Raw genomic sequence first — 288,358 nt, forward strand, 5'->3', positions numbered from 1 at the left:
AAAATCAGCCCTTCATAAGGAGGACAGCTTGTACCTTCAGAATAAGAACCCAGCTTCAGCAGACAGAATCTGCAGATGAAACAGAACCACTTCCGTGTAGACAAAGTAGAACTATGGTTGCTGCTGAAACTGCAGTATTTCATTCTAGTCTGTAAAGTTGTGTGGCTATTTACTGGAAAAGTCACATTCTGAGTTACAGCAAACAGAACAAATGTTTTCCTTTCTTCCTTTAAAGGCAAAAGGAATTCAGACTTCAAACAAAAACACAATGGAACAAGCATAGAGGCAGCTCTAGAGCCAGGTACTTACACTCAGCACTCCTTGATTATCAAGGAGGAAACATAGCTGGGTCAAGCAGTGGGAAGCCCAACACGACTGTCCTCCTTTGCTAGATTCCAACTCAACTTCCTGGATGCCTGACTGCACCCAGCAGAAAACACACATTTTCAGCTGCTGCTTTGAAAGCACAGAATCACAGAATGAGCTGGGAGGGGCCCTAAACATCACCTAGTTCCAAACTCCCCACCATGCACAGGGATGCCAGCACTAGATCAGCTTGCTCAGGGCCCCATCCAACCTGGCCTTGAGCACTCCCAGCAGAGGGGCACCCACAGCCTCTCTGGGCAGCCTGTGCCAGTGCCTCTCCACCCACTGAGTAAAGACATTCTTCCTGACATCTGATCTAAACCTGCCTGCTTTCAGTAGTGTCTGTGGAGCAGGAGTGTGTGTGTTAGAAGATCTGTTGTTATCTCATCAAAGGCTGAACCCACACACATCTCTGGAGCACAGTATCACACAGTGCCTGCAAAAAAACGCTAGAACTTCAGAGAAAATGCTTGAAGATTGCTTGAAACAGAAGACATTGGGTAATCTTAATGTCTGAACCACTGACTCTTCAGAGTAACTTCTCAATTATCTTAACATTTTTCCAGTGTACATCTGACTGTATAAATACCTTACAGAGTCACAGCACCAGAACATGGAAACACCTTACAGAGATCACAACTACATCACACATAACAAAACACTGCCTGAAGATAAAAAAAACATATGCTTGGATAACTAATATTGGATAACTATACTTGTCATCCATACATTTGATTGTTCTGTTTTCTTTGATGCCATGGTCAATTTAACCAGGGAGAGTTAGCATGCAGGATTGGACAGTAGGTCCTCTTAGCCAAATTATTAACCTTCCTAAACAAAGGCATATTTGCCTTCAAAACTCTGAATATTAAGATGGAGGTTCAGGCACCTTTTAATATAGAAATTTGCACATGCAATTACTGCAATTGAGAAATCCTTTACTCTGCATCGATCCCATTGTTATAAGGATCAATACTTGTTTTAAGAATCCATATGTGCATTCAAGCATTCTTTCCAATTTGCACAGTAAGGTCACAGGCAAACAAACCCATTTAGAAATATCCTTGGTGAACAAAACTTTTAAGAGTTGGGAAAGAGAATTCTAACTACAAGTCCAGCCTCACATATGTGAGCAAGAGAGCTACAGGAAATATTAAAGCTGACTCTTAGAAGTTGAGAAGTTGAACATTCAACTGGAAAATTACAATAAATGAGTATTTAAAGCTGTTCACCTCCCTCCCCATATACCTACTTTAACAGGAAACCGAAGCATCAAGATCAGTCAGTGCTACAGAACTCAAATGCACTGCCAACCCACAGAAGACACACTGTATTTCAAAGTTAAAGAGCTATTCTGCACAGAAGGTGTCATGCATGGTGCAAAATGGTCACTAAGCCTGTGTCTGACCAGCCCCATTGTCAGTAATATGCACAGAAATATCCTGCTCAAGAAGATACTGGGATTCAGCTAGCAGAGCAGGAATGAGGCATGAAACACTCATTAAACCCCACATGTCAGCAATAGCTAGCTACAGGATAGTGTCACACTGCACAGCAAATGAAAACACAGACACTAAACAATATGTGACAGGAATGGCACAATTCAAAAGCCACTGAAATAACTCTCCCCCCCCTGCCACCACATCTAAGTTAAGCTTAAATTTCTGGCACTCTTGTGTACTTGAGAGTAGGTTTTCCCATAGAGATTAACAAAGAATCACAAAATCACCAAGTGGTTTGGGTGGGAAAGGACCTTAAAGCACCCCATTCAGTTCCATCCCTTCTGCCATGGGCAGGGACACCTTCCCCTAGACCAGGCTGCTCACAGCCCCATCCAGCCTGGCCTTGAACACTACCCAGGAGTGGGGTATCCTCAACTTCTCTGGGCAATCTGTAATCGAGTGAGTGGACCATCCATCAAATCCATGCCTCTCCAGTTTATAGACAGGATGTTGTACCAAATGTTTTGCACAAGTCCAGACAGATGACATCAGATGTTCTTCCCTCATCCACCAGTGCTGTAACTCCATCACTGAAGGCAACCAAATTTGTCAGGTCCTTTGATTTGCCCTTAGTGACGCCTTGTCACCAATCACCTCCTTGTTTTCTATATGCCTTAGCACAATTTCCAGGGGCATCTGTTCCATGATCCTGTAAGGCACAGAGGTGAAACTGAACAGCCTGGAATTTCCTGGATTCTACCTTTTTCTCCCCTCTTTTAACACTTGGAGTTATGTTTTCCCTTTTCTAGTCACTGGTAACTTCACCAGACTGCCACAACTTTCCTAATAGGACAGATGGTGACAAGATAGTGATATTCAGAGAGTTGGGATTTGAATACAGAAACTTGAATTTAAAACAAATAGTTTATAATCAAGTTTTATAGCAGCACAGTTACAGTGATTAAACTAAACTGCTCATGTGTGATGTGATTCTATGACAATACCTTTGGGCAGTTCGGTTGCTCCTCTACAGTTACCTGTACTTCTATTCATATGTCTAGAAAGAGATCCCAACAGCCCCTTGCATACCTAATTAAAGAATCCCTACAGACAGATCCATCTTTAAAGAACAGCAACAAAGACAGCAAGACTAGTTCTGCACTCAAGTGAAATTTGAGTATGAGTGATAGAAAACCTTATTCAAATACCTTAACCACAGGGTCTGACACTTGTTTCCTTCTGTGCCTTCCCCCCATACTCAATGAATCTGGCATTTTTTGCTGTTTATTAGCCTGGTCTTTGCAGAAGAGGTATTACAAGTGCTCTTTTACAAGTCACTCACAGCACCCTCAATCCTGACAAATGGCAATTTGAAACTCCTCCTGCTAAGGACAGAAATCAGGGTGGCTTTCACTTCCCACAGAGGTGAGACTTTACCAAACCAGCAAAACTCCCAAAGAGCCATTCTGCTTTAAAAGCAGTACACAGGAAGGGCAGGAGACTTCAGCACCAGGTCTCAGATGAGTCATGGAATAAACATCTCCCCAAGGCAATGCTCCTGCCAATCAGCTGATGCACAGCAACTGCAGCACACAGTGGCATTCACAGATTCCCAGCCTGCTACAGATTCCAGTGAGTGCTCAGGACTCACTTCTGCAGCCAAGGATGAAGGCAGCAGGTGCCTGGTCATGGAAGAGGAGGCAAGGGGGCACAGAAAGGACAAAGTTGTGTCCTTGGTGTGGGGTTAAACAGTAGAAAATCTACTCACTTTTAAGGAATAAATGGGCAAGGAAGCATGGCAACAATTTCCTCATAAGCATTTACTGATTTATATAAAGATGGGAAACCACTGGTACAGTTTCTGATCCTGAGAACTCTTCATTGCACTTCACTGTTCTGTTGGGAACCACTGCTACCCTGTTTAAAATAACTTGAAGTGTTAAGGACTTCATAGCTTCAGAAGGTGACCCTTAGCTATAGATTGCAAATTGGACAGAGAATCTTTTGCTATCACAATTGAAATATCCATTTCCAGCATCTCAGGTGTTCTCCCATTCTGTAACAGCAGCAATATATTAAACACACACATCTCATCATCTCATGTTTGATGGTTCAAAATACATTCTAAAAATGTAACCACAGTTACTCAGTTTTATACTCCATATCAGATACCTAAAAGCCAGGCATTAGGCACCTAAATTACATAGTGGAAACAAATTCTACAGTATAAGTAAGCTCCCATTATACAGGGAGAAAAGAAAAGCTTGCAAGTTCTTTTCAATCAAGTTCACAACCACAACTAGAGACAAATCACATGGTTAGTTTCAACAAAAACATTAGCAGGAGGCAGATGCTGACTGGACTGATAGTTTCCATTTGTTTATTTAACAGTCATGCACCATTCACAACATTAGTCATTTGGTTCTTATCCTCCCCTCAATGGCATTGTTTTAAGGCTCATCAGCAATTCTACTTCTGTATCACTGGCCATATTTTGTAACTGAAGTCTATGATTCCACACAAAAAACCTTTTGGGTTTGGTTTGATGGGCGGGGGGGAGAGTGTGTTGTTTTTCAGGTTGGTTTGGGGTTTTTTTGGAGGGAGGGGGATTGTAGTTTTGTTTTTGGGGGGTTTTTTTGGTGGTGGTGATTTTTGGTTGGTTTTCTTAAGCACTCACTGATTCCAAGGTCCACTTGGATCATTATAATCACGTAAAAAACAATTGTCTTTAGGAACAATGTTTTTAACCCCAAGAAATGCAAACATCACAACTTAAAACCTTCTCTATTAACAGAAAAGTTGCAGAATCTGCAAAGCCTTTATTCAGCAATTCTACACCAACAGGGTTTACCTCACTCCCTACCTGCCCTCACCCAAATCATGTTTGGGAAAGCAGCCAGTACAATTCCCACCCAAATACACAGTTTGATAAAGGAACCACTTTGTGAGGGGTTTGCCATGCAAACATTCAGCATGCTGGAGTCCATAATCACACATTTTCCAGTTCACTGTGAGATGCTACTGGTTCTCTTCTTGCTGCTCTTTTATTATAGAAATTGCCCTCCTGCTGCAGTTACCATCTTACCTGCTGCTTCCTGGTGCCTCTTGTCTTTCAGCATTCCCAACGAGAGAATAAATAAACTACAGGTCACCCCATGCATTCTTACTGTTTCACAGGGCTAGTCCAGGACAAACCTAGAAATTTGGAGTATCTAAGTGGGGCAAATAGAATAGGCTCAATTTAGTGAATTTATCTCTGTAATTTCTGTCCACACCTCACAGAACAACTGCTGATGGCAAAAGGGGAGATGCTGGCAAACACATAACACACTTTCATAGAACAGCTGAGTCCTACACAGTTATTCTGGTTTTCATTTTCAACTGCAAAGCAAAGATAACCCAGAAGCTCTTCAAGTCCTGATTTCTTCAGTTGCATCAACAAGGGAGAAGAGGTTTTCGCCTGAACAATTCAATTCCAGCTTTTCAGTCACACAAAAAATAATCTGAATTTTCTGCAATGACGCATATGGAATTTTTTTCCTAGATACATGTAGAGTACAAAAACATCAACAAAACTATTCATATGCAGGCTACAGTAAAGAGACTTGCAGCTCAAACTAGTGGAACGTTTATAGGCTGCAACAGAGCACATCCTATTCCCACTAGCAATTCTCATTTAAATATCTTCTCAAGGCAGCTATTAACAAGAAAATCATGCCTGGGACATAGCTGCTCCCAGCTCCCCAGTTACTACTAGGGAAATCCAGTGCAACAGAAGGCATTAGATTTTTCTTCTCCACAAATTAGTTTCTATTTAGAAACTACTTATGCCTATTTGTGAAGCTCTGGAATCTAAAGCACTGTGGCAACGCAAGCTCTTCACAAATTATTCCAGGCTCCCAGCATGAGAACAAAGCCTCCAGTGGCTCGGGGAAAGGTACTACTGCAACTCCTGCAGTATCATCATTTAGTGAGTTTGATTAGAGCAGTTGTGCAAGGATGCATCTCGATTGCTATCTGCCCTAAGCACAGAGCATGCTGGAAACTGCAGTCTCCACTGGCCATGCAGAGCATTCCCAAGGCAGGTGGCAATAGTATCCTGATTTACCATATTCATGGAGCTCTCAAACTCCTGGCAAACGGCCAAAGCTCACAGACAAAGCCTGAGGCTTTCCCAGAGTCAAATAAAAATGTCCAAATTACCTTTTGGATGGGCAGTAATGTGCTCTAGCCTGATATCAAGTCCACCAGAAAAATCCAGAATTAGTTAAAGCAGAAACGTAGTCTAAATTAGGACATTAGTAATTAGGTCAAGCTAATACCAAAAACCATTATGCAAAACGTTGTGAAGAGGCCAGCAAGGCCTCTAGGGGCTGGGGAAGACACTTGAACAGCAGAAAGTTAGCTAACTGTAATTAGTGATTATGAACAAAAACTTTCTGCCAGATTGACCCATTTAAAATAAATAGAAGTTCTTTAAAAAGATACGCATAAATTAAATGCACGCAAGAGTGAATTTGACAGAATAGATTCTTAAAGAAGACAGAAAAAGACAGAAACACCAAAGGTAGCAAGAAGCCATTTCACATTACAGTGACTAAACTGCAGAGCTTATTTCATCTGTGCAATGGATTAAAGCTTCTTCCTTAAGGCTCATAAAGAACTTGATGACTGCATGAAGACAGAAGCTATCAGTGCTTTAAGCTTCCAACTTATCTAGCAAAAAATAAAAGGTCAGAGCACCACATCAAGCAAGAGACAGCTCAGAATGAGTGCAGGTTCACCAAGAGGTGGTAAAGCAAATACAAAGATAGTGAATGAAACCACAGACAAAGCTCTTTTCATCTTTCATCAGACTTCAATCTGTAACACATGCCAAAAAAAAAAAAAAAAAATCAGGCTTGATGATTTTCAGAAGACTGGGACTTCCCTGCAAACTTCAGCATCTGAATGTACACCTGACTAGCCACTGAGTACTGAACACTGTACCAAACCAACACTACCTGAAAGAGGAACTGAGCAAATACTTCATCTTTGATTTTCCTCAACCTCCAATGTTCAGCCAATACAGCAACTTCAAAAGCCTTCTCTTCACTCACACTCATCTTCAAAAAGATTATTGGAGGAGTGAATCAAAGCGTGCTGATTCAACATGCATTTATAATTATCCTTTTTTGTATCACTCTGCAACGTCCAGCCTTTGTGGAAACTTTGACATACCATCCACCTGCTTCCCTGATGCTTTTGACTAATTTAATTCTATTCCCTAATCTGCAGATGCTTTATCTGAGCCAGTCCATATGGCCCCTAGGTTTCTGTGCTCTCTGCACTGCTGGATCAGGCCCATGGTCCATTCAGCCCAGGACTGTCTGGGAGAAGCAGCACAAAACATTACCCAGAGACAGCAAAGCGACTGCAATGGAAACCTGACTCCCAGTCCTCTGTTACCAGACACCACCTAGAAAAATCTGTCATTGAACTGATGTGTTTCCCTCTAAAGGGGACTTCTAAGCCGTGCTATGAACACAATTTGACCCAGCTTCCTTGTAGAACAAATTGCTAATTAAAAATCGTCTAACAAATATTGCATTGTTAAGACATGATATATGTAAATGCCCAGTTCAGCTTTGCTTTTTTAGCTTTGTTTTATGTTTGTACAGAGTCTATTAATGTCAGTACCGGATGCCACCACTGCTGGAAAACACAGAGCATGTTCCCAGGCTTTCACAGACACTTGAAATCTCAGACTGGACACGAGAAGCTATGAAAGTCTGGCAACTTAGTGGAAGAGTAAGCAAAACTGAACACTTTCCCATGCAGTCTTCAAAATTTTGTCCTCAATATTGTGTTTTAAGTTGCAGTTACAGAAGTGAGTTGATACCACAGCCAAAGTACAAACCAGCTCCTCTTCAGAGCCTAGACAATTTTCTTCTAAATTGTTGCATGTCTAATTAAAGACTGCCATTACTACATTCCAGGCCTTTCTCAGCCAACCACAAAATTTCCCTCAGTTCCTGCACATTCTACATAGGTTGTTATTTCCACTAAACACAAAGTAATGTCCAAGGTGTATGAACACCTGAAAAAAACCCAATATGCATCACTTCAATAAGTAAAAACCGTGCATGATCTCTAAGACAGCTGACTGTTCAATTTAGTAAGATTTTTTTATAAAAAAGCCCTACAAGCCTGACCCAGCTAAAGCCACAGACTTACCTTATCATCTGTACTGTAAGTGGACAGAAGTGACTGAACTAGGATAACTGTAGCCAGAGGTGTATTTACTGGGAAGCCACTAAGGAAGACTGCAACTATTAAGAAATACACAATATTCAGTGATATTATGGGAGCTTCTTGGTGACTCTCATTCGTCATCAGCATTGATAAGTTTGTGTAGAAAATAAAGCCTCTAAAAACATAGAGCAATATAATGAAAGGAATGCATTGTTATAAAGACATTTATGGTGGATTTTTACTACTGCAATGCATTTAATTCTATCAGCATTAGCTCTGGGGGGTTTCCACAACATGATATATGCAAAGTAAGTCTGTGATAAGAGACAAAAAAAGGGGAATTCAGACTTCATAAAAACCATTATGAGTTGCAGTTCTAGTTGCATTAGTGTGCAAAAACCATCCAAATTAGAATCTTGATGTACCAGCAGGAAAATAATCTGTAAGATTTTTTTTAAGTTAGGTTGATTTTTAGTTTGGGGTTTTAGTAAAGTCTGGCAGAAGTGAAAGAGCTGACAAATTAAATTTACAAAGCAATTTTAGCCTCTGCTCTTCAGATCCCATTATTTTTCCTTCAAAGGTGATAAAAACTTGTGTTTCTTTCTCATTTGCACTTTGTCACTCTTGGTGAGACCCTCATAATCCATTAATAGAATCAGAAGCAACAGCACATTCTCTTCACCAAAGAGAAATTTAAAAAAAAAAGTCTTTGCAACACAGATTGAGGGGAAAAAATTGAACCAAATCAAGTAATAATCCATACCATATTCAATAAAACAATTAGAATCACTAAAGCTTTTTAAAACAAAACTGGCTTAAGAGTTATTTTAAGTTAGTAACAGTTCCCACTGTAAGTAATTTATTTTTCCTTTCTATCATCTTCTTCAGCCAGGAAGGATTTTTATTTTAATAAACTAAGGAGGGAAAATATGAGGTAACCAACAGGAATTCACCTGATTTGTATGCAAAGGAAATTCAAGGAGTTATTGCTGCCTGAAATCAGTTAAAAATAAAATTCATAATGCATGAGAAATATACACCTATAGTTTAGCTTAGTCTGTCTAAAAAACCAACAGAACAGATTAATACTTGAACAAGAACGTGCTTTCAAAGTTTTCCACAGAATAATCAGTTTCTAGAAAGTCCCTATTTCCCTCTTCACTTTTAAGAGGTGCTGAAATACACAAAGACACACTCAGTGTGGGCTGGGAAACTGTGTTCATTGAGAAAATTGACCAAAACAAAACTGACCAAAACTTGTAGATTTCCAGGAGTAGAATTTCCAAAGAGAATAAAACAAGACTAGAAGGGGTTTGATGCTACAAGTGAGCTCACTAAGCACTTTGTTACACTGCTGGACAGAAAAAATGTCAGAGGTGGCTCTCCAAGATCCCACACTGCTGAAATGAACAACTTATTTTGCTTGAGTAATCAGAACCACAGAGGCTTAAATTTCTTTAGAAAGCAGCAGATCAATTACTGTGCACTTTAGATTTTTGACCTCCTGAGTCTTTCACATACAGAACGTGACCATCTCTTAAATACTTAGAGATGAGAAACATCAAGGCAGAACTTCGGTCTTCTCTTGATAATCTCCATATGCTACAGCAAGTTGGAAGGACATAATGAAGAGCAACATGTTTTCTCAAGAAATTAATATTAGGGCACGTAACATTCCTGTTTAAAAAATTATCTCTTCACATTTGAGGGTAGTTATGCCATAAAGAATAAAATGCTAAGCCACCTTTCCACCCAGATTTGCCCAGCCCTCCTTGCACCCTGGTCTAAAGATGCCTCAACTTAGTGACCAAACAAACCCCAGACAGTGCAGCTGTCCTCTTTCCAAATCATGAGGAGCAGATCTCTGCTCCCATCCCTGCTGCCTGCAGCTGTGAGTCACCACAGAGAACGAAACCAAACAGGAGGGGATATGTGGGGCTTAACCCCATTAGGCAACAGCAGATCAGGGTGTGATTGTCATACCCCCAGCTCAAGCTGCACACACCTGAGGAAATGTGCTCCCAAAGCCATGGGGAAACAAACTACCAGAAAAGCCAGAGCTAAGAGTCACCTTTTCAGATAAAAGTTACAGATTTCCTGTACACCCACACAGAGAAAACCAGGCACACCACTGCTAACCAGTACTTGACACACCTTAAATTCTGGGCAGCGTGAATTCAGAGGTATTAATTGACAAAATGGTCAAAGGTAACAAATGAACTGAGGCAGAACTCTTTGACAGATGAATGAGCATTGCTCTGAAGGGAGATTTCATATCCCTCATATCCAAAAAGCTACATTAAAAAGTCAGCTTCACAGTTTTTATTAAAATAAAAATCTACAAAATAATTGCTTTCTATAACAAAAACTATGAGTTTCTTGACTGGTTTGATTTTTTCATGCATTTCAGTTTTAATAAAACCACTTAACCTTGAGACATCATCTTCCAAAACACCTGATTTGCCAGCTAGCTGATGTTTTCCTGGGACTCAGAGAAATCAAGGGGCCTACTGTTTTTGCTATGGCTCCAGAATTTGGATTTTTTTCTCAGGTATTCAGGCAAAGCATCCTTACTACCAAACTGTTGGGGTTGTGTCATGACACCCATAAGCTGATAAAATAATGTGGGGCAGGAACATGACCTTTAGCCTCCCACACATAGTCAAGGTATGCTGAAATGGTTGAGGAATCTTCTCAGAGAGGTCAGGGATGCTGTTTCACTTGCAGAGAAAGTGAGAACACAGTTTCAAAAATTTCCAATGCGTAAAAAACTCTCCCCTGTCTATCTGGGAAATGAAGATCCAGGAAAACGCAGTCCACAAGTCAAATTCTCCAGACTTCTTAAATGTAAAACTCAAGGGTACTCTAAATCATGCTGAAGTTTTTGCTCCTCTCTTGTCAAAAATGGAGCAGAACAGGAATCACAGAAATCGAGGAGCTTTTACATGTTTAATTATTCTGCTGAACCTCTTTCCACTGCTGCCATAAAACACATCTAAGCACACCACTCAAAAGACCACACTAGAAACAAAGTAAAATTTAACACACCCATGAACAATTTCCCCTCACACAAGTGCCCTAAATTCTAAATTGTTCACCAGAATTTCCTTTAGAACCTCATGTCCATGTATGTGAGCGCTGGGTTTAGTCCAGGACACTGTCAAGTGGACTCCAAGTAACTTAAATCACTTCCTCATACTTGAAGCATCCACGAAACCTCTGACCTGCACTTTATTTTTGTCACTACTGCCATTCCCCTGTATTAAGACTTTCCTCCAAACAATCTAGGTCACTACACTGTTAATAGAAAAATATTCCAAAGTAAATATTTATCATAACCCAAGAAGATAACACTGAAAAACATGAAACAGACACTGCACACAAATATTTAGTGACCATTAAAACTTGTGTGTCGCAAAGAAGACTAACAACAAAATAACTGAAACGCAAACAGCATAAAAAAACCAGTATGACTTCTGCCTCAACTTTCCTTGTTAGTGAGCTTTATATCATTAAGTGCTCTCACTTCCTGGTTTGTCAGAAACCACATTGTTTTAGAGTCAGAGCTGCTCACTCAAAGGAAGGAGGAGGGACGATAATTGTTTTTAGAGATGTTTTAAGACCTCTGGTAATAGCAGAGTATCCTTGTATACTTGAGACTTTTTCTCCTAATGTTTGATTTCCTGCATCAAGGAAATATTATTAGCTAGTCTAATTGCTTTAAATTATGCAACTTAAAGCAAATGGCCCAAAAAGAACAATGGTATATATTACAATTATAGTTCAACAAGGAAAAGTTTATGTTTAGTGAGATCTGGTATGAAATATTAGATACAGCCCCACAGCATTCAAAAACTAGCAGCTGAGTCCCTAATTCATTAATTTTAAAAAGGACACTGAAACCAAATTCTACTCTTCCCAAAAAGCAGACTATGTAAAACATGTTAGAATGAACAGCTCCCTGACATCCTCACCCCCTGCACACAGAACATGAAAGTTCTACCTACTTCCAAAACCAACAGGAAGCAAGAAGGGATGTAAACATCTTCGAAAAACTGTTTTGATTTACAACAGTGTGTGTGTTTTGATGACAGTTTGAGTTACAAAATTAACATTTAACTTTCTTGTTGAGTACACCTGTTAAATGTTTAAACATAACAATACACTTCTCAGCTCTAAATAAAGCAATAATTCTCTGAGGAAAACAAAGGAGGAGGATGCTTACAGTTGTTTCAAGTATAATTGTGTATATAAAGAGCCTCGTTGCTTTTTCCCCAGCTTTTGTGGTAAGTAAAAAGAACATCGTTGAAATCCAGCATGGCGAAAGTGTAAACACGTAAAAAATCATTAACAGAAAAACAGTATCAAAACCCCTGCAGACTCTTCTGCACACCCGCGCTGTTCTTTCCCCTCATTCAGGCAATCAACTTACCAGGTTAAACACAGTGTCAACTATGTCTCTGTTGGACACTTCACCAACTTCCACCAGTCCTGTCAGCACAGCGAATTTCATCTTGATGCCTCGGATGGGCACTCCTGGATTCAAAGGCTGCAGCACGTTTCTCCCTTCAGCAGCATTTCCTTCTTTTCCCGCTCCTCCTCCTCCATCATCACCTGTTGGCTGAACAACTTGCTTGCCTTCACTCGCCATGGCCAGTTCACCGCAGGCTACGGCTTCCAGCGCCAGCTCCCCACGCTCGCGGCTCCGGGAAGACGCGGTCAGCCGGGAAGGTGAGCGGCGGCCCGAGGCTTCCTTCCCTCGGGCTCCGGCTCCCGAGGAAAGCGGCGTCCGGCGGGGGAGGGTGCCAGGCGGGCGGGGAGGACTCCTGCTCTCGGGATCGCGGCTCTTTCCTCGGCAGGAGGCGACTGTCACCGCGCTGCCCTCGGGCAGGTATCGGCAGCCCTGAAGGACAGCCCGAGGTGTGTTTCAGCCCGCGCTCCGTCAGGCGCTGCCCACAGCCCGCACGTCCCGGCCCCTGCTCCGCGCCCCGGGAGCGCTCACGCCTCTCCCCGCGGAAGTGCTCCCGGACCCGCCACGCTCCGAGCCCCCACCGCACCGCTTTAATCTGCTTTCTTTCTCCTTTTTTTAATTTTTTTTTTTTTTTTTTTAAACCCAGAGGGAACACGCTCCTCCTTCCCGCCCGCTGCTGCCCGCCACGGCCCGGGCTGCGCTGAGGCACGGCCACGGGCAGGTGCAGCGCCCCGCCAAGTTCGCACTCACCGCGGGCTGCGGAGGGGGCGCGGGCTCCGGGGCCGGGCACGGCTGCGCTGCCCGGCTGCGGGATGGGCTGGGATGGGCTGGGCTGCGCCGGCCGCCGCTCCGCCCGCTCAAAGGCGCCTCAAGTCCCAGCCTTCGCTGCTGCTGTTGCCGCCGCCTCACAGCGCGCTGCCGGCCAGCCCCATCTCCTTCCTGCCGGCGCTGCCGCTCGCTGCCGCCATGACAGCGCGGAGCCCCCGGAGCGCCTGCGCGGGCCGGGCGCGGGCGGGGCCGCGGCGCGGGGCGGGAGCGCGGGCTGCGCACGCCCAGGTGAGCGCAGGTGAGCCAGGTGAGCGGGACCGCGCCTTCCCTCATGGCCCTCATCCCCCTCACCGCCCTCATCGCTGGGGACGCTGCTCACTAGTGGGGATGCAGCGCCCGCCTGGGCTCTTAAGGCTGCGCGCAATAACTTGTCCCAGACTGTCGCAGCGTTCACAGAACTGCTAGGGAAGGGGCCTCTGGAGATCATCTGATCCATTCCCCCTGTTAAGGCAGGGTCACCTGTAGCAGGTGATACGTCTAGGTGGGTCTGGAATGTCTCCAGAGAGGGAAAGTCCTCCCTGGGCAGCCTGTTCCAGTGCTCTGTCACTCTATAAAGTTCTTCCTCATGCTGAGTTGTGACTTCTTGTGTTTTAGCTTATGGCCATTACTCCTGCTCCTGTCGCTGGGCACCTCTGAAAAGAGTCTGGCACCATCCTCTGGCATCCACCTTTGTGCTATTTATGTGCATTAATGAGATTCCCTTCAGTCTTCTCCAGACTGAACAGGCCTGGCTCCCACAGTCTCTCCATAAAAGAGATGCTCCAGATCCCTCAGCAACTTTGTGTCCCTCCTCTGCATGCTCTCCAGCAGCTCCTTGTCTCTCTTGTCCTAAGGAGGCCAGAATTGAACACAGCACTCCAAACCTGGCCTCGCCTAGGGCTGAGTTCTGTAGCTGTTCAGTAACTGAAGTCTGCCCTTCCCGAAGCTTTTTTTTTCTTTTGGGAGGGGTGGTTTTGTAGAAGGGGAGGTTTTTTGTTTTTTTGGGTTTTTTTTAGTAAGAATCAAAGAAACCCAATGCTAACAGCGGCTCCCCAGCCGGGCACTCCGCTTTCGCGGACCCTCCCACGAGGAAAACCGCGGCTGTGAGGGACAAGAGGATGTTTGGATGCTCCAGCTCCTGCCACTGCCAGAACGATCCCGGGGAGGCGAGTGAGTCGCTCCCACCAACCAAATTCCCAGCATGGGCGGGCGCGCTGCCATTCTTCCTCCTCCTCCTCTTGCTGCTCCCTGGGGAGCGCAAGGGGAGCGAATGTGGGTCATGAGAGACGCCACCCCGATGTGACGAGCTGAGGACAAACGGGAGCAGGATGAGGGAAGGAAAACTCGCTGTCTTCCTTCGGGTGAAAAGCCCTTGAAAGCGGCACCGGTTGTTCTGGTTTCTCAGAGCCGGTGTCACAGCCAGCCCCAAAAGGTCTCCGGGAAGGGGCGGCAGTGCCAAAACCCCGAATCCCCGCCGAGCCCCGGGGTGGGTGGTGGAACCTCCAGATAAAACTAAAAAAAGGGTAAAGCACAACAACTGCTGCCCTTTTTGTGCACTCTCCCAGTATGGTATGAGCTACAAAGAGGCATCAATCCTATCCTGTCTCTTTTGTTTGACCTTTTACATGAATTTATTTGATATTAATCTGACTATCTGTTAATAAAGAAGTGGGAGGGTCTGCTCCTCCGAGCTCTTCTTTCAAGGAGTCTTCAACTGTGCATTTTTATGGAGGCTGCCTGTGTTAATAAGGATTAGACACACTCCTAAAAGCTGTAGGGTCTTGTAACAGCTGTTTAACACACAGACAAGTGTTTGAGGTTTATTAACAAAGTATTAGAGCCAACATGGCAGCATCAAAGATTTCCAAAGGAAGGATCATCTCAGGAATGTGAACACAACCCGTAAACAGATGTAGAAAACAAATATAAGCATACTTACATTTTAACACTTCACATCCTCTGTGCTACAAAAAGCTGTCATTTATGTAATTCTATGGAGAGAAAGGGAATGAATCTTTAAACTGGTAAAAAATTCTGTGTTTTAAAATCTGAAAAAAAAAATTTGAAATTTCCAAGGAGGACAACCAGCATTTGTACGGGAAATAAAAATTTCTCCTTACACTTGATACTGCACCATGTTTGAGACAGAACCATTTGGATGTACCCCTCCCTGACTGTGTTTACAAAGACAAAAAAAACGAAGAAGCAAACTTAAACCACAGTTTTTCTGGAACATGCTTTTCTGAAGTGATCTGCAATGTTCCTTGTAAGCATACCAAATAAGATTGCATTTATTTAATATTAATTATTATACTAACTGTATTATTACTATTAATGTTATTATCAGCATCATATAAAATTTTAACTTCCCTGTGGCCTGATTTGAGAATGCCATACTTAGAATGTGTAGGTATCAAATTTCCCATGGTTTTGGGGCAAAAATTGCGAGGCACTCAAGACAAGACACATTCCATTATAATGCCTGTTCCATTCCCTTCCTACGTAATTTTCTCACATTGTTACTTTTATCTATAGAGTGCATGTCAAGACTAGAACATTTCATAGCTGCTCTCCTGTTTGAATTTCCAAGTCCTAAGAAAAGCCTAAGCTTCTTTTTTTCCTTTCTTTTCTCATTTTCCTTGGTTACATACATACATATACATCATTAGGGAGGGATGGTTTGCTGCTCTAATTTGAGCAGCAAACATCTGCAGTTTCTTCCTCAGAATGAGAAATGTTTAGAACTGTAATGTTGACACAATCAATCTCTGTGAAGCAACAGTGATCTTGTGTGGCTACACACACACTGTGTAATCTTGAAATTTTAATCTTAGTATTTGCTGCTGCCAGCATTTCCCATGCATGTTTTGGATTCCTTACATCTAGTGCTTGAGCCTCCCTGTCTTTCTGAGTCACCTGTAGTTTGCTAAAGTATTACCTTCCCTCTTGTAAGGAAAATACAATTTTTATTTGAACTGGCTAAGTACACAAACATGTCAGTTTTATCTGCCTCCTTTCAAGTATTCCCTCTCTCCATGGTCGGCCTTTAAGGTTTCCATCAAGCTATTCCTCACCAGGCAAAAGCAGAAATGAGATAATGTTTGGAATTTTTTACATACTTAGTGACTTGGAATACATGTTCTGTTTGTGGCCTCTCCTGCTATCCAAAGAGAATGTAATGTTTGTTGTTAATATTTTTCTGCTTTCTTCTTTAATATCTCACTAGAAAGAAAATAAATAAAATTCAATATTTGCAAAAATCCAACTTAATGGATTTCAGATGTTTTCATCTAAACTGCATACTCCAATAGCCAGCAAATCCAGCTTGCCAGGGTAAGCAGCATTGTCACGTTGAATCCTGTCAGATCTTCCTGTACTTCCTTACAGATAAATAAATACACCCTGACTGGCCTTGATTGTTAAAGGCAGTGGGGTACGTGCATTAGTCAAGGCCAGTAAAGTTCAGCAGACTTCCAGTTTAGAGTTCCATAGCCAATTGTTTAAATTTGATTTTTCAACCGGGTAAAATCAGTGTTAAATTCTTCAGCTGACCTGTTGGTCTCAGTTTGGGCTGGATTTATGTTCAAGCAACCATGCCAAAAATCTGTCACCAAAGATCTGGGAAAAAAAGTAATTTAAAAATAGCTGAGAGCTGGAAGTAAACCCTGTCGTCCTGAGCTTCCCAGGTGTGGTTACAAGCCCAGCGTGGTTCTGCCTCCCACAAGAAAACTGGAAGTGTTGCACTAAGGGAATAAAAAATGACAGAAGTTTTCTGTAAACTTTACATCCCAAAAGAAAAATCAGAAAGTGTGGATTAAAAACGAACTTAAACCCCATCTTGGAAATGAACTCCACCGGACCTTATGGAAAGTACTAGTAAAGTCTCTAAGCCTCATTTTAAGAAAACTTTTAATTTAAATAACCTTTAAACTGTTACTGTGGGTGCTGGTTTAGAAGCTTTATTCAAGTCTTCTGAACCCTCTATTCATGACTGGTCAGACCCCTTTGGGGATGCTGTGTGTCCAATTCTGGGCTCCTCAGTACAAAGAGCACATTGGAGCAGGCCCCAGAGATGGTGAAGAGATTCAAGCATCTGATGCAGGAGGAGAGCCTAAGGCAGCTGGGGCAGAGAAGCCCTGGGGGTCTTTTCAATGTGCATTAATAGCTGGTGGGGGAGTGAAGTGCAGCAGCTGAGGAACAGACCCACTGCCAGCTCCATTGCATCTGTTGTAAGTAATTTTTGGCAGCTGGAGTCATTACCCTTTAAATTGCTGCAGATAAATCTGAGCAGCTCTCAGGGATCAGATCTTTTAAGTAAAAGCTCCCATTTAGTTCTTATAGGATAAGAAAGCAGGGGTCCACAATAACTCATAACTTTCTTCTGCTTTCACAGTGCAACTAAATTGATGTTCAGTTTTGTCAGGGTCTGAGGGGGCTTCATAACACCTAACAATGTCGGAAAAAGTTTTAAATTAAGTACATTTTAGCAACTAAGTACTCTGCCTTTAAGCAAAACGAGTGAAGAGAAGTAATACATAATTTCATAACTTTTTATGATCAAATGCTTCTTAATCTTGAGCAATGGATGAGAAGAAATGGCTGCAGGTTGTGCCAGTGAAGTTTAGATTAGTAAAATATAGATTTTATATTAGGATCAAAGGGTTATCAAACATTGGAACAGGCTGCCCAGCGAAGTGGTGGAGTCACCATCCCTGGAGGTATTTAAAAGATGTGTGGATGTGGCACATGGGGACATGGTTTAGGGATTGGATTGGCAGTGCTGGGTTAATGGTGGGCCTCCATGATTTAAGAGCGATTTTTTCCAACCTAAATGATTCTATGATTCTGTGATTTAGAGCGTTTTTAAAAATCCTTGATCAGATATTAAAATTCAAATTTAAAAGCTGCTTTAAATACTGTTCACCTCAAATATGAGAGGTCCTCTCTGTTTCTGCAGAGAGCATAGTACTACAAGAGAGTTATGTCATCCCAACACAAAGATCAGCCTTGCCTAAAGAAGCAGCTTGCTTTCTTATTGATTAGGTGTGAAGGTTTTTGCAGTATGTCTTAGATGGCATTATTTCATTTTTTAGATATACTTTGGTGCATTTTTTATAATGTAGAATTTTACATTTTTATAATGTACTCTTAAAAATGCACATGGTGGTTTTCTTTTCTCATTTTTCTTTGCAAGTGCAATCAGTATAACTATTCATTTGTCTGCATCATGTGTTCATGATTGGTAGATTGCTGCTATCTTAAAAGCACTGAATTAATAAATGAATGTCTAATGAGTCTCAACTAGGTGGCATTGGAAAATGCATTTCTATTCTCTAAGGAATTTATGCAGGCTGAGCTGAAGAAGCTGCCTTACCTCATTTCTTTGGTTCTCTTCACCTAGGAGTCTTCAAAATGTCAGTAATTCCTTACACTATGCAAGCTATATCAGTTAATATCTCAGGAACTTTTACCACAGAAAATTCTGAATAAATTTACGAAACACCTCATTTGCACTACTCTTAGTGAGCAGTCTTTACTTTTCCTTTTGATTCTGCACCCTTATTTTGTTAGCTTTTTTTTTCCACTCCCACATTTGTATTAAAAGATGTGATTGTTGTTGCAGACCTCTTAAGAATCCAGCTTCTGGCAGCACTGAAAGACATGTTTGCTTTGTTTTCTGCTTTGGTAGTAAACCCTACATTGGTTTTGGGCAAAACAAAGGTGCCTGACATGAGCAAACAGAAGACACTACAAATCATGTTTCTTCACTTGAGTCCTGTTCACTGAAAGCCAAGTTTAAGTTCATGAGGTCGGATACCTGTGCACTTGCAGAGGGTGCTGGAGGGAGGCGTTTTGCACCTGTGCTCACCTGCCTTGCTGTGCTGCACCCAAAGGATTCCGTGTGTCTGTGGAAGCAGCTGCTCCCAACCCTTCCCTCATCACATTCAGCTTGCACTGCAGTTGTTTTTCACGTACTGTTCAAACTCTCCGGCCAAGCCTGGTCCAAAAGAAGCATAAGATCCAGAAATAGCTCCATATTAGAGTTTTGAGAGGGATTATGAGAGGTTTTCTGCATAAAACTCTAGTATGATCTCAGAGGATGTTTTGAAATCCCCAACAAATTGCTTCTCACAGAGGCTGGATTAAGATCTGTGGAGTAAATGCAGTTACAGGCCCGTGCTACATCACAGCAAGGAATGAGTAACAAAAACTTTAATTACTACTATTATTATTATCATTGTAAAAACAACTTACCGTTGGTAGATATTGTGATACTTCAATCTTTCAGTTCTATTGTACAGTTTGAACTACAAAAGTTAGGGATGCTCCTGTAATGGACACAGGAGCCATATAATCTCCCTCTGGATCATAACACTGAAGCAAAAACAGAAGAGAACAGACCAGCCTGAGGATTTTGGCAAAGTCATTGTTTCCCAGAGACCACATAGCAACTGGTGGCTACACAAAAAGGAAAAAAAAAAAATAAGGGAGAGGGTGCGTCTCTGAAAATTCGTGCTGTGTTTGGTTTTCTTAATAGCTTAGTTACATTTCGGATGCTGTATTATTTTTGGCTCACTTGAAACCTTTCTGTTATAGCCACTAATTATTTACATTTTTCTGTCACACATATTTTTTGCTACCTCATTTTCTTTTCAATATAGCTCCTCCTGAATTGATGCTTTTCTAGGATTCAGAGGGATGAGGCTCTGTGGGAGGGAGGAAATTTAATAGGGCTTCATGTAGGGGGATGAGGAGGTCAAGGAAGAGAAGGTGATTTTCATGTTTTAGAAGGAAGGAGAAGGACAATATCAAGACAAGGAGGTGACTTAAAGAGAGAATAGAACAGCAGAAAGTGAAAGGAATGGGGACTAAGAGCCTGTTTTAGAGAAACAGGAATCACTGGTAAGGAAATGCTCAGGGAAACAGTCCATACAGAGCAGTAATGAATCCGTTCCTGCTTTAGGAACAGAATGAAAACAGAAATAAAATATTTAGAAGATTGCAGTTTTACCAACCTGCAGTGTCTTTCATTAGATTATTAAAAGTCATGCACCAATTATACTTATCTACCTGAGGAGTCACAAAGTGATCAAGTATTGTCTGACTGGATTAGTCAGTGGTATTTTACATTTCAAGGCACTCAAATTGACTACTTTGCAAAGCAGCCAGGTGCTGTAAGACAGTAGGTTATTGTTAAGCATCAGGCACAGTGGAAGCCAGTATTTCCTGAAAATACAAATCTTTTACATAATCTTTTCTGTATTATCCCCTATATTCTATCCCCACTAGCTTTATGAAACCAGCAATTAGCCACTGATCCGATTACTTCAGTTAGCACCAACTGAAAACAAAAAAAAAAAAAAGACTTTCACCTCAAAATGCTGTGAACATCTAGCTAACTCAGGGGAAATAGGAGATCTGAAGAAAATCTGCAATTTGGTACCAGGGACCCTATACTAGGACATAGAATGAAAGTGAAATTAGGAGGTAGGATTAAGGAATTAATTGAGCAAAGGTAGATCTAAACAATGTCCATTGCATCATGTCCATCTTGATTTGGTAACACTTGACCAGATGGTAATACATTGATAAGAGGTGCTGCCAATATTACAGCAATTCACCTGTGGAAGCACCAACAAGGGACATGAAGCCAGTCCCAGCTGATACCTCAATGAATACTCTGTGTGAAATGCATCTTCTTTATGCTGATAAGAGGTGAATTGATGGAGTGTGGTGACTTAAATATGATGTCAAGTGATCACCCCAAATGTTACTGGTAAAAGCAAGACCATTGTTATCTCTGCAGCTGCCAGCCACCCACTCACCTGCCTAAGGGATAAGCTGATCCATTTCTGTTAATGAGGAATAGACGCCGTTGTGGAAACTATTGATTTATATACAGCCAGATAAATGAAATTAAACTTCTGATATGTTATTACACTTTCATTATAAAATCTCAGCAGTATCCTAGCACTTGAAAACATTGCAAGAACTCTGATCCAGACTGATGCACTGCACCCACATTATCCTGTCTAGAATTACCTTTCATTACTGCTGTCTGCTGCAGAGTTCTGCAAAGGTACTTCAGTATGTTTCACTCTAGTTCTGCTACTACAATCCTGACAAATGCAAAAAGGCCCAAAATATTCAGAGGGGTTTTTTTTAATTTATTCTAGTAGTTCTCATAAATCCTGAATTCACTGAGAAAATTTCAAGAGGAAACATTCCTGAGAGACTTTGCTTTTCTCACATTCATGCACAGAAGGCTAGAGAGATTTCAATAGGATTGATGCAGATCATTGATTAAAACAGATAAAGAAGCTGTACACTTCAGGTTAGAGAAAAAAGCTAAAGGAGGAGGAAAATAGTAGAAGATTAGCAATGCATATCATATTTTCTTAATTTTTGGTCTATTTAGAAGGGACTTCCTTTCATATGGGAAAACAAGAGAGATGGGACAATGTGGCAGAAATAATTGCATGATTGTGATTATCCAACAGTCACATAGGCACGGGGAATCTTTAGACAGAGCTCCCCATATCATGGCACATAGCAGTGGTGGCACACAGACCACTGTCACCTGCTGCTCAGGAAAGAGCCAAGAACTGCTGCTGCCTCGGGGGCTTTCAATAGCAAGGTCAGGTGCTGCACATGCTCCCCTTCAGGCCCGCCCAGGGGTCCCAGAGCACACGGGCAGGGACCTGTGGGAAGAACCTGGTGAATCCTCCTTCACTTGGCACAGTTGGTGTGATTCACTTCCAGACACCTTGTAAATGTGAGGGAAGATGAACAGTCTAGGTTATCCCACATCCTACACCTCGATCAGTCTGAGTGCCCTTGGTACATATAATTTCTTTTTTTTTTTGAAGTGTAGCTAATTTTGCATGATAGTAATTTTTTAAATTATTCTTAATTAACTCTTTTTTTAAATAGTGCAATTTTTAATTACTCTGCCAAATTCACCACTAAGGGGTTCTTTATACATTAAAAAGCTAGCTTTCTTCTGCATGTTTCCATTTCTTTGTTATGTTCTTATGAGCTTGCAAATCTGTAAGCACTTTTCTCCATTTGCAGGCCAATGGGGGGAGGTCAGGATGTTTATAAAGACCTAGAATTCCAAAAAAATTCATTTTGTATTTTAGTTTTGATTATTGCCACTTAAGCATAATGACAACATCCATCCAGTTAAAAGTTCAGTTTCATTGGAAATTGGTTTTTTTCCCAGTGAAACATTGCTAATCAAAACTGTATGAGCAATTCTTTCATAAGTTAAACCAAAAAAACCCGTAAAATAGTCTCATAAAATAAAATAAAAAATGGAGAGTGAACAACTTTCTGTTCTAACATGGCCATCTGTCATTTATAAAGACATCACCCCATTAACCTGTCTAATCAACTCCATTCTTTTTTCAAAGTTGGTTAGGTAAGTTTATGAGGAGACGTAGATGTTCTCTTGATTAAATCTGTTGTAAAATGGCCTCCCTGGTGTTCTGCTTTGTGTGCATTTACACTTATAAAGGTAATTACAAGTACATATCACTACTGTAAATTCCATGCTTGTCGTATTACAGTACATGACATTTTCATTTCCTCTTGGTGAAAATGAAATCTGATATTTTCTGTTCAAGCAATAATGACCAATTAGAATTTGTTATTAATAATGTTTATCCAAAAGTACTCCAAGTCATGAGGTGGTTTCCTCCAAGGCAGCTGAATTTATAACGTGGAAAAAAGGGGGTTGACATGTTGCTATGCCACCTTCAGCCATTCCCTCTCAAGCCTGGTTATTCCTCCAGCAAACAAGGAGATCCTTATGGAAAACCCACAATGTAAGGAAGAATATTACCGAGATCAAGTTTAGAAATGAAAACCCTGAGATGAGCTCAGTTGGTGAGAGCCTGGCTCTAATAATGCCAAGGTCATGGGTTAGATCCCTGTATGGGACATTCAGAGCTGGATTCCATGATCCTTGTGGGAGCCTTCCAACTCAGAATATTCTGTGAAACCATTCTCCTCGCAGAAATTTCACAAGTGTGTCTCTGACCTTTCCTGCCTGGCATTTTGCTTTTAATCACAGGAAGCAGAGCTCAGCTGTCGTGCGGCAGTCGGAGGCAGTCGAGCTGCACCGCTCCTGGTGCAATGTGGTCAAATTATCTGCACCAGGACTGCTTCAGTGCCCTTGGGTGCCACCAGCTATTGGGGGAACTGTTGCAAACTGACCCTCAGAAGAACTGCCCGGGAATGGATCCAAACAACCGTGCTGTGCCTGGGAACCACAACAGGAAGTTTTCTCTAGCATGTGGCCAAAGTTTATGGAGATGGCTCAAAAACCGAGCGCATTTTAAATGCTTAACTGGTCACTTAGGGAAGTCCCAAATAGGTTGTATTTGACAAAACGCCAGTTTTTCCACTGCAAATTTCAGCATTTGGACTATTTTTTAATTGCCTACTTCTTTTGTTTAAAATAAAACATACATCTTCAAATCGTGAGATATTTACATTTACGCATATGGAGAACTTTCTAAAAAAATCCTTCAATGACAATGGAGTTTGAGTGTGAGAATGAAAACCTTTTAAAAATTGAAATCTTCCTTCTAGAACCTTTCCTCTCTAGAGGTAACCTGAGAAATGGACAACACACAAACTCACAGTGAAGAGAGGAAGAAAACCAGCTCTATATTCTATGTAGAGGGAGAGAGGGTTACATGAGGGTAAGCAGTTGGAATTATGTTGTGGCATATCATAGGACAGAAAGCAGATGATAACTTTTGGGGTGCTCCATTCCAGATGGAAGTAGATCTGCTCTACTCTCACTGAAATTCAGTAGAGAAAGCTGGCTGGGCAGTGTTACAACTCAATGAATGGCCAGCACATCTCTAGACAGATCTCAAAGTATTAGAAATTCAAAGGCAGCCTAAAAATATCCAGACATGAATCAAATACATATAACCTTGTCTCAAGCATAGAGACAGAAGAATGGAGAATTTGACTGGCCACTTCTTCCTCTTTCCCAGGTCATAAGCACCTGTGTCACAATCACAGACAATGTGGCAGCTGTTTCATCACCTTTTTCTCTCTCTCTAAAGGAAACTGACACTTAGAAAAGCCAGGAGTAAGATTATGCCACCTTTATGGTCTGAAAAGGACAGGATGTGATACCATGCAGCAGCTATTTAAAAAAAAACTAAAAATTATGTGATTTTGAATGATTTGTGATTTACTCTTCCCTTAATATTTTTTTTCTCAAAAGTGAAGGGAGATAGTATTATCAGAAGCAGAGAGTAGAAGTAGCAGTGGCAGACTAAAAACTGAACTTCTGCGTGTTCTGGCAGCCAGCAGACAGGATCTCATGAGAAGTTGTGGATGCCCCACATCCCTGGAGGCGTTCAAAGCCAGGCCGGATGGGGCTTTGAGCAAGCTGGTCTAGTGAGAGCTGTCCCTGCACATGGCAGGCAGGTGGGAATGAGATGATCCTTAAGGGACCTCCCAGCCCAAATCACTCTATGATTCATGGCAAGGTGCTCTGAAGGGCAAAGGGCCACAGAGACTGGTCAGTCTTAGATGCCAGCATCCTGAAAGCACAGGACTGCAGGAAAATGGGTGTACACAGCAGGCAGCCAGACTGGTTGAACAGGAAACTCCTAACCCAGTTCAAATGTGAAAAGGAAGTGAGTGGGGATGGAAGTGGGGATGGGCTGAGCAGCAGAAACAGAAGTTTTGTGGCTCTGCAGGGATGGACTTGGGTGTTGCTGCTGCACGGTGCCAGACAGGGTGTGGAATCCACAACCGTAGAAATCTTTAAAAAAACTTGACTGCATAAAACCCTGAGCAACCTGACTGAACTTTCCAACCTAAATTACTCAATGATTCTATGTTCTTTACAGAAATCAGAGTTGAACAGGGCACTGTCCATCTGAATTTTCACTCTACAGAAAGGCTACTTGCCATTTTAATTTAGCCATACGAAATGAACCTAACTTAAACTTAATTCTTACTGTTTCATTTCTGGCAGTCTTCCTTTTCAATTTGTGTGACATGTATGTACCAGTATATGCATTTCTTAATTGAAGGGGATGTTAGTTTTCAAATCAGGATCTGCATTGTTATGAGGATTTAAAGATGGAATCAATTAATGTCCTGATTTAATGTAGGGTAGAATTGTTTTTTTCCTAAAGAATTCCAGACTGAAGTCCACCTTTACGTTGTTTATTTCTATGTGCACATGAAGTTTATAAACACACAATGTGATATTTTGTAATGAGAGGTACTTCAAGTTCTTGTTTAAAATGGTCTCATTTTGAATATTGGTAGTTATTAAAAAAAATTTGCAAATGTTTTCTGAGAGCCAGTAATATCGGAAGAAAAATATCCATGTGTTGTTAGCATGACGAAAAATAAAGAATACAAGAGTAGCAGGAATTTTCTCCAACAATCACTGCACTTTTTATACATTTTATATAAATGAATAGATCTAAAAATATTTATAGTAGGGAAGTGAACTAGATGACTTCTTGATGGCACTTCCTGTAAAATACTTCTGTGATTTCTTTGTCAGGATATCCCATTATTACAGACAAACCCAGGGCTGAAAAGCCTTTCTGCATAAGCTCATGCATATTGAAATATGCTGAGATCTCTTGAGTTAGATCATTGCATTTAGCTGAAAAAGATCCAATAAAGAAGGCCTAAGTGCAGAAATAAAAGTTGACATGATCCGGTAGCACAGCTGAACTGATTTTGATGAAAATGTCGTGGGTGTTTTTTTCCCCCATTTTATACTTTAAGTACACTTCCAGTAGCATGGCAAGGGTATTTATCCATTTCAAAAGAATCTCTCTTTTTCAACTCAAACTTATATCATAAAAGGATACAGAATTAAAATAAGTGTTATCAGATGTTAGTATGTAACCTCACTGTTTAAATTCAATAAATACAGCAAATTGGAGCCTTGATTAAACAAAGAAGTAAAAACTGAACAAAGGGTTTAGGATTCAGCTGTAAAAAATAACTAAGTATCCACAAGTTTTTAATGGCTTGAATTCCAGCCTCACAGGAGTGTGAACATTGCTGGAGACTGGATATAGTGTTATTCTAGTGATAAGTCTATTTTCTGCTTTTTGAAAAAGAATTTTCCACTAAAATCATGGCTGCCAGACTTCCTACACCCCTTGCTTCCCTCAAATATTTTGGAGGCTCCCATCATCTTAATATAAGCTGTAAAAGGGATAATTTGGCCCTGGGACCACATATGCAGTAGTTCCTATGACACTTCAGACAGCTGGTAGTCTGAAAAGCACAATTTGAAAACACTTATGTGAGCAAATAATCATGTTCTTCACTTACTAAATTAATTTAATGAGCCACATTGTAAAATTATACCGCAAGCCATTCCTGATCCTTGAGATGAAACATGCTACTCTTCAAATAATGCTGTACAGTGAAATACTTATTCCTTGAAAGGAAAAAAAGTCACAGAAATATCTTAATTTAGCTGTGGTATCCGATCTTTCATATTTCAACATATGGACCCAGTAAAAGTGATGATTGGGTAAATAGACATTCAGGCATATGCCTTTCAGACAAAAACTTTTAAAGTCTCATTTTCTTAATTTGAAGTGGGTGCTGGATAAAATGCATGAGGAAAGTCAGATTTTTTTGCCAACTACAGCATAGTGGAAATCTTCTTGCATAATGAAGTGTTAACTAAGTCATGCTTTTGGAGAATGATTTAAAGTGTGATTCCTGCACCAAGGGACTGTGAAAAAAGCAGGGCACCATGGTGTCTCAGTAATTTCAGCATAGGATATGCTGAGCTTGCAAGGAAAAAAGGTGGGAATGTTTGGTTTGGGATTTTTTCCCCTTCCTAATTTCCAGCTGCCCAAACTCCTCCTCTGGGATTTTTACATCTCATGCATGATTAAGTAGAATAAATTATCATCAGACTAAATTGCATGATTGACTATAGCTGAGTTGGCAGGAGAGGAAGGGAGACTTCAAGCTGCACCATGGGCAAATTTGGTGGGAAATAACCGAGAAATAAAATGTTCAACTGCCTCACTATGGGTCTTTTACAAAATAATATCTTAGATAAAAATCAGAGCTTTCAGAATAGCATAATAATGAGCTAAAACAAGCTTGTATAAGAGGATGCATGATATCCCAGTTACAGGAAAACTCACTAGCAATTTTATGGATAAGTTCCAGATTATTCTATCAAACATCAGGGAATTGAGAAACACACAGATTATTAAAATTTTAATAATCAATCCTTTGCTTAGGATAAAAAATAGGGAAAAGAAGAGAGAAGACACAAAAATGCCCTAAACCAGGTAAATCTGAACAATCAACTTAAGCATGACCTAAAAGATCAGAGGCTTATGGAGCACAGGCATTATCTGTCCCCCCACCCTGTTTAATTCGCAGAAATAAAAAATTCAGAGGCAGCATATAACATCTGGCCTCTATTCCCTACAGAGGCCACATTTAATTGTACTTCCACTAAGAGACCATTATTTTGTCTGAACAGCTTTCTGCTCTTTCAACCAGAGAACTCTTAGGACTCTGGCTCTACCTGTGCCCTCCAAAGCAGCAGCAGAAGGAAATGGATGGAGATTCTGGAGGGAAGAGCAGGACTGGCCACTCCCAAGGAAGGGAGTAATATGAGAGGTGAGAGGGGCTGGAAATTCACTGTTCGCCCAGTTATTATGAATACCGGGAAGTGATCCATACTAGGAGTAGTTTTTTCTTCATAATTTATGTGTTATGCCATGATGTTTTGCTACAGTGGGATCCAAACTATTCCAAGTATTTTTAATTAACGAGGATCCATAAAGGAAGAATTATATATCCATGCAAGAAAACAGGACAGCAGGGAGGTTCTTATGTGAGCCAGGGCTCTAAAGTAAATGTTGCCAATGAGGCATAAGGCTGCCTGCATCTGGATTTCCACAGTGCTGTAAATACTTTGGGTGAGTTAAATCATGTAAATTTGAAGCAAAATCAAAAGCAGAGCATTAAACAGGATGTGGAAGTGCTATAGAAAAGCACATCCTCACAAAAAATGACCCTTGCATGACAAAGCCCTTGGACCTTGATTTTTTCTACCTAAATTACACTTGAGCTGTTGACTAATGTTATTCCCAATGAAATTCAGGTTTCACTTATTTCTTCCTTAATACCTTCTTGTTGGAGAAAAAAATAAAGCGTTACACAAATCAAAACTAAATATTTTTTCCTAAATTAGAGTATTTTTATATAAAGTTAATTGAAGTGAATTGGCCATGGAAGTGGGCCATCAGGATCTGGCTGTGCTGAGGTACAGGGCTGGCTTGGCTTTTTTGCTATGCAAGTTATTTCTGTAGTTATACCCTGCCTGTAAGGTTTGCTAAACTAGAAGTGCAAAAACAGTTGTAGGAGTTATCTGAGAAGGGGAGAGAAGGATTTAAACAAAGAGCTTGTGTTTTACTTTGTTTGTAAGGTAAAAGCAAAGAGAAATTTGGGGATAATATGTATTATGTATGTTTTATGCCAACTAAAATAAAAGGGAAGATACTTTTTTACATCTGTGAAGAGTAATTTTCTTGATTCAGATGCTAAATAAAATTATGATGATTCCTCCCTCAAACATGGAATGCATAAATAAGCTATGCAAGAATACTGATTTTGTTGTTAGTATATTCATAAATATTAGATAAAAGAAGAATCTCAGTTACAGAAAGCAACAAAAGCTAGTGCAGTCTCTGGAGTTTTCCTTTTATTAAAATAAATTAGTAGTCTTGCTTGGATGCATAAAAAATAATTTCTATTAGAAGTTAAACATGTTTAAATAAATGGAGTGCATAGAAAGAAAGGCCCAACAATACTATCAAATCTAGGGAGAAAATTCCTTGCTTTTATTCTAGTAGATTAAAAGCTATATTATTAATAAAGCGCAGTTTCTGTTGATCATTTGATAATAGTTTGTATGGTCGATGTATATATAAAAAAATTCGTTTCTACAAGAGAGTCTTTTGGTAGGAACTGATAGTTTTAAACCACTAGTGAAAAAAAAATACCACGAAGTTACATTTCTTAGGAACATTTAAAAATATCTTTGACACTTGTAGCAATAAGAAAGTGTAACTCAAAGCTTGATCATTTAAAGAGAATTAATAGAAATCCATTTTGTTCATACTGGAAACCTGAAAGGACAAGACTGAACAAGATTTTCATTCCCCTTTTTTAAATAAAGAACAAATAGTCATATCCTGAAGTGTTGATTGAGCTGTGCACTCTTAGTTCTCCTCGGCTTTAAAGGTGCCCTTCTCTGTCTGCAGTGTGTGATAAGGGAAGTGACTTCTCCTTTCTTAAACCTGTATAAAGATCCTTTGGACTGATTTAATTTCATTTAGGGAAGCTGAGAACAGGAAATTTTCTGGCACTTCCATTGTCCTTATCTTGCACCATGATTATTAGCAAAGGGCACTACAGAACCACTTCATGTTGAGGAAGCTGTTTGCAAAGGCCAGTAATTTTGGGTGGTATAGACAAGAGCTCAAAGCAGTTAAGCAGTTAAATAGAAATGGACAAAACTAGAGGGGAAGGCAGACTTTGTTTCCCTTGTGTTTCCAGAGATTTCCAGGGAGCTACATAAAACATCCTGGCTTCTGAAGTAGGAAATAATGTTTATTCCTAGGTGTGGGTTAAACCCTTCACAAGGACACAAACAGCTCTTTTTCCCACAAAGCCTTTCAGCTGGAAATAGAAATGAAATAGACCTTAGCATTTAAAGTGAGAACTTCTATATACCTTAGTTACTATCTTTACACATACCTTTTAAACCCAGTTCTAGTGTAGATGTGTATTTCATAATCAGTTCTGACCACAGGAAATAATTTTGTCTGACATGGTGGATATAAAAACCACATTTCACAGCTTACTTTCACTTCTGTCTCCTACCAGGCGGGTGGGACAATAGACAGGAGCACCTCTGCTGCTTACAGCCCCTGGTGAAGCCAGCCTTTTCTAACCAAAGCCTAATGAAGCCCTTTACTCAGTCCAGCTGATGACACACCTGCAGAGCTGTGAATACCCAGGTGGCCAAGTGGCATCCTGGCCTGTGCCAGCAAGTGTGGCCAGCAGGACCAGGGCAGGGATCATCCCTCTGTACTCAGCACTGCTGAGACTGCACCCCAAATTCTGTGCTCAGTTCTGGATCACTCTCTGGATCACAAGAAAGACGTTGAGGTGATGGAATGAACTCAGAGAAAGGAAAAGGCGCTTGGGAAGGGTCTGGAGCAGAATGCTGATAAGGGAGATAAGCGTGTTTAGTCTGGAGGAGTCTCAGGGAAGCCCTTAGTGCTCTCTAAAACTACCTGAGAGGAGACTGTAGCCAGATAAGGATTGGTCTCTTCTCCCAGGTAAAAAATGACAGGACATGAGGAAATAGCCTAGAGTCAATCCAGGGGAAGTTGAGATTAGATAATTAGGAAAATTGTGTTCACTGAAGGGGTTGTCAAGGTGTGGAACAGGCTGCATGGGGAAGTGGTGGAGTCACCATTCCTGAAGGCATTCATAACCTATACACAACCCATTTGCTTTCGCAGTTAGGATGTGGCACTTGGGGACACAGTCTAGCGGTGGGCCCGGCAGCGCTGGGTTAGCGGTCCGACTCGATGATCTCAAGCCCTTAAGATCCTTTCCAAGCTGCAGGACTCTGTGACTGTGAATCCCAGCCCAGGGACCGGGATCGGGCACGGCGCCAAGCCCGTGCCGCAGTTCCTCTGTTGTGCCACCAGGCGGCGGCAGCGAGGGCGGCGCTGCCTCCCCCACCCCGCGCCGTGCGGGCGGGCGGGCGCTGCTGTGGCCACCAGGCGGCGACAGCGAGCGCTCGGCGGGACCGGCACCGGCACCGCCAGCCGCGACCCCATCCCGGGCATCCACAGCCTCTGGATCGCCCTGCCATCCCCGCATCCCGGGCATCCACAGCCTCTGGATCGCCCTGCCATCACCCCATCCCGGGCATCCACAGCCTCTGGATCGCCCTGCCATCCCCGCATCCCGGGCATCCACAGCCTCTGGATCGCCCTGCCATCACCGCATCCCGGGCATCCACAGCCTCTGGATCGCCCTGCCATCACCGCATCCCGGGCATCCACAGCCTCTGGATCGCCCTGCCATCACCGCACCCCGGGCATCCACAGCCTCTGGATCGCCCTGCCATCACTCCGCTGGGAAGTCTGCGGTGTTGCGGGGAGCTCGTTGCAGCACCCAGCGCGGAACATTAAATCATAGCTGATGCTGTTTCGTCGTCCCTTGCGGGCAGGAAAAAACTCCCAAGGCCAAGAGAGGAATGAAGAGCCTTGACGCACAAGTTTCATGGTGGTCACACGACTCAAGTACACTGCAGGTACTTTTGCTGGACATCCTTGTGGGAAATAAATACCAAGTCGTACATCCTCATCTCTGAGGAGGAAATATGCTTTGTCCCATGTTAATAAGCTCCCGATAAAGTTCGCTCTGAGGCACTGGGAAGACCCTGCAGGAAAGCACCCTCCAAACCATTCAATTCCTTCAGCAAGGCTGACTAAGTGTTACAGTGCTGAAGGCAGTCCTTGATTGGCAATTACTCTGAGATACTTAAATCAACTTACCCTTACCATCTTGGTTCTCCTTCCAGTTAAGGAGCTGAAAAACCCCCATTTCTGCTAGAACTTTTTCCCCCATGCACAAATGGAGACCCAATGCACAGTTTTTGCCATGGCAGAGTTTGCTGAGAGTGGGATATCCTGGGAACCCAGACACCTGAACTACTCCTGCCTGCAGGCACCACTCTGCAGGTTTCCCTCAGAGACCAAACTGAAGAAGGGAATTTAAAACGTGTTTTCCAACTGTTGGCTCCTGTGACACTGTGCAGACAGTCCCTATGAGAGCTGCTGATGGGGGAAACCACAGCCCTGGCCAGACACAGGACACAGCAGCAAAGATCTCATCTGTCACCCACAGGCTGCAGAGTCTCAGCAGGACTTGGCTGGTATTCATACTTTGTGCTCTTCTTCATGGAGCTGGCACTCACAGCATCTTTTCAAGGAAGGGGAAATACTTGCTACTATGAATCAGTGCAGTAGGCAATGTGATGCTTCTTTAACTGGCATGAGGGTCATGTTTCATGACCTATTTCTGTACCAGAGGCCAAGGTTATATTTAATGTGCCCTTTGGATGTTTGCTGGGAATGAGTGAGGGAGACGAGCAGACACAGGTCTCAGAAGAACTGCTGACTTTGGACTGGTCCTGATGATGACAAGACACAAAAGTAATTTTGTCAGTGAGGAATGCATTTACAGATATATTCCATTTCCAATGGAGCAGGTGATGACTGCTCTGTGCAGACATGGACACAAAGGAATAGTTCTGTGGGAGACAGATTTTTGCCCATGCAATGATTTGGGGAAAGGGCATTAGAATAAATTTGCAGCTTAGCTGCCATCTCACCCTCAGCTTTTGCTGTTGTCCAAGAAGTCTATGAGCATTTTGATAGGAAGGGACATGATGAAAAGCCACTGTGGTCGTGCATTTGTAATTCTGTGTCACGGTTTAACCCTAGAAAGCACTTCAGTCCCACAAAGCCACTCGCTCACTCCTCTTCCCTGGTTAAAGGGAGAGAGAATCTTAAAAGTGAGAAAACTCATGAGTTAAGAGAAAGACAGTTTAATAGGTAAAGCAAAAGGAAACTAGGAATTCAGTCACAGCTTCCCACAGGTAGGTGTTCAGCCACCCCTAGGAGAGCAGGTGACTTGGGAAGACAAACACCATCACTCTGAATGTCCTTCCCTTCTGCCTTCTTCCCCCAGCTTTACCTGCTAAGCATGACTCCATATGTTATGGGATATCCTTTGGGTCACTTGGAATCACCTGTTCCAGCTGTGTCCCCTCCCAGCTCCTTTTGCACCCCCAGGCCCCTCACTGAGAGGCAGAAAAGTCCCTGGCTCTGTGTAAACCCTGTCAGCAATAACAAAAACATGCCTGTGTTATAAACACTATTTCCAGCACAAATCTAAAGCATAGTTCATGCTGGCTACTGTGAAGAAAAATAACTCTACCCCAGCCAAAACTAACACAGCCTGGCCCTATGAGAGGCCCCAGTTATTAAAAAGGAGGTACAATGAGGTCCCCTAACCAATCCTTTTCCTTTAACACCCAAGAGAGAGACAATTAAAAGCCTACATCTTCAACCAGCAAGGCTGCAAATAAAATCAATTTGGTTTTATTTATTTACCTCAAAATCTCCATAGCAATATACTCATTTCAGATAAACACCTGCACAGCATGACAGACAGGTTTTCTTGGTGTCAGGCAATTAAACCTGTATTAAGGTGTAAATCGAAGCACCACGTTACAAATCATTGCCATCAAACATTGCTGGAGGTTATGTTTGCCTGATTCTTTTCTACAGATTACTAACCATATTTTTCTGGAACATGCTCTTTTATATTTGTCAGAGAGTAATGCAGAACTTGAATTCAGGTATATGGATGAGTCTTAAAATATTGTAAATAACATTGTGAACATTTGTTGAAGCTACTTGTGCCTTTGTGCATTGGCTGTTATATTCACTTGAACCCGTGTATTGTTATTATGGAGAAGTATGCACAGATATAAAGCTGTCAGATGTGTCATAGCTAATTGTGTTGGACTCCAAAGAGCCTGAGGGTCTGTCCTGTCAGCAGGATTGTGCACCTGTAACTGATACCCACCTCCCCAATTCATACATGTTGGGAAGGTGCTCAACAAGGAGCTGGGCCATCTGCCAGCTCGCTGATTTCTGTCTGTCACAGGCTGAGGTCTGTGAAATTTGACTTTGCTGTGCTACACAATTACTTAAATGCATTACCTACCCTATGAGGCAAACAAATCAAATCTACTGCTGCTGCAGTACACTGTGTAGTACTGGGCACTGTGCCTTTTCTTTATTCCAGCCTTACAGCATCAAAGCTTTCACTGAAGGAAGATGTAAAAGAGAAGGCAATAAGCTGTCTGCATTAAGTGATATTTTACTGTGCAAGTCGTGCTGGATGGGGTCCTGTTTATCTCCTCTCTGTTGCTCATAGTCAGATCTTGCAGAAAGCAGAATATTTTGCATGGCTTTATCAAACATTTTGAACGTAGTTCATGCAAATGTCAAATATTCCTATGTGGTTAAAAAGTGATAAGAAATGTTCAATAACTACTTAAAATGCATCAGTTAAAAGAAAATCTAAAAGTGCTTTTTCCAAAAGCTCATACAGAATTCAGAACATGCTGAACCCTGAAACAGGTTCATCATGACTGCTTTGGGAAGTGGAGGCCAAGCAAAAAGTGACAAAAAGTGCCTGTGGAGAAGAAGAGGCATAAATCCTGCAGGAACAACAGCCAACTCGACTTACCTTTCACAGGGTGTTAATGCTGACCCTAGCAGCTGGCCTTGGCTCCCTGAAATGAAGGCCCAGGGCTCGTGTCTCTCCATGTCTCCTGTGTGCCAGTGCTGCTTTTCAGCCCCTGCAGAGCTATCTTGGGCCTCCTCCTCAGCTGCCCAGAGTCAGCTTACAGACACTGTGTGTGGAAAGGATCCTCCACTCCCTCTCTGCAGTTTGGGCCTAGATGTAAAGCAGCATTTCGGAAAAGATACACTCTAGCATCTCCTTGGCTGTTCACACTGTGATTTAGGGTTAACAGCTATTAAGACAGAAGCAGCATGTAAACATGTTTTTGTTTGTCACAAGGGCGTTTAAAACCAGACCTTGTAAATCTGCAAACAACAGTGGTGTTGGCAACACACTGTGCTGTGTGCAAGGGAGAAGTCTGGCCAACCATAGCTGGAGCAAGATGATCACAGGGAGGAAGGGAATGGGGCCAGAGAAGGGGGAGAGTCAATAAAAGTTAGATGCACTCTCACAAAGCATTTTGACTGGTTTTGTACTACAGGAAACCTTTTCTTCTCTGTGGCACCACGTTATTGCTTATTTCAATACATGGATCAAAAAGCATTGGAAAAACAGTCATTTCACAGTGGTGTAGAAAAAAATGAGAACTTATATACAGGCTGGGAGCAACCTGAAATTCCAAATGAGAGAGAGGGAACATAATCATGCACAGATGCATCTGTGCAAAGTGACTCACCTGAAAGACAAAAGGCTGAACAGTTCACAAGAGTCTCTAGGAACAGAGACTGAAGGCACCTGGAGTCAAGATCCATGAGAACCTGTGAGGGAACACTTCTGTTTACTGAGGTTTTCCCAACTGATGGGATAACCTTCTGTGTTTTCATTCAGGACTACAGCTGGGCCTGGCTTGCCCAGGGTTAGAATACAGTAGGTGACAGACTGAATCAGGATGTACCTACCTGCTCAAAATTACCATTCCCTTAGCTAGGTGCAATAAAACAGGTAGGCTCTGGCACCTCCTGTCACAGTGAAGCTAAGAATTAAGGCCATTCTTCATTTTTGTTTACATTAATATTTACTATCATTTCTTTCAAAACAATTCTTTTCAAAATAGACTTCTGAATTACCCTCCACTTGGTCTTGAAAACATTCAAATAACATTCTTAAATATCATTCTAGGTAGTTAGTCCTGCTCAGGTGGATTAAGCATAATGTGACATTTATCAGTGTAACCATCACACCTCCACCCTGTGAAGGAAGCTAAATGCAAATATTACTTCTTTCCTCTCCCTATACTGAGCTGTCCTGAGAAATAAGCACGCTCTCCCTTCAAATGCTGACATTACAATTTGTGTCATTCAATCAGCACAAATTTGAGTTTTGAAATAATCACAAATGGAAGAAGATGGCAGCAGCAGATATTCTGCAAGTGCAGAATCTCAGCACTCTCGATTCTCAGTGCCTCTAATGGGCCTGTACAGAAGGTAGATGGCAAAGCAGCTCAGATCACACACAGAATCTGTTTTTACATGACACTCTCATGCCAAAACCAAAGATAACATGCAGTTGAAGCTTCCATTCAATGCTGGACATGATTTTGAATGCATCCATCTTCCTGTGGACCCAGTGCTGTCCATGATAAGTTAACATGAGCATTCTCTGAAATTTCCATATGCTTTGGGTCAGGACCTGCAAGTTGCCAGGTTCACTTGTAAACATAAGATTTCATTAAATCGTTTGCATTTCAAAATGACGCTTCAGGATTTCATTTTGCATGTGGGTCCTGGTCTTTCTGTTTTTATACAAACATGTAATTTAGTTTGAATATTGCTTCAGTTTTGGTCTTACAGAAGTGGCATGGATTTACCACACTGAATCTTATTATTCTATTTTTATTTGCTCTTAGGATAAAGTAGTAACCCTTTCCATAACAGCAAGCAGTGTTTGGATTAACAACTGGTAAGCAAAGATGAGTAGGAAATAAAAAGGAAAAGGAAATAAAAACTGCTAGTAAGTACAATAATGCCACAGACTAGGTCACACATGAGCTATCTTCTGCATGATTTCTACTTTGAGGAATTTGTGCTGATTTCTGCCTTCAAACCCGTGAATACAAAGTAGCAACTGCTTTCAGAAAGCACTCTCCTTTTCTGTGTCAGTTCTAGAAAAACCTTTCTCTTGAGAGTTCCAGAAAGAAAAGCATGGCCAAGCAAGAAGCTAATCCTACACATCAGGCTTACCTAAAGAAACACAAGTATGAGAATCTCTTAAAGGATGCTCGTCAGTAATGATCTCACTTCACCAACCCTATTTTCCAACTAGAGACCCCAGCACTGCTGGGGCATCCAATGAGGCTCCTACAGGGCTGATGACAAACACCAGGCAAGTGCCCTCTATTAGGGTCACTGTTTAGCACATTTCCCCTGAGCAGATTTTGTTTTCTTGGAGATGCTCAGCTCAGTTCTGCTAAAGCTGCCTTAAATCCCAGATGTCCATAGCAAATAAGGAAGCCAATCCAAATCAGAATGAATGCATAACTGGAAAGCTTTGGGGAAGAGCAGATCTTCTTTACGTTAATGATGCTTCCAGGATTCTCAATCATTAATGGCTTTACATTCCTATTGATCATAAATACCGAGTATGGGTTGAAAGATAAATTATGTGATGCCCCAGACAGTTGAGATGTAAGACAGAAAATAAAAGAATGAAGGCTGTGCAGCTAAGAGCTGTGTTTACCATCTCTTTTAAAGGGGAACCACAGCCACAATCATTGTCTTGTGGTGGGGGGTGAAGAGTAGCTGAATGAGAAATAAACACCCCATTCCTCAGGGCTGCAGGATAACGCAGCCAATGTGAGCACAGCCAGTTCCTCCACCCCTCGGGATGCCTCTGCCAGCTCACCGCCAAGAGGTGTGTCCTTGCTCGTCTGGAAAAAAGCCTGGCAGGCAGCGAGCTTCCCTCTGAGCTCCGGGGCTGTTGGACAGTGAGGAACTGCACATGACCTGGCAGTGCTGGAAACAAGTGCCTTTAATATTGCAAGGCTGATCCGAGTCCAGCAGGACACTCAATAGCATGTGTCGATCTCTAAAGAAGAGTGGTTGCCAAGGAAACCACTTTAAAGGCTGCTTTAAAATATTTGCTACATATTCAAAAGCCACAATCATTTCCTGCTGTCAAATTACAACAGCTCTTCAAAGATCATTAGGAATATTCTTTAATCATCAAGGCAGAAATAGCTACGTGGTTCTTCTCAGCAGGCAGATGACTGAATTCTGATCTGGAATATTAACTTCGAAAAACTGAAGGTATGACACTGAAGCAAAATCAGATGTGCTACTGTGCAGCCGTCCCAAAAATCAGATCTTTCAATTGCATATTCCTAATACAAAGTTATCGTGTGTGGCACCCTCATATTTTGAAGTATCACAACTTCTAACTTATGATACTTCCCAGTAGAATCATACAATCATTTAGGTTGGAAAGTTCAAGGAGAAATTCAATTTACACAGCTAACGTGCTGTAACTGGAGAATGCCAAAGGCATAATGTGAAGGGCTAGGAACATTCTGTTCTAACTCACTTTTCTCTGCTTTTAAGAAGATGTATTCTTCACTAGGGGCACAGAAAGCTCAGCCAAACCTTTTTTTCTGTTTCCAAATAAACTGCTTGAATACTCCAAAGCCATTTAAAGTGTCAGGATAAACAATTCAACCATTTTCTTTTACTTTCAGAAAACACAGTGTATTGGGTTAGTTAACTTTCTCGTAGTAGCCCTCAGTGTTGTGGTTTGTATTTGTAGCTGGGGTGGTGTTGAAAACACAGCAGTGGTTTGGCTACTGCTGTGCGGTGCTGGCACTGCTCTCTGAGGAGAGGGAGTGACAGTGACTTCACTTGGTGGCTGCTCAGGATCAACCCACCACAGCTGGGATCACCAAGGATCGAAAGCTGACTCTGGTTTTAACGACAACAGCCAATCCCCCAGGCAAGCTCTTGGTTTGACCTTCCCAGCACAGTGTTTAGGATACAGGAGTTTATTTTCCATCTTCACCAGGACAGAAGCAAGCCGTGTCATCTGAATTGAGAGGAATCCTGTGGGAGCAGACGTACATCTGACTCTTGCCTTCCCTGTGAGTGAGAGCTATTCAGAGACTGCAGTTTGACCTGGGCAGTCCTGGGAACGTGCTTAAGCTACACCACAGCCCTCCTGTTTCAGAATGCCTTCTGTCTCTGTGTACATCACGAGTCCCAAATGAAGTAGAAACTTATTGAGCAAGTTAACCAGAGGAAACAAGATTACCATGTACCGAAGTGTGAGCACAGAGGATTTGTCACATCACCCATAAAAGTATAGAGCATGAGCTTGAGAATTAAGTGTTGCACATCATTTGAACAGTGTCAAAACCAACATTTTTTATTTCTTGTTTCTAAACAGAACGCCTATTAGCTTGCTTAGTCATGTTTCAGTGTTAACATTGTGATTATTTATGCAAGGGCAATACCTGGCAAGAGTGCCCAAAAGCACATTTCCCTTGAAGAAGAAAACTGCTTTTTACCCACACCCTGAGGACTGTGTGCAGCCCTTGTCAGCAAGGAGAAGCATGGTTGTTCCACCAGGGCTGGGGATAAGGGGGATGGTGAGGCAGGTAGGGACATCCCTGACAACTCCATGGCACTTGAGGGAGAGCTAACCCAGCTGGGGACAGCAACAGGGGTCAGCTGCAGTCCAGGGACCACCAAGCCTGACCATAGAGACAAGTCAGGTTCAGGGTCAAGACAGAGGATCCATCAGCCAGGGAAGCACAGGATCAGTGGGGTACAAGGCCAGGCATGGGCACACCCACAGCATAGCTAAGGCAAGGGTCTGAACTTAAATTTGAGTCCTGATCCAAGGAAAAGATGTCCCCAATAAGCTTTCCTGCAGCATTTTTCTCATCACCAATGTCCACAGTGAGAGCTGGACTACCCAGAGCTGTCCATGAGCACAGACAGCCAAATGGTCATGGAAGAGGTGGCCTTTCCCACAGTAGCTCACCTGATTTTGAAGGACTGCCTTTGAAAAGTGCTGTGAGAAATTACAGCTGTTGCCAGTTATTTGAAAGTCGGTGTTTAAATAGTGGCCACTTCACCACATCCACAGGATGTTTTCTGGTCTCTTCTGACCTGTTAGCAGACCTAGATTGCACATACAGACAGATAATTAAACAAGAGTGTACCATAAGGAAAAATTCTTCAGTTCTGAGGATAGAAAGCATAGTGCAAAAGTAAATTCTCCAACCTTTAATATCATGTGTTGGTGAGAAGAATATGGGGTTCAGAACCAGGTTTTCCTGTACTTATAGCTTGGTCTGAGATCTGATACATGGAGATTACAATGGATATTTCTTTTTCCCCCACCCAAGAATTCCAGCTGCTGTGTGTTCAGTTACAATGCTGGATACATAGACAACCAACCTGCCCCTGCCTCCGGGAGTCTGGTTTGTTTTCCAGTCACACAAGACAGTCACAGATTAAGGTTTTAGAATTTGAAGATGGAAGCATGCAGGAAAGAAAGATGAGTGAAAAAGGGAAGAGGCAGCAGGAGAGAAATAACTACAGAAAAATATGTGCAAATCATGAATGGAAAGGAGGAAAAAAATAAAGTAGAATAGAGGGCAGTGGAGGGAAAAGTCAGAAACACGACAAAGCAGCAAGAACAGAGGCAGTAAGTCAGACGAGAGAAAGAGAGAACCTTGCAGGAGCAGAAATTCCTTGCTAGGAGAGCTGGAATCTAGAAAACTTAAACTCATCCTTTAAGGGGAAAAAAATTATGAGGGGAAAGTCCAAGTTAACTGTTTGCAGTCACAAAACAAAATATTGCATAGTACAGGTTCCTGCCTTTCCTGTTCCTGAATTTTTTTGCCTCCTGTCCTCCAACTGCTATCAGAGGCCCCTCAAAGTATCAAATGCTTCATTGCAGCCCATCCAGCCTGCCCTGTGCCCTGGCCTTGTCTTCAAGCCTTCTGCCTTCTCACAAAGCTATTCTTATGCTCACTGTCTCATTTTTTCCTGCTGCCTCTCCAGATGCCTCCCACTTGCCTTCCAAAGCCTTGTAAAGATAAGAGCACTTCTACTGCACATAAGGGCTCAACATGCAGCATTTGTCATTTCCATGCTGGCCTTTCACTGCCAGCTCAATGGGGCAGAAATTGTCTCCCAGCACTCGTGCCTCCATATCGTGTAGGACCCTGACACTTCTGGGAAGACCCCACTGTGCTGCTCTGTAAATAGCAATATCCTTTTACAGGTAATACGCTGGTTTTGTTCTCAGTAATTCACTGTACCAGCTTGGATCCACGCCTGTATGAATCCTTTGTGCTCAGGAGAACTGCTGCTCTCTGCTCAATTACAGGAGGGTTGGCAGAAGAGCTTTGTTTTTGCTGTCTCACTGAGGACAACCGGGAACCAGAGAGCAACCTGCAGTGATAGATGACACTGTTGCTATCCCAAAAAGACTCACAGGATCAAATTCCATTCTAAATGCTGAGTGGGACACTACACATCTGGAAACTAGAATAATTTGGTGTATGGTGCCATGCTCACCTAACCCCTTCTTCTATAAGTACAGCTGTACAGTGAGGGGTCTGAGAGGTTTTATTGCTGCTTTTCTTTTTCAAGTAGTAGCTGGGTTTTGCAGCAACCAAAAACCTCACTCCAACAAAACAAAAGCATTTCTTTACCTCAAAAATGTATAGGACAAACGTGATAGTGACCTCTTTAAGCCCCTATGGAAATAGTGTTGGTTCTCATTTTTCTCTCAGGTGTCTGTTTTTGAGTACTCCAGTCTCCAGCAGACAGCACGAGGTGGAATGGACGGCGTGTTTCAAAGCTTTTCGTAATCAGAGCCATCTGATTCGCCAAAATGCATCAAAGGTCAGAGACTGGCAGTAGCACAGCGTGGAGCAAATGATCCCTTTAACTTTCTGATTGGACACGGGTCACATCAGGAGCACACACAGTTATGCTTTATATCTTTCAGATAGTTGTTCCATAAGGGCATCTGCTGCTTCCAGAGGCCTCTTGGGCAGCCGTGGGCAGCAGCTGCAGGCACAGCCTGGCTGTCCTGGCTTCCACCTGCCGAATCCAGGCCTGAAAGGAGGCTGGAGCCAGGGGGGGATCGGGCTCTCCTCCCAGGGGATCAGTGCCAGAACGAGAGGACACGGCCTAAATCTACGCCAGGGGAGGGTTAGGCTGGACCCGTGCAGGGCCAGGGGTTGGAATCCATGGTTCTTGTGGGTCTCTCCAACTCGATAAATTCCGTGATTTTGTGAAATTAGGGGGAATTTCTTCGCAAGAAAGGGTAATTAGACATTGGAATGGGCTGCCCAGGGAGGCGATGGAGTCACCCTCTCTGGATGCGTTTAAGGAAAGACTGGACGTGGTAGGACTCGCTGATCCCTGCGGTCTTTTGCAACCTAAGCGATTCGGTGACTGCGCGACACCGGCGGCTGTGCAGGCTCACCGCGGCCACAGCCCTCGCCGCCTCCGTGCAGCTGCAGGCCCGTGCGAGGGGCCGGCCGCGGGCGGGGCGGGGGCGGTGTGGGAGGCTCGGCCGGCGCCGAGCGGGGCCCATTGGCCGCGCGGGCTGGGCGGGCGGGGCCGGGCCCGGCGGCGGCGGGGCCGCGCTGCAGCCTCGGCCGGGGAGCGCCGTGCTCGCATCGCTGGGCGCTGCCGCCGCCGGGCTGGGAGGAGGTAAGGGCTGCCTGCCCGGGACAGAGACCGGGAGGAGGTAAGGGCCGCCCGTTCCAGGGCAGGGACGGCGACCGGGGCCGGGAGGAGGTAAAAGGCCGCCTGCCCGGGGCCGGGGGCCGCGCTCGCAAGCGTCTCCTTCTGTCGCCCCTTCCGCTCGCTCCGCTGTCCCTTCTCCTTCAGCCGCGGCTGCTGGGCGGGAAGGGCCGCGGCAGGGCTGGGAATGTCAGGGAGCGCGGCCGGCACATCGCGGAGCGGGGCTGGGCACGGCCGGCGCCCCTCGGGGGGCTGCCGCGGCTTTGATATGCACGGAATGAACGCGGCCTGTGCTAGTTCGTGATGAGCAAACTGCAGCAGAAACGTCTTTAAATTGGTGCTGTCCGTGTGCAGTTTGCTGCCCAGGCAGGGAGGCGAGACTAGATTGTCACGGATTTTTAAAAAACCCCGAACAACGCACCTGCTTTAAGGCGAGTTTAACACCCAGAACCGTAAGGTCTTGCCCACATCCATGGGGCTGGGAAGGCACACGAAGCAAGTGCACTGGGAGCTGTACATTCCTTTTTACATACGTCGGCTCCCCTGGGGCAGCAGGCATGCCTTCGCTTTCTTCCGGGTTCCCTTTTCTTCCCCTTTTCTTCTGGCAGCCTGGAAAATTTCCATCTGCCGAGCAGCAGCCAGCCTGTAAAACTACAGTTTTAATCATCTCATCCCGCTTGAAGTACTGTGTTTCCCTGCCTGTCTGTAGGAGCAGTTTCTCTCCAGGAAAATGTGTACAGATGAACAGAATCAGGTGGATCACCTCAAGGCAGATTTCCATCTAGAACTGTCCATCTTGGACTTTGTCTCTAACATCAGTGACCCCCTTTTCATTACCTCGGTCTTGTTTTGCCCAGATGGGTTTGCCCAGTGTTTGCAGACATATCGGCTGGGAAAGAACAGGCTGTTATGTGTCCAGAGGTGTTTACATAACAAACGAAAGAGCAGGTTCCTACTCTTGACTTGCAGAGACAATTGAAAGGCAAAATTATCGTCACTATTTTTGCTTGCCTGATGAGAGTTGAATTTGATTGGGAACAAATGCATTAATTAGCTTGTGAGTTTGGACTGATCCTCTGATTCATGCTGTGGATACTGGGTAGTCTAAATATAGCAAGAATTTCATGTTCTCTTCTCAAGCTGACAAGTGAAAGCGAGCGTGGGTTTTGCTAATTGGCAGGCTTTCAGTTTGGTTGTGCTGTGTTTCACAGAAGGAAGGTAACCTGCTATTCTTACAAGTCAAGGATAGCAGGAAATAAAAAGCAGCTCTTGGAAATAAACCAGGTTTTAAATACTTGTAAATACACTAAAATAAGGGTGTGATATTACCATCACCCTGTAGTAAAATTGAACATCTTAAGATTTCATGTAGTTCCATATTCAGCTGATGCAACAACAGAACATTCCAGGCTTTTATCAAGGCAGCAGTAAACCTCTAAGTGCTAAGTAAAGAAACCTTTCCTCTTTTCATGCAACCTAAGAATTGCATGAAAGGTAAACCCACAGCATCTGAAGCAACATGCTTTGAGCTGGAACAACATGTTTGTTGAAGGCCTCCCAAAAGCTCTGGCACTGCCATTTTCTGCTAAAGGAACCCCTTACTAAGTTACCTTTGATTGCATGTTTTTTGTGAGTACACAGATTTTTATCTAGCAACTTAAATACATAATCTAACAAATATTTCAGATCTAGAGATGCATTTGTGATTAGCTTGGGCAAAGGACAACAGCAAGGCATTCCAGCCCAGAATTAGTGTGTCACTGGGGTACAAGCATTGCTCTTTGTTGCTCAATTGCATCAGATCACCCTGCTGTCATTTTTTTTAAAGTGGTTTGTTGTTGTTGTTTTTTCATTCACCATAAGCCTGGGCATTTTTAGATCTTTTGTTGTGTCATATACTACTCCTTGCTCATAATTTTTACCCTTAGCAAACTTTGAGCAATTAGGTTGGAAATTCCTCACTGGGCTTATATCTTTAGTGTGGTTAGTTACAGTGATCTGTTCAAATTACTCTAGTGCAACAACATGTAATTATTGCAAACTGCATCCCAGGACTTGGGTCAAGTTGGGTGTTACTCTACAAAAGGTCAAATAATCCAATCTTTCTGCACTTTTCAGCAAACTAGATGAGTCATCATTTGCGAATTTTTCTCTGTGCTGAGCCAAGTGGTGTGTTTGAATTTATCTGGACTGGAAAAGAGATCTGAAAAGCCAATAGATCTTGCTTGCCTGTGTTAGCCCATTTCAGAGTTAGGTGGCAGAGAACTTCAAGCCAAAAGAGCTGCATGGGGTTTTTTGAGGGGGAAGGTTGTACATGCATAGGTGTCCATGGATACACTCTTAGCAGTCATTCTTAGCATAAAAAAAAAAAAAAAAAAAAAAAAAAATTGCAATTAACTTCACAGGTCTGTGTTAAAAAGTATTGTTCAAGACCTCCATAAATGTGACAGAACCAAATATCTCGTGCAGATAAAAAAATTTAAAATCTAAGCAAATCTATTTCTCCTCCCTTTCCCCTGGGAATCACAGTGCGGATACCTCAGCTGGTGTTTGCAGAGCATGCGCGATAAGCTCATTTTCACAACCTTACCTCGTATTTTCACATATTCATATTTTTGCATTATCATCACTCCCATTTGTTCCATCTCAACCCCTTCAAGCTGTGAAAAGTCGGGATGTCATTCTGCAGGGGGCCAGCAGAAGCGCCTCCCTGGCTCCGTGCGCAGAGCTGGGGTTGGATGTGGGATAGTTTCGCGGTGAGTCACGCACATCCCGCTGCAGTCGCTTCCAGGGAGCGGGTTCTCAGGGTGACATTGTTTCCTGAATGATGCAACTGAAAATTCCCTTTCCCGCGCTTCTTATTTCCTGATCGGTTTTCCCTTTGTCCTCCAAGACATTCCAGCAGCTGCGCGTCTTCTGCTCCTGGTCTTTTTTCTCCCCCGCGAATCTCTGCAAAGACAAGTTATGTCCACAGCTACTCTGATTACCCTGGTGCGGAATGGGGGGTTCCAAGTGAGGAGGCGAGCCGCGCTCACGTCGCGCTTCCTGCAGGACGAGAAGCGCCCCGCAGCCGCCTGCTCCATCTCCACCTGCGAGCGCCGCGCCTCCCGCTTCGACCCCGAAGGCAGCGGGCGGCCCACGACATGGGACACCTTCGGCATCTGGGACAACCGCATCGATGAGCCCATTCTCCTCCCACCCAGCATCAAGTACGGCAAGCCGATCCCAAAGGTGAGCCTGAGCAACGTGGGCAGCGCCAGCCACATCGGGAAGAGAAAGGAGAACGAGGACCGTTTCGATTACGCTCAGCTGACAGAGGATATCCTGTACTTCGCGGTGTACGATGGGCACGGCGGGGCAGCAGCTGCAGACTTCTGCGAAAAGTACATGGAAAAATATATTAAGTAAGTGCTCATCGAGGCAATGCGTGCCAAGTAGATTACAGCCGAGATTCCTTCCTTAGGGAATCAATGGGCTGTACATTGTAGCTAATCCTCCCGGGTTATATAGCTGCCTGTCCTTATGGGACAGCAGGGGTACTGGATGGAACAGAGATGCTTTAAATTTCTTACTCTGTGGGGTGCCTGCCCCATTGGGCAAGCCCAAAAACACAGGAGAGGAAAGCACGATTGTGTCCCCTGTCCAGGAAATGTTTTGGAACACAGGGAGAGTGTGGACTGACTGTTTTCACACAGGGTTTCTGTGATCCCTGACCTATGGTTTGCTTACATTCTTCCGTATCTATCACATCCCTGGATGCTGGAAAAAGAACTTAGATATTTTCAAAATTACAGGTTTATGCTTTCAGTGCACACAGTAAGTAAAATCACATTACCTTTTCACTCAAGTACAGCATCATTTAGTGGGTGCAGGGAGGAAATAAGACTGTGAAACGGATTGATCAGGATGTATATTTCTTGGAAAGAAGTTGAATTTCTTTGTTTGCTTGCTTGCTTCCAGGGAATTTCTTGCTGAGGAGGACAACTTGGAAAATGTTTTGAGTAAAGCTTTTCTAGAAATAGACAAAGCGTACGAAAGGCATGCTAATCTCTCTGCTGACGGTAGGTGAAAAAAATATTCTATTCATATAGGTATGGAGAATAAAGTTTGTCTTATTTGCTCAGTAGTTTTGCAGTCAAATGTCCAGAAAAGCACTTGAAAACAATTTTACTTAAAACAGGATTTTGCTCTGGTCACTTACTGCAAATAAAACAATTATGCTTTACCTCCTAAAAATGAAATAACTACTGTAAGTCTCAGTCGAATTTACTGGAGGAGTTATGAATCTGAATGTTAGCATAATCATCAATGAATTTCTCTTAATATGATTCTGAAAAGAATTACGTTTTTCAAGGTAGCAAAGAGTGATTTAGATTTACAAGAACCATAATTTTACTGGTAAGAAATGTGGAGAGCAGTGTTTCTGATTTGCTTTTTTTTTTTTTTAGGGGTGGGAGGGATTGGTGTTTTTATATGTTTATTTGTTTGTTTTAAAGCTGTTACTCCTGTGGATTTAAAGCAACAGTGTCAAAGTTCCCCTTCCTAACTTGGCTGCTGCACCTGAGGAGGAACGTAAGCTAAAATTAATGCAATCAATATTGCTTCTGCACAAACAGAATCACAGGAGTAGCTGAGTGGGAAAGGGAAAAAAGCAGTGAAGAGGAAAACAAGTTTGGCTGTGGTAAGGCTGTGGTAAAGCTGGCACCAGCCCTTTTAGTCTCCCATTTAATCCTGGCTGTTGACGAAGTTCTTGTGTGTGTGTCTAAAGACTAAGTACATCTGAAGTTCCAGTTGCAGCAAGCAGAGCTGATAGAGAGTAGCTTAGGAAGGGAGATAGAACTACCTATCCCAGTTCTGTCACAGAAGCTTTCTCGGCCAGGAGATAAAACTTTGAGAGTCAGTTTAGCTAGTCTTAAAAAGAAAATCCCAAATAAAACCAATTAAAAGAAAAAAAAAACAAAAAAACACCAACCCACAACAGCAAAAAACCTCCCACAAGCAACCAAACAAAAAACCTGTCCCAGTGTTGGTGCAGGCACTGGAAAAATAACTGAGGTTGTTCCAGAAGAACAGAAACTGTAAAAGTCTTCTCTCCAAGAAAGACTGGAAGCCAAGAAACCCTGTAGGGACTGAAGTGATACTGTATTCTCGAGCTGCTTCTCTGAAGCAGTGGCTTTCTGCTCTTTAACTGCTAGATGAATCTAGGTAGGCTCAAATGCAGGTCAGGCAGCCTCACTGTTGCAGCACTGCCTCTTACCTTAACCTGCACCAACGATCAAGAAAAAAGTCTCAAGTCCTGAGATGCAGCCCTTAAAAAAGGAGGATTGTATCTATAAAGGTCATTTTCCCGTTGTATTTCATGTGGTAAAAAAGACCAGAGTTACTTTTGACCTATGGGCTGGATTTTATTTGGGTTCACAAGAGACACATCAGCAGAGCAGATGTGCTTTTTATCCCAGAGCCTCTTTGCAAATATGATTCTTACCAACCCAAATCCAAGACAGCATTTGAGTACTTTTTTGTGTGCTTCCCTGGATCAGAACATTTCATGTTCAGATCTAATTGTCCCCTCCCTTCCCCTTTGTGAGTAAGAAAACTCTTGGTTTGGCTCATTTCAGTGACCTCTGTGTCAGAGCAGCTCCTTGAGGAGAAGGATTGAGAACTGTAATGGATGTATTATTCTGTTTTTCTGAAAAACTGTTTCTAATCATAACACTTTGTAGGTGAGACTTACAGAATTGAATAACAACAATATTTGACAGACAAACTGTGCAGCAAGCGGAGCACTTAGAGGTGCTTATAGAATTTTTTCTAAAATCATTTAACTAACTGCTGCTGCTTAATGCCAGAAAACGTCTGCAGCGGTTACCAGGATACTGCACAAGCCCCCTTCATTAAAAAAGCAAAATAGAGGGTAAAAGAGTTACCAGACATCCACAAGGGCCACGCTCTGGCAGGTACTCAGTGTTTCTCAGGTAGGCTGAGCACCTGCAAGCTCTTGCAGGAGCCTGGGGGAATCTAAGGGAGCCCATTGTTCTTGGCTGAAAATCAAGCTCTAAGGCAAAGAATGGAGTAACAGGTTGCAAAGTTTGAATTTCTGAACAGGTTAAACTTCTTACATATCTGTTGTTAAAATAACTCAATACTGTGTTCACTGCTTTATGTGGATATTTTTGTTGCTGATGTTATGAAAGTTACATAAAATTTCAGTGCTTGGCATGTATCTTGGTTAGAAGCCTTCTTCCAAACTGATTCAGTTTGCCAGCAAAATCTCTGATTAAGTGTGGCTATTCTGGATGTGACAGTCAAGACAGTTGCTAGAGTATCTTGAAGATAGTGGTTGATTGTGTAACTTGGTGTATCTGGGTTACACTGGATGCTCCCCAAGTCTGAGCTCCTTTTAAAACTTGGCCATAGCTGATGAAGTGCAAAATAATAGCTTTGACCCTGTTCCAGGGTCATCTCCCTTCATTGTGTCTGCAAAAAACCTAGTGCACATTCAGGATATCCAGGTCTTTACTAACACACAACCAGTTTTAAAACTTGTACCTGGGTGTTTGAAGGAAACTAAACCCTGGGACAAATCCCTGTAGCCAAAATGGCATCTTTGAGGCATTGTTTATAATAGTGTTTAATGGATAAAACCTTACATAAGGCACAAACCTAACAGGACTAGAGATATGCCTTGTTGGAGACCCCAGCTATGTCTTCAAGGGCATTGGTCCCTGTAAGTCACTTAACAATGATACAATATTTGAAATGAGAGATGGAAAATGGTAGTTCCTGTGAGCTTTCAATAATAAAAATGGTTTATGTGTGTGTTCCAGGTACTGCTGCTGTGTCTGGCATGCAGTTCACCAGTGCTATTGGAGTGCAGTACTGGCCTGCTGGAGCCTGGTCCAGTAACCCCTGTGACAGTGACCTAGATCTGTTTTTTTTTCACACAAAAGCATAAGAAATATTGCTGTAGGCAGGTCTGGGATAATCTGTGCTCTGCCTAAATCCTGTGTAATCATTAACAGCTATGTCTGAGCCCTGAAGCTTGGTGTTTGGTACCTCTACAAAAATGCTTTTTCATTCCCTTTCATGCATTTAAATATAGCCAGTCACTTTCAAATCACTGCTAAATTTAAGTGTAGAGCATAAAGGAAACTCACATCCAACAAATGTCATTATCCACAGGACAACTGCTAAAGATGGGCAGAATTTTCTGCTATTTTTTACCAGCCATAAAAACTGAAATCTAAAGGCTGAAAAGCTTTGCTCAGCAAGGATGGAAATAAGAAATTAAATTCTGTGCTTGAGGAAATTTGAGCATTTCCCTGGAGAAATGTGAGACAAACCCTCTCTTGGCTTACTGGAGGCCTACCAGGTATTGTTACTGCTTCTGCTCATTGTAAGCCAGAGAAAACAAGAGGGAGTTTGTCCATCAACCCCCACATTCAGTGCATCCAGCTCTAATCACATTGGCCACTCACTTCTGGAATAGCCATCTTATTAAAATATAGCCAGATATTAACTTGTCTACCTATGTTTGAAAGGGTTCTTACTCTTGAATCTTATTATGCTGACAAACAGCAGAAGTTATTTAAAAGTAATTAAATTTTTTAAGTAATGTTTGTTTTGTTGGGTTTATTTAAAGTTACCATTCACAAAATGATTTTTATTTCTTTAAATATGTTAACCTGCAACACTGAGGAAAAGGGAGAGCTGCAGAAATCGTACTTGAATATTTCATAAATTTATCAGCATTGCAGAGGCAGCCTTTTTATCCAAGGGCCTTGATTATTATCTAAACAATTTAGAAGATACTAATTACAATATTAAAGGGATGTTTATTTTGCCCATTTTTCTATTAGTCAGAACAATTCATATACTTCTACTCAGTGCTTTTGAGGTGGCCCCATTTCATTTGGCAGTGGTTTGAACTCCCCATATGGGTGTAATTACCTTGAGGGAGCAGATGTTCTTCAGAGTGGCCACTCTCATAGGAGAGACAGCTGGCCCTCTAGCACTGAGAAAATTCTTCATTTGATCTGTAGGTTGGTTACTTATCTCCATAGGGGAAACAAAATTTATTTTTTTTATTTGGGCTGAATTTAAACTGGTTTTGTCACACGGTTTTAGCAAGAGGGCGAGAATAGTGGCAATTCCCCAGAAATACCAAGGCTGATTTACCAAGGCCAAAGATGCAGGTGCTTCCTACATGACCTGCACAGGGCAGTGCAAGCAGACCTGAGAGTGACTGACTCCTTCCCCTGTTCTGCAGCCCTTATTCTTGCATCTCCAGTGTTGCAGGTTTACTTTGTTTGAACAAAGTCCCTGGGTGAATTTCCTATTTGCCTCTGTGTGCGTGTTATTTGTGGCAGACACTGTACCTGGTCAGCAGCTCTAGAACTGGAGGCCCTGGACACTTTAAGCTGGGCTTCAGTGGCAAGAGAGATCTGCTTAATTTTGTCCCAGGTGAAGGAGTCCAGCGGTTCCTAGCCTGGACTACTGGAAGGTTTCCACATCCTCTTTGTCACATTAGTTGAGATGACTTGCAGTAGAAGTTGTCCCAGTGAGTGTTAAGAACCTATTGAAAGATCTTAGTTTTATAGTGATATTGTTAGGAAAACAAACTCTTTAATTGTTAAAACCAATACATGTGCTGATACAACATATTTAAACTAGCAGCAGTTGTAGAAAAACATTAGAAATGTTATCCCATCATCATTCCTGTGGTTTTGAGCTGTGCTAGAAATCACATAATGCTATATCAGGCTCCATGCATGCTCTTGCATCCCTACCCAGAGCATGAACTGGATCCAAGGAAGAGGTTGTGAGCAGAAGATATTTTTTTCCTAGGAGTGCTATTTAACTAATGAACATATAAAGTTCAAGTCTATGTCCATTACCGTAATTCTGGACAATATCTTGTTCTTTAGTACCAGCCCTTGATTTTGTGATAGCAGCTCTTTTCTTTGGGAGTTTGCAAAGAAAAGGTACAGATTCACCTGAATTCCAAATGTTTCCAGTCTTCTGTGAATTGAAGACTATGATTTAAGTTTTTATATGTTTCTCAACATAGTTCTAAAACCACAGAATGAAATGGGAAAGTAGCAGCAGTTCTGCATTAATTTTAATGTCTAAATAAAATGTATCTTCTGTAAAATAAAAAGGTAGTTTTACATAGGTTGCTCTATTTCACTTGTTCTAACTGTTAGCTAAAACAGGTATTTTACTGGTTCTACTAAAATTTCTAATTGCACTGGTACTTTTTAATATCTTATTTTCATAATGTGCCTCAAAGTGGGCTAGTCCTTGCTTCAGATGAGAAACAGGATGTTGGTGCCCACCTGGATAGTTGGAAGCTGCCACATCCAGTTTCCAGTGTCCCAGCCTGCATGGCCCTGGCACAGCCCGAGGTGTGACCGTGGCCACAATGGCTGATAGTCACCCCTGATCTGCTGGTTCAGCCAAACCCAGTCCTTGCTGCAGTAATAATACCTGTTTTAAATATTAACACCAGCTTAGTTAACACCGGTTTATGAGGGTTTGTGTTTGGGTTTTTTTTGGTTCGTGGACTCGCTGCTTTCACTGCACAACAAGGCTCAATGCATCTTCCAGGGCTTGGTGACTTCAGTTTATTCCCACCCCCTTACAGGGTGCTGAGACCTCACAGGGTTGGGGAAGGAGGCTGCCAAGACCTCACAGCTCTTGCATTTCTGTTGCTATCTGTTGGCAGCTGGTCAGATTTGGGGCTGCCTGGCATTCCTTAGGATCAAATGCCAAGTCCCATCTCCAACCTGTCCCATGTCCCTGGTGTCAGGGCTGCAGGGCCAGAGGTAGGAGCACATGTAGTGGTAGCTGATCTCTGCAGAAGTAGTGGTGGAAAGACAGTGACATGTTAACTGTTAGTGACATGAAAACAAGCAAGCCCAAAACTCATCTCAAATTGGCTAGCTTTGAAAAACTGGAACAACTGGAAAAGCCCAGAACGTAGGTGACTTACAGAGGGCCTTTCAAGGGGATTTGCATTGGCTGTAGATGCAAATGTGTTCCAGGCAGTAGCTGGTCCTGTCCAGACACTTTGGTGGAATAGCTCAAGTCAGCAGGAGCTTTCCAGGCATTTCTTGCTTGGTTACCTCTGCAGAATTTGCAGGAAGAGAAGATAATAACTGTGAAGTGGGACTTGCCCTTTCAAAAAGCAAAGAAAATGAGAAAAGCTGGGCAGTTTTTCTGGCATTTTCTTCACTGCAAATGATACTACCAATCTTTTTCTTGAAATAGGCACTTGCATTTCTCTTTTTCAAGAGTTTGCTTTGGTTTTTTGATTGGTTTTTTTTTCCTCCAGACCATTATAGCAATTGAAATGAGAAGCCCTTAAATCTACTTGCATGAGTGACACCAGGCAGGTCCCTGAATGCAGCCAGCCAGCTCAGCTCACTCCCTTGCCCTGTAGAGGAGAAGGAGGGCACCACCAGGGCGCTGTTTTGTCCTCTGGGCACTCACAGTGAACCTCTGTCAGGTGATCCCAGCAGTGCCCTGGGCAGGCTGCCCAGACAGCCACTGCCACCTGCACCAGTTTGCAGGCACAAGGCAAGGCTGAATCCCAGAATCCAGCTTCACCTTCACACTGGGACCTCCAGCAAGCTGACAGGGTGTGGAGGGAACAGCATTCCTTCCTGGAAAAAGCCAGGAAGCCTGTTGGCTGAATCTTCTGGGGGAAACAGAGGAGGAGTGTAACAGCTCTGACAGCAATAGGAGGATGCCACAGAGTGATCTGCTGCTTTCCCTCTGGTGATCTATATGGAATTACAATTACTGTAACTATAGTTATATATTACTCTATAATTGCCCACTTCATCACCTAACAGAAACAAAGATCCATCACCTTTATGGTGACCTACTTGTGCAGTCACTGTGCCCAGGGGTCAGGACAATAACCCTGTAACTCTGTAACTCAAGGTGAGCTCATGGGGCTGAAAAACTCTGTTACACACTGAAGGGAAGCTACTGTACCTTGCATTGCTTTTATCCCACTTGCCCTGTTTGCATGGAGCCATGTTGTTGCACAGAAGCACTTAATCCTTCCCACCTCCCCTCTCTTCCCCTAGTCCTATATGCATGCATGTTTGCCTTTTTTTTTTTTTTTTTTTTGGTACGTGTAAATTTAGTTTAAACTTAAAAGCAGTTGATTGCTGATTAGGTAGAGCACAGGTTGTCTTCATTTTACCAATTAAAACTGTTGCTGTTATAAATGGCTCCACTCTCTGAGGCAGTGCTAAAACCTCTCTCTTTGATGCCATTTGTAGCAACTCTGCTGAACTCTGGGACCACTGCAACAGTGGCTCTGCTGCGGGATGGAATTGAGCTGGTTGTGGCAAGCGTGGGAGACAGTCGTGCTCTGCTGTGCCGGAAGGGAAAGGCTGTGAAACTCACCACTGACCATACTCCAGAGAGAAAGGAGGAGAAGGAAAGGTACCTGCTGGTGATGTGGCTTACCAGAGCACGGCCTCAGTCAGGATGGGCTTGTGCTCTGCTGCTGGGTTGGGCCAGGAAGAAACCAGAGTTGAATGTAGAGCCTTGACACCACTCTGAGCTGGCAGTAAGCTCCAGTTAATGCACTGCGTCCCATTTTGAGGACCAGGGATGTGGAAAGGCCTCCATGAGCATAAACTGTCTTAGCAGTAAGATCAGATCACTACGATTCAGAACAGAGCTATGACCACATGGTTCAGACTTGTCCAAAAGTGCCAAATTAGAACCAAATTAGAACCTGAGGGAATGCACTGTGATTCCCAGTCAGGACTCAGCCCACCAAGACACATCCCCTCCATGAAGCCTTTCAAACAGCTACAGCCAGCCCTCAGCCTCCCAGCTTCAGCTCTCCACCCATCATTCCTCATTCTAGCTAGTGACAGAAATAGAGAATAGAGATGGGGGTAATGGTGTGGAACACTAACTCATTTGCTTTTTCTTTTGTGCCTCTGGACAGGATTAAGAAGTGTGGTGGCTTCGTTTCCTGGAACAGTGTGGGACAGCCTCACGTGAACGGTAGACTTGCAATGACACGGAGCATAGGAGATTTGGATCTTAAAAACAGTGGTGTGATAGCCCAGCCAGAAACAAAAAGGGTTCAGGTAAAAGAGGGTCTGGTTCACAGGGACAGCAACACTTGGACTAAGGGGCTTCATAGGTATTTGATGATGTGGTGATACCCACACGACACAAGCCCAGGTGAAGCCTGATGGCTATGTGTTTTTTTTTTACTGAAGTAACCAGAGAGCAGCTCTCATTAAGTTGTTTCAGATTAACACTAACAGGATATAAAAGAATCTGGTACTAAATTCAACCAGATCAACTTCTAAATCTCACTTGTCACAGTAAAAAATATATGATGAGGGAAGAAAGATAACACGTGATATGCATTACAGGTGTTAGTCTGTTTGGGTCCTGTGGTTGAATGGAGAATTTTGAGGCTAATGCCGATATAAAACCCTCACTGAGAACTGGGTGAGATATGGATGGGCTGCCATCAAAAAAGTAGGATATGTAGAGGTTTGCACAGTTGAGAGTGGGAGGAGGAAAGGACACTTGCATGTATCTTACCATAGCTTTGTAGTCATCCAGAAAACAAACATGCAGAAAGTACTCAGCCTCCACTTTGGCAGAAAGATCTCCTGTCAATTTGCATTCTGTTTGTTACTTTTCCCCAGTGCACCTCCCAGGGCCCCAAGAACTTGGTTTATTTTGGTGCTAATAAAGTGCCACCTACTAGGGGTTTAGGGAGATGACTGTAGAGCCATCGTGTCTTCCTTGAAATCCTCAGCTTCAGGAAAAGATTTTCAGGATAGCACGCAGCACCCCCAGAAAAAAAATGTGTTTTGCAAGCTTGTCAAAACGTGGGGGCAGTTCCCTTGCCTTGCAGCACTCACCCAGGGTCGTGCATCCTGTGTGTCTCTTGCAGCTGCACCATGCAGATGACAGCTTCCTGGTGCTGACCACTGACGGCATCAACTTCATAGTGAACAGCCAGGAGATCTGCGACTCCATCAGCCAGTGCCACGACCCTGCTGAGGCTGCCCACATGGTCACTGAGCAGGTAATGCCAGCGCTGCTCTGGGCACCAAGGACTCCTGATTGGGCTGGTTTGGCTTTTAAAAACCCTATTTTTAAGTTTACACAATAGCACACATTCAACTGAATTGAAGGGTGCTGGCTGAGACATTCACCAGTCCTGCTGGCCAGCCTTTTCCTTACCCTAGGTCTCACCACGTCCTTGCCCTTGATTAGCTTGCTTAGCTCACTGAACTGCATGGGACTATAACTGCAGCTTATGCCTGTGCTGAAAATGTCATTGTCATAGACAGAAACGGTCAGTTTCTGACCATGGTGCTGGATGGTGACATATCCTATGGGAAGCTCTGAGGCGTACCAGAATGGAGCATCAGGGCAGGGAAGCGGCAAGGGAGTCTCCAGGGTGTGCTGTCCCAGGTGAAACCAGATCTTGTTTCTCTTTCCAACTGAGACACTGATACTGACACTTTGTTTCTTCTCTCAGGCAGCGCAGTTTGGCTCTGAAGACAACGGCACAGTTGTCATAGTGCCATTTGGAGCTTGGGGCAAGTACAAGAATGGGGAGATCACCTTCTCCTTCAGCCGCAGCTTCGCTTCCAGCGGGAGGTGGGCGTGAAGACAACGCCACAGCCATCCTTCGCTGCTGTCACCTGGCCACAGCGTGCTACAGGAGAACACTTCCATCTGTTCCTAGGCTGACTCAGTGTCTTGTCCATCTCTTCTGTTCCCAGTGCTAGAAGGTGCCACTGCTCCCTTGGTGCGTAGTGCCCGTTGTTGCTTATGGCTGACCGTGTCTTGCTGCCCGCGTTATTCCAGGCAGCAGCGGGCAGCGCCCTGGGTTTGTAGCCCCAGCAGCTCCACACATCACTTTGTTCACACAGATGAGGTTCTGGGCTTTCACCTGAGGCTGGAGGGGGTGCACAGTCATTTCATGCCTACCTGTATTCCCCAGTACCCTCAGTTCCCTGGCAGCTGTGAATCCCTGAGCCACATGCTGGCTTCCTTATTTGGTAAAACACAGGGGAACAAACGCACAATGTTCTTAGGTAGACAGAAAGGTTTGTTGTCTTTTCTGCTGCAACCACCCAAAGCTTCCCTGTGCTCCAGGAGAAGTGGGTGAAAAATAAAGGAGAAGTTTCAGAATGTTTAGGTTCTGATGCCAGTGGCATTTGGTGTAGCTGTACAAGTTCCTGCGACAGTGCTGCTTTATGCTCCCACTGCCGTCATCTGTGATCCTCTAGCTCCAAGGAGACAGACCAGGCTGGAGCCACGTGCTGTTGGACAGATGGGAACCTTCCTCCATTGGGTCCAAAGCCTGTACAGTCTCTGTGGACCATGCAGCAGCCCCTTGCACTGTCTTCTCTTTGCTGTCAGTGCCTGACAGAAGCACAGAGGAGGGAAAAAGACGCACAGTTTCGATATCCAGAGACTCATCAACTTGAATTTCTTTTTTTTTTTTAATAAAGAAAATAAGCTAATTTCAAAGAGTTTACTCTTCAAGATCTGATGTGTAAGACAGTTTATTTCTTCCTACATACATGAGGATTGTCCTGCCCTCTGCTGAAGGTGTCTGAGTTAGTTGTGATCTCATGTCTCTTCATGGTATGCAAGGAGGTATAAAATGCCCCAAATAGGCAAGAGAAAGGAGAGAGCATTGTAATAATATAAGGTAATTTTTCTTAAGTTTTCAGTATTGCTTCTAGTAGATGTCAGCTATTCAGACACCAGAAAGGAGTTTTATACTTCAAGGAAGTGTTTCCACTTCCCTTCTTGGAGGGAAATCTGTATCCAGTGAGGCATGGGGGGACCAGAGCTCTGATCCAGATCATATCACTGCTGTAACATGGACTGCAGGTGACAGGTTGGCACTGTCCCAGTGTGCCTTGTTCAAACCTCTTCCCTCCTCCATTCCACACCAGCTGTCAGCTCCTGTGGCAGTGAAATATGGGCAGAGAATTGGTCTTTTCTCAGCCTTGCCATGGTATTTTTCCTTCTATGGATGCTTCCAACTGTAAAAGCAAAACAAAATGAAAGAGAAATTACCTGGTACAAAATCACCTTGTGACAAAAAAGAATGCTGAGGTGCCTGGCCTGATTCTGATTTTCCAGTGTGAAATACAGATCTTCATTACTTCTATCCCTTTCCTTTTAGTCCATGGTTACCCTTTAGTCAGTCACTCCATGCATTTTTCCTTGTCTCTGGCGGAAGGCCCAGAAACACCCAGCAGAGCACCGTGTTGTACTGACAGCATTAAGTACTGGGTGTTTGAAATGCCCTGGTTTTATCTGTCCCATCACTTGGAGTGTACAATGTACTTATTTGGGATGTAACTGCAGTGGTGTGTGTAAATCTCTGCTGTACTGGATGCTGGTGCCCAGGCCTGTGTAGTGAGCACACCACTGGTTTACAATCCTAATTTCCTCTCTCTCATCAGATTTTCCCCAGAGCTGGGGTTCAGTGTTCACCTGAGGTCAGGATGGTTGCTCTTGGGGGTTTTTATTTCTCCTAATGGCGTGGTTATCTTCTCAGGAGAAGGATCCATCCATAACATCTTTGAACTTTTACCAAGGAGAGGATAAGACAAAGCTCTGTCAAACAGGATGATTAGATAAAGGCGTATTGGTGGTTGCTATTGCTGCTTCTCTACTATTGCAGAAACACTTGGATTGGGAAGGACTCCCAGGCACCATCTCACCTCCAGTCCTTTCTATTGGACCCATTGTTTTCTTTGTCCAGTTTCTTTTTCACTCCTGGGGCAATTCCTGCTGCTGTTGTTTGAGTCCTGCCTCAAGCCCAGCCCTCTCAGAGCACTGAACTGAGGCTCTGAGGGCACAGGCCAGGTCCCAGTACCGGGTAAAAGCTGCTGGGTTTCACTGGGGTGGGCAAGGCACCCCTCCATCAAGTGACACACCGGTTTGCCAGGGTTGTTGCCTGTTCAGGTGTCAAGTCCCAGGCCCTGGAACGTGATACCCGTGCTAGGAATCTGCCCAAATCCTTCCACACACCCTGCCAGCCAGGGAACAGCCACCTCAGGGCATTTTTGCAGTATTGCCTCACCCACAAATCTCTTATGCCATGATGGCACCAGATTCCACCAGCCTCATTAAGTGCCAACAGTGTTATTTAGTGGCACCAGCAGCTCATATAAACACAAACAAGGATCTCTGGAACCTGCACAATCATCCCCACCAACCCAGAGTGGGAGAGGGAGATGTCTTCCCTCATCCTCTTGTGGAGAAAAGACAAGTCCTGCAGTGCAGCAAGTCCATCCATGCCAGGACACAGTCCAGAGCCATTGTTTGTACTAACATATTCCCAACTTCAGCCTTATAAAGGATAAGCAGTGCAGCCAGAAAACTCCTGACTCCCACAGGACGTTGCCGCTGCTGTAGCCATAGCACACTGGCTACAAAGCTGCCCTTGTCTGTCCCATGTTGGGTGCCAAAAAGGACCATGGAAAGTGGACCTTGGCTGGACATCAGTTGTCCACCAAGCTGCTCTTATCACTCTCCTCCTCAGCAGGGTGGGGGATGGGGAGAGAAACTAAAAAACCCTCAAAATCTGGTCATTACAAAGATAATTAATAAAGAGTGTTACCAGCCCCTTTTCAGGTGCCCATACACAGCCCAGAACTGTGAGGATGCTGTGGGGAGATGAGCCCCATCCCAGCCAGGCCCAATAAACCCTATAGGTTTTTCCATCTGGTCAGTGGACCTCCTGCAGCCCATAGCAGCTCTGCAGGCAACCAGCTCCACTGTACCCCCCCAGGGACTGGCAAGGCACTGCTCCTGCACAGCAGAGCTCCTTCAGCTTGAGGACAAAGAGCAAATTGTCCTTCCAACAGCAGCTGCCTGTCAGAGAGGTTTATTATTCCAGAACAGTGAAGGATCTCACACTTTGAATGAACAAAATGGAATGTTTGCTATCTAGCTCACTGTCTTTCCTGTGCATCTGAGGTTCCAACAAAAAGGGTATTTTTTGTTTATGACAGACTGAACCAAATATTAGGGGTGACCTGCTGAGCAAACTGTAAAAAATGTTTGCTTTTTTCTACTTCCTAGGGGGTGGATTCTGAAATGCATTTGATTTGGTGAGAATATTTTCTTGCCTGAACATGCCCCCCCAGAATAGTGGACTCTCTCTCTGTACAGGCACTGCAGGAGGGTGGGCTGTGGGTGCAGAAAGGCAAAAATGCTGTCCAGCTAGGTATTCAATATTAATAAGGATATGGAAGGCATGGGGGGGGGCTCACATTGCTGGAGGATTTACTAGGAGAGGTGTTGAGACTGCAGATGGATTTCCAATGTCTCTCCACCACTTGGAAAAGTGAAGGTTTCATGCTTTATAGAGGGAACTCACAAAAAAGTCATTTGCAGCCTGGATTTAGGAGAGCTGGTCTCTCTGGATGATGAACATAGCACAGGAGACTGAAATCCAGTAATTCATTTAATAGAGGCCTTCATTACAGTCATTCCCTTTGGGCTGAAGAATAATCCTGGAGCAGCTGCAAATAGGGGAGTGGAGAGAAATCAGCAATATCACTTGCCTTTTAACCGTTTGGAAATTGAGAGAAGCTTAGACTCACCACAAGATTTCTGCCGAGTTCCATGGGATCAGGGTTCCATGGGCCACATTTCTCTCTCAGCCAGTGGATGTGCTGTGGTCAGAGAGATTGGGATTTTTAGCTAAAGGAGAAGCAGAAAACAACAGCTACCAGTGAAACTGGTTTAATAATAATTGCTCTCAAACACCTTCAGTTGGGCACTGCCAGGTCATTGCTCACTCACCCAAGAAGCTGAATGTACAATACAGCAACACTCTGGGTATTCCTTGGTCCCAAACTGCTGTTCTGAATGCAGAGATACCCATCAGGTGCCCTCTTGACCCGGAGTATGGAGTGCTTGGGCAGTGGTGCCTGTCATAACTTCCTTACTGACTTAAGTGAAATTGTGTACATTTGTTACATGCTTTGCCTTGGGCTGTGTGCAATTCCTGTGGTTTGATGTTAATAATCTTTGGTGTAATCAGTGTTCGAATTTCATCTACTATGAAATTTTACAGAGGTGCCCATCTTGCCTTTTTTTTTAAATTTAAAAATGATTTTTCATCTTCATCAACTCAAAGCTACAGTAGAGCAGCTAAGTCTGTACTGGAATGCTTACAAGATCTTTCAATAAAGAATTGGCTTCTAGGAGCTATGTCACTACAAAATGGATTTTTCTTCTTCCACCACATTGCCAACTATCAGAAAAGCTGCAGCTTCTCAAACTGTGTCACAACTGTCCTGTTAGCTCCAGGCCTCAGTCCTTGCTGTAAAAAGCTTCTGATAACCAAGGCTTTGCCTACAAAGACATTCCCCAGAGATAACCAGTGCAAATAGCTCCCGTCTCTGGGCTTTGCTGCACCACGGTGTCACGTTCTAACTTGCTATTTCTGTCTGCCTGGGTGGCTGCCATGGTGAGCAATGCTAGCCTGTGACACAGTGCAAAGAAACAAATTTGGACTCTGCAGGAAAACACATTTTTGCTGCTGCATGAATTCAAAGCTGCTCTTTTACACTGGAAGAAACTATAAGGGAAAAGTAAGAGCCGAGGGTTTTAACTCATCTGCAGAAGTAACCCTCTGGTGCAGGCAGGATTGCATTTAGGTTCATCCATAGCCACGTTTTGGTCCCATTCCTTACAAATTGCCCTTCTTTGGGGGGCCAGGCCCACATCCAACCCAGTACCACACAACTCTTCTCTAGGAAGACAGGGCAGGATTTGGCTCTCAGCACTGTTCCTGGGCTTGCTAACACCACCCTCCTCCCTACGCGGCGTGGCACAGTAACCTCATTAATGAATCAAATCTGTATCCCACTGCCAGGAATTCCTTAAAAACACTCATGCATTTTATACAGAACATGGAGCCTAACCTTTCTGAACTGAGTTACTGCACCTGTCATGAAAGACAATTTGATCACAGCAAATTGGCCACAAATTTGGTTTTACCTGCTAAATAGAATGCCTGGCCCCGGGCCCTGCTTCTGCCTGGCAAGGGACTGCGGTGGAGCCAGAGCTGCAGGCTGGGGCACTTGCTGCTCTGTCACTCAACAGGTGCCTTGTTTCACTCCAAAACTGGCTGCTGGCCCAGCTGATGCCTGCTGGGATTTTACAGGGCTGGGACTGCACTTTCCCAGTCAGAAGATCCATCAGGATTGTAGGCTCCATTACTTCCCAATGCTTGTTCCTGGCATCCCCACTCTCCACCATGCCTGGAAAATGAGCCTGAAATACTGCATATAGTAAATGACCCAGCTGCACGGAGCAATCAGGAGCTGCTGTTAGTAGGAAATCTCTCCCCAAAAAGAGTGGGAGGCAATGCCAGACCCCACAGCCTGGAGCTGGCATGGTTACCTGGCTCAGAGTGCTCTGGTGAGTTCATCCGTGACCTGCTCCCTGGCAGCAGAAGGACATTCAGGCTGCAGCTGTCAAATGTCTGCAGCTGCTGAAAACAGCAACTCCCCCCAAACTGTTAAAGAGAAAGCGTTTTTTTTCTGTATGTGGAAAGATTTAAAATGTGGAACTGGCCAAGTGTGAAATACTTGAACCTACGAAAAGTGGACTTCACCATCCTATATAACCAAGGTATGGCTAAGCAAGGCCATGAAAACAGCTTCTCTAACTCCTTTTCCATTGCCCTTATCCAGCACAACTTAAATAATTCTTTTCTGTCTGCTTTTGCTATATTGGCAGAGCCTGTTCTTCTACACACTGTCAGATTCTACTGAACTCAATTTAAAGCAAAAAAGAACAAACTAAGGCACATGATTTCATGCTGCACCATCACGGATGGCCATACCCACATTCAGAAAGCAAAATTGTGACAAGTAATAGAAACTTACTCCTCAATATGACACAGAAAAATGTTACTCATTAGTTGTCGCTCCCGAGTTAAAAACGTTTATTCAACTGCAAAATGTTGTGTCTCTCCAACAAATGCAAAACAGCTTTTTGGTGGTAAATAGCAGGTATTTATTTGAAATGAAAAAAAAATACTTCAGTACCTGAACTATTGCATTTAATCATGTATTGTTGTAATTGTGTTACTCTACCTTTTTGCATTGGAGACAAATATACAATGAACATTCAGATATCACAGATTGCACACTAGATAGTAAATCGTCAGGCCTTTAACGTAACCACCAAAAAACAGATATTGGATTCTGCAATATAGTACAAAATTCCACACTCCAGTCTTAGCCAGTTATCTTCAATTTACTCCTGATGCTGTACAAATAAATGGCCATTTAACTAGGGCTTACAAGTTAATAACAGGACAAAAAAAATATACATTGCACTGACACAAAAAGTCAGCTGTGTTAATAGTCATGCAACAAGTAACCAAACTTGCTGAAATTAAAAATACTTTCTAAAAACAGTTTTAACTGCATAAGTATTTTATACACAGTTCATTTACCGAAACAAAAGGAGTCTTTAAATGATACAAAGCAAATATAAGTTTCTACCAATTTTATACATAAGAAAGTGCAAAATAACTTATCTAAAGTGTTTTGCTATTGAACTGATGAATGTTGGCTGGAGGCAGCCAACCCCCTCTCCAAAGCATGACATTACAGTTGCACACTACATACGAATGTTAGGAGTACATGGATAAGTTTACTACAAAGAACAAGGCAGGAGAAGACATGTGAGGTACTTGCAGAGAATACAGTCTACTAATGTTAGTGTACATGAGTATATTTTTGCTCAACAGATTTTTACATGGAAAACAAAGCAAGTATTTGCATTAGAAGCTCGAATGAAATGGAAAAAAACCCCACTCCCACGTGAACACCACAGTTGCCCACAGCACCAGCTGCCAGAGGAAATACGAGCAGGTGTGTTTGTCCCCCTCTGCCTCCAACAAGCAAAAACGTGGTTTTTTGGGAACAGAATTGAGTCAGAGGGCCGTGGTAATGCAAAATGTAAACTGGGCCTAGCCTGCACACTGCAGAATTTGTAAGGAACAAGGATTTCTTTAGTGCGCAGCGGAACAACACCCGTACAACGCAGGACCCACAGCAGGACTCTGTCCTGGCTCCAGTGCTGGATCACATCCCTGCTGCTGTCACAGCCTTGCTTTTATCAGGGGTCAAACCACGTGGCTGTACAAGCTGCAGTCCACAGAAAAGAAGGCTTCCTTAAATTTGGGGGCGATTTGGAAATCTGGAGGCAAGGGGAGGAAAACTGTGGACTCCAAGGCATTTAAGAGTTGTTAAAACAGCCTTTTCTTCAAACAGAAAACGTTAAGGCCACGAGCCTGTCTTCTGAACTATGCTGGTTTTGCATCATTTTGGGAAGGGTGAAGGCAACATTAGAGAGAACAGCTGAACACAGAAATTCCAGTGCTCTGCACATGCTTACTCTTCCTGTTTTTAGGGTCAAATCTGTCAGGTAGCCACTAGACAGTGTGGCTACTTGACCATCACTCTTTGGATCCAAAATTTGGGTCAGCTAAGCTCAACAAACCTGCATTTACTCAACAGTGTGCAAGGGCTCTAGAGAAGCCTTTCTGTTCATTTGGGGACCTAGTATACATACCAAAACAGGAATATATCTCATTTTACAGACCAGCACATACATAATAAACAAACAAGTATCAAAATACATATTTAACCTTCAGTGCATAAACATGTGATACCAGGGTAAATAGTAAGTGGTCAGAATTAACAAATTATTCACCGCTAAAAGCTCAAATCAAGAGAAGACAGGGGCCCTCTGGAAGGAGCTCACCCCAACACAGAGGGCCTGGCATTTTTGATGGTGCAATTCCAACAATAATGCTGGTTTTAAGGATTTGCCATCCCAAATCCTGCCCAAGTCATTCCAAATGAAGGACAATCTCATTCCTTTGAGTGACAACATTCACTCAAGTACTGCTGTCAGAGCCACCTGTCTTCTGTTGGTCTGGGTCATATCCTTATCTCTATTTAAAAGAATCCATTGTGAATATACCTAGCTCTAGATCAGTTTGTCACCCATTTACAAAATATATACACATATGTTAAAAAACAAAACCAAACCAACCACGAGCCTGCCTGCTGCCCTCCCTCTCCCCCCTCACCCAAACAAAAACCCACTGGCAAGACCTCATGCAGAAATTAAGTCCATGGGCCTATCCCAATGCACGTGCTCCAATCCCAGCAGATATCAGTGTCTCTACTTCATCCTACATGTAGTGCAAAATAAATGACAGAGTAGTAAAAAAATACTGCAATTAAATTCATATTGAAACTTAAAAACCATCATGGAAATCTACTGCTGTCCTCAAGCTGATGGTGTGTGCTGAAAGACAAAGAGGGCTCCGAGGAGCATTTCTGACATGACCAGGATCACCCTGCTTTAAAGCAGTGCCAAAAAGGTTCCAAAAAGGTTTTTTGCAGAGAAGCTATGGGACAACAGCGGTTAAATTTTATGCACAAGGAATTAATTCTGTACCTATATGCAAAAGCCAATTACTATTGACTAAAGAAGGTAAAAGCTGGTTCTTGCACTGCATGAATCAGCTGCTAATGAACAGTAAGTAATTAACAAAACTGCAGCTCTGACATATGTATAAAAGAGGCCTTATTAAATATGAACAACACTGAGGTGGTAAATAGTTTGGTATAAAATGCAACACAAGTGTACAATTTAGTTCGTGGTTATCTTACAGCTAGAATAAAATACTCCAAGTTCCTATTCTCAAAAATGTTTTCTTTTGAAAAAATCCATGTAATTCTATGAATAGCCTCACTTAAATTAAGATACTGTGGGCAACTGAAAGAACAAACATGCACAGACTGGATTTTTAACAGAAATACACATAATGCCTTCGAGTTTTCTGTTTTTGTTTTTTTTTTTTTTTAAACATTCATATCTGAATTGATAGATGAGATAAAGATGCCACACAAAGTACAGTGGTTAATCTGAAGTCCCATGTAACAGGCATTTAAGTTCATATTTAGATAAAAAGGCCGTTATACCTATTTACAATATACACAGTTGCTTGCGAAGAAGGCAGATTTACAACTATCTTCTAAAAAGCCTTGCCCTCCCCTCCCCCCAGTTAAGATGACTAACTCTACAAAAACAAGACAAGAAGGGGTGTTTGGGATAAGCGAGGATTTTCTTGGCAGCCATGTCAGCATGGGCTTAGGGGCTGCCAGTTCTGTTGGATTTGTGGTTATTAACCATGTCTTCCTGGGCCTTGCTCTTCTCCTTGTCTGCCTTCTGTCAACACAACCCAATGCAGTGATCCCTTTTTACTCTTAGTGCTTAGAACGCAGTATAAACGTTAAGTGTAAACAGACAATATTCCAACTCCTTCTGATGCTCTCACTGGTTCCTGGAGTGACAGTGGGGCTGGATGAGGTTTGCCAGGCCCCCATCAATTTCTGGGCCCCTCCTCTGAGCCCCGCTCGTGCTGCAGGTTGTAGAAACAGTTCTGGCACACCCTGACTGGTGATGAAATCTTCAGCCGTTTGATTTCTGATTGAAACCGGCTGCACCTGGGGACAAAAAACAACCATCACTGAACACAGCTCTTCTCCATTTCTACCTATTTTCTATTGAGCTGAGGGAATAATCACCACGACTTCAAACTCCAGAAAACTGTCCGAACTTACCTTGACTTGGAGATGCGATGCAGTGTGGCAGAAGCAGAATTTAACTCAAATGATCACCACAGAGTCAATGCAATGAGACTGTGTGACAGCTTAAAAACAGCTGTTGCCACCAATTCAGACTCAGATAAAACTAGAAATATAATCTCTGACCCAGTGGATCAGAGAGGAGACTTGCACTTCAATTTGTGGGTAAGCTCACACACATCCTGTGCGTCATGCATTTTGTCTGAGGCTGCCTACTAGCAGACCCTAAACCAGCATCCTCACAGCCCCCCCCACAGTTTAAGCAGCCTCAATCTTTCACCGGAGTTCTGTGGTATTTCACAGCTTTACCCCACCTAAAATCCCGTATGGAAAAGAGCCCAGAGGAGGCTGTTGGCCGCTTACTTCTGGCAGAAGAGCTGTCCGCAGTTCCTGCAGTGGTGCCGCCTCTCGGTGAGCGAGAAGCGCACGGTGCAGCCCGAGCAGCTGTCGCCGCCCTCGTCCTTCACCCAGTGGTCGGCCGCGGACCGGCCCGGCTGATCGCTCACGGACCAGCTGAACACCCTGCCCCTGCTGTCCCCAATCAGGATCCTGCTGTGATCCCTGCAAGGAAAAGCAAAAGCATTCCTGCAACAGCTCTGGCACGGTAACGCACAGGCATGGATGCCCGATTTTACATGTCAGAGAATGTAAAATAATAAAGTGCCAGCGTGGTAATTAACACCCCAATTACCCTGCTCCAGCTGAGAAACGGAGCTGCAAACTCCATGTAGCAAAAAGCAAATGAACAGGTCTCCTGCTCTTTAGTGTTTTTATCTCAGTCCTTGAAGAGGGCTGCCCCAAACACAGTACCACAGAACAGAGTTATGAACAATGGTACCTCTTCCTGCTGACAAGAGCAAAGAGTGTTTGAAGGTGTGAGCCACTCACTTGGAGATGCCGAGCGCGGTGATCTCTGCTGGGTGTGCGTTGTCTTTGCGATCAAATGCCGTGTGCATAGTTAGTTTGCTTCTGAACACCAGCTGACGCTCCCATCTGTATCCTACAAAGCAGCGGGAAGTGGGGGGCGATAAAGCAAATTTGCTCCTTCTCATTTTTGTTCCCTCCTCCCCCAAAGTACTTATAACTGCAACTTTGTAATAAGAAAAAAATCTCCCTCAGAGACCGAAGTTTTTCCCTTTTTCTATAACATTTCACTCAGGAATATAACAGGGCTGTGCATGGCTTCTTTTACCTGGTTTGAGCTTGCTGTAGTGCCGTGCTTCAGCATAGCTGGGGTGGGGGTGGTTAACCTGAGCGTAGGGATGCATTTTTGCTTGTCCCTCGGAATAATTCACAAAGATAAATCCATCTTTCTCGTCCAAGCTGAGCTGGTCTGACCAACGCCTGGAGTCGTCAGAGCTGCTGTCTGCTGACCATGCTGCTGCTGCTCTGGCCGATGATGACCGAGGCCTGTGGCTGGTGCTGCTTGGCTGGCTCTGGCTCTCCTGCACTTTTGTGTCCTGGCCTATGCACGCATCGTCTGCCTCGGAGTCACTGCTGTCCTCCTCGTGGGCTTCCTGCCCTGCATTGGCACAACAGGGAGCAAGGCAGTGTTAGTGAGCCTGGTTATGGCCTGAGCTTTTTCCTTGTTCTGCCTGCAACCCAATGAGCAACAACACTGCTGAGACAGGGACACTGCATGCAGGCATCTCAGAGCCTTTGCAGAGAATCAGCTCCTGCCAGGAACTACACCATTCCTATTTCTGGCACTTGTTTTGCACTCTTCTCTGTTGCCAGAGAACAACACTCCTTAGCTGAAGCTATTTCCCACAACAGTCCCTCTGAGGAAGGCTATAATAGACATAAGGAGCAAAAACTTCAGAAGCACTCAAGTTGGCAAAACCTTTCAGCAAAACTTACACAAGTAAGCACAGTCAGCTATGCTGAAACTATGACTGAAAAATATGACACAGAGACTTGTTAATAACAGGACTTGTTAGCACAAATAAGCCATTACCAAAGACATTTATACACCAAGTGACACCAAAAAAAACAAAAGCTGTATTTATATAATAATTACTAATGAGTATCGTGAGATTCAGATCCAAATTCAGATCATATCTTCAATATGGAGAGGGCAAGAGGAAGATGAGATGGCTAAAAGAAAGAATCATAAAGCACAGACCAAAATCTTCCAAGAGTGGAAAGGGATATCAGTGCTTGTCTTGTTTAGGCTGTTCCATCAGTACTCAGCTGTTATGCCATAATTCCATTCCATACTAAAAATATCTAGCTTTTGGACAATCCATTGAGTGTTCCAACAACAGAAACAAACACAGGGAAAACTTCCACTTTCACAGGAAAAAAAAGCTGTGATGAGCAACATTTTTTCTAACTTGTAGCAATATGAAACTACCTTAAGCAAGGTGGTGAACAGAGAACTCAGATGCATTGTTCATTGTGCCCTACTGCCTTTTGAGATAAAACCTCCATCATCCCATTCTGCACTGTATAAACACAAGACTTCACCTACCTACAGCAAAGATCAGACACAACAGGGAAATACCAAACACTTAGCAGGAGACATACCTATTTGTGCTTCCTGACAGTCCTCTTGCATTTCCAGCATCTCCACAGGCTCTGGAGCTGGTGTTTCTGGCACTTGCAAAAACTCCATCCGCCAGAACTGGAGGGACAGGGGATAAGCAGAGTGGCACTTACTGAATTCTTGGCTTTTTCCTGAGCTACTTGTAGAGTTAAAATGGCTTAATAGAACTGTGTATTGCAGTGGTAGCATGCAAGGCAGGTCACATCTCCATACTAAACCCTGGTTTTGAGGACTAGAAACTAAAAGAGGACATCTGTGTTCATGCTTGAATCCACTCCCCACAGGTGTCTGACCAGCAGACTCTGGTTAAGGCTGCACACAAAAGTACTGAAAATTGGGTCTGATCACTTGTAGTGATCAGATATGACACTAAGTTTCTCTTTTCTTTCTAGGAAGCCAAATGAATTGTCTCAAGGTGCATGGAACTAAAACAGTGAACCAAAACAGTGTGCAGGCACGAAAGCTGGTGACCAAAACAGAGCAGGAAGGAAAATGTGTGCTCTGCTGACTATTGCTGGTTACCACATCCCAGTGGGGGCATCAAAAAGGAGAAAGAACTGTTCAGGTGAAACTCCCAAGTACAGAAGGACTGCTTTTGGTCCTGGGCAGGGCACTGTGTTGTCCTGGACTTCTCTAAATACTACTTCCACCAAGGCATCAATTTTATTTTACAGGCAGAGATTCCTGGTACTCACCCGGACAACTCCATCTGAATGCCCCGTTACAATGACGTTCTGGGTGTCCCACTCGTTCATCTCTGACACAAAACAACACATTATTTGCTGGCTTTGGCCAGTGAAGGTGTTTACACTTGCAGTAGGGCTGCCATTAATGCTCCACACATGGATGTAAGTGCCAGCACAGGATACAATGTCTCCCTGCAATGACAATTAACACCTCCAGTTGCAGGTATCGTTCAGCAAAAATATAAAGTCAAGTTCATTTAAGTTCATTTATAAGCCAAGTGGCAAGGCTGGCACTTTTTAGGAAGTTCTATTCAAGAGGAGTCTGGCCAGTTGCAGAAACCTTTAGGATTATGTTTTGGGGTTTTTTTTAACTCTACCTAGAAGATCACACTTAGTAGCAACCTATTTGTTCTATTTGCAGCATAGAATGAGTTGACCAATTCCTCCACTTATCACAGCCTAACAATCCAACAGCTTAGTTTTAGTATTTTCAGTTCCTCAAGACTGCTCATGTTGACTCTGCTTTTTCGCACAGATATGTACCACCTTAAATTTAATTTGCTTTCTTATTGGGAACAGTCCAAATTAGTGCAGAGGGAAACAGGAGCTGCAGTCTGAAGCACTGCAACCAGACCACCAGCAGCTAATGAACTCTGCCACTTGCTACCCTCTGCTGGCATTACAGCCCTCTTCCATCTTGATTTCAACCACTGCATCTGCTCCAGCTGCAACAGGGTCCATCCAGCCCTGATGGCCACGCATGGGACCTGGGTAAATGGTGACTTGTAACTCACAGGACCACCAGGGACAGAAGTTTTTAGGATATGTCTGTTTCCACTACAATTGGCACTGCATTTTCACCCAAGGTATCTTCTGTTTCCTTTAAATTCAGCTTAAGACAAGAGAAGCCAACCAAGGTCATGTATCAAAAGCTTTTCTTAGCTCCTGTGGCAGGTCTGGCAGCTCACTTGCAATGTCACACTAACTATCCTGTTCCCAGCACTGTTATAATCTCTTCTGAGCTCAAGCCACTCTGTGTGGAATGCACTCACATACAGCTCTGGACAAATAACACAAATTATACCCTAAACCACTTGTTAATCAGTTTTCAGATGAGTTATACAAATTCCACCAAGTTAACAGGAGAGCCTAGTGTTTTTTCCCTTTGGTTTAATGATTTCCAACTCTTGCTGCTGTTCCCAAGGCAGCCTGGCAGGGGGAGTTTGGCTCTCACCGTTAACTCATTGATGCAGAGTGCTGAGATGGGAGCCCTGTGGCCTCGGAGCTGTGTCAGGAAGGAGAGCTTGTTCAGATCCCAGATGATGCAGGTGCGATCCCGGGATCCGCTCACAATGATGTGATACGCCAGCGACGCCGTCAAACATGTGACAGTGTCAGTGTGACCCAGCAGTGCCTGCAAAACAAGGCAGGAGCAAAAGCAGAAATCAGGAGAGAGCACAGAAATTCCACATTAAACCCTCTTACCTGAAAGAGTCAGATAACCTAACCAGAATATCCTATCAGAACATGCAGCCACCTTCTAAGTCTTCAGTTGATAACTATTTCCATCACTGAAAATGGTAAAAGTACTTTTTTTTTTCTATTTAAAAAGAACTCTGACAAAACAAAATTTCAAGGGTCTAATGTTACAGATCCTTCCACTGAAAAAAAAAACCCCATTCTGCATCAGTAGCCTGTTTATAAGGTCAGAAAGTGTTCCAAGCTGCACCTGAAATTACACTCTGAAAATAGAAGTTAATGACTCCTACAGTAACTGCTAATGACTAAGACAAGACAAAAGAGACAAGAAAGAGTTGCAACCAAAAAGGCAAAGTCAATTGGAAGGAGGAGAAAAATATGAGCATCTACTCATATTAGGCCCTATTTTTACATTTTAGGCTTCATCTAACTACAGGAAAAAGAGTGAAATACAGTCAGATTACTCCACCTTACTCAGTTAAAATAAAACTCGCTGAACACAGTAAATGTGTTCAAATATGCTGCCCCAAAATTTAAGATACAGTGTTTTATCTTGTACAGTGTTAAGTAAAACACTTTAGAAAAGCAGCTTTGGACAGTTGACTACTGCACAAGGGAAGTTATTAAATAATCCTCTGAATTTCTTTTCATGAATTTTAGGGAAAGACTTCCTGTAAAAAAAGAGTCCTGCTATCAAGATGCTAATGGAACAGTAACACAACCTATAACAATGATACACAGCTGCTAGAATATTTTGACATATTTGTGGTTGGGTTTTTTTGGTTACATTAGTTGGGTTTGTTGTTTTTCAGTAAACACACAAAACTTATTCTGCACTTAGCTGCAGCTGACTTGAAAGCATGTGTGCTTGCTTTAGATTAAAAAGTGCTGTACCTAAAGCAATTGATTTACTTTTTTTAAAGAGAAAAATTAACCTTTAAGTCAGTCTCCTTTCACTAGTCTTCCTGAGAGTTTTTACATGGGGGTATTGCACATAACACTACAAAGCAGATCATTTCACAGAATTCACCTGTATAATTTTATTAACATCACTACCAAATTCCCTTTCTCTCCAGAAAGCTCCTGGTGATCCACTATTCTTAAAAACAATGCAATTTTAAAGATGCATTTTGCCCACTTTCAGTGTAGATCACTATCTCAACTACTCCATTCTCCAGAGATCAGCTGGACTCGTGGTTTCAAAGGTGAGCAGCACTCATTATGTAATTACTTTATCTTATAACATTAATTTACACGAAAGACAGTTTTATTGTATTTTACCTGTTTCAGTGTGAGGGCTTTAGCTTTTTCTTTGGAGACACCCATTTCCCACACACACACTGCTGTGCTTGTTCCTCCAGTGATAACTAATTTGGGGTTGGGGCAAATGGCACACAGGATCTGACCCCATTCTGACAAGCACTCATAAACAATCACGGCCTAAAAGTACAGAAAACAAAGAATTACTTGCAGAACTAGTAGTTTGTAGCATAAGAAATAAAAACCTGGCTGCCACCTTGCACTCATTAAATCACTAGGACCTGGTAGAAAACTATTATGAGTTAATGTTATTCTGCCAGCATTCTGAGGAAGACCCTCAAGAGGGAGCAATAAAACTGATGCAGCAGAAGATTATTTCATTCACATGTGAAATACATGTCCATTGTTATAAACAGTTTTTTGCACTATTGAGTACTGATTGCTGGAAGGAATTTCAGATTACAAACCTTGTCTGACTCATAGGTACCCAGTCTGCAGCTGAGGTCTGCATAGCCCCAGGCAAACGTTTTATTCCACGTGGGTGGGATGAGAACCTTGTTCTGCTCTACAGCCAGAATGCCTTTATCAGTACACACGATCTGCCCCACAGGCTCCTTGAGCTCTGAAAAAGAAGATGGGGTTATGTTTTATTGCTGGGAGAGACAAATACTATCTGACCCCTCCAAGTACCTGCTGCACTGTCAAAGCAAGGTCTCTGTAGTGGCTATTTATACACTCTCTGCTTCAGCTGCAATGATGGCAAATTTTGCTCCATTCCTAACAAATGCAGAGCCAAATATAGATCAGTGCTTTCTAATTTCCTGGCTTAGAGTCTTCTCTCTAAGCCCTGCTATGCCCCATTTAATAGAACATCCTTCTCTCTTTACAGCAGGGAGCCACAGATTCCTTTACTCAGATAGGAAAGAAATCTCTGTATAGCATTTACCTGCCTCTCAGACAACTAAGTTTTGTTCAGTCCATTGTCAGATATGAAATCAAAAACCACTTTCTTTTGTCTCAGTGCAGCTACCAACACCATGCTTTCCTGCCAACATTCCTTAGTATTTCTCAGCACTGTGATAAATAATCCTTTTGCTGTGAAAATCACAAAAATAGAGGCTATCACAGGCCCAGAAACAATGTACTCTGAATGTTGTTTGTTAAATTCAAACTTACAAAGAGGTGCTTGGGCTCTATTTTATCCCTCTATTTAAAATATGTTACATTAAACTGGTGCAGCTATGGTGTTTCCCAAATTCCTTTAAGGTAGCCAAGAACATAATCATACAGCATTAGGATATTTTGAATTTATCTCTCTCACAAAACTACAGGCAGTAAGAATATTAGAAGTAAGAAAAAGATGAAAAAGTAGTACCTTGCTGAAACTCTGAATGCTTGGGCAAAGAAACAGCAATAACTACTGTGGGTTTGAAGTTTACCTTTCACTGGGGCAAGAGATGGCCGCAGGTTGTCCAAATGATGGAAGAAGATCTTGTCTCCCGTGGAACCAGGGGGCACAGAGGCTCCCACAGCCTCTCCATTCAGACGGCTTCTAACTCGCTTTGGTGGGTGGGGTTTTTTGAAGAGCTGAAATTCATCAAGAAACTAATGATCATCAAAAAATTACAGGTTTACAAGGGCACAAGCTTAAAAAGATCATAAATACGTCCTATACCCCTCCTAAAAATTCTGCAGGTCAGCAAATATTACTTTATGCTCTCAGTAGTCATTAATAACTCACGGTGAACATTTCAAAAAACTTCAACAAACAATACAAAAACCAACAAGGAGCTGGTTGCTCTGCCCCCTCAGGCTGTGGCATCTCATGGAGTCTGGGAGAGCCCTCTTCCAAACCCACCACCAGCTCTGCAATGTTTTGCATCGCAACTTTTTAAAATCCAAACCTAAACTGCCAGGCACATTACTAGTGGAAGAGATGGGATAAAGAAGATGCATGTTACATCGTGCAGGAAAGAAGTGCAAAAGTGCACAGCAGCTGTGTCACTGAGAGAGCCTATCCTGGATCCCCCATGGAAAATAACAGAGGGGAACAGCAGAACTCTACAGTTACATAAAAATGTGCTCCAAGAGCACTCACCATTAACAAAGCCTTAAGGAAGTTTTGAATTTCCCAAGTTGATTGCAGTCTATTTCCTCTAGCAAAGCATCATGCAATTCCTGGTAGATTTCACCACTGGTTTGTACCTAACTGGCATCTGAAGATGCAGGCAGAGCTCTGGACTCAGCTGCAGTGCTCTTCTATTGCCCTGCCCTAGCCCCTGCTGTCCATCTGGCTGTAGCTGGGCCAGGTCTGAGTATCATCACAACACAGGGATTGGTTATTACATAAGAGGAGAAAAGCCTACAGCCACTACATAATTAGATTACTGAGAGAGAGCAAGGAAGGGAAAGGAGAAAAGCCACAAGAGACAGATGAGCAGTTCTTAGCCTTCCTTCCAAGCAATGAGAGACAGACAGCTCTAATTGGGCTGCCACAGGAAATATCCTGTGGCTGTCCTGAAACATTATGGGCTGAGAGCTGAGTTTAGAGTTTCCAACACATGGCTTGAGTTCCCAGCAAATGCTGAAGGTATCTGCGGCTTCCATCAAATCTAGGATTGGAAATACTCATCAATGACATTTAAGACTTTCACTGGATAGCAAAAAGACTCCAAAGAAATGCCCAATAAAAATCCCAAATCGAAACAACCAACACTTCCGCCTGAATCCCCAGATTTAATATCACATTGAATTATTTCTAATATAGCCTCTTGAAGAGAACACAAACTTTAAAGCTGTACCAAAAATGGGTCTTTACAGCTCCTTAACTATAGCTGTCCTACAAGAGTGAATCACCCATGAGACTGGGGTAAAAAAAGGAGCAGAAGTCATTGCAGAAATTATTTTATTACAGGGTAACTTCAAATATCTTAGCACTAGGCATTACTTTGAAGTTGTACTTTCACTCCTCCTCTATGACTTTGCAGCAGGAACATACTTCCTTTTTTTATGCTGATTTTTAGAGTTGAGCCATAATTCATTATGCCTTTTTTTCCCTTCTGCATCCTTAAAATAAAGACATTTCTAATCTCACAAGCAAAGCCCAAAGTTGATCTTTCTGTAATTTATGATGGAAATATAGATGATTTCATATCACTGGAAAAATATTTATGAATAAACACTCCCAAGAAGTTACACTCCTAAAACAGCTTCCTGTTTTATATTAACACGTTTCAATTTGAGTGTTAACTGGAAAATAAGAATTCTATGAAGGGTATACCTGCTTTGGTATCTGTCCAAAGTTATTAATGAATCCTATGGTAGCTGTCTCTTTTAATGGATCATTGATATTATATATGTCCACTTGTCCCTCATAGAAGAGATGGTGAAAGACATTTACAGCTTCTACTGCAGCAGGACCTTGCTGTTTATAGCCAAAGATCAAGTCAATCCACTCATGCAGGTGAGCACTCACAAAGTCACATTCCAGAGCCTGAAATTCAGAAGGCATGCATTAAAATGAGACAAATTGCTCACTGGTTGAGTTTACTACACTTGCCACGAGGAAAAACTCAGAATATGATTTGACATATTTTTGTTATGTTTTGATAAAGCTTTTCACTGAAGTAAGTCTTGCATCAAAGTACACTGTAGCCAAAAAGGAGGGAGAGGAAACACTGGTTCTACAGACCTTGGCAACAAGCAGACACCAACCCTGAACTCAGACTGGCCTGTGACTGCACAAATTGAGTTTAGATTACTGTGCAGTGGAAAGTCCCAACAGACATCTTCTACTGTCACCATTAAAATTCAAATTACCTCCCGATGGACTCTGATAAACTCACGAGGATCTCCTTTTGCCCATGGAGGAAGTATTACATCACCAAGTTTAGTGCCATTTTGCTTACAACCTAATAGAAAACAAAAAGGAGGAAAACATTTGGACAGAAGCACTGAAACAGAACTGCAACATCAAAGGTGTAAAAAAAAAGAAGAAAAAAAGTAAAATTCTAATATTTTGTAAGTATAAAGGAAGGCATTTCAGTATTTTCTTTAAAATGCTATCTGGGTTTTAAATGCCAGGCCATAAAACATGAAAAATCCTGCCTCAGTTGTTCATGTAAGAATGCTTTCAGGAGAAAGAACCCAAATACTCCTCACTAAGGCTTCTGAAGAGGAAAATAGTGCTGTGTCATAGAATGAAACTGTCATTTTACTCCTGAGAATGGCCTGCACTCCTGTGATGTGCAGCCAAATACTCATTTCCTAACAGTGCAGAGCTCACTGGTATCCCCTACAAGCTCCATGCCCAAGGGTACTGGCAATTCTCCTGATGTGCCTATGGTCTGGACACAATACACAATTCATCCTGTCCTGGACAGCCCCCTTCTCACTCTGGGCATTAAATGGTGGCATGTTGTGATCACCAAAAATGTATTTGGTAAAACTCCCCAGTTATATTCTTGTTCTGTCATTTGTTGTCAAGAGACAATTCCACACTTTCTATTAACTCAGAGGAACACAAAAAAATTTCCAACTTTACAAGGGCACACAAAAAAATAAGTGTAATGCTCCAACAAACATTATTGGCATCATCAAACTTTAAATCTTCCTTTCTTTTCATGTGGGAGGAAGAGGAGCAGGATTGCTACAAATTACCACAATCAAAATTATCTCAGTATTTGACAACTGTTCCTCAAAAATCCTTTTATACTGTTGGTCCAAATGCTCAGTGAAGAATTTCCAATGGTTACAGTCCAAAATTATCAGATACAAAGATAAGTGGAAAAGAGCTCAACAATTTTTTCAGTAATACTCATATTCTTCTGTGTAAAATATAGCTGGGAGAAGTTTTGCAGGATTTGATGAATCTTTATTATTGCTATTAGATTCACAGCACAGAGCTCAGAATAGAAGAGCTTAATGCCACTGTCAGGAATGATATATAATAAATAACATGCATCTCCAACAAACAGGTCTCCTACATGACTCCTGTTGAATAATTACTGTCACAAAAGCTGTGACAATTCAAAAAACCCTAAGGAATATTTTCAAATCAGGTTCTAAAAGTGAAGATTTGTCAAACAGATTTTGAGAAGCTTAAAAAATTCAATAACAAAGATGGCGAACACCATCATGGAATAGGTTACACGGAGAAAAACGCAAAGCAGAGAAACTCCAAGTGAAACATGATTAGCTGTGCATTTTGAACTGGTAAAAAAAAAAAAAAAAAACAAGTTGACAAAAATACACTGCTCCAAACAAAAATTCTTTCAGGGACTAGTTCAGCAATTCTCAGAAGACACTTAAAATGAACACTCAGTGCTTGGGAAGATATCTGAATACATTGTCCCAGCCACAGCGCTGCTATCAAGCTCTTACTGCGTACCCAGGTCGAAGTTGTTGGAGTTGAGCAGGAACTCGGGGAGGTAGAAGAACTCGGGGATGAGCTCCTTGACGTCGGCCATGTTGTGCTTGGAGGCGGAGTACCAGGCCTCTCGCACGCTGTGGAACATGCGGTCAGCCAGGTCGAAGTGCCCGCCCTGCCGGCACAGAGGGAGCAGAGTGTCAGCGGCACCGCAGCCCCCAGCGTGCCACGCTGTGCCAGCAAGGCGAATCACAACATCCTCTGCCCAATGTAAACACGTTTCCTTCTCTAGCACAACCAGTCTAATCAGCTGCCTTACTCTCAGCTATGTGATAACAGAAAATCTAGATACAGATATACACAACTTCATCTGTCTGATTTCAAGTCTAGTCTCTTTCAGAGAAACGGCAAAATATTTTTCACAATAAAACTTGTTTTGGTTTTTGTCTGCTGATACTTTGTTTTGCGTACATTCAGAAAAATGTTCAAACTACAAAGAAAAAGAAGGGTGAATTCCATCACATCTTTTTAAAAGACACATCAAAAACCTGCCAGGCAGTAAGAACTCTGCTAAAAGGTATTTCTTCTATGATATTTGATGAAAACAAAGCTAACTGATCTTATTTCCCAGTGATATCTGAAATATATAGCAGGCAAGAAACTTGAAGTGAGGTGATGTGATTTTTACCTGTAACCTTAAGAAAATCTGAGTAAAAGGTTCCATCCGGACAAGATAGGAAGCCACAATCATGGCTGAGGAATAGTGGGTCCCATAGTGATAGGCTGGGGTCTCCCCTGCAAATCAAAAATGATAAACACAGCAGAAATAAAGTAGTTAGGTCATAGAATCAGTACTAATGGAAAAAAAAAATAATACTCTATTTTAATTACTCTGTGGCCTTGGACACATTCAAAATTGGAATTTGTAATTTTCATTCTCAACTGTCTGAAAGCTTTATGCTTTGTCACTTGAGTTTGGGCTGCAGTGCCCTAATTCAATAGGGTTCTGCAAAACAGTACTGAATGGTTACTAATTTTTTTATTTTAACTAATTGAAATGTTGCAGTGCAACTGTGGTGATTTCTGCTGAAGAAACATTTTTTTAAAAGATCTTTTTTAAATTTTTGGTCTTATTTTCAACTATGGATTTAAAATCTTGGGCAGAAATACATATAAGAACTGTTGCCTAGATTTTGTACAGCTTTTACTTTCTTAATTTCCTGGCAAAACATCTGCATAAGCACACTTAGAAAACACTGATTTGTTTCTAGAAATTAATATCTTTGCCTCCCACTGCTGTCTGACACAGCACTGCAGTAGTTAAACAGGCCTCTACCTTCAATGAAAGCACACAAGAGAACCTGTCTTGCCAAACACAAATGATTGATTTTTAATATATAAGGAAGCTCTAAAATCATGAATAGGTAACTTAATTGCATCTCATTCTGAGCCTTTTTTTAGCTAGGAAGCTGCTGTTGCCTTAGCCAAAACACCCACACTTGAAGATTAGAAATGAAAAAGCTATAATACTGCTAATGCAGAAGCATTTGCATTCTTTGTACTACTAATTTTCATTTCAGACACAGGTGGTTGTGTGCTTCAAATGCCTGCCCATTCCACTCTCAAGATAATGTTAAACTCACCTAAATGTGCAACTGTTCTTTGTTTTTACATATAAACAAAGCTGTCATTTGGATTTAAAACAAACAACACAGAAAGAAAGCTAATGCCCAATTGTTCTAATTCAGTCTTTGTTGGACAGTCATTAAAAAAACATGGTAGAGTTCTGCACATCCATATCTAGATCTCTTTACCCACATTACAAAAAATGTGGGACTCCATGAGTCCCTCCCCTGATGACAGGCAAATAATCCATCCTGCAGAAAGCAGAGGAACATTACTTACCATTGGGATCTTCCCAGTCTTTGTATCGCTTCTTGTACTGGGCTAACCTGTCCTCTGTCTGAGCTCCCATGGGTTTGGCCAGGTTTCTGAAGGTTTTGGGATTTGTAAGATCCAGTTCCTTTAAAAATAAACCACATCCTTTCAACACTGCTGATTACCACAGTTAACACCACCTACCTCCTAAGGCTGTTATCCCTGCTTTCTACACACATAGCAAGTGAAATGTTGGATATGCTTCAAACAGTCAGTCTGATCCAAGAGAGCCAGCATGTTTTATTTGAAATCACATCTGGGCTCTGCACAACTTATGCCCTGCTCCTCTTATCCCGTCTCCAATTCCCCTGATTTTTTCACAAATACTCAACAAAAATAACAATATTTTATGTAATGGTCTGGTTGGTGGCAATGACTGTCCACAAAAGTATTAATAGGATGTTTCACCTTTATCAAAAGCAAATTCTTTCATTCTGGGGCCAGATTTCATAGGAACCCCTACCAGAGTCTTCTGGACAAGAATGCTTTTTCTGTAGGTTTAGCATATTTCAGGATACTCGGTTTAAAGCTAATGCAGACATTTACAGAAACTGCTGCAAGGTAGAAGGGCAAATGTCTCTCTCTGGATCCCAGCCCCACCTGTGCACAGACCAACAACATCTGTAAAATTAGCACAGCCAAGATTCTGTAATAACCTCCCTGCTAAGAAGTGGGAGAAACAAAATAGAAACCTCCAGCTTATAAAAGATGACTAACGAGGCTGACAAGATGTTTTGTTTACCTCTGAGTCATAGTCTGCAAGGATCCAGGGGAAGACAGGGTACTGCATGAGGTCGTTATAGGATCTGCCAGCCAGAGTGTTCAAGTGCATCAGGTACTGGAAGTTACTGATTTCTCCTCTCTTAAGGAAGACAGATAACAGCACAATAAAGCTTTTAGTTTACAACAAACAAATGTCAACCTGCCAGTCCTCCCCAAACATAGAAACTTACTTCAGTATTGCAGTGCTCACTCTACTTTTACTACAGCACTCTCCCTGCATTCTCAACAGTAAAACCATTTCCTATTTGACGATGATATCATGAAATACTAAAAATTAAATGCTGAGATACACTTTCTATAACAGTATGTTCCACCTGTTAGAATAAGAGGATGCAACTTATGTGTTCTGATTATTCAGGTATCATTACAAAACGTGGAATTTAATACAAAAAATACCCCAATGCTTTCATACTTACTTCCCATCTTTGAGTAACAGACTTTTCTCCCACTAAAGTGCTAAGCAAGCCAGACCTAGAGGGAAGAAGAAAGTTAATTTTTACACTTTGCAGTAAGAGCTGGGTTACATCTTCACAAGGCAACCCAAAATTTCAAGATTAAAAGTTATAAATTGCAACAATTAGAAGAATATACCTCTGTTCCTTTTTGCTTTAGCAGTAGCTTTTTTTAGATGTCTAAACACACTGTAAAAATTATGCGTGTTAATTATGCAATTCAGTGCAAGTGGTGGCTGATGAGTAAAATATTTTTAACAACTTGGATAAATCTGATGGATTCAGCATTCCAATTCCTTCCAGAATGTATCTGTGTACTGATAATATTAATTCTGGTACTCTCCAGATAATCCTGACATCCGTGCAAGCATCATTTATTGGAAACTGATGAGCTACAGAAGTTGTGAAGAACAGATCCACCTACCCTTGCTCTACACTGGTGTTTGGTCTCTGCCCAGACACTGACTCTGAGCTGTCAGTCAGAGATGGCACCACAGCCAAAAACCTGCAGCAGCAGTAAAAAGATGATGATTAGTGTTTCTGTCCTCGGGATGTCATCTCCTGAGAAGCAGCATGCATTTAGGACAGTTACAGACTTCCTTTTGAGCAGCTCCACAACATCTTCAACAAAATTGCAGGAGCCTCTTCTCACTGAAGGCATGTAGTGCCTTCTAGTGGCTCTTTCCTGCAGCACTAAGGTGCTAGTAGGCACCAAAAAAGCCTCCACACAGGTATTTGCAAACATTCATGTTAAAAGTTCTAATTTATTTTACAATACCTTTGATAAACTTTGTTTCTAACCCCCTTCTGGAAAGCTAGAAGATAGTTCCGTCCATCTCCTGAGAAAACTTCAATTGCAATTGGCTGAAAACAAAGAGGACAAACCCATGTCAACACTAAATTATTTTCTTGTCACCTCTGAGGGTCAGGCACAGAACAGTTTAGTCATTCTACATGTGGCACCAAACTGTGGTGAAGCAGACCTTGCTTAGTGCAACCAAATGCTTTATTTTTGGACCAATGACATTAACTAATGCACCCAATAAACTGAACCTCGGTAAGTTCTAACAAGGATGCCCAACCTAAACGCTTCAATTTCAACACAGTCAGTAGCTTCACTTTCCAAATAGTCATCAGTTATATATTGATTTTAATTTTAAAAAATTGTATCATCAAAACAGTCCAAATATTCCTCCCCCTATCCAAATATGGTGTCCAAGTTACCTGCAAAAGGTACCTCCTTTTATGCACCTCCTTGATATCTTCATATGCGAAAATGCTGCAAGTTCTTTTGAGTTGACTTGGACCTTGCCTTGCTCCCCTAGGTATGATTGGCTCATGCATCCTGTAAAGGAACATAACAGGCAAGAGAGAAGTGATTAAAAAGAAGAGAAATTAAAAGTATTATCCAATTAATTCATATGAGAGTCCAGCTAGAGAAACAGCTGATTTTCACAATATACCATACGACAAATTGCTCAGCACCTGAGTTCTTCCTGCATCTTACACTATCTTGGAGCTGTCTCCTCAGAAACCTCCTTGAGTACTTCTTGTTCAGCTCCTAAGGATGAAGGAAACTCTGTGTGGATGTACTCACTTTGGAGGCAGTGTCTCGATGTCCCGGATCTCCCTGGTGGCTGTCATGGTGAAGCCATCGATGACGTAGAAGTGCTCCTTCCCAAAGAGAAGCAGCCCCTCGCTGGTGTCCAGGCCCTGAACCCGGGCACAGCGGTACATGTGCTGGATCTGGGAGGAGAAGCAGATGCTTAGGGAAAGCAGATTAAGGAGCACAGGGCTCAGATCACTGAGCTTTGTTAGAAAAAGTCCCAGACACTGCTTTATCACCTGTACGTCCTGTCAGTCTCTCCTTTAATCAGACCTAATGCCAGTGACTAGTAACTGGGGAGGAGCTGGATAAAGCCTCATTAGTATGAAATATCTATTTACCAGTTTATCCACTTGCACTACACTGCCTGAACATATTTTAGAACTTGCAGCCTACTCAACCATGATGACAATGCTATTTAATGGTGTACTTCAGATGGACAAAGACTGAAATACCAAATATACAACACAGTAAATCAACACTGATCTTTAAGACAAAATACTACTTATCAAGCTTTCCCATTCTAATGAAGGCAATAATTAACTAGGAACAGTGAGCTAAGTTCAGCACTTGTATTTTCAATGTTTATTTTCTATCCTGATCATTAAGCTGACAGGACAATAAATCAAGCATGGGATAGCTCATAGCCTTCGTTTCAGGACAGGTGAATTTTTCCCTTGCAGATAGAAGGTTAAAAAAAAAAAAAGAAAAAAAGAAAAAAAAAGTTTCCAGTACAGCATTTTTAGGGTCAGGCCCACAAAGCACACATTTCAAGGAAGAAGATGATGAAATATACAAATTAAGGAAGGTATCTAGGACATTTATTCATGCTTGAGACAGACAATGAAGAAATTCCAATGCATTACATTCTTAGTGTGTTTGAAATACACAGTACCTTCTCTCCTTCTTCAAGAAGTCGAAGCAAAGTTGTATTGTCAGTTTTTTCCTCTTCATCAATAGAACTCCCCTCAACAATTTGATCCTGTGACTGGTCCTGGTTCTCATCATCTCCTCCATCAGGAGCAGAGCGAGATCGTTTCAGGGGAGGCTTCACCAGGCCTGGAAAAGAACAGAGACAGATAAACAAAACCCTGAGACATCAAAAATTAACTTCGCAAAACCTGTAATCGTTCAAATTACTGACCCAATGCTAAGAGCGACAAACAAGAGTCCTGCAGGACTTACACCGGTCTTAATGCAAATGCATGAGATGACAAACCAAACCATCAAACCTTTGACTCTTGCAATAGTGTCCTCCCCGTGCTCTGGCTCCTGCTGAGCTGTTTCACCCACTGTGTTCTCCTCTATGGTGTCCTGGAAGACGGCGGCGTTGCCGGAAGCCAGGCGCATGTAGTACTCCTTGCTGTCGTAACTGATGGCTCTCCGGTAGCGAGCGGGTTTCTTGGGAATAATGGAAAAAATCACCTGGTCAGCCAACTCCTCCCTCAATCCCTCAGTGAAGGGGTTTCAGGAACAGGGTGTGCAGCACAGTGCATGCCCATTGAGTGTTTTGTGTGTGCTCATACACCAACACAGACAGGAACAGAGACTCTTCTGGAGGTCTGATCTGTTGGCTAATTTGCAAGGAGCTATAGAGCCACTCAAGCAATAATGGGGTTGCAGAAAAGCCCACAGATAAAACTACAACATGGGGATTAAGTGTAGTCAGTATGTTATGAACTGTCATAAAAGGCTGGAATTCTTGTGCTTGAGGCTGATTGCTCAGAAGGCCACTTTATCATCTTTTTACCCCCTACCAACATATGCAGTTTATTTGTAAGCCAGCTGATTTCTTTGTTAGGCAGTAATTTTAATAAAAAATTGCCTCAAGAAGATACAGCAGTGTGGAAGCTGGTATGAAATAAAAGCACCCAGGGGTTGAGTTTAAGACTCAAAATTTTTTCATTAATCCAGTTGCTTCTTTTTTTAGTAAAGTTTCTGATGGTTAATGGGCAGGAGACTGGCACAAGAATATGCATGTACCTGAAGTAATTATTTGAGTGTTGTTTGTACCTTTGTGTGGTGTTTTTGATTTTTTTTTTTTTGTGGGGGAGGTTTTGCTTTGCTGAGCGTTTATTGCTTTGGTTTGGGGTTCTTTTGTGTGTGTGGTGTTTCCTTCCTCTTTGTCCATATCACAGGATAATTCCTACATTCCTCACTTAATTAAGGAAGCAACATTCAGAATAGAAATCAGACTAGAGCTTTATTACAAGTTGATGCTTGGGATGATACTAAGATCAGCACAGAAATTTATTATTCAGGTCAAATTGGCTGCCCCCAAAAAATCAAAAATTCAAGGCACTGTAATTTAATTTGCTCACTAATGTTTAACCAAGTCTTCACCCCTTAGCAGCACAAAACTGCCACTTAAATGAAGCTTAAAACATTTGTGGAAACAACTTATGTAGAACCTACAAAGAGAAATACTTTATAGCACTGCTAAGGTGAAGAAAGGAAAATAGTAACAATTTACATTAGACATTCTGTATAATAGAATTACTTGCATTTATATGAATTAGTTTATTGTTGAAGGTAATTCAAAATGAGTGAATGCACATTACACACTGTAGTTAGTGATGGGCAAGACTCTGACTCTAATTAACAGAGAAAGGCATAATATTGAAATGCTTGCAGAGAAGCCACTTCCAAGCATGTGTGTTCTTTTCAAGTCAGGATTCACATTTTTTAAGCAAGTGTGTGCATTTTATTAATAGCAAAATAGAGAAGAGTCAGCTAAGACAAAATTAATATAGGCTTTAGCAAAAGTTAGCCTTTAAAAGCCCATTATGGCCAAAAAAAGGAGAAAAAACACTCCTCAGGTCCCCTCTTAGAAGGAAACACTTCCCCAGAAAGTGCTTCCAAGTGATGTGTTGCCCATTACTAAACGTGTTCCACTGACCAATAGTTTCAGGTCCCAAAGCCACAACACTCCACACAGTGAGAACAGCGGTAGCACAGCCCAACACAGCCTGTTAGTGTGCAGCAAAGAAGGGAAGGTCTACAGAAAGTTTTATTAGGTGAAGATTGAGGACAGCACAGTAACATCTTCTAATGTGATTACTGGAAAAACCCTTAGGTCTGGAATTATTTACTGAAAGAGCAGGTTGAAAGCCAAACGTAGAAGCCTTGTTAAGACTGCCTAACATGCAGGAGAAGTTGTATTTATTTTATATTCTTTTGGTCAGTGTACTGGTTTCTTTACCTTTTGAGGAATGGTATCATCAGATGTCTCAGGAAGTCTGCTTGAGAAGTCAGACTGGAAACAGGGCATCAATTACATAAGCATCAGAGAAAGAACACTTTTGAGAAGAATGTATGATGGCATGTTCTCTACTTCATGTGAATTAGACTGTCACTACAGCTACTCTGTGTCAGACCACAAGAAGGCAAAAACATCTAATGGTTTAAAATTGACTGACTTCTATGTTATCTCTTCTTTTTTAAAGTACTTTGACAGTCAGGCATAATTTGAGGGGGAAAAAAATCCTGCATGCATACACGCATGCTTAAAAAGACATAATAAAGACTGCTTTATTTATTGAAAACAGTGTTCCAAAATTAACAGTCTAAGCTAAACTTTCAAAGGCCACATACACTTCTGCTCCACAGGCCACCTTCATCTTCACTGATTGACAAAATTACATTTCACGAGTGCACTCAAACCAAGGCCTGTAATCTTTTAAAAATTATTTTTCCAGATCACTCTTTTCCACATTATCTACAGACAAGAACCCAGATTGAACTTCACACAGTAACTTCAGTACTTTCAGCCTCTGGGGGTTTGTGAAGATGCCTGTGCTGTTTGCTGGCAGGATCAGTCAGCAGCATAAGGTGAGGTGTGCTATCTCTTCAAGTTTGCTTGGTTTTGGGACAAATAATTCAGTCCCTTCTCTAAATATATAATGAGGAAAAACTGTACTTTACCAACCATTTACAACAGATAGACAAAATACCAGGTCATACCAACACATTTTTTAAGAAAAAATTATGCACAAAAGAAAAATAAAAAGCATTTTGTAACGGAGCCTATAATCACCCATCCCAAACTCCTGACTACTTACCAGCAAGTTTGTTTCCTGCTCAGCCTCGGGCATGTATGGATACTGAGTATAGAACATGTCGTTCCGCACCATCTTTTTCCTCATCCTGCAGGGGCCCTCGGTCATCTCCAGCATCCACTTGTCCAGGTGGGAGCCGATGGGGGGCCCCCAGAGCCCCCTCTCCCGCAGTAACTCGTACTCGATTTGGGACCACTCCTCCGTCACGTACTTCAGCGCGTTCTGCTGACGCTGAACACAAGGGCGTTTGGAAATGCACAGAGTTGGAAAAACGGTTTTAAGAATGAAACCAGAAATTGTTTTGAAGGACTTCCTGTCCTTATTTGCACAGGAGAGACAGGTTCAATGAAGCAGAGTTGGGTGGTTGCTCGTGTTTTTTTAACAAATTGCTTTGAACGACCTCTTTCTCTCAGAAGTTATTTCTTAAGATTTATAGCACATAGTTCAGCAACCAGTTTGAACCAAATGTCTTTGGGAACGTTTGGCAGACACCACAGGGTGAAATAATTTTATTCTGGAAGGCACAGACCAGCCACTTTCTATTACTGCATGAAACCATTAAATTTTCTTTGTGTTACTATGAAAATAGCACTTAGGCACAATGCTTCTCCACATTTCCTCTAAGTTTTTCTACAATGCTTTTGAAAGAGTGTATTTCCAATTTCCTTTTGTTCTCTGCTTTGGTTTTTTTACACTTCTAAAGAATTTAAGCTTCCTTAAAAAAATTCAGATTTAACATGTGATATTGCTACAAGAGTTTTCATCTACAACCAGATCAAAATGATTTCCTCTTTTATTTGATTTTATCTAAAAACCCCTTAAAAAAAACAACTTTATGCAAACATCCAAGCATTTCACCTATGAGAACCAATATTTCACGAGCCTCATAATGAGAAATGATATTGGCATAACCTGTAGGTTATGCCAATTGATATACAGGCCAAAGTATGAGTGTCAGGTAATTAAAACTGCAAGCCATCCATACCTCCTGGTATTCTTTATACTGCATATCAACCAGGTCCCGAACCACTGCAATGTGGGTAAACATCCACTGGGAAATTTCCTAAGACAAAGGTGACAAACAGAATAACACTTTATAAACAAAACTTTGAATGAAAAGCCTGTGAATACATCACCTTGCTAAACTTGCTCACAAATAACAGTTCCTTAAAATAAACATTCGGAACATTCCCAAACAGCCAAAGATTGGCACTGACAAAGACTATTTTTCCTTTCTTCCTCATAAGTAATGTTTTGTGGAATGTGCCTAATCCTCAGGACACTCATCCCTCCTTTGTTCCATGGTATCTCTGTTTTCACTTTTTGCTTCCTCTCCTGATACAACCAGGAACAGCTCCTGTCAGCTCCATTTGTTAAATTCTTCCCTTTCCCTTTCATTGTATGCCTGCTCACCAGAAAAAGGATTGAGACCATGAGAATTCATTAATTTCTCAAAGTCACTGACTAATTTTCAGCTCAGAAAGAGAACTAGCAACATATTTTCCCACAAAACTTCTAAACCTCTTTCCACCTTGAGGGCAGGATGGAAAAAAGAACCAACATCTGTATCACAGCTTCCATTTCAGTGCAGTATTGCCAACTGAACTTAAGACCCAGACCATCACAGTCATGAACCAGAAGGAGCTGAGCAGTCTCACCCACAATGAAGGGTTAACTCTTGGCTTAATGTTAGATAAGCAGATGGACCTACTAAATTAGAACACACAGAAGAAAGATGCCCAGTCTAGATAGTCAAAAAAGGGAAAGAAAACCAAGCACAAGATAATACTTTACACTCTGCAAGATACCCCACTTTGGGATATTTACCACAAATCCTGAACATACATTGCTGGATTTTAGACTGCATGTTATTACTTGACAGAAATTACCTGTGTAGAGAGGTTGTGTTTACTCAGCCCACTCTCCTTGCGGTTTCTCCTGGAACCAGTCAGTTTAGAGAGGCCAAATCCACTGCTGACTCGTGAAAGTTTTGACTGTGTGGTTGGAACCAAAGCCTCTCCTCTACTGATGCATTTTTTCTCATGAGCTGAAAAACGAAGCGTTGGGAGTACTTTTTAGAAGGTTTTTTCCCCCCTCATCCCATTAGACTTGTTTTTTTAGATAGAATGACCTTTTCTGTTGCTTCAAAAAGGTGTAGCTGTATTCAAACTATTTCTGCAAATACACTGGCCATCAGGGAGATATTGGAAACCTGAGCAAACATCAGCCAGGAACACACAGAAACGCAAAAACAAGTATTCCAGGTTTCCAAATGTTTTCTGTACATCCAGGTTAACCTCAATTACTTCAGAACTGTGAAATCATCAAATGAGTTACATCTGTGGAATCGTAATTTCTGCTTCTAAACTCTAAACAACTGCTCAAGCATCAGTTGATTTTTATTAGATGGATGCAGAGCTAACTTGTCTGTAACTTGTTGTCCACCAGGATTCCCAGTTCCTTTTCCTGCAGAACTGCTTTCTATGCTGAAAAGATTTCCCAGCCAAGAATTAGTCACAGCATCACTGCTGTTAGAGAAGGACTGCTCAGCCACCCACTTCCCATCTCATCACCAGACCAAGAGCTTGCAGGTTGCACCCAGGCATGCTCAAGAGGATCCCCCTTCCTGCCTAGCACATCTAATCCTGGGAATGGTAACAGAGGTCACCCCAATCCAAGGGTTCATGGAGGGGAGCCCAAAGCCTGTACCACTGTAATCCACAATATGTTATTTGCTGACTCACAGAGGGCCCTGTGCACTGGAGTGTAAAAATATCCTGTTTGTGGTCCAGTTTCTGAAGGATTCTATGTTACACAGTGGCAGTTTATAGAGTATTTACAACTACAAAATCTTAAGCCTATATTAATACATCCAGTGCGTACAGCTCATTCTGAGGAAATCCACCCTTCAGAACAGACAAATCCTCAGTCAGGACTTACCCAAATGATTTTGCCAACACTTTAAACTCGCTTCCTCAATGAAAGGTCTGGCAACAGTTATATCCACTTGGCCACGATCATTGACAGGCAGTGTCACTTTGAAAACTTCTTCCAAAACCTGTTTTTTACTGTGGATCAGCTCTGTCCATACTCTGTTTATGGCTTTTAAAAGAAGCTGGCGACCTGCATAAGTACAAGATCACAAATAGCAAGCTCTCTGCAGTGCTCATAGAATTGGTGTTTTTACAGTAGTGAAATGAGTAATTTCTGTGATTACAGGTAGTTGCATGATGTGGGAAATGCCTTTGGCCAGAATGCCTTTTTTGCCTTTATGTATGCTATCAGAAAGCACCTAACAAGTAATTTTGACAGTTTTTTCTCTGTGAATTTGAAACATTGGCTCTGATTAATTGTGACTCATCTCCCACACCCATCTATTAATAAAATGAAACTGAAAAAAACCTTATAAGAGTGTGTGTCTCTAAATATATACATATATACATAATTCTATACATATATTATGCTTCAGCATTTTTACATATAATGTGTGCCTAAGTACCTCCATAAGTATTAAATACACACAATTAAGAATCACTGAATACTTTCTACCACAGCTAGTTTATAAATTTACTTTGAGTGAAAGATTGTAAGCATGCCACCAAATAGTAATTGTATAGTTTATACCATATATTTCTTACCTTAAAATGAGCCACTTCTATTGCATTTAAAACAGTGCATATAAAACTGTATTTCTAATTCTGGAGCATGTCCAGAAAACAATGAAGAACTCTTACTATTTTAACAAAACAGTAATTTATCCTCAGCGTGTCTATCTATTTCAAAGAGTCTTTTCATCTATCTTTTATGTATTTTAATACACATGCAGCCCCCATGCCCCTCCAGAGAGTAACTGGGTAACATACACATACCACAACCACCTGCCCCAAATCTGACAATACAGAAGTGGCATTATGAGACATCTGTGGCTTTGTCATTCTCAGATTACCTTCACTGACATCTTGATTGTAGACTCCATCTGGTTCTATATCAGAGGGGATCATAATGTGCCAAGTTGTCATCCTGGCTTCTGCTTCCAATCCAAACCCATCAACATTGCTACAAACACACAATGGATTAACAACCATCAGAATAAAAAGACACAAAAACCCAAGCCAAGATAAAGCATTTGATTGTGTATCAGATTCACAAAGATTAATACACACTACTACAGCAAAGCATCTCCCCTTCTGTCCATTTGAGTTCTGACAATCTGTGGTCACAAGCTGAACTGAAGGTTTCTGAAAAGACGATGTGCCATGGATACTGGTGTCAGTACAGGAAGATGGTCGTATTTGAAGAAACACAAAACAGATGAGGGCAGAAATGAAGAACACTGGGGTTTGATGACTGTTGCCAAGTGTCTTTGGAAGAAACACGGGTTGTGCATCTTCTTGGAAAGATCAAATGAAAATGCCAGGCTGGTATTTGCAGCAATGCAGGAAAGTGGGTGCCTACAGCATTTGTCACAAACACCTGATTTAATGCATGACTGGCCTTAATGCTACACAGAAGAAATGCCAAGATATTTAACTTGTATGAAATGATTCAACAGAAAATAAACCTAGTGACAGGACCCTCTGACTATTAATTACCTAGCACCAGTGTCTCCTTCTATCTTGAAAACATTTTGATTTATAAAAGGTTAACAACAGAATAGTTGGATAAACACAGTTGTCAATATTTAAAATACCTCTGCAAAAGGAGATAAAAATGTTCTCCATTTCCAGGACTTTCAAACCTAATTTTGTCTCAAAATGAATCTCTTAAGCTTGCTTGCAACTTATTGGCTGGAAAATTATGAACAGTCCTCCAAAATTTGCTGACTTATTTGCAAGGTGAGTAAAAAAAGAGGTTATTTTAAAGAGGTTGGAATGCACTTCTGCCTGAGATATTTACCTTCCCACGTGAAGATTAATCAAGCAGTGAGCTAGGCAGCTGATAAACTCCTGATCATGGTTTCCAGGTCCCAGAATTAAGTTCCTGTTCACAGTAAGGACCCTTAGGGAATCAAGGAGAGCCACTTGCTGAGGAACAGTTTTGTGCGCTCTTGAGAACTGATACAGGATGGTTCTGTTCAGGCAGTGATAAATGGCATCCAGTGAGAGTCCCTGAGATCTTCTTTTTGACTGATGGGAAGTAAAAAAAAACATGATGAGAAGTAGAAGCAACTCATTTTACTGGCACACAGTCTTCCCTTGAATTGACCCAAGCTCATTTTCCAAAACTAGCATTTTACTGTAAGTATCAATTCTGTGAATTTCAAGGATTGAAATGACATTAATGATTAAACACTTAGAATTTTAACATCTATAAAGATGCTATTGATTTCTAACAGTAAGTCTTCTAACAATCTCCAGTAAAGTGTGTGAGGAAGCCTTCCAAAAATGTCAAGGTAAATTTAGGGAGCTTCTCAAAATTCATGCAAAGCATACTTCATTGTTTATTTTGGGGGATTTCTAAAAAATAATGTGATCTGAGAGAGTTCTTAATTGCTCTCCACAGAGAGTTGTCCTAAGAAAGCTCAGTAAAGAGAGAGTGAGCCTGAGAGAGAAAAGCACATTTCTGTGCTGACCCAAACGTGTATCACTAGCAGACTGTTTAGTGACATCACTCCATGCACTTCAACAGAACCTGCAAAAATAGTTTTTCAGGCTGGGTAATACAACAGCCCTGTTACCTGTGCAATAAGCTGGATTATGAAGTCCACAAGAAGCTTGGATTCTTTGTTGAACATGCCCTGCCAGAGCTTATCTACCACACGCTGTGTAAAATAAAACACGTTGTTCACCAGCACTTGGTAACTTCCTCCACTCGTTATAGGCAGAGATGCATCTTCACCTAGGTAAAAAAAACCCAAAGTTTTCTACATTTATCAAAAATCCCTATCTGCATAAATACATTCATATTAGTTTATGCTTTCTAGACTTCCATAAAAGAGAAAGATTCAGTCAATGAAAGCTAAAACCTCATGGTTTCACTACAATAGGTTTTCCCTTTGATGTAAGCAACCACAATTCTGGACTTTCATCCTATCTTTAAAAAAAATGATTCTGGATTTTAAAAACATGATTCTGCACTTATTAATGCACTGTACCCAAACGATGGTGTGCATGCTGTGGCAAGACATGGGGAGCCTTACAAGCAAGTTTGAACAGAAATGCACAGAGTCCCTCATGACACCTGGGATGGAGGCAGAGCAGCCCAAGAGCCCCTGGGAAGTCCAGCAAGCCACCAGGAAATGTGACTGGGCCCCCTAAGCCATGTAGTTTTTGTGAATAACCTATTTTACAGCTTTGGGACAATCAAGGTAGGGGGGGAATATGCAAGCACATCAACACCATGTACACATCAAAGCAAAGGAAAGGGCAGGGGAAAAAATTAAAACCATCAAATTGCAACAAAACAGAACACCAAAAAAGAGAAAGTCACAGAATCGAAACCTGGTGTCCAACTCAATAGCTTGATTATTAAAATTTGCTATATTACCCAATAAAACATCAGCTGCAAGTAGGTGGTCCATCACTCCATCCAAAACATATGTCTGAAACTCTTTCTGCTGTGTTCGTGTTGATCTTTCAGGAGAAGCCTAAAAAAGATATTAAAATAATATTAAGACAATTCATATCTCTGAGCAAAAAAGAGTGAGAGGGAGAGTGTTCTAGGTGGTTTCCTTTTCTCTCAGTTCCCATGAACTACTTTTTTTTTCTCTTAACATTCTGTCTTAAATAAAAAGTTTTGGCTTTATCAAAAATTAAAGCATGCACGTCAGGTATATATCGGCTGCATGCAGTCTTGCAGAGTAGGCATTATCCCTGTTTAAATCCAGGAAATTTATCTTCTGCCATAAGAGGAACTAGAAAAGAACACATTCTGAAAAGGTGCATTAAACACCCCACTACAAACATATGGTCAACCTGTGATCTCCTCAGTTGACACAAGTCAGTTCCTTCAGTAAACAAGGAGTAAATGGGACAGATCAAACGTTTAAGTTGTAGAAAGAGAAATAACAGTAAGTTTAGCAGTGTGTACCTACCCAATCCTATTTATGCTAAGGGCCAGTAACACTGACAAGTGATAACAAGTTAAAAGATCTGTAAAGAACTGCAGCCACTTGAACATGGTCTCAAATATGCCTCCCAGTGTCTGTGGATAACTGACAGCTTCTGACATTTCATTTGCTTTTGCTTTGTGACAGCAAAGAAGTGCCCAACTGCACTAGGGAATTGTTAGGAAATATATAAACATGCAAGCATGGGCCAAAATTTCTGCAGCTTTCAAAAAAAATCAGGGAGACTCAGCAACATGTAAGATGAGGTAACTAACAGGTAGGTCAAGGAGAATGAGAAGTGATGTGAAGTGAACATTTCAAAATGTACTGTCTGAAGGAGTAGGCAGTTAAATAGTAACTGAACTCCTCACCTCCCTGCCTCACCATTAGCAGGATATAATGCTTTCTTCAAGTGTTACAAACTTTAGAAGTTGATTTATAGCAAGGTAACAGTTATTTTGTGAGGGTTTTATAGTATATGGCCCCATATGTCTTTTTATCTAACTGGCACTATCTATGGCACAATTTCTTTTTATCTAATACGAACAGAACAGAAACCCTAATATTTCTGCAGGGGTTTTATATTTTCAAAGTCAATACAGGTGTCATGGTTGGAAAGATGTTTAACCACTGAATCATACTCCACAAAAATAAAACTTGAGGAAAGCTACAACTTCACAGGCTGGTTTTCTAAGCCATTAAAGAAAGCTGAACAAACTACTCTTCACGAAACACTAGCGTTTGGTTTCTTTTCCATTCTTATTTAATGACAATTCCACTGAATCTTAGGTCATCACTAGCCTAACTTTGTAAGGCAACAGAAAAAAAACCATTTTAGGGAAATAAGGTGTCACAACTAAGCTCAAATAACAAAACCAAACCAAAACACAAACCCTAAAGAAACTCTACCTCAAGCAGCAGGTCTACCAGTGGAGTCTGTTTGCTGGCTGGTGTGAGACACAGGTTATCAATGATCATCACACGCATGAAGTCAAACACAAACTTCTTGGCAGGGTGGTTGGTCAGGTAGGTCTTGGTGCCCACATTGCAATATTCTGATTGGCTCCTGTTCATGCCAGAATCAGTTGCAAAGGCTTTAAACTCTTCAGCTGGGGACCCAGCTTCATCATCGAGATCAGTGACCTGTAAAAACCAGCATGTTAAAACTGTAGAGATCAGCTAATTAATGGCAGTTTCTTCACTTCTCTATTCTTCACTTGTCTTTCTAAGGGTATTTCACTTCACATTTTGCTTCTTATGAAGCCTTTTTAGAAAATTATGATGTTCAGGATCAGTTCCCCAGTATGGGAACATCCAGTTTTGGATTCCCAAGGCAAACGATGATCTGGCATGAGTTACATTTCATGCTCCCTGACCAACAGAATTAATTGGGCAATTTTTAGATACTTGGCAAAAATAAATGCTCATTGCAAAAAAAAATAAAAATAAAAAACAAAAAAAACCAAAAAAAGGAAAAAAAAGTTTTGAAAAAGTTATTAACTAAAGCAGTTAAAATAAAATCAAGACAGAAGCCAACTAAAAAAGGCCATCAAGCTTACATAACATAAACCAAAAAAGGAACTGAGCCTTTTTTTTTTTCTTTTAATACAATACCTTCATCAGAGTGCAGTTATGGGTAAGCCGGTTTCCCAAAAATCTCTAAAAGAAGAAGAAAAAAAAAAAGGGTCTCCACAGCTTTCCCATTTCTGATGAACAGAAACCTTTGAAAGGCTAGCTCTTAAAGAGGACTGTAACAAAAGCACAAACAGTAATGAAAGCTGTCAAATCCAGAAGACTGACTTTTTATGCAACTCCTTTCCTTAAATGAAAGAGAAGACAATATGATTTCCCTCAACAGGCTTCTTGCATTGCCAGCTTACATGTCAAGTAACCAAATATTTTGAACATTTGGTCTGCTTTAACAGGAGAGTCTTTTCAAGAAATTAAGAGAAGCCCAAATACATATTCTATTTTTAATAGCAATCTCAGAAAAGCTGAAAGACCTTTTAAGAAGTTAAGAAACTTCTCTCAAGATTGAATTTAGATTATAATGTTTTGTTGCAGAAATTTGCCTGTGATTCAGCTATTTCACCAGGCACTGATTAGTGCTACACATCTGGGCAAACAGAAAAACTGTAGAAATAAACCAATCTGGAGTGAGAAGCACCCTCAAACAGCAAAGAGCTCAAGTTGCCAGGCAGCTACACAGAATTTCAAGGGATCTAGTAGTTAATGCCTGCTCAGAGACACAAGGCTCCTCTATAAACTCTGTACAGGTGAATGCCACATCAGCATCACCAGTTTGTAAGTGGCACTTGGTTTGAGAGAGAGAGCAAGGTCCTAGAATCTACTTTAAATGCAAGTTTAACAAAAACGAAAAAAAAAAAGCATGTCTTTATGAGAGACTCACCAGCAGGCACAGGTTAAAAACTGGCCTCCCATTTTTATTGACAACAAAACAATAGCACACCACCAGTTATTTTCTGAAGTTTTTTATCATACTCTCCATAGTTCTAGCATTTGGCAACCTGTAGACTAATTATCGTTCCATTATTTTTAGATGTTAGCTAACAATATCTGCAATATCTGGTTTTTTCCTTTCCATTCATATTCTAGAAATAGCATCATTTGCAAATGACACTAAGCTCAAAGAAAACTTCAGACAGCAATGCAAGCAAAGTTGAATTCACACCCTCTCCTGGCTTGAACTCAGTAGTTTCAGGAAATACAAGAACACTGTTTTGTGGTTAAGCCACAAAAACAGAAATGGGAAGTGTGAGGAAAAAGAGGTTTTAGGTTTCATCACATCCTCCAGAGCAGAAGACTGATTCAGTCTCTTTTGCTTTTGCAAAAATGAGCTAACATTTTTCATATGGTTGAAAATAATGGTCCACTAGAAAACAAGCAAACTGTCTGCTGCCCCTAAAATTCTGTTTCTGATGTCCCTGCACGACAACTGCCCTCCAGTTGAACTGCCCCCAGTTAAACATACTCTTCTCTCAGTTCCACACCCAAGTACAAAGCATCCAGCTCAGCCCTGACGATGACCTCTTCTGCAAAGGGAGGAGAGCTTTATCTTGCTATGACTGGTAATTGATAAATCCTCAAAAGCAACAATCGTGTGAAAAATAGAACAAGCAAGCAGTTGGATTTCCTACCATCTCAGAGTAAGGTCGGATGTTGAAAGGAAACACTGTTGCTGCCAGTGCACACAGGAACTCTGGGCTCATCCACAAGGAAATGAGGTCGGGTACATTGTGATACAAATACCGAAAGAACTGCATCAGGGTGACTGGGTATTCTCGAAGCCAAGAGCCTTCTTCCTCTGACTGCCAGGGCTGGGTTCAGAAACAAACACCAGATTAGCACAAACAGCACCAATCAAAGAATACTTACTTCAGAAAGGAAGAACATGCTGTCGAGCATGTCTCAAACAGGAGACCAACCACACTTTACAGCACATCATTGACTGTAAGCTAAAATGCGTGCCCTACCACGTAATGACTCAGAAATACTGGCAAACATGACCAGACTGAAGCCAACCCAAAACGTGATGGCACAGGTCAACGTGCCTGGTGACAGCACACAAGACACAGCACATGTCTCTAAGCATGTCTCAAGTGTAGCTAAATAGGTGAGGACCAAACAACAGCAGAGAGACAGAAGATGTGACAACAGGAACGTGCACTGCAGCAGGTACAGAAGATGCTTCTGGACACGTTGCCTTGGGAGAAACATGCAAGCAATAGAGCATATCACATACACACGATGACCCAACAGGTGACAACCAAACAGGTGCTGCTTTTCAAGCACTTCAGGAGGCAATTTTCAGCGGATAGCACATTCTGGCTTTAAGGAAATACAAAATTTTCCTACTGAGAAACCAACTTTTCCTACTCTAGCCATTAGACTCAAAGATGGGAAGATGACACATTTCTCTGGCAGTAAATTCATTTCCTCTGGCATGGAGCTATTCATAGTCAGGGACTTCTCTACATGGGGAAGGTTCATGAAGGAAATCTGCAACTCACGTAGCTCTGAGCAGATGGGATACAGAGTCTCAAACATTCTCTCATGATGTTAATCGGGAAAGAAAGTTAATTATCTCTGCCAAGGACATTGTATCCCTCTGCTTTCTTGTTTTGTTTTAACTGCAGCTAAACAGAAAGCCTAGCCTTTTTGTGAAAAAGCAGTGTTAATTTTGTGGCTACTAATATTTCTACAAATACTGGAAAAAGTAACATAGAAAAAATGACGAAAGTTACAATTTTCACCCAAGTATTATGAGCCTAACTTATATCTAATTTTGTCATGATACTAACAGAACCTCGACCTTTCTAATTTGGCTTTTGACCATGTGGAAAACTTGAATAACACTATGCTGAAATACAAGCAATTTTTTTTTATGCTTACAGAATTCAGCATGCTCCTCAGCATTCCCAGTAACAAGAAGGCAGCTTCTGTGCAAACACTGTGTATTGAGGAGGTAACAGTGCCACAGGAAGCAGGAACTCCAAATATGAATGTCCAAATGGAGTCTAAATCAAACTGTAAGAGGTGAAAGAGAAGACATGATATAATCCCTTTCCCCTGTGCAACTGTACATTGCTTTTTATTACCAATACAATACACTCATTTGGCAGTAGATAAAAAATTAGTTTTACACCCTCCAAATTTTATCACCAAACTTCATAAGGTCACATGTCAGTGAAAAAAATTTCTTTCAACCATGAGCTAATGAAACTGCAACTCTCATCTTCTCATTACTTCTCACTTCTCATTAAGTTTCCAAGTGCTTTGAAACAAAAGAATTGTCAGCACACATGCTACACTATCAACTTAGTTGACTCACATCTAGCAGTAAAACCCACGACATCCCACAGAAAAAAAAAGATATGAACAACACAAACAAATCAAGTTGTATTTTTCAGCAAGTCTAAATAATTAAATCAACTAAAAATAAAACAAATGTCCAGCTCTAGCATAAAGAGTGCTATTAATAGTTGAATTTTGTTTCAGTTTAACAGTGTTGTACTTCGATGTTGTAGGCAGAGGAGTGAGTTTCATGCCTCCACCTCATGGTAGCAGAGTGCTGAATGTGCTGTCAAGTATTCCTCTTGAGAAAGGAGACAGACACCTTCTGGTTTGAAAGTTTTACTTTTCAGTTCTCACTGACAAATGTCAGCACTGCACCCATTCTAAATAAGCATCTTGTCTATCTGAAGTGTGTATGGCTTTTCTTCATAAAGCACTACCCTGGGGTTTCCTAGGACTGCTGGAGATCATATACTATACACACTTACTTCAAAAAAGCCCAAAATAATCTGCTCAGAATAAGAACAACCAACATTTTTCAGCAACAACCAAGTTATCTCCCTATAAAACCACAGAGAGTTTCTGAAATAAAAGCAACTTTGTTTTGCCTGTAACCCGTGAACTCTCTTTAATACAGCAACTGCTCACTCCTTAAAACAAACAAAAAAAACCCACAAAAAGCCCTTCTCACAACCAAAGAATACAAGCAAAATATTATGATCCCTTCAATGCCCACAGCATGCCATCTTGAACTAGGGATCTGCTTCTCATTTGATCCCAAAATGGATCAGTGTGACACCAGTGACAGCTAAGCCATAGCATGCTGGCTTCTCCATACTCCCACCCCAAAGAACTTAGCACTAAACATCATATCATGACTGTGAGTCAGCTGCAGAGAAGAAGGAGATGACCTGGTTAATCCATTATTTTCTTTCATGACAGACAAAATTGCATTCACATCTTACTGGATAATCCCTACCTTGGCACCCTGATTACACTGGCTGCTGATGACAGGTGCACTGACCTGCAGGTTTTCAGGCAGTTCAGTGACTGGCTGCTGCAGGAAAAGGGCCATGAGGAGGAAATAGAGTGCAGGGACATTAGTGTGCTTTGGGAGAAGGGACTGCAGGACAGGGAAGCCTGGGAAGTGACAAGCATCCCGGTTAATCTCCCGCACCGTGGATCTGCCACCAGCACTCCGGCCGACATTGAACCCTAGGACAGAGAACAAGACACAAAGCCAACAACGTTAAGAAGGAATTACCTGTGAGGACCCTTCCTGCTCACCTGGTGACATTAAAATTGTACCTCCTCAGAAACTAATGCTGTAAAAAACATCCAGACTATCACACATATGACACAATTCTGCTTCAGATGTCTCATTTTTTTTAAAACGATTAAAGAAAGGAAATTACTGCTTGCCAGCACCACATAGATGACACTGTTCCATACAGACTGCTTAATACAACTGCTTACACACACAGATCCATTTTCTGGCTGTGACCACAATTTCCAACTTTTAAAACACCCAGGTCTCTGAAAATAGATATTCTGCTGGCTGAGAGCAAAATGTCACCTTAATCTCAGTTACAGATTTACATAATGAAGCAGCAACTCATGGTCCATTTAAGTCTGTGGGCAGCTAATTGGTGTCCAGAGAAGTCTCAGGGGAATCTTATTTCAGGTATTTTGTTAATGATTAATCAGCTAGTAGTAAGCATTAAATAGTCTTATTTTATTTAAGCTCTGCCAGAATCACCTTTTGTGACTGTGCTTCTACCTACATATTCCAACTTCCTACTTAAAGAAAAAAACCCCAAAACTGGGTGGCAGAAGCACTTATTCTCAAGCAAGGAAAGAGGCAGGAAGACAGTTCACTCTCCATATCAGCACAGTGAGCCATTGTTCTGACACTGTCAAAGGTCAGGTGGTTTTTCTGAGGCTCAAATACAGATACGCTTTCCACCAGAAATTGACTTTTTAAACAGAAAACATCTATCAGGAATCAGACTAATGAAATCTCTGCTACATGCAGAAATTCCATCAGTAACCTTCAACAAGAATGCATCATACTCGGTTTCATGAGAAATCTTGGAGCCAGTATGTTATGATTTATTAAAAACACAGCATACAAAAATTAGATAATCTGTCACTATCACGTTATTAGACTCAAGTTTAAAAATATCTTTTTCACCACAGTCTAGCTTGGATTCAATTGAAGTGATACTATAATAGGAAAATTAGGGAAACTCGAAAAATGCTTTCAAATATAATTATAAATCAAAATCTTACTTAGATTGTGACTGAAGAAAATGTTTTTGCTATTGGACATTATAAGAACATAACAAATAAAGAATAGTCTGTTCCTAAAATGCCAGTGGTTTTCAAAGTTTCAAAGCACAACCATGCATGGGAAATACATGTGCGAAATTGTTTCTTAAATAAAATACAGAACCTTAACCAGAACAAGCCAAACAACAGATGCTTTTTATTTTAACAATAAATATTAGCATGTGTTTTACAGCTTCTGAAAAACTGTTTTCCTTAATCCTCCTAATTCATTGGCAATGCAAAGAACCATCCTATGCTTGTAGCTAAGTATCCTGAGGGATATATTGCGGGAAACAATAAAAAGACTGGGAGTTTTCTTTAAACAAAAAAACCCAAGATACTATATTTGAAATCTATCAAAGATACAAAGCAGAAAAAAAAATATTTTTTATATTTTTGTATTTGCATTTCAGGAAGAGCCTGCTTCCTGAAGCAAGATGACTTCAACAACAATTACTTCTCCATAGCAAACCAATTCAGAAAATCTTTTAGTGCAGTAATAGATCATGTACTGCTGCAACATGGACAGGTGGCTCCTTGAACAGTTATTTTAGGAACAACAATGAAGTTAAAAGTACTATTGATACCACTGCTCTGATCTAAAGGCTACTGAGCCTTAAGAAAGGCTCTCATTTAATGTCAACGGGTTTGCACCAGCGCCTGAATGGACATTCTGAAAAGCACTATTTTATTTTGACTGGGAAAAAAACCAGGTTGGTCAAAAATTGCCACTACTCTTCTCTATAAAGAAATGACAAACGTTACTTCAAACATTTGAGATACATTTCAGACAGCTCAGAGATGCTCAAAATGGGTCCTGTAGCACTAAAGCCTCATACACAATTCTAGGTGACAAGGGGTAACTGAGAGGTCTGATGACCTGCATAACTGAGGGTTTAAGAACCTGAAAAAAAAAGCCTTCAATAGAAAGCGTGCTTGTGTGCACAAGAATGCAGGAGAGGGAAAGGAAAATGATACCATGAACACAAACTTCCAAGACAGCAAAAATCCAAACTTGTAAATCTGATGGATGCAGCACTCCCTAATCAGAGTAGCTCAGATGTAACACTGACAATGCTCTAACTATTAAAAGTAAACAAACAAGGAAATTCTACTGAATCTTTATTAGCTGTGTGCATAAGGTGCTGTTTTATGCTTCCTTTGCATGTAGCTCAGCTGTGCCTGCCCACAGGACACACTTAACCTTGCCATGATGGTAAGAGAAAAGACAAATTAGCTATCTGCTTCATGCAGATGAGCCAAAATTAACTGCAATGACATCTGTGTCATGTCAGCTAAGGACAGCTTAGTAAAACCACTCCCTTTTGCCTAGGAAAGCTGAACTCTTGCATGTAAGAAAAATGAAGTGCAGAAGCATCTGATGGCAGCAGAGAAGAGTAACAGAAAGGCCTCAGCCAGCCAGCACCCCCACAATATCCCACAGCTCAGCACCCCAGCAATCCCTGAGCCCCAAGGGATGCCTACCTAGCACAGTACCAATCTTATTGGTCAGGACAGAATCTGTCTGATCCAGCCAGCCTCCTCCACTGAGACCCTCCTTAAACTTGATAAGGATGGACTGATTGCTCAACAGGACCACGAGAATTCTCATGGCTGCCGTGACTGTGGTGGAATGCAAATGTTCTTCCATGAACATCATAATCCAATCGAAACCCAGAGTCTTGACCAGCTCTTCACAAGCCCTAAGTGAGGGGGAAAAGAAAAAAGTCACATTTTACAGCATTTAGTTTCCTACTAAACAGCAAAAATCAATGTCCTCCACTGCAAGGCAAACTTCAAGAGCAAATGCTTGGTTAAGTTTGCTACAAACAAGTAATATCACCTATCAAGTCTTTAAATAAAGAGGTAATATGCATTTGCACAGAAGAAAGGAAGGACTAAGTACAGCTCCTGGGACCAATTCCATTGCATGAGATTTCTCCAATGGCTGCTCTTGATAACAAATATGGAATTCTGAACTGAAATATTTTTGTTGAACAAGAAGTTTTCACAAGTCTTCTTAATGAACTGGTATGAAAAAAGAAAGGAAGGTTGTTTGTTTCTTTGTTTTTATTAAGAGAAGAGTTGCTTGGGAGTATTCAGAAGATTTTTTTTTTGCAATTTTAAGGGCCATTCTAGGGTCGATAATCTTAGTGATAACCCCTGCTAAAGCTGACTATCCCACTTCTCTAAAAACAAAAGTTTTCTCTTTGACAGATCTTATTTTTTCTATAGCCATGCATGAAGGTAAGAGAAAACAACAAAATGAATCATGTATCTCATTTCTACTAGCAAACCTGAGAGTAATTCAGTGACATCTGCATAAATCATTCAACAGCTCCTATAAAATGATCCAACTCAACTAGTGAATTGAATGGAGGCTGTATAATTATTCCCCTTGAAATAAAAAATTACATCCTTTCTCTGCCTCAAGGGATTTTTTGTACTTACTGCAAATTAACAGTTGTCTTCTCTTTAGATGTATAGAGAAGTTTCAGAAGGATATCTAAAAGCCTGTTCCGTAGCAGAATGAGATTAGCTGAAACAAGTCCTCCAAAATCATCCTCTGTTCCTAAATATTGAAAAAAAAACAAAAAAGGAGGCAAAATTAGGATTTTGGAACTTGGGTATTTTAAAGGCTATTAAAAATTCCATAGATAAGCAGATACAACCTGACCTCTACTCAGGTTGCAAGGAAGCTGTGCTGAAGTGCAAGCAGCCCATTATATGGAACTGAGAAATGTCTGGTTCCTCCTTATCACTGTCACACAGACTTTGGGCAGCTTGAAGAACAGGTAAAAGAGAATCACAGCTTCTCAGACAATAATCTGAGCTGAGGTGGTCACTATCTGTCACCATTCCTTCCCATCCCTCCTTTCTCTCAAAACTGCAAAATGTGGCAATTAAATAAACATTTTGCATTTTGAAAGCAGAGTGGCTGGGGGGGATGTGGAAATGGTAAGGAATAGACCCTGATACTTCCCAAATCCCTCCAAATCTAAGAAATGGAGAGAAAAATTAGTTTCCTTTTCATTCAACACATTCTCAAGCTCTCCATCAGTTGAAAAATAAATTTACTGCAACCAAACCAATCCATGCAGGACTAACTTTACAGCTGTTTTGCAAATCCCTCTTCCAGTAGCTTATGGCAAAGGAGGACGCTGCTTTTATGTTATTAAAAAAACCAAAAAAATCTCAAACAAAAAAAAAAAAAAAAAACCAGCACAGCTTGAGGCAACATATGCAAAAATGAAGATAGATAAATGGATAATTTCTGGACCAAGATTTTGTGCACAAGATACAGACACAAAGGATCTTCTTTGACAAAAATCCAACAGAAGTGGTGAAGACCAGTAGACAAAAATCTCATGCCCCTTGTCTCAAAAGCTGCTCTTCTTATTTCTGCCACACCCCGAACTTCCCCTTCATCCTATCACTAGATGCTCTTGTGAAAAGTCCCTCTCCAGAAGGTGCAGACTGCCCAAACCTTGTTTTTTGTGCCACCAGACCAATATAACTAACTGTAAAAGAAGAAACTTCTCTCTCATGTGTCCCTCTGCACCAGTATATTCCTAAGAGATGTAGAAACAGATTTTGGATAATCCAATCCTTCTATTTATTTGGCTGACGTCCACTGTTGGACTAAAACATTCCTCTTAAGGGAGACTGATTGAAAATGCAATTGCACAAGGTAAAAAAGGGTAGAAATGGTCTCAAAGCAATTCAGTGTAAGAATTATTGAAGGATGGTAACATTTCTTTTTCGCCTAAAAAAAAGTTACAAGGCTGCCTAAGTTAATTCTTTCACTTCCTCCACACCTGGAAGGTTGATGTACCTAGTAACCTGCTTTTTTGTCTTTTTTTTCCTTTTCCACAGAGAAACAGAGATGCACAGCTGATTGGAAGGAGCAAGTGGAGGAAAGAGAACAAAACAGTACAGTGTTAAATGAAGGAAACAAAATAAACTTGTTTTGCTCTGCTTTGCACTCAATATTGAAAACTAAAGCTCCCCAAACTGGCAGTCAGGTTACAAAAAAATTTCAACATGGTTAATGACATTGTTTCTCTATTTTTTTGTATTCAAACACAGAAGAGACCACAAGGTATTTTATTCTACTGCTTCTAAGTACTGTCAGCACTTACCACTGTCAAGCTTTTCTTCATTGTTTATTTCCATGACCACAAACTTCTCACAGACTGCGAACGTAGGTAAAGTGGAAGAGATGAACTGTCCAAACCTTGATGTATACAGAAAAAACATCACTCACTGATATGACAGATGCACTCTCATCTATCAATAATTCACCTGACACATAAAACCATGACACCAGTGACAGGGAGATACCTAAAAATGTCAGCTTTCTCACATCTGAAGACTGATGAAAATGGTCTTCATTTAAAGTTATTAGCCAAAACACAAATTAACTTGTAGTAATTAATGGAATATTTGCAGACAGGTCTGCAGGTAAGGTCTGAAAATGCTAGGATTTAGGAAAGGGAACTGGGACATACTGCTGAGTCCTAGTAAAAGGAAATCTCAAGTTAAAGGAGAACAAAACATTATTCTCAACCCCTTACAGCTGAACAATTATTACATCAAAGCAGTGGTTACTCAACTCTGGAAGAACATTTATGCCTATAGCTTGAGCTTATGTAACACAGGGTCACAGTTTTCCATGACAGGACTCTGATGTACCACTCCAAGAAAGGAGATGCAATATATTCCTCTTTCCTCTGTAGCTAACCTGAAATGATCCCTAGCTAATGCAACTTGTCACAAGTTCATTTTAAAAATTCTTGGTTTTATTTTCATCTTTCATTTTTTTTTATTTCCGGGAAGGAGAACAGGAAACACTGATCTACAATCTCTTCTGTAACCATTTAAACATAAAATCAATAGTTTTATTCTTAAATCATTTTTTGTCCTGTATAATTAAAACAAAGACAGGTAAGATACTCAGGTTGAGGCTTCTGATACCTTTAATTGTACTTAAAAGTAAGAAGCTGAAAACATGACCACGCATATGCAAAGAGCTCCCAAACCCTGCAATATTTTATCCATTTCCATTATAAGTTATCAAGGAGTTACACTATTTTTAAAGCACTTCAAATACTCCTGTACATATGAATTACAGTAACTAGTGTAATTTTCATCAGTCAGAATTAGTAGTACTATATCTGACAGCCTTAAATACCTTTTTATACAGTGATGATTAAGAAAAAAATCTAGAACTAAACCTTGCATTCAAGATACAAAACTGTATTTTAACCAGAAGTATCTTTTTAGCCCATCTCAAATAACATTCAGTGGTATTCAGAAGGAGTGCTCAGTGCTTTATATGAACAAAAGGGCTGCTCAGCACCTTCACTTTTCACCTGTAGAACATTAAACCAGTTTGATCATTCAAACATGCTTGGCCAGATGCAAACCGAAAATCATAAGCAAATCAAGGCTTCAACATATTACTGATGTTCAGTTTAATCTATTTCATAGAGGGGGGAAAAAAAAAAAATCAGTACATGAGTATTCCATGTCACACAGTCCTCAGCAGTATGATCATGAAGTACTTTTGACCAAGGTAACAGAACCAAGAAAGACAGAATTATCTATGTGTGGGTTACCTGAGTAGGTCATAGCTGCTGGGGAAGCCCTGAAGCAGAAAGCTCAGCACATTGCTAATGGCAGCAATAGTGGGCTGGGACAGGGACATGTCTCGAAGAGTCAACAGCAGCCTTGGGATGAGCTGGAATTCCCTCATTAACTTTGCATTCTTTGCTGCTTCGCTAGAAGAAGAAAAACGAGATGGCCATTTAAAATTGGAAATTAAAAATCCTCTAAATATCACCTAATCCTGTAAATCCCATTACTGGGCTTGCAGCAGTTCATACCTTGACTCAGTGAGGAGTTCAATGAAGTGCTCAAATAATGACAGATGAAGCTCATAGGGTGCATGAAGCCAGACCTGAAATACAGAAAAAACAGTATTTTTTTGTACATAAATTGACTTGTAGGTTAAAAGCAAGCATTAGTAAATAAAAAGTTATGAAGAGATTAAAATCTTTCATATACATGACTTGGCCACGAAGAACCACACATGAGTTCCAAAAATATTCTCTGTAAGGGTACCATGCTGAAAACTTAGAAAGGGATCTAGATAAATGGTCACACACTGCCTTTTCACACAAACTTTAAACAGACAGTGCAATGACTGCAAAGGAGCTATTGGGGTTTACAAGGCTGTGTTAAATTTATCTGGTCTAAGTGAAGGTTTATGTCTTCATAAAATTAACTTACTACCTTCCACCAAGATTAAACTCAAGGTCTTCCCTGATTTTATTTTTTACCCAGAATTGCCTGCACATAAATTTAGATTCTCTACCAAAAATCCCCAAATATCAATTGTTCAATCAATATTAGTAATAGAAGATATAAAAGCCAGAAAGCTCACAGTTACAGCTGCAAATCTTAAAAGTGATTTTCTATTGAACAAAGCATAATTAATACTTGTGCTCTGGTGTATAAAACTGGCTTAAATGAAAAGCTTTCTAGCTTTTGCTTTTCTTCTAATCTTATAATTTAAAATGATGAGAACAAATCTTTTAATTTCCCTGTTCTGCATGAGTAAGAACATCCAATTTATCCAAATTAAGTGAAATGTTTGAATCACTGATTTCTGAATAACTTAAATAAAAATATCTCCAAAAAACTGAAAAAACAGCCAAAATCTCAGACTATTGTAAAGTTTCTTCCCAAATAAGGTTTCCAGGAGTGCTTTGAAATACTCAAATAGAGATCTAAAAAAAAGGAAATGGTTGAATCTATTCATTCATTCGTGCAAAAATGACTTGCAATATTAAGTCAGCATCTTATCGCTAGTTTAGGAGTGGTAGTAGGGTTTTTACTTATTTACTTTAAAATGTACATGAGTCAGAATTCTTTTAGTCAGGCTATGTCAGGTACAGGTAATGCCAAAGGACCACACACAAAAGAGTAAGTTCTGGGAATTTTTTTATCAGCCTCTACTGCATTAGCATTTCCCTCTGAGATTTGCTACTTTCCTTACTTTAACACAACATTTAACTATTGCTTAGGTCATGCAAACAAAATTTTAACTGCCTTACTACCAACCTTGCAGGAGATGTGTGATAAAGTGATTCCCATGTGCTATGTTGAAAGTTTACCTCCTACTTTTATTTTCAGGGCATTTTTCATGCCTTGATATATGTACTGCAGTAGAAGACACAGGCGAAAAGAAATTGAACAGAAAACTGCAGAATGCTCTCTTTTAAACCAACAAAAAGCAGAAACACCTGTGGCACCCATCCGTTGTTTGTGCAGTGATTCAAGACATTTCAGCAGGAAAAGTTACCAATAATTTTGTTGCTCAGCTGCTTTACTGTACTATATAAGAAATAGGAAGTTCTCAGGATAATAACCTAACTTGCTACTGTTGAATTTTTAAGGTACGCTATCAGCATCTGACAACCACTATCCAGCATCATAATCACTTTCCTATGCAGCTCCACATACTTCAAAATCGCAGAGCAGGTCCTGGAAGGCAGCAGAATTTGGGATGATGGATGTCTCATGCCCACTGTCAACAGTTCCCACCAAGGAAAAGGTCAGGTGGAGTATGTGGCTGTTCAGAAGGGACCTTTTCTTCTTTAACAGCATTGCCAGCAGCTTGAACAAGTCAACAGAAAAAGAATCAGTCCTGTGAGCACACAGCAGCAGGAGAAAAGATGAAACATCTGTGCCCCTTTGGTGCCCCTTAAGGTATGTCTGCTGGTTGATACTCTTGATGAAAAAGTTTGAAAGTGGCATTAGAGCTCATTACAGCTCATTACAAAAGCAGCATATCCATATTCTCCAGCTCGTAAAACATCTGTTTACACCACAGACAGGATCTAGGCCCTGAGGATTAGGACACACACACACCCCTCTCAGCTCTCTAGCAGTCAGTCCCAGTCTAAGACAGCACATCCCCAAACAATTGTGTTTCTGGACAGCAAACATGGACAGGGCAGGCCTAGAGCACTAGCCTACGTGAGAGGTATTCTGGCACCAAAAAAAAGGAACATAAATCTGAATAAACCTCTTCTTTTCTTGCTGTGCTTTGCTCCCCTAGCCATGACTGCAGTCCCCACTTCTGCTCTAACTTCTTATAATCTGGGCTAGGAAAGAACCATTTGCCAGATTTAGTGTTACAGTTTCTTGTCTACTGAAGCAAACTTGTTTAAACACTCAACATCCTCGCCTGTTCAGCGTTACCATCCTCACTGAAAGAGTAAATAAACAGATTTCTGGGAATCTCCCTCAAACCATACTATTTGCTGATGTCAATACAAGTGGAATGTAAGGTCATTTGTGATGATCCACTGACTACTCATGGTACAGGGGGGACACTGTCTAGACTTGTTTGGTCACAGTAAGCCAAGGTCTGCACCAGGCTCCTTGAAATGATATGTTTTGATATAAGTGCACCAGGCATTAGCATTACAAGGTTTGCAAACACATAGTCCAAACCACAGAACTTTCCATTTCAATAAAGCAGCCTCCATGAGAAATATAAAAGGCATTGCTCATGTGAAGACCTTTTCAGATCAGTCAAACCAATCCTTCTGCATAACTGATTGCCTTTTCCCCAGCCCAGTGGAGAATTAATGTCTTCAGCTTGAAAGGAAACAGCATCACTAACTACAAAATCTGTGCAGTCTCCTCAAAAGGATGCTTCTGAGAGTTCTCTTGTTTGATTTTTTGTGTCCTTATCCTCTCTCTTGCTGGCACATCAGAGACACAAGCTCCCAGGCTTGCAGGGGTGGGTTCAAAATCACAAGAAAAAAATCGTTTAAGTATCATAGTTGTGCTCTTCTGTGCTGTTACTGAAGGCTCAGTTCCAGCAATGCAGCTAAATGTGCACAGCAGCTTAGCAAAAAACTTTTCACCTTCTCCTTTAAAAGAAGTCCTAAATAATTCATCAATGCTAATTAACCAAGAGCTCAAGAAACTTTAAAAGAGAAACTCGGGTTACAACACAACAAGAGATTTCCATGGGAACTGTGATGACAAACACTGACATTCAATTAAATCAGCCTGGTCTGTTTTGAGACATTTCTTGCATACCTGATACCCTTTGATTCTTTCCATCTCTTTGCTGGCCAGTGGATTGCTCTTTACCACGCAGACCAAGGCTTTCACAGCTGCATACAGTCCTTCCACATCTGATGCCATGGCTACAAGTCCCAAAATAGCAGCAGCCCCACCAACGTACTGCAGTGTAGTGGCAACAGGTTTGGGGACAAATGTTCTTACTCCTGAGGACAGAAAGAGAAAATTAATTAGAATATATTCAAATCGAATTTTTGTAATAAAAGATTGTGAAAACGTGAAAGCATTATTTTAGCATTACTTGAATTATAAAAAGAATGTTACTAGAAGAATTACGACACCTCAGAAGACAAAGTGAAAGAAATATGGAACAATAGTTTATAACCTAGGGTAAAGTAATTGAAAGTATTTTCATAATGATGAATCAAACTGAAATAAGCATCCCATGTAAGCAAAAAAGATGATAGTATATCCATAAAACATAAAAATGTTCAATAAATAGAACGATGCACCATTACATTCATCAATCACATGATTTATCTTCTAGTCCTAAGTTCTTATTGACAAGCAAGTAAAAACTCTAAACCATAATAATTACTAAGTGCTCAACTCACCCAAATATCCTATCAAAGCTGCACCAATAGAGCGTGCTGGTCCATTCAAATGCCCTGCTGAGTTATGTAGCAGCTTCACAGGTGTGGCATTTTCATGAGAAGAAATTGCCAGCTGAAGAAAACAAGAAAAAAAAAGCAGGGGTTGAAGAGAAGAGGGTTTTTTTATGCAAGTCTAAAATTCATAACTTAGGAATTTTCCTACTGTGATCAGGAGCAACATACAACCAAACCCAGATTAAGCCTTTCCTCTCAGGAGAGATGCTCCATCCCTTTGATCATCTTGGTGCCCTTCCCTGGACTCGCTCCTACAGGTCCATGTCTTTCTTGTGCTGGGGACCTCAGAGCTGGATGCAGCACTGCAGGTGGGCTCTCACCAGAGCAGAGGGGCAGAATCTCTTCCCTCCCCTGCTGCCCACAGTGTTTTGGATGCAGCCCAGGACATGTCTGGCTGCCTGGGCTGTGAATGCTCATGTCGGGGTCACGTTCAGCCTCTCCTCCACCAGCACCCCCAAGTTCTTTTCAGCAGGGCTGCACTGATCTGTTCATCCCCAGCCTGGATTGGTTCCAGGGATTGCCCTGACCCAGGTGCAGCACCTTGCACTTACTCTTGTTAAAGCTCATGAGCTTCCAATTGGCTCCCTTCTCTGGGCCCACCTAGCCCTGGAACTCATCCAGATTCCTTTGAATGGAATCCTGTCCTTGAAGTGTGTCAACAGCACCACTCAGTTTCATCAATGAATGTGCTGAGGGTGCACTTGATCCCTCTCTGTCATTAATGAAGGTATTAAATAATACTGGTCCCCACATGGATTCCTGAGGGACAGCACTTGTCACCAATTTCCATTGGGACTCTGAGCCATTGACCACCACCCAGTGGATGCAACTGTCCAATCACTTTCTTATCCATCTTAACAGCTCCAGTCATTGAATCCATCTTTCTCCAATTTAGAGAGAAAGATGTTGTGGGGGACCATGTCAAAGGCTTTACAGCAGCCCAGATAAATCACATGTGTAACCCTTCCCTTGTCCACTGATGCAGTCACCTCACCATAGACTGCCCCAAGGTCGGCCACCTAGTACCTAGAGGAGCTGTGAATTCTCAATTCCTGGAAGCATTCAAGGTCAGGCTGGAATGCACTTTGAGCAACCTGACACAGTGAAATGTGTCCTTGCCCACAGGAGGGGGATTGGACTAGATTGGTCCTGGCTACATTGAGCAGATTGTCTTGAAGTAAGTTTAAAGAAAGGAAAAACACACATTAACCAACACACCTGTTTGGCAATAGCTTTACTATCCAACTTGTTGTAAACTTTCCTTATTTTTGCCACTGTAAATGAAGAAACCGACAGTGCATAGAGACCAAAGGAGACCTTCTCTTCTGGTACCAAAGATACTGGCGATGGATTGATTCCTTCAGACTTTGAATCTTTACCTTAAAGACAAAATAGAAGTTCCCTTCATTAATGGCATTATTTTTCTTTTAAATTAGAAGAGTAAAATCTTAAGCAACTTATACTGCAGAATAGGTACAAAAGGAAGATTTTGCAAATAGCTGTGATGTGATACTGTACAGCCAAAGGGCTGTAAACTGCCTTTCATTGCTGAAGGAAAATAAAGCAATCAAAAATCAGAGAAGCATTTGGTAAATCTGCATCTTTGCCTGTGACAACTGGCTTTTTACTATAGTTTGATAGGAAAGCTGCTTTGGAATGGTATGAGAGATGCAAGATTCAAAGAGAATATATAACCATATCTTCGAAATTTTGTATCCTTTCTAATTTAACTTTCTACAGATAAATACAGCATACAGTATGAATAATGACAGCTTTAAGCCTTTCTAACTGGTTTAAAACCAAAGTGAGGAATAGAAGCACTTCTACTATATCTCACACAAGAAAATGTGGATTTCTATTATCCTCTTCAACACCAGCTACTAATCTTCTTCCTACGAACAGCAAGCTTTTCCTCCCTGCTCCTTCATACTCTCTCACCTCTTCTGCCAGTGTGCACACACAGATTCCAGCCCAAGTTACCAGGCACCGCACGACCCGCACTTACATGGAACATAAACGGCTTGGAAGCTCCCCACGTAGTTGGGTCCCAGCTCATAAATGGTGCTGACCCCCGGGGCAGGCAGCACTTCCTCCAGGAAGTGCGTGGGGCCCAGGCGCCACACCAGGGAGGAGAGCTGGCGCTGAGCGGGCGGCGTGCCGATGTAGGCGTACACCGTGCTGACCACGGGGGGGTTGGCAGAGCCAGAGCCACTGGGGCTGCTGTGGATGTAGTGAAGCTGGGAGGGAGCAAAACACGGGCAAGTTAGTGGGGGAGCAAGGGTACGGTGTCCATAAATGGTTCTGCAAGCTGGGGGAGGTAGCAAATGATTGCCATGTAACACAGGGGATTCTGATGCCATACTGGATTAGACAGTGAAGAACATTAAACTGATAGGAAATACGAAGACCAGAAGTGGCTACCAAAATATGAAAGTGTGTATGGAAACACAGGAGGAGAACATGAGAATTATGTGCCTAAAGAGGCTGCATCTTGATTCTAAAGACATGGTGCTCAAAGCAGTGTTGTCTCTCCTTTCCCTGCCTTTTGAAATTACACCATTTCAAGCTAAAGTGCAAATGTGATGAACTAAATTCAGCAAGGCTTTTCAAACAATTAAACAAATACAGTAAGATCCTGGCCAATATATGAAGACAATAACAACCTCAAAGGCTTTTTTCTATTTACCTTGTAAAAATTCTGTTAGCAGCTATTGAATGTAGTCATGCATAGCCATAGAGAGGGCCAGACAGACACTCATGTTGATGTCTTAAATTTTAGCTTTTATATTTTTCAGATTCTGCACTGCATTGGTGTGTGACTCTGAACTTCATATAAAGTGTTAGCAAATTCTCTTCACAGTTTATTTAGACAAAACAATCTTTTTCTAGCCCAAGAACCAAGGACACTGTTGCAGCTTTAGACTTAAGAAGTATAAAAAATGGCAAATTGAAAAAAAGCAATCTAAGAGGATGGAACTTCCTAACCTGAAGGTGTAATTAGACAATTAACCCCAATATGTAAATGGATCAAAACTTATAAAAGTGTGAAAGCTTGTGACCAGTTGTCCATCTGGGCTCTTGTACTGCCCAAGGTGTATCCTTTAAAGGCCTTTTATTAAATACCTACTTCATTGCTTTAGCACTGTCTAGCCTCTGTTCTAGGTAGCCTTTCTACAGGCATCAATGTATTACAGCTATCAGCATAACAACTTACTGTAGTCATCCTCTTGCATAAAGAATACTGGAAGGAAAACTTTGAAAGTCAAACATGTTGTTTTACCTACAGCAGTACAGTAACATTAGCTGTTTAAACCCCACACCAGGTTATGCTTTATCCCTTAAAGCCCACGCCTGCCAGGTGTCAAATGATGTTGGGATATCTGTTACAGCTTGGGAAAATTTTCCACTCAGTGGACAGGTCCCACAGTGCTCTTCACTGCTGTCTGCAGTTTCTTCTACCTAACAACGAGGTATTGACCTTTGCAAATAAAGGTGGTGTTTGCTTGTTGTTTTTTGTTTTGTTGCTTGGGTTGGGTTTTTTTTCTATTCTGTTGGGGGTTTTGTTTTTGGATGGATTGATGGTGTTTTATTTTGTTCTTTTTTCTTGTAAGGTTTTTTTATTGCACAGAGAGAGAAAAATCACTCCAACCACTAAAAATGAGGGTTGAAAGATTTATTTTACCTTAACAGTGTTGACAAGCTGTCCATCGAGGTAGAGTGCAGCTGTGCTGTTCTTCAGCATGCCTTTACTCATGACCAGAACCAAGTGATGCCACTGGCCTTCCACAATGAGGTCACCGCAGCGGAAACGGGCACAACAGGGAAGAATTTCATAAAATGATGATTCCTCACTGAAGTCATCAACTAAAGGAAAAGCACCAGTTTAGTGGGCACCAGCAGAAATGTTGTAAGAGGTTAAAAATCTCAGGATATATTCAAACTTATGAAAGTTGTATTTTGCTTCTCACCTTCCCTCCTTCCTTCGAAATTTTAGCTGAAATTACTAGTTGGCCAAAGTTTTTACTTTCCATGCTGCCTAAAGAAATTTTTACACGAGCAGTCATCAAGAAACAACAGATGTCTCCCCAAACCTACAGAGCTATTTTTCACTCTTCTCACACTCCTGTGGAGAGGATGATACCCATATTTGCAGACTTTTTATTCCCACTTTTGCTTCAGAAAAGTGACCCTTACTCTACTTAAAAGCTGTCCCAACAGAAAAAAAAAAGATTAAAAAAATCCCCCAAAACCCAGGGAATGTTTCAACAAAAATCATGAACTTTCAGATCCCTCTTCATTCTTTCATACTGAAGGAAAAGAAACCATTAATCCTCTTACCACAACAGCTGCCTGCACAGGGAGAACATTCATTTCTTTAGAAACAGCACAAGGAAAATGTTAAAAGCAGAGTACTTGACTTAGAACTAACGTTCAGATACAAAAATAATCTCAAGTTCTTTTTCTCAGCCAAACATGTCTGAGCACAATTCTTGCTCTCAAGAAGGGTCCTTAAATCACCCCATTTATTCTCACAAGAGACTGTCAGCACTTCCAATACCCATGTTGTGCACAGCAATTCCAATCTCACTTTTTCAGGTCCCTACCTGCTCCACACTCAACAGTACACCACCAACTATGATTTAGTCACAACAGGGTAGCACTTGAGTGAAGCAAAGTGTTCTGTTTCAATTAAAAAACAATCTTTATAGTCAGACATCTTCAGATCTTCTCTGGCAAAGCCTTTTTAAATCCAATCTCTTTCAGGGAGTTTGATTATAGGTGCTCACTAAACTAAAAATATATAAACTATAGCTCCAGTGCAGGCTAAAGCAATTAGTGTGAAGATAAACTTGCTTCATACTCTAAGAATTCAGTCCTCTGAGAAAGAAAGCACTGCCAGTATCTTTGTAATGTAGGAGGTTTAATTCCTCCTTTATACTGTGGGTTTTCAGCTCTCAAGTTTCAGGTGTTGAACCTGACTTTTAAGAGAGACTGCTGCAGTTCATGATGTGATTGCCTGCTTATAGATTATTTTACTTCTATCCTTACTTTCATGGTAACAGTCCGCTTAGCTGTTCATGGGAGGTTTTTTAATAACAACAGTTGTATGAATTCTTTATTAGTGCTGCCTCCTTAAAAGTAAAGAACAGAAGCAGGTACAGGTTTTTGACAACCATTTGGGCTGGTCTGGTGAAAAGCTAAGCCTGAAACACATGCAGAAGGCTGCCCTGCTCCTCTCAGACCCAGTGTGTAACAGCCTGTAGAAACCAACCACTTTCGGAGGCTCCAATGAAGGACAAGGCTGGAGAGAGGAGACAGCTCATCCTGAAGCCCCCGAGTGCACTGATAGCTCTCTCTAGCAAATTTAGTGGTATCACCAGCTTCACTTAGATCCTCCCTCTGCTAATTCCTCCTTTGGTCACGGATACTGAATGGAGATACAAACTGTTTTTGAAAACTGATCACAGCATTAAAACATGAAGTGAATGGCTGATTGCCTTCAAAAAACCCTACAGTACTGGGACTATCCAGACTGAAAGAACTTCAACCTATTAGCTTACTATTTCCAAACTTCTTCAAACCAAAGACAGTTAAAATTTGCACCTCAAGAGATGATGTCTAAAATGAAACAAGACAAATCGAAGGCAAAACCTTTCAAAACCAGTGATGTAATCCCTCCCCTGAATACATAATACCTGGGGCTTTGGCAAAAATTTTTTTATATACAATCAAATCTGCTTTGGAAATTATAAAAGCTCCATAAATTAATGTTTACATTTTGCATTTTCCCATTGTCAAAACCCATCAGGAACTGGTGAAGCAGCAACGAAAGTTCCAGCAGACACAATTTTTCTGGATACTGGGTTTAAAATACACTTGCTGTTGCACGCCTGTAATATTGTCAGCATTATCTGATGACGTGGCACAACTCTTACCATAATTCTGAAGCAATTCTTCCTTAGTTGAAACAATCAGCGAGCGGTCTTTTGCCGAGAGAACAATGGCAAGGCAGACATAATGCTGCTCCGAGGAGTTCGCACGCCGCACTACAGTGAGGAGCCTCACAGGATGGTTATTGGGAGGTGTACTAAAATGTTCAATACAAAACCAAGTTGAGTAGCTTAAACCAGATGGTGGTGGGAAAAACCTTTCACCTAAAAATAAAAAGAAGGCCCATTACATAGCTGCAGTAGGTAGTACTTAGGATACCTACTTGAACCTTTTTTTCATATCAGCTCAGCTAATACCAGCTGTGTTTTCTCAGATGCTGAAGAAGCTTCTGTTGAGGGACTATCTCTCTACCAGGAACATCTGACTCCACTTAATATCCCAGGATGCTCTCACTAATTCCAGATTAAGCTGGAAACCTTCACCTTAGTTTTTAGACTTAACTTCTTTTAACTAAGTGATCGTGTTCAGTTAATCCCACACAGTATACCAGGTTCCTGTAAGGTGAATAACCTATAACAAAACATAGAAGTGATAGCAAACAATTTAGATGGGGCTTTTGTGATGGTGTGTGCAACTACACCTGTAATAAATGCAGTCAAGGATTCGGCAGAACAAAGCACAAGTACAGCATTAACAATTCATTCCACATTTCCTATGCTCTACACACTACTACCCCAAGTTTTTCCTTAATGCATCTGGATTATTATTCATAAACCCTGGTTGATTACAACTGAGCCTTCTACTTTAAGCTTTGCATTTTAAAGCAATCACACATTTATATTTTGTATTGCTTTTCATTGTCTTGGGGGCAACAGGCAACAGAAACACACACAAAAATGACACAGGTTCTTGATTGTGAGTGCACAGTGTCCAATACCATACTATCAGTTCATGGGTAACCAAGAAGTCTAAGAGAGCTAAAAATTAGATATAAAACTCTGTTACCAGTCATACTGGAGTACTCACCAGTTCCAATTCCACTCACAACAGCGCCATCAACAAGTCCTGTAGTAACAGCATTATTTGTAGGTGCATTGTGGGGAGCCAGACTTGGCAAGAACAGGCAGCTGTTAAACACAAGACCAGTAACACACTGGAGTTTATAGAAGTCAATGGACGTGGAGTTCAATACAAACAAAACATGGCTTAGGAAAATATACCTTAAGCACACATGCTTTGTGACTTTAGGGAGTAATGAAAAATAGGAATTAATTCTCAAGATAGCTCATTGTGAGTCTAAATTATCTCTAGCACGAAGAGCTTTGGCAGTGTACACCTTTGGTGTGAAGGTATAGAGTCATGCCCATGTGGCTCCATAGCCTAAGATGTTCCCTTGTGGGCACCTGCATCTTGCAGCAGCCTTTGAGCTGTTCTGAACTTTCTAAAGAGACTGGATCAGCTCAATAGTCACAGGATCTGGCAACTGCAGACAAGGATGTTCTTATCTTAAGGAAGTATGCTCTCACACTAACATCATATTCCACCAACTTAGCTATGTTTGGTCTTTACAAGAGCCACCAATGCTGTAGACACAATGGGAATCAATATAGGGAGAAAAGTTCCTAAATTCTTTCTTTAATTTATTATAGAAGCCTTCTTAGTTGACTTGCTGAAATTACAGGAAGTCACAGCTGCATCATGTGAGTTACTTCTGGACATGTTACCAGCACCCACAAATCTCCTGACGCAAACACAATGAAAATTCACCTTGCCACCCTATTTCAAGTTCTTAGGTCCAGACGATTTTCTTTTCTCTTACGAAGGATGTAGAACACAGCTTAGAGTAACATTTGTTTAATTAAAAAAAAAGTCTGTCCCTGACTGTATTGGATATTAAGGCTAGATGGAAAATGGGAGTTGCATCCTTGCTTTGCAGAGCTGAAAAGAGAATGTAGAGAGCAGCAGAGCTCCCAAGTATTCAGGTTTTTCTATTCCAGTTTTATAACCAAAAAGACCAAACATTTTCCTTTAACACATGTTGAGAATGGTGTCATGTTTTCATCTTCTGAATAGTTAAATCGTATTACATGATCCTTATAAAGTGCCTCACTCAGCAGGTGTTTAATTAGAGACAGAGAAAAACAAGTGGTGCTAAAAGATACTGAAAAAATGAGCTAAGCATGATATCCAGGCTATGCCTCCAGTCGGTAATGCTGGGGTTTTTTCAGTTTATTTGAACTCATCATAGCTGCATTCTCTGCTTTATTTGTATTTGCCCACTTCCACATTTTCATGTTCTTCAGCAATTTTAAGTGGGTCTCAGATTTCCTGTGCCATCCAAATGTCATACATAAATCCCAGCAACCCTTCAAGGGTATGTTGGCATTCCTTTGTTTTAAAGGGGATGTGAAACCCAGAACTGAGAGGGTCTTATCAATGATACATACTTAATTTTTTTCACTTTCACACATGGCAAGCAAGCATTTTTTATCAAGGTACTAATGAATGATAAAGTGGAAATTTATGTGACTTGAAGCATTCTTTTCTCCTCTTTAGAGTGCATTTGCTCCTTACTTGCAAACAGCTTATTAAAAATTACAAGCATTCCTTTGGAAAAAAAGGAAGCAAGCAAAGAGTGCGCTGTGCCCCACGTTGCTGGAGAGCTCTGCAGGACCTTACCCGAACCCTTCCAGGGAAGTGTCAAACTCGATGAACGCCGGCGTCACCGATGATCCGTGAAGCCTGATGTCATGTGGGGTAGTCATGGAGACCAAACACTTGACTCTGGTCAGGGGCACTGTGCTCCCTTCTGCTGGCTTGAGCAGGCTCCTGCTTATCCGGTAGTGGCTGTCCTCGTGCACGCCGAAGACGCTGTCAGGACCCAGACCTTCCGTGGAGGTGACCATGCTATCTACAGGAGAAGCCAAGAAACAACACAGCATTGCAAAAGGGAGGCATTTTCAAGCTGTTTATTTGGACCTTTCAAGTCCAGTGGAATAGCTGGATTGTCAGCCATCATCAGCTAGGTCAGCCTCGAAAGATAATGAGCTGGGCAGTATTGCTTTGATTATAAAAATGCTCAACCAAGGCAGGAAGATGAGCATCTTGTGCAACACGCCAAGGAAAGTTTGTGGTACAACCAAGAGGGCCTCCATTAGCTAATGTCAGCACAGTGTCCTTTCTGCAGAGGCTCCTCTTCAGATGCATTCCTGCTACCTGACTTAATAGGCAGGGAAAATTCTAATTTATGCTTTTCAGAAGTCTCAGAGCTCTTAGTAAGCAGAACAGCTCAGTAAACTTAGGTTAGGCAATTTAACATAACTTGTGGTATTCTGAAGGTAGCTTTGCATTCTCTTTCCTAGGCAAAAAGCTTTCTAGACTCATATTTCATAATTTTCATTGTTTATTTTTCCCAGTGATAATACCTAAATGCAAATATATAAATAAATAAATAAAGCATTGGCCAAGAGATAAATTTAATCTCTTCTCCCTTCTTTTAACATTTACTGAACACAATAATACAACATGAATTCAGTTAACTTATTTTGTTTATTTATTTCACTATTTAATGCTCAATCAATATTACCTAAGATACTTCCTAGTTTCTTTTAAATAATTCAAAAATTTCAGCTAAGATATTTTTAACAATATGTCACAGCCAGCAATACAATGACCAAGCTGACACACAGAAATAAATATCTCATGCTTTGGAAATTTTCCAACAATTTCTTTATATTATAATTTACTGAGACTCTCCTTTAGTAGATGAATAGCCATTCTCAAGCCCTACAACTCATGGATAATAATAGAAGCTTGAGTCTTTATTTTATCTGACACCTTACTGAACCCAGGAGAGATACTACACAGATATAATGATTGATGGTGTGCACATGAAAGTAGCTGAGAAAAAAATAATATTAAATAACTACAAATGCAGAACTTCCTCAAAATGTAAAAACAAGCTACTACCATATTCAACAGTTACTTCTCCTAAAATAAAAACATATCATTACCTTGCTGGATATATATTCAATATAAGTACTACATTCCCTCTGGTTTTACAACTTTTCCAGTCCACCTGTTCTGATGATTTCACATTCATAAAAAGCTGGGGTAAAGTTAGTTTTTTATGGATGCTTATCTAAAAATTTTAAATAGGTATGCAATTGGGGATATCAGTGAAACATTCTTTACACACATTTTTAGCACTTCAGCACCTACTTCTCATTTCTGGTTCAAAACTCAGTGAGCTGGGTTTGTGCACTCGGTACTGTTTCAACAGCTTTTTGTCCCAGGCTCCACAATTCAAAGGATTTCCCAAGCGTAAAAATTCCCTAAGAAAGAGAATAAAAAATGTAGAAGTAAATTTTCTCTATTTATTTGCATGTAGCAGCACCAAATCTAATAGCACTTCAGAAAAAAAGATAGTAATTGCTTGCAATAAACATAACTTTTAACTAAGAAAATAAACCAATGCATTATTATGATCCATAACATATTTGATCCATTCAAAACTAATTTTGAAACACATGCTCTCAAAAGTAAATAATCAAGAAATTTTAGTAAAGTAATTTATCATAAAATAAAGCAGTTTTGATAATTCCCTTCTCTTCATTTAAAAACTTGGCAGGAGGCTGCTGCATCCTGCAGGAGAACATCAGGACATCCAATAATGTGTGTTCAGCAAGCTGAACTCTTCTGGAGAGGCAGATCACAGGCTGAAGTAAGCGACCTCAGCTTTGTTTTACCAGTGTGTCCTATTTGGTTGAGGGAATCATTTCACAGCTATCAACACCTGTATCTCTAGATAACTACAGTATCTCTATATAGAGCTACCCATGCTAGCAGTGTCTATGCTTAGGGAAGCTCAAGTCCCTGCAATGTGACTACCAGCAAGAGTTCTACTTTTGACATAGCTATGTATCACTGAAGGGAACCAAGCAGCTGTCCTGGCTGCAGGTCAGCCAGTCAGTGATCCATAGGAGATAATACAATTAAATTCCACTCTTACAGCTGAGATCACAGAATCTCAGGACGGTTTGGGTTGGAAGGGACCTTTAAAGGTCATTTGGTTTAAGCCCTCTGCTGTGGGCTGGTACAGCTTTCACTTACACTAGGTTGTTCAAAGCCCTGTCTAACCTGTCCTTGAACAATTCCAATGATGGGGCATCCACAGCTTCTCTGGACAACCTCTTCCAGTGTCTCACCTCCTCCACTATAAAAAATGTCTTCCTCATGTCTAGTTTAAATCCAGCCTCTTGCAGTTTAGAACTCGTGGCACTGGTCCTGTCACCACAGGCCCTGGTAAATAATCTCCCTCTGTCAAGAGACAATCTAGCCAATGAGAAATAAAATGGGATGTTGCGCTATCACTACCACATCAGGTCACTAAGGCTCTCTACCACTGCCAGCCAGGGACAGTGCAGGCTGCAGGGCTCAGTCCAACAGAACTTCAGAGCTATCCTTCTGACCTCAACACCATGGGCTGCAGAGCCTGGGAGGCCAGCCTTTCAAACATCCTTTGGAGTGGTGGATGCAAGGAGTGGTCCTCATCTGCCAGAGCAGCGCTGCATCTTTGCAGAAGTCGTGCATGGAGCCCAGCTTCACACATGACTTGCTGGTTTCTCTCTGTATGCACCAGAGATTGCAGGATGTTGGCCACTGCCAGCTGGAGATCCAGTGCATGCTGAAAGAGAGAACAGCACAGGCCTTGAGAAAGTGCAAACTGAGGAGGAAAATATAAGAAAGGCTTTATATATAATAATAGAAAAGAAACTACCATTAGCAATAAATACAGAAAACTATTTTAATATATGTGCATACACCTGTGTGTTTTCAGGGGGTATGTGTGAGTGTGTCTGTGTGAAGAAACACTCTGTACAAAAAAGGGTAATTAGTTAGACAAAGGATTATCAGAACTATGGTCAAGAAAAATAATTCAGGTAAGAAGGATTAAACTAAGCTCTACTTTTCACCAGCAAAGAGAGCCAGCTTAGAGAGAAATGGCAACTCTTTTTGTGACTATTATGCTATTCCTAGTAACTTACCATAGAAACATAATCATTTAGGTTGGAAAAGACCTTTAAGATCACTGAGTTGAACTCTTAACCCAGTGTGGCCTAGCCCACCACTACACTATGTCCCCAAGTGCCCCATCTACATGTCTTTTAAAGACTTCCAGGTCTGGTGACTCAAACAGTTCCCTGGGCAGCCCTTCTGGTGAAAACATTTTTCTTAATATCCAACCTAAACTTCCCCTGGCACATCTTGATGCCATTTCCTCTCACCCTATCACTTGCTCGACTTGTTGAGACTGCCCTTCCCCTTGCTGCAACATCCTTGAGCTTCCTTTTCTCCAAGCTAAACACCCCCAGTTCCCTCAGTTGCTCCTCACAGGACTTGTGCTCCTGACCCTTTCCCAGCTCCCATTTCATTTCTCTGGAATCTCTCCAGCCCCTCAATGTCTTTCTTGTAGTGAGGGGTCTAGAACTGGACACAGGATTTGGGGTGCAACCTCAGCAGTGCCCAGTACAGGGGGAAGATCCCTGCCCTGGTCCTGCTGGCCACACTATTGCTGATCCAGGCCAGATTGCCACTGGCCTTCTTGGCCACCGGGGAACAGCTGGCTCATACTGTAGAGCAGCACTCTCAGGTCTTTTCCAGCCACTCTTTGCCCAGCCTGTATCTGGGGAAAACTGCCTGGGGATGTTGTGACCCAAGAGCAGGGCTCAGCACTTGGCTTTGTTGAACCTCACACAATTGCTCTCAGTCCATCAATCCAGCCTGTCCAGATCCCTCTGCAGAGCCTTCCTGCCCTGCAGCAGATCAGCACTCTGGCTGAACTTGGTGCCATCCACAAACTGACTGAAGATGTACGTGATTCCCTCGTCCAGATGAATACAGATACTAAACAGAACTGGCCCAGGTCTGACCCCTGGGGAACACCACTGGTGACCATCTGCCAGATGGGTGTAACTCCATTCACTACCATTCTGGGCCCAGCCACCCAGACATTTTTTTACCTAGCAAAGAGTCTACCCCACTCAAGCCATGAGCAGCCAGTTCCTCCACGAGAATGCAGTGGGAGACAGCATCAAAAGCTTTACTAATGTCCAGGTAAACAACATCCACAGCCTTTCTCTCATCAACCAAGAGGGTCACCTTGTCCCAGGAGACCAGGTCAGTTAAGCAGGACCTGCCTTTCACAAAGCCATGCTGACTGGGCTTGATTTCACAACTGTTCTGTATGTGCTGCAGCTGGGATGTGTAATGATCTGCTCCATAGCATTCTCCAGCTCTGGTCCTCTGGCCTAGGGTTCCCCTGATCTTCCTGTCCAGTCTCAATGGGCATCACACTGACTAATCTCCAGCCAGCTGCAATCTTCCTGATTAGCCAGGACTGCTGGTAAATGATGGAAAGTGGCTCAGTGAGCACTTCCACCAGCTCCCCCAGCACCCTTGGGCACTTCCCATCAGCCCCATAGATTTATGAGTGTTTAAGTGGTGTATCAGGTTGCTAACTACTTCCCCTTGGACTAAACGGGCTTCATTCTCCTCCTCACCACCACCATAACCTCCACAAAACTGAAGACATATGCAACATAATTGCTGAATTTATGTCGTGAGGCCAGAAAGTTACCACACTCATCACCAACAGATATGAAGAAAGAGGAATCTAGTAATTCTTGCAACCTTTTGGAACTCTTTTTTTTTTAAATAAAAATGATTCTTCGGAGAAGACATCTCAAACAAAAAATACATAAGCAACCTCCAAAAATGTCCAACAAATCCTTCATATACAAAGTACCAGCAGACATTTTGGGTTAGGAATTGTACAAAGCAGTCAGTGAAACTTTGGAACTAGAAAATATTCCAGCTACTTCAAACAGTATGTACAGCCTGGGCTATGGTGTTCAGTACTGTGTCCTCCTCATACCTGATGCATCAGGGAAAACATGAATTAATCACAGTGCTTGGAAACTCAGCTGATGGCCACTTCAGACCTTTCTTTAAATTTACATTTCTACCAAGAGTTTGAAAGAGATAAATAAAAGAAAGCCTATGAAATAAAGCAATTCTTGTCAGACCTCTATGCCACCAGTTATTCAACTCAACCTGTGAAATGTATGAATTTTTCAGCACAAAATCAGAGGACATCATCAGCTTTCCTATTTCCCACAGCCATCCTTTTCCCCAGCCACTTTCAAAGCTTCAGACCACACATTTTTTTTCCCCTACCTCTGGGTGTGTAGTTGATCCAACAGAGGCCAGAAGATCCAGCATTGCAAGCATAGCACCAGGGTGAATAATGACTGCATCAGAGCTTTGTACGGACGTGGGTCCTGTTTGGAGTTTCACATCAGCTATGTTTTTCTGAGGGCAAACAGGAGGTGTTGAAACAGAATGATATGCATGCCTGCAGGACAGAAAACATCCCATGGTTACAACATCCAGCTATTATGAGCTCTGCATTTTTCAAACAGCTGTAAAATTGTACTGGCCTATAGAAGTTACTCCATTTCCTTTCTCTTCCCTCAATTAGAAGAAGTGTTCCTCTTCCCAAACCTGCCGGGCATGTTTCCCTAAAGACAGCCTGGAGAGGGTTCAGTTTCTCAACTATTTTTGAACTTGGAAGTGTCTTCCCCAGGTGCTACACTTTCAATACCTTAAAGAGTCTGTTTTTATGGCCTGCCTCTTTTTATTCTAGTTGCAGTGGCAACACAACAACTGCAGTGAGCAACCTACCACAGCTCCTGTTCTCTGGATATGTGTCTCCCAACTTTCTATTCATTAACAACTGATTATGAAATGTGCTATCACAAAACTCTCAGCAATCTCTAATCAGCCTAGGGGAATAGAGAGGTGGTCTCTGTGTTTACTCATGTCAGCAATCTGTATGTTCTCAGTCCTTCCACGACTGCTGCAGCAATTTGGTTTTACATTAAGATGCTTTAGTGTGATCCAGGGAAAAGGGGATTTGACACACTGACTTAGAAGCAACCACTTGTCCTGAGAAGTGCAGACATATTCTTGATTGAAATTCTTGGAGATATCAGCTTGATGCCACTCTTCTTTCAGCAAGGGTTTCAACATACAAACAGCATGAGCAGCTTACTGAACATATGCTTTCAAGATGGTGCTTTAGAAGCAAAAGTGAGATTGAAAGATTCCTGCTCATGCACCACACAAAGAAAGAAAAACAAAACACACAAGAAATCCCCACAAGAAAAGATCCACAAACCCAGAAAAACCCCAACCCAAATCACCTACAGCCCACAGTATTTAACATATAGATTTATTTGTAAGAAGAAATTGAACAAACTCTGTCAGAATCTTTTTATGATCACGTATTATCTTTTGTTTTATAATTGAATACAGTAAAACAAAAAGGTTTCTTCTTATCAAATCAGTTGAAAGAGGTATTTCCTCTCTTCTGTTCTCAGTGACAGAAATTTACTCAAACCCTGATCCTAACACAAGTTAAGACTTAGAGACTTGCTGTGCTTCACACCCTTTAGACACTTGCAATAAGGCAATCTCTTTCTCCTGGGAAAAACTGGGAATAGATGGGAGATAAGGAAGGCTGCAAACACAATTTTGCCCTAAACACAGCCACCAAGCCCAATCCCACAGCAAGAAACACATCTGTGGGGGAAGGCTGAGACATTGGATTACTTAGCCTAAGACAGGACAACAGGAAGCACAGCACAATCTTCTTGTGCTTGCTAGAAACTGGGTTCAATAAATAATGTTCCAATAAAAAGGCTCCTACTGAAAAGCTTTATGGCAGATCAGCAAAAACTTGGCACCTGAACAACCCAAGAGTATTGTTCTAAAGAGAGTTTTTAAGAAAAATTAGATTACTGATGCTTTACTCATTCAGCTAATGCTAACAGGAAACAGAAAATAATATGGCAATTCTACTGATCCAACTGCTAAGAAAACGATCTCCCTACATGAATTTTTCTACAAACCCTTAGGCCATTAATTTTCTAAGCATCTCTGTCAGCCCTACCACCTATGGAAACATCTAGCAGGTAAGAAAGGCTTCATTGTTTCTTTAAAAAATAAATGGAATAAAGAACAGTGTAATAACTGGTAATACTATCACAGAGAGGTGTTATCTCAAGTCTCTGCCCTGACTTACTGCAGAGATTGGAACACAGGGAATTGTTTCTCGTGCATCCTAAAGGCTCTGCTCTTCATCTGAAGCAGGAAACTGCAGCCTCTTTCCAATGTCACCTTGAGCATCTCGATGCAAATTTTACAGAATGCAATTAAAAACATAAATACTAATTTATATTTAAGAATTCTCTTCAGACTAGTGAAACTCCATTCCTTAAGACATTCTGCCCACTTTTAAGTGCAAATTTTACTTTTAAGCACACTGATCTGCACTATCATGTTCACATTGTTAGGTAAACTGTGAGGTTATACCATGGTAGCACATGGAGAGCATAACAAAGACATTGCTTGGTCTGAGTCACAAACACAAATATGATTCTGGTCTCAAACCACCTGGACTGCAACATTCCATACAACTGAAAAGGCAATATAGTGCAGACTAGGCTTCCTCTTAGCAGTTTAAGGAAAATTTATCTTCTTAAAGCATATATTATTGAAAGTTCTTCACATAATTTTAAAATGCGTTCTATTTTTAGATTTTCCCGATAAGGTGTACTTGTATCACTTCAACAGGGAGAAAATCAGTTTGTAAAGATATCTCTATACAGAAAAAAGAAGAGATCTTACAAAATCCTTCCAAAATATTAATTAAATGTTATAGTTCTGAGTCAGGGTAGAACTTGCAATAAATTAATTTAGCCATGCTTCTATAAATGACTCCTTTAAGGAAGAAGAAAAGAAGGGGATAATGGGAAAAGGCAGTGTACACAAGATGCATCTGTATGTCTAATCTGTCTAATTTAATAAAAAATATAATTGAAGAAAAATTAGTTAATTAATGTAATTTTAGTTATATTGATGCAAATTGCAACAGCATTTTGATCTGGGAAGAAATAAGTTAGATTTACTGTAGATAAACTCTCTGCATATCATTCCCCAAGAGTGATCACCATCCAAACTTGTTTAAAACAATGGCTAAAAATATTGCAAAGTCAAAGTTACATTCTATTCTCTACTTTACCCTGGGCAGGACCAAAATATATTTAAAAAAAACGTTTATTTCTGCCAAAATCAACAACAATCAAAGAGTTGAAAAAGCTGTAGTTCCTGATTCAAATGACACAAGTGTGGAAGAACAATGCATTGGAGCTAACAGGGAGGACAGCCATGTACTGCCATCCCAACACGTGCTGCAGCAGTCCCACCTACTCCATAAGGAGAACACTTGGAGGGCAGCACTCTCCAGGGAAATACTGCTTTGAGAAGTGACAGACATGTCTGAGAGAGAATATTAGCATATCAGTGCATCCAAAACTGTTCTAGACCGTGTGAGAAAAACCAGAACTGTGCTATTTTTGGTTATAAGAATTATTTGTGCACAGTGTCTGCTTGCTCTTTTAGCCAAACAACGGAGAGCTCTCTCTCAGGCATCTGTCTTACAAGTCAAAAGGCAGAAAACCAGGCCACAACAAGAAGGGAGATCCCAGGGATGCAAAGCAAAGGAGACAGAAAACAATAAGAGAAGAGCAAACACTTCTATGGGAAGAGTCAACTTCGACAGAATCTGACCGTATCTGACATTTAGGAGGAGAAAAAAAAATAATATTGGACTACAAACCCCAAGCTGCTTATTTTTGAAAGCAGAAAGATCACAGCTACTGGCACTGAATTCACTAGGAATGACAAACATTATGCTGTGAGAAAGCAGACAGCTGTTCAAACAGACTTTTTGGAAAGCCTAATTCTATTTTTTTTACTTAGTGCATGCTTTTCAGAAAGGATCTGAAAGTCACCCAGGCAAGCAAGATCATTCTTTCTGTCCACTTTTACTTTGAGTCTTAAACCATTTGTTACAACTCAAAGGCCTTTTTTGTTTGTGAAAATCCACTTCAAAGGCACTTAACCCCAGCAAGTACCTACATTACTGTATTGGAGCTCACCTGAATTGCTGAGAGCTCCCCACAGGGATAATGACTTTTTAAAATACCCAATCTTTACCTCGGGTTTTCAAGCAACTGCTTGCATTTTCAGTACTAAAAAAAATAAAAAAAACCTGAGGGAAGCCTAACATTTCTATTCATATATAGCTATATTTATATTTTAATTTCCAGGCTGCCATCAGCCAACCATCTGGCACTCTTGCTCATCACACCCTGGAATCAGCTCCTGTTTGGCAGGCACTGCTTGTGTTCTGCTGCAAGCCTTTGCCTATCTGTGTGTTTGAGTAATTCAGGGAACCTGAGCAGCCCTGCCACCTACACCTGGGAGAACAGCAAAATGCAGCAAAGGGATGGGCAATCTGCAACACCTCAGGTTAATGCAGGGCTGAAGCTGCAAAGAGCCTTCACAGGAAACACCGTTTTCTTACATTTCTTCAGAGTAAATGACAGAGAAAAGATTTTGGCAGCTAAGGTTTTCTCTGTAAACTATAACGTTTGTTCTTAAATGCCTCAGTGTGAGAAAAGAAAGGCAATGGCAGTCTAAGAGGTTCTGGGTTACTGGGAAGGTGCCTTTGTCCAAGCCATTTCTTGTACAATATCCAGGTATGACTTGGGTAACATCACTCAGTAAAGAAAAAAGGTTCTCTTTGCTAACCTGTTTTAATATAAATATTCCTTTCAAATCAGTTTCCAAAAGCATCTTTGGTTGTTTTCCTTTGAAAAATATTTTACATTCCAACCACGAAGCCTGATGGCATATCTTAAGCAGTATACCACTCAAGAATGATCATATTTTCTATACATGGCACCTGCATCTCAGATAACCCTGTGTCTTTCAAATGCCTTTTTAGCTTTCAAAAGCAAATCTGTCTAACCTGCATCTGTAGATAGTGAAGGGTTGCTCCCTTCCCTGGGAACTCCAGGAAATTTTTTTTTTGGCACTTGCACAAGCCTGTAAGTAACACTGTTCAGACAGTAACCTTTATTTAAAAAAAATATTAAAATCTACCTGACACATTAAGATGCATAAGAGAAAACTGTACCTTGGGAGTGAAAATGGGTGTTTGGATTTCTGAATTGAGCCATTTCTGCCTTCTTTCCAAACCTTTTAATTCAGCATGTCTCTAAATCATTTAGTAGTCAAGTACTGACAGGTTCATTCTTTACTTTTTATTCTCTCCAATTACTAACAAATGAGCACCTTTACAAGCTATTCACCTTCCACCAAAGGTAAGCTTTCCTGAAAAATTAGTCAGGAAAAAAGAAATCCTGCTGTATTCACTGATCTACCAGCATAGTCTGAATGTCTTTGAACTGCTCCTGAGAGTGTCATATATACCTCCCTTAGATCATTTCTTATACTAGCATTTACTTGGTTTTGAAACACAAGCCTAACTTTAAGTGCTATGGGAATCTGGAGACGTCTCTGATCTTACCACTGCCTAGGATTCACTATTAAACATGCCTTTACATTTTTTTATCCAGTAAACACACAAATGAAAATGCACTTCTCAGAATAGCAAACATAAAGAGAAACATCCCTCCCCCCAAAACTAAGAAACACAACAGCAAGAGAGAAAAATCAGAAACGAGATCAGCTTCTCTTTGAAGGGTCGGTACCTTTTCCTGGACAAAGCTGGCGTACCCCAAGGAGAGGGGAGAGAAGTCTCATTTGTCAGGCAAGGAGGGATCTGTTCTGCACGACTACAGACAAAACAGACAGGGGTAGGACAGAGAGGTTAGAGAAGAAACCAGAGGCCATAAGCTTGTTAGTTTTACAGAAGCAATAAAATCGTTACTCGGATCCATCCTTCAGAAACACCACGGATGACAAAGGACAAACAGGTGAACACACAGACATGCAAAGTGGGCACAGGTCTTGTGGTGTGACTGCACTGCTTGTTCATTGCTCTGCTGAGATTTACTGATACCAGCAAAGCAGAACATCTTTCAATGCTCAGCAGCAGAAATTCAGAGGAGAAAGTAAAGCTTCAGGAAATTAGGTATAACAAACAGAGGTAAGAAATAAAGTTAATGTAAATTAAATAATGAATAATGAACAGAAAATTTAAAGAAGAAAAAAAGCACTGAAAATAACAGCCAAAAAAAAAGAGCAACTTGGTGAGGTATCTTATACAACATCACCATGGGATTTACTTACCTCATTGTTTTCTCATTCTCTGTTAGCCAGTGTCGAGTAACACATTCTTAATACAAATTGCCCTCCTGCTACCTGAATGCTTTAATAATGCTTTAAAATGAGATCAAATAAACTGATTTCTGAACTTGGCCTTTTGGTGAGTGTGTGAGAGTGTCTATGTATGTTAGGGTGGTTTTTTTGGTTCGTTAGTTTTTTTAATTTTCTTTAAAGAAGAGAAAAGCTTTAAGATCTGCTGCTTTGGGGGCAAGATGACCCATCTTATTAGAACAGGGTCACATGCATTCAAAGGCTGGGGTATAAATGGCTTCAAGGCCCCAGATATAAAGCTTAGGTCTGTGTTTCATGTTTTGTACCTTAAATTGTGGGCAAAAACTGCTTTAAGACAAACCAACCTTCAATACACACTTCACAAAGTTTTGTTGCAATTTTAAACCACCGTTAAGATACATTTCTGTTCAATTTGAGTCTTACTATAATTTAAATTCTAGTTGTTTAACTCTGGGAGTGTCTCCCATTAAATTAAAAAAACCCCATAATTTACAGACTACCTGGAATTTTAAAGAACAAGCAAATTCACATAAAATAAGACATCAGTCTTATGTGCCAGCAAGGAGAAAAGGAGGCACAGGGAAGGCCTTACAAGTCTCTAAAACTACTTGAGAGATGGTCATAGGAGTACAGTGTCCATCTCTTCTCCCAAATAACTAGCCAAAAGACAAGAGGAAATGGCCTCAAGTTGAACTAGGGGAAGTTTAGATTTGATATTTGGAAAAAAATTTTCACCAAAAGGGTTATCAAGCATTGGAACAGGCTGGCCTCAGATGCAGCTGAGTCATCATCTCTGGGAGTCTTTAGAAGATGGGGCACTCAAGAACATGGTGTAGTGGTTGACTTGGAAGTGCCAAATTTACAGTTAGACCTGATCTTAAGAGTATTTTCCAATCTAAATGATCCTATGTTTCTAAATTAATCATGGTATTATTTAATCATTTACTTAAAAGCTCCATATCAAATGAAACATGAAGTTAAGATATGATATTTGACATCCAAATTTTCATTTCACTTGATAAAAGCATAAAAATCTAGTAGGTCTAATGATGATAAATGCAATCTGTCAGCCTGTCAACCAACAGGTTGCTCCAACACTTTAAATATAACCATGAACTGATATCTCTTATCTTAACTGCTGCCATGATAAAAACATCCAACATCAGAGAGAACACTGCACACCCTGGAGAACACCAGGAAGTTAAGTCATTATTGGTCAGATGTTGACACCTTATCTTCTTCTCAGTGGAGTGAAGGAAGAAAGAAGTAGATTAAAATGGAAATACAAAAGCTTGCAATGAAGATACCTGAAGAGAATTATTTGGTGGAACACTGGCATGGAGCAGGCAGAGAAGAGAAGGAAGGAAAAAAAAAAAGCAAAGTTCATACCTGTCAAAAGAATCTGTTGCTACCTTGTAGAGGTAAATAAAAAGTTTGCTGCAGTGTCTTAGAGTAGGCGACACAGAATCCAGGGATATTAGATCATCATCCAAAAGTCTCTGAAATAGTTGTGTATTTGAAGGGAAGACATTCAAGGGACTTATTTTCCTCAAGTCTGAGAAGCAGCCAAGTAATCGAACAGCATCTGCCAGTTTTTCATACTGGATCTCTGTCTTGAAGAAGTGAGAGTTGGCTGGCTCGTAGCGCATTGCTGCAGTCAATGTGCAGAACACAGTGTGAAGCAGTTCAAACACTTGGTTCTGGTTTACTTTTTCCCAGCCATTCTTAGGTGGTGAGCACAAAGATCTTTCCATGGCAACCAGTAAAGATGTGACGTACACAAATCCACCGACTTTCCTAAAAACAGTTCTTGTGCGGTGACTCTCTCTCAGCACCAAGAGTAGGGCCTGTGGACAAAACAAACAATCAAAACAGGGAAACAACAGCAACAACAAACAGCAGCATTACCAACAGCTTGGAAAAAGGCAAGAATGTTTTTGTTCAGCAAACATGTGACCAGTGTCATTTGTCAGAATTTGGTAATGCCTGAAGTCTCTGAAGATCAACTTTGTACTACAAAAATTCTCATACTCAAAAGTTTACAAAATAAAGAAAGTGTAGGAGGAAAAGTAGAACGTTGTCACTTATTTAAAAGTAAGAAATTACCTTCCAACAGAAAAGACCTGACCAAGCCCAGAATGGAACCCAAAATTGCCAGGTAATTCTTAGTGACAAGGTGGAGAATATCTCTATTAGAAAGGAATCCTCTCTGACATCACATTTCACAAACAATTTCAAACAAGAGCAGGCAAATTACTCCTTGCAGCAATGAGAAATCTAAACCTTATAGCATCTTAACAGTCTCCTAGAAATCAGCAATGCAGAAGCACCTGGCAGCTATGAAGCCACAAGAGCACTTAAATATAACAACTCAGTTAGCAAATTCAGGCAGTAAAAATTAGCCAAATAAGCTCACTTATTTTTAGCTTTCCTCTATGAATCTCTGAATTGAGATTGAGACTATATTTTAACAGTTTCTGTTAACAAACAAGCCATAGAGAGAAACGAAAGTGGATAAAACATTACTTGCTGAACAAATAAATGCAAAGCCATAGTATAAACAGAAAATACATGAACTTAGGTACTTGAGAATAATACTTATTATCTGTGAAATCAGGGGGTGGAGAAGCCCCTCCACACAGCCAAAAACAGACAAAAAGAACACCTGTCATGGGAAGTTTGACCCACATGTGAATATAGAATATAGAAGAAAGAAGTCTCCTTACAGAAAACATCATAAAAACCAGAAAAATGTTATTGATAATAAAAAAAAAATAGAAAAATAGGCTGGGGAGAATTTTCCATGACCAAAAGTTTACTTCTTCAGAATCGGGCTGCTTTTTTAAGCACTCAGAAGATGGATAGTGAAATAGCAAGACTGTCATTCCTCTGAAAGCAGTATCTCCTTTCCTGACAAACTTGAACAAACAGTAAGAGACACATCACCATTCTGTTCTGGCCTGTCAGTTCCATAACCAAAACTTCTGAGAACAGCACCAATGGAAGACAAGTACAACAGGTCAAGGCAAAGACAGATACCCTGATTTTCTGCTAAATCCTCTGGGGAACTGCAGTATCTTTTCTCTCCCCTTAAGTATGGTAAATAACACATGGTCAAAAACTACTGAAAACCTTCATAGGCATTAAATAGTAAGTGAATTATTTTATTAGTAGCTTTCCTTTCTGTCTTTCAGAATAATATGAAGCTGTTAATCTGCCAGAGAAATATTACAGCTCCTTTGAATAGAGATGAACCTAGATGTCTGAGTTCTATTCATTAAGACTTATTTGCTTTCTACTATTTGTCTCAGCTTTTCTACCCTAAAATACATCAGTCTTTTGTCAATTTAAAAAATAACATTAGCTACTCTGCAAAGAAATGTTTGGTCTATATTAACAAACAAAAACTTAACATGAAACAGTTTTCTTGCTTCTTCCTCTACTCCCAGACTTACTTGCTTACTATTCCACTATTTTTCTTAAGCAAGCAAGTTCTTCAGCTTTATCTTCTACTCTGATCATTACAATTTGCATTTATATTAATTATTTCAGCATTCACAGATACAAATTGGTAAAATAAGATACCACAGAAAATGCAAGTGAGCAATGAAAATAAATGTATGTTATTTGCTTGCTTTTATTTTCATAAGTATTCCCATTATTTTTAACTGAGTAACACCCCACCAGGAAAAATTATCATAATTTATAATATCAAAATCATCACATTAGCAGAACCTCATTATCTATCCACAAAAGTGATGGTACTAAAAACATATTCACTAACCTACATCTCCAGTTCTGAAGCCTACTATGCATAGATGGTAGAAAATAAAAAAAAAAAAAACATGGATCAAATACACATATTTCAACTCCAGAGATAATCTACATACAGTAGCTGAACACCACCTATCCAATTCAGCTCAGTCCAATGCCCTTCCCAGTGTTTTCTCTCTTGGAACCATACCTTAGAAGCAAGAGTGCTGAAGAAGAACTTTGGAGTTTGAAAAACAGAGGCCTCTCTGAGTCACTCAGAGAGAGGCCAAAATGCAGGGCTTGAATTAAAACCTTTGGATGGATTAAAGTATATTAAGTCACTCATACACGAAATAGAGGTGTAAACTTAAGCTTTAAGAGTTAGTTAGTTTAAGTAAGCGAGAATATGTTTTAAGTGTCTTAAGAAGTAAAAGCTTTAGAATTTAGTGTGGAAAACAAGTTTCAGTGAGAGCCCAAAAACACAGTTTTAGACATAATAAAGCTATAGTAAGAATATTGCTTACATTTTTCAGATAGAACAGATAGGCCATATGCATTGATTATATGTAAACTTTCATACTAAAAAACTAGAATTCCAATAGGTTAAGAAGAAATGCTTCAGATTCGTGTTTTTAGCTCCCTGGGTAATTTGTAACTAAGAATCCATGTACTGGAGTGAGAGCTCTCTCTCTTCTTCTTCCAGGTGATGATGATGGTGGTGAGAAAAAGACAGGAGCTGCTGCTGCAACTTCAGTCCTCTTGGGGCCTTGCACCAGGAGCAGCTTCTAATTGGGACTTTACTTCTATTTGGGACTCTATGCTGAAAGCTTTTAGCACAGACTTTAACACTTGGAACTCTTTGCCTCTTGAGACTGATGTGCCTTTACAATAAACAACTTTATAGCAACTAACAACTGCTCAGCTCTTTTAAAGAGAACAACAATCCCGACAGCAGAGCCCTTCACCTACCCTCAGGATGTCGGTTTTGAGCTGCAGCTCCGTGGGTGGGGCTGAGTGCATCAGCCCCAGCAGGGTGCCCATGTCATCCTCTCCGCTGGGTGACAGCACCAGCTGCTGGATGATCATCAGGGCGTGCTGCCGGCACTGCGGGTACTTCACGATGTTGTGCACACACCTGGCACCACCAAACTCCCTGAAAATGCCTGCTCAGAAAGAGGGCAGCAGGGTAAGAGTAAGCAAAATATAACCAGCGGCAAATAATGACACCAAAATAATAATGACACCAATAATAACAACAAAACAACACCAAAGGTGTTTATTTTCATTTCTACAGAATTGTCTGGGGTTGTAATAGAGGATGTGACCAAAAGTATGTATTCCATCACCATCTGCTGAAACCAGACGATGCAGTGATCATTATCTCTGTGGGAGACATCCTCTGTTAATGGGCCATCTATTAAAACCAGGTGGGGCAGTGCTCTTTCCCTTTTCCACAACCCATCCTTCCTCCAGGGAGATATCTTCTGTTAATGGGCCATCGGATCCCTCTGCACGACTGCTAAAATTACATCATCCCTTTCGGAGATGCCCCACCCAGGGGGAGGAGCCGAGCCTCTCCTACCTAGATAAAATCTGAGATTTGGAACACCAAGCCAGCCTTTTTCCACTGGATTCCCAGAGGAGAACCAGACCCTTCTATATCATCACTAGACCTTCAGAAGAAAACTGCACCCTTCTACAGGATTACTGCTTCAGCTGAACCACATCTGTCACTGCAGGAGGACTGCAGCCACCATTTAATGGGACTGCTACCAACACCCTGACTGACTGATGGGGTGTCAGGTTAGATTCCAACTCTGTCAGTGGTTTTGAGTTTGTTCTTTGTAATACTGTATTTCTATTTCAATTTTCCTAGTAAAGAACTGTTATTCCTATTCCCATATCTTTGCCTGAGAGCCCCTTAATCTCAAAATTATAATAATTTGGAGGAAGGAGATTTACAATTTCCATTTCAAAGAGAGGTTCCTGCCTTTCTTAGCAGACACTTGTCTTTCAAACCAAGACAAGAATGAAGGGCAGAGTTTTAGCTCTATGGATGTGTAATGATTTACTACTATTTTTCCTCACTTAACACAAATAGAAATAGAACTTCAATGTCTTCTGACAAAATTTTTCACTAAAGGAATTAAGTACAAGGATGGAGATCAGTTCTAAGAATTTCCTCAATAATTTTGTTATTTTAACATCAGTTACTCTTTTCATGCTAGAGGCCAAAGGGTCTCAGGATAAAATAAAAAATGTACCAAACTCTCCATGCTTTATGAAGAGCATATACTGTTCTGGTTTATCTTGGATTTAGCAATGACCTAAATGCAATATGAAGTGAAAATACAACTGGGCTGTTTTTGGACAAGAGCACTGGTTGAGAAGTGATTCAGTCTATCCACATGATTTGTAAGATTCTGCAGAAGATTTTTATTGGCAAGACCTATCTCTGTAGAGATTAAGCTTAAGCCAAACAATGGTTTTCAAGCTTACTGGCTACCACAATAACTGAAAATTATATGAAAATCGATTCTGAAAACATTACAAACCCCAAAGTAGAATATATATGGCATATATAATGTGTGTTTAGTACAGTGTCAGCACCTAGAGCATTGCCCTATGTTAATTACTGAAGATGAAAACTGACTGGGGCAATGGATCAATGCTGCATTACTGCATCAAAAGGGATCATTTATGTGACCATAAACTCAAAGAGCAGTTTAAATGACCACGTTCAGGATTAATAAGTTGATTCCCTCTAACATACATACACAAACATTAATCCCATTATCCATTTTGTGCCTCCTGCTTTCTCTGATGTGCTTCAGATCAGAGATGGATTCAGTGCAAAAGCACAGGCCTCAGACCTGGAGACAGGCGAGTTTCTTGCACCCCTTCACAGGTAAAGCCCATCTCCTTTGTGCTCAGGTTTTCACAGAGACTGGGGTAACATTTTATATTTCTCCCACTCTCAGTGTAGGTTCTCAACCATCCAGTAAATCTGTGTGGATCTGGGCACCCAAATTTCCTGTTGAAATGCAGTTAGCACTTATGCAATACTCTGGAAAGCTTATCAGAGACACTGGCTTAAGATCAGAAACCATGCACTGAGTGTGGTATGAATCACTGCAAGGCTGTGCCTATTTATGCTTCTGTGATAACCTATAACCTCTGCTGGCCTCCAGACACAGTTCCACTGAGCTCACATCCCAGTACAGCAGCCAAACTTTCTCAAAAAGTTTCTCAGCTCCTCCTGTTTGCTCTGTCCTATTCCTGAACTGGGAGAACTACTGATGAAATCAGGCCCTTGAACTCTCCAAGATTCCTCAGAAACAGCATCTGTGGCATCATTCCAAAGTACTGATGTCTTTTACACTCCCTGGTGTTGTTTCTCCAGTGCATATTCAGAGATTAAATCAGTCCTGAGTAGCAGCAAGGAGGTCCTGATGGCTGATTGATGCTTCCTAGGTGAGGTCAGGAACACCATCTAACAGCAGCCAGGGATTTGTCACAAGGCAGGTGGACACTACCACAGTTCCAAAATCACTAAGTCTTGGCTAATGAAGCATAATACAAAACTGCCTGATTTAGAAAAGGACAATTGTAACAGAACCCTGTTTGCACATACTGACTGGGAATAACTCTTGAAAAATGAAGACATCTTTAACTAAAGATACAGGCAATACATTAAGTAGACATGACACTGTGAACGCTGAACTACATTTCTAATTATGTGCTTAAATTTTTAAATATCCAAACAGTGTTACAACCACTACTATGAATTATTATAGACCTGTTGAAGAGTGATGGGGTCTGGTGTTTGCCTTCAAGTAAACAATATCAAAGAAATTTAAGTTAAACACTATCTTGTTCTCCTTTATTTTATGCACTCTAGGTTATGCTGTCTATTCTCTCTGCTGGGAAAACTTGGCCAGAGAGAAAGTGTATTTCAGTGTATTTGAATGCTGTCCTGAAGATAGAAAGTCAAGACATGATCTTCTGAGTTACTTTTTATACTTATCTAGACAACAATCTCTTTACTCACCTGCATTTGTGTTTGATCCCTGTAGTAGTACTGTCAGGGTCTCCATAACCAATAAAGCCAGCTGCTTTTGGTCCTCAAATGAACTGTTTCTTGAATCCACTACAAAAAATTTCAGAAGCTAAAGTCATAGAAAATATCACTCTTTTCAAAAATCCTTGATACATTCCCCCAACACTTTTATTTTCTTTGCTTCCTCAGAGAGCAGGCAGCCCCACTATTTTCCAAAGCAAGTTGAGATTTAGTCTGCACATGCATTCCTGGGAAAGCTTAACTCTGAATCATACGAAAAGTAAATTTTATAAAGACAAGTATTTAAACAGAAGTTTTACAGCACTCTGAGTGCCTGACATTGCAGCTATTGTTCCTTCAAGCCACAAAACTACACCAGCTGAAGATTAACTGCATCTGTTCTTGTTCAGTTTTCAGTACTTGAAAAGAGAAATTGTACAAAACTCTACTGACATAATTACAGCAAACATGCTGATTGCTCAACAGGTGTAACACTGCAAATGGCATGGTACACACAGAGTAACACTTCAGGAAAAACAGTGGGGGTTTGGTTATTTTAAATTACTCTAATAAAGAGCAAACCCCAACAGGGACATATGCACCCAGGTAGCACCCCGATTAGATGACAGATTCATCCATTTATTTACAGCAACATGAGAACTGCTATGTTTTTCAATGGAGTTGAGGGGAACAAAACTTTCTAACTAACCTACAGCTACCACTCACAAATGAAGCTTCATACAATTAAATCGAGGTGAAACATCCAGCAGTTATGCTTAAAAAATAAGTGTCACTGAGGCATAGAAGCTCAATTGCAGTTTGAATGAGGAATGTAAAAAAAATTGTCTGCTCCTATGGCACATGGCAGAGCTTGCTTTGCAGGCCTAGTAGCTGTCCAGGTTATCTGGGATGCCCCAGTCTAGAGATAATTGATCTTAATTTTTTTTTTTTAATGCTTCGAAAAATGTAAACCCAACTCATAAAAAATCTCCAATTAAGAACTCGGATATGCACTCTATAGTATGTTTCAAAGCTGGGGCTAAACACAAAGGTACAAAGTACCTTTGCTTAGGAAGAACACTGATGCTATGTATTGCTCCTCTACTTTTTTCACATTAAGTAACAAATACTGAACCAGTACATTAAAGAAAAACCCATTTAAAAAGGAAAATACAAGCTCCTATTACTTTGCATTCATAGAGCATCATTCATTAAAGTCAGCCTTGAGCTTCTCTCAAGAAATTGAGAGAAGCAATTCCAACAAGCTTTTAAGATGGCACAGCAGTCCTCAGCAGAATTCAGCCGTTGAGGTACATGTTCAGACTCTCTCGTTTCTCCTAAGTGCTAGACTCCACTATTTCCAGCCAAAAAAATACAAGTATTAGAAAAATGGAAATAGACACACTACCTTGATCATTCAGTGCCTGAGTGGGATCTTTCAAAAGGGCTGCATATTTATGAAGAAGATTTACCATCACCTCCAGAAGCCCCACTTCCCTGAAGACATCCTTAAAGATGTAGTCATGACGGGTGAACTTCAGCAGTGTCTTCATGGCAATGATGCTACACTGAAAAGAAGTGCTGGATTTTAAAAGGATGCTCACACTGATCAGTTCTTTACAGGGTATGTAATTCAAGCTGAAGACAACCAATTCCAGCATCTCAAAGTATTTGGTCTGCACTTCTGGAAGTTTAGGAATTTTCTCTGCGAACTGAGACAATGTGTGCTGCGATTCCAAAATGAAGTAGTTGGCATTGTCCGCCATATAAATATTTGTGATGGCATCAAGGATGATTTGTGCTAGGTAGTTGGTTTTTGCTCTCAAAAATGCATTCTGGAGGACAGCAAATGCTTGAATGTTCCTCACACTATGACCTAAATAGAGAAACAAAGTGGGATGGGAGGAAAAAGGAAAGAGAAAGTTCTTAATCATCATAAACAATGAATACACTTATTAATAATGATCCATGCATTTTAATAAGTGGAAATAAAATAACAGTGTATGATGTCACTTTTAATAAAAAAATCATTAAAACTAACTTCAAAAAAGCCTCTGCACAACCACTTACACTGCAAATTCCACGACCTACTATTCTTTAAGATGGCTTTGATAGTAAGAGTTTATGTAAGCAACTAAAGATGCTGATCAAAGATAATTTCTTTCAAATAGATAAGTACATTGATTTTGTGATAAAATGTATGCAGGATACAGTCCTAGAGACAAAACAAAGCCTGCCCATCATGTACCCAGGCCATAGGAGAACTCATTATACCAACAGTGATACATTACATCTATATATCCACTATACATTATAACTGTTCTGTATTCCCTAATGCAGAACGCAGCCCTTGCAGCTGGGAATAAAAAAAGCTTTGGCAGGGTCCAGTACTATTAACAATTAAGGAATTAAAACACAGGGGAAGATTTGTAGAGGATAAAGTAGCTCTAATATTAGCACACAAACATCTCACATCTTTAAAGCTCATCACATTTCTTGTAAGTACCTTCAAGTTGATTAAAATCTCATTCACTCAGCTAAAGAATGCATGAGTGCTAGCCAGAATTTTCTATGGGCAGTATTATTCTTATTCTACTCAAAAGATGCCTTAAATTCAACTTTTTAAACATCTGTAGGAATAAGTGGACAGATCCCACAATACAGAAAACAACTAACAGTAAAAAAATAACTAACAAAAACAATAAAGAATGAGAACTTTAAAGACGTTCTAAAAATCATTTAGGATGTTTTAACAATAAAATCTTAATTTTTTTTCAAATAAAGGCATATGCAAACTGATTGGAAAATCCTTTCATAAACAACAAGTTCTTATTTATTACATACTCTCTATGGCACACTACTCTCTTTGGTTTTGTAAGCTAAGTTGTCCAACTGAAGAGTAAATTCAATTATCTGTATGCCTGGCCACCCTCCCTCCATGTCACTATTTCTCCAGAAGGCAAGAGAAAATTCCCTTGTAAATGAACATGGAACAATTTGACATCTGGAAGAATATTGGTTACACTATAAGTCACACTGAGTTGCTCCTAAAAGGATTTCTTTATATGCTTTTTTTACTATAAAAATGTTCAAATGAGGGGATTCAGAGCTTATTAAATGTGACAGGAACATAGTAGTGTCAGATACAACTATTTCTACTCTAACTTAGTATCAACAGTTGTTCCAGGCAATCAAGCAGATTAATAAATTCTTTTTCATTATTAGGAGAATAATCCCTGAAGAAACCAAATTCTAACCAGCTCTTCAGAGTTCAAGAACTAAAAGGATTTAAATAGAAATAATTGAGGAAATGAGTAAATTCAGAAAACAGTCTTCATAAAAAGACACTTTGCCAACATTATGAAAAGCAGGTAAAAGGAACAGAGATGTCCGGAAAAATACCACAGTGTTAAAAAACTCTTTTGTAGATTGCAACAGACCATGGTTCTCTCACAATATTGTAACAGAAAAGCTGATTAGCCTAAAAAAATAGTGTTATCAAAACATGGAGGAATTAAACTCTGAATTTAATTAAATTAAATTTCTCTATTTAGTGCAAAAGAAAAACAATTCCTAAGAACAATGAACTCTCTCCATACCAGAGAAAGGAAGTCAGTGGCCGAGGAACCCAGGATTTATATTCATTAGTCTATAAATCTATAAACGCAATCCTATAACAAACTTTTCTTGTGCAGTGATATAGCTCAGTGCACCACAGGCACTATTAAATTTCAAACTCCTTAGTTACATACAAGACTAACTTGAATTTTAAGTTTATCCAGAGGATATGAAACATAGATTTATTTTTATACAACTCTTTCTCCCCCAAGACTTCCTCAACCTTATCTCCAGATCATAATTGACTGTGGTTTCAAGCACACCACAGATTTTATCACTCTGATCACACTGGTGATAAAATAACAGATTTCAGCTCACAAGTTACATTTGCCTGAGCAGACAAAAGCTAACATAGCAAACTGGGGTGGGGAAAGGATTAAAAAAAAAAAAATAAGTCAGCACATCAGCCTTTCATATCAGTTTAGTAAGAGCAGCTTAAAACACCATAAATCAAATCAGTGCATCTCTCCAATAAGATAATCTCTTCAAATCTCCATGTAGGAAACTGTCAGCTTTGCAGTGAAGACACTGGACCCATCCTCAAAGACAAAAGCCCTAAGCTTTTTTCTTTGGGTACCAACCCCAAAATAAAATCTTTGAGACCAAAATAACTGAGTATTTGATACTCAATCTTAGATAAAGAACCTAGACTTGGTTGCAGAGGGTTTGTGCCATACACAGCTGCTCTGTATCTTGTCATCTGCATTCAAAACAACAAAAAAGCAAACGAGGAGAGAAAGAAAGCAGACTCACCTTTTCCTGCAGGCTGTGGGACTGCAAATCCAGGTAGCAGGAAAGGTACTCCAGTGGTAACACCAGCTGGCTTTAATTCATTGACACCATATGTTGTTAAGGAAGTTATCAAATTAACTAAGTCCTTCAAAGCATCCTTAGATTCAGCTTCTTTTGCCTGTTCTAATCTAAAGAAAACACAATAGGATGAAGTTAACACTCAAATCACTTTAGATCTGTTTCATTCTATCAGTTTAGGGAACAGTTTTACTGTCTTATTCCTGCAGTACTTTCCATGTTCATATATCATACCATTAGGTTAATCAAACATTGGACTTATAAGAGCAAACAGTTATTTGCCATAGGAATTCACCTCATAAATCTCTCCTTGAACTCAACAATTTGCTAAAAATCAAGAAACATGTAAATTACATTTAAAATCCTCTCACAGACATGAAGACACTGTACAGGAAAGTACATGGATAGTCTGTAATTAAATAGATCTGTAATTAACTTGCTCAATTACAACTGCCACTTGGAGAGTGAATATTTTGTGCTAATGGTATCTTGGTAAAGGCTATCCCTTGGAAGCATGGGATGAAGCACCCTCACTAGAACTCCAAACTCTTACCACCTTTGAACACAAGAGAACAGAAATATTAACATCCCATTCCAGCCATTGTTTACTGACAGGAACACACCATCAGACCAAACCCTAAAAATTGACTCTGAACCATAAAACCATCCTCATTTTCCTGCTACTTCACCACAAATAAAACCATATTTAATTATTTACTAACTCTGTAATCTCAGGAGTAAACTGAGGATCACATTCTTCTATTCACTCAGGCAGTGTAAGATCTGTTTTGCTTCTTGCTGCCAAGTGATTGTAGGAGCCCTTTAAAAACAGCTCATTCTGCATCCTCCATCTTCTTAGTCATAACATGGCTGAGGAAGGAAACTCCTTCAAACAGTCCCTACAGAAGCACTGAGCTCACCTATTATCATTTTACTAATCCTCCACGTGCTCTGCCCTTTCACAGCATCCAGGTGAAATTACCCAAGTGCTCCTCATGCCCACACAGATCTTCTGCAATGTCTTACTGAGCCACATTCTCCATCCTTCTGCTTTTCCAGCTCCGAAGCCTTTCCTTTTTGCAGCTTGAGACCCAGACTCCAGATTTCATACCCTAACATGACAGTTCTCTTCACAAAAATGCCCCAGAGCTGAACAAGTCTCTGTGGGTAGGTTTAAGCCAAAACAGGGAGAATACATTACTGTGGTCCATCACTGACCAATACATGGGCTTTTTCAAGATCACTGTTTTTTTGAAAGGAACTATTTTCTTCTAGAAAGCCACCTCAGGAAGAAATGAGGATAACACATTCCTATGCTATCAACCTTTACTGATGTCACCTGATGATCCTAGGTGTCCTCCTTTTTCAGTAAGACATGCAAATTCCTAGGCTTCCTATGAATTTGCCAGGGATCCCCCATTCTTTGATTCAAGAATGAGCAAGCTCAGGAGAGAATTTGTTTAAAACACGTGATCTACAGAGAATCACTTTTGTACCTCAACATGTAACATGACATCATGTTCCCCTTTTATTTCCCCTAAATTCTGGCTGACAGATTCTGGAAAACAAGTGCATTTGAATTACACTGCTTTGAATTAATGCATTAGTGAATACAACATACTCCAAAACTCCACACATAGAACAAGAAAAATAACAATTCCTTAACAGGTGCTTTAGCTTTTGTGGCACCAAAAGTAACTTATGATTAATTTTAGTGTAATTAAAAATTTAAAATGCTACATCTACATCTAGTATCCATTTAAAACAAGCAAAAATCCCCCTCAGAAGTATACAATGTAGTGGAAAATTTAGTTCAAATATTTGGGTGCCAAAACTCAGCATACTAACACCAAAAATAGGGACGCAACAACATTAAAATATCTCAGTAAATAATGTCTTAAGCATCTTTGACCCAAATACACTTCATAAGGTTTACACTTATAGTTACCCAGTATGTACCTTGGATTTGTAAAAATATATGTATTTTACAATAGCAACAGCTAAGTATTCTTCAGAACTTCATATCCAAACAAGGCAACATAAACTGCCCATAGATTTCACACAAATAAATCAACAGACTTTCCTTTCTCAGTCAGAAAACTGAAGCAGTTTCTTTCATAGAAAGAAAAAAAAGAGATCATGGATAGATCATACACCCAAGGGTTTTTTGGGCAGGCATTTTCATTACTGTATTTTTAATGCATTAGCAGATTAGAAATACTTTTAATTTAAGAAAAAAATTCCCTCATAGCATGCACCACATTTCTTCATTATGATAGCATGGTAAGACAATAATATAATTACAGAATTATTTAGGCTGGAAAAGACCTTCAAGACCATTGAGTCCAGCTATCAACCTAAAACTGCCAAGCCCACCACTAAACCATCCCCTAGACAAAATAATTCCAAACCAAACTCAAAAATCACTAGTTGCAGCCAAAATTTTATTTTCTGGATTCTCTCTAAATATTTTGTATCAGCTGTTTTTAAGCAACTGCTTTCTTTACAAAGCAAGAAACATTTAGCAATAAACCAGTACTAAAGAACAAAAAAGAATGTATTTTCATAAATGGAGAGCAGCACAGAATTCAATGTTTTGGTCCTAATACCTTCATTCCATAATGATCTACATTAATTTATTTGTTTAAACCTATTTATCTACTCTTTTTTACAAAAACCTTTTTGAAAAAAGCTCAGTGGTCTGTCTGCATTTCTTCAAGCACTTTTGCCTACCTGAGGAGGAGGTCACAGAGGAAGTTGTATCCTTGCCATATCCTAAAATCATCCAACAACGTTTGGGATACATCACTGGAATCTTTGAGAAAACAAGAAAGTCCAGCAAACATCTCAACTATTTCTAGGGGAGAAAGGTCATCAGACTGCTGCATGTTCTGGACACACGTGGACAAACATTCCTTTTCTGAAAAGAATTGCAGTGAAGAAATTTAGGATTTTACTGGCATTAATGACAGCATAACTAGCATACAAAACACAGCAATAAGGTAACTTATTCAAATATCTCTTACCACAGAACACTTAATATCACTTGAGGATGAGAAGGATTCTCAAGTGGCTTTGGATCAGAATCCTAACCTCTTTTTGCCAACCCCTTCCTCCCTTTTACAATCTTTATTCTTGTAAGGAGAAAACTGTAGATAAATAGTAATTTTTACCTAAAACGTCTGACTAGATAACTCAACAGAATAAAAAGACAAATATGGCAACTGTAAGTAATCCTAAACCATATTTTTTCTTTTAAAACAGTTATACAAAGCACTGACTTGAAGAGTTAATAAAACCCTACATATATACCTTTACACCATGTCATCTTATTCCTACTCTGGTTAGCATTTCATTGGTTGGCATCAATGAGAAGTAGTTTGTCTTGCCCTGCATAATTCTCACATTCCATCAGTTCATTAGGTCAGTAACAAAGTTCTCAAATCTCTAGTGAGATTTTAAGTTGCACTCTGTTTCAAAGATGCTTCCTTCAATTATTTGCTATTTTAACTTTGCATCATGCACAACACAAGCACAAATCTTTCTAGCTAGACTGATAACAAAATTTCCCAGAGATTAAATCAGAGCATGAGAGGGTGAAAAGATGCTCCTTTGCATATGATGAAATATTTTAAATTTTTTCTGAATACAAGATGAGCCTTGTGACAGATGCTGTTATCTCTTAAGTCAGGTTCACTTTTTTAATCAAAAAGCAAGAGGCAATGCTGACTGGTTTTCTAAGACTCCATTTCACTCTCTGAAAAACGAGAGTATCTTTTCACATGCCAGCTTAACTCCTCTATGGATCAAGCCTAGAGAGAAGCAACAATGCTGGCAGCTGTAATATGCCAAATGACAGTCAAAACTCATGCTATTTTCTTTGTTGCACTTAATAACATCTTCACACATACACATACACCTTCTACACTCATCAAAAGCCCATCACCTTGTAAGTCCTATCTAAAAACACTCAGCTGATGACATTGCTGTGCTTTTGAGTGATACTGTACATTCGCATCTTTTTAACAGGAATTGAAAACACACTGCTAGCACAAGAAAAAACTAGAAATTTTCTGTGAAGTATGTGGGAGCAGGGTGATGTATTTAATAAACCATCAAAATGGTTCTGCAGAGCCTTGTAGCTGCTTGCTTCTCAGGGTGTGAGCAACCCAAAATTGTGGGTTTCTTTTCTTCCAGTAGGTGTACACTGCTAAAATGTACAAGGATGTTAGCTCAATCCAACAATCAGTCCAATTAAAAAACTACAAATGCTACCCATGTGGCCCTACAGTTTAAAAGCCTGAAATATAATATTAGAAACATATTTTATCAGATTTCTTACCTCAAGCCCTACATACCTAAACATCCATACAGTTTTCAATTAATACAAAAAGAATAATTTGTATGCAAAGCTGCTTCCAGGCAGCTAATATCCTCTCCAACGCTGGATTTCATTTGCAAGTTATTGCCAACCAGCTTGGCACCTGCCTCTTTACCAGCTCCTTGTAAAGATAGATGATGAGTAAAGTACTACTTTTATTAGCTACCAAAATCTGTAACCAGTGACAGAAATGTCCCTAAACACTACAGTTTCCATGCCAGCAACAGCCAGGATCTACTTGTCTTAAAAAATGGACAGGAGACAAACTGGAATGATTCTGGATGCTTCATTAATTTGGTGATTTACTAGGCTGGATTAAGCTCATGAGATAACTTCAACTTGGCCTTCAGGACGCACAAAATCTTCAATCTGTAATCTGTAAGGCAAGGTGGGGAAGACGAGGGCCTGGCAGAAGAAATGCAGGCTGACTGAAGTGTCAGCAATCCAGTCAGTGAGACAACAGGGAAAACATAGGGGCTCGAAATCCATCCAGCACAGCTATGGCTCTCAGCCAACCAAAGAGCCTCCATGGCCCAGGCCCTAAAAAACAGCATCCTTGGACTGGGAAAGCTGGGCTGGACCACAGGAGAGGAAGACTGTTAAGAATTAATGCATCTTCATAGCAAATATTTTTCAATGCAGGCAGTTACTGAAGTTACTTCAAGCCTTTCCTTTTGCCTATCATGAACTCTACACCAAAACATGAAAGGAAACTATCCTTCCAGGTTAAATTGAAATGTGAATGGGACAGACTCAGCTAAGATCATCTCCCTCACTACACAAGGGCATAGAAATGTTACCTGCACATAAATAAGCACATGTCCAAACTAAAAGCCTTGAAGCTTCCTTATTATTTTCATGCCTATTTCCCAAATAAGAAAACTATGAAAAAAGAGCAGGAAAGAATCTCAATAAGTAACACTGAAGAAAGACACATACCATGGATGTATTTCACTACATTGACACTAAGGCCATGACGAGATATGGTCATTAGAACTTCTCCTGCACTCTTCCTCCAAGGCAGGTTATAGGGAGGGCACCATGAGGTTATTGCACTGAACAGAAGCTGGAGATCATCCTTCTGAGCCAGTTCTTCCGCCGGGGACACAAAACTGCACAATTTTACTAGGATCTGAAATAGGAAATCATCAAACAACTAGCATTAATACCTTTATCACTGCTAATTTTGCCTAGACTTAGTAAAAGGTAAAACATTCTTCCATTAAGGAAACACATTAAAAAAGGTAATGTGCTGTTCTCTCTTTGGGTGTTTCTGTACTTGGAACATGAGAAAAGGTTATTTAACACATGGTTATTTCAAGTCCCAGTTCAGTTTAAAATGCTTACCAGAAGACTGGAAGCACAGTTTAAATCTCTTATGCTGGCACAGCATATTTGCATGGATACAAGGATATTCCATTCTTGGAGAATCTGCCAGTTGCCTAATTTGCAGGTCTAAATTCTGCACTGGGGGAGCAGCTCTGTGTGGCAAACTGCTGTGTCCCTTCCTAATGCAGGAAGAAGGCTATTGATGAATTGTTGGCAGAGCAGCAACCATAACATCTTGGTCAAATTAAGTTTGTCAGGAAAGGCTACAGCAAAACTGCAGACCTACCTGAATAACTGGCACCTGGATCTGAATTTCCTAATGACCAAAACTAAGACAAAATGCAGCCATACAAGTCAAGCTACTATGTTGCACTCCCTTTTCTGCATGTTTTCAGGATGTCTGATCTTTTGCATCTTGTGCAGGAAAAGCTCAGGCTCCCTCTCAGAAAACTAGAGGGAGGCTGTTAGCAACAGGAGAGGGAGGTCTGAAACCTCACCCATTCAGTCAGTTCATTTGACAGCACTGCTTTATTACCAATAATAATGTTTTTTACTATGTCTATTTAATCAGTAACAGCCAAAGATAACAAGTACTAGGACTAGTTAGCTGGAAATAGAATAGTAGTCCACATGTTGCTCCTTTCAAGTATCTGTACAGAAGAGCTGCATGCATTTCTGTGCAGGAGGTATTTGTCAAAGACAAAAGCTAGAGGAGGAGTGGAAATTTAACCTCAGCTGTGCTTTCAGGAAAATCTACCTTTCTCTTAGCCATCAGTTTTTTTAAGAATCAAGGAAGAGTAAAACCTGGCTCAAGTGAGAAGTTTCTAGACTTTGCTCACATGAAGTATTCACGTCCCTCTTGCAAATTCCCTGACCTATTTTACCTTTCTTACCTGTACAAAGACTTTCTGTAGTAGCGCTCGGCGCTCTGCGAGAGGTAGTTCATTCTGTGCTCCTCCAACTACCTCAGGCACGTGTGGAAGGTCAAAAAACAGATATAGACATTTAACAAGTGTGGAAGGCACAGACATTGTAGTCATGCAGTCCACAGTTTTCTGAGGAAGAAGAAAACACAGCAAAAAATACCAGTTCAGCATATTATATATTCAAAACATCAATAATAATGCAGTTGATTGAAATGCTGTTTTTTCTTTCTCACACCTTTGGTGAGGTGTTGACACAGCAGTATAGATTCACCACCTATTCTTGAGTGCCTATCCAAACAGTAATTTTAAAAATAGGATGATTTATTTACATGACAACAGCAGCTCACAGCCACAGTTCAGAGCAGTCATTGCATGGGACAGAAACAAAACCCATCAGTCTCTGCCAACAGAAGTTAACAAGTTAATTACAAGACCTTCAGCCAAGTCCTCATCAGCTATCAATTCTTTATAGCAGGAGAAATGGGAGTGGGAGGAGGACTATTCAATTTATGTTCTCACTTGGCAAGAAGGTGTAAAGAGCTCTAAGAAGCAAGGCAGTAGAAAATATGAAAGCATCAGTGGGAAGAAAAGACAAATTGGCATGGAAGCTGGTGACATAGTAAAAGAGAGGTAAGATGATGTGCTGAATTACAAAGGCAGATTAGAGCAGAAATAACAAACCACACAGCTGCCCAGTATACTGCCAGAGACAGCTCCCTGATGGAGCGCAGCACCAGAAGCAGAGGCAGGAATGATTCACTACCACCCACACATCATTGCTGCTGGCCTTGCTTTTTGCAACTGCTGTGGTCCTCCTCCAGTGAGGTGTGCAAAGTTCAAGGTCTGAACTATTTAGGTGCTGTATGTGCCATACATCTCATGGGGCACTAAGCAGCAGTATGCAAGAGAAGCCTTTGGGCAGCAATAAAAGTTGCATGCATTATTCAAAAGAACATTATAAATTAAAGTTTCAAAACTACTTTTTTTTCAGGCAACTGAAATGACAAGGAGCTAAAGCAGAAGTCCTGTGGCAGTATAAGAGAAACAGGATCTTAACATAGAAAAGCAGAATATAGTTACATCTTTTAATGAGTATTCATGCAGTTCATTTTATTATTGCTTTTGTCTCTTCCACCCCACAATTTATTTTTAGCTTTTCTGTTTCAGACTAACCTGTCCTGATGAAGCTAGTAAATTGATTGTGGTGAGCAGCATCCAACCTCTACTTGCTTCTTCACTTTGATTGACCTCCAGAAACTGGACTATGGCACGACTTGCAGCCTCTGTAGGAGGCACCAAAAAGAAAAAAAAGCAGTAAGAATTCAGTCTGCTGGTCTGCAGAAGGGAACACATCCTCTCAGCAGCCCCAAGCACTGAACATAAATTCACCTTCACAGGACTACCTGAGAAAAGGACTAGGCTTAGGCCTATGCTTTCCAGACACACATTCCAGTCTTACACACACACTTGGCTTTGACACTTTTTGCAGCCTTGCCATTCTTTGGTCACACATCCTATTTTGTCCAGCAGACAGATTTCAGCAATCTGCAGTGACTTTTGTTTGAGTATTTTGCTTTATCAAATACTTTTTCCAAAGACATGAAGTCACCATCACTTAGTGACCTCTGTGGAAATAGCTGATATTTCTGAAAAAAAGCACTGCACTGAAACAACAGTATAAAGGATAATGGGGCTTATAGGGAAGGAGAGGTGCTGAAAGACAAAAGGAATAAAAAAAAACAGGAAAAAAAGTAACATTAAGACTATGATCTGCAATTATCACATCCCCATCCTACATTTTTTGAGAATGAAAACAGTAACAGCTTATGGATAATTGTTATGATTGAGAACCACTTCTGGATGCTATTCCATATCAGTCAGAGCCAAAGACAAATACTCAGCCTACTAAACAAGTTATCAGCCTCAATAAATAAATCAAGAGAAAATGCAACCCTATTTCACTGCTGCCTGAATACACACTTATGTAAGAAGTCTATAATGCCAGTTGTGATGTCTGTCCATTACCTTTAAGAGACATCTAAAAACATTTTTCATTAATAACCGTGTATCAATCATCTCCTGTGCTTTTAGTGTCAACTAGGACAGAAACAGAAGGTGAACAGTACCACATAAAAAAGAAATTACAAAGAAATTACTAATGGAGGAATAAATCTGCAACTGAAGAAAAATCCTATTTTAATATTGGCTTGTTTGCTTCATCTGCTGTTAAGATTCTCCAGCACACACCTGGGAAGGAGTTCATTTGAAAGGCAGCACATTTCATATGGCTTATCAAACTTGTAGGATCAACTCTATTGAGAAGATCACTTTCTGAAGCATTACACTGTAGGCTGTGCAGATTTGGCTCATTTGTGCAATAGCTCCTCTCTCATGTTTTTGTCTGGCAGACTTTTTCCCATAACAGACTTTTGTACAAACCACTGGCTTTTCCAATTCTTGTCCTAAAGTAAGGAGAGGCTCCTACCACTTCCCTCTGTGAGATTGAGAAAAAGCTTAAGATACCAAGGTGAAAGGTAAGACAATTTATAAAACTCACACTAACAAAGACAAGTAGGAATTTCCCAGCATGCTGACCTGAAACTATCAGTGCAAAACACTGGTCAGGTGGTTGGCTATATGAACAGGCTAACTTAGAAAGCACAACAGCCATGACACAGTTGCACTTCCTACACTGAAGGCATAGGCAAAATGCCAGAATTCCTGACAAAAACCATTCTTCCTCCTTTCTGAGAGCCAAGCATGTCTGAAGTTTACACTGCTGCTACAAGGCCAGTGCCCCACCAGCCCATCACAAGGTGTGATTTTTCTCTTTCTATCCCATCACAGACAGAGCTGGGCAATCAGTCTCTGCCTGCAAGACTGGTACCAAAGTGGGTGTGCACAGCCTCCTTTGGGCACAGTCTCCAAAGCCACCTGTGGAACAAGGGCTCATTCAGTCATCTTTGAGACTCAGGGGTTAAGTCCATGCTTCTGAAAAAGTTGTCATGCTGCTGGCATCCTGGCATAGCAGTTGAACACTATAAATAGCAGTTTCAAAACTGTCACTCTTAATTAAGCACTACCTAAAACACAGACATCATTTTAAGTGCTGGAAGACGTTCTCTTGTCATCTGCTCTGAGCAAATTTGATAGCGCTATCATTTAAGATTAACTTCTATCATCAGCACTAGTCTTAATTTATTCCTTGTACCTTTTCCCTGTTTTTGAAGTATCCAAGTCATCATTTAATATAATATCCTCTAAGTGCCTCACTCAGATGTCCTTAGCCCTTCAACTTCTGCTGCAGAAGAAAGCCAATCCAGGAGCAAGATATGCTAGCTGGTAAAAACAGCAACAAGGCAAAGAGAAAACCTAAAAAATAATACATAAATACACCTATTGTGACAACTGTGCAAGAATGTACACATGAGTATGACCATGATTATGTGGTTACATGGTTAATACACAGGAGTCAGATTTTCCAGCAAGAATTCAGTACATATAGGATAGAGGCTTGGTAAAAATCAAACAACAAAATTTGTTTCATATGTAAGAGGTGCATTGCATCCTAGACTTCAGAAAACCAACAGGCAGCAAGCAATGGGATTAGACTCATTCAGATAGGCAGCAAAAACCACTGCTACAAGCACTGCAAGAAATGTTGTTGCCTATAGCAATTGCACTAAGGGCAAATTCAGTTACAAGAAGCTTTTAGTTAGATGGTCTAGAGCCATAAACAGCATATAATAGTGTCATTAGACTTCTGTATGGCTTATTCTGGAGGGGAATATTGGTGGGGGAAAAAAAAAAAAAATCAGTGCATGTGCCAAGGGTGGGAGGGGAGGTGCAGTAAAAGGTATGGATGGGTGTGTCAGGGGTCGTGAAGGTGAAGTCAGGGATCCCTTCTATAAGGGAACCTTCTAGAAGTCTCTGCTACTTCTTTTGGGAAATGCCTGAAAACACAGTCAGGTACCTAAAGTTACAGAGTTACAACTAATTCCAGCTACCTAGATAGTGAGAGAGAAGTACCAACCCAAATAAAAACGTGATGGCACAAAGTCTGCCTTCTATTACCAGGAACAGAACTGGGCTTTCATCACACATGGCAGATATGAAGTGGCTGATGCCTCTGCAGTGTGCAGAAATGGAGGGCTGCTCATCTAAAGATAAGACAACTCAACTGTGCCAGCTTTTAGCCTCACTAAAGCAGATGATGAAAGAACAGGCTTTCTAGGATCTCTTGGAAAGGCTCTGTATTGCACTACACTGGCCTTGCATAAGATCTGGTAGCAGGCACCAAAAGTAAACAGAAAGTTGACCAAAAGTACTAAGATATAGGAATTGTTGATCAGAACTGGCTCCTGATGAATAGCAGCTGACAGGACACTTCTTTTTCCCTTTCAGCATGTGAAATCATTTCCAACAGTCTCTTCTCAGCAGAAGAAAAGTTAACACATCAAAAAAAAGTCTGAAAGCAGCCCCTAGGTGCACGTATTTTATTATCAGGAAAACTTCAGACTTCATTAGGGGAGGAGCCTGAAAGGCATCTTAGTAGCAGAAGATTCCTTCAACTGTCATCTGTAATTCACCCAAATGCAAGATGTACTTAAACAAATGATACTAACTTCTGTGGATTGAGGATAAACATAAAATTACTTCTGTTGATGTGACAAAGATAAACTGCAAAAAAAAAAAAAAAAAGGACAATAAAAAGAGTTTGCAGATCAATAGAACTTTAAGAAGAATAAAGGTAGGCATTGTCAGAGGCCAAATACAAACCACTGATGTGGTTTTCTGCAATGATGATGAATGTTTATCAATTTGATCTCCCAAAATGGTTTGAAGATGAGATAATGATAGTCTTTCAGCATATCTGCTAGAAAAATGCCTGAAGAGGTTAAAAGCATTTTCAGAGGTGAAACAGTTTGAGTAAAACCGTGAAATTCAGAGGAAAAGAAAAAAACTGGGGATAGAACACCTCCCCCCACAAAAAACCACAAACTAAAAAAAACAAAAAACAAGGAAACAAACAAAAACCAAATAAAAAACTCCTAAAAGCTAAAAAGGGTGAAAAAAAAAAACCAAACTAAAAACAAATCAACTCACCCCTCCTTTCCCCCCCAAAATAATGCTTTAAAAGAGACAAAATCACTATAACATTCAGAGGGTATAAACAACTGAAAGTGCTGGAGGTAGGATTAGCTGAACAGCTTAGTAGTACAGTAAAAATAAATTCAGCATTCAATAGCAAATACTGAAACAAATACAAACAGAAAATATTATAAATATGAAATGAAAAGCTGACTGAAATTAATAGAGACACAACTTAACTGAACTTAAAAGGTGCACAAAACAGTGATGTACACTAACTAGCCAAATAAAATCATAAAAAAAACCCAAACAAACTTTTGAAACTGTCTTTGAAAGGAAGCTAAAAGTTCCAGACCTGTGATGTAGCACTTTGCTTTCTCATTGTTCCGTTTTCTACCCTTCTTCAGTTTCACCTGTCCTTGCAACCACTTATTCATATTCTGTCTATGGTATGACTTTCCAGGCAGCAGGACTGCTCATTGCTCAGGGAATCATTCTGAATCTCCCTAGGATAAATGTTAATGCCCTGACTGGATGCCATTTGATGTGCTCGAGATGCAGACCATGGAGAGGACCGAGTTAGAAACCCGTTTTAGTAGAAATGGAATAACCACCACCAGGTACCAAATCACAGTTTTGCACAGCCCAACTGATGAAATATGAGAAGCTGCTTAGAGTGAGAGAGGAGTTGCTTAGAGCTTGGTGCCAATAACACCAAGGCTGGGGGTTCAGTTAATGTAGGGGCCACTGACTTCAGAGTTGGACTCTAGGATCCTTGTGGCTCCTTTCCAACTCAAAATATTCTCCAACTCCTTCCTCAGTAACTTCTGTTTAAAGACATGCTGTTGGAATATCTGCAAAATCACAGAACCACCAACTGCATCCAGAGTATGTCTTTAGAAAAATACATTAAACAAAAGTGTTGCTTCATCTCCTGATAAAGTAGCCACATTGGTTCTACCAAGTTTCAGCTGTCCCTGTTCCTTTTTTCAAAGTCTTTTTCAGCTCTGAGCCAGATGCACTTGCTCCCAAAGCAAAGGTTCTTTCAGAACTGAGATTACACCAGAAATAGATGTTTGAACATTTCTTTTAAGTAGTACTACTACATCTTTTTGATCAATTCAGACACAAAATTGGACTTATTTGTGGCAAATGTGGCAGCTAAAAATCTCAACTACAGAGAGCTGTCTCACCCATGACCCCACCATCTTCTAAACAGATGAGATACTCCATGGCAAGGGAAACTATTCACTAATCCTCATAAACAGTTACTGCTGTCACCTGAAAATCATCACTGTTGTACAGCAAAGACTGAAACCTGCAAGATAATTTAACTCAGATTTAACTGCTTCATTTTTCTTACTATCCCTACCAGAGAAATAAGGCAGTTGAAACCATAGCTGAACACACAACTACAATGGCATTGTTCAGAGACCACTTAAGACAGGGTGCTGGCACAGTTACTACTGAATCACAAAACACTGTTCTGAGAAGATTACTACAGTCTGCCAAGAATAACTGAGATGTGCCTCCACCATGGCAGGCATTACTCACATAGCTATTAGCATAAATATTCAAAGGACTGATGAAAAAAATTGCTGTGTTCCATTATCAGATGGAGTAGAAAAAAAAAAAAAAAAAAAAAAAGAGGAAAAAAAAAACCCTACAACATACTGACTGGCAGTATTTAACCATACCACATTCCCCACTGTAAAATACTGCCAACAAATTTAGACAAATCAAATTATTGTAAAATTTCTTCCCTGTCATAATCTATTGAAAGTTGACTTTTGATTGTATGGAAAGCCTGTCTCTAACACAGGCTCAGCTATTTTGTTGACTTTTGTGGAGCATTTCACACCATCAGGAAGTTGCACTTGTATATTACCTGACACAGATCCTGCATTTTGTTGCTACTGAATGTTTTTACTTTTAAAAACACACTAGGAGATATAATTACCTGTCAACAACTATTAAGACATGTTATATCTTTTTGTTTGAGACACAAAAAGAATGGGAGTTTTAAAAAAAATTATGCAAGTCTTCACAATCCACAGACACAGTATGATGTCTTTACTATAAAACATATTCTAAAAAGCCAATAATTTCTATTTTTTCAAATCAACATCATAGGTAGTGTGTATCTAGCTCTAATCATTTTAACAAAGAAGTATAAAAACTGAGTTTTAACAGCTTGTTAATTGGTTATTTCTGGAGACAAAACTGCAACTCACTGCTCTCACCAAGAGTCAAAATGCAATTGCAGAACATGGACCCATCAGGCTTTCTTGAGGTCTGAAAAGGGTTTACTGACCAGAACAACAACAGCAATCCTGATAACACAGGAAAAATGACTGCTTTCAGTTTTAACAGAAACATTGGTATTCATTACATGAAAGCTTAGAAGAGCACCAAACTGTCTTTTTAGTCATTGTGGTCAAGTTTCTAAGTGAGGTGGAAAACATGAAAAATACCCAAACCACCACCATCAACAAAATGTACCTCTGACTTGTGACGTTTTAAGAACTGAATTATCTTGGAGCAATAGACAGAGATATGGCTGAAGTAATAAATACACAAAAATGGTTATTCCCAGCAGAATCCAACTGACTAGCAGGCATAACAGACGTTCCCCAGGAAAAAAAGGTCAAGCGAACAGCACTGTTCTGCCAGCAAGGCTGTTGGACATTTATTTCCCCCAATTCTCAAAGAAAAGACATTTTACCCATAGAGAACAGGTTTTGTCTATGATATCTGTTTAGCCATCTGGAATGTTTCACTGTTAGTCACGCTACTTAAAATGGAAATATATTGTAATTGGCAGAGTTTGACTCCTGACTTCCTGCACAATAATTTTCACAGCCTTTTCCAGTCCTCATTTATCACCAGATTCAAACTGAGAACACAGCACAGATCTTAAAATTATCGAGTAGGCAAAGACTTGATACTTCTTGGAAGCATTCCTCTTCAGAAAAGGAAGTCTAAGAGGAAAGCTAATGAAACTGCCCTCTTGGTGCATTGTCCTCAGTTATTCAACTGCCAACACAAGATCAGGTTCTGATACATTCAGGGGTCAAGAGAACCAAATCTCACCCTGACATTTAATAATCAGAGAAGAAGAAGAGTCCACTGACATTTTTCTAGGGCTGGCAGTACTGGTCCTAATGTGGGACTTGCTGTACTTTCACATCTTATTAGCTTCCAGGCCAGCAGCTAATTTAAAATGCATAGTTTTGGAATGTTAACATATTCAAGTGACACAACACACCACCAACAGGCACCTCAGGCAAGATACAGCAGCGTTCACATGCATGTTCTGCTCCTAGCAGGCCGTGCAACTCTGTTCACACCTCTCTCTTTCTCTCTCATCTGTTGGAATTTTGTGGAACTCCTCTTTCTTCATAACCAAGGAGGAAACCTCTAATCTCTTCTATTTCCTCCTCTCTCTCTCAGTCCCAAGGAACAAAAACCAACACATTTTCATTGCCAAAATTCAGTTTCTGAGCCTGCACAGTTGCTGTGAATGGCAGCTCATAGTATTCTGCCTGATGTGAAAACCATGATGCACAAATGTGGAAAAGGCCACCCTTGTGCCCCATGCAGTACCTGTGGATTTATTCGATGCTCTCCGTCGAATTTCAGTCACCATCAATCGTGACACTTGAGTAGTAAACTGCAGGAGGTCAGAAAATTTCTCTGTCATTGTACTTGGAGGAGCATTTCCAAACACCTAAACCAAGAGAAAAATAGATGCATTAAAATAATTCGGTTTACAAGGATCACTACAAACTACCGTGTTCCTTTGTGAAGAAGCATCCCTATGGAGATTACAAGCTTTTCTTCACATGCTGCAGCATTCATCACTGCACTGGTTTGCAAAGTGCATGCTGTTCAGAGTTGAAATTCAGACCTCATTCAGGGAGGTAAAATGTGATCAATGGAGAGAAAAGAGTAGTAAGTTTTCTTGGAAGATGAAAACCCTGCAGAACCCTGAAAGACTGAGATTGCACTTAATGGGGTAAAGAACAGGTACCAGACCAAATTCTCCAATAGGACTTCTGTTTTTAAGACCAACTCCTTCACTATCTATTGGACCTAAATATAATGACATGTGTAAAGTCTCTTAAAAGGACTAAAAATCAGAACTGCCCTGTTACATCCTTCCTCAATAAACTGACAATACCAGGAAGCCTCCCAGGTTGCTCATATCCCAAGGACTTACTCTCTTCTTTTGAGATCCTCCTGAACACAACAGTAGGCTTTTTTTTTAATAAATTGTCACTTAATTCTAGTAACTTACTCTTCATGATTAAGCATTGATTTTGTTATTAAATAATGTATTAGACCACATATAACAAGGAGAAATGTGTTAAGTCTGTGGTATTGCACCAAGCTATGGAACACATTATCTCAAAATGGATTAGCTAGTTGCTGCAGTAATTTACTGTTCATTTAAGACTGCACAGAAAAAGGAGTCTTTATCCACATTTCCAATATAAAACTTGCACTGAAATGGTCACGATAAACCAAAGATATTCATTATCAAACAAAGCATACAATCGAAATTATGGTATCATCACTTGTGGTAGTGCTGAAGAAATAGCTTGCCCAGGAGACCTGAACAGTCTCTGCTTGTTTGAATTTTTCTTCTTTATAGATATTTATGTAATTTTCAGGAGTGCCCCTGATGAGCATAAAAGATGACAGTATTTTTCTAGCAAAACTTAAGTTCAACAGGTTATGCTGGCCTCCCAGAAGGAGGATGTGTTCTACAACAGTACACTTGATTTGGACTCAACAGCTGCTTCACCCCTGTCTCCTCTCTCTGGGTGACCCAGTTATCCTGTTACAGCTGAGCTGCTGACATACTTGGCTGAGGTCATTCTCAAGTCCAGGGACATCCAGTGAAATCCATGATTGCAGCCAACAGGGATGCAAGGTAATCGTGGTGCCAGCTAACCTTGGAACCCCTAAGTCACTGAAGAAGACTTAAAAGGCAGAAGGAAGAATAACTTTTGTCAAAGTTTGACTTCTTACCTCCCTTAGTGTCAGTTACTCCGGCACATCACAAAATAGCCAAAAATATTTTTTCCTGTCTACTTGCATTGCAAAGTCATGATGAAATGGAGCCAGAAATACAACATTGAAATGGAACACTCAGTTTCCTCAAAACAAAAATAGTTTTCATCAAAGGCATAAGTATTTCTCATACTGTAAATTTCAACCACCATTATCATTAGAGCAAGCAAATGGGAGACCAGACATTACAGGCAGAGAACTGTTTTCTGCTGACCAAGAAAAACACTCCTCATTTGAATTACAGACTACACACCATGCCTAGTACAGACAATCCAAGTTTCCCTAAATATTTCACAAGATCTCCTTTTGGAGTTGTCTGCATCAGCTCCCAATTCATCCAAGAGTCCCTAACTTCCACAAGGCTGTAAGAAGAGAAGAGGGCCTTGAGGTTTGCATGCTCATAAAACATAAGCAAGATTATCTAGACCAGAATGCACAATAGCATCTTGTCATCACTAATTGTTTAAAGCTCCTTCACCCAGACCAAGTGAAGAGGAAAAACAATTGGCCCTGTTACCTGTCCTGAGCTTGCTCAGATTTGTCAGCAGTTCCCAGGAAATGCAGAGAACTCAAAGTTACAGTAAAGGTTAACTGAGGTCAAGTGGATTTTAATTAGTCACCCCATAACCAAGTATGTACTATGTAGAATAAGCATCTCCAGTGGATATTTATATACCCTTTGACTAAAAGTGGTAGTAAATATCAGGAACAGGATGTTACACATTTTAGCAGTAAACAGTCTTTTTAATAAAGAAAAGCAAAGCTCTTTCAAGATAATGCACCACTTATTCAAAACCAGCCTCCTCATCATTCCATCCACTTTTCTCACATACTGCACAAGCGTTGCCACCACGTTGGTAGAGCAGTGCTTCCACAAACTCACTGAACTCTGAAAGGAGCCTTTTGACTACTCTTCCATAGGCCTGCTCTCTTGTTAATTATGCACCAATTTAGCTTTTCATTACTATGTGATTCATCATTTCACAAGCCTCCCTGAACAATGAAGAAAAAGAAATGGTCTGTAAACCCACTCATTACCAGAACGAGCAAGATGGTTTTATCCACAGCAGGTTTGAGATATGCTCTGTCTATTAACCAAACTCAAGAATGCTTTAGCTCTGCAGAATTTACTGATTAATAATCCTCACAATAAAAAAAATAAAAAGGAAATGAAGTTGCATTTTATACAAAACTTGAGATACTCCTGATGAAAGGAAAAATCTCAACCCCATGGCTAAGCAAGAAAGCCTCAAAAGAGCTCCTGGATACCCTGGGTATTTAACTGGCTGCCTGCTGCTGGCCACTTGGATGCCTCTGGGAAGCAGAGTTACCTTTTTCACTCTAGATCTCTGCACTCAGCAAAAATAATGCTTCTCCCAGGACTCCTTACTGCATTTTGTACACACACACACACACACACACACACACACTGATTCCAGCCAGACTCCAGCTCCCACTTCCAATAGCTCACACCTCTGGTATGAGACATTCTGGACTACACATTAAGGGATGGCTCAGAAGTTTTGATCTGAGCTTCACAATTTATTTGGAATTTCTCCTCCTAACACAGACATTCCAATCTTATAACAGAAAATGCTTTTATGACACACCATAATAATCTTTGCTTAAGGCAGTAACAGAAAAAGTACTCAATCACACTTAAAAATCTTCAACGAATGAAGATAACTATGCAAATAACTGATGGATGGATTCAGAGTCTGAATTTGAATAAAGTTATTAACTGATCACTTGAAACATCTGCAGCTAAGGAATATGTTTGAGAAACAAGAAAAATTTTAGAAAGGAACTTCTAATAATGTTTTAGTGTTTCCTGATAGCAAAAGAGTCCTTTCTCAGAGAAAAGTTGTGTCAAGATTTACGATATCTGCCAGTGAAAACCTCTTTCAAGACTCTTTAGAAAATGAGATTCTTTTCTTTCACTTTTTTATATTCCAATCAAAGTTTGTCTTACTGTGACCTGCAGAGTTACTAAGCTAGCAGAATTGTTCCAAAACAAGCTGTACCATCAAGAGCTGACACTCCAGAAGACATAAAATTAGATAAGCCAAGGAAGCCACTGTAGACCTTGTATGTGAACGTCAAAAGAAAAAGGTGGCATTAACCAGGAATCTAAAGAAGTAAACTGCAAAAGTAGAAAGAGATGGCATCACAACTGCTCAGCCTCTTGAATACAGGAAAACAAGAATGTCTTTACAGGAAATGCAAGGAAAAATCCTCCTACAACAGAGACAGGATGAGACCTGACTGATCAAGAAAAATCAGTTTTGTTTGGGTTACACTATCCCAGTTCATTGATGACTGGTAATAGTTATCAAGCTATGCAAGAAAGCAAGTGAAAGCAGAAACAACACCTGCTTTCTTTAGTATGCCAAGATATGATTCAGATTTTAGAGACTGAAAACTGAAGTGACAATATCTAGCAACGGTCTGTATTTGTGGTACAAATAAAAAAAAATTGACAGCTCCAAGAAGCTCACAAGCTCAAAGCAGGTAGATTTTGAGGACAGTGATGTTAAAACTAAACAAGGAAACTGGGGGGAAGGGCGAAGAGGAAAGAGGAAGAAAACAACCAGAAGTAGGACTGAAAAACAAAACATCTGGCAAACACATAAGAATGTGCCTTCAGCACCAAGTTCACTTCAGTAAAGAAGGGTACAGAAGCATCTCTAGGACTCAGAGAAAAGAGTCCATAAACAAAACTAGATGGATTCTGCAAAGAATAGAAAAGAGACATGGGGAACCTGGGGAAGGAAAAGCTACTACAAAAAAGCAGAAAAACTGAGGAAAAGAGTGGCCAAGATGCATTCACACAAATATACATCACAGAAAGCATCAATCTGTTCAAGAATATAAATGTCACCTGACATTACTTAGACAAAATGTCACCTGACATTACTTAGACAAGAGCTGATTTGATGAAGTAAGATGAAAACTTGGGGCTACTGAGCTGGTTTTCAGAATGCTTCATTCTGAAAGCCATTGAGCACGTGAGCTGAATGAAGGACAGATAAAGCAAGTGGTGCAAAAACGTGAAGTAACTTCAACTAAGCTTCAGCAGAGTCCAGAGAAGATGAGAATTAGGACAAAGCCAGCAAGTGGCATAAAGGGAGGACAGGATGCATATTTAGAAAGGAAACAGAAAAGCAGAAACAATGGAGAAATTAAAACTTAACTGATTTTTTTTCATCTCAGAAGTCTAATCAAAGTCTTTCCTTAAACTGCTGTGCATGCTCTGATACACTAGTTTTACTTAAACTCTGCAGTATTACCAACTGCAATTTCTACAGATATAATGCTTCTGCCAGTAGTTACCATAAAGGCTAAGAAAAAATTCTTCTCCACCTGCAGATCAGAGTTAAGTGCTAAAGAAGCTCAAGTGGGAGCCTTCTATTTTCCAGAAGCATCAGCCTCATGTAACCACCAGAGGGAGATTTCCAAGCATAACTGCATCAAAATAATCTTCATGAGCTCAAGGCAAGATTAAGATTCTACTGTGCTAATTTGTAAAAACAAATCAAGAAAGTCCGTAACTAAAAGGCATATAATCCAAGAAGATAAATTAAAGAGCAGGCATATGAAATGAATTTACTTCTCCCAAACTCACACAACAGGTTACCAGTAGAAATAAGACCTAGGGCAACAGAATGGCATTCAAGTGATCCATCCACTAAAGTACACTACCTGTTAGACTGAAAATCCTAGTAATACTATGTCTTGACTAGGAATAGTTTTTCTACACAGCACTGTTGTAGTTTAAGCTCAAATGGCAGCTAAGCACCACACTAGCTCATTGCTCTCAGGTGGAACAGGGCAGAGAAATAGCAGGGCAAAAGGTAAAAAAATTTATGAGTTGTGATAAAAACAGTTTAATAGGGAAAGCAAAAGCCATGCAAGAAAGCAAAGCAAAACAAGGAATTCATTCACTGCTTTCTGGACAAGCAGGTGCCCTTCATGGGTAACAGTGACTTGGCAAGACAAATCACTTTAAACATGCCCCCATCTCCTTCTTCCCCCTGTTTTACATGCTGAGCCTGACACCATACATAGGGGATATCCACTGGGTCAGATGGGGTCACTGTGTCTCCTCCCAGTTCCATCTGCACTCCCAGCCTCTTCACTGGTGGAGCGGGGTGAAGAGCAGAAAGGCTTTGTCTCTGTATAAGCACTGCTCAGCAATAACTAAAACATCCCCATATTATCACCATTATTTCCAGCACAAATCCAAAACACAGCCCTCACTAGCTACTATAAAGAAAATTAACTCTATCCCAGCAAAACCAGCACAAGCATACAATCAGCTCCGTGTCTAACACCTTCATAAGCCACACTTTCAACAAAAAATCCTTTTTTTTTTTTGATTATTCCAGTTCTCTGGGGTAGCATATACAAGAACAAATCCATCACCCAAGAATAAGGAGTATGAGCACACAGCAGGGGAAAAAAAAAAGAAAGCTAGATCTGTACCTACTGGTCTTTCACGACCCTAAAACAACCATCAAAATTAATATTCACAATAATCTGGCAGGGTAACTGAGTGATATAAGACATCAAGAGGATTTAGTTTCTAATAATTGCAGTGACAGCTGCCATAGTTCTGCCTCCAAACAAAATCTCAGTGCCTGAGTACAAGGGAGTAGTGAAATATGAATGCCACAGTAGAAGTGGCTACTATACTTTCCCTATAGATTGCTCGCTCAAAATCTCCTTTGTCCAAGAAGGAGGATTCAGACTCAGCACATAGAAAAAGGCCTATAAGGGTGATAAGAACATAGAGGATATATCACATGAGAAATTAAAATTGTTCAGCTCATGTAGCCTAGAAAAACCAAGTTGACAGGATATATTATGATTGCTATCTCTAAATATGCATCAGGACAATAAATGCAAAGAAGGGAGAAGAGCTATTTAGACTCCAGGACACTGCTGTCACACACAAAAAAAGTGGGTATTAACTTGCTCCCAGAGTTTAGGCTGGAAATCAGATGACTGTAATAGCAGTGAGCATTGCAGAAAAACTGTCAGCCTACATGCATCTGTGGATTGCACTTGAGAAAAAGTGGTAAGAAAAGGAAACCTCCAAAGGTAAGTTTATCCCCTTACACAACACTATGTATGAGGACAAGGGGAAAACGGAAAGGATGCCAATGGGAGAAATCCAAAAGGTCTTGGGAATACAAAATATGAACAGGCAATTCAAATAAAGGACACGCTTGTTGCAAATGGCCCGGCTTACCCTGTTGAACACCGGTAACATCATGTAAAGTTTTTCTTCCTGCTCCTTCTGGGTCATGTGGCGTGGGGGATGACAGAGCTCGGTGAAGAGGCGCCGCAGATGCATCAGGCCCAGCGCGTTGTCCTGGGGGCTGCACTCCTCCTGCCGGGGCCGGCCCATGATCCTCTTCACCATATTCATCTTGGCTGCCTGCTGGAAGCTCCCTCGGATCCTGTTCAGAAAGGAAAAGGGACTTGCTGAGTACAAGGGACTGGGGCATTATTCCATCAAAGCCTTTAAATACATAGCACCAATACGTACCACACTGCAGTTAAGAGTGTTAGCTAATTTTATATGCCAGGCATTGATTAGGATGTGCCTGGAGGATTTACAGCCAACAACTTGAAAGAGAAAAACATCCGATATTCTCCAGCAGAAAGCATGGCTGGCCAGGCTTTGAACTCTACAAAATGCTTTGGTACTTTTTATTGGATGAGTTTTACAATCCTTTGGTGCACATCCCACAGCATTTACAACAGTGCTATCTACATAAAGCAAAGTATTCTCAAATTAATTCTAGGATAAAAATAGTACCTTAAAATCTAACCACACAAGACCTTCCAACTCTCTCAGACATTGGCTTTATCATACAGAGACAAGCACAGATTTTTTTTTCCTGAATTTCCTATGTCAAAGAGACAAAGCTATCCAATGGAGCTACCATTCATCTCACCCCCCTGCTACTGGCTCTGCAGAATAACACCTCTGTCTTCAAAACAACACAGACCAAGTCTCCCAGCTGTGTGACTGAAGTCTGTCAGGCAGGACCTTGCACGAGAGGTGTGAGGGTCAGGGCAGAAAATCCCTAAAACAGATGTAGCCAATTGGACACTGCAGCAAAAGGGACTAATCTCACACCCACTCACATAAGGGAAGGAGTAAGGGAAATACATAGAAAAGAGTTCCTGCTCCATATATTAAGACCACCAACAATGAAATACTCCACAGAATTGCAATGCCTACATCTCACTGCTTAAGCACAGCCAAAAAACCAAAGGTCAGTAACAGCTATATTCAAGAGCAGAAAGTGCCTTGCAGCAAGAAACTTAAAGAACTTAATCATTTAAATTATCAAGAGGTTACCATGGAGGGTCAATTAATAAAAGGAGAAGTGATGATTTCAAAGGTGCTGTAATTAGAGTAACGAAGGGAAAGTAGACATTACTGAAGAACTCCACCCCAAAGATTAAATTGCGATGAAAGACTGTAGCTGGATGCCAAAACCAGGAAAATAACATCAATAACAAACTGGAGCTATGCTTGTAAAAGTGAAGGCAATTAACTACCAATAAGAAATATTAATAGAAGAAAAATATTCTAACCCAAGAAAGAGATACCTTTCTGGAACATGTTCATAAAACACATTCATAAAGTATTTTACTAACACATAGTAAAACATTAGGAACTAATGCTATTGAACATTTTGATTCCATGCAAAAAATAATAAATGAAATGAGAAGTCATCAAAAAAAGCTAAGCTAAGTTACAAGCCAGCAACTGTCAGTCCATGCTGGAAATGTGCACTGGCTGTGCACAACTGAAGGAAAATTAGATACAATTGAATGTTGTCTTTTGGCATATCATCTCAATGAAATAACATAGGTAAGAATTCGAATCAGCACTAATGATGCAGCTAAAAATAAAACAACACTGTTTCCTCCAGAAACCCACGGCTCTTCCCAAATTTCTCAGTTCAGGGATGCTACTCTTGATGTAACAGGTAAACTAACAGACTACCACATCTGAGCTCAAAAGACCCAAACCTTCACTGCCTAAGCAGCAAGAAAAAAGCCTGCATCTTCTTTTTAATAAAATATTTTAAAGACCATATTTTTAATTTCTTTTTATGATTCATGAAATGTTGAGAACTTTCATAACCACCCAAAATTCATACTGTCATCAAATCCATGACTGCTGCGGACTTCTGCTCATGTGGCCAATTTTTCTTTAAAATTCTATTGTTTTATTCACCCTAAGCACACACCTAAAATAGAAATTTACATTGGTTCAGCCACACACATGTAATTATAGATCTGACAATTTTTGTATAGTCAGAGAAGTCCAAATAAATGTTACACACTATTTTCCTGGTCTACAGGAGCCTACTGGGATGGCATTTTGCAGCTGTGATGTATTTACCTCCAGCAGGGCAGTTAACCCCAAGGAATGACAAATGCAGAGAACAATGAAAATAGTCCTCACTTCCCCAGTGAAGTCATGGTCCCTCCTGTCTATTCCCTACATACAAGCAGGTATTCAACCTCAACATAAAAGACTAGGCAGAGAGGAGAGGAGAAAGGATGTAACATAAATAACATCCCCCATTAATTACCTTTTTTTTCCCCAGAAGTAACTGAATTCCAGAGTAGATACTACTTCTGGAATTATTCCAGAGTTGTCTCCTACTGTGTTTCTCTCCTATTAGACAAAAATGCTAGTGTAGGCTCCAGGCATTGTTATCTGAAATATACTGCATGTGAAAGCTGAAAGAATTTCTGTGATTTATTTTTGCCTGCCCAAATCCAGTGATATTTTCTCTGATTATCACAGCACAGATTATCTATGGGAAGAGAGCTGGTGGCTCTGGGACCTCCAGCATTAGGCCCAAATCTTAGATACGTGAAAGTGAACAGTGAAAGAACAAGTTGCTACTTTGTCCTGTACAAATATTTTGACTGAGGTTTTCTTTGTTTTGAATTAGAAAGAAGAGAAAGCACTACACCTAAACCTTTTTCTATAAACAAAAAGTATCTAGAAAAAAGGGTTTTCCTGCTCTACTAAGTGAAAGCATCTGCACAATCCTCGGTCAGTTGAACCCATCACATGAGACTTGAATTCAGCATTAAGACATGGCAGACCCTTTAATGTCAAAAATGAAAAGATTCCAGTATTTTCAGTAACAGTCATTTCACCTGTTCACAACTGCTTGTTTATAGCACATGACAATCAAGCACCCTACACAGTAGTTAACAGAAGCAAACTCAAAAGTTAGGGAACACCTGTCTTGTAAACAATTGTAGAGCTTGAATTTGGCCTGGCTCTGCACATGCATTGCAGTAGAGTCTTAAACTGCACTCACTTCCTACAGTCCCCAAAGAGCCTCTTGCCTCTCTCAGCTTCATGAGCAGCTGCTCAGTATTTTGCTACTTCATCCCTCTGAGCATGATGCTACACCTTGGTTCCTACAACCTGGACTGAAAGGCTGCTCTGCACACCCAGCAGTGCATTTCCTCAGGGATTCTTCTGCCCCACTCAGCCCTTCCAGATCAGAATGCATCACAACTAATAAAACAACTTCCTTCCACAGATAGGCCCCACAGCATGGGCATTGCAACAGCCTCAATATCCACACAATGAACACACACAACCTCCCTTATGCTAAAATTGATGCTGTCTAATAATACAGTATCTATTTGAAGCTACTTTGGAGAGCAGCTAATCCTACAATCTTTCTGCTTGCTTGCGTTGTGTCCTGTAGAGACCAGCTGATGTCCTTCTCCTCTCAGCTTGTGATCTCAGAGCTAAACACCCAGTACACAAAGAATGCAATTAGAGGGCAGCTCCAAAAACCTCAAGAGGAGTTTTGTGGAATTGGTAAGGACAGAAACCTGTTCTCAGCACAGGAGTCTCTTCCCTGCCTTGCATTCCCTCTTCTGGTATGAACACCCCACTGATGCTCCATATTCTTGACTACACAGCTCTGATAAGATTCTTCCCCCAACAGGTCCAAGCAGGCACACTCCTCACAGGGAACCCGAGTTGGACATTCCAGCTGTGGAGTGTTTGGCTTTTTTAAGCTGAGGAAGAAGTTAGAAGCTATTCTGAAAAAGTAAACTAAGCAAGTGGAAGTTCTATGAGACAGCCCCACAGTGACAGACACGTGGTTTATCAGGAGGGTTGAAGCATTTCAGCCTATTGTACCCACCTTCTGCTACTAGAGCTAAAAATGTGAATTAACGGCAGTTGCAGAGCATCATGTTCTGTATGGACCGAAACTAAAATAAGACACTTGATGAGTAGATTACACACATGCACAATAAAACCACTGCTCTTGTAATAAACATTACAGTTTTCTCTTAGTGGTAGAAGGAGAAGAATCTCCATGTAAGGAGAAATGAAGCAAGCAGTGAAAGCACAGCATAAGCATTCTCACTTTAAAAACAGCCCTTTGTTTTTTTCCACAGGCTGTCAGATGGCTGCACATTTCCCCATGAGCATAAGCAAGGCTGACCCATTTGAGCAACTCTGATATAAAGCCATTCCCCAAGGTTCTTCACTTTTCTGTTAAATTTATATGGGAATCCCACAAGCTGAACCCATGAGATTCTCTAGAAGTTTCACTGGAGTTAGGATAAGAGCTAACTTACACCCTTCAAAATATTTTAAAGTGTTTTCTACTGTTAGTGGAAGCTGTTGCAAAAATGATCATGAATTACGTTACAGAAAATACCAACAACTTACAAAGCTCAAAGACAGACACTGCAAGAAAAACACAACACACACACACATAATCATTAATACAAGTTAGGGTATGATAATGTATGGGTAATACTACTACAGCTATCAAAACATTTGTGAAGAAAAAAAAAGTAGACAGAAGCTGCATGAGACACACTGATTTTCACAATAGCTATTACAGGTCCGAACTGTGCATCTGGTTTCAAAAGGATGTTATTTAAATAAGCAACTAGGTAATTATCTGCTTAGTAATTACAGTCACAAGTGTTTCTCCAGGCACTATATTAGTATTACATCAGCAGCTTAGCAGTGAAACAGGAATCAACTTCTTTCTTTGCAGATTACAATGGGACACCAGTCCACACCTCCACCTTGACTATCTCAGGAAAATGAAATTGAAGTCGTCTTGCTATAATCAATCACAGAAGTTCACTGGGATCATTAAATTCCATATCTGTTAGTTCCCTCCCCACTAGGTCTGTTACTTCTTTCCTGAATTTCAGATTCCGTGCCCATGTAGTTAATACTAACATTCAGAAGATGACCACCAATATGCACTATTCAAAAGGACATTGTCTGGCCTTCAAAGGAAACAATAAAGAGCTGTTACTGGCTAGATACACATCCATTTGTGCTTAGAAATGAGCAGGAATAAAAAATTCTCTTTGTAGACAAAAACATCAGCAGGAGGGGAAGAGAGGAACACAACTACTTCCTCCCATTCCCTTCCCCCCCACCAGTCCTGCCACCAAACACAAAACAACTACTCACACACAAAGAAAATCATGCACAAGCAAGCTGTGCTGCTGAAAAGGATGCCATGAGCTCTCCCTGACAGACTGAACTGGCACACACGTTTTTGGGGAATGTTGCCTGGTCCCTGGAAGGGAGAGCCTGAAGCAAATCTCATACTCTACCCCAGTAATAAAAGTGCCTATTCCCATACTATGATTTCCCCTTGTTAAACATCCAGTCATCTGGCTGAAACAGGAACTATTTCATTGAGAAATCCCCCCAACAGGAAAACACCACCAACTCCTACTCCACCTTTTGTATTGCTAAGTATCATTAATGAAGTTAAGGAAGGGGTGCAGGCAAAGATTTGCAAGGTCACACTATTATTTCAAGGTCATGACTTGTGTGTGTATGGTTCGGTTTTTCCTCCTTTGCACGGAAGTAATTCAAAACTTACCTTGAGGAATGTTATGTTACCACCTAAAAACTTAATCTTGGCTTTTTTAGATGAGCAGAGGAGCTAATACTGGTCTGTTTCTGCTGCTTGAGGTGTCTCAGTTCACAGGGTAGTACCCGAACCTGAGAATTCAATGCAGCTATTTTTTGCTTTAACACCTCTAAAAAAAAAACAAACAAAAGAAAAAAGTCTTGCTATCCTGATTCAGGACATGTTTTTCCTGTTCTCTGAACTCCAGTCAAATGACAGCTAAAGATACAATTTCTCTGTTATTGACAATATTAGAAATGCTATTCTTATGCTCAATCTGACTTTAATGCCTTGAAATCTCTGCAAACAAAAATTCCTAATGCTTCAACAAATATGAAGAACTTTAGTAACCGTTTATTGAGAAAGATGAAGATATAAAACATGGACTATCAGTCGTCTTCTTCCATTTCCCACAAATTATTCATGATAATGACACATAATAGCAAGTGCTGATAGAGTAGATTTCCTGTGGTTTGTACCCTCCTGAAGGTTAATGTTTTATATTCAGTGTAAAAGGACAACAATTAAATAACAGTGATACTTTTGACCTATGCTGTGGGGATAGAGGAGAGCTGTCCTGCTAAAGACTAAGAATACACATATTCTTACTTAATAATAACTTAAATGAAAGTGACCTTTAGTTATATCAACTTCTGCACTTCATTTTGTTCAAATAAGAAAACAAAGTACTGCTTTTGACTTCTGGAAATAGCCTATTCTTTTCCTGACTTACTGTGTAAAGCTTATCTAGAAGATAACTGTCCCTGCATTGCTTTAATAACCACATTTCCCAAAATTACTTGCACTACTATAACAAAATATTTCCAGGCTACAAACACTTCTTACGCCACCTCCAAAAAATAAAGCCTGTAAGACAAAATATTAAATGAAAATAGTGTATAGTACTTCTCCAAACCACAGCTGAAGTTGCACCACTTTTTTCGTTGCTATTTCTGTACAAGAAAAGCACAGACAACTCTGATACCTCAAGAGCAGTCCCGCCATCCAGACTGCCCTTGGGACTGAAGAGCCTGCTTCAGCATCACTGTTCAGAGCAATAGCACAGAACAAGAGGTACCTGGCATGAAGCACTGCCCATGCACAGGTGGAAGCAAAGGATGTGACTGCAATCATTGCTCCCAGACATCTGAGGATAGTGTACAAAACTCACACTTGGATGAAACAGAAGGGACCTACCAGTTACTTTTATAAGAGTAAAGATGAGACTGTACAAAGAAGCAAATGTGTCTCACCTTTTCCTACAAGGAACAAATCTGTCCACACTGCATCTAGAATGTGATTTTTGGCTGGATGATGATAATTCCACTTCCTACATCTTTATTTAGCACTCATTATGATCTGTCATCGCCATGAACTCAATTCTCAGTACTGCTTTTCTTTAAGGAAGCCTTTAACACGATTTAAAGACTTCCATTTTCTCTGCTCAGTAATAAAGTGATAACCAAGCTAAAGAATTGAAAATGCTGAAAAAGCAAACTGCCAGAAAGCTCAAATATAGGCTATTTAGACTGGAGACACATTGATTTAAGGTGTCTGCCTTTATACACTTTACATCTTCTTCAACTAAAATGAAAGGTGAATTCTTATTTTGTCTTGAACTATCACACACAATCCTGAGAACCAAAAGGTAAATCTGCTGTTGTAAGCATTTGAACAGGTACATCCACCACTTGTTTAAAACCAGCTTTTGAAAAAGGTCAGGGGAACTGAATGAGTAATTTTGACTTTTCAGAAATGAAATATGAATATGAATGAGTATTTCATCCAACTAGGAGGAACAGAAAACCTCATCTTTGAGGTATCTGTAACAGATGGTCATTCATCTTTTCATAAAACAAGATCAAGAAACATCATCCAACCAATCCTAAGGCTATCAGAAATTCATATTCGACTGCTGGGTTTTACACACCTTCATCTCTGAATTTCAATGCAAAGTCTTAAACCACCTCATCTTCATATAAACACAGATCTGGTCTCCAAAACCAGTTAGGTTTGCTAGCCATCAAAGAAGGTGAAAAATTTCATATCTCAAACTGTTCTTGCTCCATGGTATCTGCTTATGTTGGAGACAAAATACAGTATTTATACCAGAAAAAGGTTTCCAATTATTTGTACAAGGCACAAATATATTGCCATTGCAAGGCTGAGGACCAAACAAAACTTTTCATGTGTAAAAGAAGCCTTTCTGGTTCACAAGATGAGGAACAGTCATTCCAGAAAATAAATCCATCTTGCCACGTTTCATTACCCCTAATCATCAGTTACAGTGAAGATCAAAGTACAGGGCTCTATACAGGTATTATGTTAGAAAGGAAACACCTGCATTAGCACCTTCAGGTGCTTCATTCATAGACATCCAGGCTCCAAGAAACCATCTGCCCATGCTTGTGCAATCATACCACTGAGGCGTTTTTTCCACTCCTTTGACCTGTTCCAGTGTGGTCTCAAAGCCAGCAATCCAGTAAAGTCTGAACTGACTCTGGACATACAATTCATCCTCTACTCAAGGAATGCAAAGGACATTTTTTTACCAGAAAAATATGCTACCGACGAGACAAAAATATGTGTAACACAAAAATCCTGACAGGCAGAAAAGTCCAACTTGGCTGGAGCAGACACAAAACATGACAAAAATAGAGACATTTCTCACCAACATGTATTTTTGAAACATGTATTTATAGAAAAAATGATGCCTAGTAAGTTAACAGGTTTTGGACTGAGGAATCAAATTCTGTTCTTCAGTGTAACCAGTATGAATACATTATAAATCCAGCAGATTGCTTTTGGAACCTAAAATTTGTCAGATTAGTGCTAATCTGGAACTTTGTAACTGGACATTTGAGATGAGGATGATCCCCATTCATATCTGGTGGTTGGAAAGACAGTATATAAGCAAACTCAAATTATCCTGCAAACCTGTATTGACTGCTATAAACACCCAGAGCTGAAAAACACATCGAGGAAAAGTAAATACTGAAACATCATTTTGGTTTTGAACATATGTTGGCAGAGTTGAAACATCTCAGAAACATTTGCACCTCAGCAAAATCATCTGAAATGGAGGAATCAATCAGAACATTTTATTGGAAGCTTATGAACCAACTAACTAATGCAGCATTAGGAAAAATATGCAGAATACCACAGAGATAGGTAACAACTGGCTAAAAAAACTCAAACCAAAACAGAACAGACTATTTTCTTAATTAATATTCTTGGAGAGCAACTTGTAATTGAATTCTTGAAGTATTCTGTGGTAAAATATCTTGAGCATCTTTGAATGCTGGTTTTCTTGTTTTGTTTTTGTTTTGTTTTCAAAAGGCCTAAATAAACTGATTTGCATTAATTGGACAAACAGAATAGTAGTTCCAACCCATTGGGAATAGAGCAGAAGTGAAATTTTAGCTTGATGACCTGAACTGCATGGCAATGACTAAATCATTAAATTCAGGAGAGAAAATTCTGGTAAGAAGTCCCTAGAAAACAAAACAAAAAAAAAAGGTGAGAGGATGAGAGGGGAGGGGACACAGAAAAAAAAAAACAAAAAGGGAAAATAATCTGGGATCTGAAGATACAAGTATGTGCTTGGTTGGCATGCAGACACCAACAAATGCATAGGAATAAAAACACTGTCCTGGAGAGTGGCTCTTGCATTTGCAGTAAACAAGCAAAGCAAAAAAGCCTTCCTAGGAAAGTTACTACATTCGAATCGGTCGTGAAACAATGAGCCATCACCAAGAACAGGGAAGAGTGCTTTGGTCTATTCATCTTTCCAAGTAATGGGGAGTGGAAGGGTGCAGTGGAAAGATGGGGAAGGAAACCAGCAAAACAGGAACAGGAGAGCCTGTACATCCTCACAGAAAGGCCATACAGGAAGCAAGTAGCCCAAACAGGGCATGTTCAGTAATGACAATAGTGACAATAGCACGGTTCTCATATTTAAATAAAAAAGTCACTGAATTTTTTAAAGAGGTGCGTGGTTCCCATTTGTGGTGCTGGTGGTAGGGGGTTTTCTTCTCAACGTCAATTTAAAAGCAAAAACTTCCTGCAGCCATGTGAACCAGCCATTTGTACACGGAAAACATTTCTTTTGCCTTTAGGAAATTTGCATATGAAGGAGCAGTAAGTAGAAGCCCATTACCTGTAAAATTTGTCTCCATAGAGCCACCCTTGTTTCTAACAACACAGATAAGAAAAACAACAAAATGATCCTACCAGCACATGTTTGGCTGATGTAATAAAATTCCTCTCTCTGCTACCATCGAGGCAGAAAGATTGCAACAAAAACAGCAGCGTATCTGCATTTAAATCAGCATTAAAGCCTGGGCACAAATGCTTGTTTATTTCTGAAGCAATAGGAAGTAAATAAGGATGAATAATCCCAATGTTTTAAGCTGCATGTTCATAGTATTCCTAAGTGCAAAACAAAATACAACAGCCTAAGACCTTATAATTAGCAATTCAGTCTAGAGATGAATAGAAAAGCAGCAGAAGTACTTGCATACACGTATCTACTGTCTGACATTAGGATGGTCCAAAGGCATCCACTGAGCTCCACTGGACTCAAGTTCTGCATACCATACAGTACAGAACCAAAGGACCAGGGTTGGAAAAGACCCTTAAGATCATCAAGTCCAATCTCTAACCCAGCACTGCCAGGTCCACCACTAAAACATGTTCCCAACTGCCTCATCTGCACATCTTTTAAATACCTCCAGGGATGGTGACCGGAGCAGCCTCTTCTCTGGGTAGCCTCTTTCAAGGCTTGAAAAAGCCTTCTGTGAAAAACTTTTTCTTAATATCCAGTCAAAGCCTTCCCTTTGAGGGGAAAAACTTGAGGACATTTGATGTCTGGGGCCAATGGGATCCTGGGATGCATGCAGCAGACTGGGGGAGGTGATCCTGCCCCACTACTCAGTCCTAGTGAGGCCACATCTCGAGTGCTGTGTTCAATTCTGGGCTCCTTAGGACAAGATAGACAAGGAGCTGCTGGAGAGGGTGCAGAGGAGGGACACAGATGATGAGGGGTCTGGATCACCTCTCATGTGAGGAGGAACTGTGGAAGCTGGACCTGTTTAGTCTGGAGAGGAGAAGACTGAAGGGAATCTCATTAATGCCCATAAATATCACAAAGGTGGGTGCCCAGAGAATGGTGCCAGACTCTCTGGCAGTGCTCAGTGACAGGATGTGGAACAACGGCCATAAAATAAAACACAAGAAGTTCTCCTTAACATGGAGGAAGAATTCCTTCACACTGAGGGTGGCAGACCCCTGGAACAAGCTTCCCAGGGAGATTTTGGAGTCTCCCTCTCTGATAACATTCCAAATCCACCTGGATGTGTTACTGTGTCACCTGCTGCAGATGACCCTGCCTTGGCAGAGGGATTGGACTGAATGACCTCCAGAGGTCCCTTCCCACCCCAAAGATTCTGAGATTTCTTCTCATCCTGTTACTTGGGACAAGAGACTGACACCCACCTCACTAGCACCACCTCTCAGGTAGTTGCAGAGAGCAGTAATGTCCTCCCCAAGCCTCTTTTTCCTCTGGCTACACAATCCCACTTCCCTCAGCTGCTCCTCCTAAGAGGCACCACCACTGGGAGAAACAGTAAAGATTCCTATGCTTTGTGTAACTAAGCAAGCATTGTAACAATGGGAGAAAAGTACTGTCTTTTCTCCTCACCTTCCCTCTCTTCTCCTTCTACTTCCCCTGACTGACCCCTCTCTGTTGGGTGGCAGAAGATCCTCTGGGGATGACAAAATAAAAAAGCATAAAAGCAATTCAAATAAAAGCAGATAAAAGACAAATAAAAGCAATTCAACCCCTCTCAGTCTCATCTTCAAACACCTGAGGATTGCAAGTAGAGCTAGATTATGTCTTGGGTTCCCAGCCTGATTTTGGATCCAGCTCTACCAGACTGCACATGGAAACACTTCTCAGGAGCCTCACATGGAGCAAAGAGTAAAGACAAAAGGGCTGATTGTGAATCTCTCCTTACAGAAAACAGCTCTAGCTCCCCAGTAACACAAGAGAACAGTGCTCCCAGAACACTGTCCTGCAGAGAAAGCCTGGGACAGATCCAAGGCAGAACTGAGCTGTATAGATTTAAAAGTAGCCCATCAGCGCTACAAGGTTTCCATCCCCAGCAATGAATGTGTCAGATAAAGGATTAAAGGGGAAAAAATAAAAGAGGGGAAAGACAAAATACTCCCAACAAAATAAACACTTAACAAGAAAAAACACAAACCTACAAAGCAGACTAAAACTCTAGATTTTTAAAGCAATATTAATTACTCAAATGAATGGATTCTTCCAGTTCTCCAGGGAAAATTTTTTTCAATGGCATACTTATTAAATGACCAAAGTGGGTGTAGATATTCTTGTATATTAAAGTTGGTATCTCTCATAAAGGGTAAAAGCAGCAACATTTTAGAAAACCCATACTTATTTTGCTTGTTTTTGATTGCCAATAAAGAGGTGGATATATTTACTATTTACCGTAACTACTTCCAAAACTTTTTTTATTTTTCTTTTCACTACTCATGTTCTAGCCCTTCTTGGCGATAGTTCCAAAATAAAAGCTGTATTTCACAGTGAAATAATGATTTCTCAACACCAGTTTTCATTGTATTACAAGATTAAACAGGACAGCTAGAAATCCCTCCAAAAGTGAGTTTCTTTTATTCAAAGGGAAAACATGAAGCCTATAGCACTGAAGAGCCAGTGAAAATACTATTTTCTCCAACTTTGTTAGATTTCTTAGAACATGTGTAACATAACTCGATAACAAGCTTGCTTCACAGCACAACTACTACATTCAAAGCTCATATTAGCTGTATTTTGAAAACTTCCCATGTGAGAAACTAAAAGAAATTATTTTCTTCCTTAGCTGGGATGATAAATGTAAACTACCTACATTAGACTTATTTCTCTAGAGCCAACATCCTAAACACGGAAAATTATGCACTGGTACATTACTCATTTCATTCAAAAATATCACTAGATTTTGAATAAATCTCTGCTCAATCTCAGCTTTGGTAACAGCAAGATTGACAATAAGAGACAACTTCACACGTGCTAGTCATGGAATTAAATTTTTGTCTGGAGGGGAAAAGTATCATGCAAAGAAGTAAGAGTAGCTGGGATTCATTTAGGTCTCATCCTACCTTGAATTCTTGAAGTTCAGTGCCAGCATCTTTGTTTTCAAGCCCTCCCCGTGTAAGACAGTAGAGGCAGGAGACAAGCTCCCGTGCCTCCAAGGCACTGCCAGCCCTTGGTCAGTAAACATCGCTGCGGCACAGTCAGGCGGCTCTGCCCCCCGCGCCGGCTGTACCAGCGCCCAGCCTGAAGGGATTGAGAGCCAGGAGCAGCAGCTGCTCCCTCCAAGGGAAAGGATCCCTCCTCCTTGCAATGCACAGGCCACAGTCACTGACACAGCTGCTTCACAAAGAATAAATCAAAATCACACAAGCGCCGGATCAAGATGAAAAACTGCGCGCTCGAGCAAAACGACATCTGGTCGGCAGCGCAGTCACTGCAAAGGAGAATGATGTACCATGGCTTGCAAATTAATTTGCAGGATGACATTTTCCTGCCTCTCTTATCTCACAGGAAAGTAAATATGTTTCAATTTTGGTTACAGTAGAACTAATTATTCTGGGGGGAAATTAAAATAAAGGACAAGAGACACTCCTTAGTAGAATCTAGATCAGATGCAATGTGGATTTTCTTGATAAGCTCTTCTGCTTTTCAGGGGTTTGTTGTTTTGTTGTGTTTTTTTAATACTGTTTACTATTCTAGCTTGCTATGCTACTTTCATGCACAGCACCATACAATTTAGAACTGCCAGGTGTTTTGTTCCAATAACAAAAACTATTCAGAAGTGGTAGTATTTTCTAAGGAAATCCATTATGTTATCCAAACTCGTATGTTATGTCTCACCACTACACTTGCCCTTTCCCCTAGTAATAACCAAGTGTATAGAAAACAAATTATGATTGAAGCTGCAGTTCTCTGAAAAGAATTCTCCCAGAATAAGACTCAAATGACTACAGAGGCACTGCTTTCCAACTAAATGTATCCCAGAAGAGAACATCCACTTAGTAAAAGCACAAGTACTGACATGGAGTTTATTCACATTTTTCCTTGGATTCACCTACACATACACACAATACTCACAACAAAGGAAACAGACTTCCTTGCTGGAGGAAAAAACATCAAGAAGAAAACAAAAAAAGAGACAGCAACTGTCTATCAAATGCACTGTAACATCATTTACAGATACAAAAATCACTGGGTAGTTATTTAAAGCAAGTCCTTGCTTCTGCAGTACATCTGTGAAAGAGTATGGGCTCACTTAGATGACCCTGCACTGTGCTTGGCTGTTTCTGGATGCAAAGAACCAGGGGAGGGAACTTGCTCCCCACAAGAGACAAAACAAGACTTTTTCAGTACTACCCCTTTTCTCTGGTTTTGTGTTCCGTTTAAGCTTTGACAGTAAGCAGTGTACAGAACGAGGATAACTACTCTTGTTCATTTTTAAGACAAACACAATGCAATAAACAGAGCTAAATCCAGCAATATACTGACAAACAAAGGTACATGAAAGAATTAGGTAAATAAATGCCCAATACTAAGATCTAATTGCAACAATAGTATCGCAGCAAAGGCTTCTTCTATTATACATCCATATATTCCTTCACAATTTTATCATATATTTTTTAAATTTGATTTTACTTCTGTCTTTTCTTACGGTGATCTTTTAGCAACACCAAAGAATAAACAGTACTTCCAATATACTCTCACTGCAACATAGGCAGGTGGTAGCCCACTTCTGTACGATTATTTCCTCCCTTACAAAAATTGCTGCACATCAGTTTCATCTCCCAGCACTTTGAACAGTTATTCTTGCATCTACAGGAATGTGCCTTTGAGATTTCTCCCAGGCAGCTTCTTGAAATTAAAATCAAACAAGGAAAGCTCTAAAACTAGGTTTACTGTGCCTCCAGTTTGTTTTAATTCATAGGACTTAAAAGGTCTTTCCAAGGGACTGCCTAAGGCTTGCCTTTCACAGACTATCACTTATCAGCAGTGGCTCTTCCAATATCCCCCCTCCCTTTGGGACAGAAGATGGGGCATGAAATTTCCACAGCATTCCTGTAATTCCAATTACACCACTGGTGCACCACTCTCTGCTGCTAAGGTGTACCTTCTTAATTTGTAGTTTTGCTAGAAAAACATTCGCTAGGATACCAAGGAGAAAGCCATACCCCAAGAAGTCAGGAAAACAGCAGCAGGGATCACAGAAACAGAACAGCATCCCCATAGAGATAACCTAAATAGAGATTTTTTTCTTTTTTGCCTCACTGTGCTTCACATCCATAAGAAACTATGGCATCACAGATGGGAACATGTCAAAAGGAGTTTTAGGCATTAATCTATTGCTAGCAAAAATTACTGACCCAGTGTGAAATATTGGTGTTTATCTCTAAGGAAGCCATGAAATGAATCTTCCATGATAACCTGACAACTATGAGAAGAGCATTGTGTATATAAGAACATGGCACACAAAAACCCCTTTCTATCACAGGGAATTTAAAACAAAGATTCTCTGACACCATCCCAAGACAAAAATTATTTCCATATTTCATATCTTATTCTACAAAAAATTCTTAAGAAATATGGTCACTCCTCCCTACTCACACATTTTCTCCCTGTGGCAGAATAAAGAAACTGTTACAAATAAACACTTCTTTTCAAGTTCTAGGTTTCAGTGCTGCAGTTTTCTAAACGATAGAAAAGTTCCACAAGCTGTGCTGTGAGTGTTGGAAGAGGCCATCCAACACAGTAAACTCAGCATAATTAGGTTATACACACTGACTGAGTTCTTGTGGTATAACAAATAAACACAGGGTGAGTCAGGTCAAGCCAATACACACACACTGCTTACCCCAGTGACAAACAGCTTCATATCAACACGCTGGGCTGCCCATTCTGTCCACTCCCAAACTGACATCATCTGCACAGCTCGTAAGTAAATGCTACTCCACATACTAAAGTCTAAATCATGGGTGTCATTGACAAATCCAACCACGACAAGCTAGGATGGAAGCCTACTTCTAACATCTTTCCAAGTGATCCCAAACCCCTATTAAGTGCTCCACAGAACCATTTTTAATAAATTTTGTTCCTGCAATATAGTAATTTAAGGATGATCCCATTTAAAAAAAAACCAAAACACTGCACATATTACACTCAAAAGAACATCCTTCAAAACGTTATACACTTCTATCCCTTGCCTCTCTTATATGCACTAATCTAATTCATCTGTCAAGGAAGCAAACAAATCAGTTTGACACCATTTTCTCTCTGGCAAACTTATGTTGGTTGGCTGTCTTCCCTTATCTCATTATCTCCTGTGTGCTCATAAACTGCATCACAGTTTTTATTATTATCCATGTAGCTGCAGGTAAGTCATTCCACAGCTGGAAAGAAACTCAAAGTGGCCCCATGGAGAGCTCAACCAAATCAAATGTAGCAGGCTCGGGTCTGAAAGGAACATAACCACAACCCTAAAACCAAGCTGTTAAGCTCTGCCAGTTCTTGCATGTCCTCAGAACTGGAAGAACAGGATGCATGAAGTGCCAAGGAAATATTTCCTACATAAGTATCTGAACAGCAGATCGGGACTCTAATAAGTCTTCACAGATTCATAAAATAGTCTGCATTCAACAGGCTTCTTGAAACCAACTGCTTTCACTAAGTCAAGAGGGAGACTAACACGAGAGATAAATCTTTCATCTTCTTTTATTCTCCATAAAGTAGTATATATGTCTCGAAAAATCTAAACACAATAGGTTAAAAGGAGCTGGATATTTTCTATTAAAGTAAAAAAAAAAAAAAAAAAAAAGGCATGTTTCTGTCAGACCCCCTTGTGGAAAAGTTTGTGTTTTTTGTTAATGAATAAAACATTGGAAACAAAAGCAGCAGCACAGAGCTAGAATGATAGCATTGATGTTGGAGTGCAGGATTTCACATAGAAGGATGTGCTTGGGGATTTCTGTCTCTCTATATGCTTTTGTTAAATTATAAGTCATACCTCACCCTTGAACACTTGATAACTCTCGGTTTTATATGAAACAAGATAAAGATGGTGAGAATGCATCAGTGACTAAAGCTCTTGATAAGAAGTGGCAGCACTTGCAGTTGTTGAGCTCTACATGCCTCAAAGAGTGATGCCAACTAACATTTCCTTGTCTTTCTCCACTGGGTCACCTCTTCACTTTCAGTGTCTGTGACATACTGCAGCCTTTTTTCAGCTGGGTTGTTTTTCTTTTTGCTCCAAACGGGTCTGTATGTCAAAGGGTATCCTAGCAAAGCCTGGACATTACTCTTCAGTAGCCACACCACACACACCACCTATGCCTGTAAAGTAAGCTAACAAAGTTTAGATTCCTTTACAGTAAGCCAGACAGATTTAATAGATTTTTAACTCAACTGCTCCTATAGAAATTCACCTCTTTGCTTTAGGAGCACCTCAACAGGCCTACCTCTTCCCTCTCCCCCTCCCACTACCCCATCTGATTTTACCTGCTACATTCATTTTTCATCAGCAAAACCAAGCCTTACTGAATTTAACAGTTATACTATATATAGATATGTATGTTATAAAGCTTTTTTTACTTCACTAGTTAAAAAGTAATCCACTCACTAGGTGATAAATTTATTTAATCCCTGCCAGCTTTCCAAACCAAATGGAAGTAAACTAGACAATGTTCTAATTGCAAAAGGAAGCCTCTTGTAGGCCATAATATTTGTAGCAGGACTATGGAGCTCTGGGGAGAAAACATTCAGAGCAAGCAGTCTATACAGTTTGTACAAAGCCAAATAAACTAGGATATAACACTGAAATACAAGTCACTTGAGGCAGAAGTAGAGGTAACATTACCTCTGTGTGCATACAGAATGGACCTTTCCTAGCCTGTCAATTCTACTGGAGATCAGGAGCATTCTTCTCTCAAAGTAAAAATGAGAGACTTGAGAAATTCAGAGAAGAACCAAGCACTACAGTCTCATGTATTATGATCATTCTTACCTTTCTTTTTTTTTCCAACTTATTGATTAAAACCTCCAAGTTTAATGCAGCTTGTCTCTGAGCATGCATCATACCCACACAACTTTCTGTGACCATCCAGCAACGTATTTCCACAGCATCTCCACAGATAAACAGAATCCTAAATTTTGTTTGGGTAGAGCAATTTTAAGCTGACTGTGTTCTGACAGTGCCTGAATTAACTCCCTTTCTGTGACAGGCAAATGAACTGCTTCACATAGAATTTATTGAAGAGTGTGCCAATTACAAATCAAAAGGCAATTTCCACAAAAGCTCTTCAACATTCACATCACTAACCTCTACAGCATTCCTGGGATCAGGGCAAACAGCTTCAAGAGAACAGGGCCCATTCCTTTCCGAGGTTTCTCTTCAACACCAAAGCTGCTCTCTCACTAGGTAAAAGAGAAAAAGGTTAGAATACAAATGTGACAATAAAGTTACAGAGCTCTGCTCTTCTGAAATGAAAGAGGAGTCATTCCTATGACAACTGGACTTTCAGAAACTAAGAAATCTTTTAAATAGCTCTGGGAAAAGGAACTGTAACAAACTAGAAACTGACACACAGCAGTATTTCTCTGATTAAATGATACTCACTGAGAGCACGTGAACTGCTAAAAGAGTTAATAAAAAGTGCAAACCCAGTAATTAATGCACTGACAGCCCGTGATCAGCAAGAGCATCTCTCTGAGGAACCAAGTGATTTCTCATCATTACAGCAGGGGAATAAGAACTAAGCTACATTAACACTAACCCAGCTGAGCAACTGTGAAGCTACTGAACGTGCAGTTTTCTCCACTAGTTCGTCCACCTCTTATTTTCAGAGTTATAAAATATTCATCTTAGAATTTGCAAGCAGACACACACAAGCCAACAAGGGCACCGAGTCTGAGCTCACTTCAGCACGATTCCATGAATCCATCACAAGGTTCTCCAGCTAACCCAGGCAGGTGGTAGAGGCAGTAAATCCAGCAGTGGCCACTGCAGGACCTGGCAAATAACTAGATGAAATGCTGCACCTTGGTTATTAGCCATGAGATGGCAAACCTCTGATTATTTCACCTCTGATTCCCAGTCAGCCCCATTTGGCACTATTAGTACACTGTTCCTACACTCCAGAGCACTACACAGTACAGCTATACCTAAAGCAACTGGAAAAAGTAATACAGTTTATGTCACTTATTGTTTTATTATTTTGTACATTAAAAGGATCAGATAATATTTTGGTGGGGGGAAATCGACTTGGGTAAAAAAAAGCAGTGCAGCATCAGGTAACTTTAAAAGGCTTTGTAAGAGAGATAGCACTAATGTGAAAATCTTGCTCACAGAGATGCTGCAGAGGTTAAAACAATATAAAATTTTGTTACTATGTTGTTCTATGCTCTAAAATCTTAAGTTACTTGCTGGTAAGTGCAAGTGTTCAGCATTAACAACTAAAGGAGAATTTCTCTCCTAACTCCATCCTCCATGACCGTGAAACCTTCTCCCTCCAGTTCCATCTGTTCATGGGGAAAAATAAGGAGCTACCAGCCAGAATGAAATACCACCTGTGTGCACGGCACGTGAATTGGACCATGGAACTCAGAAGTACCAAAAGTAGGGAGATGATTTTATCTCTGCAGAAGCAAGTAAATATTTAAAGTAAGATGATAAACAAATAGTCCTTTAATCATAGGAACAACATAGGAACATAGTTACTGGAAAAACCTTAAAACAAATAAGGAACTGCAGTTACAGCTATCTTCATTTCACCCTATTAAGAACTTTATTATATAACCAACTGCCTCTCAGGTTCAAAATGAAACATTTTTGTTTTTAAATACAGACAATGAAAGTCTCAGGCTCCAAATCAGATCAGATTGTGATGGCACTAAACTTACTAACACTTACTATATTTGCAAAGCTCAAATGACCAGTTACACTACAAGTACTCAAAACCCACAAGCTTCCTTGAGCAGAAATTAAAGGCTGGTATCAGCATCTTTTCCAGATAAAACTGTAAGAAAGGCCATGAGGAAGTACAACCCTGAAGACAGCTTGCAACCATTTTCATATGTGTTATTTACTTGGTCCTGAACCAAAAGTTTATCTATGGTTTACCTATATTCCCACAGTACATTTGGAATGCCTTGTCTCTTAAGTAGTGATTCTCTTACATTTATCCTACTTCCATATTTTGTCAGGGTCACAATAGCTTGAGAAAGACTTTATCAAATGTATCTGCACAAAGTGAATTGTTTTGAATTGCAGTCTCAAAACCAATAAACACAGGGGAGAAGGAGGTCCTGTTTAAACATTGTTAACAAGAACTAAACGCCTTCTGTGGTGCCAAAAAACTAAAATATTGCTCAAGCTTTAATTCTCCCTGTGGTCATCAGTTAGCAAAAGTGACTTCAAGACCAATAGCACACACCATCTATACTGCAGCAATGAGAAAAAGGAAGATGTTTTCAACCTTGAATATCCCAAAATATCAACATCCTCCAAAGAAATGTAACTAAACTAAGTAACAAAATAGGTTAGTTTTGAACCCACCAGTCACAAAGAGCAAAATTCTGGAAGCACCAAAGACAGCTCAAACTACTCCAGTCTCCTCACACCCCCAGCCTAGTGAAGGCACAGAAGCCCTTAAAAGAAATGGCAACTACTCTGTCAAAAACCCTGCTGTAATTTCTGAGAAAGGAGAACCAGTTCTGGTCAGTGTCAAGGGGGCAGCATAGTTTAGTCACCTTCCTGCCTTAAAGAGTCTCCAGTGTAAAGGAGAAATATCTCTGGGAAGTACACTGACTGGCACATTCAACAAAACCTTTCCTGGAGAAAAGGATCTATGTTTTTCAAACAAGATTCAGATTTAGCTTTCCGAGATTATTTCTTAGGGCATTCACCCTCTCTCCATCCAAACTAGGTTCCTGACTTCCACAGAGACAAAGGATCTCCTGGCAGCATGCAGGCACTATGGTACTCCATGGCTGTGCTGCCTACAGGCTTCCTCACACATCTCTGTCCACTGAAAGGGTGCAGAAAGGAATGTAAGTACACCCCAAACCTCTCCAGACAGGCAGCGCCTTGCCCTCTGGCTAATGGCTTTCCCATTTGCAGATCACACACTATCCAGAGGCTGCTCAAACACACAATGGAAAAGCAGCACAGCGGAGAATCAAACTGCTCATTCTGTATCCGGTGTCTGCTCCTGACCGCTTCAAAAGCGTCTCAAGTGGCCATTACCTCATGAAAAAGTACACCATAAGTAACAAACACAACAGGGAGCTACGGTGGTTCCACCTGCAGTGCAAAACAAGCAGGGTGGCGATTTCTCCTCCCCAGAACACTGCACACACAGGCTGTGTGTGATTCAGCCGACAGCAGCGCAGACGAGCTCTGCGTCACCTCATTTTCATGACCCACCACTGAACCCTGGCAGCAGCCACCTCTATTATTTTCCAGAACCCAAGTGTCATTCAGCAAACAAGTCTCAGCCATCAAAAACACCCCCACCCATGGCTTACATAAAGCTCCCTGCTGCACTGAAGGGCTTTCCTTTGGTTTAAAGAGTTGGAACATATCATTTGCAACTATTTTCTCAAAACGTAATATTAGGGTGGCTAGCTTGAGTGTGACCAATAAAAACCTAAGTGACACTTCATAGGAGTTACCATGAATTTTAACAGACATCTTCTTTCTCAGACAAGTCCCAATCTACAGGCATTTCTTGAAGAATTTGTTTAGGTAATCTGCATAATTACATAATGTAATTAAAAATATTTTTTCCACCATATGAATAAAAGCTATTTGGCTTTTCTAAATGCAGAGTCCATTGGGTCAACATCTATTTTATAACTAATGCACTCTTGCATTAGAAGTTGATGCCTTTGTATAAACATGTTTTTGTTTCAGCGTCAACTGAACTTGAACTATTTCTTACCCAAACATACTTCTTCAGAACCAACGCTAAAAAGTTTAGATCAAGTTCTAATAATATGTATTTATGACTTGAAGAGCTTCTCTTAGCAGCCATTACTCCTTTGTCCTTGTCATTTAAATAATTTGCTTGCTTGTAACAAACGTTTCCAGACCTGCATCCCACCAGATATTCAACCAGGTGTTTTAGATCTCTTTTTATTTTGCCTCAGTATCTCAGCATTCACTATTTCTAGAGCTCAACAAATCAAATAGAATTTGATTGCTACCCCCACCAGACATCCTACAAAAAAGTGCTAAACAACAAAACCTCAGCAATCACAAACCACTTGGTTCCTGTAAAGAAGAAAACTGATCAAGTAACACCATTAAAATTTGCTTTTATGTACATCTTATTTCTGAAAAAGAAATACAAATGTTATGCAGACTTCCATCATAGCTGCTTTCCCCTTATTTATTTCCCAACTACTCCTCTGTAGATAAACTATGTTTATTAACTTTATACTGGTACCATCAGAATATTGAAAAATGAAAGCCTTACAAGAGCATACGGTTTCTTCTGTGCCTACACACACCACAGGTATTCAACAGAAACCTATTCACACCTAACCAGCCATTTTCCTCCCAGCTTCCATGTTTTGCAAAGTTACAAAACTCACTCACATGTTACATCAAAGGGGAGTCGAGGAAGACATTACATAAATCTGTTGTTGATAGGAATTAGAGCAGCTGAGTGCTAGCACTTACTCCACATCCGATAGAGATAAAAATCCTGCCTCTGATGGAAAGAAATCAAAGGGATCATAAACATTATGTGATCCAAGTACATTTTCTGCCTTTTTTAGAAGAGATGTGTGCTTAGCATGCATTCTCAACCTCACTGGTTCACTTTCAGATCCACTGCAAGGCATGTGATGTACCAAAGTCTGCCTTTAGCCAGATGAGGCCAGAGGTCAGGACCACAGACCAGCAGGAGCCTGGATTTGAATTCACACTGCCTACTATCATGAGAAAACTTTGGCAACAACATATTTCTGCTGTACATAAGATGTGAGGGAAGAAATACAAATGTGGGCAATATGTTGTCTAAGTACTCCCAGCTGTTTTAACAGTAAGATCAGGATGAAAGAGCCAGATGTTTCCTTCCAACGAAGACATGGCCTTAAAAGCTAACGTAAGGGTCAACCCCATTTGTAAAAAACAAACAAAGATCTTAAACAGGTAAAAACCTTCAGTTTCTGGCTCCCTCCAAAAATCTCTTTTCATTGCTGTTTCTTATTCACAACTTCTGCTAAAACAAACTGTACTGTAAAACTGCATGCAGGAACAAGTAAAGAAAGATACCACATCTGTTTCCAGTAAAGCTCACGACTCCAACACCTGGGTACTTTCTTCTCCTCACCAGTAGTCTTGGATTCTTTTGCTTTTTGTTGATATATCCAACTCTCAGCAATTTTGTCATACTTCCAAATGAATGCATACCTCCTAGTGAAGACTCCATTAACCTCAGAAAGGATGAAGGAATGCAATAAGGCACACACTTCACCTTCTCAGAGATCAACCCCAGAGGTTTGCAGTAGAAAACAGCAAAAATGGCACACCCAAGTCTACAGACACTTATCACAACAGACTGCTTAAAAATTTTCACTATTATTCCATCTATCTACAAATTAGAATATTGTTGAACACCCGTAACTCAGTGTTCTTGCTGTCCCCAAGACCCAGTATAACACAGCTTGGAAACACTAGGAAGACAATACCACTGGTGAGCACAAAGGAAACACCACCACAGCTTAAGTACAACCTTCTGGAGGGGAATATATAATCCCAACAATTAATCATGTTTAGACAGGTAAAAATTAATTAGGTGGGAAAAAAAAATGAAGATACCTCACTCTGTGCAACCACGTGCCAAGTTCTAAGCCAACCTTCAAAATACCTACACACTCGAGAGCAAAGGGAAGGACCCTCACAAAAGGGGTCTTAATGACAGACTATTACAGCTACCCTACTATATACAACTCTTAAATGTTGCCCTTCTTCACTGAAGTTGTCCAAGAGCCAAACACAAGCAACAGAAACCCTTGATAGATCTCTTGGGCACCATGAACTCTGTATCTTTCAAAAAGTTCCTCCTCACCCTAAAAAAAATTCTGGTGTTGCCTTTCAGCCAGGTTCTTCTCAATACAGCAAAGCCTGAGAAGATTTAGATGCAAATGGCCAAACAGATACAATAAAAGGAGACATCACCCTCAAGAAACTGCTTGAGCTGCAGCTGCATTCACATCTCCTCCAGAAGCATCCTCTACACAGAGAGGCAGAAAGCAAAACGAAAACTTCAACAATCTGGCACTGGGTACAATTTAAACTTTTTTTAAAGCGAGTCAATGAAAGTCAAGGAAGTAAATCCCATCTCATTTATTGTGGGCAAGCTCTGTTGGACAGCCCAAATCTTGCTTCAGTGTAACTGCAGTCATTTGGAAGTCAGGAAGACTTAATGCAACACCTGATTTCTATGCCACTGGAAAGAAAAATGTTCCATAAACTGCATTTATGTTAAGTCAAACCCAAAATTAATCTGAAAAAGGAACAAGAAAATTGTCATACACGCTTCATGTTACTTCACCTTTTAATTACTCCCTAATTAAATTTGCATGCTTTGATAATATCTACTATTATAAGCTGATGCTCCAAATGGAAATAAATGCTAATTCCCTCTGCAAATGAACCATCAAAACCACGTACATTTAAATAGATTAGTAAAATTTATTTCAAGTTGTCTTCAGAATGCTCTCACCTACTGTACTCAAAAAGTCTTTGCCAAGGATACATTAATTCAGTCACCCATAAACAGTCTTCAGCTCTTAACAGCTAAGAAAAGTGCTTCTTGTAGAAATAAATCACAATGTGTCAGTGCTAAACTCCAGATGCTCCCTCCATAGACATACTGAACTGACTTCAGGTCACCTGTGACATAAAATTTCATTAATTATATTGCTTGGTAAGAAGCATGGTCTTTCTTACATAGAGGTTTTCAAATTAAGCAACTGGGTCTTAACGTTATAGTACTATGATCTCTGTCACTGAAATACTGGATGTTGTTTATATGTAAGTATGATACAGGATGGAAGACTTCTGGGAAGCTCAGTGTGGTCCAACCTCTGCTCAGCACAGGGGCAGCTTAAATCAGTTGCTCATGTGAGCTCTGAGCATCTCCAAGAGTAGAAATCCCATTGTCACTTTGAGAAACCAACTGTGCTGTTTATCTTCATGGTATAAATTTCCACCCTACTTGCAATTGGCCTTGTGCTGCTCGTGTCCGATGCCTCTCATCTTATCCCTGTGCATCTCTGAGAAGATAAAGATACCAAAATTTCTACAGTGATCATCTCTTCTGAATTACAGGTTAGTGACCATAGAGATACTTTATAAATAGATCAGATATTCGAGGACAGGGTCCTTAATCAGATCAGTCAGGTGCACATTGAGATAGTGAGAGTATTTTGTATACAATCTTTTATTTTATTTATGAGCGAATAAAATAAACCTACATGAACACACATAACATTTTGCTTCGTCAAATGGGAAATAAAGACCAGAGTAATAGAGAAGGATTCTTTGTTTATTTCAGGAAGCTAATGCCTGGTTCGCTATTTAGCTTTCCACAGGATAAACAAAACCTTCTGCATATAGAGACAAACCCTGATTATCTAAATCAGGTACCTAAAATTCTGAAATCCAAAAGTCAAATACCTGTCTGGAGGACAGATGCTCTGGCATTCCTAAGAACAGATAAGCTACCTTGGTATTTGGAGGCTTGCAACCCAATTTTAAATACTATGTTCAATTCCCTCACTGATGGGTGTACGGTTATTTATTTCTTTTACAAAGAAAAGTGTGTAAGTTGTTGCAAACAGTACATTCAAAAGGAAATAAAGATTTTTCCCTATCAATTAGTGTCTACAGGCTAGCTTGCTCAATATAGCTACACTCACTGATGCCATATTGCATAATGTAATCAATATATCACTATGCTACCCCTGCCGTTAATTCCAAGCTCATATGCATTTTTATTTACTTTAATTAATCACAAAGTTACAATTTCCTAACAAGGACTGAAGGCTGACCTATATTAAAAGGTGCCACAGGCTATTGGCAAACCAAAGACGAAGTCAGGCTTTTCACAGCACTGCATGGTGGAAGGACAAGGGACAGACATAAATTGATACAAGAGATGTTCAGACTGCACATAAGAGAAGCTTTATTCCCCCACTGAGGACAGAGAGGCACAGAATGGGGCCCAGAGAGGCTGTGCTGTCTCCAGACTTGGAGGTTTTCAAGACATGACAGGATCAAGCTCAGAACAACTTGGTCCCATCTCAGAGCTGGTCCAGCTGTGAGCAGGAGGTTGGACTACAGCCCTGCCAAAGTATATCCCAACCTGAGAGACCCTGAGAGGTTCTCTTCCCCACTGTCATGTACAGAGGGAGTCTTAACCCCAGTGTCCATTCTAACATTTAATGTGCAAAGTCACCTGACTTGCTGCCCTGCTTTCCCAAACCTCCCAACTGCACGGATTTTTTTCACTCTGGAGCCTTCACTTTCCTGCCTATCCTGACACTTTGCAACAGGGAAGGTAATTCTTCACCAGTGGACATAATTTTCTCTCCAGGCATCTACTTGAGGGCCAGAAAACCAGTCACTAAGTCTGAAGTACATGAAAATCAGGAGGAAAAAAAAAAAAAAAATCAGAAAGGAGACAGACTATAGAACACACTGGGCAGAGGACAGGCCCTCCCCAAGCATAGAGACCTCCTGACTAGCAGAGCCTTTTGTATTTGACTCACATCCAGCCCTACAAGTTCCAAGCAGGTTCCTCCAGAGCTCTACCAGTCACCCAGTCCAGCACATGAGTCCTGTGACAAGTTCTTCTCCAGCACCTGCAGTGCAGGGGCAACATCTTGGCCTGTGCTAATAACTCTTCCTTAACAAGGATCACAGAGAATCTTGGCAAAAATGACACCAATGACAACATTTTGGTGGCCCTGCCTGGAGTTAAGACTACCCCAAAGCAGCTGTCCTGGTGAGCTGCCTTTGACAGCAGCACAACCATTTGCATGGTGCTGTACTTCAGGTAACATTTTAATAAAGGCAAGAGCTGTGTTGCATCAAGTTAATTCTTGCATCTGTGATTCTCTGCTTTTGTCCACCTGCAACATGGAGAAATTGTCCCGGAGCTAATGGAGCTGTAGCTGTGCTTCCTGGAGAGCAGTCTTAGCCTACATGCACCTCCTCGACAGTGTCCTCACCCTCAAACACAGCACTGAGGCACTCACAGCATGCACAGCACTGGGCCACTTGCTCAGAGTGTGCTGAGAGAAAGGAAAATTAGGGCAGCTGGCAGAGAGGAAGATGACTTCCAGGTAACTGGCCTGCCAAGCTGCACACACTTCCCACCAGTGCTCCTGCCCCGGGCTCAGCACACAGTTCCCAGGCTGTGTGCTGCACAGCTGGTGTCCAGGTATATCCAGGGATCAGAAGAAACAGATTTGCAGCAGAGCTTCCATTTCTGGGTTTCCAGGTAGCTATTTCTGTTCTACAAGAAGTCTCTTCTGGTCAGTGACCGACTCCAAGCTTTGAAAGGCATGTATTTCAATAAATTGTTTCCTTCCTGTTAAAATAAATGTTACTTTTCTGAGAAGGTCTGTGGGTCATGTCTCTTTTTGACAGAATTTTGCCAGCTCAGATAGAGTTAAGGCAGCAAGTAGCCTGTCCACCAAAAGAACAGATCAGTACATACTTAAATGTTCATGAATAGCCTAAAGATGCTGTTCAACATCGCAACTGAACAAGTCAAAGTTGATGATATATAGGAAACCTAATAAGAAAGATTTATACACACTCCACCATGAATCTTAAGCTCACAGATCCCATTTCCAAGGCCCACGTACAGCACTAAAATGCTTTGTGTAGTTATTGTGGTGCTAGTCATATCACCACAATTTGCCAGCCTTCACCTCTTAGGAGAGTGCTGCAGAACTCTGATTCTCATCTCACAGAAGAGTCTTTTTACTCAGCTCCTTTAACTCCCACCTATAACCAGTTGTTCATACTCTGCAGGTTTGCAAGGCTGGTATATATTTAGACAGCTCTCTCCAGGTCCAATTTCTAACTTATATGAAGTAACAGGCATGATAGAAAAGGAACATTAGGACAACAATTTCCACAAACGCTGATTTTGCTGCACAGTTTACCAGCATCTAAGAGTAAATGAGATGATGCCTTATTCTAGTAACTGCATGGAAACAAAGAAATCCACTGAATTACAGCCACCATCCTGAGAGAAGACAGATATTCTGAATATCATCCAAGATCATTTACAGTGTTCCTGGGAGAGTTTGCTCTGCAGACTGCCTGCAAAGTCCTCACACCTTTGGATTCTGCCTTCTTGGCAGCTGCCAGGGATCTCATTTTGAATCAAACTTCTCCTGTCTTGCCCAGCTAATAAAATTTTTTAAAATCCCAACAAACATCGGCAGACTAAAATGATACTGAATATCCCAATAACTGATTCAGTCCCCAAGGTGAAATCAAAGAGTGTCCAAAGTAAAAAATTCACCTTCTTATTTAGTGACCCCCAAGATGAACAGACATCTCCCCACAAATGGGTGTCACACCTCCCCGTACAGCTCACTGGCACTTAATAAACTAAGCTAATTGACTTTTCTTTTTCCTTGAACCAAAGGAATACTAAGGTACTGTAGAACAAGTCCTGCAAGAAAAAAGTGTCTAAATGGAGTCACTCTTAAAATCATCTGCAAAAATTATGACCATGTACTTCTTTCTCTTCTTTCAGAAAGCAGCACTCCCTACTTGAGACATGCCAATCTGTTTCTCAAAAGTCTCCCTTGACTATTCCTTCATTCCACAACTCATTCATTCCTTTTTCCTTTTTTTTCTGAGATGTTAGATCCAAGAGATCCAATAAAGGTTTCACAATACCCACTCCTAATCATTATTAACTTAAATCAGATTTGGATGAGTAAGTAATACCCATTTTTATCCTCAAAGTAACTGTATAACTTCTTGTATTGCCTAGCAGTCCTAAGAAGCTTAAAGTGTAAGAATGCAGATAATAGCTTTAGTTTTCCATGTTTTCCTTCTACCATTCCACACAGAAAGCTTCCTGCACAGACTTCACACCTGATATCTTTACATAAAAAAACACGGGTGACCTTCAGAGCAAAATCTATAAAAACACATGGATGCAGATTTCAGATCCAGACCATTTTCAATGGCTAAATTTTAATACGCCCAGGGGAAAAAAAGATAAAGACACTGAATGACTTAAGGAAGTATCACTTGCCAATATGAAATGTCTCTTCAGTCATCCAGTAACCTCAATATTTGTGTGATCTGCATGACCAATCACAAAGAAACCTTGTAAGAGAAAATATCAATGCATCAGAAATTTAACTCGTTTTCCACAGTTACCCAGCTCTCCCTCTTTACACAAGCACAGAATGATATCTTCATTAGTAAATATTTCTAACAGATTTGTAGTTGCTGAGTTTGTGTATGCATGAAGTTTTTGTTTCCATCTGGATTTTTGTCTTACTCTTATGGGGGCAGGTGTTTTGGCTTGATTTACGGTTTTTTGCTGAGGAAAGGAAAGGGGACAACACTTAGGAAGAGGAATCTAACAGCTACTTGATGATACCTCTTGATCCTTCCTTGCTCTTAACACACTCTTACTCAACTTGCTGCAAATATAACTTGAAGAACTTATTCTTCCTCTGCCTGTGAGCTACCAACAATATCATTCTTTCACTATTTTTTCACTATTCTTTCACTATTACTTGACTGGAGTATTTCCCAGATGAAGAAATCCTACTACTTATGTTAAATGCAATCTAAGTTGTTCATAATTATTTTTTTCTATTGAAAAGTTAAAACTGTTTGAAAAGTCTGGACTAGAATTATCAAAGTAAACCAGAAAAGTATGATTCTGGCTAAAGCTGTGTCTGCCATTAAAAAGTGAACAAAAAAAATTTCCATAATGGTGAAAAAAAAGAAACAAACCCCCAAGCTAATAAAGTTTTATTACCATTCTGCTACCTGAGAAACAAGTGAAGAAGTTAAAAAAAGCTAAAAACTGCTGAGGTATGAAAGCTACTTGTTAACACTATGTTAATTAGTGTTTGGGTGTATTTTTCCAGGGGAAAGGAGGTGTCTTTACAGTTACTCTGAAAAATATCATTAATGTCCAGGTAGCCATAATTTGATGACTCTAGATTCCTACCCATTCTGTAAAGAATTTGTCTTTGCTGTCCTTGTCATTGAAAAAAAACCCAAAGTTCATGTGATGTTATTTTGAAGGAATTGAGCTTTTCATGACAATCAGAAATATTTAGGTTTGCTCTGACAAAATGAGGAGCACTGCTGAACACTGCAGGGTGTGAAAATAAACACATTTAAAAACTGAGATGTGGTGAAACAGAGCTCAAGAAAGGTATCAGGAAACACCATATATACTTCTCTAGTATGAGACAAGTTATTAAGTTAAGTTTACTGATGTCATCACCTTCCTAGTTTATAAGAGCTTCAATTCTTCTTTAGAAAAAGAAGATGAACCAAGATAAGATACTAGATTTTCATGCTTTTCAGTGTCCAAACAAAATCGTTTTTCATATTGCAACTAAAGTCTCTCAGGAGATGTCAAATTTGAGTTAGTTTCTTTAGAGAGACCAATTCAGGAGACAATATTTTGCTGTATTTGCAGTGAAAAGTTACCACCTCTGTTCTCTATCTAGGTTTGAAGTACAAACAGTCTTTAAATAGTGTGATCAAGTACCACTCTTGATCAAAATTCTTCTCGTGTCTCTCCTTACCAGGTAACAAAATTGAGATTTACCTCTTATAACAGTAAAGGTACAATGGACAGATTAGTCTGAAATCTCTTCTAAGAGAATTAACATTTCATGAATATGTCCTTAGTAGTTAATTAGAAAATCCAAACAGTGCTTAATAGGAAAGACAGTACAGACTAAAAAAGAAATTCTTGAAGAATATTACTGAACTTGAGCTGCTGTTCATTTCCAGTGTGCTCCTAATACCATTGTAAATTGGAGCCAAACTCCACCTGCAATTCAACACAAGCATGTGTAGAATCATCATTTCTCATTGCCTTCAACAGAATAGAAACTCCAGTAACCAAACTCAATGCTGCACTAAGAGAAGATGTAGGTAATGGCAACATTGAGAAGAAACCACCAGATTTAAAAACAAACAAAAAATTATTTTCTCCAACGTAGGAAAGAAAGCTCTTCCCCCTAAATTGTTCAATTCCTAAGATTTTAACTCAACTGATGACTATTTTTTGAAAGCAATAGTAAGAAAAAGCAAGTCTTTTAAGTTACCAGTCTACACCGGACCTTGTCACCTAGTCACAGACTAATTTATGCACATATTCATTGAAACAGCTAAACAGTCATTAAATGCTTCTCAAGGATCGTTTCACTTAAATCCTTGATTAATAAGTTGGAAAAACTACATATATAAAGTAGAGATATGGAGGCAATAAATACTCCAGGAACACACTGCTATTAGGACCACAGAATATTTCACTAAGGTGTGAAAAGCAATTTTAAAATTCCCATTCAAGTTTTCTACCTTACAAAAGCACTGATTTTGTGAGCTCTGCATTAGACCAGGGCATTACCACCACCATGCTGACAAAGAATTAGACACAATATCTCTGCTTTTTTTTGTTTGTTCTCCTGTATTTTTCCAGAAAAATCTTTACAACCCTTCCCTTCTCATTCTGACTTTCTGGGTTTCTCCAGTACCAGGTGCTCTGATGAAGTACAATGTTCTCATATTCACAGTGCCAGAACTGCAAGGCTGAGGTAAGAATTCCAGCAGAACCTTCACTAACAATGGAAATAATCAAGTCTGTGATAAATGTGGCTATAGCATATAGTCTCTTCCAAGCCAGAACTCAGTGTCTCTGTCATAAGAAACTGGAGGAGAGAGGTGTAAGTTGACAAGACTGAAGCATACATGCTATACATGCAGTCTTTCGTTGCAAAAGAGAGTATCTTCTGTGTGCCTGGTCTGTTGAAGGCAGACAAGGGCAGACTGCCACTGCTGGAAAAGAAATTCCAACAAAAAGAGCCCAAAAGAAAGGACTCCGATTTCTTACCAATGACAGCACCTTGCCACCTCTCTTCAAATACCTGCTCTACAGCACAGACACTGGGAGCAACAAAACACAATCTTTGCACTCCCTATAACATCTTGAGCATGACTTATAAACTAAATAAGGACCTTAAACCCTTAACCCCAATTTATGTCCCGATATAGGACACTAAGCACTAGAGCCTATTTATGACTAATGCAGATCACATTCAAAACAGCAACCAGCAGTGCAGCCAACAGTGTGGTATCACAGACCGACTATTATTTCTCCTCTGCTGGGACTTGTAGATGGTACACTCAGTTCATCTGTAAGCAGGGAATAGCACTGTAGTCTACAAGTCTACTATCTCTTCCCCCATTCCTAAATGTTTTATCAAGGATCAAAACAGCCTGCCTTGGTCACTTACACTCACAGGAAGCCACATAACACGAAATGGAAACAACACAACATAAAACTGGGAACTGAAAATGAAGTGTGAATAGGGCAAACATTTTTACAATATATTAACTGCCTTTATTATACTGCAGTGAGATCACTTGGCTGTAAAAGCATGAGATTTACAACTACCTCATCTTATACACAGGAGTACTATATTTTATTTGGTGGTCTCAGGGCAGTGCCAGGGGGAAGAATTAAAATTTCTCTCAGGCCCACTCTTTGAAGGAAGAGGAAAAAAACCAACAAACTAAACAAACACCATTTATTTACATGTTTCTAAAATCATGAGAACATGAACTTGTAACTTTTGACCTGAACTCCAGGCAAAGTCCATCTGCAATATTTCATTTAGATTCAAGCAAATGCCTTTTGTTATGTACCCATAAAGTATGAAGTTATTTTATTCCCCTATACATTTCATATTTCCCATTATATATAAGGGCAGTTTGATTTTGCAGTATAGTCAATTGAAGAATTAATCTAAACAATCCACTGTCTCACCGACGCTGGAAAGAGAAGGAAAACAGCAATATGGGGGGAAAAAACCCCAAACTTGTTCACAAACCAGCTGGGAGGGTGGAGGGGAAGAAAGAAAAGGAAAAAGCAGCAACCATAACACAAGCAGCTGGTGCTCAGGGACTAGGAAGGACTTTGGCTCCACAATAACAGGATCAGTTGCATAATCGCTGCTGCCTGAGAAGTTATACAATGTCTGCCCTTCTCATCGTTAAGAAAACAAATAAGCAACAAAAGGCTTTTTTAGGGCACAGAAGCTAATAAACGAAATACCACAAGTGAAGTCCTACTAAAGAGAAGGAGCTCTGTAGTTCCAAACATCACTTTTTAGCTTACTGAAACATCAAACATCCAATTCCCCTTGCTAAAAACATCTATTTCCCCTAAAAGCAACATGTCCTAAAGCCAGTGCCAAGCCGCAAGAATTTACCACCTGCTTTTCCAGCCCTACTCTCAGAAGACATGTTTGCATGGGAGAAAGCTGTCCCTAAGGCCAACTTGCATGACATGTGGCCTCTCTTGCTGCCATAAAACTTTATGAATTCTGTGGCTATCGTGGCATTTGAACCAAAGCCATAAACTACAAAAATATCCCAAGCACTAACATGATTCTAACTGTCTAACTGGATATTTTGCAGATACTTACGGGAGAACCACTGTAACATTTATAAGAGAAATGAAGACAAATCAGCTTAGGAGGAATGACATCACTGAAGAATGAGCAGGAAAGAAAGAGGCTTTCCTGAGTGGTCATATATTGTGCAGACCTGACACTGAGGCATCACACGAAGAGTGAAAGTGAAGTTTGATTCAAGAGTAAAAGACCACAAAGATACTGCATGCTAATTAAGAGGCAGTTGAATTTGAGTTTGCCAGCACTGAATCCATAAAGATAATTCTAGCCTAATTATAGCTCTCTCATTAAGGACTTGGGCCAAAAGAACAAAAGCTCTATCTCCTCATCTAAATTTTGCATTTCCCTGTGATTACCTCTCTTCTGCTCCAAGTCTTGTCCATTTGGTTCTTTTTACCTCTGGATCAGAAGTTTTGCATTTTTTCACCACAATTTGGGCTCACAGCCCAAAGCTACTGCATTGCAGAATCAGCAAAGACATGATGCAGCAATATTGCTGAATTTCTTTGGATGTATAAGTACATGTCATTGCTGCCAATCTCTGAGAGCCATCCAGATAAAATTCAGAGGCCCATGGCATTTCAGAAAAAAATTTTAAGACTCCACAATGATGACACTAAGATGGCCATCTTGACACTTTATGTCCCGTTGTTACTTTTCAGCTAGCGTCTAGAACACTGCAAAATTCACTGACTGTGCAAAGACAGAACAAACATTCACTCTGTGAATCACCCCTACAACTCCAAGCATGACTTCCTGTGCTCAGCACACACCATTTCCAGAAACAATTGTAGGAATTACAGGAATTGTAGGAATTACAATTGTAGGAATTACAGAGAAGTGGAAATACCAGGATCTGTATTGCAGTGGAAGCACAGACCATTTTCAGAAGGAAAGGAGGCACCTAACCTGTATTCCTCTTGCCTCCACTCCAGCCTGCCAGCTCCTGGATAAGCAGAGAGGGTGAGAATGGCACCATCCCTAGTGAAGGGAAAGGAAGCTGCTAACCTGAAAGCCCGCACAAAAGAACATGCTAGCCACGTGCTGACTCTGTATACACAAAATATTGAGGGACCAACAATGAGAGGAGGGCCCACTCCTCTTTGCTTAAGTCACAAGTGCTGAACTTGCCCGAGGAAAATGCAGCAGCTGCTGCTCTGCCTCACCAGCCTCACTACACTCAGCAAATTGTCTTGACCAGTTACAACTCCAGAAGCAGTGGCCAGGTCAGAGCAGAATTCCATGAGCAACCACCTTAACAGGAGGGCAGCACATTTCAACTCCACCTTTCTTATACCTTTTTTTTTTTCCACATCAGGGATTGCTGCAGATGGCAATAATCCAATCCTTAAAGCGAATATGCTACAAAGCAGCCTAGCTTTATCCATAATGTCTCAGTTCTGAATTAAATAAGCCACTTACCTCTCCTAATGCTTCTGCAACAACTCAGGATTTTGATTAATGACCTGCTCTGCAACAAGCACACCTTACACCAACTTCATCAGCAGTCCCCTCACTCCCCTCCTGGCTCTGCCAAATGCTTTGAACAATTCCCATGTTCAGGACTCAGGGGAGCCATTTGACCTGCTCAAAGAGTAAACTCTGAAGACACTACTGTACACTAATCCAAGTGCAACTGGAACAGCTATTGTGGGTAAAGAGTGCAATGCCTTTCCTTGTGGAAAAGGAAGGAAGACCTGAAAATCCCACCCACTCTCCCATTCCTTTTGGACTTGGTGCTAAGGAAGGAGCAGAAAGAGAAAAATCACAAACAAGAAGTGCTCTAGGACTCAACAAGAAAAATCTGGCACTGTAAAAGATTTACTTATAAGACAGATACTAAAAATGCTAAAAACTAAATAAATAGTAAATCTCACAGCTAAGCTTCCAAAGCTCCTCATTCTCATTAGAAATGGTTTACATAAAAATGTGTCTTATTAATAAACTCACATATCAAACAGACAATTGACTCCAAAGACATTTCTCAGGTGGCTAGGGTTACTGTAGAGTTGATAATTTCTGATGGAACAGCTCTCTGAAAATATGATCTTCAAACCAACACCTAAGGTAATGGGAATTAAGCACCTGCAAAAGACGATTATTTCCCCTAAAGGCTGTAAGGGCATTCCACACTCTATCTTGATTTTGGACAGCTAGGTTCACACACTTGTGAGAGGAGAATTCCACTCTCTGTGCAGCTCAGCTGATGAGCAGTTTCTCTTAACTTAATCACCCGCTATCCACTACCAGATACTTCAAGTCTATAATGATCTTTTTCAATGAAGAATGGACACAAAGCTAACTCAAGACTCACTACAGAATCCCTCCTAAGACTCCAGGCTTTTTACATCCAGGTAATTTGTCTTCAGGCTTCACAAATATAATTTGCTCATCCTGGGTCCTGAAAAATCTTCCCCATTACATTATCTCTTTCTTCAAAGGGGGAAGAATAAAAAAAGAGCAAACTAGAAAGAAAGAGGAAAAAAAACCCAAAAGGCCATTATCAGTGACTCGGAAAAAAATGTCAAAATTGAGAAGGCAACTTCTCGATGCAGGAGGAAAAAAAGGAGACATATCCAGAAAATATGAAGGAGATGCAAAATGGAAGATGAACTACAATTCTATGGACACACAAGTCCTGAAAACCTATTTACTTAAATCATAGAAAGCTCAAACACAGATGTTCAAATCTGATTATTCCTGCTTTATAACCTTAAAGCTTAGTTTTGGAAGAGGTCAAAAAAATGAAGGTAACAATAGCATAAAATAATGAAAATAATTATCATTTATTTTTCTCTTTAAATCATTAAAAGGCTTTTGCCTGCTTTGTCAGTAGCATAATCTAGGAAATCCTAAAGCTTACTATGTTTTGGCCTAAACAAAAAAAAAAAAAAAAGTGAAGAAGAACATACCACTTCCTAAACCTGTCAAGTCTCCACAATCTCTCCTGCCCAGCAACAAAAAAATCCACAAAACTTTCATCCTTACATCATCCCAGTCAACAAAAACAAAATTAGGATTTAGCATTTACATATCTTGCATAAAATGAAGTTAACTCACTGATCACCAATCCTATGAACAAAAGGGAGCCATTCCAGATTCTATTACTCAGAAACAATTATGCTGATCTCAAATTACCTATGCATGTATATGCTGAAACATCAAATGATTTGTCTTATAAAAAAAACAGTAATATTTTGAACATCAATGATATCCTGGATTTAGATGAACTGAAATTACTAGAAGCAATTAAGAGGGGGAAAAAAATCTCTTTAGTCTTCAGTGTATTCTCCCTTTGATTTTTAATGATAATTAATAAGATCACCATATTTACAAAAAAGAATAAAAAGGGAGGAGGAGCAAGTTCTGAGATGGGTCCAAGTGCATCAGGCCCATGCTGCTATCTGTGGTTTCTCCCCTGCTCTGACACATTTCCAGGAGGACCCTGAAGGAATTCTCTGTAGCAATCCTTCTCCGAGCAATATTTTGGCATGAATCCAAAGCATTTGTTTTAAAACAGAAGCCCAGCAGTCTGGATCAGCAACAGACCTGCAGAAAGTCCATAAAGCATAATTTTCTTTCAAGGGCAGATCAGGATCGTCATACAATTGAGATTATGCTGCACAAAAAGGACTCCAAAAAAATCTCTCAAACCAGCAGAACAGATAAATGAATGCTCTGCCAAACCAGCACAGTCACACACACAACTCTGCTTGCTCTCATAAGCATTTTTTGCAAAAGTAAAATATTAAACAACAAACAAACCAAAAAAACCCCACTGAGCCAGGAAAGGGAATTAATGCATTTGTTTCATTTAAAGCACTCCCAGGAGCAACAGTAACACTTGCATGCCAGACTTACAAGAACAAACACTGCAAGAGAAACACTAACTGTGAAACAGAGATGGGTCACTAAGCTGGGCTCTCTTACTTGTGGCAAGCTGATACATTCCTTCCCTCTGCCTGTCCAGGCTTGTCAGCATTCTGCCTGGAAGTGGCTGAAATACCTATAGCTATGTTGGTAATGTAAGGCACATTCAGAGAGCACCTTCTCCTCCACCAGCCCAAAGGGAGAACTCCACCATCCAGCAAGAAGTGCCCAACAGGGCACAAGGGTAACAAGGTGTCACTAAGCAGCCACAGGAAGGAGGAAGGCAACAAAGAGTACAAATAAACACTGGGGGTGACTGAAGAGTAAACATTGTCACAGGTACAAAAGAAACATTCCCTCTTAAATTCGCCAGACTTTCTCATCCAGTTAAAAAGCAGGGACAAATCTCTGCCTATGTCCAAGTGCTATTTCCTAAACTGAAAGATGAGGGAAATAGTATTGCATGATGATTGCAACATAACTTTCTTAAGCTTGCAGCTCTATAAAGATAGTTGAGAAACTGTCTTCCAAGACCTCCTGTGGCACAAATAGCACTGCTTTGTCTCCACTTCCATCTCCCTGCCCTGCCAAAAATACAACCAGCATGCTGGGAGCCAAAATGAAAAACTGGTTTAGTACTGAGAGGACCTTATATTCTGAAATAATCTGACTATTGAGGGTTAATTAAAACAAAAAACACATACCCATAACAACAAAACAAAACACAGCACCACAAAAACCACACACCAAACCCCCACAAACCAGACACAAAACCCCAACTCCCTCCAAGCCCTCACCCACTGGGCTGAGAAATGAAATTTCTACCATTTTGAGACTGAATTGTGACTACGATAATGTTATTTAGAGAAACTATATTAATTTAGATTTGCCAGACATCTTTCTCAAAGACATTTATACTTGCTATCTCACCTGCATTTTATTAAATTGATCACTCTGAGATAAGTATGGTATCTTCACATGAATATACTCATTACCAGAGGTGGCACATGCTGCTCAGCATCATTAAACTGATACCTTCAGCTCAGCAACCTCCCTTTAATCACATTAAATGTACACCACCTAATAGAAGAAATAGAAGCCAGTAATTCATGCACCTGGGTGAGCACACTGGGGGAGTAGGTGGTAACTATGAACCAATTATTTTGATACAATTATTGGCACCTCTTTGCAGACAAGGCACCTTCCAATGACACCCATTTCAGTGCCTCCAAATGCATGGCTACATGCTAGAAATCAAAGTGGGAAGAATGACAAATCCCAAAAGAACCAGCAAGCCCGTGGCAACATTAGTTACATGACCCTTGGATGCAGCAGGAGGCATCCCTGATTTGGGGAAGGAGGGTTTCAAAGCAGGCAAGAAATATTACTGCATAAACCAGCATGCCAACAGACTACTCTGAGGCATCTAAAGGTCAGCCTTCTTATAGCTCAAGAGAGCAACCAGAATACAAATGACTACCAAACACTTAAATGTATTTTATTACTGAAAGCTAAATTTATTGTTGAAGGTCAAGATAAAGTTAAAAAGAGCCTGGGTTGTCATCTCTGCATGCAGATCGTATTTACACAGCTCAGGATCCTTGGACCAAGCAGATAATGGCATTACAACACGTACTGGAAGGTGAGCAAACTCACTTCCAGTATGAAAATGAAACCTCTTAGGAGTGGTAACCGGGCCAGGAGAACAGATTATTAACCATGTAAGATTCCCCCTTCGCTCATAGCCATTAATTACACAGAACATTTTTTTAAAAGAGACACCTCCATTCAAACAAAAGATGTTGCAACCAATGCAGCACTGCTTATATGGATAATAATTTCTTACTGCAAGAAACATTACCGTCATCCAAAGCTGATCATCATCACTGAAGCACAAGAGTCTTCAAAAAGCAGTTGTTTTTAACTAAGAAAGGACACCACATTAAGAGTGAAAAGATGTCATGTACTGTAATTATAGCGCTCCAGTACACACATTTTTCAGATACTGCTCTGGAACACCCATGTTCTCTGTCTTCATCTCTTCCTCTCCTCCTCCTTCACCATGCCTTTTTATTGAAATAATAATTAATTTAGACTGGGCTAGCTAGTCTTTAAGATGAATCAACATGACATTTCAAAACAAACAGAAAGTAAGAGTAACTTATTAAGAGGTATAAATTTTGAGATGGTAGGACAAGCCTACATATTCAGTACAAGCCTTCAGATCATGATGAAGTTTTGCCATCTTCCTCCCAGATCTGTTCATCATTCTCTGCGAGGTCTTAGAGGAGTCCCATCCCAGGAGTACTCATTACAAACAGTATAAACTAACATCAAAATACTTAAGCATAGCAATGAAAAAAAGAGAGGCGGGATAAGAATGCCACTTTCTTTCTGCAAGAGCAGAATAAGGAACAGTATTAATACAATATCTGTAAGCACATACACTCCACACAGCTCAGCTTAAGCATTATTCTAACAATATCTGAGAAGAGAGCTGGAGGGTAACACAAAACTTTTTTTTTTTTTTTTTAACCCAAACACTAAGAGTCACAGTAAAATGGTCAAAACAAAATCCTCATGTCTTGTTTGCCAGACTAGGTTTATTCTTTTCCTACTTGTATGTTGTTAATGAAGAAACTAGGGATAGAGGGAAAGGGATCTACTTTGCTGGTTTTACTTTTTATTGGTAGATTTTTGCTTGTTAACTAGCAAACTGAACATCGCCATATAAGCAGCAATTAAAAGAAGGTGAAAAGAATTCTACAAAATGCAAGATACATGCAGACAAATACCTCCTGTCCAGACTAAAAAATAACAGTAATACTTTAATTAAAGAGAAAATAATATAGAAAAAAAATAAAAGTCTTCATCACACCTCCATTTGCCATTCATGTAGACATCCTGAAACATTTATACACAAAACTACTCAAGGAGAATCTTCATATGTTAGTAAGAAAATGCAACACTGTGCACCTAATTTTCTTCTTTAAATCTAAGACCAGTCATGAACCCCAAATAGCACAATTCCTCTAAAAACGTGGGTTGTTCAGAGACTTTTTTGTCCAACATTATTTAATGCTTTACCAAGAAAGTGTGACTTCTGACCAAAGTTCTTTGCATGATCCAAGTTAATAGTAAACTTTCAGTCAAGTCAGGGTGCTCCTGATCGAGCTCCTCTCCTTCTCCACCTGATTAAGTGCAGGCTCATTTCTTTGAACATCCACCTTAAGCCAAGTAAAAGGGTGAAAGGGCACTTGTTTGTAGTTAATTTGTTTAAATTCACCAAAGCAGCTTGCTTTCTCCTGGGTAGAGGTAAGAGCCCTCTGCAAGCTGTGCTAACTTTCCAACAAAGTTTCCTTCAGACACTGCCAGGACCTCACAGCTGCTGGCACGACACTGCTGCCCACCACTCCAAGAGCAAACACAGAAGTCTGAGCAACAGACCAGTTATAAGCCTAATAGTGGACAAAAAAACAGTTACAGTAAAATATCCAGTACTTTCATAGCCTACCACATTAAAAATTACCTTACTATCGTCAGTATCACATTAAAAAAAAAAAAAAAAAAAAAAAAAAAAAAAAAAAAAACAACACTCTCTATTTGCCACTGGGCTTCATAGTGAACACGAAAGAGTCCCATGTTTTCTTTTGCTACTTAAAATATACAAAAAGCTTGTCCCATACCCTTACCTCTCTCTGTAAAAAGTCAGACCTCAAAACACCATGCTCCCAACCTCTGCAAAATGTCCTGCTTCAAGCACAATTACAGATGTCCCTTCCAACCAAAATTTGTCTGGTGTGTTCAAACTTTTCCAGGTGAACTTAAAATTTAAGATGAGTCCTTCCTCACATCACATAATAAAGATGAGTATTCAGAGACAGCAGCAGTCAGTCTGTTGAACCCAAGTCAAGAAAATGTATTTCAATTTACTACGACCCTGCAGTGCTTGAGATGCTCCACTTTCCTACTCATTATGAGGAGTATTACAAAGGCAGACAAAAGCAGGTCTAGGGATTTCTACCTCAGCACCACAACCCTCAGCTTAATGCAACAAGACAATTCTAAGTTGAGTTCCACATAATAGGAACATCTACTAATGATGGCATCCTTTTCCTAAACTATTTAAATAAGCTTATTCTCATACTTTGTACTATTATGTTTTCACTTGAAATGTTCATCTTTACATAGGTGGCAAGTTCAACTTCATCCTACAAAAGATGATGGAAAAGAGGATAGACAGGAAAGAGGAGGAGTTTTCATCCTTGAAATTTATTCTATCTGTGCCAGAGGAACCTAAACCCTCACCTTGGTATATTCTCTACTTAATCTGAGCTACTTCAGAAAAACATTAACTATGTTGATCTCCTTCTATAAAGAAAGACCACAATAGAAAGACATAAGCTAGACTAAAAAGATTTTTCCAAGTACATTATTTGCAGTACACACACCTCATCTGCTTCCTTTTATTAAAAAGGAGAAAAAAATAAAACCCAAACAAACAAAAACCTAAACATTTATATCATCACCTGTATTGGAAGCATATAATATATACATATGTGCTTTATTGAAATAAAAACAGGTTATAACTTTAAGGGTTTAACTGATCAGTAGGCTATCCCAATTCACACCAGGAAACTCTACGTGCTGATTTTGGCTGGGCCAGAGTTAATTTTATTCACAGTGGCTGGTATGGGGGTGTGTTTTGGATTTATGCTGAACTCAGGGTTGATAATAAAGAGATGTTTTTGTTATTGCTGAGCAGAGCTTACACAGAGCCAGGCCCTTCTCTGCTCTTTGTACCAGCCATGCCAGCAAAGAAGGTGCCTGGGAAGGTGGGAGGAGACCCAGCCCAAACAGGTGACCCCAGCTGACCAAAAGGATATTCCAGACCATGTGACATCATGCTCAGTATATAAAGTGAGGGGAAGGAGGAAAGGGGGCACATTTGGAGAGACGGTGTTTGTCTTCACAAGTTACACGTGATGGGGCCCAGCTCTCCTGCCTGCCCATGGGAAAGCAGGGAATTCATTCCTTGTTTTATTTTGCTTCTGTGTGTGGCTTCTGCTTTCCCTAAAAACTCTCTATCTCAGCCCACAGGTTTCCCAGCTTTTACCCTCCTGATTCTCCTACTGCAGTGCGAGTGAGTGAGTGGCTGCATGGGGCTTGGTTGCTGGCTGGGGATAAACCCTGACACTGTACAAGTAATTTTAAAAAAAAAGTCCTGCTACTTATACAGCACATCCAGAGTCCTGTCTGTACAAAAACATCACCAGTCAAACAAGAGCTTTCAACAGACAGCAGGGAAGCCATGGTCTCCCCTACCCTGATCCAACACTGCTGGGAACACGGCTATGTTGCTGGAAAGAAATGAAAGCAAAATATTTCTGTCTCCAGAAATTGCTACAGTCAAAGTAAGACGTGTTGCTACGGTGCCTTTACAAACTCTAATAATGAAAAGCTTGAAAAGATACTCCCTGGTTACTTCATGACCCACTCAAAACCTAAATTAAGTATTCGTCACTAGCTTAGGCTCACTGCTCAGAACTGTTAAAAAGAAACTTTTGCAAACCTAATTAACAAGCAAATTAGCATTCTCTTAGACCATATCCATAGAGACTTTGTTTTTATATTTGTACTGTGGCTCACTGCTCAACTGCTGACTCAAGTATTAGTATTTAACTTGTGATGCAATACCAAAAAGTTTCTATGCCTATTCCACATGACTGCTTATAAAATTATAACAAATGTTTACTTCTGCCTGTTCAGAGAGGCACCCTTTCTTCTGCAAGTGTAAAGAAACTCCCCAAATAAAATAAATTTTACTCCTCCTCTGTCATTTTATCAGACGGGAAACCAGTGATGACAAGAACATTACCAGCTCTGATCACAGCCTTCTCAATCTCATCATACCTGTGGCAACTCAGCCCAGAGCATTTTGCCACGTGAAGATTCCAAAGATGATGTAACCCTCACAGTTGTGGGAAAAAATGACAGCTGCATGCTTAAGTCCCAAAATCAAAAAGTTTGCGCTTTCAATGCTTTAAAAGCCATAACTTGATCCAATCCCACTACTGAGGGCCTACACCATGACATTTCAACTCTGAGAACATCAAAATGCCCGATTTTTACATCAAGAAATGCACTCGTTTCCTGTTTTGTCTGTCATTCTGCCATGTGATACATTCTGTACTCTATGCACTCATGCAAATACAAACCAAAACCTCAACTTTTCTCTCTGGCTCTCACTTGAAGACTCAAGGACCTCCTTAAAATCCCATTAGAAGTAAACAGGCCTTGGCAAGCATACAAAAGCAGAATCAAATCCTAAAGCCATCAATGGCACTCTGAATGTTATCAAGGTGGTGATTTCCTGTCTCTTGGTTCCCATTGCCCCTTTCGTTGTCTTCAGGCAACCGCTCGGTTCGATTTTTTTGTTGTTTTAGGTTTTTTTGTTGGGGCTTTTTGGGGGTGCTTTTTAGTTTGTTTTTTGAGTTTTTTTCCGCCCAAACTTAAGTATCATTTCTGAGCTTTCTGCCATGCATCACTCACCCCCTGCTCAGCACACTTTGGCTGCAGGAATCACATGAGCTGGTACTGCCACTGATGCTTCCATATCATAAAGACAAGCTTCCCCTAGAACAGCTCTCCTACCACAGCCCAATACTCCCCACTGGTCTAATAAACCTCAGACAAAAGCTCAGGCTCATTATGCCAAGTGCACTTACATCTGATTAACCTTCTCAGGGATCTTTACCTAAGGCACTCTGAAGTCTTTCTCCTTCTCAGGATTGCCCATCATCCAAGCACTTGAAAAGTCTTTAGAAAAGTTTTATTACCAAGCCAAGTAGATATTTCGGCATATTTTTATCCCTCTGTATCCTTTAAACAACATACTTTCTGGATACCCTAAGCATTTGTCTAGCCCTGCCAATTTCTCCTTCTATTCCCCTTATCTCAAACTAAACAAACAAACAAAAAAAGGATATGCTTACAGTGCAAAATAACCAAACACAAACTTTAGGAAGTTCCTGCTGTACAAACCCCCTCTTCCTGTTACAGCCCAACTGTGAGCTCAGATTTTGGTTCTCAGCAAGAACCAGGGATAAGAAGCAACGCTATTTATCACCGTGGCATTCAAATACATTCCACTTTCTGAAGCAACATCCCATCACCTATTACTTCACACAAATCAAACTATCCTGCTTTGGACAACACTGAGATTTTTCTACCATGTCTTCATATTAAAATAATAAATCATCTGGTAATGAAAGAACATAAATGCAGTTCACTTGCACCCACATTCCACCTGGCAGAATACTGAGAAAAGTAGCACTAGGTAGAGCTACTCTCTCATATCCAATGCATGGTGATAACTCTGACAAAAGCTTCAGTGAAATAGACAGCCAGATGTACACTTTTCTCAAGAGCTACTGATCCACACTCTCACTGAAGTCATCGTGTTCCAAAATTGAAAGACCCCAAAAAAAAAAACCCAAAACACCTAAGAACGTGTAGGAGTATCTTCTCCTTCTAGCCATGTGTCTATCTTAGCACTACCAAATTGTCAGCTATGAAGGTTTGGGTTTTTTTTTCCCGTTTTCTTATTTGATATAGCTGGTTTAAGATAAGGAATAATTTTGCTAACTCCCCCTTAACTCTAGAATCTTTCACTACAAACCCTCAAATACACATTCAAAATCAAAACGGTCACAGCTAGTAAGAAAATGTTAAAAGGGTTTGACTTCTCTAAGGTAGATGTCTTAGAATTGGAAAAAGAAGCTTAAGTTACCCATGTAACTAATGAATACCCACCCAGCCTGAAAAAGCAGGAATTTATCTCTTACATGCTTCCAGTGCAACAAAAATTTCTGTAGAGCAAGAGAGAAAGGGATGAAATAAGCCACCTGGAAAATCCACTTCTTCCATGTGTTTTCAAATTTATTATTGTCTGTACATTAGGTTAGCCAACCTGATCAAAGCTTTTTCCACGTCATATTGTAATCAAAACACATGGAAATAGCAATATTTGTGAAGGTGTAAGAACAAAACATTCTATTAATGTATACTGATTGTTACAATTCTGATGCATCCATCTCATCTCTTTTGCTGACATTTCTTAAAATTTGCCAGAAATGAGAAGCCACCTGCCTTCATACCATTCAATATCCCTTACTGTTTATGGCTCCCACAGAATTCCCTCTTTCCTAGCACAACACTGTTCTACTGCATTTGAAATTTCAGAAGGTATTTTTTTACATGTGCAAGTTCTACAAATCTGTTCCTATTCTGTGATATGTGAGAAGCATTACAAGTCACATGCTTAAGACAGGCAGAAATCCATCACAGGGTAGTGACGAAACACCAAAACCAGCAAAGTCAAACCTCTCTTCCCTCAAATGAGAAAGATCCCAAAAGATGGCATGTAGCTTTCACTAGAATAAAGTAATTCCAAAAAAACACCAAACTTATTTTTCCCTCAAATCTCAATAGTTTTATTTCCACTATCACAACTTTGCTCAACAGGTAGGGAGAGAATAAAGAAAAATTACACCATAAAAAAAAAAGCCAAAAATATTCCCTGCTGTCATTCAAAATTTCAAAAATATCAGCACAATTGTCAAAAATCATGTCAATTGCATGTTTCCACACAGAACAAAAACCAGAAAATTTTGCCCCAGAGCTGCTCATGGGAAAAAACAAAAGATGTAGGTCATCTTCACTCACAAAAGGCTTAAAAAAAACCAAAAAACACAACCTCCTGCATACTTAGAGCAAAGCAAATAGAAAAAGAACAAGACTTATTCTTCCTTCTTTGGACTGAACAAAGCTGCCCTTTGCGCTTGTTGTGGAAGTCTCAATACCAGCCAAGAGCTCCTAGCAAATATAAGGAATTCCCCCAACAGTGACACCAGCACCTGGGACCATGCCATGGCCTCCTCAACAAGATGTTGCCAGCCAGTCCTCAGAGCAGTCCCCAAGTCCCTGTTTGTACCAGGGAGGTGCTGTACACACTTACCTGTAATATCTAGAAGGACAGGGGATGTGACCAAAAAGCCAAAGCCTGTACTACTGCCTCATCAAACATGGATTGCTTGCCAAACAGATGCTCTCAAGGCTGGATCACCACTAACACATACTCAGTCCTGCAAAGCTTGCAGTGCTCTCACCTGAGCCAAGAAGCTGCTCTCACCTCCCCACCAATGACTTCAGTTAAAATGTTACATCCTGCCAGCAGGATTTTCTATCCAACAAAAGGATATGGCAACACTTTCTATACTGTCTGTGGGACAGCAGCTTAAAACAAACGTGCACAGGCACCTCATAATTATGTCCTGTTTTCTCCTCCCCAGGCTAGACAAGGTATGAACAGCCTAGCAGCAGGATGCAGTCTCCAATAGAAGATAAACAATTTCACTCTTGTACAGCTCCTGTTACTATGAAACTGTAAACGAAATCACAAAGCTAAGAGAGCTGTTCTAGGAGACATGACAATCTTACATCCATGCACCTCAGTCCTCCAACACATGAAAGCTTAAAGACTCAAGCTGTTGGTCACTTAGACATTTTGAATAGTGTACTATTGCAAACAGCAACACCATCAGTATGAAAAAAGAATCAAGAAGGAAACCAGTGAAGTTAAAAGCTTCTGTATTAAAGCCACATGTAAATAATCTGTTTACCACCTACACATGTATCCTGAAATTGTACTGTGGACGAACAGAAAATTTTATTTCCCATTACAAAATGCCAGTTACATCCCAGTAACATATAATAAGACTAGACTTCCATGGTACTAATTATCAGAAAAGCAAGCAAGCAATAGGGGGTAAATTGTGACTTAGATGTATGGTTTCTCACAGCATACTTTATCTACACTCTTCAAAATCTGTTTATTTTGGACAAATGACACAAGACTTCCTCATGGCAGGAAGTCCTGCAATCAAAGGCCACTGCTGAAACAGTATTTCCACTATTTTGCAATAGGGACTTAAAATCACTTGCAAACATGAACAAAACTGCTAATTAACAAGAACAGATATGTCTTTTGGCAATTTAACCACGCAAGAGGTGTGTTTCCACTATTTTCTCTTTACATTCTTCAGCTTAGGGCATCTTCAGAAACCCAAGTGAATGCCCATAATCCAGCCATTGAACAGTTAATATCAACATTTGGGAAGTGAAACACCATGTTCCAACACCAAAGTTTCCAAACAATCTCATGACAGTCCTGAGCATTTCAAAGGGCAAGCAGAACATCTGCCCACACTCACCCCCATTCCCTGCACATAAAGCACCACTCAAGTTTCCTGAATGCTAAAAATCCCACAGAACACTTGGGGAAAACTATGAATAAGTTAATGCAAAGTTGGTGGATGTGAAACACACCGCTGAATTCCTCCAACAGCAGCACGCATCAATATATCCTAAAGACCTGCTCGCCTTGCACACTTCTAGCAGTTTAGCTGCACTAAACCAGAGCTAAGTACCTGTTGTAATTATGTCGAGACAGACTGGACTGACACCATCATCAGTCTTTTATTAAAAACCTCTTGTGCCTTCTCTCAATGGACTTCTTTCAGGCAACTTCACACAGCTCTGACGCCTTTCCTCACAGGCAGCTCCACACAGCACTGACTCCTTCTCTCCTTTCTCCATGACTGGCTAAACCCTAACCTGACCCTTACCCGGCCACCTGACCCTGTGTATCCCTCACACAACAACTTCTTACCTTATCTGTCCCTTGCATGGCCACATGTCCCTTCCTCCCCAGAACACAGCCAGCACACTCCATCCCAAACTGCAGCAGACCCTGGATCTCAAGCTCCAACTCCAATTTACTCTTGACCAGCTGACCCACTCTTTTATAACCCCCATGCTCATCGGGCAGGCAAGGCTGTCTCCACTTCTCTGCAATCAGTACAGCTATAATTCATTGAGGAAAATTGCCTTCTGCACTATCCCTACAAACCATCTTCCCATAAGTCCCAAGGTTTGCACAGCCACACACGGCAGATCACCTCAGACCACTCCAGTACCAAGATGCAACACGATAATCTTGCCTTGTTACGTCAAGGTTGAATTATCAAGAACTAGAATTATTTTTTTACTTAGCATCTTTCTGTTACCATTTTGAATAAAAAGATAAGAGTTCTTTTCCCACAGTACTATGAGGTAGCAGCACTACCAAGTAGCAGATCTTGATGTACTGAACTGGAAATAAACGATTGACTGGACACACCAAGCCTTGCTTAAACCTTGATATAGAAATGTTGTAATACATTTCAAGTGGATGCTGAAGATATTAAGTCACAGCAGCACTGTGCGTAACTTGCTTCAACTACATAATCAGCTGGCTAAGAGATGAAATATGACCACAAAATCTAAAACATACTGCATTTTTATTCCAAGTCTAGCAGCTAAAGTTGCCCGACAAACTAAAAATGCAAATGTGTCCAGTTCCTAGCAAACACATATAAACTGAAGAATAGAATTCACTATCCTGCAATCTGGTATTTGAGGGGTTCTTCTACCCAAAACACCTTGTTATCAACAGTGTTGAGTATTCCAGAGCTGGCTGCAATTGAGCTCAACAGACCCACACCACATAGTGAGGAGACTCCCACTCACAGTCCAAACATGCAGTCAAAGTTGGACTGCCAGCACTTCCTGACCAAGGCCATGGAGCAAAGGCACAATGCCACATTAACATGGACACACTTCTAGGACACAATTCCTGCCTGCCTATGACCTAAAAGCAAAGAAAGGGACTTGGCTGGCTCACTGCCACTGACCAGTTCCCACAGCAGGTGAGTTCATATCTTCAAATGCTGTATGTCTACCAAGATTGCACAGGATGAGTGAGATATTGCAGAAATGTCAGTTCATGCAGACTGCACAGTTTGTTCACATAGCCTACTTCAAGATACCGCTAACATGTCACCAATATGTGCCAAGGATGCAATCAAGCTAGCTCTCTGCAGAGCCTGACTGGATCCATAGGAGTCTGAGAGCTCAGGAACATCCTACAGCTATAACTGGGCACAGAGGCGTGCACAGGCATCAGGAAGCAACTCAGCTTTGGTGGAGAAAAATGACTTCTGTTAGCTACAACATGCAAAATTTACTCTTCTTAACAGGAAACCCCACTGCTTGTTTTTCATAGTAGAATTTCATGGTCCAATATGTGGACACGCATGGACCTCATCACAAACCTACACAACCAAGAAACCAAAATTCGGTCATTAAAATAAGGCCAGGACTCACAGGTCTACACTGAAATCTTGCAAGTTACTCTAGTTAGCCAAAAAAATTCAGTTAAATCATTTATGAAACTATAGGTCAAAATAAATACACCTAGTCCTCTGTACTTCTTCCATAAATGTTTTGCTATGCAAGCACAGCTAGAAATTGCAGTCCTAATCTTTCAAGGTGAACATCACACAAGGTTTCAGCACCCAGCACTACTGACTGGTCCCTATGCAAACCTCTCCATTTACGTGGACCACCTCCCAGAACTGCAGGGCAAAAACCACGCTCAAGACAAGGAGCAGGTACTTCAGCAACCCTGCAAATCCCCCTAACACCATGCTCCGAGCCCTCCGGGAGCCACGACCCCCCTGTCCCCGGGGACGCACCGGGGACAAACCTGTCGGGCTCTGTAACTTCAATGTCCCTGCCGCACCGCGGGGTCGACAGCTCGAGGCTGCCGCCAAAATCAGTACCCGCATGAAAAACCAAAATAAAACGCGGGGCGAAAAAGCCGACCCGCCCCACCGCCTGTGAGCCGCCCGGTGCCCGCGGCTACCCGGGGGACCCCCCCACGCTCCCTGCAGGCCTCCCAGGGCTGGGACCGCCGGGCCCCTCCCGCACCCCACCGGGGCTCCCGCGGGAAAACCTCCCGCCCCAGCCACAACAAAGGCGGCCGGAGCGGCCCAGCGCCCGCGGGGCTCCTCCGCGACCCCCGGGCTTCCCCCGGGCTCCGCTCGCCGCAGCCCCGGCACAGCCCCTGCCCTGGAGCCGGAGGGGGGTGCCCGCGCAGTGACAATGATCTGCCGCCCCCGGCACCTGCGCCGCCGCCCCCTCCTCCAGCCCGGCCCGGCCGCTCGGCATCCCCGGGGAGCGGGGCCTGCGGCGGGGCCGAGCAGGGCCGAGGGGGCGCCGGGTCTCCCCGGGCCCGCCGGCGGCGCAACAAAGCGGCGGGGCCCGGGGAGCGGCGGGCACTCACCGGGGGGCGGCGGGGTCCCGGCGGTGCCGCTGCGCCGGCCCGGGGAGGGGGCGGCGGGCGGTCCGTCGCTCCTGGCTCTCCTCTCTCCGCTGCGCTGTCTCCGCGAGCAGGGCTCGGCTCGGGGGCTTACGCGGCGCGGTGGCCGCGGCCGGGCGGTGCGGGCCGGGCCGGGAGGGCGGCTCCCCCCGGGCGGGCTCCGGCGGGAGGCGCCGCCGCCGCCGCTGCTGCACCGTCCGGGCGCCGGGGTCGTCCCGGCCCCATCAAGGCCGGGCCGCGCCGAGGGGGCCGCGGAGGGAGCGGGGCCGCTCCCCGCGGCGGCTGGTGGCCATCTTAGTCCTCCTCCTCCTCCTCGGCGCCGAGTGCCCCCTCCCCGCCCGGCTGCCAGCGCTGCCTCCTCCCTCCGCTCCTCCTCCTCCTCCTCCCACTGCTCCCGGCTGGCTGCGGTCGCTCCCGCGGCCCGGCGAGGCTGCCCGAGGAGAGCCGGATGGTCCTGGCAGGCCGCGGGCCCGCTTCTTCGTTCTGGGGCTTTTTACAATTATCTTACTCTTTGGAGCGGTGGGTTTGGCTTCTCCCCGTTCTCTGACAGAATTCGCGCTCCTCCAGCGCTGACCGGCCGTGCCCCCTCCCCTCTGCCCCGCCGCCGCAGGCCCGAGCAGCTGACACGCGAGGAGAAGCCGTCCCGGGAAGGAACCTGGATGTGCGATGAGGAAGGGAATGCAGGTGGATGCCGGAGCAAATAACCTCCCTTGAGCTGGGCTCGGGGTGCTTTCCCTTTCACGCTTTGTCAAGTGTGTATCTAGGGAAAGTCGGCTGGATATCCTTAGTGCCGACCACAAAGAGGATTGTATGACCAGTCTCACCTGTATGATCCAGATGTTTAAACAGAAGTAGTTACCCTTTTGCTGCTTAATCCAGACGTTGCGTTAAATTGCAAACAGCCAAAGGACTTTTATGTCTGCAGGACATCAGTTCAGTCACGTGCTGGGCAGGGGGTCACAGCAACCCCAGGCGAGCTTCATTCCCTTGGACACTCAGTGCAAAGGTGTGTCCACACGTGTGTGACCAGATGCCCTTCTGCCTTCTTCCAGTCACTTATAAACTTACCTCCTCTACGAAATCAGCTGCTAGCAGCCATTCACTCTCTAGCGGTTTTGTTGAGGGTAATGTTTTTTGTTTACAAAATCCCTCTGAAGCCGTCATTGAAAAAATAAAATAGCAGTTTGGAGAATCTGGCTGCAGGGGTAAAAGCTGAAATAAACAATGCACAAACCATCCAAGACCTCTATGTTTCATTGGCAGATTATCACAAGAACCAATAACCAGGACTATTGCCTCTTGCCTGTGCTACAGGGGTTTATTAAAGGAAGCTGTGTACTCTGTTGTGCTTGAGGACAAATGGAGTAAACACCATTTATCCATTCTTCTTTCTCTGGCCGTTAGCATCAAACATGTAAATGCACTTAATGTTTTTCCTGGCTGATGTTCTGCTGTTCAGATGGCAGTGGAAATTATCTGGTCCCATTCGGGTGGGAAAACTCTGCTTCAGACTTATGGATGTCTTGAGTGAGACTAGCTCTACTTCAGCTCCTAAGAAGCACTCACTGAAAAGAAACAAAGAAAGCAAGCCTACTTCTCCTAACTAGAAACAAAGCAAGGACAAGGGTGTGACATCCTTGCCTACACAATACAGAGCCACCTTTACTTGTTAAAGACATCTTCAGGCATTCAAAATTTGCAGCGTGGACAGGAGCAACATCTAGCCGAGATCAGGAGAACTGTCCAGGCTATAGTTTGGCTTGGAATGGGCACGACTGTCCCTTTGCAATTTTTTTTCTGTGCAGGACAATCAGTGAAGAACAGGCGCCAAGAGAGAAATCAGGCACAGTATATCAGCCATAGTCCTGTCACAGCAACTGTATCAGTGGCGGAAACTCTTGAGACGGTTGGTATTCTTGTGTCTCTCGAGAAAAACTTAAATTTTATTCCACGTGTATCTTGTTTTGCCCCTCATAATGAAATGCTTACTTTTGCCTACTTTTTAGAGATAGAGCATTGTAACAACTTCTTCCCAACCACTCTTTGCAGCCTCCTATTCCCACATCATGTGCTAAGACCTGTAATTGTCGCTGTCTGCTATGGAAAAAAAAAATACATTTGTCTATGCTAAGGCCATATAATAAATGTTACAAGGATGTGAAGGGAAGATGAGGATGGTCAAAACATGAAAGTAGAGATTTTCTTTGGGGGGTGCATTTCTGAGGTAGTCACCATGTTTTGTATGCATCATGTAGCAGTGAATATACAGAAGGGAAAGTATGTGTTGAGTTACATGCTATCACATACCAGACTGACATAATTTACCCCTGCAGTGAAGCTCAGGAGTCAGTGGAAAATATGTTTCTGCTACCAAACCTCCAAGGTTTCTATCTCAGTCCATTCAAAGCTAACATGAACTGAATTTTTACAGGGGCATCCTCCAGCCACGCCAGTCTAGAAGTGAAAGCACAATGAACTCTGCTAGGCAGAATTTGGCCCTGTCTGATGTTTTCATTCTGAACTGCAGTAAAGGGAAGAAGCACTGATTCCATCAGCTTGTTCCAACAGTTATTTCACTTACTGTGCAAGATGCAGCCTGTGAATGGTACATAGCAGTCACACTTCACAAAACAAACAATCTCCTCCCTGTAATTTATGTGTAGGAGGAGACTTGCATCTTTCTTAGGTAGAGGTTTAGCAGGACCTATCTGAGCAGCTCTACTGACTAAGAATCAAGGCAAACAGAGATGGTGCTGTTCCTAATTCCCTGTTAGTAGTGGGAAATCAGCAAAATCCCCCAGGATGGCAGTGGGAGTCGCAGGGACAGCTGTATGCTATGCCAGATACACGTTTTGCTGCATGCCAAGTTACACTGTTTTTTCTTCTTGCAGCTAATGCTCGCTGCATTCCTATTTATAGTTCCCATCTTTCGGTCAGTTGTCACAGTTCCAAAATAAATAATAGCAAGCTGTAATGTTCCATACTGAGTGACACCAGACACTCTTTTTACCTTCTCAGCATCTCTCCTCTCGCAAAGCTCATCACAGGTACCTGCTTGTCTTTCTCAGAAAAGCTGCGAAATAGTAATTACAGTGCTATAGTTAGACTAAAGAATTTACAGTTAGTCTTTCTTCCACTTTGCAAAGCAACTGTGCACAAGGGATTGCATCTATCATTAAAAAACATGGAGATATATTTAAATTTCTTTGCCTCCTTTTTTAGAGGGTACAGTGAAACCAACACAATTGACTTCCAGTGGTGGAATGCCACTCTGCTTTCAGGTGAGATGCTCATATATTTCCATTGCATTTATTTCACACATCTTGGGCCGTAAAGCTACACCTGGTCTTCTTTGCATATCCAAGCTTATGGCAAAGTACAGGCAAATCCAGAACTGGAAAGAAATTGCTACAAGAAAGTGAAATAAAATTGAAGGAATTTTAGTCCTTTTTTTAATAGAATTTTTTTTTTTAACAGAAGAAAATAGCACTGCTTCCCAAATTTACAGCCTAATGTTTTAATCATACAGGATTCTTAATACTTCCTCTGAGAATTGCTCTTCCCTCTCTCCTTCTTGCTTGTTTACAGATAGTTTTTGGTATTAAATAAGAGGAAGGGTGGGGCTGTCGAGGGTCTAGTGACACTCATGTTGAATTTGGCTGAAATTTGAAAAATAAGAAAAAAGTAGATTCCCTTGTCACATATGTTCTTCAGAAAAATAATGGCCTGCTTGTCAGAAGTTAATAAATTATACAGTCCCCAAATAGTCCACTGCTGAGCTCATAGCATTTGTAAAGCATTAACACAGTCACCACAGCAGAAACAGCAGCAACCTGATGGAGTAAGAGTCAAAGAAAGCACCAGCCAGGGCTGCTATTCCTTCACCCTCTGGGGCCGAGCAATCCAGCCCCACTTTGGATAAAGAGCCTTTCTTCTGCTGTCAATGTTAGTCACATAGTTAAAATAAATAAATATTTGCATCCCAGTGCTGCAGAATCCAAGTTTAAAGGTGGATGATTTAAGAATAGTTTGTTGCATCTGGACATAATATGTGTGTTTTTTTCTTCTAAGACAAAACCACTAACAAAGCAGCATTCAAAGCAAGAACATGAGGATGAAGGAGAAGAAGCAGAACAGAGGATGGTGAGATAACAGAATTCCTAACCCACAAAGCTTTAGGCCACATCTGTAACTAAAAAAACCCCAGAACTCGCAGTTTAGTTCTCAAAATCCCTGCCCTGCTTCAGATTATTTGTCCAGAACAGAGTTCTTGCTACCGAGGTTTCAAGTTTAGTAGAGCATAACTTGTCACACATAACTTGTGTACAAAGAGATATTATTCAAGGAATAAAGCATTGATAGAAAAGGACACACACCAAACTTGCTTGTAAACAGGTGTTACATTGTGCACGTGTGTGTATGGAAAAGAGCATGTAGTTAACAAGAACATCAAATAAACTTCATTATAATTAATATTTAAAGGATATGGAAAATTTAGAGGTCAGAGCTGTATTCTCTGTGTGTAAATTTTTATGTACCTGTATGCTAATGATTATTTTTAGACTCTCAGACCTGCACAGGCAAAAGGCAACCACAACTTCTAGGGCCTGGACTGTGTTCAGGCCACCTGAATGTGACAATAAGAGCAGGAAAAAGGAGCAGGTGGCAACAGAGAAGGTGCAGTTCAGCTGAGGTCATTGTGGCTTACGAAGCCTCAAAGCCTGATGATCCCAGGAGTGAATCTGAGAGGATGAGATCACACTCAGTGAGGGAAAAATGCTGCCATCTGGTGCCTCTGGAGGAAAAAAAAAAAAAAAAAATGTTGATGGTGTGCTTCATCTGCAGTGGTATCCGTGCTGCTGGTTCAGTCCTGCAGACCTCCAGCTGTCTTTTTGTTGTTAGGAGGTGTTACCATTCTGCAAGTGTTACTTTAAACAAACAGGCTGAAAAACTGCATTTTACAGTGGTTTGCCTGCAAGAGGAATATCATTAAATATTAATGTAATCTTTAAGGCAATTTTAGGAAATATGGTTTCAAACAAAGTCACTTACTGAGAATAACATAGACCTTATTTATTTTGATGAAGTTCTGCATATTCACACGAGAGATTGCAAAATGTTCTCCTATCACAAATCCTATATATACATGTATTTCACTATTATGTAGAAGAAGAAATTTGTAGTCTGTAAAGTACATCTGAGAAAGAATTAAGACACTGGGTTTTGCTATCAAGTTGAGTGAAAAAGTTTAACAGAACAGGAATTCAATGCATTTCATTTACAGAACTGGATTTGACCTTGACCATCGTTGCCTAGCCTCTAATGCCCACTATTTTATCTTAGGAGCATTGTAGATGATACTGAGTGCATGTCAGAAGCCTCAGAGGATACAGGACCAGACACTAAACACCACTTACTTTTATAATTCGCCTTTTACATCAGCCTGTTTCGGATTGTTGTTGATAGAGCCTCAGAGGATGTGCCAAATATGTACTGAGACACTCCACAGTGTTCGAATGAGGGAGTGTTATTTTTGTCTTAAGATATTTTTATTTTTACAAGCTTTCACAGAAAGCCATAATGGTAGCTTGGAGAGATTAAAATTACTGATTGAATTAAAACCCATACATTGCTCTATTTTAGATGCAATAAAGATAGCTCTTTCTGGGAACTTAAATTTGTTTATCCCTTGACTAAGGGAAAGTCTGAGGGCCACGGGTCAGCTTCTCACTGGAAGTAAACTGAGCAAAGTGGTTCATATACCATATTCATTTTTAGACACAGTATTTTTGTAACTGGTCACAAAACCTCAGGAATGAAATTCATTCTTGCAGATAAACTAACTCCTGCAACAACATCGATTTCCTAGGAAGATACTCTAATCTTAGAACAGCTTCAAACTCATGGAGTAGCCCAAGGACCAGAGAGTTTTGCAAAGGATTTATTGTACAACTCTGCTGAGCCAAGAAAAGAAACATGTTCAATTTAGTTCCTAGCCTTAATGTATCTACAGCCACTTTATACATGTTTTTCCTAAAAATCCCTACGTTTTCATTCAAAACAGCTAGATCCTGATATTACTAATGTTATATTGGAAGAACTTGGAGTTTCTTCCTCTCCAACAGCATTGGAATTGCTTGTGGGTACATGGAGGAAGTCTGTATTTTTCAGCTGTGTACCTAAGTTATGGCAGAGAAGTAATTTCTTTGACAGTCCCTTGACCATGAACAAATCAGGTAACTTGAAGCCTTTCTAATATTCTTAGCCATGTCATATGAAACTAGGTTTAAGAAACAACAGAAAAGTTTTGTCAGTACCTGTGGCAGCCTTGTTAACAGCAATTTCAGTCGTCAGTCTCCCTTCAAGTTACAGTTCAGGAAGGGCATTTCATTTCACACATTAAAGTAGTTTTGCACAACTTCCACCTCCAAGTAGAATAACTGAATTATGCCAGCAAGGTTATCCGAAGAATTTTCTTAGTAGCTAAACTTTTGGCTATTCCCAATGGAGATGATGAGAATTTTCTCTAGTAGATTGCTAGATCGCCAAGAAATCTTCTGAGCAAGTCATGGGAAACGTGGCTGGAAAGAGCCCATGCCTTACCAGTGGGTTTATATTTACCTGGTCTACAGGGTTAATATAAACCCTCCACATCTCCACTGGATCACTCTTTAGGGTCCTGCCTTTTGAGAAGAGTGGGAAAAAGGCTAAAATAAGCAGGGGTCCAGATATTCATGGCCCAGAGAAGTGGAATTATGGTAGAGATAAGCTATAGCCCTGGTATATATGTGGAGTCTTGAGGATAACAAAACACAGCTCGTGCTCTCTAAAATGACTCTCCCAATGCTTTCCAAATGACTAGATGTGTTAACCTCTGGGCCCAGGTTGCCATGATACCATGAGATTTCCTTACAAACCCAATTAGTTTCTCAGAATATTTTAGCCATCGGCCTACAATCATTGCTCAGTGCACTCATGCATTTCAAAACCTCCTTTGCAGGGCTAAGATGTAGCATGTCTTCGCTTTTCCTTGATTTATGCAGATGGGTGCAGATAATTATCTGTCAGCACTATTGCCCATCTGTGCACTAGCACATGCTACTTTAAACATGTAAAAATGGCACTTTGCCTTCAGTCACAAGAGGAAAGCAGTGACTCCTGGCTTTTTTATGTAATCACTTTAGCCAACCAGCTTTTGCAAAGAAGCTTTTTGATACACAAAATGGATGCTTAACCAGTTCTGGAAGAAGATATGTGCAGATAGCCCATAGTAAACCTACTACCAGCTCAGTACATGGGCATCAGCTTCCTTTACACTTAAAAAAAAATTTTCATACATAACTGCTACTTAAAAGAATGGCTTCTTCTTTCAACACCCAATTGCCACTATCAGATGTAGAATGTCAGCTTCTGAAAACGAAGCAGACCCCTCAGCTACCTCCTGAAGCAGAAGTGGTTGCAGCTTGATGTAATCCACTTCTGAAGTTCAAGTGAGCCACATGGCTGATCACACAGGATGGGGTTTGAACGTTGCTTTGCCAGATGTACATTCATCCCAACTAAGTTTGTGGCTAGCACGTGCACTTATTTTACTGCAGATGGATAACATGTCTGAAAATAAGACTTGGGTCTGAAAGGCAGCAGTTTCCTGCATGATTTTAAGCTTGTTCCCCCCTCCCCAATTAAATCAGCTGATCAAAAAGTACACAAACTAGCTTGCATGTTCATTTTAATTCTCTCATCTATTCTCTCCCATCATATGATCCTTTCTTCCTCAAACACCCAACAGCTTTGTACATTGTCAGCAGTAAGAAACCAAGTGCAGGACCCTCTAGAATTTCATGGGCCTTTGATAGAAGGCAGTCCTGAGTGTTACTGCACACTTGCTGTCTGTGCATAAGCCACCCTGCTCTCTCAAAACATCCAATCCAAGACTCTTCAAAAACAGTCCCTTCCCATAAACTCTTCCTGAGATTATTCCTTCATTTGTAGCACAAATCTTTCCTGTCAACAGATTTGCTTGCTCTCCCCATCACTTCCTCCTGTACCCTCTGAAAAGATAAACTGCAAACCCTGCAACTGGCTTTTATTTCCTCATTCAGGCACTGACCAGAAAGGCACGGGGATATTCTCTTGTTGAGTCATCAGGATAAAATGCTGACTGTCACAACCGAGCAAAGAGATGGCAGTTCCTGCAAAATCTGTGTTCTGGGAAGTGGCCAACAGAGCTTGGATAACCTCTCCTAGCTGGTTAGTGGGAGTGTCTGCTAGTACATCTGAAACCTTTCATTTTCCAGAAGAGGCTACAGGAGGAAAATCAAGGTAAAGAAGTGATATCTATGAGGAAAATAATGAATGTCAATTCAGTTGTTTCTAATAATTTCAGAGATGGACCTGTGCAGAAAACACTTCAGCTGTTCTTTCTCCCGATCACCTAATGAGAAATCATGCAAGATTTTCCTCTCTTTTGAAGGAAAGCCATAAATTACATTTTTAGGAGAGTGCCCTATTTAGCTGCTCGTGCTAAAACCAAAGAGGTAGAAGGTAAAGTTTGCAGAAGCAGTTGTTGCAGTAATTCCATTCTCCAGCATCTTCAAGAGATGCCAGTCCTTTGGCTACCAAAACCTCAGTTATCCCTCATAAGGAAGCCTTTCATCTAGTTTATTCTCTGATTTTTGACAATGTTGAATTATTATGAAAATGACTCATCTTTGGTCATAGATCAGGACTGCAGGAGAAAAGCTGCTGGCCTTCAACCTCTGTGATACCAACTCACCAGATTCTTCTCATTTTCCCTCACCAGAGAATCACCCTCAGATTCTTCTCGTTCTCCTCACCTGGGAATCACAGCTGTTTTTTAAGCCTACCTATTGCAAGTCCTATGGAAGTGGTCTTCAGTTCAGATTCTACTAGCACAATGCCTGAAAGGGAGAAACGAAGAAAATTTAAACAAATACTAGGACTAAAGCAGAGAACAACATCCTGTGTTCACAGCAGAATTCATGCTAAGAACAGAATTTGTGGTAGACTCGCAATATCAGATTAATTTAGGGGATTTTAACCTTTGTATACAATCTTAAACAAGAAATACTAACTGAGGGAAAAAATCAACATCATGTTAATTATATGATTTGTCTTTTCCTCCATGACTGTCTAAAGACTGGGTGAAAGCAAGAAAAAACAAAAAACTCAAATTATATTGGTTCATGTGACTGACTCCTAATACTCTGAGAATCACATTTCTGTGAACATCTGCCAGCAGTAAAAAAGCTTCTAAATTAAAGGTGAGATTGCTTAGTCATCAGGACACGGTGGTGTAGTTGTACCTGCTGTAGAGGATTGTATTACATGACCTATGATTGCCATTCTATTCCTACTTCTCTGTCGCACAAACTGCCCAGCAGAATTCCTAAAATTGAAAGGTGACTCAATCTCCCTATCCAGAAATAACATTGATATTTTTTGCATGAGTATAAGCTCTAGCTTGCAGTGTGATGATAAAATCCTTCCTGAGACACCCAGGGAAGGTCTCTACCATGTAGGAGTTTCCATCACTGTTCCTAGAGGCTTACTGAGCAATTCACATGCTTCCCACGTACCACATTTCCACCATCTGCAGCTTCCACGTGGTTTCCAGATGTCCTATTGCCACCAGCAGCCGTTTGTGGAGCAGCCTCCAGAGCTGGGCTCTCACTGTTTCCAGGGCAATGCAACGTGGCCTCACAGTATCCCCAGCTCACCAAAACACTATTCCTGGCCTACACAGCATCCCAGCACCTTCTCACCACCAGCCAGAAGGCTGAACTGAGGCCAGACTCACCTTGTCCTAATTGCACCAAGTGATTCAGAGCAAGAGGAATTGTGCCCAGCAGGCTGCAGAGGGGATTATTTTGAAGGTGGATTGTAGGGGGTGAGAGCTGCTTGCAAGAGACAGGTGCCACCAGGAAGGGGACAGAGCTTGTGGGAAATGGGAATGTTTTCTAATGGAGATGGCCTAGAGAATATAATTTGTGTGCTTGAGCAGGTCCAACCAGGCTGGCCAGCTTCAGCTGGGAAATGCTGTGTGCTCCTTCCTGATCATGGAGACAGATCTCAGAGTTGGCTATTTTGCACAGCTGCTTTAATTTCAGGTCATCTCAGTCCATAGAGAAAAACAGAAAAACCTTCATCTGCTTCCTCTATCATTCTCTTTCCAAAACACAGAAAAGCCTTTTTTTTTTTTTTTTGGCTCAATAAGCATGTGAGAAGTGTAAGTGGCCAATTCAGAGAGATGATTTGCCCCAAAATTGCAGGGATATTTGCATGCTTTTGTGAAAAAAAATGTGGCATCTCAGTAGATTACTTGATTTTCAAGTTGTTGCACCTAGATGGAGTCATAAGGTAGAAACTCACTTAGTGTTTTAAATAGCTAGTTCTGGCAAAGTGTCATCTTTCCCTCAGGTTTGGGGAGTTTTGTCTCTGAATACAGCTAATTTAGGCATTATACTGCACTCTCTTGGCTGGGTGGATTTTGGATCAGGTGCTCGTGGCTCTGTGGAACCACCAAGTAGGTGCACTCTGCAAAGCCATCCTCAGTGCCAAGGACTGCAACTTGCAGCTGCAACTTCTAAAGACATTGAGAGCAGCTCAGCATCTAGCTTAGTCTTTTTGTCTAAAGGAGACAGGTTTCATTTGAACTACCAAAGTATATTCTGGATTTTTAGTCCAAAAACTATAAAACTAGATTTTTGTACTGTTTTTCAAAATACTGCATTCAGCTGTCAGTCTCTTCCTATGTGAATGCACTTGATTTCCAGGTTTCTCCTCAAAAGTCTTGCTGTAGAGATTTCTGTTTTAGTGTTTTGTGTGGGTTTTTTTTTAATAATTAACCCCCCCACAAACAAATGTCCATCTTTAGAGCATATCTAAAAAGATAAATATAAAATAACCTCTTTACTGATGGCTAGAGAGAGAACAAAGCTGAATGATGACAAGGTTGATTTATAATGCATTTTCCCAAAAAACAAATACTGAAAGAAGAATGTGAGAACCAGGCTTAAGCAATGGAGAGGTTGCACATCATTTAATAACAATAATAAAAAGTTGCTATATTAATCCTGAGTAAAGCAATAGTTTAGTCCTTCTCCACTCTAGAAGTACACTAAACTACAGTCTGAGCAAATGTACTATTATTCACCCAACTGTGTTCTCACTTAGGTCAAGTTTAATTAAGACTTGTCTTAATTCAAACAATATCACACCCCTGATAAAGAGCAAGTTAAACCTCCCCTTGCAATGAACACCATCCCATTCCCAAGAGTTTCAGTGTTAGCTCGAGTTAATTATGTTTAAATTATTTCCTTTAGTGAGCCGATGTAAAGATCATCATCTGACCCCTTAGAACAGGAGCAGGGAATTAAAGCTTTCTGCCAGCAAAGGCTGCCTTACCACTGCACCCTCGTGGTGGTTTCCTGCCTTGAATTTTAACACTGAAGGGCTACATCATGTAAAAACCATTGCTCAATTACACTGCTTGGCTTCCTACTCCTTAAGATTCTTCCAGAGAGGTTTTCAAAGTTCTCACCTTCTTTGTCTGGCAGTGGCAGTTTTTTGAAAACAAAAAATCACTGAGCACAAATGCTCATCTCTGAAGGTTTTCAGGCATGGAAGTGTGTAAATTGGAAGCTGTTTCTGTCTTACAGCACAGCTAAGGACAGATAACTTCCAGGTGAGGCAGTTAAGAAAAACCCAGTGTTTCTCGGGCAGCATTCCCTTTTTGACTGTTTTTAAGTGAGCGCTTCAAACAGGCAAAGGACAGGGATGAAAGAGACTGGACAAAATTGCCTCAAATCTGTTTTACGAGTTTTTAGCCCAGGAATATTCAAATTATCAGACAATTGGGACCTTTTTCACATATTGTGAGTATACAGATGCTCTGGCCACAAAACCAAACAACCATAAACCAGAAGGATTTGTTTGTAGTTAGTGTTATCAGTGGCTTGAATAAATCATCCTTGTCCTGAAGACATGCCAAATCTCTGCATAAATTAAAAACCGACCATGAAGTACACAAAAGAACCTTGTCTGATTCTGACAAATGCTTTCTTCTGACCTTTTGGGGTGAATTTCTACACTGTAAAGAAATAAAAAATTTCTGAAGGCTTTCTCCTAGGGATTTACACTTTGTGATCTGGTGGCTAGGAATGATGCCACCTGCAGCAGACAGGCCATTCTTTTATCCTGCTGTATAGGAGCTTTCACAGAAAAAAAGCTTAAAAGCAGCAGAAATCTACAAGCTGCTTTTTCTTACAACCTCTGTTCAAAAAAGGTGGCAATTACATTTGCTGCATACCAGATGAATAAACATGATAACCTCAATGCTGACAAATTGTTTAAGAGAAGGCAGAAGGCAAATACTACATTGTCGTCTAGCCAAAGTTTCAGAGGACTTTGTCCTTGGTTTAAAAAAGAGGTCAAATACACCAATATCTACAGACTAGCACTCTTTTCAATGCCACCCTATCAGGGGGCTCAAAGTCCCATCCAACCTGGCCTTGAATGCTTCCTGGCATGGGAAGTTTAAAGCCATTCTTCTTTTTTCTATCACTGCATGCCCTTATAAAAAGTCCCTCTTCATCTCTCTTGCAGCCCTTTTCAATACTGGACTAAAAGGCTTCTTCAGAGCCTTCTCCAGGCTGAACAACCCAAACTCTCTTAGTCTGTTTTCATAGAAGAGGTGCACCAGCCCTCTGAGGATTTTTGTGATGTCCTCTAGACTCCCTCCAACAGTTCCATGTCCTTCTCATGTTGAGGACACAGTACTCAAGGTGGGATCTTAGGAGAACAAAGTAGAGGGATAGAATCACCTCCCTTTACCTGCTTATGTCATTTTTCATACAGCCCAGGACACATTTAGCTTTCTGTGCACATGGCTGGGTCACATCAAGCTTCTCATCCACCAACATCCCCAGTTCTCCTCAGGGCTGCTCTGAATCCCTTTGCTGCCCAGCCTGTGTTTGCTCTTGGGATTGCCCTGACCCAGGTGCAGGATATTGCACTTGACCTTGTTGAACTTCATAAGGTTCACATGGGCCCAAATCTCTCAAAACTGTCAAGGTCCCTTTGGATGACATCCATCCCTCCAGCTTGTCCACCACACCACACAGCTTGGTGTAATCGCCAAAACTTGCTGAGGCTGCACTCAATCCCACCATCCATGTCACCTACTAAGATTTTAAACAATTTCTTTTCTAGCTGTGCCTTCTTTTGCCTTTGAATAGGAAGTGTTTGTAAACATGTATTTTTGCAATGTGAAATTACTTTAGTTGCATAATGACTATAATTTGTCAGTTTACAACAGAGCTAAGGTCAAATTTACATGCTGCTTTTGAAAGTACAGCTGGCATTAGAAGAGCCAAGGATGCTGCAAGCTGAAGGAAAAAGCTTCCCCTTACCTCCATTCTCTTTGCCAAGTAGCCTCCCTAGGTTTTGTTTGAAGCTGAAATTAGCTAGCTTGGGACTGGTTTGGAAATTAATTTTTGCTGAACAGAGGAGGGCCATTCAAGTATAGGAAAAACTGTTTAGGAACAAGGTGTCAGACAGCCTTGAGCCCAAGTTGAAAACCTAAATTGTTCCTTTCTATTTGCTAAGTATGCTTAGCCTTGAAGTAGTACTGATTGTATAGGGTAGGAGCAATTTGGCCACTTTGCTCAAGTGCCTGGGTATAAAAGCCTTTAGAAGAAAATCCATCAAGATAAAAAAATTCTTTCAGATCAACATGATATGTTTCGATTAAGCCTGCTCCAGTTAATGTGAAATCTAGAGTGTCATTTAGCCTTTGCTGCATGTTTGGGAAGCCATAATCTCAAAATACATTTAAAGTCACTTTTGCTCAGACAAACAGAAAGGTTAGGGGGTATTTAAATGCCCAAATCCAGATATGTGTTCTGCAGGATTCCTGCTAACTGATCCTGAAAATTTTTGACAACACAAATGCCCACGAGCTTTCAAATTAAAGCTCCCCAGGTTCACCAAGTCCTGCTTCTGGATCTACTCAAAACTGTCTCTCTTTCAGCCTGAGGATTAGCCTGCATATCTATGCTTATCCTGAACACACCAAACCCAGATCTGCTTGCCACATACTCCCCTCTGAGTTGTTTGGCATGCAGTGTGTGACAATGACAGCTTTTTCCAGAAGAGACCAGAAAGATAAGATTGCTTCCCAAGACAGAGAGAGCACTGGGAGTTGGAGGGCTTTGGAGGTAAATGCCTTGGCCTTTAGGATAACTAAACATGGAGTCTCCTTCTCAGACAACCTCTGCATCACAGGATTCTGCTACAAACAGCCACTATGGGAGACAGGGTCTCGTTCCTGACATGGTACAGAGACTGGAACCTGAGCTGGCCACTGTTGTACATTGGAGCAGACAAGGAGGGGTGATGGCTACATCCCTGTCCCACTGCTGGATGTGGAGGGAATGATGGTCCTTGCTTGGCTCTCAAGAGAGAAGAATTTGTTCTCTCTCTTCAGCAGCAGAAGGTACCTCACTATAAATCACAGTGCCAAAAGACACTGTATTCTGACCAGAAATTTAAGGGGCTCTAGGATGTACAGGAAGCTACCAAGATTATCCTGAAATCCCCAAACACATCATGACATCCAGATTTCCGACCTCAAAACAGTGTACCCCTGGTGCAACTAAAAGTCTGCTGAGACTCAGCTTTGCCCAGCAGAAGCTGAACTTTATTCCTGTGACCTCTACCACGGCTGGCTATTCTTTCAGTGAAGAAAGTTTCGTAATACCCAAGCTATATCTTCTCTGGTGTAGCTCATCTTATTGCTTGCTGCTTGGGAGAAAAGACTCATCCCACTTCACTACACCCTTTTCTCAGCTAGTTCTAGAGAGTGAAAAGGTCTCCTTTATCTCCCCATCCCGCTGCTCCTGCCGCCGAGACGGGAGGGAGTGGGATGAGGCTGGAGGAGGAGTGCGCGGGGATGCGTGGACAGCAGGGACCCCTAGTGGCACCGAACCAGACCGGGAGAGGTTTTAGGTCCTGCTGGTACCTGGTGAAATGCTCGTGGAGAAAGCAAAGTCTGTTTCTTTGAATCGCTCTGTTCAAGAGAGGGGAAAAAAAAAAGTTCAGTCCGAGTAATTGCCACAAAACTGGGTCCACAAAGTGTGGCTGTTTGCAGGTGAAACACATTTATTATTTAGCTTAGCACTCTGAGTCTTACAAACCAAGATTAAGAAGGGAGATGAAATGTTAGAGAGCAAAAGGAGGGTCCATTGAAAAATAGGATGTATTCAATCCAATCAAGCCTCACCCTAGTGTCCTGTGCCCAACACTGACATTAAGCAGTTGACACCAAAAGCATAAGGCCAGAGCCTTCCTCAGGACACTCCAAATACTCTTCTGACTTCATGATTTTCAGCTCATGCTAGGCCACATACTGGTGTTGTCTATTTAGGACGTCTAAGTATAGTGCAGGAATGCCTTATACACATGGGGCTGCAGTGGTGTGGTGCAGTGGCTGGGCAGAGGGAGGCCCATCCCCATCCCATCCCATCCCATCACCATCCCCATTCCCATTCCCATCCCCATCCCATCCATGGCACTGGGTCTGCCATGGAGCCACCAGGACCATGTCAGGGAGGCAAGAGCTGCTCCTTGCCCTCCTGCTGCAGGAGGTCCTTCTTAAGCAGATATAAGAACTATAAGACAGATAGTTCTGATACCTGCAGGAGCTGTCATCTGCTTAGAGGTAATAATAATATCCTCTGAAATTTAACACTGTACTTTTTCTCAGCTTTTTGTGTTGAACCAATTTTTTGTATTCAAACAACTCAGTTAATTGGGCTAAACTGACAATTTTATTGGAGAAAAATTATAACCTATTATATACAAACACATATACAAATATAGTCTATTTGCAAAATACGTGTGATAAAAATGAACTAGAGTTCATCATAATGTCTGAAGGGGAATCACAGACTGGTGTTATGAAGACATGGCCAAGAACAGCCTGGCAGCAGGATGGCCTGGGGACAGCCAGGTGCCTGAGGCACCATCCCTGCATCCATCCCCGTGTCACTCTCTCAGAGGATGCTGCTGAGGCTTGGAGCAGTCGTCTCCAGGCTTCTGCCTGGCACTGGGAGCAGGGCCCTGCTGCTCCTGCTCCCGTGGGCGCTGGGTGCCCAGGAGCACCCTGCACGCAGCCCTGAGTGCCCTTCTGAACAGGGATGGTCGCTGCTGTTGCACCGGGGTGTGGGTGGCTGTGAGGGAAGGAGATCTGTCTCCAGGGGGCTGTGAGGGTGACAGCACTCCTGGCACTGAGGACACTTCCCAGGAAGGAGTGGATGGTGCATGGCCAGTGCTTGTGGGTGTGGTGCCACTGGCCTTCCCTCGCTGGTGTGATGCTTGACTTGGGGATGTGGCTGGCTCATCCTTGGTGTTCATGGAATCAGCCAGGGAAGGATATATGCTCTGCAGTTTGCTGATAGAATCTCCTGTTGCTGCTTTGTTCTCATCCTCTTCCCATTGGAACAGGTCTTGGTCACTGTCCTCTTCTGACACATCTTGGCTTGGGCTGCTGTCTTCCCACGTCTCTGAGGGCACTGGACATGTGATGTCCTCTTCCAATATCTCATGGGACTGCTCCTTGTCAGCCTTGTTTTCGCTGTCCTCATCCTCCTTGGCCAAGGTCCCTGGATCAGTGGGAACATGGACTTCAAGCCACTGCAGCACCTTCTGCATGCTCGAAATGGCCCCCAGCCCCTCTAGGCCTGTTGGCAATGGCCGCCGAGGGTTGAGAAATGCATTCCCCTGGAAGGTGAGAAAGGAGAGAGGGGCATTTCTAGAGGAGCTCTTCCTCAGCTTCACTAAGAGCTTCCTTACACTGAGGTGGCAGAGCCCTAGAATAGGCTATCCAGGAAGGTTGTGGAGTCTCCCCCTCTGGAGACATTCCAAAGCCACCTGAACTTTTATGTGTGTAATCTGCTCAAGGTGACCCTGCCTTGGCAGAGTGCTGGACTGGATGATCTGAGATCCCTTCTAATCCTAATATTTGTGATTCTATGTGATTCAGTGATTCTGTTATTTGTAAAGGTCACCTGGCTCCCTCTAGGAACAGCCTGCTGGAGACCTGGCAGCAGCAGCAGCTGGGACAGGGCTGTGGGAGATGATAAGGCTACAGTGGTGCAGTGCAGCAGCTGGCCCTGACCAGAGGGAGGCTCATCCCCCTGTCACACCCTGTCCCATCTCATCCTGTTCCCTCCTGTCCTTGGCAGTCACCTGCCCAACAGATTAGATCTAATCATAATTAGTCTGCCATGGAGTCTGCCATGCGGCCACCAAGACAATGCCAGGGAGGCAAGCTGCTCCTTGCCTTCCTGCTTTAGGAGCTCTTTTTCCTCCAGGCTGCCTTGGCAGGATGGCATTCCTCTGTGGAGCCCTGCACCTGGGATGGGCCTGGCCAGTTTTCTCCAGCCCTTGCAGAGGCTTCCACTTGCTTGACATGATGGCTGAGAGGCTCCCTCCATCCTGCGAGCTCTGTGGGTGGAGGAGCAGTCTGAGCCTGTCCCCATGGAGGGACAAGGCCTGGGCCTGGCTCTCCAGGCCTGTGATGCACCCTTGGGCAGCAAGACCAGGAGGAAGAGGAGGAGTGGGATGGAGGCAGCTGCCTTGGCACAGCATCCTTCACAGTGCCAGCAAGCCCAGCCCCAGCTCCATGCAACCCCATCCCACCCCAGCCTGTCCCTCCTGCCCCTCCCTCACCTTGCACAGTCTCGGCAGCCCCTGGTGTATCCGGGAGCTGGCATTCCTCACACGGCTCTCCATGTCTGTGTCTGACCCCCCTGCTGCAGAGCAGCCAGGGGCTGCAGGGCAGATGCAGCCTCCTGTGGAAGGGCTGTCCTGGGAGCAGCACCCTGGGGCTCTGCGCTCCCTCAATGCCCCTGGCCAAGGCAAGGCCCCGCAGTGTCACAGGGGTCTCTGGGCCCCTCACACAAAGCCCTGGCAGCTGAGCCCAGGCCCTGCTCCCAGTGCACACCTTCCACGGCAGACAGAAGAAATGATACAAAAACATTTTATCCCTCAGTTCTTATACCTTAAGCAGATATATGAATTATAAGACAGATAGTTCTGATGCCTGCAGATACCGTCTTTAGAGGTAACAAAATTACCCTGTGAAATTTAAAATTGTACTTTATCTCAACTTTTTGTGTTTGAACCAATTTTTGTATGCACACAACTACGATAAATAGGGGAAATCAACAGTTTAGGTTAAGACATAGATATGTGCAATAAATTTTATTTGTGTAGTATTTGTAGTAAAAATATGAAACAGGGCTAATTATGGTGTGTCTGAAGGGGGATCGTAGGCTGGTCTCACACAGCCAAGAGCAGTCTGGCAGCGGGGTGGCCCGGCTGTCCTCGACCCATCAAGGCCTGCATCCGTGTCCGGGTTGGAAGCTGCTCCTTCTGCTCTGGGAGGTCTCTTCCAGCGTCTCCTGCTGCCATGGCAGGCTGGCATTTCTCCTCGGAGCCCCGTGCTTGGGACGGGCTCAGCCGCTCCACTGCAGCCGCTGCGGAGGGCTCTTGGTGCTCGGGTGGCTCCCGCCATCCTGAGAGCTCCATGGCAGCAGTGGCAGCCTGTCCCCGTGCAGGGATGAGGCCCGGGCCTGGCTCTCCAGACGCGCTGCCTCTGGCTGCCTTTGTCCCACCTCCAGGAAGGAAGAGGAGTGGGATGGAGGCAGCTGCCTTGGCACAGCGTCCCTCACAGTGCCAGCAAGCCCAGCCCCAGCTCCAGGCAGCTCCATGCAGCCCCATGCCACCCCGTCCTGTCCCTCCTGCCCCTCCCTCACCTTGTGCATCCAGTCCAGTCTCGGCAGCCCCTGGTGTATCCAGGAGCTGGCATTCCTCACACGGCTCTCCATGTCTGTGTCTGACCCCTCTGCTGCAGAGCAGCCAGGGGCTGCAGGGCAGATGCAGCCTCCTGTGGAAGGGCTGTCCTGGGAGCAGCACCCTGGGGCTCTGCGCTCCCTCAATGCCCCTGGCCAAGGCAAGGCCCCGCAGTGTCACAGGGGTCTCTGGGCCCCTCACACAAAGCCCGGGCACCTGATTCCATTCCCAGTGCAGGTGTTCCATGCAAGATACAAGAAACCGCATTGAAACATTATTTTTGGTTTTGAATCAATTTTCTCTTTTATCTTCACAACTCAGTTAATTGGGCTAAACTGACAGTTTTGTTGAAGAAAAATGATAACCTATTATATACAAATACATATAAAATACAGTCTATTTGCAAAATGTGTGTGGTACAACAATGAACCAGATCTAGTTGCAGTGTGTCTGAAGGGGAATCACAGACTGGTGTTATGAAGACATGGCCAAGAACAGCCTGGCAGCAGGATGGCCTGGGGACAGCCAGGTGCCTGAAGCACCATCCCTGCATCCATCCCTGTGTCACTCTCTCAGAGGATGCTGCTGAGGCTTGGAGCAGCCATCTCCAGGCACCTGGAGGATCAGGGCACTGCTGCTCCTGCTCCCGTGGGCGCTGGGTGCCCAGGAACACCCTGCACACAGCCCTGAGTGCCCTCCTGAACAGGGATGGCACTGCCATCATGCCAGGGGCAGGCAAGGAGATCTGTCTCCAAGGAGCTGTGTGGTCATCATGCAAGCTCCTGCCTGCACTCCAGGCGCTGGGAGCTCTTCCCAGAAAGGAACAGATGGTGCCTGGTCAGTGCTTGTGGGTGTGGAGGAGCTGAGCTGGGTGCTGCTCTCTGTGATGGCTGGAACAGGCCTGCCCTTCCTTGGACAACGCTTGCCTCGGGGATGTGGCTCATCCTTGGTGTCCATGGGACCAGCTGGACCAACAGACATGCTCTTGTATCTGCTTCCATCTGAATTTGAAGTCAGAAACTTGTTTTGTGCAGCTGGACATGACACAGCATGGAGTCTGGCAGAGCTTGCTTTTCTCCCTGACCCTGAATAGCTTATGCTTGTATCATAGTTTGTCACATCAGAAACAAGGTCAAAGTATGCAGAGCTACACACACCCTTCAAGTGCATACAACCCCCAGTGATAAGCCCAGCTAGGTAGGTAATATAAGCCACTATTGGGCAACCAGAGCTCTCGGCATGTTTTCTTTAGAGGTGTGCATGATATCTGCCAGATAGTACAAGTATTTCACTTCCTGCAATCAAGGAGCAGGGTCCCAACAGCAGAAGTGAAAATTCACCCTCTTGCTCTGAAAACTCTGTGGGACTAGCTCAAAACTCAAGTTCCTGCTGAGCTGGGGACAACTGGCCCAGTCACTTCAAATGGGAGCAGCAATCACTTGAGGAAGCAAATTGCTTCTATTGCACCTGGACACAGACAAGTGCCAGGCACCTGGTGGCAATTAAAGAGAGTTAAAGCTTTACAGCTTGACTTCCCTGTGAAAATATGTTGCCTTTACATAATCACTTGCAAAGGGTATGTGCATCCTAACAAAACCTTTATACCACCAGTCTTTGGCACCTGTTCCTTTAGGGATCAAAACGTGTCCCTATAATTTATCAAGAACAAGCATCAGTATTGAGAAGTCAGTGTGCAGTATGTATCCAATGAACAAATCCCAGTCTCTGTAGTACTCAGCTGGACATTCATGGGAGACTTGGAGTGCTGGGCTAATGGCTAGACTTGATCATCTCAAGGGGATTTTCCAAGCTAAATTTGGTGTGTGTTTATGGGTGACACATTCCCACCTGTTTCTGGCATCCTGTCAGATACAGGACTCATGCCTAGGCTCATGCAATTTGAAATTGCTAAACAAGGAACTGGATATCCATTTTATAATTGGGAAACTACTTGCAAGAGAAAGGGAAATTGCAACTTAGCTATGTGCAGGGAGTAGTACCAGCTGGACAAAAGGACTCTTTGTAAGTATCAGTCCCAAACATTATCTGACTAGCAGAAGAAAACTTGCTGCAAATTTTCCCCTTCCTTTCCTCAGAAGACCATTAGGAAGTAGATGCAGACCACAGGAAAGCTCTGTGCTTCCCCACAAGTTTTCTAAAACCCAAGGAGGTGCACAGCACACACACAACTGGCTGAGGATGAGTGTTTAACAGATGTTACAGTCTGTGTAATTTAGAAATAAGATGCATTTCTTACCTGGCTTGTCCGAGACTGTAGGAGGTGAAGGACCTCAAATCCAAGACTTAAAAGAGAAGGAGCAGGAAAGCAGGGAGAGGTAGCTGCCACCCCATCAGCACCACAAATGGTGAATACTGACAGGTCTACAGCAATATTGCCGGAGTGAGCACCTTCAGGAAAAGATGACAGGCTTGAATATCTTTGGACATGAGGCACATTGTACAAGTTTCAGCAACAGACATGGACGGTCTGAATCCTTGAAGGGCAAAAGGCTAGAAATTAATAGCAGGCCTTCTATTAAGAAAAACAAACGTAAATGAAGCTAAAGGAATATAAATTCATGCTATAGGAAATAAAAGACAGGAGGACTTCTGTCCCAATTTTATTTTATTTTTTTTTTTACAACATCTGCTTCAATGAAAGATTGAAACAGTCAAACTAAAACAGACATTAAATGCTCATACCATTTACAATATTTACAGAATATACATTTTTCTTTTTTTTTGCTCAGCAGGTAATTATAGCCACTTGGGACAAAAGTGCAAGTGAAAAGAATCACTGGTGTAAAAAGTTAAACTTCCCTGTTGATCAGGCTGCAGTGCTTGAACTAACAGAAGTAGCCAGTGTGGTAAATTCTCTTTATAGTAACCAAGCACAGATGTCACTTCACAGTGACAGATCCTGCTCAGCCATATTTACTCCAAGCCTAAACCAGAGGGAAGCTATTACTCTGTCTAGAAAACTGATGAATGAGTTCAGAGGTGATCCCATCTTCATTTTAACATTGAAAAGCAGAATTGCAGTGTTGAATTTTCTATTGTAGGGCTATGTATAGATAGCAATTAATTTCAAAGGCTCTGTATTAAATACTAAAATATATTTTAACTTCCTTATTGTACATGCTATAAAATTACACTAAAAATTTCAAGTTTCTGAAGTAACAATTATCCTTTTACATATATATTCTTTATATAATTTTTAAATATTTAGATTTTTTGAATACCCAGGATAAAGATATACTAGTTCCAGTATGGCTGCGTTTTATCATAACATCTACCAGAGTCCCATACATAACCAAAGCCACATCTAAAAGCTAGTTTTGAAGATATTTTACTTTGGTTTCCCTCTCATTTTCTCTTCCCTTCTTTTAAAATCACCTTTCCAGAGGCAGCTGTGCTACCTTTTAACTTCAGTTTATGCTCTATCCGGAGTGAGGGCTGAACTTCAGTCCCCTCCAACTAACAAGCCAAGCCACAGAGCAACTGATGGACAAGCAGGAGGTGATGCTTTTCACCTTTTGGAGTGTTCCTTCAATACAGTCTCACATGATTTAACTCTGTCAATACTTGACATCAACAGGAATTACTTTAGACCTGGATTTTGTTCAATGTACAAGGAGGTGCCTTTCCATACATAAGCTGTACAAGCCCAAGTGCAAAACAGAGTGCACAGTGGTCTCAGCTCCACGGTGTTCAACAAAAAGCAGTTTGAATTTTACAGATACATCTTATCACTCACTCAAGTGATTTTCTCCATGGTTGTATCCTCAAGTAGCACCAACCATTTAAATTTTCATCTTTAGTATATATACATATATCTTTTAATAATTTATATACACACACATAGATGTGGCATCAGTATGTAGAGAAACATATTTACAGTTAGTTGGAAAAATGAAATTGTATCAATTTACAGTATATGAAAACAACATTGGCATTTGTGCTTTCTGTTTGTACAGCAGTAATTTTTGTCCTTTCAGAAAAAGTTCATATTTTTATTTGCATCAAGACATGTTACATGATGAAAAAAGTTGTAAAACAACTAGGACTGAGAATAATAGAGCATTAATTCTCCTCATATATCCCACTAAACCTACAGAATAGCTGCTTTCTATAAAAATTCTCCATTCAAACCCCTCTGTGGTTACCCAGGCTTGCTTGAGGATCTTCTTAATAAATAATAACACACAGCAGAAGAACCACACATCCTGTCTTGCACTGTGCACATTCATGAGATAAAAGTTCCTGCCTTCACTGAGTAACACACTGATACACACCACTTAAACTTCACTTTTTACTCAGGACCTCAAAGTGCTTTTAAAAAGAAGGAAATATCCCAATTCTACACAGCAGTTAAGAGGCACAAGGAATAAGGCTTGAATTACTGTCTTCAGACACTGACTCAGCCACGGAAATGAGGGACTTAAGCTTCAGATTCTCCCTGATTTGTTTATTGGGCTAATAAATTGGGTAATCTCTACTCCTGGAGCTACACACTTGTTGTTAATATTACACATCATAAACAACAAAAAAGCAGCTCCACAGCCTGAACTGCTCAACTGTATTTCAATGCCCAGCTGTATTTCCATAAATGCACTTTTCTCTTGAAAGCATGAAATGGCTTCATAAGAAAGCTCTTTAAACCTAGCTTTATCTTCATAACAGCTAAGTAAATTAAGGTGGTCTGATACAGCAGGCTCCAAGTACTTCTTTGACCAGGCTAATATGTGTTTTTTGGCCAGCAGTAATTTCAGCATCAGCTTATACAGAAGTTACTGCCTCCCTGATGTGTTTACACTTCAGTAACTATTGGAGACCAAAAACATATTGCTAAGATATGCATCTTTAAATAATTCATTAAAAACTTACAGTGAATTCCATTTTTTTTCTCAAAGAGTGTCAGGCTGGGTGCTGAACAAAGACTGCTGTGATCCACCTAGGAACTAAAATACACAGCACGTGTAACACTACTTTGTAAGCATTTGAATTATTTTAGGAGTAAGAGATCTTTAGTGTCCTAGTAGGAAGTCATAGCATTCACATTCATTTCAGGAAACATTCACCTTTTCCAGACTACAAACTACTCTTCCTTTAGCCATTATTTATGTGCACTTTTGCAATGTTTTTCCACAGGCTTCTTGTAGATGGAGTTTTCTTCTAGTCATCTGTTTTGACAAACTACCCTCTTAGGGATGGCTGCAAGATCCCTTTTTCAACGAGGTAAGATTTCAGGGTTTTATACACACTTAATTGCTGTTCAGGCTGAAGTATCAACAGCTGTTTCAGTAATTTGCTGGGATTTGGACCCCTGTCAATGAAAAAAAATAAATTATTTTGGTGATCACAGCTCTAAAGAGTCTTCTAGATTTCTTCTTGCTGCCCAAACAATGCCTTCCCTTCTTCAGGGCACCAAGTTCATGAATTTCTCCCAGTCTGTCTCCTCAGGATGCATGGGCCAGCATTACTGGCAAAGCATACTCTTAGCTCAATATAAACAGAAACTAAAAAGCATTTCTATTTGCTGTCAAATGGGGATATTAAGAAGGCTTATGACAAATAAGGTTCCTTGATTCATCCTTCATCACTGTAATCAATGTTTTTTAGTAGCAGATCTTAATTTTGTATCTGTTGCCTGCCAGATAAGCTACATACTACTGAACTAAATGGGAAATTGGCCAAGTCAATAAAGAAAACTGCAAATTAAACCAAGCTTTTCTAAATATCAGCCTCATTTTTAGCTAGCCACTTACAATCTACTTCTAAGATGAACCAAATATAAGGCAAAGAATCTGTTGCTGATTAGGTATCTAATAATTATTTAGCTATATGCATTTACAAAACTACGGACATGCCTTGATTTGGCCCCTTGATCCACCCCTGCTTCACAAATTAAAATGTTTGATGTAAGAGAATTGTGATTCCCACGATTTCTTCTTGAAAGCTGATGTGGCTCAGGGAAGTTGAACAATATTTTAGGAAGTTGTCCCCTTTAACTAGCGTTTTCATCTTAAACAGGAAATCCCAAGCCAAACAACTGAGAAATATTGAAACTCATAGGAAGAACTGCAGTCTCACAACCTACAGGCTCTTTAGGAACCACACAGGGAAAGCAGTTGCTGCACAATCCTCTTGCCTGAAACCCTATCCTAAACCTTTCTGTAATCAGTAAATTCTATTAAAACTTCTAATAGGCTGCTACACAAAACTTTCTGGTATTTCAGATACATTGGTTACCTTCAACAGCAGTCACAGAAATATTAAGGCATAGCTTGAACCCAACACAAATCCTAGGCAGGGACACTTTTCTTAATAGTACTGTATTTGAAGTGATTGGATAAATGCTATTTAGCAACCTGCAATCTCTGCTGTGCTAACATAATTTCCTATGCATTCATTATGGCACAGCTCCCGTGCATGCTTCAGTAGTTAATACTGTAAAAAGTCCTTACCTTATGAAACTGGTGATATAGACATGAACAAAAGTGGCCATCAGGTACTGACAATCAAAGCGATCCATTATCCCACCATGCCCAGGGATTGTGTCTGCAAAATCCTTTTGGGTGTGAAGGACAAGAAGGGGAAAGAATAAAAAAAAAAGATGGTCAGTGGCTCCCACAAAACACACAAACGATGTTATCACTTGGCAGCAGCACATTAGGGCTGCAAGTAAGCCATGGTTTCACTGCATGGAGCCAAAAGTTAGCAAGAGGCTCCTTTGCTAAAGGAGATTTTAACTAGAAAGGCGAGCCAAGGGGTGAGAAGAAAAAGAGGAGAAGCAGGAATTTGTCCACGGTATCACACAAGAGGAGAGCAGTAGGTCAGGTGCAGGTGTGCCAGTACTGAGAACACTTGTGTGCCTATACACACTTCACTTTGTAGCAAACCTCTTAAGCTACTGGCTGTTGTTTCTTGCCTCTGCAGAATCTAATTCTCCTCTTTAATACCTTTTTTGCTTTATCCTCTACCATAGTTAAAAACCATAATATGTGCAAACAATAGAAATGTATCTAACAGAATCAAAAACACACTGTAAAAAAGGACCACTACTTTAAAAAATTATTTCTAATGCAAACAAAGCTCAATACACTACCTTTGTGTTACCTATCTTGTCTATAGAACAGCTTTATCAATCAAAATAGCTTCAGACATCCTTTCTGTCAACCACACTCACTTGTGTCCTTGCTGAGTGAAAATCCTGACCTCAGCTGTGTGGGGCTACTGCCAGCAAGTTAGCGTGGGGCAGGCGTGGAGTGCAGTGCCTTCAACAGCAATTCCACAATACCCCCGACTTCCCAACAGTCCTTAAGTCATCACTTTGGGGTCCAGAAGTTTTAAAAGGAATCTACTTTTTTATGTTCTACTTCTTCACACTAACAGTCTTTTGCTATGTGGCTGTACAGGTACGAGAGTGCTGTGGCCAGCAAAGTGCTGGGCAAGCTGCTGGGACCAGCATGAGAAAGAGGGGTAAGTACAAGCACACATACAGGAGTTCAGCACAAACAGAGAGGTTTACACACTTCTGTGCAAAGCACATGCCAGCTTGGTGGACATACAGAACAGCAACATGAACGACAACAAGCAACAGGGTAAGAATTTCAGCAGTCCTACCAAGACATAAAGAAGGTCGGGAGAAATTTGGGGCTGCCCTCTTGCCAAACTCCTGCTGCCATTTAATACCAGCCAAGGACAGCATTGCCACAAGTGACAGCACACACCTTGCAATAAACAGAGGGTAGCAGGTCACATAATTTGCCAATACACACTCCTGTTACAAGGCAGCACTGTATTGGCAAAGGCAGCGAAACATCTCATGCTTTTGTGAGCCTGACACACCAGCATCTGCCTGTGACACCAATACCACTGGTAAAACCAGACAGCCAAAATCTGAAGGGTAAACCACTGTCAGCACTTCTACAGATTGCCTTTCATGTCAAGTATAATATCTCACATCTTGCTTGTCTAAGCCACTTTTGCACCATGATTTGGAAGAGAAATTATCGACCAAACTATGTAACCAAATTATTCTTAGATTTCCAGCACTGAAGTCACATGCTGACTATGCAAAGTTTGAATATCACACACACATCTGATAAAACAGTCCTGCTTCTGATACTAAAAGCCAGTCAAAACATTGTTGCAACTTGTAGAAACAACTACAATAAAGGATTAATAAAACCCCCTAACTCCTAACCCACCAATTACTCTAATCCAAAGAAAACCAAAACAAAACTTAGAGGCTTACAGGATTAATTACTTACCTTGATTTTGAAAGCTCTTTTAAATCCACTGGCAAAGAATCCTCCAAATGGCCCAATTAACGAGGCAAATGTTGACAGTGCAAAGCTGTGCATCTGAAATGGGTACATATTCACCGTTTCCTACAAGAAAAATAATTAACACTGTGTTTCAATATGTATGGTTGCAAGCATTTTTAGCTTACATATTTAAAGGGTCATATTTAAAGGCCAGGAGTATTATGTGTAACTATTGCTGGTAGTACTTCATTCAGTATGGAAGTAAGGGCACTAACACACAGGATGCTGTGTGGTGAAGAGAGTACAACTCCAATCCAAGCAGTTACACACTAGCTGAAAGAAAATGAAGTTCTACAGGCTTACTTCAGCTTGCCACTAATTCAGGCCATAACAAGCCTTTGTCCACTTCCCACAAAAAATTCAAAGGTTGTTCTTCAAAAATAAGTCTGCAAATGCTTAAGCAGCATCCATGTGCAGCACAAAGAGAACACAGGCAGGTTCCCTCGGGTGACTCCAGCAGTGATTCTGACTGGGTGACCACATCCCTGTATGAGCAATGGAGAGGCTCATGGTATTGATTCAGTTCACCTTGAGCTTTACCAGCATTCAGATACCCTTCTAAAACGGTTTGGAAACCTATTTAAGCTCGGAAGAATTATTTCAATTTTAACCAAAGCCTGGACTTTTTTCCTTACCCATCCCAACACAGCCTGAAGTAATGGTGGCACAGAGTACTTCTTCATTTGGAAGAGTTCTGAAGGTTCACACTCTGTCACAAATCTGTTGGTTTCACTGTTGTATTCCACAGGGCAGACAAAGTACTGATGCTGAGCCAAAAAATAGGAAAACTGAAAAGCAAAACAAGAACTCCTGAATTAGGCATTTGTTATTACAATCAAAAATCATGCTTGAATGAATGGTTTTATCACCACAAGCTCAGGGTAATAAAAATCTTTCTAATAAGAGACACAGAATGGAGCAAAATCAGCCTGGTTAAACTAGAGAATCCCTTAACAAGGCAGAAGTTCAATGAGCTTGCTGATTATTTCCCAAATTGTTTTCCTTTTTCTATCTCTCAGATTTGTATCTACTGTATCTTTTGTATTATAAAATCCAAAAATGTCATCCACTTATAATTTTTTGCAGTTCACTTGTCCATTAAAACTTGAATATCTCTTCTACTAAGTTTGACTATTATGAGTTTTGCTTGTCCCAAGTGACCTTGATGACAAATTACTTATCACAATAGTTACATATGTTGGTATTATCATCTGTGCATATCATTAGAGTAAATTGCTTTCCAGGAGAAATATCATTATAAAGCATGTAACACAGAAGGACTACTTCCCAAAGCAAAAATAATGCTATTGATAAACTTCAATTTCAAAATAATGATGCAACTAATAGATAAAAGTATTCCAGATACTGTAAGAGAAATGGCAAAAAAGGTCAATATAATCTATTCAGGAGAGGTTAAAATCTTGCCTACCTTTTACAGCTACTTATGAATTGGCAGAATTCTCTAGGTAAAAAAACACCCTAACTCTGAGGCTTTCAGGAGTTTGATATGAAATTAGTGATAAATTTAGTTATTTCAAATAAAAATACAAAGACTGAATCTATACAGGGAAATTCCCATGCCTGGAAGTGTTCAAGACCAGGTTAAGATGGGCTCTGAGCAATCTAGGACAGTGAAAGGTGTTCCTGTCCATGGCAGGGGGATTGTAACGAGATGATCTTAAAGATCCCTTCCAAACACAAGCATTCTTTGGTTTTATCAATGTCCTGTGGTTACTTACAATAAATCCAAATACAACAGTGGAAAAGAAGCCTCCAATGAACCCTTCCCAGGTCTTCTTGGGAGACAGCTAGGGACAAAAGAGATAGTGTTAGTCAATCACTTAAATCACTGCACCCTTTTTTACTTCTTGATCTTGCTTGTGAAAATTAAGCTCCTATGTTGTTTTTCAAAGGTTTGTGTGAAATGCTGAATGTCAGCAGCTGCAGCCACTGAATGTGATAAATAGAAGAGTATTCCCTTCAAGCAGAAGACTGGGAGACCTGCACGAGCACACCTCAGCTCTGTGGAGAGCTCTGGAAGCAAGCACCTACTTAGATAGTGCCAGAAACCTGGGTGTGACACAACCACTGCTGGGGATGCTCCTCAGGAGACACCAGCTTTCTGCAGACTGAATAACCAATACAGCAAACTAGAGATCAGCTTGCCAAGCTGTCACTAAATTCTATCATATTATCAATTTAAGAGCATTTTAGTATCAGAACCAACTAAATCCTCGAAAGTTTACATGGCAATATCACGAAAAAAATTAATGGCTTTCTGTGGGGTCTTGTATATTCTACCAGCACAGGAAGATAATGCTTGATCCCTTCTGAGTCAACTAGAGGAGCAGGTATATGTGACCTAATGGCTAATTTCAAATTACAGTTTCTGTGCAGTAAGCATGCAGCCAAACCTGCATCTGAAATCGGAAAAGAATGCAATTATAAACAATGATGCAATAGGTTCAAACTGCATTATCCTGTAATGCCAACAATCACATTCATCCCAGTTTCCCATGTACAAATTTTCAGGAAAAGGATAGGCAGTTGGGGCTCTTTTAGCAAAGATATGAATCATGCAATACCATGTAAAGTATTTTTTTCCATTAACATGTTTTTGAACAAGTAACAAAATTGCTATAAATTTTAAGAGCTTGTTAGCAAGGAAGTGCTTAAGCACCTACCTTAATTAATGGAGTTCTGCCAAAGAAGAATCCAAAAATATAAGCAGTAATGTCATTGCAGATTACACTTGAAATTGGAACCAGAAACCTAGAGAAAGATATTAAAAGTTTCACAGAGAAAAACTGCCTGAACCTAAACACAGGGCAAAAATTCAAAGAGCAGGATTTCTTTCTGGGAACTTTTTCTGCAGTATTTAGAAGGAATTATGTTTCATAATGTGTTCACTTCATTCCCCCATGAGCACCCCACTTAGCTATATATTGGTTTTAGTCTTCAGCCAAACTAGATCATAACAGATTCATGTTAGTTCAAGTTAAAGCGTTATTTTGGTGCATGAGCTTAAAACATGAACAGGCTGGTTTTTTCCTATCAGGCTTAAAAATTAGTACCACAGGTAAGAAGAAATCAATAGATATATAAACATGTTAATGTTTTTGGTAACATCCAAACAAGCAAATTACTCAAAAAGTTTAAATGATAGCTAAATTAAAAAACAATAGTTTTCCTTATATTTTCCCCCTCTTGTCAGTTTGGAGCAGCTTTTTAAGTGTTCTTTGCACGCAGAGTGCATCTGAAATTGTTATTCAAGCCTATTAAGCTTTCTTTTTTTTCTCCTTTTCAAAGCAGGGATGTATTAATAAACTAAAAGTCAGATTATCTGATCATCTGCTAAATTGTCTAGCAAGAGTGGCAATAAGAAATAGTAGGCTAGGAAAGCAACTAGGTTCAGTTTTTGACACATGAACAATCACTATGAAAAGAATTTGTACATACAAACTTGGTCAAAGGCTTTGGCCTTTCTTTCTAACTGTAAGCATGCCTTGTCTGCAATAATCTCCCCACATGTACATATATTAGGAAGAGGAGAACACACAGCATTACGTCCTTGGAAGAACACAAACCATCTTCCACTTCTTCCTTCTTTCTCAACTTGAAATCCACCCTGTTCCTGAAGAAGTGAGGGGTAGGAAAACACACCCGCTCTCTGAGGAGTGGCTTTATGCAATCACGTTTAACTGCATGCCAAAATTTAATGTATCACTGGAAATGGGGCACAAAGATTGCCCAACCATAACCAAGATTAAAACTCTTAAAATATTTTAAGTACTCAGAATTTATTTGAATAGGACAGGCTGCAGGGAACGTGGCCAGATTGGGGATTTCAAATTAAATGGTCCAACATCAATAGTTCTGAGTAACCCAAAGCTCCCAAGTAATTGCAAAAGAATTGTTGGATTCATCCATTCAGCAACATGCTGTGGAAACTATTTGACCTAGCATGCAATCAATCTTATTCCCTGCAAGTAAATGAAGTGGTTGTTCAAAACTATCAGACTTCTGTCTGTCAACCTAGATAAAGAGGTTTCTGCTTCCTCTCCTGTATGCTTTACCTGATCACTCCCAATTCCTCTGATTCCCCTTCCAATTAGACACTAATGCTCCTATAATTTGTACTGCTTTAACTGTTCCCATAATTACTCCCTAGCCAGATCTATGCAAAAGAACCAACCTTTAATGCAATAGAGGTACAAATCAGTTTGTTACTGTCCCCTTACCAGATCATGCCTTCAAAGAGATTTTGGATGACAAGATGAGATTGAGTTACAGTGATCAGCAAAGTGACATGAGTCCATGCGAACTGTTAACAATGCAACAACACAACAGTTAGTGAAAACACTCATACACCTCCATAAATCCTGGCACATCAGCTACAGGAGCTACTGAGGAGCTCCCTGGGAAGTGCAGTTCTAGTGATAATGCAAGAGATGTGTGCATACAGTATATCACAAGTGAGCTGGCTTTCTGAAGCAAATGCTGAGACTTCAGCAGGTCTCTTCATCACTTACCTCCACCCAGAATTTTTCAACATGTGGTTTAACACCTGATTTGATAAGACATATACCTCCAGCATGAAAGCAGCAAAGAAGTTTAAGCAATGTGATATTCTGTATATACATATAACAGACATGTTAGAACTGTAACAATAAAATGGCAATGAACTACTCATGAAAAAGTCATGTTACACAGATGTGGATCTCTCTCATAACAGAATATTCTTATGAAACATGAAAATTCTCAGGATCAGCAAAAATAAAGTGTTTGTTTTTAAGGGAATCATTTAGTTCAGTACTACTGTATGTACTTGGTGTTTAATCTGTAGAATCAGTGTACAATAAAGTGGTTTCCAAACAGATTACCAGTAAAGATTCTGCAATAGACTTTCTTTTCCAAACACTTTTGAATCAAGAACTGGCAGTTTTCTCATGATACACCAAACTTAAGCACTCTAAATTTCTGGGCCATTTATACTCAAAATGTTCTACTTCTTTAATTCTCTTATCACATGTGTTTACCAATGGCCAGACTCTACTTCCAGATAAAACAACTCGAGAACTCTTAAAGGGGGGTGGGGGAAGGGTACAAGAAATGGCAAGAGGTTTCTGAAAATATTACCTGCTGGTTAATTAATACTGCTCTGCAGCAAAGTTTTTCATATTTGTGCAGTGACATTGGAACACCACATAAACCCAAATGCCTACTCTACCAGAATCATGGAACAGTTTGGTTGGAAAGGACCTTAAAGATCACATAGCTCCAACCCCCTCACCACAGGCAGACACCTTCCATTAGGTGTCTGGGTTAGACTGTGCTACTTAGGGCCCCATCCAGCTTAGCTTTGGACACTTCCAGGGATGAGATAAACTCTCCTTTTCTTCCAAAACATTGTGTTGCCACACAGTAGACATATGACATATGGCTTCACTCTGTTTAGCTGCAATTCCTGGGTAGTCACATTTTAATGTTTTCTGGGCAGGCACCAAATCACGTGACTGACACTACACATTTTCACCTTCTTTCCAGAAGGGGAAAAAGGAAAAAAAAAAATCATGGCAAGTTAATATATTTAGGTTGTGCCAATCTGAAGATGAGGAGGGTTTTTTTTTTTTTTGCAGATTAGCAGATAAAGACTATACCTCCTAGAAAAGCTGCATCTCACTGCCAGGTAAGCTCTCCTAAAAACAGGGTACGTTATTTTGAGTAAAAGATTTTTTTACATCTTATTATAAGGCTCAGTTAAGTCCTAGTCTAGAATTGGGGATCCTCAATGGCAAAGTGCTACTTAGAGCAGTGCAGAAACAGAAGGGTTACCAGCATTCCCAGAGCTTTAGGAAATCTTTAAATTGTGCAATGCCCTGATTGCTCAAGTTCTTTCAAGACAGGAGCTGTACTGCACTGCTGTTTCCCTGTGATTCCTAATCATTCCTATATTGAAGTGGGAGGTGGGGCATTGTCAGTGGGGTGCTTTGGGTGTTTTATTTGCCCTGGTTTTAACCTGTAATGTTACAGAATTAGTTTTCAACATGTAAGATACACATAAGGAAAAAGGTTCATGTTGTTGCTTAGCTACTATGCTGATTATTAGGTGGACAAATAAAAGAGATGAGAATGCTGGTTTCTTTTAACACATCAATATCTATTGAGACACTGCAGAGCAGAAGACCAGAATAGCTGTGAAATGTCACAGAATAAATATTCCACACAGGGCTTAAGATCAAGCTCCCTTCATGGCACTTCAGTGGGGCCTCTAGAAAGCAACACTTGAGTCACAAGAACCACTTTCCACACAATGCTGAACTGTTTGGCTTCAGACCTGGCAGGGAGATGCATCCCCCTTCTCCAGCAACCTCTTTCATATCAGCCTATCACTAAGGGAAACATATCATGTTGGACATGCTCAAGGCCTCACCAAGGACAGCTTGTACTGACTGAGAGGCCACATCCTGGATATAATAATCATCATCATCATCACGTGGAAGGTGAACAAATACAGTCCAGCACGACTTGATTTAGTGTTACTCTCAATTTAAGCACATCTTCCACACCCCTCTTCTGAACTATTTTATGAGCATATGGACATGACTGTTTCTAGTGACATTCATAATGTGAATGACCACAGCAAAGTGGGTAATACACACCATATAAAACTGCAGACGATAATGTTTCTTCACTAAACTCAAAACAAACATGCAGAATCCTGCAAAACAAAGCAAGTGCAATTTGTACCATTTTATATTTAATGACACTGAACTGTGATATACCACTAATTCTCTTCCTTTGAAGCAGTTAAAATCCCTCTGCTGCTAGAAGTGTTACTCTCATACAAGATACAAGATAATGATTTACTTAACACAAGTTTAGCTAACACCAGTAAAGAACATCCATAGTAAACCATCAGTAAAAAACATCCATCTAGGCACATAAAATGTCCCATTGTGGACATCAAATTTTAGCAAAGGAAATCATCACTTTTAAAAACCACTCAAAAGCCAAGGTCAATAAACTAGTTTTAAATAATTAACAGAAATAAATGAAAGGAAAAGACCAGCATGCCCCTTTCCCCCAGACAGGCACATGGCTGCATGTCATGCAAGTGTGAAGCACAGGTTTAGAGAATTCAGATGGCCAAAACCAATTTTCTGGGTGGCTAATTGAGCACCTCTTCTCTCCTATGGCAACTTCCTGCCCTCAGAGACCCTGAAGCCTGGGAATAGCCCCTAAGTGACCCCACAATCCAAATGCCAAGGGGCTCTGCTATGCTCTGCCTCCTCCTTTTGCTCATGCTTGCCTTGTCTCATGTCTCCCCTCACCAGCTCACAAGGCATTATTTAAGTTACTTTCCCCAAGCCAAAGCCAGCTGAAAAAGGTCAAGTTCTGCAAATCTGGTTTCAAGTTTGTGATCTAAGCACTGAGCAGAATTTTTATTTCATTCCAAAAACAAAAAAACAAACAAACAAAAAAACACCCCCCAAAAAAAAACAAAAAACAAAAAAAAAAAAAAAAAAAAAAAACCAAAAAAACCCCAAAAAAACAAAAATAGAAAAACTGACAGATCATCACAAAGATCTCTCAGTACACTTTAGAAATATTTGTAGCATATCAGGCCCTGTCCCTTAAGCCAGTCTGAATCTTCAGCTGATTTAATTTTATGCTAAACTGCATTGCTGAAAAAACATATTTACATGTTCACAAAGCAATAATAAGAGTGCCAGCTTGTGTCTCTTCTTCACAGAAAAAGGGCTTTAAAAAAGTTATTCTTTGGACAGGGAGGAAATTTTTCCATGAGGCATGTATCTGAGCATCTTGCAGACAAAATTAAGACTCAGGCATTTTGACTAATCAGTTTAAAAATATATTAGTAAATCCTATTACTGGAGACCTAGGAGAACACTTGCACAGTAAAGAATCAACCCAGCACAGCAATTACACACACAAGTCATCTCTACAGCCTGCCAAAATAGCACCAGGTCTTCAGCAATCAAAATTAATGCTTGCCAACCTCTTCTGAGCACTATTATCTCAACTGTCTCAAGATCATCTCCTTGTTTAGGCTGCTTTCTTCTTCTTAGTGAATGCAAAATTTGTACTCCTCTTTTCACAGGAAAAGTGTAACTGCAAACACCTCAGGCATTAAGAGAAAAAAGAAACTAAAAGTGCATAAAGATGAGGAACAATTATATATCTTTTTTAATAAAATAAGCAAATGCAGCAAAAACTTCTTTCATTTTTGTGATTTCCTGCACTTACCTGTTAAATAGAGTGCAAAAGATATAAATCTGTGGTAACGAATTAGGAACTGCAGCTGTTCTCTTCTTTGCACAAACGTAGCAAAGTAATCAGCTACAGTCTCTCCATAAAAGAAGTAGTTCACACACAGCAAAAAGTACCTGAAATATGCAACAGCTAGAAGTTATTTTAATAAGACAATAGACATTAAATGCAATTCTTAAAAACAAAACCAACAAGGATTTATTTATAACAAGTTAAAAAACTATGTAATAAAAGTCCAACTGATTTGTCCAAGTTCACAAGGGGAACACAACCACAGAATTCTGTGCTAGAGACAGATATCAAGTTTTGTGTCTGCACACAGTCCACCAAAGCTGTCATTCCACCACAACAGGAGAGGAAGATGATGATTTAAGTTTCACATCCTGGCTTATTGATGTTCTGGCTTGCTACTCACCAGCTGAGGGATCTAAACCACGGTAAATCATATGAGTGGTAGACTCTGTAACCAATAGTAATGATTTCATGATAACACTTCACTTGGATGCTTAAGACCTAAAATAAGAGAAATAAAAAAACTTTATAAATATGCTGCGGTTGTTTCTTACAGTCAGTGAGGAGCACTGCAGCCTGCATTAAGGGAAGACATTATTCTGAAGTCAAATTCCATTCAGAAAACAGCTTCAAAACAAATCCAAGGAAAAACGAAGCTCCATTTAAAATTTTAAAAAAAAGTCTCCAAAGCACTGTACATGAAGAAAAAAACCCAACATATTGGGCTAGCTTCAAGAATATACTTGTGAAACAAGGGAAGGCTCCTGACCTTTCTGCATTAAAACAGTTTGACAGCAGCAGTTCAGAAGTGCTTCCTGTAAAGAAAGCTCTCCTAATTCTTTCAGCTAAGTTTTATCTTTACATTTAATTCCAGAAATATTTTCTGGGCCCAGTAGAGAAAACTAGCTGTGCAACACAGCTTGGACACCGAGGTCTTCCACTTGCAAGCATGTCATTAAGGACAATTAGCATTTATGATTAGAGGCAAAGCTCATCTAACCCAGGTCTGAGTGTTACACTGAATGTCTCCCAAGTCTTCACTTTGTTTTGCTGACCTCACTGCTTCCCTGAGTTAAGCACTATGTCCTGTCATGCCTTTGGGCTTCAAAGGGCTCTGAGCAGATCACCCTACCCAGACATATGGGATTGCCAAACTCAGCCCAGGCTTGTCCTGTGCAGGAGGTGGAGTGAGAACCTGGCCAGGTCAGCACACAGGGCTTGTGGCTCAGCGGTGCAGCTCACCGTGCTCATTGTGTGCACACAGACTCAAAGCCTTACACCACCTCCCTGAGCTAACTTGGAAGCTCCCCCATCTTGTGCTTTTTCTTCTGTTTGGCCAACCTTCTAAAACTTAAATGCTACAGGCAAGAGCAACATTACAGGATTGCACCTTATGGGGGAAAAGGGCACCAGGGTCCAAGCCTGGTACCCAAGTAGCCAGTGCATGCAGAACATACATCCCAGCTCTTTAGAGCTGGTCTTGTCCTCCAAACCTCACTGGATAACTTTTCCTACAAGTCTCTGGCCATTTTCAGTCCCAGTATTGAGATTTGGTTTTAACATGCCAACTGTTATTTAAATACAAGCTATTTTATTCCAGTCAAATTAAATAATTCATGAACAAGACTGGTTTTCCCATTTATTCTCCTTTTTACATAGTCTGAAATATCAACTTAATTACCAACTCATTATATTAGAAGACAGACTTTTTGCTTTATGGCACAAAAGAAGAACTCTATTACAATTCTATACTAACTTTAATTACTTTTTGGTTCATGTCTTAACAGCCTGCCCATGATTGCAATCTCACAGTATACCATGAACACACAAAATCACCCTGCAAATTAATTAGTTCCTTTTTGTTCATAATCATAATTCTCAAATGTAACAGACTACTAAGGGAAGGATTACAGGGGAAAAAAATCTTTTTACAGCAACCTGCAGTTTAAAAGGGCTTTTTTTGTTGTTTCTTCAAAAAAGAAAATCATCCATGAATGAGACAATGAATTAGTAGTTTGTTATGTCATTCATCTGAAAGCAGGCAATATTAACCAGACTAATTCAGGTGTAGAAAATGTAATGCAGACCATAATGCTGGTGAAACAGCATTCCAGTCTCTCAAGACACTAGAGTTTATGACCTTTGGAAGAAGGGGCAGGTGACTCAGAATTACTATAAGGACGTTGTGAGGTTAGGCAGGAAGAAAAGTAGAAGGGCCAAAGCCCAGTGCACATTTAATCTGGCTACTGCCATAAAAGACAATAAAAACCACCTCTATAAATACATCAGAAGAAAAAGTATGGCTAAGGACAAGCTCCATCCTTTGTTGGATGCAGGAGGAAACACAGCAGCAAAGAACAGGCTGAGGTCCTGAATGCTTTCTTTGCCTCTTTAATGGTAAGACCAGTTGTTGAGCTGGTTACCCTGTCCTCTGAGCTGGGAGACAGGGACAGGGATTGGTCTCTTCTCCTAAGTAACAAGTGAAAGAAAACAGCCTCAGTTTAGATGGGAGGGGAGGCTTAGATTGGATATTAACAAAAATTTCTTCACCAAAAGGGCTGTGAAGCACTGCAAGATGCTGGCCAGGGCAGTGGCTGAGTCACCATCCCTGCAGATATTTAAAGGATGTGTAGATGGGGTCTTGGGGACATGGTCTAGTGGTAGACTTGGCAATGTTGGGTTAACAGTTCAGTTTAATTATTTTAAAGGTATTTTCCAACCAAAATGTTTCTAGGAATACAATCCTAAAATTGCCTCATAGGAGGCCACAAAGAAAGTTTAAAAAATTTTGATACTTGAACAAACTTGGAGTCAAAAATTGAAGCAGTTACCTAGAAGGAGCAATTTCAGCACATTAAAAGCTAAATTCCTGTCTATTCCTTGCCAAGACTGGGAAAGATAGTTAAACCATCATTCCACAAAAATACCAGCAATTAAAATGGTACAAAGAAGCAGTAAAATCTGACCTGCTATATAGTGTGTATGAAGAATATTATAAGCTTTTTTATTGTTATCCTCATCAGTATTTCACTTCATGAACTAAAAATGCATTTTGTCTGTACCTCAGAAAGGGATCTAGTTCCATCCTACAGAAAAATGCAAGGCCCAAAGAGAAATATGAAACTACAGGAGCACATCTGAGGAAAGCCTTTCAGTGCCAGGTGCAGACAGGAGGTCAGGGCTGCCTGATTTCCTTAGCCTCAAAACTGCACGTGTCTCTTAATTTTTTGGGTTTTTTTAAATTTATGCTGTTGTTAGTGGGTCTGGGGTTTTTCTTGAGATGGTTTTGGTCTGATTTATGTCTGTTTGCTTTTTAAAATAAACCTCAACATGCAACAGTAGGTGATACAAACTAGACAATGAAATGGATGATAGTAGTTAAGTAAGGCAACAGCAATTGAACTTCTTGGAGTTACTTTAATTTAAAAAAAAAATAACAAGTCCTTATCTATAAGGTCCAGTTTTGAATCCTTCAACTGTTTTACAAAAGTATTTACATTTACAGAAATAAAAGACAATTGCACTGAATTGTCCATGCAGTTTCCTTTCAGCTTAGGCATGATGAATGAAGAGATCAAATAACTCTTGAACAGAGGAATGCATTTAAATAAACTTACCAGAAGCATCAGCATAAATGATCCCAGATATATAATCAGAAAAAATCCAGAAATCATAGCTAGGGAGAGAATTCCACGAATCCACCAATTTTTCCATCTATTAAAAAAATAAAAATAAAAAGGGAGCAGTTATAAATGAAAATAATTTACTTAAATTTCCTCTGCTAACTAGAGATTAAACTGTATCAAAAACAGTGGCAGTAGCAGAAATTTTTGTGTTTAATCAATGCATAGCAAGAAACACAGAATCAAGCAACTACCCAACTAAATAGGATGCACAGTAAAATAAATTAGACACCTTTCTTCTTCCCCTGTGCTGCCTCAACCCTGCCAAACGTTGTTTGCAATGAACTGGAACAGCCCCACATTGAAGCTGCTGTGAAAATACATCAGGGACCCTCAAAAAGCATCACATCAGGTGCAAGACTGATGGGGGCCCAGCCATACAGAGGCTGGCATATGAAAGAAAAGGTTGCCAGGTAAAAAGCAAATTATTCTTTGAGGAGTAACAGGCACACAACAAAACCTCTGAACAAGTGGCTCTCCCACCAACTTGCTACAGCAGCAAAGCAGCTCTTTGGCCAGGTAGAGGGTTATCTAATGGAAGCAGTCCTGTGCTCCTGTGAGTACTGGGACCAGGAGAGGAGAAGATGTGACAATGGGGGTTGATGGGTCAAACTAGCTGTACTATTTAGTCCTTGTAGACCTTGGCAGCTGCTAGTGGCTACTAAGGAAAACAGAATAAAAATTTCTGTCCCTACAGAATCATAGAATCATTTAAGCTGGAAAAACATCTAAGATCATCAAGTCCAACTGTTAGTCTAGCACTGCCAAGTCCACCACTAAATCATGTCCCTGACTGCCACATCTACACATCTTTTAAACACCTCCAGGGATGGTGATTGCACCAGTTCCCCAGGCAGCTTGTTCCAATGCTTGACCTTTTTCCTAAATTAAACCTCTCCGAAGGTTTAATTCCAAACCTTTTTCCTAAATTAAATTTTTGTAACATCCAACCTAAACGTCCTTTGGCACAATTTGAGGCCATTTCCTCTAAATGTCCTCTGAAGCAACTAATCACAAGTTACTGCTAAACACAAAGCCCTCTACTATAGCCTGAAGACATTCTGATGTCTTGCTTTGCATCAGTCTTGTATTTCACTGCCTGATTCAGGAGACAACTGAATCAGTGTTAGTCTTGAATTAGACTCCAGTTCTAATGCAAACTTCAACTACAATAATTTGATTTTCTAGGATACGACTCAATGACAGGTTAATGGCAGCTACAGCCACTAATTGGATTTGCCTTAAGTATCAGAACAGAGGCAGAAGAAGCTTTATCACAACATGTTTTATGTTGCTCTATGATGTGGCACATACAGTAGCAGCTTGGCCCTGGTGGCATATTCACAGTGAGCAAGCCTCCTCCAGAAGAACTCAGCTTCCTTTATGAACAGTGTTAAAATACCACAAGATATCTTGGGGGTGTTGGCAAGCACAGCACAGGAAAGACAACTTCAGCAAGAAAAGAAGCATCAGAATTTAGGAAGCCACCTGGCAAGTTTATTGTATCCTAACTCTCTGCTAGAAAGTTATAGATACTATTTCTTTCAAAGGTCAAATACAAGGAATATCCATATTTCTGAGAGCTACAGTGCAACCCACTCATGTTACACATGATGACAGTGGCTCTGCTGGGACTGCTGGCTACTGAACTGGCAGGTAATTTCAACTCTAGCATTCATAAAGCACCAAGACTTTAATTTTTCTCTCTATACCCTTTGTATACCTTTGTGCAAACGCTCCAATAAAGAATTTCAAGCACATGAAACAGGAAACCTCTTAGTTGCAGGCTTTGAGGTATCACCATGCCCTTTGGAACAAGTCTGATTTGGAGGCCTAAGACTTCCACATTTAACAACAGAACTCTGAAACAGACACTCCTTGCAGTGTGATGGCGATGAAGAATATCACATTCTACTCACAGCTGGTGCAGTTTAGAAACAGGCTTTTTAAAACCTGAAACATTACATCTGCTTATAGTTCATGGACAAAACAGAAACAGACAACAGATTAGAAAACGAGCAAGGCAAAAATCTCATTTCACAGTGCTGTTGGAGATATCTGCTGGAGTCCAGTTTTTTTACAAGGATTTGGAAGGTTTTAATTATAGTCTGGATTAGAGATCCTTCTTCTGACTCTTGCAAGACCTAAGTTGCTTCTACAACATACACTGTATATTGCTTGATTTGTTATATTGAGCATAACATATATATGACACCCATATTCATTTTAATAGGTAGTTTTTGGGTATCTATCACCTAAATGCACTTTCATTGCATTAGTGAAAATAAAAAAAACAACAACATAATGCAACTTGCTTGCCCTGGAAAGGTTTGACTGGTCAGGTGTTGTAAAGGAACTGCATAACAAAATTATACAAGGAACTTTATCCAACAGCCTTCATGAATATGCAGATCCACACAATTATCTGTCTGTCTATCTGTACACATACACATCCCCCCACATTTGCTGGCCATCAAGCTCCTGGGAGGCTGGAGGTAGAGACCTAAATTTAAAAAGAAATAGCAGGAAAAAAACATTGTTGTTTTAAAAAGTATGGACGTATCAGCTATGATGTATTTCACTGTACAGCAAATTATTTAGAAGCTGAAACGGCACAAAAATCTAGAAAAATCTCATCTTGATAATTTACACATCTTTTTATTCATAAACCAATCCCCCTCTCAATCTTGGAGGTAGGAAATCAGTTTATTACAACTTCCAGAAATAACCATTCTGTAATTCAAATTCTTAACCCATGTTATTGCACTGCTTAGACTCAGTAGATGTTTATGTAAACTGTTTTTACTTAGAAAAGCATGCAATGGTTAAATACAGGTGTATGCATAAAATATTCCACTGAAGGGACTATCAAAGCATAAATTAATCAATAATATCCAGCAACAATTTATCCTTGAAATTTTCACGTCTACCATATGAAACTTTAAACTGCAGTACAATTTTTAAGACTTAAAACTGCAATATCATCTATATGAATTTCAGCCACCAGCTGTTAAATTTGAGAGGTCTTTGTTTCACTGTACCTGGCAGACAAGCCTGACAAAGCCCTCTTGAGGATTTCTGGAGTGCTGTCTGTTGGTGGAGGAACATCAGGAATATCTGAATCACTTCTAAGGTCCAACTCGTGAAGTCTTTCTTCCAAATCCACTTCCTATCACAAAAAGAAAAAGGGAACTATCAGAAAACTCAATACAAAATGAAAGATTATGAGCTATTTTGTCAGAAAACAATATTCTGAGTCAAACATTACTTTAGGAACTGATAATAGCTGCATTACCTTCTAAAAGAATAATGGTGCACCAGTGAAACTGTAGATGGTGTAGGAGACGAATGTATGCCAACAAATGTTTATGGGAACGACTGTACTTGGATGTTGTGACATTACCTGCTGTACTCAAACTTCCCTTTCTAGGCATCACTTTTTCTTGGTTATATGTTTCTAGAAATACTACAGATGACATAGGATACTGGAGTTAGCCAGAAATCCCCAATCCCCATTCCCTCATCTTCATCTCAAACTACCCTTCTATGGAATAAGGGGAAGGTTTAATGTCACATTAATAAGAAAAAAAAGGAAATGTAATGCATTAAAATAACAGTCTCTTTATACAATGAGAAGAGGCTGTTGGCAGTTTTATACATGGTAGGGCTTGAAAAGAACAATCCAAAACCAAACTGTGAAGTGACCAACTGTCCCACAGACACAGTATTACTCAAAATAATTTCATATATGGCTGCAGTACTATGATTCTTCCTTCTGTGTTCACCGGGGACTGCTAGGGAAGACATCATCTGTGTGTCTAACCCAAACGCAAAACTGGCACTACATATTTTGGTGACAATGTACAAATTGTCACCAACTCTCAGAGCACACCATCAGGACAATTTTTCCCTCAGTTAAAGCCAACACTAAGGGTGACTTCACTTGTTCTGAAGTTGCAAACAACACAGCTCCAGGGAGCTGGAAAGCTGCACTCAGCCCTGGCACAGCAGTAGTGCAGAGAGCAATCTCTAGCTCAGTGTCTGGCTCTCTTGAGACCTGAACTTCCTCCTGACCTCCCTGACTCACTTCACCTTCTTACAATCTCAAACAGCTTCCAGCCTGCCCTGCTGCCTCAGGTTCATCAGCTCTTAACAGTTCTGGGGACTGTTAAGTAACTGAGCTTTAAAACTTTGTTCTCCACTGCTATATGCTACTTCTCCATCTCCCTGATCTCAGTTCTTTCTCCTTTATTCCCATTAATTAGAAATTTCTGATTTTCTTTCCTACTTTTCCTTAACAATATTTTCATCCCTTGTTCTGAGTATTTTTGTCACTTTTTCTAAGCCAGCAGAGGTATATCCTCTCTTTCACCTCCAGTACAAGACACCACAGAATTTAGGTTCCTGCACCCTCAGCCATCCCACCCAAGCCCAGTGTGGTCACTGTGTTTATAATCCATGGCCTTTTCCCTGCAGCTGCACTGCTGTAGCCTGGCCACTGCAAACACCACCAGGCACAAGATAAGGTTTTCCAAAGCTGGTTGCCCAAAGCCAAGGGGTTGGGCAGAGGTGCCCAAGGAGGGGCAGGGGTCAGGAGCTGACCAGGGTGCTGCAGGCAGCCTCCAACCTCGGACCCTCCCCAGGGACTCTCATCCAAGGGAAAACAGCATCCTTTCCACTTAGACAGTGCTTGTAACCTTTGAGAACCTGAGACAGACATGCACAAGGCAAGTGAGTACATCCTCTTTTGTTTTAAGTTACGCCCGGGTTTTTCTCATTCACTTCCACACACACGCTCAAGATGAAATTCTCGATTTTACACCACTTACTTCTTTCAGAAAGGTGATCAATGCTTCCCCAGACCTTGAAATCCCCCAGCTAAATAATTATTGGGCAGACTCTGCCTATAATTAACACAAGTAACAAGAGCAAATAAGCTGTGGTCCAGACTTCAGAAAGTCTGTAGAACACCTGAAAAAGCACCTAAATACATCACACTCACAACCCTGCTATTCATAGATGTTTCTCACAGAGTTGTACCACAGCCTAGGAAATCAGCTATAGATGAATGGGGGGAATCACAGCTCTCTCCCAAAGCCATGTTCCAACTCCTGTGACCTGCTCTGGAGTGCAGCAGGCTGTCTGCACAGTCCTAGGAGACACTGCTCACTGCACAGATGACGGGCAGTAATCCTGGCCCTAAGACCATGACTTAGCGTCTTTAATATTAATCCCTGCTTGCAGATGGCAGAGATGTTCTCTCTTCTAAGCACTCAGAACTAAGAATATCCCCAAACTTTTTTATTCCACTTTGGTGCTGCAGAAAATGATTGTGTTTAAACAATAATAATAATTTTTTAAAAAAAACATACTTAGTTTTGTCCCTCTGATCTTTAGCGCACAACTAGCACTTATAAGCATCTCATTATCAGCACTAGTTTAAATTTGCCACTTCTTACATCTAAAATCACAAGTGCACAGCTTTCTTCTGAATATCTAACCAGCCTGAAGGAGTTTGTGTTTATCTGATGTGATTTTCAGTAGCTCATGGGAGCTTGGCTTGCAACCTGCAAGCTGCCTAGGACTTGGTGCATTTTTTTCGCCTTACATTACTAAAATAACCAGTGGGAATCAACACCTCAACCATCTTCAACTTTGCTGGCAACACACCTCAAAAATTACCATTAATGCTTTATTTTCCATTTAACTGCTATCTCAGCCACAACAATTTCCTGAATAAGGCATTTAATTTGTAAAGTCAGGAGTCAAAGAAGACATTGCTTGCTAAAAGCTAGTTAATTGTCTTCTGCATCATTAAGTGCTTAGAACTCCATCCCTGGGGGACAAGACTCTTGCTAATAATTTTTTAAATTATTTTACATGATTGATTACAAACATTCCAGTTTATAGCCACAAATAACAACCACCATTATGTAAGGAAACACTAAGTTAATCACTATAAAAGCACTCAAAAATAAAAAAAAAAAATCAAGAGCATTGCTGTTGCAGCTTGACCTTGTAGAAGCAGTTTTGGAGTTCAGCACAAATCCAAGCAGCCCTTCCTTCTCCTGCTCTTCAGATTTGAGATGTGGCCAAGCTTAGTACACGGTAACATCAAGGACCTGTGAAGGTCCTTGGGAAATGCCTCGGGTTTCAAACTGTGAGCAGGTATTTATGAGTTTTCCAAAGGTTTATTGAAACCAGCACAGGTTGTACTGTCCTAAGTGCCTAGGAAACCCTTCAACCCCAAGTCCAAATTAAGTGTTTTATCCAAAGTGTTTGGATTTTTCCCTAGGGTTTTCAAACTGCAGGTGACAGAACTGTTTATACACAGAGAGTGTGCCACTCCTGCCTGCTTGATTCACACCCAAAGTATCTGTAAGGGGTAGATGGTTTAGCTTTGGTATTCTCAAAAGACAAGGCCTTCATCCTTGTGCTAAATCTTCTGTTGGAGATCATAAATACTTGGCCATGCAAAGGGGGAAGCTCAGCCAGTCAAGAGCTTGAGACTCCATACCAGGAATTCAGAACGTGTGACATCTTGCCATAAATTAAGCTTCCATGTGGATTTCTGCTCACTGGCTATTTTGCAACAGCTCACGAAATACAGCCATGTGTCATGGAGAAAAAAATAGCCATCTCCATTTAAAAGGCCACACGCTTGTGAATTGCTGTTTTGTACCACACACCCTCCACTACAATTAATACATGCCAAGCCAACCACACACCAGAATTATTCTGGTTACAAAGGCACTTGCAATGCTCCTCTTGCACAGCATTTTTCCAGGACAACATAAGGAACTCCTAAGCAGACAGGAAAGAGTTCTTCTTTGAGAATATAGCATCTCCATGAAGAACAACTGAAAAAGTTAAGGCATTGTCCAGCAATTTATGCAAAAAAGTTAATGAGCAAAAGAATCTAGTTACTGTCATTTTATAAGTTTAAGTGCTATTCAAAGTAAGTTTTCTCCTCCATCTTTGATCTTTCTGCAGTCTCTCTCACAAGTTCCATAGCAAAGTCAATAGTTCATTTAGAACACGTTGTAAAGTATTTAATTAGGTGTACCTTGATACCTTCCTCTGATGCCAAGATATCAAAGTATCAGAATATCCTGAATAATGAAACCTTTTTTCTTTCCAGACTGTTAAAGCCTGACATATGCAAAAACAAAGGTGAGAGACCTGCACATACCAAACCAATGACTGGAAACTACAGTAATTCACCACCATTCCAAGAAAACAGAGGCTTGGAAATAGTCTGCCCTTATTATTATTGCCATGCTTGTAGCAGAAAGCATAGAGGGCAGATTTCTCTGTGAAAATTAAACTGATCCATTTTAGGGTACTCCAAGAGAAGTAATCACAAAGAAGTAACTAAGTGATCCATGGCAGACCAACAGATCCACAATAGGCTATACTGCAGTTAGGAATTATATTTATCTCCCAGCAGGTTTGTGAGGTTTTGGAGCAAAGATCCAAGTGCCAAACTGAGCTTCACAGGTCTGAACAACTTATCTAACAACTGATTGCCTGGAAGGGCTGTCCCATGGAACAGAAACAGCATTTTCAATACCACAAGAGAAAGAGCATTCAGTGATTCCAAGCTTGTTGTAGTTACAAAAGATTAACAGCCAGAAATGCAATATGATCACGCTTGCCCCTCCCTGTCCTACTCTGACAACTCTATACAGTAGAAAGAGGAATAACTGTATGATTTCTTCCAGGATATACTAATTTTTTTGGTAAGCATTTAAAAGCACTTTCTCTTGCTTTTTACCAAAGAATGCAAACAACTGACATTTTAAAAGAATCATAAACACATGCAGATTAGCCTGTAAATCTTTAATTGATTTGTACATATTAAATATCTGAATGCCAAGTCATTCCTCTTTCTCCCAATGCTCACAGAATATTTATGAAGGCACTTTGACCAGATATTCTTAGGAAAAGAGCAGCCAGGGCAAGTAGCAGGAAGTAAGAAAGTGACAACAACAAAAAAATCACTCCTGCATGCCACAGGACAATGCAAAGAAAACAACAAACTTGTGAAATTGCAGGGCCCTACAAGGCCAAGGTATGTTCACAGCAATTTTGTAAAATGTCACCAGCTCAACAAGCTTGGGAACTTCAAGAAGTTTTCACAATGGGTACATCATATTCCTTCATACAAAACCAAGGAATTTAACTTTCCCTTGAAACGATATCAATATAGAAATAGCTACCAGTTGTTTCCAATTAGTGACAAAAAGGAAAATGAGAAATAAACCACCCCAACAATTTCACTTAAATTCAGTAGGAAATGAGCATTTATGGACATAGTAAGTGTAACATGAAGAGTAGCAGATAACACACTGAAAACAGGTCTCAAAGTAGAATACAGAAAAACTTTCAGGTGTATTTAGTGTTTCTGGAGTTCTGCAATAAACACAGAGAGCTTCTCTACTTGGGCAAAAATGTATATATCTGTATATATCTGGAAGACTTGGTTTGGGCCAACAAGAGCAGAAGCAGAATGAAGCTTATGAGCCAAAGAGACAAGTTTTCTCCCTCATTACAAGTGATGAAGCAGGTGATGTTTCTCAGCTGCATTCTAGAAAGCAGTGCAAATCCACAGCATCATGGCCATCCTGAGTAGTTATCAGCCAAAGAACCAGTTTTGAGTCCAAATATAGGATCACCAAAAAGGTCATCTCAAAATAGCCAGAGGAAAAGAAAAGTATCCACTTGTTGTAAAGTCCAGGCAAGAGACAGGGCAGTGATAACCATCTAGGGAGCTGTATAATGTGACACCTGTGAATCCTGATGACCAGATGCTGCTCATCAAATCACCTCCAGCAGCCATTACATGTGTGCTCATACTCAAAACAGAGTCCTAAACTGTGACCCACTGATTGAAACCTCAGTCCAAAATACTGGTTTATCTCTGCAGTTACCAGGGGCACTAAAGCCAGCTTAATATGTAAAACCCATCCTTACTGTCACTTGTGAGCCATGACAAGTGTCACCAGTGCTGGGCACTTTGCAGGTGGGTTAAACAACTCCTGTGGGAACACGGAGGGTCCCACAAATAATCCATGAAAAAGTCTCTTGTGCAGTGGAAAAGGCTTTCCTTATCTGTTGTTCAAGTGAACACAAATGTATGCACATTGAAACCCAGCTCTGGTAACCAGCATCCTGGCTGCTGATCATCATCTGAAATGGGATGAAACATTAGGCTCTAGAGCAGCTCGAGTGAAAACACAGTAGGCCTGTAAGTAAGAACAGCATTTTCCTCTCTGAAAATCACACAGGTAGACCGAGATTAGGGGCACCTTTTGGAGGTCTGGGTAGCAGAGGCTTTGAACTGCAAGAATTCTTTGAAGGCAGGTCACTGCACACCTCAGAAATAAACTTACTCTGCAAAATAAAGCAAACCACAGTAACTCCGCAGAAAAACAGCTTTTGGAGCACACTGGGATGAGAAATTATGTTAAAAAGTTAATTCTCATCTACAGAGAAATACTGTGCACAGCTATAGTCTAAACACTACCTTATGTGATCACAGCCCTCAATGCACCACAGCACAAATTTGCAAGTTCATGGGCTTTGAGTTAAGGCAACCAAAGCATGGAATAAGAAGTCTTGAGTTTCACTTTCCAGTTCCTTGTCACAATGCCTAAGGCAGACTACACACTCTGCACCATCTACATCCATGCAAGTTTAAGCAGTTACTGATTCTAATAAAAAGACACATATTGCTACCTCAATTCAGCAATTAGATAGCTTTTTTTTTAAAACTTTATTTCCAGTAACCCAAATGAGACCTTCTCTTTCATTTTATTCAGACAATTAGCAACTGTGATGTGGTGATGTGCTTAGCTATTGTAGAGATAAGCCTTAACTCCACAGCAAACAAAAGAACAGCACTGTGGCTATTTTGCCACTGTAATGAACCTGATGCATAGACTTAGTATTTCAAAAACCTCTTGCCTTAGCAGAAATGTCATACTGTAAGTCCTTTCCAGGCCAGAGGTGAATGCCTATCATTTAACAGGCCATAAAGCAGAAAGAGTTGCTGGGGAAATGCTGACACAGCCTTTAAATGGAGCAGATCTCTGTTCTCAGTTAGTTCCAGCACTACTGGACTGGCCCAACCACACTGAAGCGTGCTCTTTGCCAGTTTCATCTGGGATAGAGTTGATTTTCTTCCTGGTAGCTGCTACAGCGCTGTGTTTTGGATTTAGCAGGAGAATAATGTTGATAACACACTGATGTGTTGGCTTCGCTGAGCACTGCTTAGCCCAAGTCAAGGACTTTTGTGTTTCCCGTGCTCTGCCAGTGAGGAGGCGCACAAGAAGCCAGGAGGGAGCATGGCCAGAGCAGCTGATGTGACCTGGCCAAAGGCTCTGCTGGGGGATATTGGCTGAGAAAAGCTGATGGCTGCTCGTTTGGGCAGGTGGTGAAGCAATTGTATTCTGCACCACTTGCGCTTCCTTGGGTTTTATCACCTTTTTGTCATCTCCCTTTCCATTAATATTTCACTGCAATTATTAAACTGTTCTTATGTCAACCAACGGGTTTGACCTTTTTTCCCGACTCTCCTCCCCATCCCACGGGGCGAGGAGGAGGGAGGGGTGTGAGGGAGCGGCCGGGTGGTGCTCAGCAGCCGGCTGGGACTACACCACGCCATCAGCTCCCTCGCCAAGAGGTGAGATACGACACGCAGCCACGGCGCTGAGCTTTCGCTGCGGGCCCGGAGAGAGCCGCTCCCATTTCGGTCTCGCCACGGGGGGAATGGCAATGGGGTGAAACACGCGTGGGCCCACAACCCCTAACTTGGCACCTGGCCCTCTCTCTACTCCCGCCACCCGGGAGCGCGGGAGTTACAGCCCAGGAGGGTCCCTGGTGCCGGGGCCGGGAGCGCAGCGCGGTCCGGGCCCCTGGGGGGAGGCAGCGCTGCCCCCCTGCCCCAAAAGCCGCCGCCCCCGCGCGTCCTCACCTTGTCGCTCCCCGCCTCGGCCGCCTCCTCCTCCTCCTCTTCCTCCTCCTCCTCCTCCTGCTCGGCAGCCGCCCTCCGCCGCCGCCGCGCCGACATCGCGCCGCGGGAGCGCAGCGCCCGCCCGGCCGGGAGCGGGGCCGCGATCGGGACGGGGAGGGCGCGGAGGCCGCGCCGCGGAGCCCGCCCGCCGCCTCTCCTTCCTCCTCCTCCCGCTCGGAGCCCGGTGCTGTCCCCACCACCGCGGAGGCGGCGCTCCGCCTGCGGACGCCGCCGCAGCTCGGGGGCGCGGCCGGACCCGGAGCCCCGGGAGCGGAGAAGCGGCCGCGGCTGGGGCGGAGCGGGCGGGCGGTGTCGCCCAGGTGCGCCCGGCGCTCCGCCCCAGCCGCCGGCACCGGCACCGCCCCCGGGGGCGGGCAGTGCCCGGCCGGGCCCGCGGGGCTCCCTGCCCGGGGCGTCCCGTCCTCCCGAGGCATCCGCAAAGCCCCGTAACACCAGCGTGGAGCTCCAGGTTGTTCTCTCCGGGATGCCGGAATGGCCGCGGGACGCTGCAGCCCGGTGGTGGAATCCCCAGGGAGCATCACCGGGGCATCTCCGGGCAGCCCCGGTGTCAGCGCCCGCGCGTATCATCGTAGGGTGCTTTGTTTCCTTCTGGGATGCTCATGTCCACCTGTTCTATGTCCATTTATAAAGGCAGGTGCGGTGCTTGGCCCGTCCCTGCCCCACCATGCCATGTGCTCTGCCGAGTGTGGTGCCACCAGCCTGCACAGAAATGAAACGCTCCTGTCTAGGAGCTCTCAGTCGAGAAAAGCGCTCTGCAAGGCCAGCTACACGTGCTGAATTCCTTAACCTGTATGGCTGCTTGTGCCACTCCACCATGTTTGTATGGCAGCAGCTGGCTGCCTGGAAGCATTCCCATAAAGTCACTCAGTCTAGATGTCACCTCAATGTCCACACGCTGGCTTACTGTGCCTGCAAACACAGGCCCAGCACCTCTTGTGAGGCAGTGTCGAGCCACTCCTGCTGTCATTCACATTATCCATACGGTGACTGGCTTCACCAAGCTTGATTGCTTTTTTTTTTCTTTTAGTTTTATTACATAAACAAGGTTATTATTATGTCCCTCCAAAAGTATGCTTGGCATGTTTTTAATGTAAACGCCATGGTTCAGAACTGATGCTGTGGGTGGACATGGATTATGACATTAGTAAAACAATTCCAGTCTTGCTGCCAGGAAGTGTGGACACCTCAGTATTCCAAAAAAACAGCCATTTATATGATGGATTTTAGCTGTACACTGCTGGCAGTGTCAGGGGGTAGTATGTCTGCATCATCTCCCCAAAAACTGCAAAAAAGTGGTGTGCTAAGAGAAGGGCTGGTCCAGCACAAGGCAAAGTAGAGACCCAAAGCCAGGCCAGAAAGGTCACAGAAGCACAGTTTCTGGCATTGTGTCCCTTATGGACAAAGGTGAAAGCAGCAACCCACTGCAGATCAGTGTTATGGCCAGGCCTCTCTAACAGTTTGCTCTTGCTAAGTATAATTTTGATGTATTTCTACATAAGTGAAATATTATGGGGTAAACTAAGTCGGAAAAATTCAGCTCTCCTTACTCAGAATATGAGAGGGTGGGAAACAGATCCCCAGCAGCTCAGAAACCTAAACCATACAGGGTGAGCAGAGGGGACCCCAATGAATAATAAGGCATCCTTTCCACTCTCTCCTCTTTCAGTATGTCTCTCCCAGTGAGTTTTCCCTTCTGAGTGTCCCGCCAGCAAAGCTCTCAGAAGAAACCAGTTTCCCTTACTTCAAGTGCAAGATGAGCATTTACCCTGTTGGCCCTGGAAATGGGAGGAGCTCTCTGGGGGAAAGCAAAAACATTTATTTTCCCTGTGCAGAAAGAATAAGAAGTGGTTTGTCTGGTCCCCAGAGCTCTGCCAGCCATGATTTCTGCAGTGCATGGAGCAGACATCCAGGCTGTTTCCCCCAGCATGCAGGTCCCACACACTGGCCAGTAGCCTGGAGTGGGGTGGACTCCAACTATCCTATTTCCACCATGGAGCAGCTGGGTCTAGCTGAAGAAGTACATGCCTTGTAACAGCCCTTCTTGGTAAACCTGGAGTGAAAATGTAGAGCTAGAACGACTAGATTTCTTTTGCCTCAGAAAAAATCTTTCTGTGGTCGATGAGACAGAGACTATGCTTCAATACCTACATAAAGATCATTAGGCAGATCTTTACATCAGATCTAGGAGAAGAGTAAAAACTTCAATTTCTTCTATATCTGTGCTCCATCCTTAACCTAAACAGTGAAGGTGAAAAGAATTTGTTTAGAAAAGCTCAGAGGAAAAAAAAATATTTGTTTTGCAAACTGTTGGAAAAAAGTGTTGGAAAAAAGTAGCAATAATGTCAAAGATGGAAAAGGTGAAGTACTCGATGTATATTAATGAGCAGAGGCAAGGCAAACTCAAGAAGATGAGTCAGTGCACAGCATGCAATGAACAACTGGTGACAGTGGGGTGAGGAGTGAACAATCTTCTGGGCAGGGCCATTGGGAGAGAGAAAATTAAAAACAAAGACCAGGCCCTGGCGGCATCAGGCAGGAATCCAGCCCTAGCTTCACTCCTCTCTCCCAGCCGGGTGTTCCTGCTCCTGTCATACACCTTTTCACCCACGGACTGCTCAGAAATGCCAGGAGGGACAGCAAAACCAGCTGAATCACAGCAAAGCATTTCAAGCCTCTCCAGCTCAGAGGAAAGAGGCAAGGGACTCCCAGAAGAGCTGTGGGGCAGGGGGTTTAGGGATGAAGCAGATCGTGGGAGTGTGGTTGTCCCATTCTCAGCTGCAGCACCTTGCAGCCATGAGAGCCCAGTACCCGGTTAGACTGGTTGGATGGGAATTTTCCAAGTCAACACCCTGTTACTCAGGTTCCTTTGGGGCAAGTAACTACACTGGCTGGAATGTAACATCACTTCTCCAAATGTTGTGACCGGGCATGGTTTCACAATGTGTGGCAGAAACTTCCATGTGCTCCCAGGACGGAGGGATTAGCATGTCAGCTGACAACTCTCCTGATATTCAAATACTGTCACCTCTCCTCAATGGATTTCAGTGTCTTGATGTTGAGGCCTCAGAGGTTTTCGATGCTCTATCTTGTCTTGTATTCCCACGTGAATTTTGTGGCTCAAAGCTGCCAGTAAACAACGCAAACCTCATCTACCTACTCCACATCATGTGCAGCACAAGGAAGCCTCCAACAAGCAAAGCCCTGCACTTCCCCCAGCTCCCCAAGTTAGGACACATCACCTGCCCCAGCTCTGCTGCCCCTGCCCTGCACTCTGGTTATCCACAGCAGGCAGATCTGCCTCGCCTGCTGCTGGCTGAGCCCGGAGCTGCCTCTGCTCTGTGCCTCGACCTACGTACAAAAGGAGGAGTTTTCTGCAGGCAGACGCAAAACCAGAGCCCTGACATTAAAAGAGTTATATAAGCCCTTACACAAGCTGCATCCAGCCTCCTGGAAAGGCAGCCGGCATGGAGCTGCTGCTGTCTCCACTGAGCAGCATGGTGAAGAGGCAGAGTGGAGCTGCTTCGTGGCTGCAGCAGCAGAAGGAAATGGAAGGAACTGGTTCCCTGTCCGCTCAGAGCCTGGGGAACAGAAAGTATCTGGCTCAAAACGTCTTGGAAAGAATGGCATGTTGCAGTTGTAGCACTGAGGATCCCTATTGCCAGCAGTGTCGGAAACAGAAGTGGTTTTCAGGGTTTGGGGTTTCTTTTTAATGGATTCCTACTAATGCACAGAAGTGAGACAGGTGGAGAATGTCAATACCCACTGGTCAGCACAGATAGCAATGTCAGCCTTGTCAGCAGCAGTTCAGTATCCTCTTAAATAATATCAATTATGAACAATATTGTAATGTGCTGCGTTCAATCAATTTATATAATCTTTTTGCATCCCTAAATCATTTTAAAGAGGATAACCCCAAGTCAGAAAGAAGCAAAAGGAAACAGCGATACAGCAGCCTCAATCAGGCTGTATGATTGTTCTCCAAAGCACAAGGCTAGCTATTAATACCCTGTGCTCCCCTGACGAATCCAAGAGCTGCAAAACACTGCCTGGTGCTGCCTTGAGACAGTGCATGGGAACCCAGGTGTTTAGGATATACTTAAAGCTGAAATTCCAGGTCAGAAGCTTGTTATTACACAAGCTGTGCACTCTGGGATGAATCCTCCTCCAGCTCTAGGTACTAGACTCAGATGCTAGAAAAAAGGAAAGCTGCACTGAAATATGGTCTTGTGAGTCAATAAAGAAGCTGCTTTTTTCTCTCTTTAAATGAGTACAGCATGAGCTCTAATACTGTCATACTGGGTTTAACAGGGGTCAAAAGCCAGTGATACTTTGCCAAGGCATCCTGAAGAGAGCATGCATATCTATATTTTAGTAATGTTAAATCCACTGACAGCCCAGAATTGTTCTTTTGTGTTTAGTTAATATGTCATGTAATCTGTTTACATTTGCTAGTCTGGCATAGAAACCTTGTAGTCTGTGGCATTTGTGGTCGACTATTTGCTTATTAGTTGTACATTTGAACTTTATAAAACAGGCCACTTGTATGCCAGAAAAAACAAAGCAACAAGACAAACTGACCTCATTATTTCCAAGTTATGCACCAAAGTCTGAGGAACATAATCTAGTGACCGCTGTGAAAGCTCTGGCAGCAGAAACCTTTGCCCTAGGCAGCTGTCACCTTCTGTTTGGTCCAAGTGACTGAGTATTGCACAGCTACTGAGTTATTATCGTTCCCTTATTCCTATCATAATCCCAGGGATGGTGGTACTTTTTCCAAAAAAAATCCCAACAAAACAGGGTTCATAGGTGGTGGATGCTTGGCAAGCTGCTACTGTTTTTGCATTAGACGTGAAATTAATTCTTGAGCTTGTTGAGGCTGTCTGAACATGCCATGCAATTGCAGCACGTCCTCCTTGTGCAATCACATGTGCAGTATATGTTATATTATCCATGCAGATCCTTTCTTTTCATACAAGCCTCCCTTTGGAATACCATACTTACAACTCTTCTTTTTGCAAGGAGCTGTGGGCACAGAAAAAGGTGGAGACAAGCCTGATGAGAAAACAGACTTGCCGGGAGTAAGGACTATACATTTATGGTTCCAACTGGGAGAGACTAAGGGGGTAATCACTGGATTGTTTAAAGGGACAAATGGCACCACCCTATCAAAACACAGGTGGCTGCCAGAGAAAACAGAGGACCTGGCTCCAATCTAGACAAGTCCCACAAAATGTAGCACTGTCAGAATCATCTGTCTCCCAACAAATTCAGTCTAAAGTATTTGGAGAAACTAGCTTACCCTCTGTGTGCTTCAGGCAGGACAGAAGAGCAAACCATTCTTCAAAAGGTTTCATAAGATGCTTTTAAAAAGGCTTCAGTAGATACACAACAGCTCTTTCAGGTGACCCCATGCATGTAGCTCCCCAGCACTTTCAGAGTGGGGCCAGCCTGGTGGAGACTCAGGAGTTGCTGGGACATCTGATCCCTCACAGGACAAAGCCAGGAGCCCTTGACCCTCAGCCTGCAGGAAGGGCAAAGAGGAAGGAAGAGGAGAGTGATTGCCTCCTAGACAGCTCCCATCACTCTGCCAACACCTCCTTGACTGGAGAAACTTGGCCAAGGAAACTGACTGTGCCCAGTGCCACTTCCCAGCTGTTTCCTGGAGGTGGAGACCATTTATGTTAACATATATATGGTTGGCACCAGCCTTAACTCCACAACAGCCTGCAATTTACAGCCAGCTGCAAGAGGTAATCCCTCCTGTATGATGTCAAGGGAGCGATGTTTGAGCCCAAACTTCACTGCCCTCTTCAATCCCAGGTCACTCTGATTCTTCCTTGTAACTGAGCAGACCATGATGCTCTTGGATGGACTGACTCTCAGGGAATGGGCTTTCCTACCACACTATGAGCAATCCCCATTTTATCCTCTGGCAACAGTCATGTGCTTCCCCACATACCAGACACGAGGCTGAGCCCTGGTCCCATCAGTGGGGATTTTGCCATCTTAGGCAGAGGCAAAAGCTCTTTGACAGTTTCAGCAGTATCTCCCACTGTCAGGTCAGAGTAACTTCCACAGAAGGTATTTACTGTTTACTGGATTTGTGGTGCACAGAGCACAGCCTGCACTTGTCTCTGCTCTCTGTCACTGGATTTTCTCCCCTCCTCCTTGTGTCATTTTCAAGAAGTTTTATAACATTTCATTTAATTGAGTTCCAGTATTACCCACTCTATTACATTTCAGTTCATGACAAAAGTTCATCTAAGGTGTGATCAGGCACATCACCATTGATTTTTAGCAGTTTATGAAATATCACTCTGTTTTGCCAGCAATACCATCTAACTATCTTATCTCAAGGGACAGGAGGAGCATTATGGCACACTCAGAGTGTACTTTATAAGTGGTGAGCAGCCTACAGGATGCAATTAAGCCAAGTATTACAGTCACAATCTGGAAAGGTTGCCCTGTAAAGACTTGGTTTGCTGCCACTTTGTTGTGGTAGTCTTCAGACTGAAGTACATCTTGTACTTTACGAAGGTGCTCCTACATATTCACTTAGTGAAATTCTCTGAAAGTTACCTTCCAGTGGTATAGATATAAAAATACACTAGAAATTACAGGCTGCTTATACATATTTTCTGTCTTTCTCCAAACCCTGTGGACTGGAACTGTGTTACACAAGATCCTGAGGTTTTTACTAGGTGGATACATGCTGAGAGAAGCATCTTCCCTGTACTTGAAGAGCCAAGACAGAGTGAGCTTCAAAAGACAGAGACTCGTGGCCTATTCTCTTTTTTTCTCTGTATTTCCAAGTTTGTGGTTGAAAGCCTCTCAACAAATCTTGAGCACTGACGTTTGGATATATCCCACAGCACTCCCATTCCTGATCTCACTTTTCTCCTCCCTAAGTCACCAGCACATGCAGAGGCAGCTCCCGGGAAGTTCTTCTCACACCTCTTTTTCTTACCTGAAGGTTCCAGATTTATTGGGAAAGCACTTGGTCCTGGAAAGCTTCTTCTGGAGACTTGCTCTGTGTGCTAAATGGACAAAGGTATCTGGGCTCCATCAGCCTATTGCCTTTCCCCCAAGTCCCGCAGCTGGCTGTCTGCCTTGATCACAGTGAAGAAGGGGTCTACAACACTAGGAGGAAAGGGCACTAGTTCCACTTTTTAGCATTTTTAGATCTTTTGGGGTCTCTGACCAAACTGGCTGGTCCTCAGTCAGCTACTGCAAGGAGAGCAGGACCCAAAATGGGAATGGAAAGCAACCATAGCATGTGGCTTTCTACTGCTTCTATTCTATTGCTTACCTGAAGTCCTCAGTGTAAAGCCAAAACAAGAGAAAGAAGTCCAGAACCGTATCTTTAGGCTCAATCACTCTTTGATCCAGGTAATTTTTTTTCATGCAAGAGCAAACTAAAGAAATTCCCTATTTGCTAGCACAAGAAGACTGAGTTTCAGCCAGCTGCTGGACCAGTATGGTGCTTTCTGAACAGCATCCTTCATGCCCTCATGACACCTAGCTAAAGATAGTACTGGAAGAAATTACCTGGGTATCTTATTACAGCTGAGAATTCCCTGCTGTCCTGTCCTCAATGCCACTAGAAGTTCCTGCAGCTATAGAACATGATGTGACATCACTGGTTATGAGAGATGAAAAGTCAAGTGTTAATGTAATCAGAGCAGGAGCTGATAGAGATGACTGAGAAACCCATCGAAAAATGAAAAGTTTCCTCTGTTGGGGAAGAAACAGTAGAATGCTTTATCCCAGCAGTTCTTGGCATTGCCATTACAAACTGAGGCAAGAACTGGGATTCAAACTCTCACAGTGGGAAACTGCCTCTTCTGGATGCAGGTTTTTCAGTGGTCTATATCTCTCATCTTTCACTAGAGAAGGAAAAGCATGAGGGAAAAAAAACAACCCTAAAACACTGAACAGTTACTCTAAGGATTCAGCTTCTTCCAGAAAAATCTGACCATCGGTTTTCCTGCTTCCTCAGCAGTTCCCTCACCCCTCCGGAGAGCAGGTCCAGCCATTCTGTGCTTCCCTGCACAGGGTCATCCCCAGATGTGAGCCTGCTGCTCCTGTCGTGTGTAGCATTTCATCCTCTCTGCCAGAGAATGGGGTCGAACCTGACAAAAGCCACCACATCCCTTCAATCTATGGCACAGCATTCACAATTCCCTTTAAGACCCTCCCCGGCTGTTATTTGGGCCAGTAAGGTGGAGTTTGCAGGGCTGGATGGCACAGCACCTTGGAGGGAAGGAGGGAAATAACTCTCCCCTGCTGCTCAGTGTACTGCCAGGCTGTTCTGCCCCAGGAAGTCCCAAAGGCAGGAATTGTGCCCACCAAAAGCAGTGGTAGAGCCTCCAGCCCTGGGTCGTCCAAGGAGATGCTCTTGCATCTTGCTCTTGCCCCATTGTTGTCCATTACTGCACAACAGCCTCCACTGACATGGGGCAGGCAGGAGCATGCTGTCCTTCCTGACTGGATAAATAGATTTGTACTTTCCTGTGGATTCCAGCAGCAGGCCGGCGCTCCTCGCTAGGTGGAGCTGCCGGAGCGATCACGGCATCGCTGGGAGCCAGTCCCGGGATGGCCGGGCGCTCCCCGAGCCGCGCCGCATCCCTGCCCCGCTCCCCGAGCTCCCCGTGCTCCTGACACCGCCCATATCCCTCGGCTCGTCTCGGTGACACTGAAACTGAAACGGAGGAAGCAAGAACTTTTCTCAAACAGAGTCGTGGTACGAAGTATACCGCTGTGGTTTTCTGAATCTGCTAATCAATATGGCCCTGTCACCCTTTGATGTGATGGAAAATGCTGAAATATGATTTTCTAAAAATCATAAAATTATGCACATAATGATATCCACCACCACTGCTTTCCCCCTTCCACCCCCATTTAGATTATCAGTTTAATGATTTTCGCTTCCCTGACACTGGACCACCCTGTGCCAACAATTTCTAAGCAAAGCTCTCACTGCTGATTTCCATGGTGGAGCTGCTTAAAGATCAATAGCAGCGATGGCCTAGTGTACATATATTTGTCTCACGGACTGAAAGAAACTGTATAAAAGCTTCAGCTCTGCCAATTAGATTTCCATACATTTTGGCTGCTAATGTAGAACTGAAGTAAAGCTAGACATTAGTTTTAGCCATAGAGGATATGTGGTTATCCACATCAAGAAATCCCTCATGTGGATGCCAGGGCAGTGCCTGGATCCGTATCCAACAGTTGTGGGGGCACTCATTGCCCTGCAGGTGCTTGGGAGGCTCAACTGCTCAGCCAGGGCTGGGGGATGATGACTGAATTTCTGTTGGATCTAAACTGGTGTCTTTATCCACATCTCATATGCACACACACTGCAGAGTGGGATGTTTCTGTGCAGCAATGCTCAGTGGAAGGGAAAAGGAAGGTAACTTTGGAAGAGTGGCACCTTCACAGCCCTTAGGCAAAGACGAATGAGGAGATGGAGCACCAGTGTTTCTTGTCCCTGCTGTTGCACACCTGGCCTACAGCATGGTTAACAGCAGGTTTCCAAAATAGTTTCCTTGCCTGGGGCTGATCAGCTACATGCATTCAGCCCCCACGGAGTTCCCACCTGGAAATGGAGTAGGCCTCTCCCCAGACATCATGCCACAGACTGAGATGTGCAGAGGCAGCAGCAGTTCTGTTGCTGCTGCTCTCAGATGGAGAGAAGGACCATCCCTACCATAAGGACTTCAGTCCTTAGCAAGTTAGAGGGAAATGCCTTGTCTGAGTGCCAGGTCACATCACGGGCACATCTGTCTGTGCTGGCCGCAGTGTTTGGTAACACCACGCAGGAATACACAAACATGGGAATGTTGAGAAGTCTGTTGTGTGCTAATTAGGGCAGACAGAGGGCTGGTAATCAGTAATGCCACAAGGCTTTGGAGAAAGGATATTAGCAGGGGGGTGGGTGCACCTGCAGCCAACCCCTGTGGCCATATCAAATTGTTATGTGATGTTTCCACAGTGCAGTGTAACAGTGGAGATGGTGACAGGTTCTGGAGGTGTAAGCTGGACAAACTTCAGGGAAGGCTTGTGGTGCCCAGAGGGGAGCGTGCAGTGCGGGCAGAGCCTGAGCCGGGCACGGGCCTGGAGTGGGAATGGGGCTGGGAGCAGGACTGCGCCAGGAATGGTCTCCGGTGAACCTGTACACTCTGGATAGACACTCTGCACTCGTAATCCTCTCCTCCTGGCTTTCCCCCAGCAGGGGTCAGCCTGAACCAACGATCACAAATCAAAAGTAAAAGTAACTACTACGCTTCAGCAGCAAATATTCTCAATGTTCCAGAAAAGAGAAAAATATTTTGCCTTCCTGAGGATACGGAAAACGCTTTAACATTTCACTTAAGAAATGCAAAAGAAATATTGAAGTGGTAACAGAGGTGAGTGCAGGCAGCAGCCTGCAACACCCTCCTCTTTGCAGCTGTTTTAAAAAGGCAGTGACCGTGTCCTGTTCCCGCTCAGTCTCAGCCTCCGCTCCCAGTTACTCTGGATACGCTCCAGTGTAAATGCAAAGAGAAGTTCGGACAGAATACGAGGACCGCAGCCTTAGCAGGGCAAAAGGACCGGAGCGTGTCCTCAGAAGTGACTGGAAGCCCCCGGGGAAGGCAGAGCTCGCAGCATCCGCCAGCGGCTGGAGAGGGAGAGCTGCTCCCCGCACAAACCACTCCTGCTCGGTCAGAACAAGTAAGTAACGCAGAGCCGTGCCAGCCCCAGCGCGACGCCTCCAGCACACCCCCAGAGAGAGCTGGCAGCGTTTCACGGTCCTTGGCACTCTGAAGAGCAGCCCAGGGAGTCCGCAGTGGGGTCGCCCGAGAAGCAATGCCTCTGACTTTAGCTGTCACCAGAGGTCTGTGGGCAGACACTCTGGGACAAGAATGCTAAAAAGCAGGTGAGATGTACCCAAGGGCCCGTGTCCTGAAAATTTTTCTGGCCAGCTTTGTCTCAGTTTATCGCCTAGCAAGAGGACACAGGATGGCATTTCATGCGTGGAATTTTAATGATAAATTTATTATATTTTAGTGTATTATTGGCTTGCGATTTTGTAGCCTTACAAGAAATTTCCGTTTCCACATCTCCATTAAATGTCTGATTCATTTTCTTGGCTCGTGGTAATGCCTCAGGCTACATCACTAAAGAATCAGTGCTCTGCATTAGATAAATATAAGACCAAGTCTGATTAACCTATTAACTATTTTTAATTAGCTTTTACTGTTCTTCAAATATTCTGTGTTTTTGAGGAAGCGGAAAGAGGATGAGAGCAGGCTAGTTCTGTAGGGATGTATAGAGCTAGCATATGGACCAAGATTATTCATCATCATTGGCAGCAGCTCTGCTGTAGGGAATCTTGCAACAACATCACAATTTTCCTGCTAGAGTGAATGCCATAATGGACGCATTTGTGGGGTGAGTTATGGCCAAGATAGAATAAAATTTAAATCTTTATAGCGTTTTTATGCTCTGTCTTCCTTTTTGGTAATCAGATCTTGATTAAGAGTTCGAATTAGCACCCAGAAGAACATTATGCTTTCCTGGCTCAGTTCCTTCCCACGATGTAGGGCAGGCAACAAATGATTCAGTGGCTTTACAGTGCTGCTACAACAAAAAGGTGTCTCTATACCTATCCACCGCTTCAGGAAAGTCACCGGCTGCTTGCTTGCAATGAGGAACATATGGTAGTGGCAAAATATTTTATTTGCTAAATAAAGCGACGGCTTGATTTAGTTCAGACAGGCTCCTCTCAACAGCCACGACGACTTATTAGGGAAAAAGCTGGGCAAGGTGGGGTTCGCTGTCCCCGCTGTTGGGGGGCTGGGAGAGCTCTGTGGGGCAGAGCCAGCCCTTCCCTCGAGGGCAGCGCCCCGCACACGGCTGGACCCCGCGGGCGGCTCGGCGCTGCAGTGCGGGTCCCGTCTCGTCAGATTGAAGAGCATCTGACCCTGTAAGGCCAAAGCACGTTCGACCTTTTAATTTTAGGTGTCCTCGTGGTTTGGATGGGGTTTTTTTCCCCTTTCAGATACGTTGGGACCATTCCGGTCGAAGTGAATTTTGGAGGCACAGCTGCTCCAGCACTCGTTCTTCTTATGCCTCGAACGAGCAAACAAATAACTACAGCTTTTAATTTTTTTTTTCTCCTGACAACGCTTCTTTTGTGTACCTGTGAATTCATTCACACCTCCTCTTCTGTTCCTCCCGGGGCTCCCCATCACACCTCAGCCCCTCCCTGACCCCAGCCCCCGCCTCTCGCAGCCCGGAACCCCACTGTCCCTGCTACCCTCATGTCCCCGGAACTCTGCAGGCTGCCTCCCCGAGGTCCCGAGGGGATTCTGAGGGAGTTGCCCTGCTCTCCCGGCGTTGCATCCTCCGGGATGCCGCTCGCCCCTGCTCTCTCCGCTGCCCCGGCCGCGGGCCGGCCGCTCGCTCCTCCTCTCCGCCCGCATCCCCCTCGCCCAGGCGGCTGTTGCCCTGTACGAAGCGGCGAAGCGCTTACGATGAGTTTCACCGTGAAACTGGTGAAACGCAGCCGGGTATTGGTGAGCAGCCCCGGCTGCAGCGGGTCCGGTCAGTAACCCCATCTGCTCAAGGAGTACTTCGGCTGCTGCATTTCCAGGCTGCGGCTTGCTCACCCCGCTAGTGAAGTTTGTTGCTGGGGTGGGCTTCACCCCCACCGCAGCCTGGGGTGCTCACGGTGTCCCCCACCCGCTGCTCAGCTCCTGAGCACAGCCCCGGCTGCCTCCTGAGTTACTTTGCCTGACTACTTTAGCTTAGGGTCTGACTGCATCAGCTTAGGGAAAACAGAAGCTGAGTATGGAAAGGAACCAAATATTAATATTTTCGAATATTTCTGTTATTAAAGACAAAGCGAAGGCTTTTGGATCCATTTCTTATGCAGGGGCAGCCCTATGGGCTCCATCCCACTTGCGGTGCTATCTTTAGGGAAAAAGTTGCGCGAGGAGCCCCCCAAATAAGCACTCGTTTTTTTCAATATGCCATCAGCTCCTTATAGCAGAAAGGGAGGAAAAGCGCTTGTACTGAAGGGATCGTTTTGTTTTGCTTCCGCTAGAAAACAAGCCGAGTGGTACCGGGCGGCGAAGTGCCGGCCGGGCCGGGAAGGAGGCGCGGGGCGAGGGGAAAGGGCCGGTACCGGCGGTACCGCCGGGCCGAGCGCGGGGCTGGCAGCGCCCGCTGCCCGCACAGCCCCGGGCGGTACCGCAGCTCGGCCCGGCCCGGCAGAGCGCCCCTTTCCCCTCGACCGAAGCTGCCGCCGCTGCCGGTACCCGGCCCTGACAGAGCTCCCTCGGGACGCTGCGGGGAGGGAGGCAGCGGGTCCGGCCCGGGGGAGAGCCCCTTCCCCCGCACCATCTCCTCTGCAGGAGGGAGGAAAAGAGGTTCCCCTGGGTGCTGGACACGCAGCGGGGCCGCCCCGCGCCTGCCTCAGCACTTCCAAACGCGGTTTAGCATTTCTCTCCCCCCTAATTCAAATGCAAATCGGTCTCTTTCAGAGGCGGCTCCCCCCTCTTTCTCCACGCCCGCTGCCGGAGCCGAGCCTGGGCGCGGCCGGGGCTGCGGGGCTGGGGCTGCGGGGCTGCCACGGCCGAGCGCTCGCTGGCTCCTCTGCAACCAGCAGCAAAGCACTTTTGTTGGTTTTACTTTTACAATATTTGCGAAGTGACAAGAGGACAAAAAAAAAAAAAGAAGGAAAAAAAAAAACCTCAGAGATTTAACTCGAGTTTCCCGGCGGTGCCGTTCGTGTGGCTGTGCCAAAGTTAGGGCAAGGCAAGATCTCACGCGCCCTTTCTCCAAATGTATTCCTCAGCTTTATAATTTAAACTAAACCAATTCACAGCAACAAGGGATTCTTTAGAAATAGAAGGAAACATCGTTGCAGGTAGAGAACCAACGTGCCTCCTCTTTAGCTAAGATTCGTAATTAAAATAAAATTAATTTTCACACCATCCCGTTTTTCCACTCTCGAGGTAAACAGAGTTCCCCACAGGTACAACACACGGGCACAAACAGCGCAGGGTAAAAATTGTTCAGGGTAATTTTACATCACTGTTCCATGGAATGCTCTTTAGGGGACACATGGGATTTTTTTTTCCCTTCCAGCCTCAGGCTACGTGAAAAGCCGTAAGTAGCCGGGAGCGCTGGGCACAAGTGTCCAGGGGGCTCGCTGTTACCGAGGGCCTCGGGGGTACAGCAGTGCCCGGCCCGGCAGCACCGACAGCCGGTTCCAGCGGGGACAGGGAGCATCCACACCGTCCAGAGGCGTGCGGGAAGGGCCGAGCCAGCTCACACCACCCGCATCCCAAGGAAGCGCCGGGGCAGGCCCGGCCTGACCGGGACTCGAGCGGCTCCGCTCTCTGGAGTCGCTCCCAAGGCATAGAGACAGAGGGACAGAGAAAGAGAGAGAAAAAAGGAAGGAAGAAAGAAAAGAAAGAAAGAAAGGAAGAAAGAAAGGAAGAAAAGAAAGGAAGAAAAGAAAGAAAGAAAGAAAGAAAGAAAGAAAGAAAGAAAGAAAGAAAGAAAGAAAGAAAGAAAGAAAGAAAGAAAGAAAGAAAGAAAGAAAGAAAGAAAGAAAGAAAGAAAGAAAGAAAGAAAGAAAGAAAGAAAGAAAGAAAGAAAGAAAGAAAGAAAGAAAGAAAGAAAGAAAGAAAGAAAGAAAGAAAGAAAGAAAGAAAGAATAGGTGATATGAATAGATAAAAAGATGGGGAAAGACAGAGGAATACAGAAGGAAAAAATTAAATGAGACAGGAGAAAGAAAAAGAGAAGGACAGAGAAAAGGAAAAAGGAAAGGGAGACGAGGAAGTAAAGGGAAAAGAAATAAGTGTAGAAAAATAAATTAAAACTTAAAAATTAAAAACAAAACGTGAAGGGAGAAGGGAAAGAAAAAAACAAAGGAAAAGCAAGAAAGAAAATGAAAAAGAGGATAAAAAAGGAGAGGAAAGAAAGGGAAAGCATAAGGGAGAAAAAGAGGGAGAAGAAAGAGGAGAGGAAAAAGGGCAAAGAAAAGGGAAAAGAAAAACGAAAGGAAAAGGAAAAAGATTGAAATGAGAGGAAAAGGAGACAGATAAAGAAGAGAAAAAAGGGAAAGTAAAAAGGAAGAGAGAAAAGAAAAATGGAAAGAGGAAAAAGGAGAGGGGGGAAAGGAGAAAAGGGGGAAATAAAAGAAACGCCAGGAGAAGAGAGGAGCGGGGAGCCAGGCGAGCCCGAAGTTGGCGGCAGGGCGGGCGCGGCGCGGGTGGGCAGGGCCCGCAGCCGCCCCGCCCCCGCCCCGCCGCCGCCGCCGCCGCCGCGCCCGCTGCCGGCCGTGCCCCCGCTAAAGGAGGCAGGGAGCGGGGCGGCGCGGCAGTGCGCCCCGAGCCGCGCCCGCAGCCCCGACAGCAGCCAGCGGGAACCGCGCCGGGAGAGATGCGGGGCGCCGGGGAGGAGGCAAGGGCGGCGAGCGCGGCCGCCGCGCCGCTGTGAGCCCCCGGCCGCTGGCGGGCAGCGGGATCGGCGGTACATCCGCGTAGGCGCTCGGCCGCTGCGCAGACACACGCGTACAGCCGCCGTCCGACAGCAGCGCCTCTTTCCGCTCCGGGAGCGTCCGGCGAGGCGCAGCCCCGATGCCCGGCTGGACGGCGGGGCCGCCGCTCGGGCGCGTAGCTCCCCGCTAGAGGCGGCGGCCCCCGCGGGCTAGATGCGCGTCGCCGGTGCGGGCGGCACCCCCGGGCCGGCCGCCGGGGCCCCGCGGCGCTAGGGGCCGTCCGGGCCCCCCGCCCCGGGCCGGCGGCGGCGCGGGGATGCTGGCTCTGGGGCAGATGGACGGCGCGCCCCGGCAGGGCGCCTTCCTGCTGGGCAGCCCGCCGCTGGCCGCCCTGCACAGCATGGCCGAGATGAAGGCGCCGCTCTACCCCGCGTACCCCCTGCCCGCCGGGCCCGCCTCCTCCTCCTCCGCCTCCGCCTCGCCCGCCTCCGCCTCACCCTCGCCGCCGCTCGGCTCCCCCGGCCTCAAGGCGCCCGCCGCCTCCGCCGCCGCCTCGGGCGGGCTCTCGGCGCTGGGCACGGCCCCGCCGCAGCTCTCGGCCGCCACCCCGCACGGCATCAACGACATCCTCAGCCGGCCTTCCATGCCCCTGCCGGGCGCCGCGCTCGCCTCCGCCTCGCCCTCCGCTTCCTCGGCGGCGCCCGCCGGGCTGCTGGCCGGGCTGCCCCGCTTCGGCAGCCTCAGCCCCCCGCCGCCGCCGCCGCCAGCCCTCTACTTCAGTCCTGGGGCTGCCGCCGCCGCCGCCGCCGTGGCCGCCGGGCGCTACCCCAAGCCGCTGGCCGAGCTGCCCGGCCGGACGCCGATCTTCTGGCCGGGGGTGATGCAGAGCCCGCCCTGGAGGGACGCCCGCCTCGCCTGCGCCCCCCGTGAGTACCCAGCGTCGCGGGGCCGCGGGGGAGAGGGCCTGGGGATCCCCGTTAGGAGTCGGCTCCCGGCGCTGGGGAGTCCCCGCGCCCTGGCATCGCTGTGAGACCCTCCTGCCCCTCCACTCAGGGCCCGGCCGTAGCCAAGGGGGCTGTCTTTTCCTCGATTTGTTTTGTTTTCGTTTCTTAAGTTGGCTTTGGTTTCTCCATACCCTCGGTCAGAGCAAAACTCTTTAATATGTCGCCGGTTATCGCTGGCGAGGAGAGGAGCTCTCCGACGGGAAGGCGGCCGCGCTGCCGCCGTCGCTGCTGGGGCCGGGGTTGGCTTTTAGGGGTGCGCACAAACTTTCCCATTAGCAGGACTTTCTTAACGCCCGCTGGCGCAGCGGAATTTTTAGAAAAAATATCATTTCTCCGCTCAGATTTTTGATCCGGTTAGGAAAAATAATCAGGGAGAGCCGAAAGGCCAGAGCCGTCGCTTTGCTTAGGCAGTAGTTTTCTTACAACTCGCACCCCCCGCGTAGAGACCCCTCCGTCCCTTGGGGCTGCTTGAGAGTGAAGCGCTTTCCCAAATCCGTAGATTAACTTGTCTGTCCCTGCCTTCCCTTTCTTTTCCCCCTCCCTTCGCCAGATCAAGGCTCAATTTTGCTGGATAAGGACGGAAAGAGAAAACATACAAGACCCACTTTTTCTGGCCAGCAGATTTTCGCTCTGGAAAAGACTTTCGAACAGACGAAATACCTGGCGGGCCCGGAGCGAGCCAGGCTGGCCTATTCCCTGGGGATGACGGAAAGCCAAGTCAAGGTGAGAGCAGCGGCTCACGCACCGAGTGGTGCGGGGCTGGAGGAGCGGGGAACAAAAGGGCCCCACCGCGGAAACGGGTCCATCTGAACCGGCCGGAGATGCTGCGGGCTGCCGTGGCCGAGCCCGCGGGCAAACGGCGAGGGCTTCTCGGGCAGCCACCGGCACTTCTCCCCTTATTGCCAAGCCGAGAAGGTTATTTTAGAGCATTTTAAAAACCAACTAAATTGAACCAAACAAACCCAAGCAAGACTGAGAAGCCCTGAACACCACGGGGGTGGCCAGCGTGCTGGGAAAGCCGGGGAAAGGGTGATGTTGAGGTGTCGCATTGTCGCACTCGCACTCTTTCTTATGTTCTGGTTAAAAACTCCTGGGTTTTGGGCAAAGCGGAGGTGTGAGGGGTTGGGAGAGCGGGCTGAGCTCCCCGAGAACATGCAGAGGCGTTTTCTCGGCGTGCTGGGCCAGAGGGGCCCCTCGGCGGTGCTCACGCTTTCAGGCTGATCCGCAGAGCCTCTTTTGTCACTGCAAATACGTCCCGGTGGCTGCGAATAAATTATTGCAGCTTCTACAATGAAAATGCCCCTCTCCTCTGGCAGCGCCCTACCGGAGACTAAATACATCTGGCGGGGCAGGGGAGCTGGGGAAGGAATCAGCCCCAAATGTGTGCGCAGGATGGCAGGGAGCGGCCCGGCCCCGATGCTGGCCCCGGGGGAGCTGGGGACGGCTGCTGGCCCACGCCGGGTGGGCCCCGCGCCCAGCCGGGTGTCGGCGGCTGCCGGGAGCGCGGTGCCGCGGGGCTCGGCCGCTTTCGTTGTGGGGACAATTCATGGAGGCACGCCGGGGATGGGGACTGGCGGGGCAGCGGGGTGGGAGCGGCCCGGTCCGGCCGCCGCCGCTGGCCATGCTGATGGTGACGGTGGCGGCGGGGGCAGGTCTGGTTCCAGAACCGACGGACCAAGTGGCGGAAGAAGCACGCGGCGGAGATGGCGACGGCAAAGAAGAAGCAGGACTCGGAGACGGAGCGGCTGAAGGGCGCCTCGGAGAACGAGGAGGAGGACGACGACTACAACAAGCCCCTGGACCCCAATTCGGACGACGAGAAGATAACGCAGCTCCTGAAGAAACACAAGCCGGGGGGAGGGGGGCTGCTGCTGCACCCCCCGGAGGGAGAGGCCTCCGTCTAGCCCGCTTCGCCCGCCGCCGCTTTCGGAGATGTACAGATCTATTTTTCTAGACTCTACGCGCCCGGGAGGAGGAAGAGGAGGAGACGCCGGAGGGGGAGCAGAGAGGACTGCGGGCAGCGGGCCCCGGCGGGCGCGGCCGGTCCCCGGCGCCGCGTGTTGTTGTAGGGTGGCGGGTGGAGGGGAGCGGCGGGGGCTGCCCCGACCCCCGGCCCCGCTCCCGGCCGCGCGGCGGCCGCGTCTTTGCCGGCTCTTTGTAAATAAACCGTGAGTCACCGCGACCATAGGCGTTCCTTACTGTGAATATTTAAAATGTAAAATACCTTCTTTTTTTTTTTTTTTTTTTTTTTTTTTTTGTACAGCGGGGGCCGGGGGCGCAGCCGCCCCGCCCGCCCCGCGCTCCCCGGCAGCACCGGGGGCACCGCAGGAGCCCCCGGGACGGCGGCAGCGGGGCCGCCGAGGAAAAAGCCGCGGTGGCCGCCACCGGTCCCTCCCTCGGGCCGAAACTGCAGAGGCCCCGCGTGCTATTTATTAGTATTTTTGAAACACTTTCTGTTGCCGTCGTCGTGCAAGGGAGGGGGTGGGGTGGGGGGGGAAGAGGGCGGAGGGACAGAGTTTGCTTTCATTTACACCGTTTCCAATCAACCGCGTGTTGAAAAAGTAGCTGGTGGGAATTGTCACAACCACTGTCAGTCAAAATATAAAATTCATTTAGTTGCTGTATTTGAATTTAAAGTGTGTTTTCTTTTGTATCATACGGAATACTAGAGAATGTAAATTGTTTTCTTTCTTTTTTTTTTAAAGCTAATAACGATGATATATCGTGATATAGCATCTTAACATTTATTAATTTATATTAAAAATAATTCGGTTTGTAAAGAGAAGAAAAGCCCTTTGCAAGACCAGTTAAATGTAATGCACTTTCTGTTAAAAAAAACAAAACAACAAAACGATAAATCAATTAAACCAGTTTAAAGACGTCTGCTGCCTTCACTAAAGGGTACAGATAATCTCATTTTATCTGAGATTAAATACTGAAACCACGGTACAGGGGAGGAAAAAAAAAGAAGAGATAATTATCATGGTCTTTTGTTGATTCTTAGTAGTACGTTTTTGTTGTTGTTGGACGATTTTTGATGTTTGGGCGCTTTTTTCTTTTTTTTTTTTCTTTTTTCTTTTTTTTTTTTTTTTTTTTTTTAAAGAATGGAAGCTGACCACTTTGCCGTGGGAGTTCAAGAAGGATACAAATAAAATAAGCCGCTGTTTGTTTGGGGACGTGAGCGGGCAGGCAGTTTCCACCCGACCACTGGAGCAGTTTGTCTCAGCCTAAATTGGGCTGTTTCAACTTTTTCAGAGGCGGGCGGCCCAGGCTTTTATTAACGGTAGAGTATTACCATTATTATGGGAAAGAAACCGCTTTCCAAGAAGAAAACAGTGGATAAAATAAGAGCCCGGCTAAGAGTCTAGAACAAATAGATCCAATATCAGAACAACTGGTTAAAATTGAAACTCATTATCTGATGCGATCATTTCCATATCTAAACAGTCCAGAAACAATCGCGCTTTTTTTTTTTTTTTTTTTTTTTTTTGTCTTCCCAAGGACCAGCAGAGCAAACAGAATCGCTGACAGGAGAGAGAAAAAGGGTCAGCTATTATGGAGGGAAAAAAATATTTTATTATTCTATTTGGGAAAAAATTTTCTAAACAGAAAAAAAAAAAAAAAAAGAAAGAGAAAAAAAAGTAGAGCAGGGTTTTATTCCTCTTTTGGCTTACACAATGCCGGGGCTGGGAGGAGGGAACGAGCCCGGAGCTCTGCGGCTGCTTCGGCGCGGCTGCCCCAGCAATCCCTGGCCGGGGTACCGGGGGCTGCCCATCGTCCACCGACACTCTCCCCACCCCCATCTTTCCCGACTCGTTGTAAAGGCAGGAAGGGAAAGGCCGGTGGCTTCCCAGAGAGCTGACTCGGCCCTGCCGGCTCACGCCGTTATGATTTGTCCGCGGGTTTCCGAAATCAAAATACCGCGGGGTCCGGACCACGGCGGTGGGGACCCGCCGGAGCCCGGCTGGGGGTCCCCGCCGGGACAGGACTGCCCGCACACCCTCAGCCCTTCCCCCGCAGCCGGCCCCGGCCCCTGCCCGTGCCCTCCCCTGTGCCCCCGGGCTGCAGCCAGTGCTCGGGCGGTCCCCGGCCCTTTTCCAGTTCACCGCAGCACCGACTGAGGCTTTCCAGTTAATTTACTTCTGCACAGAGACCCAGCTGGCCACCAGTTGCAGTTGGCACCGTCAAAGTGGAATCGCAGGGAAAGGAGCCCAACGCTGCCCGCTTGGTTAGGCTGGTTTTGTCTGGGGCGCTGGAAGAAAGAGCAGGGGATTCACACGAGCTCACGGCCCCCCTTTTCGGGACATGTTTTGAAAGCCAAAGCCGGCTGGGCTCCCTCTCCTCCAGGAAAGGACTTTTTAGGAAGAGATTCAATAGCTAACCTCGGGATCGCTGCCACGGACAGCACGGTGAACAATTAAAAGACAAATGTCAGCGGGCTTCACGGGGTGCGAGGTTCCCCCCGTGCGCGGGGGCCTGGCCGAGATCAGCCGCAGCTTCGGCTCCGTCCTTCGTGCAGGCAGGAGTTTGTGGCGGAACTGTATAAACTCCGGGATAAGGATATTAAAAAAGTGCTGCACAACCATGTCCATAGAGAATGGGGCCGGCGAAGCCGCTCCCCAGCAGCCGCCCCGAGGTCGGGCCCGGGCCGAAGCTCCCGCGGGGATTAAGCGCTGGCGCACACGCGTGGGGAGCGGCGGGAGCTGCGGAGCTGGGCGGGCGAGTCCCTGCCTGAGCGGTGAGAGACCACCGCAGGCCGGTCCCGACAGCTCCCTTCGCACACAGCTTTCGGCTTTCCCATCCCTCTGTCACAGAGCCTTCGGTTTTAAACCCCACTCCCTTCCGTGTGCGGGATTTCCAGGCTCAGCGGAAATAAAGGCGGCTGTTTCTAGGATTTCCAGGCTCAGGGGAAATAGAGGCGGCTGTTCCTGAGTTTAGTCTGTCTCGGTGGCTGCCATGTGCCTTCTCTGGGGTGCAGAAGATACCGCGGGAGAAGTTCCCGGCAGTCCCAGGCAATCCCAGGGTGCCCAAAGCATCCTCCCTAGTTTTCCAGCGCCTCTGCTTTGTCAAGGTACTTCGCGGTCTGTCTCCAACCCCAGCGAATATCATGGTGGGCAGAGGAAAAACTTTTTCTGCCCCGTAGAAGCACCCCAGGTGCAGGACCCGCTCCGCGCCCTGCAGTAGCCTTGGGCACCCCAGGACTGCCGGAGGGATGGAGGGAGGGAGGCAGGGGAGGTACGGGAAGCAAAAGAGGGGCCGGGGGCCACCCTGCTGCCCGTACCCCGCTCCCGGCCGGCAGCTGCTGCCTGCGGGACACATGCATATGGATGCGGGACATATGGGCGCGGGCAGGACCCGCACGGCAGTGCCACTGCGGGGACGCAGACTGCAAGGGGAAACCGGCGGCCGGCGGGCGGGCGGGAGCGGCCGCAGGAAGGGGGAAAAGGAAGAGCCCTCATTAGCGCGGGGTAATGAAGGGGTCGCTCTACTCGGGGCGTGTGCGCTGGGGGGAAGCCCAGCCCGTAGGCCGCTGTCACCCGGCCCCTGACAAGGCCCTACACCGGAGCTGTCACAGCCCCGAGGCCTCCGGGCTCTCTCATTCCGACAGCAACTCCCACCCAGAGCCCCCGGCGCAGGCAGCAGCCGAGGCAATGCCTACACCCTGCCAGAGGGATGCCCAGACCGACAGCCACGCGGGGACAGCCGGACCATTCCAGGGAGAGATGGCTGCTCCCGCCCTTTCCCTCACTCGTGGTCTCCTGTGATGAGTTCTTGAAATCCCGTTATCGCTCATCACTTCTCAGTGCTATTAATTTTTAACGCTTCCCATATTACACGCACACCGTTTTCCCTCCGTTTGCTGCCGTGATGTTGTTTCGTGCAAAACTTCCGTTGTACCCCTGCCAACCGCCCGAGGCTTTGCTTTAGGGACACGAGTCGTTCCTCAGGCCAGAGAACCCGGAGGTTAAAATGAGGGTGATGGGCTTTCACCCTCGGCCCGGACACTCCGAGTCCCTTCCCGCATCGCGGCCGCGGGGAGAGGCACCGCTGGGAGAGGCGCTTGCTGCGGGATCCACCGCTCCGAGCCGGCATCGCT

The 288,358-nt window shown here is 42.0% G+C and overlaps 5 protein-coding genes and 2 long non-coding RNA genes across 20 annotated transcripts in view; 2 read left to right on the top strand and 5 right to left on the bottom strand.

Annotated features, from left to right (window-relative positions):
• LRBA (LPS responsive beige-like anchor protein) overlaps positions 1-13,019 on the bottom strand; it is a 361,227-nt gene extending 348,208 nt beyond the window's left edge. For 3 of the 5 annotated variants that reach the window (XM_014878944.2, XM_088164093.1, XM_088164092.1), the window contains exon 1: positions 12,475-13,018. In XM_014878944.2, coding sequence (XP_014734430.2) covers positions 12,475-12,693 — 219 coding nt within the window. In that variant the 5' untranslated portion in view covers positions 12,694-13,018. Of the gene's footprint in view, positions 1-12,474 lie in introns of all 5 variants that reach the window. The other 2 variants (XM_088164094.1, XM_088164095.1) reach the window with 2 other exon arrangements.
• Positions 13,020-15,126: 2,107 nt separating this feature from the next.
• Positions 15,127-19,771, bottom strand: LOC148224040 (uncharacterized). Its single transcript, XR_015803367.1, has 2 exons — positions 19,576-19,771; positions 15,127-19,318 (listed from the first exon to the last, which is right to left on the bottom strand). It is a non-coding gene; the product is annotated as an uncharacterized LOC148224040 (long non-coding RNA).
• An 11,736-nt stretch (positions 19,772-31,507) lies between these two features.
• Positions 31,508-45,377, bottom strand: LOC148224041 (uncharacterized). Of its 4 annotated transcripts, none has more exons than XR_015803369.1 (5): positions 45,070-45,377; positions 42,901-43,122; positions 39,751-39,890; positions 35,456-35,537; positions 31,508-34,932 (listed from the first exon to the last, which is right to left on the bottom strand). It is a non-coding gene; the product is annotated as an uncharacterized LOC148224041 (long non-coding RNA). The 4 variants fall into 4 exon arrangements; XR_015803370.1 differs by having other exon boundaries at positions 31,508-32,946; positions 34,723-34,932; positions 42,901-45,377; XR_015803371.1 differs by lacking the exon at positions 42,901-43,122.
• A 1-nt stretch (position 45,378) lies between these two features.
• PPM1K (protein phosphatase, Mg2+/Mn2+ dependent 1K) lies at positions 45,379-60,736 on the top strand. Its single transcript, XM_014878965.2, has 6 exons — positions 45,379-45,883; positions 46,440-46,540; positions 53,777-53,942; positions 54,460-54,604; positions 55,432-55,566; positions 56,026-60,736. The coding sequence occupies exons 1-6, from the start codon at positions 45,444-45,446 to the stop codon at positions 56,155-56,157; spliced, it is 1,119 nt and encodes a 372-aa protein (XP_014734451.1). The 5' UTR covers positions 45,379-45,443; the 3' UTR covers positions 56,158-60,736.
• Positions 60,737-62,460: 1,724 nt separating this feature from the next.
• Positions 62,461-183,071, bottom strand: WDFY3 (WD repeat and FYVE domain containing 3). 7 transcript variants are annotated; one of them, XM_088164098.1, is made up of 67 exons: positions 182,977-183,071; positions 164,830-165,040; positions 158,103-158,226; positions 150,579-150,688; positions 149,373-149,534; positions 148,090-148,282; positions 145,503-145,689; positions 142,713-142,879; positions 139,750-140,217; positions 138,333-138,431; positions 135,251-135,444; positions 131,918-132,375; positions 129,940-130,023; positions 124,493-124,670; positions 121,726-121,940; positions 120,476-120,588; positions 118,934-119,165; positions 117,281-117,381; positions 116,299-116,517; positions 114,045-114,226; positions 112,368-112,599; positions 111,581-111,741; positions 110,309-110,420; positions 109,710-109,900; positions 108,117-108,269; positions 106,475-106,548; positions 106,208-106,369; positions 104,729-104,823; positions 103,038-103,158; positions 102,072-102,289; positions 99,280-99,470; positions 97,854-97,988; positions 96,599-96,778; positions 95,055-95,099; positions 94,350-94,583; positions 92,879-92,978; positions 92,070-92,230; positions 91,289-91,518; positions 90,339-90,448; positions 89,333-89,515; positions 88,282-88,439; positions 87,378-87,455; positions 86,396-86,623; positions 85,537-85,590; positions 83,567-83,735; positions 83,230-83,393; positions 82,326-82,474; positions 81,953-82,073; positions 81,507-81,592; positions 81,153-81,233; positions 80,693-80,747; positions 80,236-80,355; positions 79,461-79,578; positions 78,244-78,350; positions 77,577-77,730; positions 76,007-76,098; positions 75,468-75,680; positions 73,627-73,774; positions 72,655-72,809; positions 72,209-72,367; positions 70,683-70,862; positions 69,458-69,640; positions 68,744-68,840; positions 67,407-67,736; positions 67,103-67,214; positions 66,578-66,775; positions 62,461-66,073 (listed from the first exon to the last, which is right to left on the bottom strand). In XM_088164098.1, exons 2-67 carry the CDS (start codon positions 165,007-165,009, stop codon positions 65,953-65,955), a joined length of 10,584 nt encoding a protein of 3,527 aa, XP_088020224.1. In that variant the 5' UTR covers positions 165,010-165,040; positions 182,977-183,071; the 3' UTR covers positions 62,461-65,952. The 7 variants fall into 7 exon arrangements, with proteins under 7 accessions (XP_088020224.1, XP_088020223.1, XP_088020226.1 ...); XM_088164097.1 differs by having other exon boundaries at positions 99,235-99,470; XM_088164100.1 differs by lacking the exon at positions 129,940-130,023 and having other exon boundaries at positions 99,235-99,470.
• A 53,922-nt stretch (positions 183,072-236,993) lies between these two features.
• On the bottom strand, positions 236,994-265,793 carry CDS1 (CDP-diacylglycerol synthase 1). The gene is made up of 13 exons (XM_014879006.2): positions 265,698-265,793; positions 257,761-257,888; positions 254,654-254,750; positions 251,440-251,537; positions 251,001-251,140; positions 249,392-249,450; positions 246,971-247,053; positions 245,414-245,501; positions 244,469-244,537; positions 243,365-243,517; positions 242,673-242,792; positions 240,864-240,967; positions 236,994-239,722 (listed from the first exon to the last, which is right to left on the bottom strand). The coding sequence occupies exons 1-13, from the start codon at positions 265,791-265,793 to the stop codon at positions 239,593-239,595; spliced, it is 1,365 nt and encodes a 454-aa protein (XP_014734492.1). The 3' UTR covers positions 236,994-239,592.
• A 15,780-nt stretch (positions 265,794-281,573) lies between these two features.
• Positions 281,574-284,288, top strand: NKX6-1 (NK6 homeobox 1). Its single transcript, XM_014878934.2, has 3 exons — positions 281,574-282,183; positions 282,812-282,984; positions 283,914-284,288. Exons 1-3 carry the CDS (start codon positions 281,574-281,576, stop codon positions 284,163-284,165), a joined length of 1,035 nt encoding a protein of 344 aa, XP_014734420.1. The 3' UTR covers positions 284,166-284,288.
• The last annotated feature ends 4,070 nt before the right edge of the window (positions 284,289-288,358 follow it).

This window comes from Sturnus vulgaris, chromosome 4 (assembly GCF_052056855.1).
Source record: "Sturnus vulgaris isolate bStuVul1 chromosome 4, bStuVul1.hap1, whole genome shotgun sequence".
NCBI lineage: Eukaryota > Metazoa > Chordata > Aves > Passeriformes > Sturnidae > Sturnus > Sturnus vulgaris.

Bases quoted from the DNA above. Each gene is read 5' to 3' on its own strand.
- WDFY3 (XM_088164097.1), bottom strand. From the start codon at position 165,009: ATGAATATGGTGAAGAGGATCATGGGCCGGCCCCGGCAGGAGGAGTGC. The intron at 149,535-150,578 runs GTTAGTCTGAAA...CTTCTTCCTCAG, and splicing joins TACTAGCTTCATCAGGACAG to AAAACTGTGGACTGCATGAC. The intron at 103,159-104,728 runs GTAAGTGCTGAC...TTCAATATTTAG, and splicing joins TGAAGAAAAGCTTGACAGTG to GAACAGAGGATGATTTTGGA.
- NKX6-1 (XM_014878934.2), top strand. From the start codon at position 281,574: ATGCTGGCTCTGGGGCAGATGGACGGCGCGCCCCGGCAGGGCGCCTTC. The intron at 282,184-282,811 runs GTGAGTACCCAG...TCCCTTCGCCAG, and splicing joins CCGCCTCGCCTGCGCCCCCC to ATCAAGGCTCAATTTTGCTG. The intron at 282,985-283,913 runs GTGAGAGCAGCG...CGGCGGGGGCAG, and splicing joins TGACGGAAAGCCAAGTCAAG to GTCTGGTTCCAGAACCGACG.
- CDS1 (XM_014879006.2), bottom strand. From the start codon at position 265,793: ATGTCGGCGCGGCGGCGGCGGAGGGCGGCTGCCGAGCAGGAGGAGGAG. The intron at 254,751-257,760 runs GTACAGTGAAAC...TTTTTTTAATAG, and splicing joins TTGTCAGGCTTGTCTGCCAG to ATGGAAAAATTGGTGGATTC. The intron at 247,054-249,391 runs GTGTGTATTACC...CATTGTTAACAG, and splicing joins ATCGTCTGCAGTTTTATATG to TTCGCATGGACTCATGTCAC.
- PPM1K (XM_014878965.2), top strand. From the start codon at position 45,444: ATGTCCACAGCTACTCTGATTACCCTGGTGCGGAATGGGGGGTTCCAA. The intron at 46,541-53,776 runs GTAGGTGAAAAA...TGCCATTTGTAG, and splicing joins TGCTAATCTCTCTGCTGACG to CAACTCTGCTGAACTCTGGG. The intron at 53,943-54,459 runs GTACCTGCTGGT...GCCTCTGGACAG, and splicing joins AGAAAGGAGGAGAAGGAAAG to GATTAAGAAGTGTGGTGGCT.